The sequence below is a fragment of the Acipenser ruthenus genome, chromosome 19 (genome assembly GCF_902713425.1).
Source record: "Acipenser ruthenus chromosome 19, fAciRut3.2 maternal haplotype, whole genome shotgun sequence".
In the NCBI taxonomy this organism is placed as follows: domain Eukaryota; kingdom Metazoa; phylum Chordata; class Actinopteri; order Acipenseriformes; family Acipenseridae; genus Acipenser; species Acipenser ruthenus.
Window position 1 is genome coordinate 29,450,371 of NC_081207.1, and position 253,075 is coordinate 29,703,445.

A 253,075-nucleotide genomic window follows, 5' to 3' on the forward strand; every position below is an offset into this window, starting at 1 on the left:
GACATTTTTATATGACATGATAACATTTTTATTTTTTTTTCTAACTCTTTCTAGCTACTTTTTAATTCCAATTGGGTGGATTCAATATAAATATTCAACTTTCCTAAGATAGTATATATATGTATGTATGTAAGCCATAAGACCACTCACTTTCTTGTTCTTCTCATAGAGGTCTTTAAGCAGTGCGTCCAGCTCCTGCTCATCAATGTAGCCGTTGCCATCCTGAACAAACAGAAACAGGGCAATGGGGTGACAGCATTCAATTTGAATTGCACACCTTTGGAAAAGAGTACCATAGTAAAAGCATAGCAAAGGGTAATCAAGCATAGTGAAGGCAGTAAAGCATAGGTCAGCACTGTAAAGTCCAGGCTTCGTTTAGAATTGACTGTTTGGTGCATGCAGAAATCTTAGAATCTTAAAATATTAATAAAGTAAGTTCTGAGGAGCGGGGTCATTCCTTTTCAACCACACAGATTTAATTTCTATTCAAATCTTTTTTTCTGTCTCTAAGCCGCCCACTCTGCGTTTATTTGGGAACCATTCTTACAGCATATCTGTGATTACGCATATGGGGCCTTACTTTCGAAACTGTATTAGAACAACAGAAGATTCTGGAAAGAGAGACGGCCATTTCGCACATCAGTGCTCGCCTGTTTCCTAGTAGCTGGTTAATCTAAAAACTCTGGGTCTTAAAGTAACCCAGTGATTCAGAACCAACAACATGACAAGGTGAAACTGTGAAACTTTTTAATGTCCAGGGGACAAGTTTAAATTCAAAATAAATAGTGGCAACAGGGTTTAAAAAAGGTGCCTCCAGCCTCCAGAGAATAGCACCTTACCAATGAACTGCAGGCAGAGGAAAAAATACCCCTCAAGGACGTTGTCTGATACAGAGGACAGTAACACAATACTGCGGGACACAGCACCTGAGGGTACACTGCGCCTGCTAGAAACACCCAGAGCAGGGGTGACAGGCAGAGGCTGTGGCAGCCTGTCCTGTTTTTGCATCTCTCTAGAGAAAAGGATAATGCGCTCTGCTTGTTTCTGACAGAGGAATCCATGACCCTGAAGAAGATACGACAATCTCAGATCAGATCAAACTAAGGATCTACTGGCACTGCGTTTCTGAACCTAATCGCAATGGTTTGGATACTTTTCTTACCATGCCAGGCCATTAACCCCCAATGGATATGATCTCGATATGGTCGCGGGTTATTTCATGCTATTACATGAGTATTAGACTGTGCTATAGGATCAGGCTACGGGCAGTGGAGCGGACAGACATCCATCCGTCTTTAGAAAGGCAAGTCTAGTCAAAGACAGAGAAAGCTTACCTTGTCGTAGAATGTGAATATTGCGTTGAACTGTTCTGCATTTAATTTCGCTCCCTGTAAAGAGAAACGTGGTGGTTTAGTATTTCATTCGCCAAAAGAAACATGTTTGGAAGACAAAAGGAAACCTGATTTCGGTACATTTTGAATAAAAACAAGACTAGCTGGGGTCTTGGCTTAAACAGCAGGCAATTTTCATATGTTGAAATATGACATCCATCCAAACAGTATTCACAGAAATACCCTGGTAATTCCAACTACAATAACAGGATTTTTAGTTTTGAAAAAATATGGCTACCTGCACTGATGGCTTCCATTGATCGCTGCCTATTTTCCCTCTTAAATTGATCTAGTTGCTGTGATTTTGCACTTGATTATTATAGACCAGCTGATAAACTGGTAATAAAACTAAATTAATGTGTGGAAAAAGGTACTCTGCTTTTTCCTTGTAGAAACTTGTAAATGCAAAATGACACTCCCGGTAAAAACCTGCTAGCTGTTCCCAGCTTCCAGCCAGCAAGAAGGGGCCCTCGGAGGCTGTCTTCATGGGTTCCCATCTAATTCACACTCGGTCAGTCTGATTACTGTCGACACTAGACACTAACTGGAACAACTGACACATGTGGACATGTGGTTTACTGCACGAGTGCAAATGCACTGTATCTAGTTTAGATCCCCTTCAGGAATTCCTGCAGACTGACAATCCCCAAACAGGGTGTGGTTGATGCAAACGCAGAAAGCTAGCTTAGTAAAGCAATTTCTTATTGAACGAAGTTAATCCTTACCTGGAATTTGAGAAGGAAGTTTTCCTGGACTGGTAATAACCTATAAAAGACAAAATGAAAAAAGAATACAAGTTGGTGTCTCATTACTGTAATTACATTGTAGGTACTCTTTAACTACACACATAACAGCAATGTCATTATCGATGGCACAATTGTCAAATTATTTGCAGTATTGATTCTGTTTCGAATGTTTTATGCTGAGTTTGTTTTAATATCTGTGTCTGTATTATGCTCCATACAACCTCCCCTCCCCTATTACAAAAGTTCAAAGGAAGGGAAAGATACACAATTCTGGAAACGCTCCTGTAAAAATGAACAGAGAAGACCCAGCTTGGTGAGGCTCTGATCTTCTTGAGCACACATGGTTTAAAACCTCGCTACCCACCGGGCCATTTCAGACAGTCCCAGCTTCCCGTCTCCATTGCTATCAAACATTTTGAGCTGTTGTTGAAAAGAAAGCAAAAAAAAAAGTGAATTAGATAACTCCAGAGACTGTAGTTTGCAACCCAACTTTAGCAATAACTCAGGAGTGCCCCATTTTGGAAAAACATTATTTTTAATACAGTAGCATAAGGAAGAAATCACCCACAACACTTATGGTTTCTTGCTAGTTTAATATACTATTACAAATTAATGCATTATTTGCAGAATGCTTAAAAATGTACAATGCTTACCAAGCTTTCACTATGCTTTATTACACTTGGCTACACTTTTGAGAGGGTGGTATTTAAGACATTGTATAAATATTGTAGCTGCTCAAAGTACTGCACTGTGTGTGAGCAAAGCCTTCACTGCCTCACTGTCTCACACCAAGCAGTTTAATAGGTCAAACAGGACAGGAGACATGCTTATGACCTTGAGGATGTGAGGAGGTTTGGGGAGGCTGGGCAGCTCCAGCGTTTTCTCATCAAGACCAAGCCTGTACTGTATTGGAGATTAGGCATCTGTACACCTTCAAGCTCAAACACAGCACTCTACAATAAAGAATGCGTGCAGCACTGTATGCGAATCTCAAGTTTATACCTGTGCATCCACCTCGGAGAAAACAATATATTTGTGACATGGCGCATGCTAGCGTGACAGAGAAAGCTACTTACTATTGTCTGTGTGTACTCTTGCAGCTTCTGATCATCGTAGTGCCTGTTGGCCTTCTTTAACAAGTCTGACAAGAAATCCTGCAAGAGAGACATTGCGATTAGAACCTGTCAGACTGCTGGTCTCCTGTGCTGGGTGTGCTGTGGAGTCTGGCCTGGAGCTGCACAGCGATATCTCTTCAGGGCAGTAACACCCTGGGCTCCACGTGGGCCCAGCGTTGTTAAGAGAGAGTTTGAACGAGTAAGCCCAGCAGACCCACATTTCAATTGGTGTAAGACTCAGACGCCTGTCTTCCAGACTTTTCTTTGGTTTGAGTTTAAGTTATGGATGAAAACCTGCAACTGTTTCCTGCTGATTCTATAACACTGATCTTTTTCCCTTACAGAAAAATATGAGGGCAACCCTGTTTTATCCCATACTAGCATGATACAGACATCACCACTGCAGACATGCTTTAGATTGCAGTGTCAGATGCCAATCTGTCTTACGGTTTGCTGCAGCATTTAGAATGCTCTTGTCAATTGAAGTCATTAGTACAGCTAATTGAGGAGTACTGGACATTTCCTCTTGAGACATCAAACTTCACTGCTATGTCTAACACTAAAGCTACTTATTTAAAAGACTCCAGTCACACGAGAAAAAGCATAGCTGGACTGAGGGCTTCAATTAAAAACAATATCAGCAACAAACCGTTTTCTTTTAGTAGCTTTGCCAGCTCCAAATCATCTACCAGCTTCTGCACAGAGGTGATTTGAATGTTTGCAAACGGCCGGATGGCTGTGATTAGTTGGATTTGTATATTGTGTTGTTGCTATTGTATCTTCTGGAAGGCTGCTTTGCATGTGTTTGCATCACGGCTCTTTCCAGGTAAGTACATTTCCTTCAGCAGCAACTGCTACCAATAAGGCATGACTCGTTTGATTTAGCAAGGTCAAGAAATGACACTTGTATCACACTTTCTGTAATAACACCAGTTTAATATTGTCCTTCTGCTCTTAAATGTCATGTATTTTCAAATTGCATGGTCTCTTTAATTTCAATAAAGCAGGAATTTTCAACACAGCTTAGATGCTGGAAATCCGGCTCTGCGTTTCCTGGGATGTTTCTAATATTCCAGACATCTTACCTTGAGTTCATTGGCTTCGATATACCCACTGCGGTCAGTGTCATACTTCCTCCAAGCCTGACCATAAGAAACAATAAAATAACATTACATTTCTGTTCTCGATAATGAGCCAAGCGACTGGAGGTGGTGGAGTCTTTCCTCTCCGTCTGAATGTCTCTCTCTCTCTCTCTCTCTCTCTCTCTCTCTCTCTCTCTCTCTCTCTCTCTCTCTCTCTCTCTCTCTCTCTCTCTCTCTCTCTCTCTCTCTGTATATATATATATATATATATATATATATATATATATATATATAATTCCCTTCGGATATTCCCCAGTGTTCCTAACTCTTATCATTGAGATTTCAAGATGTCAAAGCTGCTCATTAGACGTTACAATTTCACAATGTTTTCAGATATGAAAGCCGTTTAGATCATTTGGCAAGAAATGACAGAAATGGGACGAATCATTCACAGCAGCATAAAATGAAAAACGCATGATGCATTTTAAAGTAAATATAAACAAAAAATTAATAAAAAGAAGAAAAACATATTACAGTATTTCTGTACTCGAAGTGGAATATCATATCTTAATGGACACCATAAGGTTATTTGCAAATTAACTAGACTTTTTTTTTCCTTTATTGAACTCGGATCTGAAGAAAAACAGAAGAAAACCCCAGAGCTGACCGACCGATTCCCTAACAGCATCTTCATCCGAGAAACCAGACCTTTATTAGATGTGGGCTAAGGTAATGAAAAACTGCTCTTTGGGAATATCAGGCAAGCAGAAGTATATGACATTAAATAATGACACCCACAGATTTCTGCAGTATTGCTGAGGGATTTAAAGAGAGGCTCTGTTTATAAAAGCAGTGCTATCTCTATAAAATGCCAGACAGCATAACGTTAACTTCTTTCAGCAGCACAGTACTTCGTGCATTTAGGTCACAGCTGCAGTGTCTCACTTCTCTCACAACATTTTGTGCTTCCATTAACTAGGGCTGGGACACCCAGCTATCTGGGAAATTAGAAACAGTGGTAACATTTTAAAATAAAACCAGGACTAGAACACAATTCTTTACACATGTATGGCCGTTAATGGTATAGCAAGAAAATGCACTTAGAATTCATAAGCTCCATCCCTCCATTCCCAGCTAGTTCGGTGGTTTGGTACCACACTATTTCTCCATCTCGGAATTAGTGCTGCAGTGATTATTACTCAGTTGAAGCTCTCCACAGGTGAGGGTCATTGGTGTAATTTGCCATTATAAGTGAAGCTGCTGGGGTTTGTGTGGATCGCTGTTCTCCACAGAATCAAGGAAAAGCAGCGATCATCACAAACCAGAGCAGCTGCTTCTTCTCTTGTTCTACTGAGAATGGTAAATTAGCCCAATCAACAGCAATGCCCCCTCACCTGATTGCCAGCACCTGAGTTCTGTTCAGCGCTCCATCTCAATAATTGAATAATCGGTTGGTACAGCAGTACTGGGAATAGGTACAGGCCCTCTAGGGCAATCAGTCTGCTTGATGAAAAACCTGCTACCCTGTGTAACACAGCCCAGTCAGTGGTGAAGTGCTTTGAACCAGCGTTCCTGTACATTTGGACCGTATGTTCCACCTACCTCCATAAACTCAGAGCTGGAGCTGACAAACTGTCTAAAACACAGCAGGAAGTTCTCTTCTGTGGGTAGAATCTGAGCCAGCTGCGGGGAATGAAAAAAAAAAAGCAGCAGTCAGAAAATACAGATTCAGTACAGGGTTTCTGCTACACCGTCAGCCATAGAGGCAATGGACAGTCCCAATTCACACACACAGCAGAAACACAACCAAAACCCACAATAAAACAGAGTACAGTATTACTGCAATGTAAGTAAGTAAAATGCTTTATTTTGGAAGCAGTTCATCTCTAATGTAGTACAATGCAGCGGTACTGTGTATGTATTGTTGATATTGTAGGTTACCTTTGCACAAAACTGCATGAAAAGTGTACATGAAAAGTGTCATTCATTCAGGAGCTGCTACAAGCATCTTCTTGATAGTGCTGCAGCATTAGCGGTTAGTTTTTTTTTTACACAAAATGGTTTAAACTTGTGTTGCATGCTTTGTAAATGTGGCCAAGTGATTGGAATGGGAATGGAAGTAATCCTAATGAAAATGATCTGTTAATACATTTTGAAACAGCTTTAATGGGATCTCCTCACTCCACTAACACATTGTTTTTCTATCCTCAATCTCTACCACCCGTCCTGCAGTCACTCTCTGTGTCCTCTCCCTCTGCAGAGCGAGACTGCAGCCACACTGCCCAGTTTGTATTCACCATCACATAGCATGTTTACACTGCACGTAATGAGGGGAGTCTGGACTTGTAATGTCACCCTGAGCAGCGACAGAAAACGCAGAGCTGCGCAATGTGACGTGAATGTTTTTAATAAAATCACAGGATAGCAAGTGAAGCAATTCATTAAAAAGCTTCTGTACACTTGACAAATCAGCTTGCAGTATCATTTAATACTCTACAGCTTCACTGTACACTTGATCAGGATGGGGGAAGCGCCCTGGCCTGATTGCCCACACAGACACATTCTTTAAAATTAAAAGAAAGATACATGCCCAGTTGTTTTGCAAACCTGACTATAACAACACTTCAAGTTTTAGAAATAGACCCTGTTGTATTGAGCTATGGATATTAAATATTGTATAGAGCTACTGTATAGTTACTGGCAGAATACCGTATAGAGTTACTGTCTGGATACTATATAGAGCTACTGTCTGAATATTGTATAGAGTTACTGTCTGAATACTTTTGGTGTCTGTTTGTCCACATATGAAGTGCCATGTTTGAACGCTGACTGGATTTGAGATCCTTTTAGGTGAATTTCTTTTAACATATTCATATATGATTGTATGTGTACAGTATCTATGTGTTTGTGTGTGTGTATATATATATATAGTAATTGTAATGATTTTATTGTTGTATTGTTATTTTATTGAGTATGGGCACAAAGTGAATAAACTAACCTGGACTGAGCTACAGTACTGGTATTTAACAAAGTCTGGGACCTACCTCCGACAGTTCAATTCTCCCATCAGCATTCTTGTCGAATTTCTGCATGAATTCTTTCATTTTTTCCGAAACATTGGAGCTTGGGCCTCCCTGTCCGAAAAAAGAAAAAGATAATCACAATTGTAAAGATAATCACAATTTCTCATATTTTTGTTTACGACTGTAAGTCGCCCTGCTAAGAAATAAATAATAAGAAGAAAGTTAACAAACAAAACAAAAAAGTTTCCATAACATGACGATTTACACGTGCCAGAAAAACTACGCAACACCAGAGACTCACAAGCAAGTGAAACATGAGGATTGCTAATAAATGAGGATGGCAGTACGCTGCAGTTAACTACACTGACACACTAAAACAGTTATTCACATCTTCTTGCAGCACCCACATTACTTTTTAATTTGCTCAATTAATTGTTTCTGTGGGTTGATCCATTTCAGTAGAGCCCTCTCAAACACGACTGTGTTGCTTCTTGAAAAACCTAGCTGAGGAGCCCTGCGTGTTTAGTGGCTATTTCGGAATGAAATGATAATCACTGTTTGTCCAAATCTAAGGTCACTTGTCTCACAAGGTTTCCAAAGCCATCTCCCAGTTGGGTGCATAAAAAAACTATTTTCTTTCTTTTTTTTTTACTTGCTGTTGATTAATCACAGCAGATAACACATTTTGCCCACACAACATTCCTCTAATCAAATACTGGTATGTTGTCCTCACAGCCATACTGGAACCTATTTTTAAATTTGGTTGCTGTAGCTGTGCCAGCTTGTATGGTGTTTTAATATCAGCATTGGCCTGTGTAGCGGCTTCCCTGAGCACACAGCAGACACGTTATAAAGCAATAGGGGGCATTTTTACAAGTATTTAATAAAGAAAACATCATGCACATGAGTTACAGCTTTCTAAACAGCTTTGTGTATTATCTGAAAAAAACAACTAAATTATATATATATATATATATAGATGCAGTAGGTACCAGGAGATTATCAGGAAGAAAAAGGCTTTAAAAGTGTTTCTCAATGTATATATATTTGCATGTCAGTGCAGCACTGTGAGCACCTTGCACACGTGAATATTGCCTTACCACTCCTGCTCCTCTCCTTGCCTTCTCCAACTCTGTGAAAAAGTTCTCCAGCTCTTTCCCTTCGATGTACCCATTGCCTGAAACACAATGAAACCAGGGAACTTAGATAACTGGCCGGGAATCTTTAAAAAGGCTAGAGGTCATAACATGATCCCTTTTGAGCTTTGAACCAGTCTGACAAGTTAAGTCCAGGTTTTGAACCAAGACTCTTTCAGCATCAGTCAGCTGTATCTGCTGCAAAAATTCAAACTGAAATAATTCTAACCTGCAATACATCATCTGTGCATTTAGCAAGGCTTTCTTCCAGATCACATCCTACCACAACTATTACATTGCCACCGTTCACACTGACTAACACATAACACCAACCGACCTGCTATATGATGCTTATTATATACCGTATAAAATATGCATTATAACGAGCTGATGTATTACATGATGCGCCACAAGAAGGAAACAGAATGTTGCTGCAGTATAAAATCTAATTTAAGAGCAGTTGTTTTTTTCTTTCATGGGGCTTTTATCTAAGGTCTCTGTCTGGCCTCGCACATCTCTCCAGCTCTGCCTTTGTGACTGCTGACTGTCTGGAACCTGTTAATGACACTGCAGCAGATTCACTTCCAACCAGGGACCTGCTTGGGAAAAACAATAATCCTTTACATGCCAGCCAAGATCAGATATTGTGGTGGGGTGGGGTGGGGTGGGTCACAAAGCCTGCAGGGTGAAAATGTTTTGAAAAGTATTTCATATTTTTCAGAAACTGCTCCCTGCATTGTTTCTTATAATTTTGTTTTCCTTTTATGATTGACAGTTTGAAGGGTTGTGATTTGCTTGTCTAACCCCAGGTAGGTATTTTGCACACAAGCTTGGTTTGAGGTGTATGTGATGCGTAGTCTTGCGATGTGCGCAGGTTGCTTCTGTGTGTATAAAGAGGGAATGCTCGTGGTCTCTCTCCGGCGCTGTGGTCACTCTGCTGCCGGTGCCAGAGGAAGCTGTAGATTCCTGAGCACTCTGAATCTTACTGAAGGAAGGCTGTCATCTCTCACAAAGATGATAACCCCGTCTCCACTCTCCACACAGGCATGTAATGTGCTTTACCATCCGTATGCTTTTAGGCTGCTTCACAACACGCTGATGTGCTTTCAACATGTTTTACCAACATGTTATCACTTCTTCTGGCACTAAATGCAACATCCTAACACTGGAGTAAAATGCAGATTTAAGGTTAGCATTAGGTTTATGGGGTATAATGGTGCCTTACCCCATGGTTGAGCATTTACAATAGAGGATGCAATTAAAAACCCAATATATAATCTGCAATATATATATATATATATATATATATATATATATATATATATATATATATATATATATATATATATATATATATACACACACATATACTGTGTATATATATATATATATATATATATATATATACAATCTACACTGTATATATACAGTCTACACTCAACCAGGAGGGTTAATGCACATGCTCTCTCTTCCTCTAATTGGTGTTGGTTTGCTGCAGACATCTTTGAAGTCCTTTTATTTGAAGAGACAAAAGGGAAATCTCCAGATGACAGGCAGTTCCTGCTGTTTGAAAATGGCGTGTTCATTAATTTTCTTTAAAAAAAAAGAAACCGTCACTATCTCAGTATAAAGAAAAAAAAATGGCTCTATGGCGAAAACTTTTTTTCTTGTGATCTCTACTGGTTTCATTCCAGTGGTGGGCTGAACTCCCAGTTTCCTGAGTGGCGCTGATGCTGTTAGTAAGACAGTTGTGTCCCAACGTAATCCCCTTACCGGTTGCTTTAGGTGTGTCATTTGTTTTTTGGAAACAGGGATGCAAATTAACCTTCATTTTGGGGAAAGCTTAGTAAATCCTGATTTGAGAAAGTTGCCGAATCATACTATTGCCCAGTGTAAGACAGGACACAATGTACAGTAGACACGCTCCTTGTCAGTACAAGGGTGAAATCATCCATTTATAGCAAAGAAATCCTCGGAATTGTCTCCTCTTGCTTGCTGGAGGTACTAGTAGCCGCTCCGCACCTTCTCTAAAGCTGGGATCAGCAGCAGTCCCGCCCAGGTTTGTAAAGTATTTACACGCTAATCAGAGAGACGAATGGCTGCCTGGGAAAGAAAGGGTTCTGCTGTCACTGTCTGTGGGAAAACTCTTTGGACCCAGCAAGCAAAGTCAGTAAACAAATGAGGGATTGGGTTTGCTCAGCGTGCTGGTCTCTAAGCAAATACTCTGGAGGGTAACCTTGGTGGAGTGGGACGCAGTATGACACCTGTAACCGCAGCTCCTCAGAGTCGGATCTAGTTGTGTGTTTCAATTGGTAGCTCAGTAGGGGGCAGGAGGGGGCCGAGTTTGACCAACGCTCCGGGCTGCATGGGGTAAAAGACACTGAACTTACTGAGGTACTGTCTTCTTCTGTGGATATGAAGTTTCCCCTGGTGGTCATTCTACAAAGAAAGTGTAGGGGTGTCCCTGGTCCAATCCTAGTACAGGCCATTCAAATGTTACCATGGTTCATTTCTCGTTAACTTGCCTACTTCTAACACTAGTCGTCCCACCCTGCCCCCCACCCAACGCTGAGTAACTTGGGGCTCTAGAAACGAGCTCTCAATGGATACAACAGACATATCATCAAATGCATTTCCAGCATCTCAGGTGATGATGTCAGGAGCAGTAACTCTCTAAGCAGGGGACTGATCCTTCTCCTGGGCTCTTGATGTAAATGAATCCTCAACTTTTCAGCCACGGAATGTGTTCGGGACTCAAGCACTGTAATTGCTTTTCTCCCGCGTGTCAGACACTAAGCCATGAAAGCGAAATGGAATTAATTTGTGACCTCACCAGGTGCTTTGTGATGGACAGAACAGCGTGTGTCTTTTGCAGAGACTTCAGCACTGCCCCATATGTATAGATATCAGAGCTGGCCCGTTAAATGAGGTATTAAAGCCAGCAAATTTAATTCAGAAATCTCAGTAACAGGGTCTGAACAGGGTGCAGTGCCAGCATCCTCAGTGCTTGCACAATGAGAACCAGAGAACATTATCACAGGGTAAGAACCTTTTAACACAAGTATGAGTTTACTGGAAAACAAAGATGGATGGGGTGAATTACAAACTACTGTCCAGCTCTGATTTGTTTTTATTTGCCAGTATACAAATTCAGATTTCCCTTCAGCACTTGTTATTCAAAACGCTGTCTGTGTCGGCTGCTTCTTTCTATCACGGAGCTGAAGTTAAACAAATTATTATGCAAAGGAGTAGCAGGTGAGAAATTAACAGTGGCCTTCTGGCCTCTGAAAGGAGAACGCTACTAGATGGGCTACTGCACAGGAAGTAACAAATTTGCACGAAAACTCAGCACTGGGAGTGAAGACCCACCCAGTCATACTGTACTGAGCTGGCACGACGTACTGGGATGTCAGACCCACCCGACAGTTAAAGAGAACCCAAGGCTGTAGATCTAAATGGCACCAATGGATTAATGCAAGGCGCCTTCACAGTGTTACTGCAAGTGTGAACCTGACCTGCTGCCTCCCCATAGTCTACAGATTCTTATAGCTTTCATTGCACTATACCTGGGTTTAAAACACCCTACTGTATATGGAAGGATCTCCTACTGCATATCTCCTTCAGGGGTTTCTCTGCCTATGGAACAGAACTGAATAGGACTGAAGGGGAATTCCCATCACTATATATCTGACATGCACAATCACCATTTGTAGCCAAAATAAAGTTCTATAAAGACCGCTTTTGAATGGTCTTCATTACCACGACAGGGAAAGCATTACTCTATAATAGTGATATTACTGCAATGCACGCCCAACTCAAGTGTCAGCTACTATGTACTGCGCTCTCACTGCAATACAATACATAGCTTCTGCTGCCCTAATGAATTTGTTCCCTACAAGAAGGTTTACCTGTAGCTTCTCTTCAGTCCCTTTCAAACAGATGTGCTGGATTAACCCAAGTCATTGAGATACAATCCGATACAATATTTAATTTGCACAGATCTCAATATGACCAGAGATCACAGGGGGCAGGCCAGGTCAAGCACATTTTTAATAACTTAACATTATGCACTTATCCTACTGATCCTGCAAACTGGTCCCAGTTCGCTGGGGTAGATACCTTGTTGCAGGTGGGGCTTTATTATATGAAACACATTGCGCCCATGTGATGTCACAAGACAATTTAGCCACAAGTAACCCTGATCAGTGAGGAAGCTGGCTCTTACTAACCTGCACGTTAACAACTCTTAAAGCTTGTATTGTTAATATAATAGGTGTTTGTAGTAAAACACTGAGAGGATCACCTCTAGAAAAATGATATTGTGACATATTTACAACCCTGTCACTCATTCCTCTTATGGGCTGGGTATTTATTAAATCCTGTCTGTTTGTAAAGACTCTCCAACCTTACATATTTATGAATGGTAGGGTCCAGTATGTCATGTTGCACATAGTTAAATAGTCATATTAACTTTCATATCAAACTGCCATACATATGACAAAGGGAGGAAATTCAAATAACTTTATTCGACACGTACAAATACAGTAGCAGTATATGCGATATTCTTTTCCTTCCAAAATAAACTCATTCAGAATTGTAACATTTGAGCCAGTGCTTTCTTCAGTGTGAAGATGAGGTGCCTGTCTTTGAATCTCCCTCCGGGTGTGTGTGGGGGGGTTCCTCTGCTGTTCTGTTCATTTTGTTTCTGATGCTTGTTAAATGCATTAGGAGGATCCGCAGAGAGGCATGTCCAGGTGTGTTCCTGAGAGGAGCCGCAGCAGGAGGGAGTGCAGGATGACAGTGTGTTCTTCAGTAAGGTGAGGGGGGGGGGGGGGGGGGGGGCATCCTGCACCATTGCACCAGCAGGGCTGCCTCAGGGATCTGTATGTTATTGTTTTATTTGCAGGCATTTCAATGACCTCACTGAAAATAAACTGCTCAATTATTTAGTTACCTTGAATGCTCTGTTATTCCTGATGTCTCACCCAAATTCTTGGTTATGAAAACACCAGTTTTTGGGGTTTTTTTTGTTCTCCAATCACTAACCAAGTCATGCAAGGAAAACCAGAGACAAACTGAAACAGTTCCTTTAATGAAGATGTTACTATACAATGAAGCACAGAAAACAGCACTGATGCATCCCCTGTTGGGGCTCAGTGTTCTTACTAGGCTTCTAACCACGCAGAGGGTGCAAACTTGCAAATGCGTTGTTGAAATATGTAAAGAATTAAAAGTATTCAAGGTCAGTGCTGTGGGCTAAGATCCCCACAGTCTCGCAGAGTGCCCTCAATCGAAAGTGCCTGTGCAAACCGCCTTGCCAGATGGCTGGTTCAGATTCAGAAGGTGGAAATTGCAGGTCATGTTATTACAAAAGCCTCAGGAGTTCACACAATAACAAGCTGCCCCAGATGCTACCCTGAATTCCTTTATACCTTCATAGATGTGTCCAGAATATTCAGGTCACTATACTATCCTCCCACCAGCTGGTGCTGTCTGCTAAACAAATAGACCTATTAGAATCCGAGGTAAAGATTAGAAATGAGTGTATCGGGATCATTGGAAAACAAGCACCGGATAACAAGCAAGCTGTTTCTGAGAGGATCGGAAGCACTTCCAATAGTCAACACATACTGTACAGTGCGAGCAGCATTAAAAAGCTATTTTACTCTGATTAGTCATAGTGCAAACAGAGAATAAAGCGCCACTCAGATGCTTAAGGAAAGGACGGTAAATAGCATTAAATGGTTTCTTATTCGTTTTCAGAAAACGTATTGCGCTAACGATGCTTTGGGTTTAATGAGTGCCTATAAATGAACCCATTGCTAATGATTCGATTTTAGTATTTTAAATGTATCTATAACCTCTTAATATCAATCACATTTAGTATAATAAACCAGATGTTGTTACAGGCAGGGAAATAAGTATGATCAAGGCGTTTCATTAATAAAGACAGAAAGTACAATACAAGAATGGCCCATATGAATGAAATAAATAAAATACAAAATACCGTAATACAGTATTGGCCTTTTTTAAATTAATATTGTGCGACGTTCGATATTGTCTGAAAAAAAAAAAAACACTAAATACAGCACAACGAACGCTGCTCGCTTCTCATTGGGAAAACTCGAAATAAAACTCGAAATAAACTCGAAATAAACTCGAAATAAACTCGAAATAAAACGCACGAAGTTGGACAGACCAGATGATTACGATAGGTGCCAAAAGTTCAGTTTTGTTTTAATCCCGTGTAGCTATTTCATCTTTTAAAAATGGGGATCCAGATATAACATACGCGCCGAACTGCCACTTCACAGGCATATCATAACAGTGTAACCCTGCATTATATAAAATGCGTTTTTTTTATACGTGTGTGTATAGTAAACAGGTCTATAAACCCCACTGTGCTGACGCTGCATTTACTACAAGCGTGTGATTGTCATTTGCAAATTACAATCAGCGCCACCGCTACCCTACTTAGAAATGGACTACAGTATTTCATAATGAATTCATATCAAACTCAATGGAAGTTACAGACCATTCCTATTGGTCACACTTTTAAAAATGGTTCTTATTTAGGATACTTTATTTTTACAGTTAGGATCGAATAAGAAAATAATGATAAGTCCGTAAGATTTTAACGTGAATTCAATATGGGAATTGTACTGTAGTTAGATTGACATTTCGTATGAAGCGATAGCCCCTTACGACATTAATTCATTGCATTGCGCGAGTTTGTACAGCCTATGGAAATGGGAGTTTATAAAACATGTCACGTCGAACATGTTATGAAAAAAAGTAATTAAAAAATAAAAAATAAAATAAAACTAAGAAACCCGCAACACTTTTTTTTTGTGAAGATACAGTTTGTATTTTTGTTTCGCCTCAGAGAATAAACAAACAAACAACATAAATAAATAAGCTTGAATGTTTCTTTTTTATTTTATTTTTTTATTTTATTTTTTAACATGGTCGAAACCCTATGGAACCAGGCGCGAAATCATTTTAAAACTCTGTAGTATTTGCAGACAGTGTCCGCGGCTCGTTTCAGTAATGATAACAGAATAAGAATGTCTCGAGTATTTTTCTGCACGTTCTTCTGTTGAACACACTGAATATTTTAAATGCAACTCAGCGAGCTTTGAATCGTGGGCTTAAACTCTGTAATACGAACTTGAGCTTGTTGCACTTCAGCCTACTCTCAAACATCTTCAGAGGCGAGCTTTGCCAGCTGACGAAATCTGGAATGAACGGACGCGAGAAAAGAATGAAATAATTCATGAACGAACCGAAAATGAATCGCTCAATGATTTTGCGTGTGTTTAAAGTTAACAATAAGTACTGCCGTTCTTAAATATGTTAAAATAAAATAAAGATAATGAGAATGACACCCATAATTGAAAATAACCGAAATACACGCTGTACTCAACTCCTTATCAAAGCGGCCATAAAAGCACAACAGATGCTTTTAATTAGATTCTACATAGCTGGCATATTCTCAAACTGGTCTTCAGTGCTGTTTTAAATACAATTCTGCATCTTAGTGGATCAATCCTACCCCATACCCATATATCCAAATAAATAAACACACATTTAGCTATACATGCACATTCTTCAAAGCTTAGCAAACTTGTTATTAGCAATTTAATACAAGAAGAAAAAAACACGAATAAAGTTTTTTTTTTCTTTAAAGTGTGGTAATTTAACAGAACTATACTAACCGTCGGAGTCAAAGTGCTTCCAAATATCCAGGAACTGCGAGGATGTCAGTTCCGCCAGGTGTAGAAAAGGAGGCTGTTGTTTGTTGGCCATGGTCTTGCAGACAGCTAGAAATCCCGGACGAAGTTTACAGTAAAGAACCCTTTTAGCACTGTCACCAAATCACTGCCTGGCGGAGCTTTTAAACCCCGCAGAGCCCGCGGTCCCGGAACGATCCTCTAGAGGGCGCTGCGCTCCAATTTCAGAATCGCTCCAACCGACACAGGCAGCCTATATTATTTACTATGTAGTGTGGACCTGCCGCCTTTAGTTTTTATATTCAGTAGTGTGTTCCCCATGGAATCAGAGATTTAAAATATATTGTCTAAATATGCACATCCCATTCACTCACATGCAGTACCCTTGAATGATAAAATACAGTCGTGTATGTATGTAGGGCTATGGATGTCACTATCACCTCACTGATAGAAGAAAAAAACTTGTTTTTCGAAAATTGCATAGGTACTGGAATCAAATTTGAATTGCACCCAGTTCAGGGAATGCTTTAGGGATCGTCTGTTATTTGTTGCTGTTGTTGGCTGTTGCAGCCTCTGCCCATGTTGCAAGCTGTGATTCCTGTGTGTTGGTTGTAGGTGGTGTGTATAAGGTGTGTGCATGGATGAATGCAGTGGATGGTGTTTTGTTTGGTGCACCCGGGATACTCTTGCAAACAAGCTGTCGCAACTCAAGAGTCTATCCTGGCTAGACAAAATAAAATAAAACATTTCTAGGCATGTAGGAGTGGGCAAATGTGTGTGAATTGCCACAGCCTTTTATCCTAAAGGCGTGTGCATGTCACTCTGCAGTCAGTGTTCTCATTCTACTGTACAAATGAGGTTATACTGGACAGAGTGCAGTCGACTGCATAACAGTACAGAGAGTGTGTGTGGGATTGTACCCCAGTTGTAACTGTCTGATTCAGAGTGGTTCTGTTCTTTGCTGGAGAAATCTCTCTTTGCCCTGATGGCTGCTGTTTACCTGAAAAGGAAACCTGAGGCAGTTTGAAATCTTAATACAGAGAATCTCAAGTGGAGCCCTCCCAAAGGGAAGGCTGCTGAAGAATGACATTAAACACTCTCTGCCACGGAATTACCATAGTAACCATGGTCTATGGGTTGTGAGGCATAAGCAACTTTTGGATATGACTGTTCCAAAGGGGAAAAAGGGTTGCTGTGTGTATGCGTGCGTGCATGCGTGGTGTGTGGGTGCGTGCGTGCATGGTGTGTGTGCTGTGAGTGCGTGCGTGTGCGTGTATGTGTGTGCATGCACGTGTGTGTGTGCATGCGTGTGTGGTGTGCGTGGTGTGTGTGTGCTGTGAGTGCGTGCGTGTGCGTGTATGTGTGTGCATGCACGTGTGTGTGTGCATGCGTGTGTGTGCGTGCATGTGTGGTGTGCATGGTGTGTGTGTGCTGTGAGTGTGTGCGTGTGCGTGTATGTGTGTGTGTGCGTGCGTGTGTGTGTGTGTAGGTGTGCTGTTTATTCTCATCCCAGAAGCGAACATGCAGCAGCCTCAGCCCCGCCAGCCCCTGAGCAGTGTGGAACCCAGTCTGACCTGACCTCAACACAGGACTGGCAGCAGGGTTTTTATTGCCTGTCTGTCTGCCAACTGTGTCTACTGATTTATTCCCCGACCAGAAATGCATTTGTGAGGCAATTTCCAGAAAAGCATTCCATCAATGGCAGCGCGTTGCTTGTTCCACGCCTTCGATTAATGATGAAAAAGGAAAAGAGATTGGGGTGGGGAAAAAGAAGCAGTATTAAAAGAGTGGGAGAGGGAGCTCGCTTTCTGATGACATAATGGATGGAGTTTTCTGAATGCAAATGAAACCAGCTGTTTGTAATGCAGGGAGACCTGAGGAAGAGGAGGAGGAGGGGGAGAGGAAGGAGGGGGAGGAGAGGAGGAGGAGGAGGAGGAGGGGGAGAGGAAGGAGAAGGAGGGGGAGGAGAGGAGGAGGAGGAGGAGGAGGTGGTAAAGTAAATTGTTTTGAGTGAAGGCATGCTGCTTTCTTTTTATTTTTTCGTTGCCCTCACCGCAGTTACTGGGGCCCAACTCATTTTCCACATTCACACCTTATAAATTTGAAATTGAGAAACACATGACCTGTGAAATGATATTGCGGTTCTATAGGGGGCTGGGTGCGGTACACTTGCAGTGGTTCAGAAAGGAGAGCTGCTCACATTACTGTAACCATGATGTTTGGGTTGTCTTGTAGTGAAGTCCCACTACATTAGAACCAAATGTAAAATGACTTAATGAATTGCAGAGGTTACAGACAGACAAACTACTGCAGCTGAAATAAAGAGCTACATTTAAAACAGTTATGGTTGACCTGTGTTGTGTGTGCAGTTCAATTGCACAGTTATATAAAGTTAACAGTTTCTTCTTTCATTACAAACTGGTGCTAATTGTATTTTTGTATAGCGCTTGTTAACTCTTCTGGAGGTGCCCTTAACCAGTTATATAGAGCTATGAGCCAGTGGCCATCTATCAATATATTTCTTGTGTGGTTGTGTGTGTGTGCTCAGCATTTGTGAAAATGTAACTAACAAGCTGAAAACCTGGATTTGAACACTACTATTAGAAGCTGTAGTCGTTCAAGTGATTTACTCAACAGTGATGGGTATTACATTGTCTATTTTATATAAACACTTTAAAGGCAGTAGACCACATTGGAGAGGAGCTGGCCCAGTAGGTGATAATGTACAATGGGGAATGTTTAAAACTCTCTGACCCTATTGTACACATGAGCATATCCCTCAAGGTGTTTCTAATGCGACTACAAGTTCACATAGTTTAAAGGTTTCAGGTTTTCTATATTTGCTTTCTCTGCTGTCTCCTTTTCCTTCTCAAGTAGACCTGGGTAGTTTAGCTAAATCGTCAGCTTTTATGCTTTTTCATTTTATTTATACAGATTAAAAGTCCCTCTGAGACACATCATTTCTTTCACAGAGGATTCCTGTAGGCTGGAAATCTTAGAAGTAGTAAAATAAGACAAACTCAGAACATTACATGATCACAGAAATGAACTACAGATGCAGTCTGGGAATGCAATTCGCTTCCCTTCAGGGCTCCAAGACTGCCCCCTCCTACGCCTTTCCCTCATTACAAGGGTAGATTCCATTGGGATTTTAACTAGCATTGCCTGACAGCTATACGCTTTGGAGCACTTAAGACACATTGTGATTAATAAACATTGGGAGGTTTTTTTTCAGATGTGGTAATAATAAACCATCGTGAAAACACAGCACCTAGTGAACTGGACCTGTAGTTTTGTGCTCAAATGAACTTCCATGGCAAATATCTGCCAAATCGGATGTTGAACAAGATTTGAAGTTGATATACATGTATACAGCTGATAAGGACCTATTAGCATACCTGTAAGTGCATGCCTAGTTACGTGTAATAAAGAACAATGGAAGCATTGTAAAGCAGCAGGGTATGGTACAGCATGTTAAAAACATGACAAGCCAAGGTAAACTATCATACATGTGTAGTATAACCATGGGAAAAGCATGGGGAAACTAAACATGCTGTATATGTTAATAATCAGAGAATGAAATTCATTCAAAACACTTCTTGGAGACATATTAATGCGACATTTATGAATGGCTTATGAGTCATGGTTTATGGAGTATGCTATTTGCTGTATGAATATATTCATAAACATGCCTACATTTCATTCTCTTAATAAAGCGTGATGGGTACCACTTTATATTAATGTGACATATATAAATGGTTCATCTCGTCTATTTTAACTCTCTAGTCTCCATCCTCTCCAGATATCTGTGCATGGATTTTTCTAACTTGTGAGCATACAGTTTGTTTTTACTTTATTGAGCCTGATGGCAAACCCCTGGCCCAGATATTTCCATCTCAGCAGGACTGATCCTACCCATTCTAATATTTAAACAACTAAATAAAATATGTTTATTGGGGACCCTCTGGAAATTGAACTCATTTGGATAAACTCTATTGAATTTCTCAGTTTTTTTCTCTTTAGCGCACACACATACAGGGTTGTCTGAAAACACAAGGACTCTAGAAAGATTTCCCTCAAGGTTTTGTCTTTCTGTTTTTTCTTGGCTGTCAAGGCAGACATCGTGAATGTTTTATGTCATTCCCTGCTCTTCAGTGTGTGGGTAGCTGGAAGAATGTATAAATAATGAAAGGGAGAAAGAGAGATGGTGCAGGGGAGGATGTCTTTTCCAATTTCATTCAGTAGCATCTAGAATGTGTGCAGTGCAAAGGGATTCCCTCATTCAGAAACAAGCAGAGGGGAAAACTGGAAAAAAAAAACGATAGGATGGAATATAACACAAATAGGATAGAAAACGAGACCTCTCTCACAAAGAATTGATCAGTCTGAATGAGATCATTTACCTATTTGTGAGTGAAATATTATAATGACTGGCTTTTTTGTTTTGTTTTGGACACATATATATTTTTTTAATGAAAATGTTTTCTTTTTTTTTTCATTGCTTTATATGGGAAAACAAATGTCATCCTCATATGAGGCCATCAAGCATGGGATTTCCATATGCCCTCATATAAAGACCAGAAGAGAGTTTTCTTTATCCGTCCCCATATGAGGTCGTCATGCATGAAAGGGTTAAAGAACACCACGCAGTTAGGGTTCTACAGGCAGCACTCAATGTATCTGAGCTCTAGATAGACACTGCTAAGACCGATTAAAACACAGTACTGATGCAACCAAATTAATAACCACTCCAATCAAAATACAACTGGTATTCATAAAAAATGCATGCAATTATGTGCTAGATATTGTTGTTTCTTATTCATAATCAATAACAATCTATTGCAATGTTCCTCCTGACCCTGGTCTGATTCCCTTGTAGGCACATATCATTTTTGTAATGTTTTAATTAATAAATAAATCATTGCACTGAAGCACAATACAATATGATACAATACAACACTTGTTTATTTGGCTCTTTCTCATGCGTCTCTCTCTCTGTCTGCGTTCATTTTTGTGGATATTGCATTAGCTCCAGTGACAGGGCGCTATTGGTTAAAGTCAATCTTTATTTTTAATATTAATATTTATGAAGGGGTAACCTTATTATGTAGAAGAATACAAACATGCATGTTTGATTTTCGGAGAAAATCAATCTATATTTACATCATTTGTGACCTTTAAACATTTATTTTTTAAATGTGTTGGATCATTTTTGAAATTGCATTCTGGTATATAATAGCATCTATTGTGTGTTTAATGAATAACACAGCAAATCTAATTCGATCTGAAACCGACTTCTGGTCAGATAGTTTTGCTTGTTGTGTGTGATATATATGTATGTGTGTGTGTGTGTGTGGGGGGGGGGGGAGTTGCTGGGGGATCTAGGCATCAACAAACCACTTTTTATTGTGGCATTTACTGTTCATTTAATCAAACTATTTTATTACAGTTTTTTTTTTTATTCTTCCAGGGAGATCTTGACAGATACACTTTACACAAGTAGCATATATATATATATATATATATATATATATATATATATATATATATATATATATATATATATATATATATATATATAGACACACACACACACAGTATATACAGTAGTGTTAAAAAGTTTGATCATTTACCACAAGAGGAAGAACGGGGATTGTATTGCCCGTTTTCCTGACTCAGACCCCTTACTTACTAAACAACATTCATGCCAGCCCCCCACTCCTCAAGAGATAACATAAATGAGACAATGAACCTTGTAAGAGACTGCACTCGGGCCCGCGATTACCCCTAACGATTACCAACCGCCCTCCTGCCCTACACAGAGCAGAGTCTAGAACCTGCGATTACCCCTAATGATTACCAACAACCCTCCTGCCCTACACAGAGCAGAGTCTAGAACCTGCGATTACCCCTAATGATTACCAACAACCCTCCTGCCCTACACAAAGCAGAGTCTAGAACCCACGATTACCCCTAATGATTACCAACAACCCCTGCCCTACACAGAGCAGAGTCTAGAACCCGCAATTACCCCTAATGATTACCAACAGCCCCCTGACCTACACAGAGCAGAGTCTAGAACCCGCAATTACCCCTAATGATTACCAACAGCCCCCTGACCTACACAGAGCAGAGTCTAGAACCCGCGATTACCTCTAACGATTACCAACAGTCCCCTGCCCTATACAGAGCAGAGTCTAGAACCCGCAATTACCCCTAATGATTACCAACAGCCCCCTGACCTACACAGAGCAGAGTCTAGAACCCGCGATTACCCCTAATGATTACCAACAGCCCTCCTGCCCTACACAGTCTATGGCTTCATCCAAACAGCAGCAAACATGAATCCATTACTTTATAACTTCCTAAAGAGTGCTGGGAATCTAACTGGTCAAGCGAAGGCAGAAGACCATGTTAAAGGGTTACCAGTGTCGGTTTATCTTTTTATGTATTTATTTATGTATTTAACCAGGAGATTTACCTATTGAGACTGAGGCATTTACAAGGGAGTCCTGGAAAACAATAAAAAGGTAAAAGAACAAACAGCACTGGAGGTCATTCGGTTCCATCTTCCTTTACAAGCTGCCGGGTGGGGCCCACCTCAAAACCAGCTGTGTGTCTCGGCATCACTTTGCACCTTGTTCAATGACACTCAGGCGAGTGAGCCACTGTTGCAGGCTACACAAATATTTATCAGTGCAAGCTTCTAAATAGACAAGTGTTAAAATGTACAAATGAAAGATGGTGAAAGCCCACCATCTCATTAGATGCTTGTGCGAATGAATCTTGTTAAACTGATATAGCTTCAGTAAACAATGCCACATGCTGGGGTCTTATTACTCGGCATGAACCTCGACTAACACAGCTCTGTTCTGTGCTTTGATTGGACGTGTATCATGAGTGCAACCAACCGCAATGCTAGGAGCTTCCAGGAGGATATGATGGTCAGCTTTCATCACACCAGCTCCCACCCACAACATTAGTGCTGATGTCACTGTAACAAGCCGAAAGAGATCTGCAAACAGGGATTTTTTTTTGTACTTGTTTGAGTTGATAGGGTGTCTTGAGACCTGAAGATGCAGACTGTATGCGATGTCAGCTTTGAGAAGTGTCCACTGGGTTCTATAGGGGGCTGAGTCCAGTTCTATTAACCAGCTTTCCAATGTTGAAATACAAATACATAGGAGACCATGTGCTCGGATGTCCTATCAGGAGGCCTGAAAAAGGCCAGTCGGAAGCACTTCTTCATCAATCCCTATGACAGAGATCAGTAATAAAGGCAGATGTTTTGTAGGAGAATGTGCAAACCCCTTTGAGCAGACTGGATTTCACTGCAGCTACATCAAGGAATGTCTTTGATGATGCATTTCTGATGTACTGTGCATGTATCTCTAGTGAAGAATGAAGCACGCAAGTACCCACTGCTACACCCATATATAGACAGGCACCTGCTGTTCCATCCAAGCAGAATTACAGACAACCACAATCAACGTGGCAACCGCTGGCTCATTTCATTAATCAGGGGGAATCATGTGACAGTTTGAAATGCAAATGTTTCACAGAAAAAACATACATATATATTATTGACAACTCTACAGGCAAAAGCAGAAAGTGTTTTAAAAGATTGACTACTCCCAGCACTGCTATTAGAACAACGTTTTTGGGGATGTTTTAGAAATCTAGATTCATATTACTTTAGGTTTATCTTTGAGAGGGATATGCATTTATTTATTTACATACGGAAAACCCTCACAAAGAATACAAACCTGCCCCCTTCACTGCGACTCACTGGGACAAAAACCTTGGAGCAGGAGGCAGGAGAATTTAACTGGTAAATACAGTCATGGAAATATGGAAATATATGGAAAACAGCAATCCGAAGAGGAGAAATCATCCACGGGAAGAGTTCCAACAACAAACATCTGAGATGGGGTGAGGGGGGGGGGGGGGTTATTTACCAATAACGTGTATATTCATCAGACCTGAGGTCAATTCCAATGTAATTGTGTAATTCATAATTAATTGCAATTACAATGTCATGGTAACTGTTATTGTAGTTGAACCTTGGCACAGGTCTTGGATGGGACAGGGGGGTGGGCAGGCTTGCAGTACCTGTGCTCTGTGGGAAGTGGGGGATGTCCTTGTAGGAAATGGGAGTCTGGTTCTCAAGCTGCTAAGCCAAGGCTCCCAGACCGGAGCCACAGAACAGCCACCTTCGGACGCAACTCAGTCTGCGCCAGAAGCCAGTCAGCTGTCTCTTTGTAATCCTCAAAGGCATAGCTGAAATGGAGAGAGAAAGAAATATGCGTATTGATGCAGTACTCCATCTATACTATCTTGATGTGTACATATTTAACATCAAGACAATACAGACAGGGAATAATGAGGTACAAATAAAAAGAAAAAGGCTTCTCATCTACAGCTCATATTCCAGCTGTTGTTATTATATAACTCCATGAACGGGGAACAAAATATCAACAGTGTTAACCAAGCAACTTACATACAACAAACAAACAAACAATGTGAAATCATGCTAAACCTGCATTGTTGGTTTTGAAGAGATGAAAGGAGAGGGATGGCGTTGGGGATCCATTAGAAATCCCAGTGACAAACACAAGAGGAGTTTAACAATGCTTGAGACAAAGCAGGATAAGCAAAAATAAAAAGCTTAGTGTTTCTTTGGATATAATATTCAGGGGTGTATTAAATCAATATCAGTGAAGCGAGGTAATAGAACTGTCTCCAGCACATCAAGAACAATGTGGATGGGCTGGGAAATGATTGAGATTATTACATATTCTTTTCACTTTAACACATTTTCAATATTCAAAAAAATGGGGATTCTTATGTGCTGATCGTGTCGGTCCGTCAGTCCGTCCGTCCGTCCGTCCGTCCGTCTGTCTGTCTGTCTGTCTGTCTGTCTGTCTGTCTGTCTGTCTGTCTGTCTGTCTGTCACACTCCACATGGTGACCACGATAACTGCCTTGGTTTTGCACCAATCTTCATCAAACTGTTATCATATACTCATAGCCTCCTATAAATGTTTCGGATTGCATTTGAATATAATCTAATAAACTCTCGAATTTCTATAAAGGTTTAAACCTTTCTGCTTATTGCGCGATCATGAGGATCATCTCTATGTGCGTGCTCTGGTTTAATCATGTAAAGGAGATGTCAATAACATCGGTGACTATGATTTAGTGGCTCAACCTGCCATAGCTTTCAGTGTTTGCCATCCATTATGATCAGATCAATTCAATTTGCTTTAATGCTTTGTGCAGGCACCATGAAAGTGAATGAACTTGAATCAATGAAGCCACACATACAGTATTTCTGCTCTCAAGCAGAACTGCACTAAAGAAACTGAATCTTGGGTATTTTTGGAGCGTTGGCCACCACCTTAGAAAATATTGAAGACACTGGTGTCCCATTGAGTTTATTTTTCAGTAAGGGTAAGAGGCCTCAGTGACTCCCAGGGCTGATCCTGGAATTATGACCTTCAGGGAAGTGTGTACTGGAATAATGATTCATGTGTCTCCGAGCAAAACAAACAAAAAAAGAAACACAGTCCAAAGACCACGTCAGTCAACACCCTGCTTTCCATTCATTTGGGTAATGTGGGAATTCACAGTATCCTAGCAACCAGTGTACATGACAAAGCTAGTGCCTACCAATTGAGCCATTTAAAAACAAATTGCACACTTTGCATCACAGTTCTGTATCTATCTTACTATGTATTGTTACCCTTCCTCTATAGTCTTCTGCTGCATCACACAATACTAAGTGTTGGGGGTTCAATCTGTCTGTGTGATTCTACCCTTCAATCAAACAGTGGTCTTCTCACAGGTGTCCTAGACATTGCACTGTGTGTGCCAGGTCAGGCAGACAGCTGTCTCTGAGTGAGTTTGGAGAAAGCGTTCCTCTCTGAAGCAGCAGGATTATGTGAAATGAGATGCAATGCTCTCTGTCTACCACATGGGGGGAAGTGCATTTTAAAAACTCATCCACTTAAAAATAAAACACCAGCAGTAATATCCCGGGACCAAGTAAGTGCATAATTAAAGAAATAAATTGTTGCGTATTGTGCAATACAGAGAATATAGAAATGGTTTTGAAATGTATTGGCACGCCTCCCTTCCCCATCCTCTGGAAGGGATCTGCAGCTGTCATTTGCACCTTGTGGTTCGAAAGCGTTTCTAGATTCATAAACAAGGGGACGTCCAGAATGCACATGTGCTCATTGACAGCCCATGGCTGGAGGTGAGGTGATGCAAGTTATTATGATTTAAGTACATTTTTACTTACAGCACCAAAGTCTATACACTTGCTCTCGTTTGACCCTGACTGTTTTCTTAAAGTGCACATTTACTGATGCAGTATATTGTAAAAATGGCTCAGTGCATTTCTTTGCATTGGAGCCCTGGCATAAAGCTTTTTAAGACTATTAAAAATGTAACACATTGTATTTAAAAGTATATACATGAAGCACAAATTGGCTTATTTAGCACTTTATATAGAGATGGATTGTATCTAGAATGGATAATAGATTCATCTTAAACTTTAATGGAGTTTTAAAGCTATGGTTTGGGAAAAGGGACAGCCCCCTGTACATATCTTGTCTTCCAATTAACCATTACATTATAAATTGAACCCTGATTGTATTTGCACAACACCTGTTAATCTCTGTACCTGGTCTAATTTAAAAGTGCCCCAATAATAATGTTCAATTTTACAATACATATGGTAAGTGATTTCTGGGTGAAAGTGTACTACTTTCCTTCTTAGTCTCCTATGCAGGCACTGTTGGCTTACCAGTTCGTTGACATTACCGAAGGTATAGCTGCAGAGAATCTCCTTGCCCCTTGAAGCATTCTGGTCCCCTACAGGAAGTATGTGAGCTCTATTTTATCTCAGAGGAGCAGAACCAGATACACCAAACAACTTTTATATTCACTTACCTTTCTTCAAAATACATTTGCTAGCAGTTACCAGTAACACTTTACATTGTGTCTCTAATTACTGTGTATTTACATAGTGGTTACTTAGTAAATACATGTGTACTTACACATCATTACAATGTTATTATGCATAGTTACAATGTACTTAATGTGTAAATGTTTTTGCACAATATAACCCTTTTCTGATATAACCCTAACATGATGTAACTATGCATAATAACATTGTAATTATGTGTGCGTACACATGCATTTATTAAGTAACTACTCTGTAAATACACAGTAGACACTCAATGTTGAGTGTTACCCACTTACCAAACAATACAAAATATCATAAAATAACTTCCTTGGCACTTCCATCAACTTTCAATATCAATCAACCAATCATAGCACTTTACAAGATAGTGAGGAACAATGCATAATAAATTAAATACAAGGCTAATATGCGAGTTCTAACATTGTGGATGCGTGTGTCATACAGCATCATAGCAAAGCTAATAACCAAAATCAGGCTTAAAGAGCATGGAAAGCAAGAGAGAACAAGTGGGTCTTGAGGGTTTTTTGGAAGCGAGCGACTGTGGGAACTGGGAGAGAGTTCCAGAGAGTCGGGGCCATGAAGCTAAAAGAGCGCTCTCCGAGTGTGGTGCACTTTTGCTTGGGTATAACAAGCAGGCCAGAGTCAGAAGACCTCAGCGTGCGTGCAGGACATAGCGGGTCAGCAGGTTGGAGAGATACTCTGGACCTGTGTGATGAAGGGCATTGCAGGCAAGCAGGAGAATTTTGAAAGTAATCCTGAACTTAACAGGTAGCCAGTGCAGCTGGGTAAGACGGAGGGTGATGTGGTCGCGTTATATGTGTATGAAAGTGTGTTGCTCTAGTTTTACCACTTAATTCCGAGTCTCCAGCCTTTACTCTCCCTCTCACCGATATTCACGCACATTTAAAAGGGCGGTAATTCCCAACAAACCGTGGTCACGTCCTAAAATGAAACCATTATATACATATTTATTATGGTAAAACGGACACTTTTTTGAGAGAGAACCTAACCCTAACCTGTTTAATATTAATTTTGTATTAGCGTAGTTTTCAGCAGTATCCGTTGGCGAGTATACTACTGTAGTGTTCAATATATAGTATTAGCATGCGGGGAATGAGGTGTATTTTTTGTCACATCGAAAGACAGCCGCCTATTACCATAGCATGTCAATCTGCATTGCAAACAGCGAACGGACTGTAACCAGAATCGTGCACATCTGGCGCCGGTCCACCGCTGTCCAGGGTCCTGACAACAGTTCTCTGCGCTCAGCACTTCGCTTTGATGCCGCGGTTAAGAGGCGGACACTGGTTATAAAGAAAATGCCAAAGCTTTCACTGAACAAAAACAAAAGCTAGTTCACGCGGCTCCCCTGGACTCACAGACATTGGCATGGGCAGATCCGGGGTGACATTAAAAATGTCAAAATATTGTTTACTTTAACAGTATTTTTTGTATCGTTCATGACAGTCTTAAAGGATAATGTATTGAAATCTGGTTCCGGTTTGTTTGTTTTTTCCTGAGCATAGCATAACAGTTTTTATGAATCATCAAAATAATGCACCTTGTCCTGTCAGCGGCATTTTAAAACTTTGTTTGGGCACTGTTCAAAAAATATATCGACATTTCCTGCCGAATATGTCAGGGGATCAGCTCTTGTAAATGTGCGTGGTCCGTAGCCGGACTCCTCATCTGAGTACACTGCATGTTTCTGCCTCCCTGCAGGAGCTCGTGTACATTATGCTGTCTCAGGAGCAACCTATACACTACGTATGTCTGCCTTTATACTTTGTTCATTAGTAATGGATTGTTTGAATGAAGCCATAGCTTAAAAAAGGCTAATAATAATCGTGCTCCAATCGGTTAAACCTGGAAAGTATTAGTTTGAAACCGAACGCTGCTGTCCCTCAGGAATGGCATTCGTTGCCGGAAGCCATGGCGATTGCTGATGGTGTAGTGGTTAATTTATCGTACCGTCTTATATTACACTGGTTATGTCAGGGTCAGATGGGAGATTATAATTGAAGGAGGACACAGAGCCCTGCAGCAGAGACAGACAAGGGCTTTCCTCTCACGGGAATGGCGCGATGGAGGAGGGGCTCCTGCTCGCTCAATACGATTATACAGAGCGCTTCGCTGTTTAATTCCGTTAACTCTACAGCAAGGCATTTTAGGAGAGAATCTTAATTTGTGACGTATCAACAGTAATAAAAGAAACTACATCACGTCATTACATAACATCCTGTATCTGCATCGTTCTGATGCCACAACATTCCACAATTAATTCTTACTTTATGTCCTATTAATAAATAATATCTCTCTCTCTCTGATAGCTGTACATAAATAAAAGATGTAAAGACATAAAAAGTGAAGTGCACTTTAAAATGTACATAACTGATTTATTATCACAGTTAATAACGTTGTTCAATTAACATCTACTACACCGCTTGCATGTTGTCCTAAACGTCGAGAACGTTATACTGATTTTAAAGTTTAACTGTACTTCTCTTTGTATTACATCAAACTGTCCAAAATTGACTTTTCGTTTTTCAAAAAGGCACCTTTTCCCTTCCACGGTCATTGTGGAGAGTTCATATACTAGTTTTATTGTATATGTTGTAGGAATATTCACACTTTAATCATCCATATTTCCTTTAATTGCTGTGGTGGAATAAAATTTGTCGAAATCCCCTCCAGGACCAAATTAGTGTTTTCAGGAACCCTTATAAAAATCTACGAGTGCAATTAAACTCCCAAGTTAAAAGACATTCAAAATACACACGTTCAGAAAGTAGCTCGTTGTTTATAAGGCAAACTGATGGAACAGCAGATGCTTTACAGAACCCCCTCTGCACAGGTTCGTCATTCCATCCTGTCGCACCTGGATCCGTTCCCAATAACATTTAATGATGTTCTCTAATATGTGCTAGGCTGAGAGCCTTAAGCTCTAAAGCCATCAGAAATCACTTACATCTTGAAATTGTTTTGATCAAACAAGTGAAAAACAGTCCCTCCATCAACATATATTATATCCGCGCACATTTCCCTGCAAACCATTGCAATGCACAACCTTGTAGCTTACCGGGCTGTGTTTCTTCATGTCTTTGCTGCACATCTGCTTTCATCTCTTTGAAACCAAGAATGACAATACTGCTTTTTTTCTTCATCTGTTCCCTCTCCTTCATTAGGCAGTACAGTACACATAAATAAAACACCGATCAACAGCATAAGATTGAGTACAAAGAATGGTTACCAAAGAGATTCTAAAATCCTTTTGGAAAAAAATAAACCCTGGTGGAAATATTAATATATGTATCTATCCAGCAGAGATCCCCATTAAAGATAGATCTGTTAGCACATGGCAGATGACAAAGGGAGCGTTCATGTTTTTTGCTTAAGGAGTTCTAATTTATGCACAACAAACTTTTGCTTCCCTCATGTCCCCAGAGAAGTTAAACCTGCGCTCTAGTGTTCGGCTTGGCACTCTGATTATTTCTTTTACTGGTAATGACAGCTTGCAATGTGCTGTAGGAATGGGTTCCAAGTCAGGACACTGGTTCAGAAGAGCTTCTGGACACCAATGTGCACTATGCACCATGTTTAATTTAAGGAAAATCATGTATAATAATGTTACAAAACTAATGTAATAAAAACCTTGATAAACCTAACCAATTATATCATAACGATGACCTAATTGCCTGTTGTCCTGAAGTTTCATTTACACCTTGTATATTTATTAGTATCTGATAAACTAAAGGCCTATATATGGATGACGCTGATATATTCTAATCTCCACCAGGTCACTTTGTTTTGTATATAAAACAGGATAAAAATATGCAAGGACTATCCCAACTTCTGTTTATTTTTTCCTTAGATACTATTTCAATTGGGTTCTAGGAGCAGCTAAATGATCCCTCAGTGTAATGAACTCAGTCTAGCTAAGGTGGCTCTTTTTTCATCAGCTATTTCTTTAATATAACGGCTCTGCAGGGATTCCTGCCCAGAGCTCATTATACTTTCCATTCTTACTGAGTGATTATTCTTATACGGAAAAATTAATTAATCACAGGAAACTACCCGGTCCGGTCAGAATGTGATCAGAGAATTAGAAAAGAAAAAAAATAAACTGAAAGCACTCCCAAACCGTAATTAGCAATTCATTCTTAAAATAAATAAACAGAAACACTGCTAACATTATATTTAGCAATAACCAGTATTACACGTTTTATAAAATGAATGCTTATTTAAAGATGATATACAAACCTGAAAGTTCCCAGCTCTTCCCTTCCATTTGAGTCGAGCAATTATATACTGAATAGTAAAGGTGATAAGATGGAGAAATGAAAGATCTTATGAATACCCACTGGATGCCCGAGATGGTATAACAAGTAAAATATCAGTCATTTACATTTTTATGTTTATCGTTTATAATGTTCACCTTTCAAACTTTGAAAACCCACAAGAACTAGAATGCTGGCCTTATTTCAATACAAGTTTTGAATTAAAACTGTAGATGCACATTCTCCACTCATTTTATGTATTTTTAAATTATGTATACAGTTGGACAGAAAAAGAAAAAAAAACAGGAGGGGTTACTGTGCTTCACATGTATTTTATATTTGCCCAAAATAATATCTTTAAAAAAAAAAAGAAAAAAATAGGATTACAAATGAAGATACAGTATGGCAAAATACGAAGCACAGCTTTGCAAGCAATCCTGATAAAGCAAACACCTCTTTAAAAAAAAAACAGTATTGTAATACTGGGTTCCACTGGTTAGATGCCAAACAGTCTTGACAAAAAAAAAATATAATAATTGCATTCTACAACTGTACATGCACTGAGTTTCTAAATCTCCATGGGGGATTTCACTTACCGGGTCAGTCGTGCACAGTACCTTTCATCGGTCCAGTTTTTATCTGCGCTGCCCATCACACCGCTTACATACAGAGAGATGCAGGGACTCAATGAATTCATTTTAAAAGTGTGGTCCCCTCCACCCAATCAGCCACAATGTACTGTGCCATGCAGGCTTACTGCATAACCTTTCTTAACTGATATACAAACTTGCAAAGTGCAAATATACATTTCTTATTTTTTAAAGAACATTTAAGATATAACAATATTATGGCAATGTTGTAGTGGATTACTCTTAACATATGCGCACAAATTGACATATAATTATGTCATTGCTTGAATGAAACATTGATCCCCCCCCCCCTATAAAATAAAAACTACAACAGAAGTACTCTTTGGGGGTTAACAGCAGAATCCGTAATGAGTGCGTCCTTACTATTACAGGAGGGCTCAGTGTCTGAACAGTAAAAAACAAACAAATCTACTGTACTTTATAAGCATTTATAACCTTATCTATTAACCTTAGGAAATTAACTGTTCATTATCAAGTTTGCTCAAAACGAAATTAATGATTTTCTCAAAAAATCACTGACAATCCCTCTATCACCAGGGTTGCCATAGTATGACCGATTAGACCACTTAAGAGCAAACATTCACTCATCGCTTTTATGTGTTTGCAATTGCAAATTATATTGTTTTCTCTTTATTCTCTTCACCAATAGTTTCATGAAAAAATATAATCTAACACAGATAGTCTCTCCAAATGATTACAGGAAGCTACTTTTAGTGCAGGTTGAAATAAACACCTCTGACATCTGCAGTAAACATGGTGGATCTCTCCAATATTGCATCTAACTAGTCACCATCAGCGACTGCTTTTCAGACTGAAACAATAAATGCAGCCTGTGCTTTGTGATTGAAGTGTTCATGGTCCATAAAAACTCAGGCAATGTACCTTTCAGCAGTATCTCCATTGGCACAAACTGCAGTACTTGTTGTTGAGAGCCTGGTTTCAGAGTGGCCAACATCAAGTCATGCATCTGCTGCAAAAAAACAAGGAGTTTGTCACTGGGGAGCTGGTAACCGATGCACAGCAAGACAGCGATGGTTCCCAGAGCATCAGATGAGGTTGGGCACCTAAAGGTTATAAAGTGAAAGCACTGGTGAAGAGCCAGGATCAAGCCTGCTGTGAAGCGAGTAAAGGAAGAGAAAATGGGAAGAACGAATGATCCACCCGCCTGGAGTTTGTCCAAGGAGCACAGGATGCAGTACAGAAGGTCTTGCTGGTACTTTGGGTCTCCATCGTGAAGCGTCATGTGGTCAACTACAGGGCAAGGTGGAGCTTCAGAAAACTGCATGCTAAGAGGATTTGTCTGTTTGGTACTGCTGAAAAACGATGGATAACCCACCACAAGGCACTGGCCACCCCTTTCTAGAGCAATGTATGCGAACTGGCCCTGAATCAGGCTTGACACCTCTGACATTACAAGCTCAGCTGTTAAAACAAGGCAGGCGCTGCAGGGCTTTGAGACTGTTGCAGCCAAGGAGGCATCCTCAAGTCTGGTTACTGCAGTCTGTTCTACGGCTTCGTTCAGGTAATTCAACAAGTCCATTTCACAAAAAGGTGAGCTCCTGACCTTGGGTAGTTTTTGCCCAACCAAGACGTACCAGGACTCAAATTCTGCATCACTTGCTGGTCCTCTCAAGACGCAGTTATTCCCAAAACCACCCAAAACATGCTCTTCAATAAAAGCGCTGTAATATCCTCTTTCCACCTTATCCTTCCAGGCCAGCGTCTCCAGTTCCTTCCTTTCGTTGAACGAACCAACCTGCTTCCTATGGCCAAACAACTTACTGTTCAGATTGCAGCCCGGAAGTGCGTTTTTGGAAAGCCACTTGCTTCTGTGGAGGTATTGTACCTGAAACTTCTGCAGGTAGAACTCTGCGGCACAGTCCCGTAGCAGATTTAGCCTTTGGGTTTGTTCCTCATTCATACAGCAAAACAAGTGAAGGTTCTCATTGATGGTGTTAGCCTGGTGCCTGTGGAAGAAGGCGCAGCATTCTTGGTGTTGCTTCAGAAAGGAGTCTGGGATTAAATGTTTGGGAAAGAGGGCTTGGTTGGCTATATCTTTGCCAAAGTTCCGTATCATTTTGGAGAGCAAAGGCCTCACAGCTTCCTTCCCAATGTACTCCACACACACTACATACACTTCAGAGTTGCCAGCTTTGCTAGTTGCAGGCTTAAAAACATGAACAGTTTTGAAGCAGCAGTTTAGGAGGTAAAGCAGACAGACAGAAGAATGCTCATACAAGGTGAACATCTTTAAAACAAAGGAGCCACCACTGCTGAGCAGCATTAAACCACTGACCGCCTCACAATAGTGCAATGGCGCCACTATCGCTTCCTGTTCATCTGGGTTACCCTGGCAGTCGAAACTGCCATCTGCCGTGACCAAGTCAATGGAGCGCATGCTCTTGGTGAAGCGTTGCAGTTCCAGCAGGTGCTTCTGGATCATGATATCACCGGTATCGTCAGAGCCAAAGAACCACCAGGGCAGGGTGTTGGCAATGAGCCGGTCGTCCATTATCATCATGCCATTGTCGTTGGCCTCATGGTAGGGGTTAAGAGTGTTGGCCACCCAGGTCCAGTCACAGTGCAGAGAGTTGGACTTGAGGTAGTGGTTCAGGCTGGCGATGAAAGCACCAGGAGCCTCGCAGAGATGCACAGAATTGAGCTCACCGTTACGAAGGGCCTGTTCGGGAAGCAGGGGGAAGGTGCCCAGGATTTCATAGAACTTGCACCATGCCTGGGTGCATATTTCAGCATTACTCGCGCTCCTCACATGGGAAATGACCTTGCCAGCCTTGTTGGTAAAGCTGGTGTGCCGATGCCACACTTCAAGGTTCTTGTCACTGAGTTGATTTTTAACTTCATTCAGAGACTCTTTCAGAGCCTGGAGTCTCTCGTCCGGTTGTAGCTCGTACTTTAGGGCTTCGTTGGGGTCTGGGATGAGCCACTCCCCGGAGGGTGGTTTAGCATATGTAACAATTTTGCAGAACAGTTCTTTGACTTCATCAAGAATATCTGGGCTGAATTCTTCAAGGTTTTTTGCCTGATGATCCACAGCAAACTTTTTTCTTACTCCCCGGCCTCTGCTCATTTTCAATTATTTCCCTTTCTTACGCCTGAAAGAAGAAAAAAAAACCCATAATATTAAATGTCATAATTAATGAGAAACTTTCATTAAAAAAAAAAAAAAACACGATCTGCTCCAATGTTAATTAAACATCTCTATTGTATTGTATATAATGCTTGTATTTTAATTGATTTATGTATTAGGTACAGACACAGAGGTAATGTCTCATTCACATTAAACCCATTTGTTGCATCACATAATCATACATGCAGCTGGACACTTCCCCTTTCTGATCTAATCAGATTTATGCTCCTGTAGTTATGGATGCTCACCGCATGGAACAATGACAAAGTTATTTTGGTTACTTGGTTCAGAGAACGACTGATCCCTATTGTTGTGTAAGCTGTTTGAAAGTTTGAGATGTGACATTTCCTCAATAAGACCTATAATATAAACATGTGGCATTCCTGTACATGCATTTATATTACACAGTAGTATCTAAAGTCCACTATACAAGAATTGGATTATCTCACTCCTAACTGGGTTCTACTACACACTGCAGTAAAAACATGGAAATCAAACAAACCGTTTGCAATATACAGCTGGAAAGCCTTCATACATCTGCTGACAATGTATCAGTTAATATCTTAAAGAAGCCTGTTTTGTATTGCAGTAATAGGGAAAAGCAGATCTGTTTTGTATTTAATTGCCCGTGGGTTTGTTCTACCATACCAACCTGGCTTCTGCCTGATGCCTATAAGCTTTAAAAGGTAAAATTAACATGTAAGATTTTTATCTCGCGGTGTTCTGTCCTGGGCAGTATAAAACTAGACTCTACCTAACTTTGAATGCAGGGGGAAGTGGACATGTTAGGAAACTAATCAACAACTGCACAAACATTCAGAAATAGACGTGCCTTATCTGAAGAAAACAATGGCTCTATATCAATGTCAGTACTTCTTGCGGATAAAACACCCATTTTCTCCATTTTGTGTGTAGTTAAACAGGCAAATACTCCACAGCTTCTCCAAATTACTGCAACAAAACGCGAGCTGAGAAGCGAGCACTGTTGCCGGAAGAGCTACTGAGGAAAGTACGATGCGTCAAGTAGGGCCGGTCTTTCTTCGTAAATATACCATCACGGTGTCTAAATCATAACCTTTTGTTTTAATAGGAATGCAAACAAATCGTGGTCATCCCTTTACCTGTTGTGCAGTGCCTTGGGTTCTTCAGCAACAGCGTAACGCTAACATAAAACGGGGAAATAAAATTGAATCAAGTTTACAGCTACGTCACGTCACGACTGCGTTGCCGTGCGTGACACCTGATAGGCTTCCCTCCACACGTGATATTGCTTGGAAACATTTGTGAAGCAAGTTCGGTTAATATTACATTGCAGTTCGGATTGAATTTAAAACACAGTAACTCTATTTAAAACAGAAAAAATCCCCAAATTTTCAGATTTTCCAACCGTGCCGTGTTTATATCACCATTTAAACAAACGGTAACGGGATGTTTATACATTTAGATGTAAGTTCAATGATATCGATCCGTCGTCTAATAAAATTAATGAGTTGTACAAGTATTTTCTAAAGAAGTGAAGAAAGTCTCGTTACCGTACTCCAAAACTTAAAGTGGCCCACGTTTCTAAATTATTATCAGCACCTCCCTCAGCTACAGTCTCGTTTCCATGGAGATCCCTGCCAGATTACCAATCAAAGGTAAGAATACAAACCAACACGCCAATCAGTATGCGTCATATTGAAACAAAAGGTTGCTGCTGTCATGACAACTGATAAACAGTAACTGCTGGTAGGAAACTCATATACACAGAAGAATCACCGATTTATACTTGTAAGTAACACGCACATGCCATTTTGAATTGAAATTAAAGCGTTTTTGTTAAAAGCATATTTACTTTACCCTTTAAAACTAAAAGTGTTAGCTCATTAATGGAACTATTGAAATGTAGATAGCGTCTTTGAACTGCCACTGTACGTTAATGAGATTCACGGGGCAAAAGGTTTATTGAAACTTAGTTTTTCCTTTTAACATTCGTGTTTAGAACTTTAATATCTGATTTCCCCTTTGCGACCAACATACACTGTCAGTATACGTTATCTCATAAACCAAGGGAAGAATTCTGAACCACCGCACTTTAAAGTTACGTATGTAAATATAATGTCAAATGCAATCGGCCATTGTAATAACCAGTTTAAAAGTATTAAGGTCACAAAGTTGTTTTCATAATATTTTTGTCTACTTTTTAAAATGTGTTCTACTTTAGTGTGTTTCACAAGAGTTGGATCCTCGGTAAATAGGTCTACCTTCAACTGCCACCCAGTGTCACTAACATTGACTACATCTCATTAAAATGACTCCTTTCAGTCATCGTGCATTGTAGTAGCTTTGCAGGTGTATGACAGTCACATATCTCTCAAGAGTATATCCTTCCATAAGTGCTTTTCCTTGATTTCCACCAAAATCAAGCATCTGTTTGGACCATTATGTTCTCGCAGCAATATATCAGATATGGGATAAAGTGACAACTTATTTATTATTATTATTATTATTATTATTATTATTATTATTATTATTATTCTTTCTCCTCAGATGAAGTGAAACAATAAGAACAAGTTAAGATGCCAGCCAGTAAGGATCAGGCACCCCCAGGGACATTGCAGAATTTGTCTTTTAAAATGCCAGATGGGTTTAAAAGCAAAGTGGTAGCACCCCGTAACCCTAAGCTAGTTAAAGGGGTGGATAAGCACATAAAGGTATGTATATTATTCTAGTGAGCACTGTGTTTAATTTGACTGTATTCACCAAATGTGTGTGTAGAATTATATTTATAAACTTGTTTTTTTAAATTATTTTTATTAGCTCTGTGTTCAGCAACTATCCTTTGAAAACAAACTTGCAATATTCAATGTTCTACTTCAAGACCTAGGCAGGTGTTATGAGTCACCAAAAGTTTTGAAAAGCTGTTTTTCAAAACTAGAGATTGTTCTCTTGTTTTTAAATTACAGATTGTTTTTCAAAGATTGGATGATGTTGCTTTAATACATAAATAACCACTGGGTTAAAAATGCAATTATTCATTCATATTATAAGATCAGGTCTTTTCTACTTCTAACCTCAAAATAAGTGCATTTGTCATGCTTGTTAACCAATATCTCCATTTGAGAAAGAAACAAAAGCAAAACTTGGAACTTGAAGAAGTTTTAACTTAGAAAAGCCTTCTTGGTATATAATGTCCTGTGTCCAGTCTGTGACACATTTAGTATTCAATATATATATATATATATATATTTTTTATGGACAATGAGACATTTAAGTGAAAATGAAATTAAAAATCAGAAATTGGTAACACACTGGAGTGACCTTTTAATAAGTTGCTACTGCAGTATGGAACTAAGTTATACAACTAGAAATTGTTATTTTACATGTAGATTGTCTGTCTACCATCTGCAGTCTACATTTTACATCTGCTTTAACTTCAGTGGTTACACCGAAGAGACTAACTTAGGTGCTGAGATGTTTTTGAAAAAACAAAAAACAAAAAAAAAACAGGACTGATTTCAAATTGGCTTTAAATTAAGCCAGATGTGTCAGTGTCAGATGACATAAGATACATTTGACTTTGATGAATGTTGCATAATATCCTACTGGGGTTATATGCATAGAGTGTTATGTAATAACAAGCAAATAATGCACTTTGGGGCTGCATTACCATGGCACCTAATCCCTAGGGGTGAACAGATCAATTACCAGCTATAGTCTCCCAGGTGTGTGCCATCTCAAAGATCGCAAATGAGTTAGTGGAGATATCTAGAGTAATTTAAATTAAAAATAAAACCTGACAATAAAAAAAATAATAATAAAACAGTGTATCTAATCATAATGTTAATATGTGGCGTTAAATCTGATGCAATTAAGATAATTGAAATAAACCAAGCATTGACATTTTATTATTTACTCATTTTATCTTTCTTTTAAATGCCTATTTTTCTCTTTTGCTATATCCCTGTGATCGGTTTAAAATAGTCTGTGGATGACTACATCACGTGGGAGTTGCAATCTAGAACTGAAAACTATATTAACAGAATGGGTCTTGATGTGTTTAATCACCTAACATGTACATGGTTTAATCATGTCTTTTTTTTTTAAATCCCAGTTAACTCCCTCTGTGTTTATACAAGAAATGGCCCTCACTACAGAGCAGAAGCTGGCGAGCATACGTGAGATGCACCCACCTCGAATTATTGAGCTCCTAGATATGAGTGAAACGACTCATCAGAAGGTGAAGTCTTTGATCACTGTACATATAAATGTTCTATACCTACATATATATATATATATATATATACATTTTTGTACTTGCATAATCATAGTTATCATCATTTGTATGTTTGACCCAGTGCTAGGTAAATCACCATAGGGACCACTATGTCCCAAGTACAGACTAAAAACCCGCAATGCCACTGCTCACCAAACGTGTTTTCTTTTTTGTTGCTGATGGCTCCCATTTCACTTCAAATCTTTTGACTGTTTACATCTGACTTGCAAAGCGTGTCGGAGTCTGATTCTTACAATCTGCCGTACTGCCTTTGTTAAGTCTTTTTTAAATGAATTATCGTCATGCAAATCTTCATTTTGGTTGGGAATTTGTATAAGAGGATCAGAGAGGCCAACTGAACTGCTTGCTATGCAAAGACACTTTCCATTCTATTTGACTTATCTGGGAGGTTAAGCAAGGTTTACCTGGACCTGTACTCATACTTAGAGGGCACAAGAAAAAATCACTCCCTTCTTGTTTTACAGGACCAGTCTTTTTTTTCTTGTGTTGGGTGTCACACTGTATTTCTGGGTCATGCTTTATTTTAAGGGCCATTTTCTTAGTTTATTAACTGTTAACAAGCATTGTTAATTTTAAGCTAAGGCCTAGGGTTAGGGTTAAGGTCAGGGTTAATAAAAACCTGATTTAATTTGCTAAACATTACTACAGTAACAATATGAACCAATTTCAAGCATATGATCGACTGGGTATTGATCATCCATAGAGCTCTGCTGTTTGCAGTTTTAGCTGGCCTATTATATATTATTAACTAACAGTTAACAGAAAATAAATAATGTTCATTAACATGTTTATTAGCTGTTTGTTAACAGTTAATGAACTAAAAAAAAACAGCCCTTAAAATAAAGCGTGACCTATTTCTGTAGTCATGGCCTGCTTTTAAGAAAAGGAAAATCATGTTAGAATTGAGCTGCTGTCAGCTTTTCTAACCTGCTTTCATTTGGCTGGTTAGTACGTGCGTGGGCTGGATTTATGCCTCAAGCAGTTGGAAAGAGCTGAACGCAACTAATTAAATAAAATCACATTTTCTGAAATAGGAAATAGGAAAGTGGAGGAGGGGGCTGTTTTCTCGTCTGTAGAGTTTTAATGTGATGTCTGATCCTTCAGTGTTAATGCAAAAGCTTTATTTTCTGTTGACTGACGGGGGACACGAGAATAACTCGTGGGGGTATATCAGAAGCATACATGATGAGGAGACGGATGAGCCTGTTGTATCAATAGCCAAGTATAATCCAACTCAATTAATGAAATGAACTGAGATCCCAGGTATTCCTGGTTAAATAGATATATGCCTATTAGATACGGTGCATCGCTAAATGTCCCAATTACTGTTGTAATCTAACTGAGTAATAAGAACATTTCTGTACATCAGCCTGTGAAATAAACAATTAAACAATGGCACTAAACAGTGGCTCAGGCTGATACAACACGAACCTCAGCCTGCTGCGGTCACTATTAACAGTGGTAGAGAAATCAAAAAATTATATATATATAATAATAATATATTTTTTCTCACTTTTTTGTCTTAGTTTACAACAGTGGACATTGACCAGGCAATGTTCCAGCCGTTCCCTTCAGAGATTGTGTTTCAGAACTACATTCCCTGTGAGACGTACGAGGTGCCGCTGGTCCTCAGGAACAACGACAAGGTGAGAAGTGCAGTTCATCATCACAGTACAGCAATTCTCTGCGGGACTGAGGAGAAAGCACGGGTGGGAAATTTTGCATTGCAGGGTTATGCAAACGTAATAACAGCATGAGGGATTTCATAAGCATGGCTTGTCATGATAATTGCAAAACAGAGCACTACATATGCACAATGAAAAAAGGGAGACTGCTTAAAAAAAAAAAATGAGCTCAATATTTTGCACAGAATTAACTCAAACTGGAATTCGACTGAAGTTTTATTTTAAAGATATTACATGAACCACACTAATGTATATTGTGCTTAAGGATCTGTGAAACCGGCCGATAAAGTTCTCAGATTTTGAGTTGTTGGTCTCATTTAAGTTTGTTGATCCTACCGTGTACGATCATGATTACCCTTTTAAGACCAATTATGGTCATGTCTGGCACTCATCTGACGCATATGTGATTGAAACATGGACAATTTCATGGAGCATGTTTTTCATAAGCAGACAGTCTGTGACAGACTTTAGCCACTAGAAAAACAAATCATTTGAATAGGCAAAAAAGGCAAATGATATACTCTAAGCAAAGAGATACAGCATCCCCAGCAATAAAGAAGTATGCAAATATGCATGCAGTAATTTTGGGAGAAACACAGACCTTTTCCAACCTACAAACTGGTGGATGTTTTTCTCTAAAGTTGCACGTGTTGAAATAAATACTAGTTGTCGTTTTTTTCATGCTGCCTGCACACATTATCAAGCCCAGTGATTTACATATTTAATCTTGTGGTTTGTTACATGTTTAGATTATGCAACAAAAGTCACTAACTACATTTATTTTGCACAACTGAATACTAACTGAAGAGTGACATCAAGCCCCCTGTCAGCTCCTGATCACACTGTGTTAAGTGGTTGGCCTAGTTTTATAACAAGGTTGAGTGAACTTGTGTTCAGCATGCATTGCTCTTGTGCCATTGTAATGGAAACAGAAGAACACAGTACTGATTTGTGGTATGCATGACTGAGCAAATGAAACCAAAACCAAATCCCAATTACCTGCTTGATTTTCTCAATGATACCTATGCCAATACCTTCTCTATTATTCAGAACAGCAGGATACAGTATGTATTATTAGCAAAATAACAGTTAGATGCTGTTTTAGCAACCGTCAAGCTTAAAGATGGTAGGTTAAATCTCATGTGTGTAGGAGGTTTAGATGTGTACAGATCTGCTTTATCTCCACCTACGATGAGCAAAACTAGAGCTTGGCCCGAGGTTAAGTGAGCTTCTTCCTGGGAAAGTTAGAAAACCACAAATTACTGCAGACAGTCTGTATTATTAGGGACTGGAGTACTTCATTATGCATGATCATGGATGAAAAGGGGTCACTCTCTCATTGGTAGTGGGATCCTTAGGGCTATACCTGGGAGTTATCGTCTCGGTTTATACTGCTGTGTAGCTGGCTGCTGATCAGGAGCAACCATCTGCCGAGAGCATTGTAATGAGCTTGAGGCTATTCCAGCCCGGCTTCTCCCAGCATGGCTTTCCATGCAGTCAAGTGAAGAGGTCATCGTTTTGGATGATTGGTAGACTCAAGGAGAAAGTAAAAGCCTATTTAAAAACCGCATTCCATCATGCCTTGTTTTCTTTCTGCATCAACAGCACAATTAATGAGCACTGAATGTGTTCATTTTCTGACATCTCTTTATTTTCTGAACCTGGATTGACCAAGCTTGCAATGTCTATATTATAAACTGGGCTAAAAATTGACCAAACATTGAGTTATCATTGTCTTTAGAATGTGAACGCTCCCTGTAGATTCCAATAAAATAATGGCAATAATTCATGAATTCATGCTAATCTCCACAAAGCCCCAAAACCCTACTATGGTAGAAAAATAAATATTATTTGGGGATTATGACAACCAGAGTCACCTCCCCTGTTTTCAGTGATAATTGTGCTCACAGGTTCACAAAGCCGGTCCACCATCACAGCTCACTGCACATTATCTAAAGTCCTTTGCTTCGGGGCTTCCATGTGTAGTTATGATTTAGGAATTTATCTCATGTATATAAAGAGAAGAAGATGTGATCATTTATTGGACTAACTGAACAATCATTAATCACAAGCTTTCAAGACCTCAGAAGTCTCTTCTTCAGGTGAAAGTCCAATAAAAGGTATCACATCTTCTTCTCTTTGTCTATCATCTCTGGACTGATCCGGCTACCATTTCATCTGTCAACGATCTTGTGTATATAGAATGATATATCTATGTATATCTAAACCTTATTAATGTCCTCATCTCTTTGCCTCATTTATTATTATTTTATTATTATTTATTTCTTAGCAGACGCCCTTATCCAAGGCGACTTACAAATGTTACAAGATATCACATTATTTTTACATACAATTACATTATTTTTTTTACACATTATTTTTACATACAATTACCCATTTATACAGTTGTTTTTTTTTTTACTGGAGCAATCTAGGTAAAGTACCTTGCTCAAGGGTACAGCAGCAGTGTCCTCCATCTGGGATTGAACCCACGATGGTCAAGAGTCCAGAACCCTAACCACTACTCCACACTGCTGCCCGTGTTAATTTGGGTTGCTAATTCTTGCTTTAAGCTACTACAGAGAAAAACTAATATTACTTTTACCTCGGTTTAAAACTAGAGGGACTGTAACCACTGACACATTTATGACATCATTTCAGCATTAGTGTATTTTGATGTAAAAAATAAACTAGTCTCGTTGGGACTTTCCATGTGGTTGACTTGAACAGATAAGTTTGGTGCAATTTATAAATGCTAGGATATAACTGTGCTGCAGTAATAGAGACATATCACAAATTATTCCACCATAATTGGTTTTAAAATATATAATATCATTTTGGGGTCTTGGGTTTTTTGTCTCACCACTTCATGCAGTGTTGTTTTGATCTAGATTCCACGGCTGGTGAAAGTTATTCAAGAGACTAGCCCATACTTTCAAATCATCAGTCCCCTTGATGTGTGCAGCAAAGTGGCTCCTGGCATGGCATCTACATTCAACATTCTCTTTACTCCAGAAGAGAACAAGGTAGTGTAACTGCAGAGTGATGTGAGCAATGCGATTTCCGGTTCTGTGCTGCATACACACTTCAGTGTTCAGTATAGCACAGTGCCCCTCTAAGCATTGCCATTTTGTATGTTACAATGCATGGTGCTAAGGTTTACCACTTTTGATGCTTAAAATATTTTTTTCTTTAAGGTTGTTGACTTTAAAGCAACGTGCCACCAAATATATAGAATGTGAAAGGTATTCATTAAAAAATAAATAATTCATTTTCCGTTTTTTTTTTTTTTTTTTTTTTTTCTTAATGCCTGGATATTCAGACATCATTTATCATAATGAAAGCCTTGTATACTTATTTATGCTCTTATAAACATTAACACCTCCCTTTACAACTTGCCTTAATAACCACGGAATCTGGAATTGCATTTCCTACACCCACATCCTATCAGGATCATCAATCAGTCAGCTGTGGTTACAATTTCTACACTCATAATTCCAAAGAAACAATTCATATTTTAAGTCTATTAAATGCATGCATAGATGATGATAACCATCAATACATGTCTGCAGTTGACGTTTAAAAAGTTCACATATATATACATACAGTATATCACCTGCAGCTTATTCTTTATCATCAAATCTTACTTCTTGTGTAATGTACAATGATTATTTAGCTGGTTTCACAGACTTCAATTAGGACAAATCATAGACTAACTTAGCTTACCTGACGACAGGTAGCCCAAGATTAGTGCTAACTGGGTGTCTTACATGTATCTTCTAAGTAGATACAAAAAAATGGTGGCAAGTTGTCCATCTCTGTGATTGAAATGATCATGTTTTTATTTGCAGGACTATTTGCACAGGCTGGTTTGTGTCACTGAAAGGGAGAAGTTTGCAGTGGCAATAAGAGCAATCGGGGCGCGAGCGCTCCTGGATTTCCCTGACCACCTGAACTTCTCCACCTGTCCAGTGAAGTGCTTGTCTCAGAGAACACTGCTTGTGCGCAACATCGGGAACAGCGAGGCCAGATTCACGCTGAGCACTCAGAGGTAAGGACGTGGCAACTTCCAGCTTCACTTATTTACACTCGTTTTGTTTCTCTCAGCCTTTAATATACTTTTCTCCAAGTGAAACAGCTTTCCTATAAAGGGTTAATGCTTTCAGTACACTCCCCCCTTGCTTACACGGATGGCTTATGGACCACAACTTCCAAGGAGTGATATTCATTTAGAGTATAGAAGCCCTCTGCTGTTGGTACAGTGAAGTACAAAGCCCACCAGGGCAAGCTGTATATTAGCATGATTAGCTTAGGCATACTTTTGAGACCTCAAATGAACCTTATTCCCCCCCCACAAACACTGATGGTCAGAGGGATAGAACTTGCAAAAGTTACTATGCAGCTCGGAAATGGGATGCAAAAACAACCTTATAGAAATTAAACAGAGCATCTTTTCTCAATGGCTATTTTTGACGTTGGTCTTTGCAACATTTACAAATAATATCAAAACCAGAGACAGCAACATACAATGTTTGTTCTGATTTAGCTTTTGCAGTTGCCATAATGCATCATTTTTACAGCCTAATATTAACTATTCAACATGCGGTAAACACCACTGATATCTGTTGTTGTGCTACTCTGTGTGAATGTATGGATTTTGTTTGAATGCAGAATGCTCCTCTGCTCTTCAGCTACTGTGATATTGAGACTGGTGACAGACCTGTAATACTAATGCAAAATTCGATATTGATGGAAAGGGGTCAGTAATTATATTTTGCAGGGCAAGGGAAGGAAGAAAGTAACAATAGATTTTTGAACAGGAGCTGGGACTAATGAGTTAGATATTAGGATCAGGTTGAAACAATAACTATTGGTGCCACAGGTAGAAGAGTAAACTGGTTATAGTCAGTGCCTACTGAAAATAAATTCATTTTTAAATACTGACACTTGTGGAAATTGTACCTCCACAGTGCACCTGCTTAATGTCATTGAAATGAATAAGTAACCCCAATCACAAATGGTTTTAAATGTTTCTTCTTCTTTTAGTCCTTTTTGTGTTGAACCATCCCTGGGAACACTTGGAGTTGGGGAGAGCATGCAGGTGATTGTGGACTTCCTCCCGAAGCAGACTGGGGATCACTCTGAAGACCTGGTTTTACACTATGATACAGGTATGTTCCAGGTGCACTATAATGAACACCACTTCATTATAGTGCGCTTACCCTTTAAAGAGTAAGTAGCAGGGTTCCGAAAAATATAGCAGTGTACATCTCCACGTGTTGCTACAACTGTTTAAAAAAAAAACATAACAACAAGTGCTCTGGCTTTTCTGTTCAGTACCACATCGTGGATCGTTATTACAGTGTTACCTGACAATGTGGGCAATAATCCTGACACTATCAGTGCACTAGAGCGGACATTTTGAAAAGAGTTTTGAAACAGAGTTTAAAGTTATAAGTGTAAAAAGTTGTCAGGGTGTTAACAGTGAAAAGAAAAATGACAGGTACATTATTTAAACAGTTGTAGCAGCACGTGGGGAACGTGTAACACTATATTTTTCAGAACCCGCTACTTTCTCTTTAAGCCATTAGACTGCTGTGTCAAAAAGATTCTCCCTACCCCTTACAAAGTGTCATCAAATGTTCTGGAAGAAGGTTAGATAATTAACCTGTTATCAATATTGTATATTTTACCCATCATATTTATTATTTCTTCATGCTCACCTAAATGAAAACTGTACTGCTTCATTGTATTGTCTTATTTAGTCTCGGGTTTCTCAGCTTAGTACTGCAGTGTGGTTATACATTTGCATAGTGCTTTCTTAATTTCTGTCAGTACTCAAGGCTGATTCAAGATGACATCTGATACCAAATATGAGGCTTAGCAGGCTTTTTAGGCTCAACAAAATTAAATTGCTGTAAAACAAAAATACACATTATGGAAAAGATGGAACAAAAAATGGGACTGTTGTACACTTGCAATTAGTGTTAAATGTTAGAAGGAATCATACATTAAAGGAGCACTATACCACAATCGGTAATTGTGCACTAAAATGTAATGCTTGGGTCTGTTTACAAAAGCTAATCATTTTGGCAGTCCGTTAAGCCAAGGCAGTTTTAGTTGCCGGGATCCAAGCTTCCCTCACTTTTAAAACCTAAAAGCAGGTTTTAAGTGGGGAGATCTGTCTGTAAGGTAAATGCCATGCTGACATGCTTCTGCTAATGCAGCAGTGGTTATATGAATGACATATTCAAGCTCTGTTATGGTCAGGAAGCAAACTAGAAATTGAAAAAGAGATCACCAAGGCCTGTTAATATTTCAACTTATCGAAATATGTAAAAACAATTTTACTATAACAAAATAAGTTTGTTGCAGATGGATGTTGAAGGACTGAAAATGGTAACAATATTAAAATTGCAGTCTAGCCTTCATTTAGATGTGACCTTCGTACCTTAGATTATGAAAGATTTTTCTTCACCGATATGAATTTTATCTCCTCACTGTTTGATGTACAGGATAATTAGAAAGTAAGTTTACCACATCAATGTACAATGCGTTGATGTGGTAAACTTACTTTCTAATCACCCTGTACATTGTCTGAACCCAGTTCTGTCTTATTTTTTCTATGCTAATGGAACACATGGAAATGAATTAGAATCTACTAGTTCCAGATGCAAAGTAAAAAATATGCAGCTTTTGTAGTACCAAATATTTTTTTTTTATTATGATGTATTGTACTTTCTTGTATGTAACAGAAAGGCACATATAATGAGATTGGGTATACAAGCATGCGTTTTTGCACTGCCTTTGAGCGCCTTACATTTTTGCGTATTATTCTAATCAGAGCATCATCCACTGAAGGTAATTTCAATAGAACCTTGTGTAGCTGAGAGTAATAACAACTATCTAAAGCAAATTGTGCACTCGTTATCTCTTTCATTGTGAGCGCAGAATTCTAGAATGAAGGTGATCAATAGCACACATTGTACATTCATTATCTCTTTCATTGTGAGAGCCGCATTCTAGAATGAAGGTGACTCATAACACACATTGTACATTCATTATCTCTTTCATTGTGAGAGCCGCATTCTAGAATGAAGGTGACTCATAGCACACATTGTCAGTTCTTGGGGTTAAAGGAATACTTGAAGCCTTGTAAGTAAAGCAATTTTTTCTCTGCATTTTTCAGCGGGCTTACTAGACCAAAAATAGAAACCTGTACTTTGAAACTGACAGGGCGTTACACCACTAAACCTCTCGGATGTCAGATCAATCAAATTGGGCCGAGAGCAAGTGAGGAATAAAACTTGACAATCCTGCACCACTCAGTTCTGAAGTGAAGGAGATGGATGACTGTGTCACATATAAGTTCAGCACAAGCGCATTAAAACTCTGGACATGAGAAGAGAAAAATGAAAAGAGAACTTATTCCCTAAATTGGTTTTCTTCATGTAGCTGTCTCGATACTGTGTATAATTTATCAGAATGCATTCTCTAACTGGGGCTCCCTGGTGGCGCATCCAGTAAAGGCGCTCTGCGTGGAGTGCAGGATGTGCCCTGTAGCCTGGAGGTCACCGGTTCGGATCTAGGCTATTCCACTGCTCCAGGATGGTTGCATGGCGGGCCCACAGAGTGAAACGAAGCGGACGGCTCACGGTATATGTTTCGGAGGACACGTGTGGCCGTCTTCGTCCCTCCCGAGTCAGCGCGGGGGTGGCAGCGGTGAGCCGGGTTGAAATAAAAATAATTGGACATTTCGGATTGGGGAGAAAATAAGAAAAATAATTGGTGATTCCAAATTAAAGAAAAAAAAAGTAGAGCGGCTGACAAATACAATGTCAAGCTTCTAAACCTGTGCCAAGACAACTCATTCCCTATCAACAATACCTAAATAATGCATGCTCATCGAGTGTTGAAAACATGTACGCGAATGAAGTGAATGGTAATTACATGCTTTCAGTACCGGTTGGTTGCACATTATTTAGGTTGTGTGGATAGGGTGTAATTACACGGGTGATGTTTACAATTACTACTGGTATAATAACAGCCCAATACACATATGACATTAGTCTCCTAACCCTGTTGTTATAAACTAGGATCATGGAATGTCGGATTCACATTGCTATTACTTGGGACGTTGAGGTATCAAAAACAAAACGTTTCTATCCGAGAAGTAAATACAGGAATTGCATACATTATTCTGAACTCCCAGAGAGCTACTGTGCTTTTTGAAGAAGCTTGTTTAAACCTATAGATAATTAACATCAAAGCTTTGAAGGGTCTCCTAGACAGATTATCCCAAATTTTCCTCCAAGATTTGTGGGCAATGAGCAGAGTAGTTTTGGAATATGGGGTCTTGTCTTGTTATGAAGTCGTACAGTATATTGGATGTTTTTGATTGGAGTACTGGAGGCAGATATACACTGCACTTCGAAAAGATGCTGCTTGTACATCATAGGAGTCAATCTTCATTCAGCCTCTTTTCACCCTAACATTAAACTGTAGAGCTAATAGATCAGAAGGACAGGAAGTAATTTGGTTTAGACTGGCTGGCTCTGCAGTGTACAATACAGCCAGGGAACCTGATTTGAAGCAAAAAGCCTGAGCAAGCATCGATACTTTTAATGGAAGAATAAGGTAAAGAAAATTGTAACGTGAGGAAATCCAACATCACCTCCCCACCCTTGCTGGATGAAAATGGGCAATATGTTGTTTTTGGATGGGACTTCGAATAGCATTTTTATTTATTGTGCACACGTAACCTTCCAACATATGTGGTTGGTGGGCTGTGTGTTTCTATCTCTGCTATGCTTTTTCTTATTGTTGTAAAGTGTATTTGTCCCGAGCAGTTTCCTGTACTGCTCCAGTTCATTGCTTGTTCATTTCAGTCACCTTTGTCTTTAGTGGAAAGCACCAGCTGCTGCCATTTTTGCATGTCCATTTGCTTGTTTGAAACCACCTTTACTTAGACAGACAAAAAAATGAAAGCTGACATTACCTAAACAAACAAAGGATTTCCATGTTCAGTTGCCATAATCCCTCGTTAAATATTCACCACATGGCTTTTATCTGATAAAATGTTTTGAGTTAAAGACTTGTTTATCATAGCGTTGAGGTTTTTATACCCGAAAATGTTGATATTAAAAAAAAAAATGTATGGTTATGATAATTTTACCATGTGGAAGTTTCTAAGACCATACAGCTTGTTTTCTTCCATTCCACTTTAGTTGATCAGTTTTGATTGGCATCCAGTAGAGATCTAATAACCATGATTGGCTCATAGGCTAGGTTTGCCTTGGAAACTTAACTAAGTGTGTTCCATAGATAAAAAGAGGAAGGCTTCTGTTCGGTATTTTTCAGTTTTTGTTTCTTTTTTCCTGCAACAACCACTACTTATTTCAAACCACACACATAAATATTCAGCAATTAATATTATATCAAAAAAGGTAGTACCAGAGATATATTATAAATAGGACTGATGTGCTGATTAACAGGAGAATTTTGGTAGTAAGAGCCCAAGTATCTTTGAAGTTTGCAAAGGATTGACAGTGTCCCATGATCTAAGATTATATTTAGATGTGGGGAAGCAACACAGTCACTCCTGTAAAGGATGTCTTTACATTCATTGCCCATGTAAAGGGCTCTTCTTGTCTTTATACTGCTCTAGATTTAATTAGATTTTAGACTACAGGTCATGATCATGTGACATGGTGCAGAAATGTTGTGGATTTCAAATAGAAAACAAACTGTGCACGTTGTGGGGTGTAATTCCAGTATAGGGTTTAACTGTTGCTGAACATCTGTCAAGAGCAAGCTCACCAGCCATCTATACAGAGGGTGGGAAATGCTTTCTTGGCAAGAACACAAATGCTGTATAGAGACCAGAGTTTAGTGTGTGGTGCCACAGCTACTGTGCTGCAGGGGGAAGTGAGGTTGCACAAGGCAGAATAATGAATCCCTCTGAGAATCCATGTGCTATCAGGCAAGGATACACATGCAGGGATACAGAGGGATATAAACATTGCAACGCTTTTCTGACATAAACTTTACCCATTGCAGTTGTTCTGGACACCTCAAGAAATATGCAGTAGGTAAAAGGTTTGGGCTCTTGTTCAGCTAATATACTCTATATGAAGCCATAGCCACTGAAAACACCAATACCTAACAAAGAATGCTGTGCTTTACATATTTAAGAAAGTTTAAGCTCATGTTGAAAATATCAGCTCTTTATATAGATATCAGTATAACAAATTGCCACAGGTTTGCGATAAGTTAAAAAAATATACAAAATAACTTCAACTTGGGGAAACATTTAAAACAATTTTATTGAAAAATAACCAAATGCTTTAGAATATATGTGTAGTGCACCAAACCACGTACTTTGCTTTCTTGATAGCATGCAGAAATGCAGTAAATACAGTGCTAACACAGTAAAATCAACTCTGTAATATAACATTTCTCAACTCTGTAATGTTATACATTCATTAGATTTTTATTAAACAAACCAAGTAGCTCACAAGCACAAAAAGGGTTGAAAAACAAAAGCGTACATGGAGATCGAAATTGTTTATGCGGTTTCAAAATGCTGTGCAGAGGAAAGCTTGCAGCACAGATCTTTGTATAAAGCTTTCATGCTCAGATAAAGGGGCTAACACCATCTATTCCCGAAAGCTTGCTACAAAGCCGTTTCTGACACGCTTTGCAGGATTCTCTTAACAGTACGTTTCAAAACCTGATGTCTCCTGTCAGACTAGTGTGGCAATCAAAGGAAATGCTGTACACTTGATGTAGAGTAGCTGCAACTGGGGTTAAAAATGTCAGCTGCGTTTCCAGGTAATGTAAACCAAACATGTTAAAAGTATAGGAGGAGACAGAGAAAGAAGGAAAGACAGAACCTTCACCACTGCCTGCTTTGGCAATTAAAATCACACTGGTTAATTAGAGAACGAGTATTAAGATAAACATGGAGTTTATTACTTAATTATAAAACAACATTAAGTACGACACAAATCAGCTCCATTTGGTTATCAGAATATCTACAATCCCAAAATGGGTACAGAGAAAGGGGACAGAGAGCTATGATATCATACCCCAGGGCTGTTTGCGTGGTCCAGTGGTGTTGACCACTGAACTAGCCCTTTATAAACACTGTTTTGGCTGTGCACCAGCCGGATCACCTACAGTACAACAGTATATTAATTTACAATAATATCTGACACGTCAGATTCATTCATTGTATGAGACAAGGCAGTCTGGTCTCTGCCAGGTATGTCTGCCAAGTTCTCTTCACTTGCTCTTCCTCGCTGCATTCTCCTAGTGGGGCACAATCACATCTGTCCATTGTGACCAGTGAAAGCACCTCCTGTTTTTACATCTGCCTTTGCTCTGCTTTAACAGCAGTGGTGTTTTTGTTTATTTGTATGTTATTTTAAGTGCATGTAATTGCCTTGCCTAGCTTGTTTGAAATGATTTTATACTTGCGTGCTTCTAGGAGAATATCATAAACTAATGAGTAGAATAATATCCTTTGACCAAATGTTGCAAATATATGCACCTTTATAGCAACTCATATATTATAAATAAAACCAAATCACAATGGGTTTTCCTTTCATAAAAGAAAAAGCGCAAAATTGCATTTTTATGAAAATAATTTTATATATCTGGTCAATGTTCTATAAAGTTTTAATATACTTGAGATAATTTCCACTACAGCGTTCATTTCAGCGAAATATGCATCTACTACACTCCTCTTTATATCTACAAACAAAAAAAGGTTAACTTCAGAAGTTACAGTATGATAAATATTCCCATTTCTTATTCTTTTCATACACACCGAGGATCTAAACACATGTTTTGTTTGTCAACAGCTTGTGTGGAATCTTAGGACATGCAAATATGTTCCCTTTCTGACTCAAACCAGTTTATTCAAATAGTACTATTCAAAACCGGGGCATAGCTAATTCACGTGTTTTTTTTCTGATTAGCTTCACTACACATTTCTCTGCGTATTGTTGTGCGAGATTCACAGGGAGGAAAGGGCTGCTCTGTAGTATTGCACCTTCAGATGTGTTTCAAGTTCACAAAACATATGGTATTCGACATTAAAGGTTGAACTTAAGAGTGCTAAAGGAGGCAGTGAGAGGGGTCATAAAGTAAGCCTTCATCTCTAATAGCCCTCCTTTGCAGAAGGTGTGTTTCTGAGGCACTAGTAAAAAAAGGAAGCTTTACATGATGGATTTAGGGATACTTAATATCTTCAACATTGTTCTACTATGCTTCAGAAAAACTCTTCAAGGCTGAAGAATGTTATCGGGGAAGAATATTAGCGCTGCGCAGGATTTGGTGCATAATGGATCATCTACGGAGTTCAGTGCACAGTGCAGCACTTCAGTCAGACTGGGGAGTCTTCATAAAAGCAGCTATTTGCTGGAATATTTAAGTAGCATGGCAAACAATGACCTACTGTAAACAGACACAATAACAGAATCGTACAGAACACAGGATATTAAACAGCTAAGAAATGAAATCTTGTTTCCCTTTAATCTCCTTTCACCGTGCAGTTAGACATTTTTTTGTACAGTGAAATCAAACGTATATACATTGGCTGAGAGTTATGTTTTTTTATTTAATTTTTTATCAGCAATGCTGCCTTTCACAGCAGAAAGATGAATACCGAATCAGCAGAGAAATGGGAGATTAGGTCTTAGAATATAAAATATATGTATATATTGAGTTGGCAACAGTTCATTAAATATCACTTTCTCAGTTTGCTTTCCTGACATTTTGCAGTCTCACTTTAGATTAAACCGCAGCTCCTGGCCATGAATCTGTCAGCATCTCTGTTATTAAAAGCAGTTCCCTCGTTCTGTTCCCCAGACTTTCTTATATCCGGGACGGGACGGGACGGGATGGGAGGGGGGCGGTGGGGGGGGGGGTACATCATTTTTTTTGTTATAAACAAATGAGATATTGAGCCGATAAGAGAAAACATTGATTTGATCAGTGTGGCTGTCATGTTCTCAGGATCACTGGGTTTTAGATTAAATTGAAAAGTAACTCCCCCATGCAAGAATGACTACCAACACTTCGATTCAATGCTTAATGATCATATCTCTCGTTCGAGATTTATATAAACTGATGGGGTGCTTAATTTTGCTTCATGCACTGCAGGGATCCAATTGCAAATTGCATTTTTTCATTAAAATAAGTTAAAAAGAAAAAGATTCTGAAATGTTTCATGTTTAGACCTGGATCACTTGCTTACCACCCTAAAATTCTACTACGGTACCTTTTTGTTTTGCGCATTCCATCAGCTCGCTCAGGTTGGCTGTGTATTTCGGTTTGTAATATTATGATTTGAGTTTACAAAAGGTATGCAGCCCTTCTGAAGCTCTGTTCTGGAAATCCTGAGACAGTGGCACTCTATCATGAGATGAGGCATGTCATTAGCTGAGTTTGAAAAAGGGAACTGCAGCAGTGAAGTGGTCAGGGTCGTTGCAAAGAGAGTCTGTGACAGGATGCTGTGCTAGTACTCACACAATTGCAGACACAGGTCATCAAATGACAGTGCCTTTTTCCAGCCACACACACCCGGAGCTCGGTGACATCTAACTGGCAATATTTATTTTTTCTTAAATTTAGAAGTCTGCAATTATTTTATTATTTTCTCCCAATTTAGAATATCCAATTATTTTTAGGCTCAGCTCACCGCTACGACCCCCGCGCTGACTCGGGAAAGCGAAGACGAACACACGCTGTCTTCTGAAGCATGTGCGGTCAGCCGACCGCTTTTTTTCACACTGCAGACTCACCATGCAGCCACCTCAGAGCTACAGCTTCGGAGGACAAAGCAGCTCTGGGCAACTTACAGGCAAGCCCACAGGCGCTACAGGGATCGCTGGTGCGCGGTGAGCCGAGGACACCCCGGCCGATCTAAACCACCCCCCCCAGGCGGCGCTCGGACAATTGTGAGCTGCCCCCTGGGAGCTCCCGTCCACAGTTGGCAGTGGAATAGCCTGGACTCGAACCGGTTAGGTCCAGGCTATAGGGCGCATCCTGCACTCCACGCGGAGCGCCTTTACCAGAATGCGACACTCGGGAGCCCTCATCTAACTGGCAGTCATGTGTGAACACACCTGCATAGCTTTTTGTACCTTATGTCAGGTTAGCTCAAGTGATTTAAGGAGGCAGCACAAAATAACTTGCCACATTTTTGTTTTGAAATGACATTATTTTAAAGGGTGCGGTGTATTGTAAAAAATGGGGGGGACACTAGAAATACAGAATTAACTTATTATGATGATATGTCTAATAAGAAAGTAGTCTACTTTTTCAATTTTTAACAGCGCAAAAGTGCGTTTGTCCCTGAAGTGCCAAATCTACTGTACATACTGCGCTGTGCTCTCCCATTCAAATCACGTTGCTGTTTGATGCATTAGTATCCAAAATTGCATTTTCAATAACTTGGTAACAACCATTAGCTTTTGATGTTTATGTCAGAGCCTTCCCTGACCCTCCCTGGGCACTTAGCCATTCAGTTTCACTGGGGCTAATAAGAGATTCATTGATATCAGATTGGGAGGCTGTCTGAAACACCACAGACCTTTCTTTTTCATGGAGATTTCCAATGTTTTATTTATTTATCTTTTTAATGCATTGTAAAGACTACGATATTGTATGTTTAGGATTTTAGCAAACTCTAAAGCAATACAGTAATTGTGTGGAGCATGTTTAAAGCAGCATGTTTATCATGATGGTAAAATGTGGGCCTATTACTTTTTCCAACAGTTTCTTAACGGAAAGTGTTCAACTAGAAGAGTTTTTTTTTATTCTAATATGGAGAAGGACTTCCTGGCAGGTTGCAGGAAGACAAATAACGAGTGGATTCAGTAACAATCAGGTTCCTTGGTGTTTAAAATACAGAAAGACCTTTTCACAGTATGTAATACACCGCTTGAAATTAGCTGGAGAGGTTGTTTATGTGATTCAGCAGATTTGCTTTGGGATGTGCTTCCCTACACAACCTTTTTTATTCCACAGAGACCCTGCTTTTAATCATTTTTCCACAGTGTTTTCAAACCTGTTTCCATGCAGGCAAATTGTATGCAGAAAAATAAACCATGCTTGCGGTAATCTACTGAAGAGAGATAAAATACATAAACCTCAAAGACGATCACAGCTGTTAAATATATCAAGATCCTCGTGTTTTTTTTTTTTAGTGGTTCGCTCAATGGCATGCGCTTCTGAGAATCTGTGGAACACTTTCAGTATTGTACAGTATTGCAGCTTGTTAAAAAAATGGTAAACATTGGAAAATGTGTGGTTGATACATTTGAGCTGTACAGCATTGCTGTGTTCGATTCTACAATCATGTTGCAAATTCCAACTTTACGTTTGTTACTTTTTTTTATTACAAATAATTTAATATGTGATTAATTGTATGTACAGATACATATTTAGATGTTCTGCACTGTATAGCAAGAGATTTTATTTCCTACTGTAATTATTTGTCAATATTTCCATTTCTATACACATGCAAATTGGCTTGGACAGCCATGCTGTACAGTATTTCATGAAACTCATGAACATCACTTACACCTTCATGCACAAGAGCAAAAACAGCTTCTTACCCAACAGCACCACCTTGGCGGCTCTCAATGGAACTACACCTTTTCCATAGTCTTTGCTTATATTTTGGTCATCTATACTGTAATTCTTCTTTGATTTCTGTTTTCAGGGGAAGACATTTATATCAGCTTATATGGAGCGGCAACAGACATAAACGTCCGACTCGACAAAAACTCAGTCATTATTGAAAAAACCTTTTTGTCCCTGGCCAATCAGAGAGTGATTACCATTAGTAACAGAAGTGATGTCATAGTCCACTTCCAATGGAAAGCTTTTGCTACACAAGAAGAAGAAGATCAACAAAAACTCAGGTGGGTTAACGTAAGCTTTCGGTGCTGTTTGAACTTAAAAGGGTGGAAAGTGTTATTAACCTAATTTTCATGAGAAATCTGCCTTTTTTTTTCTTTGTCTCTCTATGTGGCCCAGGGCTTCAGGGACCACATATCTATATACAATCTCACAAATGAACCAAACAGCTAGCACTGATAAATCATTTGCTTTTACTTGCATTTTAAGGAAGCAGTAACTTAGCCCTAGACGACACATCTCATTTCCAGTTATTATGCAGTATTGTATCTGGAAAACCTAAGGCACAAAGGGGCTGCATTCATAAAGCATGTACATTTAAAATCATTGTAGTTGAATGCTGTCATTGGCATGCTAATGATTTCTGAATATGACACAAGGTGTTAAAGTTCTTTTTCCAAGGTCACGAAAACAGGGACCAAGCAGAATGTTGAATTCTCTAAAAGGGTTGGGCATCTCCCGTGTAGAAACAGGAGGGCAAAAATCCTGGTCTCCAATTCTATTTTCAGGTTCTCTTCTGAACTGCAAAAGGAGGAAGACGATGACATGGACCTCTTCCTGGCAGAGTGCAGTGCTGACCCTACGCTCCGTGAGCGAATCTCTGTCCTGTCGCGCACCTTCCAGAACCGGCAGAGACTGCTGCAGGATGACCAAATGATTTTTTCTGATGACATCTTTCACATAGATCTGCTGGTTTGTAACTGCGCTTGATGATTATTATTATAATTACTATAATTATCAAGCAAATACCACCCAGCAGTAATCGCCCACGTACTTAGATTCTTCTTCTTCTTATTTGTTTATTTAGCAGACGCCTTTATCCAAGGCGACTTACAGAGACTAGGGTGTGTGAACTATGCATCAGCTGCAGAGTCACTTACAATTACGTCTCACTTGAAAGACAGAGCACAAGGAGGATAAGTGACTTGCTCAGGGTCACACAATGAGTCAGTGGTTGAGGTGGGATTTGAACCGGGGACCTCCTGGTTACAAGCCCTTTTCTTTAACCACTGGACCACACAGCCTCCTATTTACTAGTTACAGTCAAGACACCTAGTAATCCTTAAATATCCCATGCCACCGTGACCCATAGCTTTCCTTGATCCAATCATCAATTAGATTAGGGTGTTCTTTTTCACTTGGTGCAAGGCCCATTCATGAATTTACATAGTATTGATGGTACCTTTTAATTTAGTTTATTGACCAAAGATGAGAAGCTGCTTGTCATTTCTAATGGATGCTTCTTTTCCCTCTGTCATCGAACCAGTGTTACTAGCATATGTGCCACTAGAAGGCGTGGACTCTCAAGCAATACATGCCAGGGTTGTCAAAATGCAGAAACTCGAAGTACAATTGCATGACTCAAGCCTGCAGTGCTAGGATGTAGAGTCAGTGCACTGAGACATGGCACACAACATAACACTTTTAGTAGTTTATTTTGGTACGATGCAAAGTGCTTTCTGGTGGATTTCCACACAAGCCTTCTGATCCTAAATCATTTACTGATCCTCAAAATGAAAGGTGGCACAGCTGTTTGTTAAAAATAGTGAGTTGTGAACAAGCAATGCTCGGTATCGTTCAGTGAAATTATTATTATTATTATTTATTTCTTAGCAGACGCCCTTATCCAGGGCGACTTACAATTGTTACAAGATATCACATATAAATTATTTCACATCATACAGATATCACATTATTTTACATACAATTACCCATTTATACAGTTGGGTTTTTTCTGGAGCAATCTAGGTAAAGTACCTTGCTCAAGGGTACAACAGCAGTGTCCCCCACTGGGGACTGAACCCACAACCCTCCGGTCAGAGCCCTAACCACTACTCCACACTGCTGTCCAGGCAAAGGTACTAAAAATAATAGGGTTGATGGTTTTTGAGTACTATATTAAAATACAGTAAAAAAAAAAAAAAAAAAAAGATATTGCTTGGCTAACCTATTTTCTGGTTTAATCACAGGAAGGTGACATCTGGCCTAATTCAACAGCTGAAGTGAATATCATATTTAAACCAAAAGAGGCCAAGGTTTATCAGCAAACTATCTACTGCGACATTACAGGTAGGGTCAACAAGTTTGGGTGGTTTTAGCCCAGTTCTAGCACAAAATATCTGCTGGCACTTTTGTTAGTAGAATTTTTCAGCGATGCTGAGGAATAGATGAGAATGGAAACTGAAATAGTCCATTACACTCGGGCCATTCATTATTGTCTGTGGGATTTATAGTAAGCAAACGCTCACTAAAAGGAATTAACCAAGTGAACATGCTGAATTTATCTCATTTCATGATCCCTGAAAGTAGTGTTGAAGGGTTGATAACATTTGCATTAGTCACTGCTTAACTTATAATAATATTGAATGATGGTCATACAGTATTAACATTACAAGTCAAGCAGAATCCTCCTTAGTGAGCAGGTTGCAGGGAAAAATAATCACTTTTGTTGTCCTTTTAGTGCCTTATCCTTCCTCTAATAATACAGGGGGCTGGACAGTAATTGGTCACGCTACACGTAAAGGTATTTTTACCTGTATGTGAATTTCAAAACACATTGCATATTTTAAAAAAAAAGGCTCATTACTTTTTAATTGCAATGCAGTCTTAGTTCAGTTGCATCATGACAATGAATGTAATCCTGGGAGGTCAGAGCCTCAAATCTTTCCAACTCCATAAATAAGTCATTTAACTTTTTAATTGAAACCCAGCCTAATTCAGCTGGCTGCTGTTCTGGTGCCAAGTTATTAAGGTTTTCCCCTGATATCCAAATTACCTTGGTTCCAGATCAGCATAGCAACTAATTATTCAGTCTTGGTTACTGTGATCTCCTTTTACCAAGAAAACCCTAAAAAAAAAAAAATAAAACATGCTCCTAGATCCATCTGATCGCATCATGCCTCCATTGCAGGTTTATTATGACAGAAGTTGCTAGGTTTTTGGGATGAAGACCTGCATGTTCAAGATCACAGAAGCATTTTGCATGTAACATCTAGACAGAATAGAGTGTTGTCACATTTCAGTAGGTGTCTGGCCCCTCGGCTCATTAATACCTATGCTCCCTACCGTGGACAAGTCTACTTTCCTACCCATATTGGATTAGTATTGTACCGATTCAGTATAGATATACAGTTATTTAGTGAAGCTATGTAACAAACCAATGGCAATAGAAGCCGGCTGCTGTTTCAGTGTTTCTGTTGTCGCATTGTCCCAGCACCAGACGCCAGACACAGTAGTTTTTTTAATCTTGATTTTTAATCTTAAACAAGAATCCAAGGTCAGATCGGATTAGTTTAGGCAAGGCTATCCACCTCTAACTGAAATCTAATTTGGCTTTCAAACACATTCCCCTAGGTCGTGAAACTCGTCTGCCCCTCCGGGTAAAAGGGGAGGGCATTGGAGCCAAACTGCTGTTTAACTTCGACCAGCTGCACGTGGGGAACATCTTTGTTGGATCGAAACACAGCTATGAGGTATTGCATTGGCAATAGCCTCTACATTTCCTGACTGTTTAATTTCCTAACTGTTTAATAACTATGTGTGTTCTCTATCATGCTGTATTGTTGTTTTAGAAATGGCCACCAGGGGGATGCGACTGTAATTTCTACAACTGTTACACCCCATGGGATTCTGCACATACTCATTTTGCTTTTAAATCTGCAGCAAACAAATATATATATATCTGCAAGCAAAAAAAGTTGAAATTCTGCGAGAAATCTGCAATGTATTTTATTTTAATTGTTTAAGGGATTTGTTTGCATTTTACTTTCTGTACATCACTGGAACTCTTCACTGTTCTAAAAATCATATCTTTTTTTTTTGTAAAACGTTCTGCAGTACCTTCCATTACATTTGGTGCAACACAACCACAAGTAAAGGGAAAGCCTCTGTGCAAAATCATTTGAAGAGCTACCTAGTGGTCATGTTTTAAACCACTTGACTTCAGAAATACAGATTTTAGAAATGCAGTAGTTGGTTTTGCTGGAATAGTTGGTATGCATGGTAAATAATAATATAAGCAAAAACAACAGAGAATGATTGGGAATACACAGACAGAAACTGACTATGTCACCCATTGTTAATTTTTTATAAACATAATAGCTAACGTATTACCCTGTAGATGTACACTAAAAACATGCTTGGGGTGTTTTTAAAAGTGGAATGTGAGTATCTACAATAATCAGTGATTGATCACCCTGCACGCTAGCATCCATACATTTGTAAGAACACATCAAGCTGATCAGAATGATCTACGACATGCCAAACTTTAATCACTACTCTGCCTGGGGCACTCGAGTATGAATTTTCCAATGCAGGGTCAATTCCTTTAAGTATAGTGATCATCAGTGATCATGTTCAGCTTAACATTTCATTAGGCTGCTGCTAGCTGTGGTATATAACCTATTCACTAAGCAATAGCTTGTCAGGTATTTAATTAAGTTCAGCTTGGTGTTCACGAAACATTTCTGTTGTTGGCTTCTTTAACAGCCTTAAAGTTTCATAAATACCACATTTTATTGAATATGGTAGTAGATGACCACTGATTTCCAAAGCGAATGGCCCAAGCATGGGATCGAGGCTTCATTGGAAAATTAACTAAGGTTTCTAAATATTTTCTTTTAATAGTAATTCCAAGAAATTACCTTAAACCAGTCCTTAACATGAGTTAAATCCCCAAAGTAGAAATATGTGATTTCTATAACACATTGGTCTTGCAAATAATGATTATTTTTATATATACTGTATATATAAATTAGGGGTGGGCATCGATATGAAAATTGTATATTGATATCGTGCACATATTTCTATATCGAAAACAGAAAAACACAATTGCAATATGAAACATATACACGTTAACAGATATTTGCATAAGAAAAGCAATAATTTACTTTAACTTAGCTTTGCTTCACAATATCCACAACATCTTCTGGATTAATCTTCTTTGCATATAAATGCACAACAGACATCTAAAAGTATTAACTACAGTGTCATGCTGAATGCTGCATTATTTTGATGTTTTAAAAGTACATCTCATTTATAATGCCGAAAGTTCACATTTTCAAATTACATTAATATCAGTGTAATTAATCGCATGGGAAAAAATGCAGTGAACCACACTGACGCATGCGCATATCTCAGAATAATCCCAATGGTGCTTAATTAATGCAGCATACAAATAGCGTTTGGTACCTTGTGAGCACGTTCTAATTGGAAGAAAAAAAATGATATATACATATATCAAATTACACCGTGTAACAATTTTTTTTTTTTTTTTTGGTTCCTGGGTAGTTATTATATTGAAGTGTTATTTCCTAATTGCTTATGCCTCAAAAGTACAGAAAATGGCTATTATTCCCCACAAACTTTGCTTTTGTGACCAGGACAGTGATATTTTGAAATTTACCTATTTTCCAGAACATTCCAGATAGATTCAGTGCTGAGTAAACTTGGAGTAACTTCTAGAACTTTCTAGAACTTTCCAGTAATATAAATAGTAGTATAAATACAGGGGCCTTAAGCCCACCAGTTCAGTTTAGTTCCAGCTGCCTAAGTGGATACATAGCTGCATTTTTCTGAGATGGCATCAAGGTCATAGGAGACTTCAAAATGGTGGCATTCCTGATGGGTCTCCAAGGCGGTTTTACCAAGTTTCCCTGCTATCTTTGCCTTTGGGACAGCAGGGACACCAAGGCGCACTACCACAGGCGGGACTGGCCACAGCGGACCGAGTTCTCTGTGGGGAGGAACAACGTCAAGTGGGAGCCACTGGTGGACCCCCGGAAGGTGCTGATGCCACCACTGCACATCAAATTGGGCCTTATGAAACAATTTGTCAGAGCTCTAGATAAGGAGTCGGCAGCCTTCAAGTACCTTCAAGACTTCTTCCCTAAGCTGTCTGAGGCAAAGGTCAATGCTGGTGTCTTCGTCGGACCACAGATAAAGAAGATCCTGGAGTGCAATGAATTCCCCAAGAAGCTCACTAGTGAGGAGAAAGCGGCTTGGAACAGCTTTGTCGCAGTGGTTCGGGGCTTCCTGGGCAATCACAAGGCCGGAAACTATGTGGAGCTGGTTGAGACTCTGGTGAAGAACTATGGCACAATGGGCTGTAGGATGTCCCTCAAAGTCCATATCCTTGATGCTCATCTTGATAAATTCAAGGAGAACATGGGAGCGTACTCGGAGGAGCAAGGCGAGCGCTTCCACCAGGATATACTGGACTTTGAACGCCGCTACCAAGGACAGTATAACGAGAACATGATGGGAGACTACATTTGGGGGCTGATTCGTGAAAGTGATTTACAGTATAATCGTAAATCTCGAAAAACTACTCACTTCTAAATCTTTTGTAGTCATTTTTGTATTACTTTAGTATAAATACATGTTAATTTGGATTCATATGTTGTTTTTTTCTGACTTTATGTGAACGAAAAGATACAAATTTGCCCGTTTTCTCATTGGAAATAGGTAAATTTCAAAATATCACTGTCCTGGCCACAAAAGCAAAGTTTGTGGGGAATAATAGCCATTTTCTATACTTTTGAGGCATAAGCAATTAGGAAATAACACTTACTACCCAGGAACAAAAATTGTGTTACATAGTGTTATTAAATTTTAAGTTAGTTTATGTACTTTTTTATTGCAGCATGGGAACATTATTGTTGAGTTGACTTATCAAGGGAACTGCTTTTTTAAGGACATTTCATTAAAGATTCTGTTCCTTGAAATCTTAGTCATGAATAATCCAGAGCAATCATGTACTGTATAATTTATAATTGATTATATTAGCACTAGTGGTAAGAATAAAGCTGAACTGACACATTTTATAAGATAATTAAATACTGATTAAAAACTCCATCCATTGGGGTGTTTTTTGAAAAACAAAATCAATGCTTTCAAATAATTAATGATGATTTTCCAGTGCTGTAACTCGGCAGAAAGGACACAATTAAAGGGAGGCAGTCATCCAGAAAATGGGCGTGTAGCCTCTGAGTACATAAACCACAGAAGTATTACAAATTATGTATATATTTCAAATTATAAATAATACAGTTTCCCAGAGATATGTAATTGCATGCATACAAAATTATAAACTCTACTTCATAAACACTCAATCAAAAGATATATACTAGAATTATGGGAAAAAAAAAAGAATATTGGACACTATTTCTATATTGGAAGGCACACATTATTATTTTACATTGGGTTTAATGGAATACATTAGTCCTGCTGTTTTAGACCACTGGATCCTGCTGTTCTTATAGCCCTCTCTACCTCCACCCTTTATTGCAATGGCCATCTCGATCGTTTCCCTGTGTCTCAGGCCATTCTGTCCAACAAAGGGGACATTGATGCCATCTTCAGCTTGGTGCCCCCCTCCTCTGCCCTGGGCTCCTGCTTCTCCTTCAACCCCAGCGAGGGGGTGGTGCTGCCTGGGGGCTACCAGGCCATCGAGGTCTCTTTCTCCTCCAGCATTCTTGGAGACTTCCAGGAGGAATTTTTCTTCTCCATAGACGGCAATCCGCAAAACATCAGTGTTACGTTCAGGTGAGGCAAGACTCGCATTTACTCCAGTGCATAGTGTGCGCCATGTTTTGGGGAAAGGAACAAAAAACAACACTATTAATATACTAGTTAGATGTAAGCCTATTCATCCCTGTTGACCAACGCTTGTCTTGTTGATATCTCTATATGGAGTCAATGGTGTTATAAATATTAAGTTAAATAGTGCTCTGAACGATGAGAGTAAAGTACTAAACCTCTCTGAAACAGTAGAAAAGGGGTTTTATGAACTTCAAACTTGCTTTTATTCATTAAAAAGATCTTATAAAATAGTTCCTAAAACAGTCCTTTAAAGTTTTTTAATAGGATTTAATGTTATCTAGTACTTTTTTCTATTACTTACTGAAGCTTTTTTTAATTTCCATAAGAAAAAGAACATCTTTGAATACCAGTCTGACAAGGTATTCCTGCTGGAAGCTAAGTGCATTCTTTTGCACTTCAATTCTGTTGTACATTTCTCCCTTTAATGTACGAAGTCTTTCACCGTCTATTTAAGTGAAACTTCCTTATTAATCATGAAAGATTGGCTGTCCGTAAGCTGTAACTTTTATTCATTTTCAATTGTTTTACTTTTTTTGTAGAATTTTTTTTTCCAGCATTTTCATGATTTAAAGACCTTGCAAATTATGATAAATGGAAGTGGTGCCTCTAAATCTTCATCTATTGACACTTTCACCTTGGTTGAGATCCATTCTCATTGAAAGCCACTGAGTGTAGCTACTGCTCCTGTCAGCCTTGGAACGGTCAATGATTTCTATTTTTTTTTTTCTTTCTCAAGCAGTGACCTTCACACCTTTCCTGACGCATTGCTAATTGTTGCAGTGGCACATTTGTCGAATCTGCACATTTCTAAGATCTGCATATTTCCTTTAACAGGGGCTGCGTCATTGGACCCACTTTCAATTTCAACCTGCCTGTACTTAACTTTGGAGATGTCTCCTTCGGTGAGTTTATACACTTTTTCTGTAACATTTGGCAAAAAATGTTGAGACAAAACATCTGAATTGTAAATGTGTAAATAAATACAGCACTTACTGTACAGTAGTGCTACGCACACTAATGACATCTTAATTTTATGTCGTAGGTTTTCCACACACATTGACATGCTGCCTTCATAACACGTCTCTGGTGCCCATGACCTTCTACCTGCGTGTCCCTGCAGACGGTAGTGAAGACACTTGTGTGACGAGTTCAGCCCTGGTCTCAGACACCAATCGAACCATGTGGAGGGGCAGTGACCAAGCTCTGAGTCCCAGGGAGTTCACTGTGACTCCTAGCACTGGAACCATACGATCACAGGGACTCATGGATGTTCAGGTAACGAGTAAACTGCAAGTAAAACACAACAGCTGAATTTTATAGGTGTTACACTAGCCTATATAACGGAAATCATCCCACTTAAAAAAAACTAACCATCTGACCCCTTCATGCTCCTTTTTGTGAAAAATGTATTACTTTAGTTTATTAGGAATTTAAATTGACACGTTATGACCACACAGTTAATACAATAGCAGCTGTGTTAAGAATATGAAACATCTGTTTAGTACCAACCAGGACCACTACTGGTAACTTCAGCGTCTTTATATTGATGTCTCTGTGAAGTGCCTCCAAGCAAATCTTTCCCAACTTGTATCCAAGGAGAGCTGCAATATCACCCTATTTATTATTTGTGAATGTGTTTTAAATGTACTCCATGCTTGATAAGAACATTAAGCTCTCTTCACCTCATCTTGAAGTGGGCTCCAGGGTTTTCCCTTCTGTTTATCTGACTCAGATTCCCCGCGTTGCTCTCTTCAACAGGGTTTTTGCTCTCACTCATCAGCTGACTGCTCTATGAAACAGAGCTCTATTTCATAAATATTTTCCAGACTCCTCAAAACCACTGACAACAAATCTCCAGCTCCATTCACTTAAATGACACAGAAATGTCATGGCTGCACTTCAGAATGACTTTGGTCCTAAGCTCCGATAGCAGCATGGCATGTTAGCTGGAGAATGAGTCTTTAGGGTTGCTTTAAGCTTTCACGATGTACGGTCATTATTATATAAAAACTGTGTTACCAGATTTGATTTACTTACAGCTGCTACAAATACATTCTCAGGCAATTTATCAACTGTTCCAGCTTGTAGTTTCTTTAACTTTTTCCTTTTAAAAGATGTAGCTGTCAGGACAATCTAATTCCTCACATCCAAACTCAAAATTGCTTTTAAGTAAGGATTTGTAAATTGTGAATATGCTGACAGGGAGATTGATTGTTTTTTTTTTTTTAGATTTGTGTTAAGAAGTTGCATCTATGACAAATATGAACACTTTCCAATATTAAATAAGACAGAGATGATGGCAACATTTAAATTGCATTATAGAAAAATTGCTATTTACAAATGGCAACATCTTTTTTTGTAATAAAGGCAAAACAAAGTGACGCAGTGTTTTCTCATAAGCATTCCTGTTTATCGTCTCTTTTTCCACATTACTGTACGTTATTATAAACAGAGCCACACATACTGAAGAGAGTATGTAATCACAGTGGTTTATTGCTGTCTTCCGCATAAACCCTCAAGTGAATTGCTTCCTTGTGTAACATTTTTTTTTTTCTTTTCAGTTTTTCACTTTAAACCTGCCATTATTCTAAATGCATGTGTTATGTTAGCTGTAGGATCCGGGTTTGTTAATATTATTATTTTTATTTTTTAACTTGCCTGGAGAAAAAGATCTGTGTTGCGATCTAAACATCCATCACTGAATCCTATTAAATTAGACATTTAGAAGTAATGTAATGAGATATTTAATGTGCAGGCGGGGGAGGGAGAAGCATCTCAAATGCATTCAACATTATAGGCATTTAACCTAGCTGCAGAACATATTATAATAATAATAATAATAATAAAATTTTAGTACCATCTTCAGAAGTACACGTATCATTCCTGCTTACTGAAGTATCCCCTTGTGAAATGTGTCACCCACTCTTAAACCTTGTTTGCTGTACCTTGTCTCTCCCAGGTGACTCTGTGCTCCAACAGAGTTCAGAGGTATGAGTTCGCCTTGGTGGTGGATGTGGAGGGCATTGGGGAAGAGGTTCTGGCTCTCCCTATTGTTGCAAGGTAAACATTTACTACAAATGTCATATGTACAGTATATAATGTCACATGGTCACAATTGACCTGTTTTATACATATTAAGTCTCTGCCTTACAAATCCACAAACACGTTGTAAAATAGACAGACAGTTGGATCCCTGTTCTGCTTGGTAATAGGGGCCATGTCCATGTTTTTAATGGCTTGTTTTCTAGGTGTGTTGTTCCTCCGTTGCGTGTGGTGACTCCAGTTTTGGAGTTTCGAAGATGCTTCCTCAATTATCCTTATCACCGAACAATTCAACTGGCCAACGACGATGACCTGCCTGCATGCTATGGTTTGCTCCCACAGGTCAGTTTTTTTTAACATGCAGCATTTTGTTAAAGTCGTACATTTGATCTTAGTTCAGCTGCTTTTCAAAACCTGAGAAGGAATGTGTACAGTAAGTATCACTGTAGCTGAGGGATTTGACACAAATTCTTCCTACACTCACACATAACTAAATGCATTCAGTCTTTTTTATTATTTTTATGAACAGACCAAAGAGGCTGAGCAATTTGAAGTCTACATTCATAAAATAACAACATAGTTAACTGTAAAAAACACAGTAAGACATTGCATCACAATACTGTTGTCTGAATGCTCTCTTGGTTAATTTGTGCATCTTCCGTTTGGACCTGAGAAAGCCATGGATACACATCATAACCGACTATACTGCATTGTTTTTCTTTTGTTTTTCTTTTCTTTTTTCTTTTGAGGTGAAGAATACCTGGGTTCTATTCTAAGACAGGGATCTACAGTATCTATACTATATTAACAACTTTGGTTGATAAAGTTCATCACCAAGTTGTAGGCAAAGTGTATTCAACCTTGTTTTATATCCTTGAAGTCATTGAGAATGTTAAAACTTACAGCCAAAGCAGGAGCAGAGCCTTGTAACTGCAACTGTTTTGCAAGACATTTTGGGAGTAGAAGTGGACATATTGGGAGTTTGGATCTTCAGAAAAGAAAAATATGAACACCATGTGTTTCTGGTTTCTTGGTGTACTGTAGGTCTATGAGGAGAACTCTGCCTTGCTGTACTCCAGTCCCCAGCCCAGAGGTATCATTGAGCCACACTCCACACTGGAGATCCCCCTGGTGCTGCAGGCTGCTCTTGTTGGAAGGCTGGACGTGGTGGCAGAGGTTGTCGTCTTTGGCAGTGAAGACCCACCGCTCGTACGTTTCTAAATAGGACTCCTTCAGTCTGCGTGCTTGGGTTTATTTAGTTTTAGTTTTTTAATTTCAGCGGTTTAAATGATTTTAAACATGCTTGAGCTTGTTCCTCTGATTATGCATGTATTTATAGTGAAATGAATTTAAAAAAAACAAGCGCATTTCAGTTAAAAAAAAAAAAAGTGGGTTCATGTAGGAAAAGTTCTTGACTGCAAAAACAAAAACGTGATTCATAATTTATTCATTCTGCTGCACAGAGCATAAGAAATAGAAAATCAGAAAAGTCAGGAGGCAGTATCATGTTTAACAAAAAGAGTTTTGCGGTTATTTATATAACAATGAAGAGGGACGAGACAGCTGTACCAGCCTCTCGCAGCAATGAAGTAGAATATCAGTATCCAGTACCATCTGTACTGTAGGAAAGTTAAAAAAATAAGTTGAGTACCACATGCTGGACAACAAGCAAGGCTTAGAAATAAGTTTGTCTTCAAAGTGTTCATTTCAAGTGTGAATAATAACGCTTCAAATGAAAACGAATTTAGCCAGAATATCCAGTTTATTTTGCGTGTCTGTATACCCCCCTGAATTGACTGTCCCTTTCCCACATTCCCAGGAGGTGCTCCTGTCCTGCATGGGAGAAGGACCTGTAGTTCATGTCAGTTGCATAGATGTGGACTTTGGGAACATCCCAGTACTGACAGACGTATCCAGGACACTGCAGCTGTCTAACCAGTGCCCAATCCCAGCCCACTTCCTGGCACAAATGGTGACTATTTCAATCGTAGAACACACTCTTAATCATTAAGCATGTATTTAATTACTTGTGGGGTTCACTGTAATTCTTTGCTAGACTAAGCTCATTATCTTACTTGGGGATCTTCTATAATTTAAGCCTTACATTTTTATTAATTTTAACTAATTTATATTTGTAATGAATTAGCTAATTAATTAATCTACTTCATTCTGTATATTTATAGTGGAAGCTGTGTAATATTGGCAGGTTGGATATGGGACTAAACTTTACAGGATGACCTCTTATGGAGCTACTGCCAGTCTCTGCTTTAGACTTTGACCTGCAATATAGACATTCTTCAAGTATGGTGTCTCCACCTAATCCATTATTCCAAAAACTTTTTTTCCATAACATTCATTTTCTCTATAGGCTGCAATTGGCTGAACATCTAGATGTTTTCTGCTATTGTTTTACACCATGATCTCCTAGGTCCTGGTCTTTAGCTCTTGGCACTAAGCCTTTTGATTTGTAACATATATCCACTTGCCGAAAAGCAAAGATGGCAGTTTATTTCTGATTTATATCATCTTTTTAACATAAGCTTCTTTTCTACTTTAAGGCAATTTGTTAGTCTTGATCGCTCAGACTTGGTTTTATTAAGTATTATGTAATAGATTAAAATACACCCATCCATCCCTGCCATTTTTTTCTATTCCTGATATTTTATACAAGTTGCTATATCTGCCAGTGCTCAGTTTAATTTAGATTTTTTTTTAATATAAAAAATGTTCACATTCTGTTCTTGGAGTTAATCTACTTTTGCATTTACGTGCAGAGATTCTACAATTGATTCAATCCTGTTTAGACACTTCTATTATAAGCGAAAGAATCTAATACATTCTGCATGCAGAATACAGTATTGAAGACATTTGCATATAAACAGTCCAGTTGGTACAGTGAGTGATTTATGTGTCCCAAAGAGGGTAGAGAAAACTCTCCTTGAGATTTAGTTTGAGATTTCAGAAGGTTTCGCTATTTTAGAGATTACCTTTATCTTGGAGGCAGTGTGGTATAATCATGTAAAGTAAAGGACTATAAGCTTGGAGGCCATGGGTTTAAACCTTGGGCAAGTTATTTGGTGTCCTTGTGACTAAGTTCCACACCATTGCCTCAGGTTTGTTGATGTTGATTCACTGTAGTAGGGCTGTGCAAGGTGAATTATTTCTAAATATACATTTAAAAAAAACAAAAGCTCTCATTTTTTAAATCCCAAAGTGATTCACACTTCTATTAGCACTTTGCTTAATGCATCTAGTTCATCACTCCATACCCTCTTAAGCCACAGTTAAGGCATGAGAAAACATGATGGGTGACCCCATGTAATGTAGAACCCAGTTTATGGATGGTGTTATTGAACACATACACTCCCTCCATGGTCCAGACCACTCAATGATGGTAGGATACTAACCAGCGCATTGCAGAGCTGGGCTGTCATTCTCAGAATCATTGATCCGAGTTTGTATTTGGAATTTATCACAAGTACTGTTTAAAGATTGAGAGGATCAGGTTTGAATGTAGAAGATGTAGATCTGAAATCAATAAGGATACTATATTGACACTTAATAGTGGTTCAGACTGTGTTGACAATGTTGTTGTTGACAGTGCTCGACAAAGTGTTAAGGCTGATTCATACTTCAGTGGTGGGACTGTCGCTGAGGGCGGTTTCCAGTCTCTCTAATCCACATCTCCCCCTACAGTCCCTACATTCCCAACCAATTGCTTCACAGAAGGCTCTTGAACCCTAATTATAACTTTTTTAGTTTTAGTTTTTCACATGAGGAACTTAGAAAGCTCAGTGGCATTTTGCTTTGCTTAACCTGAAATGTTAATTTGTTATAGCTGCCTGGCAAGAAAATGACATTACAGAGTTCTGTTTTTTTTTTTCTTAATAATCTGTGCTTCTGTAACTGTCTAACACAACTTTTTCTTCTTCGTTTCTGGCAAGGAAATGTAAACGATGAAGCGAGAACCCCGATACTAGCGTACTCCCGGATTTAAAAAGGAAGCCCTTAACTGATGCAGTTCAAAGCAATGAAGAGAATAAAACAATTGTGTTGCATGCCTGATCAGATTATTGAAATCTCACTCTGTTAGGTGTTCAGCCAGATATCTGTTTTTATCTATCCAGAGATGAGTTGCTGAGGCAGTTTCATCACATTCAGCACAACATTTTTTCCTATTGACCTCTTGATACTTTTCAAAGATTGAAAAATGTGATCTATGGTACACAGTTGAAATAAAGATATTTTACTGTGTAACAAAATGAAACCTCCCTCAGCTAAAAGTAATTCTATTTTTCTTCCAGAATTAGAATGCAGGTGTTAACACACAGCACCATTAGCAGTGTAAAGCGGTCCGATTTTGGCATTGCATCCTTAATCAGGAGCAGTTTGTGTAGTGTAGCTGTTTCTTCACCTAAGTTCATCTGGTTTTCTTGGTTCAGTCTTGAACCCACAACAACTTTCGACTCACTTAAAGTGCTGTACTATAAATTAACTGGCCAACAATATTCTACATGTACAAAAACTAGCATGTTAGAAGAAAGGGAATAAATAAATAAATAAATAAATAAATAAGAAAGCCAGACAAGAATGTACTTTGCAAAAAATACTGTTTAATTATGTATAAAGGGTTTTGAAATATATAAATTTTAAACATATTGGGGCAATTTCCATCCTGTGCATAGAGCAGTAGAGCACAAGTAAAAAAATAAAACTTGTTGATGTTTGATAGCTTTGCTTTTGCAGTTCTCCTACCTAAAACTGCACACGATGACATCTCTTACTCAATAAGAAACTACACACAGCGTATTTACTTTTAGTTTACGCTCTCCAAGAGGCACCTGTGAGTGTCTCATTACTGTAGTCTGTAAAGCTTGCTGCAATCTGCCTAGATGCTCCACAATAAGCAATTAGTCTGCTTGATTTGATAGTTAGCCAAGATAATAAAAAATGTTGTTAATTAGTACACTCTACAGTAACAGAAGCTCACAGCAGCACAATGTTTACAGCTTTGTTCTAAAGGAGGCCATTCTTTGTACAACGACTTTCGCAGGGTTTATAAGCTTCACTACAGAGGTGACCTGTCACTCACACGGGTAATCTCCCAGTGCCTTGTGACTTACCTCACAGTGCATTTAAAAGAAATTGTTTGTTTCTAAATATTTTTTAGGTATACTGTATCTGTTCCCATTTGTACAGCTAGCTACTGACCTGTTGGCACGGTTGTAAATTCTAAACCTAATACATGAATTTACTAGTCCATTTAGGTAATTACGTTTTCTCGGTAGGACCTCTTATCCGCTCATTCAAAATATGGGAACATACCATATGCTGTTTTTTGGGGTAAATTTCTATGAAGGATTGAAACTTGTGATTGAGTCATTAAAGATGTTAAGAACTGGATATTGCTAGATTTATATTCCAATTTAAAACGGAAACATGATTAGTGAAAGACAGGGTGCAGGGTGCTGTGAGAGTTAAGGCCTCCAGCAGTAGTCTGCAGATTTTCTTCCCAACCTAGCCTTTATATCAAGGAAGAACTTTTGTGATTTATATTTATAATTACAGTAAAGTTCAGCCGAGTGAAGAAATAACAGCTCTTGATAGGAACCCGGCACAGCTGGAAGTCTTGTGGTGTTCTATTCATTTTCAATCAGCCCTTCCTGAAATGACAATTGAAATTGGATGTATTGGAAGGATACACATAGCACATATTTATAGAAGTGTATAGTTTTATGGTACTTGAAACCAACCTGGTAAAATCATTGACACTTGGATATCAAATTACCTAATGTATGCAACATTAATTGGAGGAATGAGGGGTGAAGTGCATAATTTGAGTTGTACTGAACAGCGATGCTATCAGACAGACTTGCCTTACTATCATTGGGTGGTTATAGAAGGCTCTATGAATTACTCATTTTATTGCATGAGTGGAAAACCACACAGGTTACTATAGCATGCAATATGCAGACCCTAAAAAGAATCACTGGCATGATTGTGCTTACCTGGCCTCATCAGCATATCTCTCATTAATCTGGCCCTTAGCGGAGCCTGGAGAGAATAAATACTGTGCTAGGAAAATTCCCTCCTTATGAATTTAAAAAGGAAGAATTGAAGGCAAATTGCTAAAAGCTGTGGGGATCTAAAATGGGCTGTGCGTAGGTGGATGGCAAACTTGTTTACCATTTGTTCTACAGCGATTTAAAAATTAGAATAATTATCTATTTTTTAAATCTCATTTCATGAATTATTTTAAATGTACGCATTAGGGTAGGAAAAACCAAACTTAAATATGTTATCTTTCATAGTGTCCTGGCGATGGTACAGCAGATTAGAAGCAACACATCATGAGAGTGTTCCTTCCGTTCATGCAATTAAATCACTTAGTTGTTCTCTGTTGCTTTTAAAACCATCTGTTTGTGTCTATTCCCAATAGGAAATTAAAAAAGAGGTGTTACAGAGAGATGTTTTTTCACGTTAATAGTGTAGCATATAAATGGGCCATTTTTTGTGAGTTCTATGTATGAAAAAATAAATAAATCTATTGCTGATAAAAAAAAAAAAAAACATAAACCAACAGAAGGTTTCCTTAGTATGTCTGTACTGTGCAGAGTATCACTTAGATATCTAACACACATAACACTCAGGGTTTCGTCCTTATACATTATACACAATATAATATATGAATTATTATATTTATCGTATGGATTGATCCAGTAGTTTGATATGCCATTTTGAATGTAAGCGATGAAAACAAAAAGTGTATCCAGAGAATTCAAGCCATAGATTTAGTGTTTAGGAACCCTAGTTTAGAGTTTACTGCATGGAATAACCTGAAATGTCCTGAAGGTGAAACTATGGATATATAAATGATTGCTACTAAGCATATATTGGCAATTTATATTGGCTGCCTCTCCATATTGCCGTCAGTGCATTCTGTATTAAACAGAGCTTCCCTGCACAGACGTGCAGTAAATTCTTATTAGAAAATGTGGCATGCAACAACATCTATATGGGCGTGGGAAGCAATTTTCCCAGTTATTACTTCAGTGTCTTTGCAAGTGGCTGAACTGCCCTTTGGATCAGCTAAGGTTCTTTGCTTGCTTTTGCTTCCCTGTGCGGGCTGCAGGCTCTCTTGTTCAATAGCTGATTGCTTAGCAAACATGGGCTCCCAAAGCTGTCTCCCCTTTGAATCGAGGGCAGCTTGCTTGGATGAAATAGAAACCTAAACGTGAGCCTCAAGGGTTGCTATTGCTTCGAAATGCAATGCAGATAATCCATATAAGCATGTGTTTAGTGTTGGGGTTAAGAGGGCATGTGCCTCCTGTCTATGATGATTTAGATGTACAGTGTGTTTTAGTGCTCCAGAGGCTTTGTCTGTCCGGAGGCTGGGGGAATCCTGTTCACTTAGAGTAAATGGTCATGAAGGCTAATGCTGCTGCCACATCTGACGACGTGATATGGACACTGAAGGGAGTATGCCTGTATATAATCTAAAATGATGTTTGAGTGTTACTGTAATTGCCAGGGAATGGTGCCGGTATCAAAGTCCTCTGTTATTTGAACCCCCTTCAGGTCCGCAGCAACTCGCACTGGCGATTGGAGCCCAGTGAGGGGGTGGTCCCTCCAGACGGAGTGACAGAGATCAGACTTGTGGCGAACTTAGACGACACATTGCGCTTCCAGAACAAGATACACCTGGTGATTGAGAACAGCCAAACACACACCATTCCAGTCATGGCCACTGGAACTGGCACAACCATCGTAACGGATAGACCCTTCGCTCCTGAACTCAATCTGGGGGCTCGTTTCAGGTAGGGTTTCTCTGCTGTACCTCTCTGGTTTCTACATTAGCTAGCAGATTTCAACACATTATATTATTTCATTTTATTTCCCATTGTCAGAAGGCAGCACTTCAAAGTTGCTTTGAAATAAAGCGTATGGAACAACATACATTCAAGCATGTGCTTAACAGCTAAAACAGCTACTTCTAGTTATTTGTAATGTGAACAATGTACCGTGGACATACACAGGGAGCTGTCATCCTTTGTCTCTAAATCTCCTTTTTCACGTCTCCTATTATAGCTCAGGGTCCTGCCAGTACCACTTCAAGCTAACCAACATGGGGAGGCGCTGCCACCAGCTGTACTGGATGACGGAGGGGTTCCCCCAGTTCCGCAGGCGTGGGCAGATACCCCTGGGCAGAACACAGGGCAGCAAGCTGAAGAACACCGTGCCAGAGCCACCCAGCCCAGTCTTCAAGCTGCACCCTCTGAGAACAGAGCTGCACCCGGGGCAGTCCGTCGACATGGTGCTAGAGGGATCGTCTGACACCCCTAAGGTATTCATCTGCTTTATTAATATAAGAGGATCATCAGTCTGAAGCTGGTATGGCACAGGCGCTCCAAAGTCAATCAAGGAAGTATGCTTCCCTCCTGCCCAAGCGGAGAGGCTATCCCTATTCCCATATATCCAGCTTGGCTTCACCCTTGCAAGACTGACAGTACAATTATGATGTGACATTGTGCAATAGAGATACAGCACATAGTGAGCTGTGATCGGCTGAGAATGTATCATGTAAACAAGTTGCAAACCACTGCTAATGTTGTCAGTGCTGCCAGACATGACTTCAAGACCTTATTGATTTGACTGTGACACTTTTTCTTGTGTGCAAATAGCTACATAAATAAATCAAAGCTGTACCATACTGTATCTCAGATCGTTGCACAAATCTTGAACACTATCCTATTTTCAGTGCTTCCAGATAATGGTATTTTCAGATTGCCCTATAAATGCGCCTCAACAGAAAGATAATCTGTGCTCAGGGTTTCGTCCTTATCTCCTTCTGACCTGTCTTTATCTCACACACACACACACACACACACAGGTAGTAAAGGAAACGCTGATATGCCAGGCTATCATTGGGAAACAGTCTGGGAAGGAGCGGATCATGAAAGTGGATGTCACCTGTGAGTTCATCGCACCTGTCCTGGACATTTCAAACAAACAGCTGAGCTTCTGTGTGGAAAAGGTGAGTTTCACAAAGGGTTTATTGAAGTTGCACTTACATATAACTTTTTTGTGGTATGAAGTCATCTACCTCACAGCTTCTTCACTGGATATCTGATGAAAATCCATTGCCCACTCTGTTGCTTCTGTCATCTTTATTTATTCCATTCATCTTACAGGAGCTCACCAGGCAGTGTATTTCTTCACTGGAATTCAGTCTCTCTCACTCTTTTACTCATTTATAATATCGAAGAAAGAATAATTACAGGAGACACCTGGTCATTTTAATGAAATGATGCCCACTGATTTTCTGTCTCCTTTTTCATTTGTATGCAAGCCCTATATCGCTAAAGCTGTCTACTGCAGACAGCTGCTTTCAGACCGCTTGCCAAGCCAAGTGTCAAAACTTAACATGCAAATCTATTTCTATGGCATTCTTTTATCTGAAGCTATCCCATTCATCTCTGTGCTGACAGCTTGCTTTTTGATTTAAGGGACGCGAGCGAGGTAATGCTATCTTGGATAAATAGTTAGACTGGTTCTTTGCACGCAAAAAGCTTTGTGGATCAGCCAGCATCTGGTGCACAATTTCATTGCAATTTTTTAAGTAATTCAGAGATGCCTTTACACAAGTAACAATGCAACAATTTGAATATGTTAGAGTTAAGGTATAACCACCATATGAAATCAGACCTCCTCCAAGGGGGCTGCTTAAATGAGACTCTTGTGTTTGGTAAATTCAAATGTGAATTTTACTTTTTTAAATCTGTGCAAAACATTTTAAAGGGGAGTTGATTTTAGTCATAAGATTCTTATTTTTCTCACCTTCAACAACAGCATCAATTCTAATGGTTATACCTGCTATTTTATTATTATTATTATTTATTTCTTAGCAGACGCCCTTATCCAGGGCGACTTACAATTGTTACAAGATATCACATTATTTTTTACATACAATTACCCATTTATACAGTTGGGTTTTTATTGGAGCAATCTAGGTAAAGTACCTTGCTCAAGGGTACAGCAGCAGTGTCCCCTACCAGGGATTGAACCCACGACCCTCCGGTCAAGAGTCCAAAGCCCTAACCACTACTCCACACTGCTGCCTAAAGTTCAACACCTGTTCACAAAGCTTATTCATGAGTTATTTAAAGAAAGTCTGTTTTCATGTATAAAATGTACTTTGATTTTTTCATGAATATCAAACTTTATTTTATTCATAATTGTTACAGATTTAAAAAAACACACTTGCCGGATGTGATGCTGAACGTGATACACTTTCACAGCAGTGTGCACATTAGATAAGCAGCTGTTTCTATCTGCAAGACAGCATATAACAGCTGTCTGTACAGGCTGTGTGTAGACCAATCATGATTGTAACTTTTCAAAAACCATCATAATGCTTTCAAGAAAAGGGGTAAGGCTTCTGAAGTAGTGACACAAATGACATCATAATATTCTGAGAAAGCCCAAAGGGATATTTCAATACAGCACCCTTGTGTATTGAGCATTGCACTTAACTTTCTACAAGATCCCCAGCCTTGATTGATAGAAGTGTGACACGTTCTGTGTTATGGACACACGTGTCACAGAGCTTCTGCCTTGGAGAATGTTAAACGCTTATTAAACATTTTATGTACAGTATGTTTGGTTTGATCATGTCGTTAATTAAATGCATTCTGGATTTTTAGTGAGACCTGGAGCTGAACCTAGTAAATAATGTCTGTGATCATCATGCCTCTCTTCCAGGGTCCCACTAATGTGCTGGTTCCTCAGTACAAGTCTGTCCTGCTGAAAAACGTCTCCTCGCTACCACTCAACATGCAGATGACCTTGGAGGAACCCTTCTCTATCTGTGACAAGCAAGGAGACCTCAGCCTTTCCACGTCAAAGGTACAGATTTTCAGATTTCAGGACTGCCTGATTCATGAGTTGAACTGAATAGTCATCCAGATTGAGGATAAACTGACTGTAGCTTTTCTTTACTTGCATTGTAAATAGCTGTATTTTTTCTTGAGAAGTAACATTCAATATAGGTGATATCTCCCCTACAGTCTTTATATTACTCCTCCACCTCTTTCCCCCTAGACACTTATGCTGAGTGTGGGCGAGGAGGTGGAGCTGTGGGTCCAGTTTGAGCCCTCTTACCGGAAGGATTGCTACTCGTGGGTGGCGGAGGAGTGTTTGGTATTCCAGTACCTCGAGCACCCACAGAAAGACTACATATCCCTGCACGGGGAGGTCCACTTCCCCAACCTGCACTTCTCCAGCATGGAGGTCAACTTCGGCTGCATTCTCAACGACACTGAGGTCCTGAGGACCGTGGACATGTCCAACTGCAGCCCCCTTCTTGTCAAATATCGCTGGTCCTTCCTGGTAGACGACTGGGAGAACAAGATCAGGTAAGAATATCAGTCTTGAGGGGTAGATTCGGTCAGAACACACTACGCCATTTTATGATCTGCATTATTTTCCCTGTTCTTTGTCGACATTCAATAGCATTTTCCATATGCGTTAGCAAATGTTAAAATAAGAGCTTCCCGTCTCTGAAAGTTTGATTAGCACCATAAAACATGAGAGGTAGCACAAGTATTTTTGAGCAGAGACTTGCTGTGTGTATATATATATATATATATATATATATATATATATATATATATAAACAGTGTTCATATTTTAAAGAAACTACTTTAGACAATAGTTAACTCCTGTCATTTCAGAAATTCAGATACCAGAAAATACTAGGCAAGAATTCATGGAGTGTTTGCTACATTTATTTCTCTACTGTATATTTGCCTTTCAAATAATTTGAAAAAACCCTGTTGGTTAGAGACCTTTTTTTTTATCAGTTTTCCCAAGAGCAGTCACAAATGCCATCTCTTCAAAACAGACCTGTGGCATGATTTTAAATGCGTCCAATATACATAGGCACTTTGCATTTGTCAATCAGCAGCAAAGAAAGCATTTACGGTTTAATTACTGTGATCCTGCAACAAGTCATGCCAGCAAGCACACTTTACTTAAATGAATGAATGTGTCTGAAGTGAGCTTGCACAAGCATGAGCAGGTTTGCGTTGGAAAAGCGATTGAATCATTAAAAGGAAAGCATGTTGACTTCAGGCTTGTAGGATCAAGGTTTTGTTTTAGTCCACATTCTCTGAGTGAGAGCAGCATTCATTTTATGGCACAGCCACAGAGCTTACAGCGACATGACAGCTGACATTACCAGTCGCTGACATGTCTTAGGAATGTTAACCGCAGTTAGCTTTGAACCAGAAAGTCACTTTGTTCCTAAAAGCAGGATGGATTGCTATGTGAAGCAATTTAACACATAGCCTTGTGGAATCACTCTACAACTAAATAACTTTAACTCTCAATCTACTGACACCCAGGAGCCTGACCGTTTGGTTTTTACAGACATAGGTTCAGGGTGAAGTTTCCATCAGCGGTTTCAAACCCACCTCTCCCTTTGAAACTGTTCCGTTAATAAGAGACGGCACATCTTAAAATGTCCTTAAGACATTAACTCTTTGGGCTGCAGGCAGTTGGTTGATCAGTAGACATAAACATTACAGCGTATCATCACTTGAAAGAATAAATGCAATTGCAACCTTTGACCACAGTTGGGGCTGTGTGCTAGGCAAAAACACATTAAGAGAATGTAAATAGATTTGTGCTTAAAAGGAAAAAAAAAATCCACCATAGTATTCTGTTGTTGTTGTTTTTCTTTTCTTTGTGTTTGTTTTTTTGCACATTCCTGGGAGTGAGCGAGATCTCACATAATAATTGTACATTTTACTTAAATTGCAGAGCATTGCAGACTAGCTCCTATTTAGTCAAGTGGAAGTCACACACTGGGGTTCTGGTCAGGCTGTGCACTGTAGCGTGTTGACCAGAGCACAGTGCATGAATGCAGGGACCTGCATGCTCGTGTGGGACTAACACACATACACACACGATAGACACCCTGTACAGCTCTGCTGGTAATGTAATGCAGTTGAACATAACCCAGTACTTCTGGGAAGATCTTCCATCTATGAAAGGATTATGAAGAAGCATACTGTACTTCTAAACCCTCTTGATTTTCGATTTAAAAAAAAAAATCTAAGAGTTGTTACCTGATGTCTTAGATTCCCTCATTTCGATGTGGTAAAAAAAGTGATCTTGGATTCTTAAAAAATCTATTATTGTTTCCCAATAAGCAGCCGTCTGACTCTGTTCCAGCAGTTTTTATTTTAAATTAATCCCATTCCTTTGGGAGATGCAAAGGTACAGGGAAGGAGATTTAATTATTTTCACTTTTAATTTCCCATTACAAAAAATCGACAGGGCAAGGGCCTGTTAATCTGGAGTGTAGTATATAAATCTATTTCATGTGCTGTTTTTCCTAATTTAAAGGCTTTTTTTGTAATTGAAATATCTGCTGGTTTTACATTGACATTAGTTGTTGATGAAAATGTAGATATATATATATTGGATATATATATATATTGGAGCAATGGCACTTCTCAAAGAAGGCTACAGCAGAACTCATTTGTATAAGTGTGCACAAATACATACTGTATAACAGTAAATACATTAAAAATAAATAAATACAAGTAAAAAAAAACACAATAGGATTAGAAAGCTGTTCTTAGAATAAGCAATGCAGTGGATTTATCTGCACTGTTGATGACTTGGTATTTCTCTCAACTTACTATCCCCAGGTGTCAGGAACAAGGCATGTTTGTCCAAACTGAGGAAAAGACAGAGGAGCAGGGGGAACAGACAATGAGGGGGGTGGATGACGCCATAACAGATTCAAACAGGTCAGGAGATTGTGTTCACCCCAGTCTGCTAGTATGGGAATATCACAATATCACGAGAAGGACAGAAAAGGGTCTAGAATTTATGTAATTACTTTGTAGAATAATTTAAACATAACATTAAGCCTGATCCAATGTGTAACTTCAGAATAAACATTTTGAGGCTTGTAAGTGGTGAAAGGTGTACACATCGTTCTCCACGATGCTGAAGCTACATACACAGAGAAATGCTCTTCTGTTGTGTGACCTGTATCAGATTTTGTCAGGAATTTTACACACAACAGTGCCACCTGCTGATTTTAAACCAGTTTACTTGGTTTATAAACATGTGTTCACACACATACAGCATCTTCAGTGGTAAATCAAAGAGCCGTTTACACATCTATGTTTATTAAAATATATTGACAGAGGGAAAGGTGCATTGCGACAAGAGGAACAGAATGGTTAAGTGCATATTGAGTTCTGAAGAAGTGATAATGGAATGCAGGTTTACTCAAAGAAATGACTGATTTATAATTTTATTTTTAGAGAGATCGAGGTTCCCAAACTGACCTTTGGCTATGCAGAAGAGGAGGCCAGTGAGGTGGAGAAGACTGATGCAGAGAATGAGAGAAGAGAGGGCGCGGGTTCCCCTAAAGACCTCTTGCCTTGTCTTAGCACCCACAGCCTGATGAGAGAGGTACAGGAGTTTTAATCCCTGCATATACCTTTAGATATCATATAGATTTGATCTATGTGGTGTTTCTTGCATCCACCAGTGGCAGAGTGGTGCTGGGAGATATGTTAATAAGTTATTGGTTATACTCTTGTTTACCTTATTTACTTGGAGGTTAGACATGATTCCGAGAGTAAACTTTTCCATGTAAAAAAGTCACCAAGATGTAATGACAGAAACAGCAAATGATACGAAGGGAATCTAAACAAAAACAAGAATTGATTAGTTCTGATACCTCTGATATATCACACTCATATCAAGTTGCTCTCCAAGGACAGGGTAGATAATTAAATGACTGCGTTATTCTTGATTTGTTGTATAATAGGTCCATTAATAAGTTTTTTATATATTATTATAGGTTATGAAGTCAAATATTATAGATAGTCAAATACAAACAAAATTGTTAGAACTTTATTGCTCCAGTGTGAGTTGTGTTTTTGTTTGTTTTTGTTATTTCAGCCTATAGGTTCAAGGGAAGCAGATAGACTGTCTCTATCTTACAGCCAGGATTTCACAAGCATGCCGCTATGCCAGCATCAGGATGAACATCACACCGCTGGTGTGGAAGAGGCAAGATCCATTACCCTGTTTTATATCATGGGTATTCGTTACATCTGGGTAATTCTGGGCAGCAGTGTGGAGTAGTGGTCAGGGCTCTGGACTCTTGACCGGAGGTCGTGGGTTCAATCCCAGGTGGGGGACACTGCTGCTGTACCCTTGAGCAAGGTACTTTACCTAGATTGCTCCAGTAAAAACCCAGCTGCATAAATGGGTAATTGTATGTAAAAATAATGTGATATCTTGTAACAATTGTAAGTCATCCTGGATAAGGGCATCTAAGAAATAAATAATAATAATTCACAGAGAAAGTGAACTGGATCAGCCTGGCACCAGATTACTTCAAGTCCTGCTGTTGCAGACACACATTGTGTTCATTGCAAGGACTGTACTTTATAGATGTCAGTATTAGGTCATGCTCAGTGACCTGGCTTTGAAGGTGTGGTTTCCCTCCCTTTGGCAGGTGTTTGATATTTTGCCGCTCTACGGGATCCTGCAGCCCAACGAGACCCAGCAGGTCGATTTCACGTTCTACGGCCACGCAGATATCAGCGGCCAGGTGCTGGCTCTGTGCGAGGTGGAGGGGGGGCCCACCTATGAAATCACACTGAAGGGAGAAGCATCGCTGGTCAGATACGCCTTCGACAGGAAGGAGATAGACTACGGGCAGCTGGTACAAGATATTTTCTTGTTGTGTTACTACTGAAGTTGTGTTTTAAAGCATGTATATTAACATGGTAATATACTCTTATATAAATATTAAATAAAGCTGGATTACACCATTCCCAGAAAAGCCTAATAAACAGAATTCAGCCCTTGCTTCAGCCATTGCTTCAGCCTCTGCAGTATGTTTGACGAGCTCTGTTGCTTGTATCTCTGCCGCTTGTATCTGTCCAGCTGTTTGACCACATGGCAGAAGCTGAGATTACACTGAAGAACACAGGGAAGGTCGGTTTTGAGTTCAGCACACTCAACGTCCAGCTGGACTCCTCTCCCAACAATCCTCGACCCGGACTCCCACTGGTCATCCCCTCTTCGGTGAGTATAAGGAGCGGTCAAGCCTCAGAAAAATTGATTCATTCCATCAGTGTGCTAAAAGGCCCAACACATCACTTCAAACAGCTTGCTTCATTGTGTTTGATTCCTTCACTGCCATCAACTTATCTTTTTCTATGCAGGGCTTTATTGAGGCTAATTCAGAACAGACGCTGTCCGTGTTTTACCTCCCTGGGGTTCCAGAGCATTTCCACAAGAGCTTTGAGATGCAGGTGTCCTACTTCGAACCAGATAGCATCTCTGTGAGGGGAGAGGGCATTTTCCCCAGGATCTACCTGGATCTACCCAGAAATATTACAAGTAGGGTTTAACAATTGTCTGTTAGTTTATGGTTTAAACATGTCCTACACTTTTTATCACCGTTTACCTGTTTTTGCTACCCCACTCCCCCACCTCCAAAAACAGATTTTTCCGTCTTCCCCCTCTGTAGGTAACAAGTGGTACAGCGCCATGCTAAAAGAGGCAAAGATATCTCTGGAAAGAGAGACATGGAAGGAGGAGGCGTACAGCCGGCCAGGAACAATGACAGGGGACCAGTCTTCAGAAGACTACATCCCATCTGTGAGTAGCAAACATACAGAGTCATTATATGATTCCAGCACTGTAATATAATGGTTACTGCTTGACAGTCAAAAAAATGTGTGATTTCATAAGCTTCCTACAGTACCTATTGTGCACCTAGATAAATAAGTTATGCAATAACAACTGAAGAGCATGCGGTAACATTTCCTGTTTGCCTTGTGTGTCCAGTATGACTCCCTGCTCCAGATGGAAGTGGAGCGTTTGCTGATGAAGGAACATGCCCTGGAACAGGAGGGGCTCATCTCTTCCTGCAGTGAAGACTCCAACACCAGCCAGCAATGGCGCAAGAAGCTGCCCAGGTAACCAGTTACCGCTGTACTTACTCTGATATGATTACAGTACACATTGTGTTTTTTTTAGGACGCCACAATTCTGTTGTCAGATCATTTTTACATGCATTAAGTGGAGGGTGATTATTGCCAGGAAAGAAACGGTTTCTAATGCCTTTCCTGCTAGATCATTCTTGTCTTGTGCTTTTAATCCAGATGCTGCTTACCCGAGTACACCCTGGACTTTGGCTATGTGATTCATGGCAATGTGAGCACTCACATCGTTAAGGTGACCAACACAGGGCCTCTCCCCGTTTCCTTCCATGCAGACAGGCGCGACCTCGCTAACAACGGTAAGGGGTGGGCTTGTCCTCGGGTGTGGGCTCGGACTTCATTCATGAAATGAATCCAGCAAGCTGTTCACATGTAATAAGAGTCACAGGCTTTTATAAAAACAAACGTCCGTCCATATAAAAAATGTATTAACACAATACGCTGCAGGTTTGTGCACATAATGAAATGCCAGTAGGGTATTAGACCTTCGAGATAAGGTAATGCTCAAAAATCTTTCCTTAGATAAAGTGGTGATTTTTATTTTTTTTTCTTCCAGGTTTCAGCACAGAGCTAGACAGGGTGAAGAACCTGCCCTACTGTGAGACAGAAACGTTTGAAGTGAGGTTCGATCCCCGAGGGGCCAATCTCAACCTGGGAGAGATTGATGCACTGATGCCAATACAGGTGGGCGTGTGAGCATATGGGGCTCAGTGGTTGGCAGGGGTTAAAGACCTTACATGAATGTATTAACTTCTTTGTATGCTAACATATCTTTGTTACCTGTGTTCTCCAGGTTTTGGGAGGGCCGACGATCCATGTCCGGTTGCTTGCTGTCGTGACCATGCCGTCCCTCACTGTCTCCACTGATAAACTGGAGTTTGGCACAGTACAATGTGGGCAGTGCCAAGTGATGACAGTACAGCTTTACAACCACCTGCAAGTCACCTGTGAATGGGCAGTCAAAGAGGGGGAAAAGACCAAGAAAAAGGTAAATAACTGGATCCCCCCAACAAGAACACTTTTCACTGTCTGTATCAACGTCCATAGATATCAAGTTAAGCCAGTTTTGACTACAGTGCTCTCTCTTCATTTCGCTGTGACATACACATCAAAAAGAAAAAGTGAAATATTGAAAACAGTGACTTAGTGGGAGGCCCTTCTACAGGTAAATATATGACTTTTAGAATTTACTGTCAATGTGGCATAACAGTGAATTCTCGAAATTAATGACTTATCGAATCGGGGGGAGCACTGTATTGCATACAATGTATTTTGTATCCATCATAATCATTGTATTACAAAAGACAAGCAAGTTTGACTTTTTTTCTCCCATTCATGTCCTATGATGTGCAGTTCCTGTAAAGAACACATGTACTGTACTGCTGTTTTATTGTATTGTTTTTTTTTTGTGTCAAACAGATTGACAAGTACATTCCCCTCCACCTGCGACGCAAGGCAAGACAGGAGTTGAAGGCTGAACCTCTAGTGTTTGAAATGCTGCCCCCTTCTGGAGTGCTGCTGCCAGGAGAGCGAATCAACGTCCAGGTCAAATTCAGTCCTGCAGAAGAGGTAGGGACCACTTGACCTGCCATTTATTTTGATAAAAAAAATTATTTCTTAGTTACCATTAACTGCAACTTACTTATTTTTTTTTTTTTTCAAGAAACTGTACAGTCATCGCCTAGCTCTGTGCATTTCCCAGAGCAGCCACCGGGTGATGCTGTTGGCCCAGGGCAAGGGTCTAGAGCTGCAACTTGATTTCAGCCCCACTGTGCTGGAGTTCGGGCCGATCCTGCCCCAGAACAATGGTGACGATGTGGATGTGCTGGTGAAGAATCCGTGCGCTTTCCCCATTGAATTCTACGCCCTGGAGTATGACAAGCAGTACCTGGAGGAGGAAAAGGTGAGACCCTTTAGCTTGCATTATCCCCTGGGGACTAGGGCACTCTGAGTCATAACCATAAAATATTGCAGTTATTGATTGATGATATCATTTTGATTTCCCCCCCATATTTTTCACTGACAAGCTTTGAATTGACCCCGTTTCAGATTCTGCGGATGATTAAGGGGTATGATTGTCACAACATCATGCTGTTACCCCCCCGAGCCCCAGGGGAGAAGCTGCCCTCTGAAATCCTAGAGTACTTTGAGGAGCGAAGGAGAGCGAGAGAGGAGCAGCCCAAGCAGGAAGGAGGTAAACCAGTTCAATTCCACATGACACTTTCTGTATACAGATACCAGGGCTGCTGCTGAATCAGCCAACACAATCAAATGGGTTAAATAGGCTGAGGATCTATTGGAAAGGAAAATGGGATTGTTTTGAAGGTGCAGTTAACAGGCAGGCTGATTTGGTCCCCAGGTTCAAAGAAGGAGGAAGAAGACAGAAGTGTGCCTGAGCAAGGGGAGAGGCGAGACCTAACTGGAGCCCCCAGTCTGGAGGAGAGTGACACCCAGCAGCCAACAGACGCCCAGAGCGAGGAGGAAGACGAGGAGATGAGGGGGGAAAGAGCGCAGGCTTCAGGTATTGCATTCAAAACAAGCTGTGTGTTTCAGTAAACCAAAACTTAATGAGCATGATGATATACTTTTTGATATGTAGAATTTCCAGTAAAAAAAAAACAACAGTCATACCGTTCCAGACATTTCCAGCAGCAAGTTACATGTTTTGTTTTGTTTTCTTCCCCAAAGACACAAAGGCAGCGGTTACTGAAAGCAGCAGCAGTATTGGAGTGGGAGATTTGGATACGACCCCTGTCTCAAAGATCATAGCCAAGCACATGGGCATCGACCTGACCCCTGAGGGCCTCGCTGCCAGGAACAGGAGAGGCATTGCCATCATAGTGCACGGTGCCCCTCTGTCAGGTAAGGCTTGCAGCAGTGCATCATCCATAAGCACAGCAATCAGGTTGCAGTGACATAACTTTGGTTACAAAAGTGGGTGTGGGAGGGGGGGGCAGTTTCTGTAGCTGGGGTGTATAGTAATACAATTAAAAATAACCGTTCATTTCATTCAGATTGGTGTTGTGAACTCCCTCTTCAGAGGACCGGGCTGTTCACAGTCACTCTGCGACCATAAGATCCCAACGTTCAAATAGGAAATATTTTTATAGTATTGAGATCATAGACATCTGAAATGGTATCACGATTGTTCCCCTTGTAAATTACGCCTATGACAGGTTGTGTACTAAACAGACGGCAGGACTGTTAGAATTAGCATCTTTGAATCGCAGGTCTTGGCTTTAATTTATGCCTGGGTTCATTCTTCTAGGATAGGAGTATATGGGAGAACTGTGGTGGCAGACAAGCCACCTGTCAGCTGGTTAGGGGAATCAAACCTTTTTCCAAAACACTGTGGTTAGCCCATCTGCTGAATTAGTCAAGGTAGAGAAATCCTCCTTAGTCTCTGGTTTAAGGCCAGAATACATTCAGAATACTGCACATCCATCTGCTCTAATTATTTATTCCTGCTTGCTTTTAATAACCGTAAACTAATTAAGATTATAAAAAGTATTATTATCAACTGAACACCTCCCGAAAGTATGGAAATGTATTTTCAAGTTTACTCCAGAACTTTGCATTAACTAAAAGTAATGTATCGGTTTACAAATACAGTGTATATATATATATTTTTTATTCTTTTTTTGTTTCAACAGGGAAAACCAGTACATCAGTGACCCTGGCGAAGCACTACGGCACTCCCTGTTTGAACATTGACAGCATGGTACTGGAAGCTGTCTCAAATGGGAACAGCCCTGTCGGTCTGCGGGCTCGAGAGCTGTGTGCCAGGGCTGCTGTGGAGCAGGCACAGAGGAAAGCAGAGGATGCTGGTGAGTGCACGGTTCCTGTATTACACAGCCTGCAAAACAAAATCTGCCTTTCGCCATGAGACTTTGCACAGAGCACAGGCTACAATTCAGCATTTAATTGATTATAATTTGAAAGTCTCCAGGATGCTTTTACAACATGCATCTCAAAGTAGCTGGATTGCAGCCTGCATTCTGGGATTGATCACAAGCCGAAAGGCAGGAAAATACTCTAAGGTCTTAATGGCAGCAGAATAAGGAAATTACTGCTTCATATTTTTTTATAAAAGCGTTTTAAAGCACAGGTGTCTGAACTGATTTTGTATTTTTATTATATTCTTTTTTAAATGTATTTACGTGTTGATTTTTATTTTTTTTATTCTGTTATGTGTTGGATTCACTCGCAGGATGTTCATGAATAAAAGAGTGACAGATCTCTGAAAATGTGCATTTGCTTTTGCACTTGCTTCAAAAAAGACCCTGTGCTATTTATATCCAGATGACTTGACATGCTAAATATATAAATCCTCATGCAATGCAAAACTACAAAATGCTTTCTAGAGGAACTTCTTTGGATTTGCAAGTGGATATACCTGTGTACTTTATAGCCGCTACAGACAGTCCTTGAAGCAGTTTGTGACTCTGAATGATGAGTAATGGTTTGCATTTGTTCCTGATCAGCTGCAGAGGCAGCAGCAGCAGCAGCAGGGGCTCAGGCTCCTGGCTTCCTCAGTGTCGAGGCAGTTACCAAACACACAGCAGAGGGCAGCCAGACCAGCGAGGGCAAACAGGGGCCTCACTCCTCTATCTCCACCCGCAACAAAGCCAGCACCGTGGGGGGCAAAGGAAAAACAGAGAGCTCCCACACCCACAAACAGCAAACCTCCGAGCACATCGCTGTCTCACAGGTACTGTGCGTGAAGCTGCTGGCTGTGGCCCTTTCACTGTATACTGAATACGTCTTGTCCTTGCCATCTAGATAGCTATTAAAATCATCAATCCACACATTGCCTCATCTCAGAAGTGCATTATTATAATTGCACCCACAGGGATTTATATATCAGCATCCGTTTTCCCAAAACACAATTTTAATTGGGTTGTTTTTTTATGATTCCCTGATTTGCATTTTTTAATAGAAAATAAAAATTCTACAATGGTAGCAGAATTAAATACCTTCTGTACACTATGCGGCGTGTTGATAGGGGGAGTTAAAACACTTCTAAATGCTCAGAGGACCATAGGTGATTACATGACATATTACACACATTTATGTCATATGTTTTCATGTGAATTTGAATTCTGCTTTTTATCTAAAGAAAAAGAAAGAACAATAAAATGAAATGCTGTAGCATGTTGGCTTGCCTTGTTGGAAATCTCTTGGTCCACTAGAGCTGGAAATGGATTGTATTATAATTTGTCTGGTATGCGCTGTGGCTTTAGTGAATCCACTCCACCTCTTATTCTCAGCTGTTATTTGAGTCCCTGATATTTGTGTTTCAGAGCCTCAGTGTCCCGGTCCCTGCAGGGCTGCCTCAGCGCAGGCTGAGTGTCAGTGCCAGTGTGGCAGGAGAGTTGGGGCTTCTGAGCTGCACCCTGCCTGAAGAGCTGCTGGTGGATATTCTGACCGAGAGGCTGCAGGTACAGTACAAGTGTGAAGAGCGAGAAAGGTAAAGGGGGCGAAATATGTAGTGGAAGAGCCTGCATCTTCATCAGCCAATAAAGACTCATACTGACCAAGACCCTCAGTGGCCAAGCACCTTCGGGATTCCAAACCGGAGCTGCTTGAGGGGGTACAGCAGTGGTGAACTCAGCTCACAGGCTAAACAAGTTGTTTATGATGTGTAGAAACCTCACCTCCTTAAACCCAAGCCTGATTTTATTACTGTTCCTAAATCCATCTGTTCTTTACATTTTCCCATGTGGGTACTATAAAGACCTGTACATCATTCACAATGTCTGAGCCCCCTGTTGTGTATTCTGACTGTTACCTTTCTCTCTCTCCTCAGCTTAATGACTGTCACCGGGGAGTGGTGTTTGACAGCCTGGAGACCCTGTACTCCCACTCAATGACAAGCACTCTCCATGCCATCCTGAAAGCTCTCAACAACCGCCGGTACATCTACCTTATCAATCTCAAGCATGACTACACAGCCTTCAAAGCCAGGGAAAAAGCCCAGAAAGAGGAGGAAGGTAAGGCCAGCTAGGGGGGATGTAAGGTCATGCTAATTTATAAGGCAATGTAGTTACTGCTTTTGTGGCTTAGAAGTTAGTAGTAAGTTACTTTTTTTTTTTTTTTTTTTAAAGTAATTGCATTATCTCTCTTCACATAAATACATTTTGAATTTTACGATAACCCAGGCCTAATCCATTTTAAAGCATTACATGCCTTTCCATCGAATTAAGTAAATAGGCATTGCTAAAGATGGTCAGGGCGTTACCTTTGCCATTTCAAATCTGCTTTCCCCTCTCAGCGCGATTGCTGAAGGAGAGTATTGAGAGGGAAAAGGTGCGTATGGAGGAGATGGATGAGGAGGAGTATGATGCGCTTTCAGATGAAGAGAGAGCCAGGATCGACCGCAGGCGTTTGGATGAGATACGAGAACGCAAGCGCAGGTGAGCACAAGCTCTGCTGTATGGCATCTCTCTGTAAAATCACCATGACAGTCATTTCATTACACCCAGAACTCGCAAAACCACCCCAGACTTCTGTAACTGCTTTCACTGCTAATATGTGCTATCAGCTTTTCATTTCTACTGTATGACACATGCAACGCTTTCAGTTACAGGCCCATTCTACGTTATGTGTGTTTCAGTTTGGAGCACACCCTCCTAAATTGTAGTGTAGGCTGAAAATTGACTATTTTCTTGATTAGAATTTTAAAAAAACATAAGGAGTGATTTCCAGAGTCCTTAATGTTGCTGTAAGAATATATAATGTGGAATGGGCCAAACGTCCCTGTGAGCTTTGAACCCTCTGTTTTTGTGTTGCCCCCCCCCCCCCCCCCCACTCAGGGAGCAACTCAAGCTGGAGCGAGAGATGGAGGAGAGGAGGCAGCAAGAGCAGCTGGAGAGGCTGCGAGAGGAGGAGGAGATGAAGAAGAAGAATAAGAAAGGAAAATTGAAGGAGCTGAGCAAAGAGGATCAGCTGCTAGGGAAGAGGAGCCAGCAGGGTGTTAAACAGGTACAGCACGCAATCAGAACCCATTCCCTTTCTTTTTTTTACAAATAGGGAAACACGTTAAGACTTGACCCTGTTACCTTTCATAGGCAACAAACAATTCTGGGGGGCGCTCAGACACAAAGATGGAACAGCTCATCGGAGAAAGAAAAATGTCCTACCAGGAAAAGCCTGAATCCCTTCCCACCGAACACAATGACGTAGAGGATGGGAACAAGAAGAAAAAGATCAAAGAGGGGAAGGATGGCAAAGCTGCTCCTCCTGAGGTGAAGCCCTCCTCTCCCGAGGAGGCTGAGAAGGAGCCAATGAGTGAGGGTGAGAAGCTGCTCGTGCAAAGGTTCAAACTTTACAATCAGAGCCAGAAAGCTATCTCCCAGACTCTGGACTACTGGGACCGGGTGCAGGGGGTCCTAATCCACCCAGTCGCCGCTGATGACACCCCACAGGAGGGGGAGGAGCCCATCCCTGAGAGACCAGTTCCAGAACGACCAGGCCCAGAGCGAACAGTCCCCTCGGGCAAGAAGGGAAGGAAGGAGCGGGAGAAGGAGAGGGCAGAGAAAGAACGGCTGGAAAAAGAGAAGATAGACAGGCTGAAAGTGGAAGGAGAGTTCAAGGCCTGCCTCTCCCCAGCCCCCAGCCCGCAGACAGCAGACGGAGACGGGGTGGAAGCAGAGGAGCAGCTGGAGGCCAGGGGGGAAGTGGGGGTACCCCACATCCTATTGAACATCATTGGCCAGGACGACCCCAGCGCCCAGAAGGTCCTTGAGAGCAGGAAGCTGCCTCCACTTGATGAGGTACCGTTTCTATATGTACAGTCAACACTCGTCAACTAGCAAAAATATGTATCAACTCTTTATTGTGATAGCTTAGTTTACATTAACACTGTATATACAGTACAACACCCACTGAACTGATAACATGCATATTGTACATAAAACAAAGACCTTTTTCTTCTTTTTCTCTTTCTAGGTTTTAGACGGCCTTGGGCAGGGTCCCAAAGGCCCTCCAATACCACCTTCAACAATCTTCTCAGTGGTGCCTTACCCTGGGAAGAGGACCCCCCCGAATGGCCAGGATAACCTGAGCCATTTCGAATTCTTGGTACCGTCGTCGGAGGATGTTGCAGAGGACAAGAAGGAGGCAGAACTCGAAATGGACTCAATGGGCTCTATCAGCATCCTCAAGGTAGACTTTCAGGCAAAAGTTAGGGCAAATTCTACTTCAGGATTGCGTTCTATGTGTTGTATGGCTGACATTCCTCTGTCACTGCAAACACTTTACATTTAAATACGTGAAAGGGTTTATTGAAAATAATAATATTCCTTACAGAGTGGCACCTGATTTGCAGTGGACATTGAAAGAAACATTAGCAGTATATATGCAAGGTGTATATATATATATATATATATATATATATATATATATATATATATATACATAGTGTATATGCACTGTATTGTTTTCAGGATGATGCGGTAACCCCTACCAGAGGCCGTTTGAAGAAAGAGAAGGTTGACCCCCAGAAGCGCCGTACATCCACCAGGAAGGGCCAACGGGGGGGTGACACCCACTCCCTGTCACTCGGCGCTCTGACCCCCGTATCTGACGCTGACCAGGGCGGTATCACCAGAGAAACCCTCCAGGACAAGAGCCAGAGGTACACATGTTAGCCCACTGCCACCTTACAGCCTGTTCAAAACTGCTGTAACAAGGGTTAGAAAAAAAGTGAAGGGAAACATATCTTCTATTGAGAAACTTGTCAAGCCAGGTCAATTACAGGACTGTGATATGATGTGTATCATGATTAATACCAGCCAGGTCAATTACAGGACTGTGATACGATGTGTATCATGATTAATACCAGCCAGGTCAATTACAGGACTGTGATACGATGTGTATCATGATTAATACCAGCCAGGTCAATTACAGGACTGTGATACGATGTGTATCATGATTAATACCAGCCAGGTCAATTACAGGACTGTGATACGATGTGTATCATGATTAATACCAGCCAGGTCAATTACAGGACTGTGATACAATGTGTATCATGATTAATACCAGCCAGGTCAATTACAGGACTGCGATACAATGTGTATCATGATTAATGTAAGCCAGGTCAATTACAGGACTGCGATACAATGTGTATCATGATTAATGTGATGGTCCCAATGGGCTACTCCTATGATGCATAATGAGATCAAAAGACCATTCAATAATGGACCATTTTGTTAAGACAAAATTGAAATACGTTACATCCCTAGTTCTTATATGCAGTTAAGTTCATGATTTGATCACTAGCAGTCTAATTTGCTGTGTCTCCCCCAGACTGACCACCTTTCGCTGGCTCGTCCCACCGAACGGAGAGGTCACTCTGAGAATTCACTTCAACTCCACTTTGGTGGGCACGTTTGACCAGACCCTGAACTTTGAGCTGACAGGGACCAAGAGACGCTATTCACTTTACTGCAGAGGAGTGTGTGCCTTCCCATCAATCAACAAGGACCCCAGGTAAGTGCCACTGTGTTGCATTCTCATTCAGCACACTGTTCACGTGTTACTCTTTTCTTTTCTATCTCTGCACACACGTTTTTTATCTCACCTGTTTCAGGGTAGTGTTCGCTCACCGTCAGAAGATGAGCCTGCCAGACAAGATTATCCACAAGAAATACATCATGAAGACAGATGTGTTTGAATTTGGCCCACTGCTCTGTGGAAAAACAAGAGACAGGTAAATACTGTGCATTCTGTAAGTTCTGTACACATGTTTTGAGGGAAGTATATATAACCTGTGGGGTTTTTGCTGCATTTTTTGTTTTACTTCCTCAACATGGTGAAATTGTCTATTAACTATTATGCACGTTTTATAAATTGTAAATCTTTTTTTTTTTTTAACCACCTGGTTTTGTTTGGCAGATACAAGGAAGGGAAATACCCAGAAAACATGGAGAAGCTCACAATCCAAAACAACTCCCCCTTCGATACAGAGATTTTCTTCTGCTTTCAACATGACATGAAAGCCACCACTTTTCTGTTGGACCCGCCCACTATATCCCTCAAACCCAACGAAAAACAGGTATCTGTGACCACCATGATTGTATAAATGGATGGTTTATATATCTTTTTTTTTCCAAATGTCCGTGTTCGAGTATACGTTACGTACTGTCACATACGTGATTAACTGTAACAGTGCTTGAAATCAGACATATTCAAATTGAATGTGGTAGTTCACATGGTAATAAAAGGTTTCTTCTTTCTCAGGAACTGTCTCTCTGGGCTTACCCTACCACCCCAGGTGTGTTTGAGGACACTGTGGTTTGCTGCATCAAGGAAAACCCAGAACCAGTGCTGTTCAAGGTCTCCTGCCAAGGAGTGAGACCCGAACTGGAACTAGACCGGAAAAGTATTCATTTCGACAGAATCCTCTTGCACAGGTCAGAGGACATGATGTTAATGTGTGTGTGTGTGTGTCCGTGTGTGTGTGTTTGTGTCCGTGTTTTTTAACCTGCCCCCTGGCCTACTAAAATGCTTTTGGGCGGATAGATAGCAATCTGGTATCCAAACTATCTCAGATGCAAGATGTTTATACCGTACATATATCAATTGCTATACTAACCAAAACATTTTTTAAATAAAGCTAGACTTTAATATTTATTGAGAAAAATAATACCAGCAATTATGTGAAGCAGTACACTGTTGTCTCATTTCACAGCCACTGATTAGCGATAAGCACGGACTACCTAATGTTACCTTCACAGTGTGAAGTGCGTCTGTGTAACCAGCAGTATTATTTGTTTTGTAATTGCCTTTGTTTTTTGTCTTTCCTTCGTTACACAGAAAGGATACAAAGACGATCCACCTTAGAAACATCAACTGGCTGCCTGTGGCCTGGAAGCTTAGTGGGTTAGAAATGTTGGGGGATGAATTCTTGGTGACCCAGGACCAGGGCATAATCGAACCCAAGTCTGAATTCCCACTACAGATGCACTTCAGGGCAATGAAACCTATCAACTTGAAAAAGGCCATCAGACTCGAGGTATCTGAGACTGCACCAGTAACCCTTGTCTTATTGTTAGCATTGATACTCATAATTTACCCTTTAGAAAGTCACTTTTACCAGAAAAAGAAAGGATAAAACAATGCGCAAGGAATTCAAATGTAATATCCAGCATAAACCAAAATATATATTTTCATACTAAATCTGGGACATCAAAAAGATAATGTAATTCATTTTTTGTATCTTTCATTTTTTTTTTTCCCAGGTGTCAGATGTGGAAAACATTCTTGGTATCGTTCATACAGAAAACATCCAGATCCATGCTGAAGCCTATGATGTGGCGCTGGACCTGAGCTTCCCCAAAGGTACGCTTTCGGGCAAAATCCATGTACAGTAGGAATTCATGACGTTATGAAGTAAATTCAAAATGAGTTGGTACGGTAATAGATCATTAAATATTACATCTAATGCTTTGCAAAATGTTTATGCTATTTATAAAGTTTTAGTATGACCTTCAATATGCAAATATGCACTTACTTTATTAAAGTATGTTTTTTGGGAGATTTGAAAGTAAAGAAGCATGTATCTTTGTAATTATCTTGTCCTTTGTTATTGTTCAGGTACTGATGGTGGCCTTGACTTTGGGGTTATCAAAGTAGCAGAAGAAGCAAAGCTGACTCTCTCTCTGAAGAATAAAGGCAAATATGAGATTGCGTACAGGTAGGATGAGAACAAATGCAGTGCCAGTCAAACAATAATACCTTTTGTGAGATTTGCAAAGAAGCGCATAACTCCGAAATAAAAGGATAGTGTTTAAATGTGTGTGGTACAAACAGATGGTACCTCACTGTATTGTGATGTTGTATTTGGCATGCCTTGTTTTTCAGTTTTACTCTGGAGGCCACAGAACCTGACATGCCTGACCTGCACTCTCTGTTCACCATCCAACCCCACAAGGGGACTCTGAATCCCAGTGAGCGTCCCATGCAGGTCCAGATCATCTTCCGCTCTCGCAAGGAGGTGGTCATCAAAGACCAGGCCATCTTGCGCTGCAAGGTACTGTTCAATGCAACTGTGCATCACACGTTTAATGGTTTTGACTTTTTTTCACCTTTATTTCTTTTTTCAGACAGTAAAAAAAAATGTATTTGTCCAAAAGCCAGCAGTGGTGCAGAATATATGCATATAGAAGTAATGCACATTTTATGGTTTCATCCAGGTGATTGAGCCCAATGTGTCTGAAGGGGGAGAGACCATAGCCTGCATTCCAGTAAAGGTCTCCATTCGTTCTCTGTTCAGCAAGTACAGCTTCGTACCGGGTAACGACCTCAACTTCGGGGCCATCGTGTTTGGCATCCATAAAATCCGCACCTTCACCATCGAAAACAAGGGGGAATTCGAAATAAGATACACCATCTTCAAAATGATGAAGGAGCTGCCCGTGATTACACAGAAGAAAGGGTAAGCAGCTCCTCGTTTCAGAAAGGATCCCTACTTTTTGCAGGGCACTACCATGGCTAAAACATGTTCCTTCTTTTAATAGCTTGAAAAAAAGCGTGTATAATTGAAGGTAGTCCATACTTGTTTGTAAATCAATTAGGTATTCAATATCAATAATAATAATCAAAAGAAATGGAACAGAACTTAGAACGAGCTAATCCGGTAAAGTTCTCATGCTAAAACCTTTTTGCTAATGTTGCAATGATTTTGCTGGTCTTTGTTGATTCCTGCTTCAGTGGTCCTGCCAAGCGCAACCGTTCTTGCGAGGACGCCCCTGGGAAATTGCTCAACAAAGCCAGGCGCAGCGATTCCATCCAGAAGGATATGGGCATCACTCCTCAGGTGGGTACTGACTTAACGAAGGTCACTGGAGAAAAACGGCCCCACTTTCATTGCAGTGAATTCTTTTAATGTTTGTACAATGTGAACCCAAGATCATTATACTCGATATATTGCACTGGTATTACTCAATATTGAATAATATATAAGTATATAAATAAAGCTTCACTTAATTTTACCAGCATCTACCAGTGCTTTTAACCCTTCCACTCCTGAATTATTTTATTTTACATATATTTCTACACTACCTCAGGCTGGGACTTAGGACTCCCGTGAGGTTCCAACATGATTTCAGACAGCTTATGTTAACATATGGCACTAAGATAAGGTGGGGCTGAAAGGGTTAAACACCAGAAAAAAGCATCCTTTTGCACCCTGTCCTATACAGTGCCTTGGTGAGTCACCATTCCTGTTCACTTTGGAATATAAAGAAAAAGGTCACAGTACACAGTTTGCATGTTCTGTTAGTAGTTTGTCGTACGAGACGTTGTAATAGATGCCTCTGTTTCCACAGGCCCGGTTCACTGTGGGGGTGTTCACTGTGTCCCCAGGGTTCGGAACCCTGTCCCCTGGGGGCCACCAAGTCATATCGGTGGATTGTGCGGCAGACCAGCCTGGGAAGTGTGAGGAGTTTGTGGCCATTGACATCTCTGACCGAGACCCTGAGGACCAGCCACGTGGGATAGCCTACAGGCTTGTGGCTGAGGCCTGCATACAGAGTAGGTGTGAAACAAGAGTCATCACCAAAACACAAGGGAACAGAGCATGCTTATAAAAGAGTCATCACCAAAACACAAGGGAGCAGAGCATGCTTATAAAAGCTGTATATGACCTTCTCTAAGCGGTGGTTGGTGAGTGACAGCTATTGGTTGTGTGTTTTGATGTATTGGAAAATGGGCTTTTCATTCAGCATCTTGACTTGAAGAATAACGCCCATCTACGTCCTGAATCATAGGATGTCTTGTGCTGTCCAAAGGCTTCAATTTCTCCTGATTTCAGGCACCATTGAGCGCATCTGGGATGAGTTAGGATGGAGGCTTCTGTGTTAAGAAAACTGGTGGAAATCTTTTCACAGCTGGGTGTATAATGGACTGTATCTACAGCTATGGCAAAAGTTTGTATCGCCCTATAGAATTAACTCATTTGGCTTCAGAAAGTCGAATGTACGTGCTGAAATAAAGTTGTGGTAACATTTTGAATTGCATACTGCTTTGTAGTTTTCCATATTAGTACTGTACTATTTTGGCTTCCGGTAGACTTTTGCGATATCATTATGTAGTTTGTTTGATTGATTACATGATGTTAAATAAAATATCTAAATCTCAATCCTAAAGATCTAGGTGACGCAAAACTTTTGGCCATAGCTGTACATGTAATTTCCATTGCTGTTTCCCCTTTGTTTCTGTATTGGCTCCTAGGCATTGTGACGAATGACATAGCCTCCATCTTTGAGGAGCACAGGATCTGCAAGAACATCAACCTTTACCAGTCCTTGCAGACTATGGACTGCGGTGGGATCTTTGTGGAGGATGAAAACAAGTTTCTGTTTAACAATGTCCTGGTGGGGCGGCAGGTCAAAGCACGGTTTAAAATCATCAACACGGGGAAAGTACATTGCGACCTGTCCGTGACAGTGAAACCTGTATCTAGCAAGGTAGGGTTTCTATGAACAAAAGTGACTACAAACACCATTGTTGTAATGCATTTATTTTCTGCATCAGTTGCAGTGATAATCAGATTTTGTGTTCTTGCACATATATACTCTAACAATATTTCTGCTTGAAAAACACAGTACAGAAAGTAGCACAGAGAAATGTGTCATATTTCTTTGATAGATTATACATTCCTTTCCATGACAGATGATCAGATAATTTTTTTTTTTTTTTTTTTTTAAAAGATTACTAAATGTCCCTGTTTTAGGAGATATAAACAGATTCTTTCTTTCAGGCTGCTGCTCGTATCACTGAAGTATTTGAAGTGGAACCCACGCGAATGTGTGTCCCCAGTCACTCACATTCATTTGCCGTAGTGACATTCAGCCCGCAAACCATGCAGAACTACCAGTGCATATTTGAAGCTGCCGTTGAAGGATTCACAAGGTATCCCGAAAGGCATGTCTCAAAACTATCTTTGTTTACAGTCCATCAAAACAAAATCCAGTTGCCTCAATGCTTCTACCAAGAATAATACAGTACTAGAAAACTCTATCATAGCCAAACTGACTTAAATGTATTAGCTCTTTCCCATATACTTTCCTTTGTTGGTCACCATAAAGGTGAATATTTTTTAACACAACAGACTTCTTTTAAACTTGTCGATACTAACTACCGCCAACAAGGAATGAGAATTTTACTTAATATACATTGAGTTACTACGTCATCTGTTTCCCTTAAGAGATGTCACCTTGTGCAGTGGAGGGGATTTGAAAGTTTGCTGTGCACACCTTTTAAGTAGAAGTGTCTCTGGATGCTTGTACTGTGTATGGTTGGAAAGTGTTGCAGTTCATTACTGATGCATAGCAAATGTATTTGGAGTTGTATTGATGTGCAGCACAGTCCATGTGTCTTTTAGTTCCGGCTCTCCTTACAAGACAAAGTCGTTGATGTTCGATATAGCAGGGGACGGGAACCTTCCTCGAGTGACTGTACTTCGCCCTTCACTGCGGAACAAGAAAGGAAACCCACTGCTGCTATTCAGGCGCCTGCTGCTGGGGTGCTCTGAGAAACTGCCTCTCCTACTGAAGAATGACAGCAATGTCCCTGCCCAGGTGAGAGGAACAGCAGCCCTTCCACTATGAGAGTGATCGGTTTACAACATTACCTTTTGTTTCTATTGTGAAGTTTGGGGAAAAAAATAATCTTGTAAAACCTTTAATAAATAACTTGGTCATTTAAATTGAAAAGCACCAATATAAACTGTTATTGTTTCTTGTTGTAAACTATAAATTATATTATTATTTTACAGTACATTTATAGAACATAAAAAATATTAAAAGCAATCATCGACTAACCTGGGAGGCTAACTAACATATAAGCCAGTCCAATGTCAGCAAGCTGGTGATGTTCTCTGTTCATAGGTTAACATTGACCTGCTGGATGAGCATGGAGCATTTACTCTGCAAGCAACTCCAAACACCCATTGTACCTACATATCCCAGTCCAGCAAGGAGGACGACAGAATCGTGTCAGGTAAGAGTGATCCTAAACCAACATTTACCCTGCCGGATAGCCCAATTGAGATGCCAAACCTCAGGGTTTATTCAGTTGATCTGAAAGTTAAAGGGTCTAAATACAATCATTGTTTAATTCATTAAAGCGATCCTTCCCCGTTTTTTTTTTTTTTTTTTTTAACAGAAAAAACACTTAAGAGCCTCAGTTGCACTGTTAGTGTTTGATTTGCATCATTTTCAGACCGGTGGGTAATAGCATTGCAAGCTGCTCTGTACTAATTGTTTTTGTTGTTTTTGTCAGAGAGAAATGCACACACGTCCTCCCTCGTCATGAGCCCTGGGCAATCTGCAGAGTTTGTGCTTCTGTTCAGCCCTTCGGCAGTTCGGCTTTACAAAGTGACCCTGCGTCTCCTGGTGGTCGACAACAAGTACGAAGAGACCGTCGTCCAGCTGTTAGGGGAGGGATATCAGGATGAAATCACTCTGGATAACATCCACAAAGCCGGACAGACCAGGGACATCCCAGAGTTATTGATAGACCAGGACACAGAGGAAGGTAAGAGAACCACTGAGTTCACAGCTCCGAACCGTAGGATGATGTGTGAATGAACGATGGGGATTCAGCAGTGATGATGTTGAAACCCCTATATGGGCAAATACCTGTGTCTGATTAAAACACGCAAAGTCAGTGAGAGCGCATAAATACTTAAAATAAAAATACCAGAACACCTTTGAGTTCCTGCCGCAATAATTGGACAAACACATACAAATCTTGAAGTAATTTTTATTTGTGCATAATACTCACCAGTTAAAAAAAACAAACACTGGACAATACAAACATCCTCTGGCTCCTCCCCTGAGTAGTGGTATGACACTATACTTCCCTGTTCTATTTCAGCAAACCATTCAGAACACATTTACTTGGGATACTGTCACATCGGGAGAGCCTATCAGGAGACCTTCACTATGACCAATCACAGCAACGCAGACGCAGTGCGGTTCGAGTGGCCTGCGGACAGCTCTCAGCTCAAGTTCTCCCCACAGGTTCTTTTGGCTATTCATATTTTACTTGATGTTTTCAAACTTTTATTTGGCAATACTCTTTTACATTTTTGTATACCCTTGCTTAGGTTGGACATCTCCATTCTGGCTGCGCGAAGGATATCACTATGACATTTCGGACTGAGACTCTGGTAACCCTCAGAGCTCAGCTAGTGAAATGTAAGATCTCTAAGATAGCCTTCCAGCAGCCTGTGGACCAGGTGCCAGACTGGGACAACAGGCAGCGTACAGTTAAATGGGTGGACATCGGGAGACAAGCAGCAACACACAGGCCTGCCAAGAAAAAGGTAACCTCTTATATATCTGACATTTTTCATTTGGTGCCAAGATTAGTGTCTACTTATATAAATGTAATATTTCTTGGAGGGAAGGGAGTGATGTTAACATACGTGAACAATAGATTGAGCGCTGCAGGTTTTATTTTGGTGACTGTGTCTCTTAACTGGCCGTACCTCAGGTGATCGAGACTGACCCAGAGCCTGCGCACACTGTGCTGGAGAACACAGCTCGAGAGCTGCCACTGCAAGTTAGTGCTGTCGCTGATTACGCCCAGTTCCAATGCAAAGCTGAAACCATCCGCTTTAAAGACACCCTCCTCTTCCAGACTAGAGTCTTTGAGTGAGTGTGTGACTTCTTCTTCTTCTTCTTCTTCTTCTTCTTCTTCTTCTTCTTCTTCTTCTTCTTCTTCTTCTTCTTCTTCTTCAGTTATACCGTATTTCTCAGCTATTGTTGAATACATCTGTTCAAGCTGGAGAGCATGGCAGTGCATAATTATTGTTTTTTCTCTTATAGATTCCAGATGATGAATAAAGGCAATGTCCAGCTGGAGTTCTCCTGGCAAGTGTTAATGGAGAGCTATGGAAAGGGGGTCAGCTTCTCAGAGAAGCACGCAAACCTACCAGAAGGTAAAGGAAATTATCAGGCCTTGAAAAAACTTAAATAACATTTACTCTAATTCATAAGTTATACATTTGATGAACGAATACACTAATGAAGGTCACTAGACTCAGGTGAATCGCATGAACTTTGAATAGTCTGAGCCGGAAAATCTCTGTCTTTCCTCAGGTCAGGGCAATGGCACTCGGCCACTGAGCCGCTCAGGGAGCCGGCCAGTGAGCGCTTTGGAAAGTGTCTCCCCCCTCCTCACCGGGGACCCCGATCTGCCTCCCTTCATTGTGGAGCCCAGCATTGGTGTGATAGCAGCCAGGAAGAAGCAGGTCTTCCTGATCAAATTCTCCCCTCTGGATGTGGCCGAATTTGAGGGGCGGCTAGTCTGCAGGTCAGTTTCCACATGGAGCTTTATCAGGAAAATGTCTAGTTGAGACTGATCCTGATTTAAGAGACAAGAACGTTCTCCATTCACACCATTTTAAGCCTCAGTCTTATATGTTGTGATGTTGTGTTTCAGTATACCCAACCTGAAGGATGACCAGGGCCCCACCATGGCTGTAAAGGGCCGGAGCCTCCTCCCTTTCTGCCACTTTGACATTGTGGACTCCGATTACATCAGCAGTAACCAGAGAGACCCTGAGCTTAGGGGCCCCCGTGGGGCACCTCCTCGGGCCACACTTGACTCTAACACCAGAGTCATCGAGTTCTTCTCTGTTGGACTCAGCACAACCATCACTAGGTACTCTTCCCTTCCTTTACACATGTAACATAATGCAGGCTCATTCCACAGAGACAGACTCTCCTGATGCAGTACTTCTTTTTAATACTATTAATACTACGGTTTCTTTTTTTATGATTGTGTGTTGAAGAAACAATTTGTCATGTGACTGAAAACAACGCGGTCGTTCTCCTGGTTGGATAATAACCTGTACTGCAGCTCTGTTCCAAAAAAAGCCTCATTAGCACGCCTGTCTTTACCAGAACCTTCGACATCATGAACCCCACCAATGCAGCCTACTCGTTCCAGTGGAGATGTGACGATCCAGCGGATCTGAGGTTGCAGCCTGTGCTCCGGTGCCTAACAGAGAAGGGCACCATCAGGGCTGGCAAGAAAGTGGAGGTGTGTGCTTGTTCATCCGAGTTTTTCCACATTGTGTTAATCTATAGTTATTTATTTATTATAAATTATTTATGTATTCTTCAGTGCCATATAGCGAAAAACAAAAGCCTAAAATGTCAATATAATTAAGAAAACTTTGCTAGGATTTGACCTTTGACTCCCAGTTATCCGCTCCAACTATTGGGCTGGCTATGAGCAGTTATCACAGCATGTTAATATGACGATTTATGTTGTGAAAAGGAAGAAGCAGCTCAGAAAAAACAAAATCTAAATTTAATTTAGTTTAGCATTTAATACTCACAGAAGTGAAGCCCTGGTTTTCATGACCTGTTCTTGTGTTAGAACACCAGACCTGGTTTTCATGACCTGTTCTTGTGTTAGAACACCTTTGAGTTTCTGCCGCAACAACTGGACACCACAGAGTCTTTCTGGACCTTCCTGATCCCGGAACATAACATTGCTGTTCCTTTCCTGCTGGTGGGCCATGCGAGAGAGCCATCCGTGTACTTGGACCGATCCTACCTCAACTACAGATCTCTCCTTATTGGTAAGGCCACACATTTTAATCACAGCCCTCTTAGATCAACCTTTAGATACAGTGTATAGATATCTTTGGACAATGCAACACTATTCATCTCCAGAATGTCCATCCAATTGTGATAAAACTTCTGATGCCACACCATTCTATATCCATGGATACAGTTTATTCCAAATTATGTCACCATGCTGCTATGAGTGTCTTTGCTGGGCAAAATGACAATTTGCAGCCAGCACAATGGGCCCTTGCCTTCTACTCTTCCAAGTTAAATGCTGGTAGAGCAGAAGAGCTATTCTGAAAGAGGTGGAGGTCAATGGAGTGGCGAAGCAGACTCTACTTCTTTTCAAAGGAAAGGAATGTGCCCCTAGCTTCACAGTGATTGAGCTTGTCTTTATATTCCTCTTCACTGTTGTCATCCAGTGTTTGACAGAAAACAGAATAAAGTGCTTCCTGTCTAATCTAATCGTCCTTTAGATTTCCTTTCTAAACCTTATCGTCATTTGCAGGTCTAGATGCCCATGAGACTGTGTACATAGTAAACAGTGAAGAAACAGCATTCAACTTTTCATTCAGAGAGACCTCCCGGCACTCAGAGGGGTTCCAGGACAGTCTCACTTTGCAGCCAATGGAAGGTGTAGTGCCTCCTAAGAGCAGGTATAAAGGAGAAGGCTAGGGAACACTGCTTGTTCATCTTAGTATTCCTTTCTTGAAACGTTGTATTCTTTCATGATGTTAAGCGTTTGTAATTGGTGCTGGATTGACAGCACTTTAGACTGAATACCTCTATATACCCACAAAGCAGGCTTCTCCAATATCTGCCTTGGCCAATGTGTGTCCTTTCAGTCCACCCATTGACAACCTGGACTGAATCACTGAAGTGATTATTATTATTATTATTATTATTATTATTATTATTATTATTATTATTATTATTATTATTATTATTACTTAAACAAAGCTCAAGGCAGTTTTATCACAAATTCTTGCTATTGACCAGGGTCCCGGTGGTAATCTCCTTCAATCCAACACACGAAGGGAAAGTGAACATTAACCTGATGTGTGACGTGAAGGGGAAAACCTTTCCTTTGACTATGAACGTGAAGGTGGACAGCTACTCCATGAACGCCAGTCTTCAATATGAGAAGACAGAGGGGGAATCAACCCAGTTCAGCCAGGACAAGGTCAATGAGATCAACTTCCAGCAGGTAAAGGACTGAGCCATAGACAGCCTCAGTATCACACACACATACCAAGCGGGTTCTGACTGAAGTCCACAGTAATGTGATAGCATGGGTATCGAAAGGATGTTAGAATAAAGTTTCAATTCAAATTCAGCATATACTGCAGTCACTAAACCAACATGAGCAGAAGGACTGAAGTGTCTCAAATAAATGTTTGTTTATGTTAATCTTTTAAAATGGCCAGTTTACTCTGTTTTTATTGACAGCATTGTGCACCAGCTTTGTAGCTTTGTTATTAATTAATAATAACATAGAAGACGTTTTGACTAAAGGTTCTGTTTCATTACTCTATTCCTAAACCGCAGGTGGAGCTCAACGAGAAGGCGCATTGTAATTTCCTTGTCTCCAACACTGGCAAGTTCATCCTGGGCTTCCAGTGGGAGCTCTGGGGTCCAAAGGAGCTACTACGATTCCTGAAGGTGGTTCCAGAGACCGGCAGTGTGGTGGTCGGCCAGCAGACTCGATCCACGCTCTCCTTCTACCCCCTGCAGAGGTGTGTGCTGAAGGATGTCGGGCTCAAGCTCAAGGTAAAACAGCACTGCAGGAAAATGGGATGTAGGGAGGTAACTGGTGCTATCATACTGCAGAGGTCGTCACTTCTAATAACGCAATTCATGTGCTTTGTGAAACATGTTGCAGTCATGCTGCTTTAGCCCCCAGTGGTAATGGGAGCCTTGATGAGCTGTTTACTCAAGTCCTGCCTCATGTCTCCTTGCAGATAAAGAACGGCCCTACATTTAACTGCACGCTGGCTGGTTCTGCTGTACCTCCTGGTGTCCATTTCTCATTCACCAAACACAACTTTGGAATGAATTTCCTCGCTGGTCTGGTTCCCTGCTCGCAGAAACTCGTCATCACCAACAAGGGGGAGAAAGAGGCCAGGTAATGCAAGAGGCTCAAAACACTGTTAAAGCAGAGTTAAAGCTAAGAGAACACCCCTCGGGAAGCAAGTGTTCTCTAAGACAAAGTTCACCACAAGACACAATATGAATCAATAAATAAATAAACTGTAATAATGAACTAAATAAATTAACACAGCACCCCTAAACACGTTAAAAAACAAAGCAGCAGCAGATCTAGATTAATCATGAGCACGTACAATATTCAAGACATGCACAAAATTATTTAACAGAATGGTGAAGAAACTCACCAGAACGGGAAACACCAAATTGCTTGGCAGCTTGTGTCAGGTTTTTTTCAAGAGCTTGAACAAGTTACAACTTTTTGTAGCTAGAGAAACGGCAGCGTTTTTGATGTTTGTTTATGTGCCATTTTGTAGCGATGAGGTGCACTCGTGGAAATCAGAATACAGAATGAGTCACTTTTGAAAAGACTGAATAAACCATTTGAATTGAAGTTTGATGATGATGAGCTATCAGGTTACAAAACAGTACTGTATCAGTTGTGAACGAATCGCTATCGGTGCCAAAAAGGTGTTCTTTTAAGCGAAGTTCCTGTTCCATTAGGCAGAGCATTTACAAAGGTAAAGATCTGTTTCACCACAAGGTTGTTCTCTTAGTTGAAGTGTTCTCTTAGTAGGTGCTCCTATACGCGGAGACCACTGTACATGGAAATGTATTACGTTACATTTTTAAAAAAAATTTTTTTTTTATGTAAAATGAGATATCCATAGTAAAAAAAAGACCACTGTGAGCCTAGTGTAATTAAAGAGATTCCCCTCATCCGCAGCATTGAGTGTTTGTTCACCAATACTGCCTATCTGGTGGTGGGGCACCTGTCTGAAGTGCTGCCCCCTGGAGGAGTGGTGGAAGTACCGATAACCTTCTACCCCAAAGAGGCCATCAAGTACAAGGAGACGGTCACCTTTGAGATCAATGGGTTCACCCAGCAGAGCGTGGAGATCCTGGGTCAGGGCATTGAGATGAAGGTGAGGAGACGTCCAGGCTGGGCAACACATTAACAACTACTCTTAGTCACTAACAATGGGCTAACAATGGCTTATTTCTATACATTTTACATCATGTTTGATTGGGAGATATTTACCTGGGTATAGACAGATGTATTTTATGAGTAAATCTGTATTCCCCTTTTTGAATAATGCTGTCAAAAACCTCTTTTGCTAAAATACAGTTGATAGGAATCAATAAGCCCAATGCCATTTTATTGCTGATGGCCCATCCCTCCACTTTCTCTTTTCACTCAGGTTGAACTTGGGGACCCGAAACAGAAGATGGTGAATCTTGGGGCTCTGCGAGTCGGGCAGACAGTAAAGAGATTGATTCCTCTGGTCAACAACAGCCACGTCCCCTTGACCTTTAACCTGGTTGTGAATCCTAATCAACAGGCACTGATGGACCCTAAGGTACAAGATACAATCGTCTTTAGAGCTTTGAGGCTACATACATATGCCGCTTCATCTGTGGAGCTGGAAAAGAAAATAGAAGTCAATATTTATGTTACTTGTTAACGATTTCTGCATTTTCAATGGGGGATGAACCTCAGCCTGCGTTGACGCAGCACCTTCTCTCAATTCCTCTGTCTGTCTGGCCACCACATGTCTGTTTGATTAGGTAGGTAGTGAGGTTGATGAATAGACTGCTTAAATAATAATTCATTGATTGACTGCCCTTTTGAAATGTATGCTCAGATTAGCATACCAGTAAAGCTTTTGGCACTCAGGATATTACTCGCCAAAACTAATTAATTATCATTAATTCATTTAAAAAACCAGAAAACCTGCATCACCACTTTTAAACAAATCTGCATTTACTCCAGGTGTTCCGTGTCAGTCCCCAGGGAGAGGTGACTCTCAAGGCCAGTGGGGGGCGTTGTCTTGTGGAAGTGGTGTTTTCCCCAAAACGCAGAGTGTCCCCCTTCACAGAGGAGGGGATGGTGGAATGGTGCGGGACGTCCCGCTCGCTGTTCATGCTGCGTGGGTGCTGCCAGGCGCTAGAGATCAGCTTGGATCAGGACTACATCCCTTTCGGGGCTGTGATCATGAACAGCCAGGCTTCCCGCAGGATTCTGATGCAAAATACAGGAGACATCGGAGCCAGGTAGGGACTGTTCTACAGTAGGTCGAATGTGAAAGTAAAAAATGTTTTGGCACTAGCCTAAATAAAACTTTTGTCTACTAGTTTCTTAAAGTTTTATCTTCTGCCATTCTGATTCTGCCAGTAGATCTCCAATCCCATGATATAACACAAGTCTGAGCTTTGGACCTGAGGAGCTTCTGTTTAACCACACATTAATAAAAATAAAAAAAAAAGAAAAGAAAGTTTCAGGTCCTTACTTTTGTATATATTAAAATGGAATAGTTTAACTAAATGTATTTAGTTTTGCTTGGGTTGAGGTGTCTACTACATTATAACTTTTGTTTTTAATAATTTATACACGTTTATAATCAAAGGAAACGGATACATTAATTATGCTGAAAAAAAACATTCTGTGAAGATGAGTGTGTCCTGTGTCTGTGAGCATGTGCTATAGAGACTACATTGACGTAATGGATCAAATGATGACATTTCAATCAACACATTCAAGTAAATGGCTTACACTGCATAGAATAGAGAATTGAAATGTCATGTGTCAAGTTACCAAACAGCCTGTCAGAAACTTCTGATTCATTTCCTGTTATCATCTTTTGTTCAGCTTTAAGTGGGATGTGCAGAAATTTGCCCCTGACTTCTCGATCAGCCCAGTGGGAGGGTACATTTCCCCTGGAATGGAGGTGACCTTTGATCTGCTCTTCAGCCCCCTCAACCTGAGCCAGGACATCCGCTATGACAACCTGAGTTGCTTCATCGAGGGAGGCAAGCCCCTCAAACTGACTCTGACGGGATCCTGTGTGATGGCACCTATAACCAAGGAGGTAAGCAGCTCCACACAACACCTGAGAAACAAATGCAGCACAGAGAACTGTCTAATAATAAAGCAATGTCTCTTTTGCAATGTCCATTTAATCACATCATCTTAAATGTCTGCTGTTTGTGCATTGTGCTGTATACTAAGCAATAGAAAAACTGTACTGTGTGTCTTTCATTGCTAAAGTTTATGGAGTTGTTTAGAAGATAATAATCGAAAAAAGGATTTTGCAGCATTCATCATTTTAAAGTTAAAATTACATTTTAGAAGTTAACATAGATTTTCAGATATTATTCCCTTGATACTCTTTTTGAAATCCTACGAATGGGTGGCTGTTATTTCTTTTTTGACAGCGGTTTAATGAGCGACTGGAGGATTTGGAGTGCTGGTTTACACTGCTCTTTGGTCTGACTGTCCAATTCTTTCTCCTCCCAGGTGGTGAATTTTGTGTGCCAGGTCCGCACCCGGCAGTCCCAGTCGATCCTCCTGCAGAACAAAACGAACCAGCTGTGGAACCTGCGTCCAGTCATAGAGGGGGAGCAATGGAGCGGGTCGCCCTCTTTTGTTGTTGAGCCGCACCAACAGAACAAGCCCTACGAGATCACATACAGACCGCTCACCATGACCCTCGATGGGAAGAAGCATCAGGTAACAGGACATGTACCAGCTCCAGCACAAAGCTTGATCATTCAATGACAAACAAACTACAATATAACTCGGAATGTATGTTTTAGGGCTGTTATGCACACAGAAGATTATACTCCTTGTTGTATATCATTTTCTGTTTCAGTTATCACCACCACTGTGGCCTCAGTAGAGCTGTGTTTGTTTCCCCCCCAGGGCTCAGTTTTCTTTGCCTTCCCCGATGGTACAGGATTGATCTATTTGTTGCAAGGCTTTGCTGAACCGCCAAAGTCATCTGGCAACATCACCCGCGAGGTGCCCAGCAAGACATCCTACTCCGAGCTCCTTCCCATTAGCAACTGGCTCCCCAAACCACAGCGGTAAGATTGTGTGGGAGATATATTGAGACGACAAAGGGATTTCATGTAACACATTTCATGTAATGCTTTTAACACATCAAGCAGACCTTTTTTATTGATTTATACAGTTCAGCTTTTGTTTTTGTTATTTTCAGTCTGACACAGACTTTCTGAACAATAATGGAATGGCAGAGTTTATTTTAGTGAATGAAACACACACGTCTACTAAACATACACTGAGCTAGTGACTTGTCTGACTGAGCTCTGTGTATATTGTATTACAATAGTATCTGATTTTTCTGTACCCATTCCAGGTTCCGTGTTATAGTAGAATTGATCAAGTCTGATAAACTGGACTGTACAACTCTCCTAAAGGGCCTCGACTACATTGAGGTCCCAGCTTTAACCAAGAGGGACTACAAGCTCAACTTCTTCTCGTACAAGGAGGGGCAGTTCAGTGCCAAGGTGGGAATAAGGGGTTTATCATGGTAAATGAATGAAGCTTCCAAGTGCATTCCTATAGTTTTTAAGGAAATGAACTTGCATTTTTGCACTGTCACAATGGGCATTTGCAATGGTGCTTTCATTTGTGTTCTATTTAGGTCAAAGTTCTCATTCTAAAATATTAAAAGTCAGGGCACGGTTACTAATTCAGTGGGGATCCAATCATGACTTTTTTCTTTCCTTGGCTTCCAAGGTCACTTTCCGTAACGAGACAACCCTGGAGTACCTGTACTATACTGTCAACTTCAAAGCCACACCCCCTGGTATAATTAGTACCATTGAGATGACATCACCGGTGCGCCAGTGCACCTCAGCCGTTATTAAAGTGGACAACCCACTGCTTACACCAGTCACCTTTACTACCGACTGTAAACTCCAAGATATCAACTTCCCAACACATCTGACAGTCCCAGCCCAGTCAGAGGTAGGAGCACACAGGGAACAACGTTCAATCTGCAAACTACAGACCAATTACTCTGCTGGCAGAGTCTCTGGGGCTGATTCAGGATTTAATCAGTGGCAGCACTTAATACCAGCATCTTTAAATTGATAAACCTGATTTTACATGCTGTACATCAGTGTATTCATTTTGCTAAGCGGGTCAGTTAATCACCTCCTAAGTGGGTCAGTAAACACCGACAGGATTATTGCAAAAGGTGTAGCAGTATTTAGATCTGCCACTATTAATGTCAGTAAAATAGAGAACTCAATAGCATTCTGAAGTAACATTCACATTGTGCTCACCCAACACCTTTCCAGGGCACTCTGATGTTTGAGTTCCAGCCTCTGAAATCGGGTGAAACCACGGGCCGGCTGACCCTGCAGCACCATGACCTGGGCTTCTTCCAGTACGAGCTGGTCCTGAAGGCTCTGCCCGCCGGGCTGGAGAAGCCGCTGTACTTCCGCACCACGCTGGGCAGCAGCCAGGCAATCAACGCCAAGTTCATCAACTTCTGTCGGGTAAAGACCGAGTACACCTGCAAGGTAAGAGGAGAGAGGGAGAGGAACAGCAGCCCACCGATTTTTATTTCGATTGTATACACATTGTTTCTGTATTACTTAAACAGCATATCTAAATAGGCTAAAAAGCAATCCCCCATAATGCCAGTGGGAAAAGAATTACTGTGCAAAAAAACATAGTAAACATTGGTAGAGAAGTGTTATATTTATATTACTGCAATGTTATAATTCTTAGCCTTTCCCCTTTCAGATCGACAGTCCTGACTTCCACCTGGAAAAGACCATTAGTGCTGCTCCAGGGTCCCAGGGGGGTACGGAGGTCAGTGTGGAGGTGATCTTCGAGCCCAGCCAGCTTGGGGAAACCCGGGGGGTCCTGAGTATCTCCTCTCCCGTTGGAGGAGATTACGCCATCCCGCTGTATGGGACCTGCGGCCCCCCCAAAGCACAGGGCCCCTTCCCTATCCGGACTGGCTCCTCCGCCTCCATCCCCTTCAAGAACATCTTCCTTCAGACCACCGCCTTCTCCTTCCAGGTAGACAACCCAGCCTTCACGGTGAAGCCTCTGGAAACTGTCCGCTCCAAGAAGACCCACAGCGTGCTCGTCTCCTTCGAGGGCAACCCCACCAGCGCCAAGACACCCGTGAGCGGAAAAATGACCGTCTCCTGCCCTCGCTCCGAGGGGACTGGCCAGAGCATCAGCTGGGTGTATTACTTAAAGGGAGTCACTGTTTAACATGTCTTATGGCACTGATGTTGTAGTATTGCACCTGATGTTACTGCACCTCAGGTAAGGTAGTCCTAATTGTTCATTCAAATAGGTTTTTTGTTTTATTCAAACAGGACCTAAATATTACATTTAAGAGATACTGTAATCCAAGTTAAATGCATATATTGTTGAGGACCAAAAAAGTGAACTGTAAGGGTGACCCAATGTATCATAGGTTCACTATACTATGGTTTTACATACAATTTCTGAATTGGTTAATTGTCTGTAACATGTACGACCATTTTGATCTGAATTCCAATCTTAATTTATAAATGCAATACTGCACTGTGAACACAAATTTAACTTCACATTTTGAAACATTTTGTGGCCCTTTGCTAAATGTCTAAATACTGTAGGTACAACAAATATTGTATTTTTATTTATATCTTTGTGTTGGTAAAGGTATTTTCCTCATTGCAGTATGTACAACCAGGGCATTTTAATGGTATTGTTTCTTCTTTTAATTGCATTTCACTGAATAAAATATTAAATGAAAGATTAATTGCAGCCTCCAAAGGAATCTGTGTTCTCCTTTTTGTGAGACCGCTGGATGACAGCGGCATCCTACTCAGTCTTTAGAAACTTGAACCTACATGGAACTAGATAAGACTGAATCTATATTAATCATCAGCAGTGGTGGCCCCATAAAACCCATGAATCGTCTCTATCTCTACTATTTCCATTGCATGTGGTAATGTTAATTAGGGGATCAGTAGATCACTCATAAGCAGAGCTGCAGTAATATCATGTTAAAGGGCACAGTGTATAGATTTGCTGCTGTTTACATCATTAAAATGAATCCCCATGATTTGGCATTGGCTGAGCTGAGGCTCCTAACTAACAGCAATACGGTCTATTAGTGTTCACCTTTTAACCATAGTGGTGTCTGATGCTGTTTGAGCTTCGGTATCAAACAGCATTAGCAGACTTTCATGTCATGTAATTAATGATCTGTATAAGGGCTCTTTTACTGTATTTCAGTAGTAAAGGTAAAAGTGTTTAACACACAAATATCCGGCCTCCATGGTATTGCACGATGGACCATGATGTACCAAAAAGCAAAAACACTTCCTGGATCTTGTTACTCTTGTGTAGAGGACTGTCTTTGCAGTCTGCGTCAGGTGTAATTCCACTTGAACAGGTGTCGTGTGTAAATGTTTGTGCCACTAGGTGGCAGCTTATCCCTAAAGGAATTTGTATGAGTTCCTCTACTGGAAGGCTACCACGCCTGTACTTGTACACTGAGCAGTCTTTTCATAGGTGTTCTGGATGGGCATTCGAGACAGTTTATAGCTTTTATTTTTTAAATTCATGCTTCACTGCATTTATTCAAGGTTTTATTACTTTTGAGACTTTTATTTCTTTCTCACACTATAAAACTTGATGTGATCAAGGAAGCCTTTAATTAGGCTTTCTATCAGCAAGGAACGTTATAGCTTTTTAACAGTGTGTGATTCAGGGTTTTCATTTACCAGGGTAGGTCTTTCAGATGAGCAGGTGTGCTTTAATAGGGACTGTTTAACATGGCTGAAATGATGTTGTATTTTGTTTTCCTTTATACCGTTCCAATGATCTACAGTTCCTAGTAACTGGAGATGGACCATGACGTTGCCCACAGAGCGAGAGCACTTACTTTATCAGTGAGGCATCCAACAGTGTTCATATTGATTAGTTTTACTTTCTAAAAGCAGTTGGTAATTCTGTTAATTACCAGTATTGTGACACTTAAGAGAATGCATTTTATTGTTTTTAACACACTGTTAAATGAACAATAGGATACAAACTGAGATTGCTGTGGTTTAGTCAGCTACCATCAGCACAGTAGTGTTCCGGTGACAAATGCCTCTAGGTGGAGGTCAATACTTAGGCTGAGATGAAGAGATTGTGATTTGACTGTCGTTCATCTGGGAATTGTCATTTTGCTAGAGGCTCATTTAAGGCATCATTTGGAGCGATAAATCTCCGTTGTTATAATCCTTAATGAACCCTGCAACTCTCTTCAGAAGAAACGTAGTGCAGTTATTTTGTCTTTCAGGCGTCTCAGATCCAGCAGTACAGTATGTGCCCATAGGAATCCAATGTCGAATGCAATCTGCTTTCTTTTGATCTGCAGCTCCCAAGTCTTATTTCTTTCCTTGTTTCACTGGCAAAACAACAAGATTAAAGTGTGAAAAGATAATAGTTTAAATGAGGGAAGATGTGAAGTGGCAGGGAGCGAGGGCAGTTTGTGTGAATGTTGTGAACTGTGCAGTAAGTTAGAGGTGGGATACGGTATAAACTCTGTAATAAAGTGGAGGGGTATTTCAGGACACCCCAGGAGTGATTCTAGGGGTGTCGTGTAAATTTACAGCTAAGTGGGTCCAAAACATTTAATTTAATCTGAACATTTGTGCTGCCAGTTCCCCTACTTACAAAGATAAATGCTTCGACAGAACAAAACGGGGACATTTGAAACGTGCCCCTACCAATCCACATTCTTACCAATTCCCAGAACTCATCTCAAACCACAAGGCCATCTTATTGCATACAAATCATTTCTCTGTCTTCTACAGACTGGGATTGCTGCAACCCCCCTCCCCCCTTCTTTACATAAATCAATTTAATATATCCATTATAATGCATGTGATATACAATTAACATGAACATTAAATTGCTAATAGGGATTTGTGTTTGCAATAATTTGTCCCTGTCAGCTTTGTTATTCTGGAATCGAGTGTAGTTGTGGGATAAATATACCCAGCGTGTTATAATATGGACCTCATCCTGGTGGAGATTAGAGAGTATACTGGGACTGATGACTGGGTATCTGCTTGGAATTTCATATCCACTAAACACGAATACGAGCAGCAATAAGACAAGGCTGCTTTCCAAAAAAGAAATAAACTGCAAACAATCTGCCCCTAGGTATTAAAAACAGTGTTAGATATTCTAGGGTTAGATCTTCTAACCTTGACTCAGTATTTCAAACTAGCCATGTTCTATACAGAATGTTTTTAAGGATCATGCAATTAATAATGACTTTGATTTCTTATGCATAATACTGACAGAAGGGGATATGCTCAACACAAAGTACAATGGAGAGATATGTTTGTACACAAGATCAGAGACTGAGAGCATCTCTCTAGATGGCATTGGTTAGGGCTGGATTGCGAAAGAACACTCATTTTTAATGTCACCTTATTCATATTCAAATTATTCATTTTCTAAACATATAATTACTGATGTGCGTGTGATCAGAATATGATTAATAGGTGTTCTTTTGAGAATTGCGTTTTTATATATGGTAACATATCTGGAAGCACCATGGCCCCACATCAGTGTACTTGATCTGTTTATTGTTATTGTTTTGTATGAAGTGCCCTGAGATTTCTGCTATCAAATACTCTCTGTGCTGCGTTGTTCAGTGAATGAAAGCGTGCAATGTGTAGTTACAGTTCGCTCCATGAAGGTTGTACGGGCCAGCGCAGAGTGGGCACGCTGCAAACAGCACCCCGCTGCTCCACAGCCAGCTACTCCCTGTCTGGTAATGGGGCAATCAGCAGAACAGCATGAAAGCACAAGTTATAAATCGGCGACACACATCCTTTCAGAGTAAAGCGCAGAAGATTGTTTGTTATTTTCACTGCGTTTTTTTTATTGCATGTTTCGGTGGCCTGTGGCTGATAGGCTCCTGGCACCCCAGCCGAGGGATCTGATTGTTCAGCATAGCCACCCACCAGGGCCGGCTAGTTAAAGTGCATGGACCCCTTTGTCCTGTGTGTTTTTAATGCAAAGGATCCATGCCAGAAAAAAACTTCGTCAAAGACCAGTTTTTTTTCTTGTGGCTGCAGTAGACTGTACAGGAACAGACATGAACAACACACAATATGCACTGCTTACTATCTCTTCCCTCTCTGTCCCTGAGTTTCCTGGGCATTGAGTCAGTGAGGGTCTGCATCACACCTCGGTCCAGGTTTTGTTCAGTAACACCCTTCATTCCTTGTATTACAGATTTCCAGGCCATGGACAAGAATACCTGTCAGACCCCATGCATTTTCTCTGTGGTGAATGCCCAGGCTCTGCAGAGGTCAGGGCAATCTGTCAGTTCAGTCCCTTCCCCGGCCTTTCTGACGGTCCATTGATGGATGCAAGTTATCTTCTGCTACCCAAATGGTCTTGCATGACTTGCATTTGAAAGTTTGTATACAAGATACCCCTTAAGTGTGCATGCTAATTCCTGATCAAGTGCCTCCTCTCTGATGCTGGTATTGGAGAGATTTGACAGAAGCACTAGAATACATAATAATGCGTCTAAGCTGTACAAAACAGGCTTATTGCAGCCTCCCCCCATCTCCACATTTCCCCTTGCAAATAGACAACCTGCTGGGCTGGCAGCATCCTCTTTCATAGCTTTACTAATCAGATTGCTTTATTAAAGACACACAATGATGAAGTTGTCACTCATTTGGTAAATAATATATAATGCTTAAGTATTCAGTAACTATAATTGTAACCCATTCAACAAAAAAAATAGTGATAGGTTCACATTCTGACACACATATCGGTCACATTCTATATTCAAATCATTTTTTATGTAGAAAGTGCTCTGAGATATCTGCTGTAAAATAATCTCTGTGCTGTGTTGTTCAGTAGATTCAAGCATGCAATGTATTCTAATAAAAAATAAGAGAGAGAATAATGCAATTTGTCCCTTCCTCCCAAGAGCATGGTCTATAAAAGTTTTATGCATTATCTGCTTTTTTTCTTTCTTTTTTTAAACTCCATTAGAAAAAATAAAAGCACTGCAAATGTTAAACTGGCGTAACAGGCTTCTAATGAGTACATCTCATTATATTAACCCTGGAACCACATTACAGGATAAAAGCTCTTGCAACTTCCAAGACTGTGTGCTGTGCTGTGCTATGCTGTGGCTGGGAAGATTAGCCCTCTGTTTGTATGCTTCCAGTCAGAATAATGTTATAATTAAGCTTGCAGATTTAGGCATTAATTTCAATCACTTGTGCTTAAAGCAGTCATTATATCATATATCACATTTTTTTATTAACACGTTCAACGATGAGTTTATCGCTTACCATTTTCATTGTGCACGTGTTATTTGGGTCTTTACTGAAAGGGTGTATTGAATTGAATTGCCCCCCTTACCCCTGAGAGGATCTTCAAGGAAGGCTGTCTGTGGAAAATTCACCTTGCCACTGCGTGCACTCCCTCTCTCTCTCTCTCTGTGGGTACAGTACATTGAACGGACTTCAGTCTTCAGAGTTGCCACCACCTTGTAATGAGTGCTAAAAGGGTGAACAGTTTTCTTTACTGTTTCAATCTGTTATGCTGTAGCAGAGAGACTTCGCGCCTGCCTCACTGTGCTGCTGCATTTATAAGAAATGGAAGAGGCCTAAATAAGTAATGAGCTTCTCGATATCTGATTAATAAATAAACACGGCACTCCTTCCTCATTAGAACAGAAAGCGGTCGAATGGCCGTGTTATAAAAACATGACGAGCCAACCAGTGAGCGGTGACTGGGGTTGCAGTACCTCTGGGGTTGCAGTGTCTCTTCATGCTGGGGTTGCAGTGCCTCCTCATGCTGGGGTTGCAGTGCCTCTTCATGCTGGGGTTGCAGTGCCTCTGGGGTTGCAGTGCCTCTGGGGTTGCAGTGCCTCTCCATGCTGGGGTTGCAGTGCCTCTTCATGCTGGGGTTGCAGTGCCTCTGGGGTTGCAGTGCCTCTCCATGCTGGGGTTGCAGTGCCTCTTCATGCTGGGGTTGCAGTGCCTCTTCATGCTGGGGTTGCAGTGCCTCTTCATGCTGGGGTTGCAGTGCCTCTTCATGCTGGGGTTGCAGTGCCTCTCCATGCTGGGGTTGCAGTGCCTCCTCATGCTAGGGTTGCAGTGCCTCCTCATGCTAGGGTTGCAGTGCCTCTCCATGCTGGGGTTGCAGTGCCTCCATGCTGGGGTTGCAGTGCCTCTCCATGCTGGGGTTGCAGTGCCTCTCCATGCTGGGGTTGCAGTGCCTCTTCATGCTGGGGTTGCAGTGCCTCTTCATGCTGGGGTTGCAGCTCATGTTCCTCTGGGGTACCTGGAGGTACACTGCACCATGAGAAAGCCTCAGCCCCATGTTTGTTAATATGCTTTACCAGACCTCGCTGTTCTTTACGATGCTTACCTATGCTTTACCATGCTTTCACTGTGCTGTATTGCATGTTGCTATGCTTTTATTACACAAGAATTACAGAATGGTTTCCCTGTCTAAAACTTTAGCGTGGTGCAGATAGAGAAGTAGTAGTAGGAGTCAAACAAACCAACTAAATAACATCATTGTACATTATAGCTATGAGAATAAAAGTTAACTTTTATAAGGTTAAGCAATTTGCAAAGTGTTAGTCTATGGAAGTGGCCAGTGGAATGGCTCTGCTTCATGGAGCCATTAGTGCACAACAGGAGCCTGTTAATGAATGGTGCAGAAGGGCAGTGTTGCACTTCCTTTCAAGTGAAATGTCACATTTACCTTATGCTGCAGAGACGATAATGAGAAACAGGCTAAAAAGCAAACTAATACTGAAAGAAAGAAAGAATCTTCTATTACACAAAATAAAGAAAACCACAAACAGCAGGTTGAATCGTGTTCAGTTGTTTGTCCCAGCACCATGTCTTCAGTTTATTAACGAGCAGACAGTATTAACCCTGAACCCAGGTCCTGATTTGCAGCAGTAAAGGTATGCCTTGAATCAGTAATATAAAAGCAGCCAGTTTACCCAATCAATGCTCCTGATTCCAGTAGTCCACATGCATGTCTCTCACCTGTGGGCTTGTGCCTTTAGGGACAGATAGCTTGTGTTCAATTACCTACTGTAATAGCTTAAGAATCCTATCCTCACCTTTACTCCAGACCCATTTAAACCCTTTCAGGTCTTGTATTAAATGTGGAGTCAGTGAAGTTTTGAAATCCACTTATAATGGCTTCCTTGTACAATATTCTTTGCTGTTAAATTTTTCATTTTTAAAGCTGTATGTCAAAAAAATTGAACCAATTAAACCTCCATCCAGACCCTGAAGTAGTTAATTATATCATTTTACCTGTTAAACCTGGAGTGGATTGGTCCTTGGGTACTGTGATTGGACACACTGGCAGGTAGCAGAAAAATACCAAAATGCAAACCTTGAGTTTAAAAGTCATAATAGGGTATTATGACGTAGATATGACCTATTTAAATCACTGTATGTATTCTGACTTCAGCCTTTTAACTAAAAGTACACTCTAGGGCAAAGGGGACACAGACAGTAGAAGTATCTGGCTAATAAGGTATTAAATGGATTGTCTTTAAAAAACAATATACGATTTTTTTTTAATAGAAAAAGAGTTTATACTATAAATAATGTAATATATTTTGGGGATAATTCAAGCAAGTATTTTGCTATTTTACATTCTACAAAATTACTCGGTATGAATTACCTGACATGTGGGTCGCAGGTTAAAGCATTAAAAAAAAAAAAAAACAAAAAAAACTACCGTTTCCATAGAGCACTACAGTGGTGTAATGTATTGGTTACATATAATGTTTTATACAGTACTATATGTGTATATAAAAGTAAGACTATTTTGTGACTGCTGCGGTCATGATGTAAAATGAAAGAGGTGTGTTTTCGGGGGGTGTACCGGGTGATGTCAGCGGGGTGGGAGGGAATACCCCCAAAGCTCTCAGCATGAATGCTCTGTGCCGAACCCGAAGCGATGTGTGAGCAGGCTGCCCGTTACTGCAGAGACGGCGTCCACAAGCTACTCAGCAAAGAACAATCCAAACTCCGGTCTCAGAACAGCGAGACAGAGACGGCAGCGCAGACAAGCAGCGGCGGAGCTCAGCTCGGTGGAATAGACGGGCTAGTCCGCTGGATAGTCACCAAGATGAGCGACAACAAAAACCTCTCTTCCCGGGAATTCCTCAAGGAGGAGTCGGCGGTTGCACGGGAGAAGTTCTTCAACCCGGAGCCACGGAAAGGCATTTCTGTCATATTGGATGTAGGTATCCTACCTTGTCATGCATGTGTACTGTAAGTACAGTCTTACTGTAGTATAGGGGCATGGGAACACGCACCGCTTCTCATCTGCTGCATTCTTGCGTAAAGAAAGAATGCACTGCAACTTTTGTGTAGTTTTGGACTGTTGCATGACGATACTCAAGATGTCGAGTAGAAGGGACCATGCGTTGCTGCTTAGTGTTGATGTTTCACTGTGCTTGGGTAAATTGATTGTGAAGATGCGACAGCAGCCTTTGCATTGGCAGCTGTAGTCGTTTGATGATTTATATTATTTCGATTTAACTAGGTAAGATATCGGAGTGGTTGAAATACTAATGCAATAGTTAAAAGTACGACTTTTTGTGAAATAAAAGATTTAAAAAAGCAATGAAAATGAGAAGCTGTCTAAAGCAATTAAGCTTCGAAACATTTTTATTATTATTATTATTATTTATGTATTTATTTTTGTTACTCTGGAATAAGATAAGATTTAATACAGACATAGAGTTTTTAAATAGCTGTGTGTGTGGAAAAAACGACTTGAAAACAGTTATTCTTGGATGAAGTTTTTAAGATTGACCTGCACCTGAGTTTAAATGCACCCGAGCGAGGTAAAGGATGTAAATAAATTATTTGCCCGGGTGAAGAATAAAACGTAAACGCATTTTGCGTTCGATTTCTTCTGTAAATGACAACTTCAAGGAACACGAGTTAAGATGCCGTGATACCGCATCGGACCTTTGAATGAACCCTAGGTCAGATCCTAATATTTCTCTTTGTCGACAGCGGTATTTTGTGAAAATGTAAAAAGCGATATTGATTTCACTAGATACTGTAAATGCAAATAGCGTTATTGAATTACACCTTTACAGAAATCAAATTCATAAATACTACTACTACTACTACGACTACTACTACTAATAATAATAATAATAATAATAATAATGAATTCCCTGGCTTAGGAAAAAATCTATAGCGGTGCAGTATATTTTAAAATATGGGCGCTGTTAGTTTTTTTTTTTTTTTTAAATTAAGCCCAGCTGAACCGAGCAAGGCACTTTAATAGAGAGAAATGTTAATTAATATTTACTGTCCCGTTTTCAAAGTTAAAGTACACTACAGGATATGTATAGTATTTAAAAAAAAAAAATTCCAAACATTTTATCCATAACTTTAAACACTCAATCATAACAAGATTCACTACTAAACGCAACCCTATTACATTTAGTAAACCTTTTTTTTTTAACTCAACACATTGTTTATGTCTGTATGTATGTATGTATTAATTTATTAATTTATTAATTAATTTATTTATTTATACCGCAATACAGCTGCAGCACAAAGCGGATGTATACTGTAGGGCATGCCATGGTAAGAAATATTAAAAATAATGTTGCAAACAGAAAGGCAGCTGTTGCTTGTGGTTGCACAAAACAGCTTCTTAATATAAGTACCAATTTCCCGGCCAGTACAATATAAATGCTGTATGTATCTTTCTTCAGCCACGATGTTAAACTGCCGGTAGACCAGGAGCAGTTGTTAGGGGTTTCTCAGCGGCAGTAAGTAGGATTTGAACTGGTAATAAACATCCCAAAACAGCTGCTCCCAGTAGATTTTCTGAAAAATAACAGCAAATATAGTCCTTGAATCACCACTGGCAATGCGGTTCATATGAAATGTGTTGAAATAGAGACATGTTATAAGTGCAGTGAAGGGGATCCATATCCACATAGATAGACACATCTGGAAACAAGAAGAAGCAGGAATGCACATCTGTGCATTTGTATTTATATATTGAAATGTTAGGGAGCTCTTCTTGTAGCAGAGGGAGGTTCCCGTGCTCAATAAAATGCCCGTGATCAATATTTGTCTTGGCTTTGCTATCCTTCATTTACTTTTAATAATTTAATAATGTTGAGGTTGTGGAATGTGTAATCCTGCTTCCATTTATGTATTCATACCTGCATCCATCAATATTGCTGATTGATTTCTGCATTGTTTTTCCATTAGTTATTCTAATCTTGGAATGCACACAGTATATGCATTTACTGTACTTCCTGGTATAGATACTGTATAAAGTAATTTGTTCACCTGCTGTGTATTGTATTTTTAACACATCAGCTAATATTGGAACCTTCATGGGTATTTTTAGAAATATATTTATTGATATTATTTTGAATGATCTATCCCATACATTAGTAAGAAGCAAGATATTATTATTATTATTATTATTATTATTATTATTATTATTATTATTATTATTATTATTATTATTATTTGGGGTATATACAAGTGATTGTGTTAATTTGAAATTCTCAATCCAATAATTGCTTTCCGTTAAAATGAATTTTAATGATAATTTTTCTTCTAATTAGACCTTCCAGGGATCTTATATTTCCTTCTTTGAATTGCTGCTGAGTATGAAAGCAGTTTGCCAGCAACAGTCTTTTTTAGCAGTTTAATTGAAGGCGATAAAGAAATATCTGCTGGGAAAAAAAAAAAAACAGTAGATAAGTTGTTTCTTTATCTTAATACGCATTTGCATAAGCTGTGATCATTTTTCTTACTGCATGACTACCCAGTTTGCTAATTACTAGAATGAAATCCATACTGCATATCTTAATGAGATACTGGATCGTGGAAAGAGCCACAGGATTCACATTAAGAATCACAGGGTAGACCGAACAAGCCGGGTTGGGGGTTAGACCTCGTTCTACCAGGAACCAGCTGCAACTTGCACTCCTACATAGCGCTGTCTTTGACTCTTATATAAAAGAAACAAACCTGCATAAACACAAGCAAAGAATCCATTACAAGAGAAGGAGCACCACTGCTAATACGAGGTAAGGACATGGATTGTATTTATTAGCAGTTGGCAGTCACTGTAAGACATGAGTGCGCACATCTCCTCCTAGTCTTTGTCCCACCCATGACCTATATTACCTTATTGAACCCATTTATCTTCTTTCCAGGCCCTAATCAGTTGCTATTACATTCTGTCTATAAAACCTGGACCTTGAGGATCAGATTTGTGCCCCCCTTCTGTAAGATATCCTGGCTGTGCACTCCTTTCTAGATTGTAGATGCCAAAGATAAAACCGTGCTGTGGTGCAAGGAAATAAAAAGAACGCAAAGACTGCAAGGCTCCCTGCCCTGCCCCCTCCCATCCCCAGCACTGGTCCTTCCCTCCTGCCTCCTGCCTCCTGCCTTCTCTGCTGTTTATGTAATCCTGGGAGTGCTGGAGCGAGTGTGGGGGGGGGAGGGGGTTGCCACTGGTTCATCTATAATTTATTTACAACTGCACATCGAGAGCTACTGAATAACAACTTCAGATGGCTGATGTGTTTATTATGCTGTTTTAACCTCGAAGGAATACATGCAAGTGATTTTTTTCTATATTAGCATACCTTTTCGATGTCATGCATGCAGTTTTTTAAATTTCAAATAAGCACTGAAGAAATGCATGTTTTTGCAGATGTATTGCACTGCATGCGCATGCACACAGGCATGCATACTGTGTGTTTCTGTGCACTGTGTGCATAGCTATATAAATAAAATATCCTACGTGAATATGCAGGGAGTGAGGTAGCAGTGGCACCCTTTCATTTCATTCGAATCGCAGCAGTGTTTTTCTCTCTCGCTCTCAAACTATACAGCGTTTCAAGTGCTATCAAGCAGTATTGCAGTACCATGCCGAGCATTTGTACGGAAATCTCAAAGAGATCAGCCCTGCCCATTTATTTGGGAACACCAGGAAAAGTTGTGTGTTCATTCTATATCTGTGCAGGGTTGGAAATAAGACTCCTATTGCTTAGCAGTTTCACCCATTCCAGGTTTTACTACGAGCTTGATTAGCCACAGTGCATGGGTAACAAGCTCAGGGGTGTCTTATTAAACCCATAGTAAAACCAGGAATGGTTCAAACTACTATGCAGCGGGAGTCTTATTTCTGTCCCCGCTGTAGTTTGACTCCTGGCCAGAGGTTAAACAGGTTCTTGCTCGGGATGACTGCCCGCTCCCCCCAGCCATTCCGCTACTTGACTTGCATCTGCTGTGCCAGTCTGAACACTGAATGAGATGTTAACAATCTGGATCCACTGGCGCTCGGCCACTTACTGCCAAACTGACAGTAGAGCTGCATCTGTGTACTGTACACGCACGCACACACACACAGAATAAAAAAGAAACCTGACTGGTGACAACCGCCACATCTGTTAAATAAGTGGTGTATCTCACTTTGTTGAATGTTAAAAACATGGAAAGATGGCTGACGACAGTTGTATGGTTAAAGACAGTGCTTCCTTACCAAGGCTTTGAAGTCCATTTCTTTCCTCTAGCCCTAGCAGCATTATCACAAAAAAGAAACCTGACTGGTGACAACCGCCACATCTGTTAAATAAGTGGTGTATCTCACTTTGTTGAATGTTAAAAACATGGAAAGATGGCTGACGACAGTTGTATGGTTAAAGACAGTGCTTCCTTACCAAGGCTTTGAAGTCCATTTCTTTCCTCTAGCCCTAGCAGCATTATCACAGGCTCCCCTTTCCTTGTGCTGAAGTGTGGAGGAGGCACCAAATGATGATTAACAAGGTTCCAGAACTAAAGTTCAGTAATTGCTTAACACGTGCACCCTTTGTCCATTTGTAAATGTGCAGATCCAGCTTGACGGGGGAAAAAAAGGACAATGTTAGTGAAACCACTTCTAGCTATTGAAATTCTCTTTTTTTTTTTCTTCCAGACCAATGAGGTTTCGTCAGGCCATTCAAGCACAGTTGCAGTCACATGTGCAATGATTTCTGTCTGAATGTCTTAGACAGTAAAACAGAAACAGGCTGGTTGATGAAAGATGTGGTGCCCCATATACAGAACTGTTATATAAAGACAGTTTCCTCGTGTACTGATAGCTACAATATAGACAAAGTGGACAGTGAACAAGTAGCTGTGCTCTGCTTCAATAGAGTGCACATGAGGCTAAAGGGCTGAATGCAGTATTAAGGGACACTAAGGAATTCTATTCTAGTGTGAAGCTGTCCCTGACTGCGGAACACAGCAGCTTCAATGTGACATGCTGATTGTGCCAGTGCTCCCTGGAACCTCATCAGGGATGTGCTGAGAACCTGGATCCAGTTCTGATGTCGCTGTGTTCTGTTTGTTTCGTTTCAGATATTCCGAAGAGCAGATAAAAATGGTAAGTGTGTGGCATCTCGTTTGGGTTCTGAAGTGGGCTAGTTCATTTATAGCCGTTGTATGAATTCAAAACTGTATTGTCTACTTTCCTAGTGCTATGTACAGCATCTACACACATACACATATATACAGTATTTGTATATATATATATATATAATGTGTGTTTGTGAGATGAAATGGTTACACAATAAGTATGCTCCCTCACCTTCACACTTAACATATTCACCACCCCAGTCTGCAGATTTCCAGTCGCACTGTAAATCTGAATTAATGATGATATCTGACAGCTTGGGGCATGGAGATGTAATAATGAGGCTGCTAAACAACGCGGCAAGTCAATCACTTAGTCTTCGTATTAGCCGTGCTAGATAGAGCTGAGCTTCTGGAGAACGCTCTATTCATTAGCTGTGCTGTGTGTCACACTGGCAGCCGTGCTGGATAGAGCTGAGCTTCTGGAGAACGCTCTATTCATTAGCTGTGCTGTGTGTCACACTGGCAGCCGTGCTAGATAGAGCTGAGCTTCTGGAGAACGCTCTCTTCATTAGCTGTGCTGTGTGTCACACTGGCAGCCGTGCTGGATAGAGCTGAGCTTCTGGAGAACGCTCTCTTCATTAGCTGTGCTGTGTGTCACACTGGCAGCCGTGCTGGATAGAGCTGAGCTTCTGGAGAACGCTCTATTCATTAGCTGTGCTGTGTGTCACACTGGCAGCCGTGCTGGATAGAGCTGAGCTTCTGGAGAACGCTGTCTTCATTAGCTGTGCTGTGTGTCACACTGGCAGCCGTGCTGGATAGAGCTGAGCTTCTGGAGAACGCTCTATTCATTAGCTGTGCTGTGTGTCACACTGGCAGCCGTGCTGGATAGAGCTGAGCTTCTGGAGAACGCTCTATTCATTAGCTGTGCTGTGTGTCACACTGGCAGCCGTGCTGGATAGAGCTGAGCTTCTGGAGAACGCTTTATTCATTAGCTGTGCTGTGTGTCGCAGTGGCAGCCGTGCTGGATAGAGCTGAGCTTCTGGAGAACGCTCTATTCATTAGCTGTGCTGTGTGTCACACTGGCAGCCGTGCTGGATAGAGCTGAGCTTCTGGAGAACGCTCTATTCATTAGCTGTGCTGTGTGTCACACTGGCAGCCGTGCTAGATAGAGCTGAGCTTCTGGAGAACGCTCTCTTCATTAGCTGTGCTGTGTGTCACCCTGGCAGCCGTGCTAGATAGAGCTGAGCTTCTGGAGAACGCTCTCTTCATTAGCTGTGCTGTGTGTCACACTGGCAGCCGTGCTAGATAGAGCTGAGCTTCTGGAGAACGCTCTCTTCATTAGCTTTGCTGTGTGTAGCACTGGCAGCCGTACTAGATAGAGCTGAGCTTCTGGAGAATGTTCTCTCTTTCTCTCTCTCTCTTGCTGTTGCACGTGTTTATTTTATTAATGCATTTAATTTTTTTTTAATTGTTTACTAGAACAAGTGTTGGTACAATGTTTGTTTGTGTTTAATTAAACGGTGTGCAGAGGTTAAATTAATAATGGCTGTTTCAAAACTACCTGATTCCATTTGTCTTAAATCATCCATGGGGTATTTTAAATATGCATTGCTTTACAGGTAAAACAGATCTCATCTCCTCTGATACTTAATTCTATGGTCTGTGGAGGGTGCTGTACAGCACAGGGTGTATGTGGATATCTTCTCAAAGAGGATGGGTTTTTTTCTTCCGCGCTGAATGTATATTTTAGGATAATTATTTAACATTGAAAATTGACAGCAAATGAGTGTCCTTATACTTGCTTAATTAGTATTGTGTGGCTTTAAGCTTGAACATTCTTCTGAAATGAAACACTTAGCAGTGGTTCTGAAGACAGGAATGATGAGAGACACTTAGTTCATGTACAAGTAGCTCAGAGAAGAAGCTGTCTGATTGCTCTCTGAATAAGTGTATACTGAGCGCTTGATTTTCAAAGAGATGAGCGGGTCTCCTTGACATCACAGCCCTCCATTAAAATCAGTTCCATGGATTGTTTAAACTGTGCAAACAGACTGGGAAGAATAAAAAAAAAAAACTGATTACCTAAGCTTTTGACAACTTACTGCAGAAGAGTTTCTCGTTTCCATATGGAACAGGATTTAAGACGTGCTGAATTTGTTATTCAGCGTCTTCTGTGTTTATTATTCTGCTGTTCCGTGGACTGCTTTTTAAACTTTCTGGTAATGAGAGCTGGAGCCTGCCAGCACATCACAAGCGAATAATTGGGCTGGATTGTACTGAAGTGGAAGTATAAAGATCTAGTGTCCGTTTATAGAAAATGAGACAGTTAGTGCGGTGCGCTGTTTCCAGGATTAAACCGCCTAATTTACTGCACATTTGCAAGATAATGAACAGAGAATCATGCTGGTTATCAGGCCCACGCAGCTCACCCGGGCTTGCATTGCGAGGTGTGCTGTATTATTTAAAAACAAGAAGAAAACAGAGAGGACAAGACTTGAAAGAGGTGTGAAATAAGGCCGGGGTGGGCGGGTGCTCAGTGGGGTCCCGCCACAAGGGTGAGAGCTTGGATCCTCGCTGTTTCTCGTTTATATAAATGACTGCAGGATTGTTAAACCAAACCAGGGGAGCAGTGGACTCAGAGACTGCAGCCAGGCTAATTCAAAGGGATTTGGATCCTTTCCTGTAACTGGGCAGAGTTGAGGCACATTCGTTTCAATGTTAAATGAAAACTATTACATGTAAGGCATATTTCTTATAGAACAATAGAGAGCTTCACAGTGGCTTCAAAACTACATCACTGCCTGGTATAGTAAACTAAGATTCTCAGTGAATACACCTTCAAGGTCGACGCTGGCGCTGCAGCACAGACTGTGAGGACACCTGGTCACCTCACAGCTGTTACAGGGAGCTGCGAGTGGAGAGCTATTCTGGGAGTAACCCAGACAACCGGAGCACAACTTCATTCTCTTTCTCCAATTAAAAGGACAGCATGCATTCTTTTTGCAATCATTATCAAAGACAAATAATGGTTTGGATTACATTGGCCCAATACTATAGCCTTGACCCAAAAGATTTCAAGACGCAACTAAATAAACTTCAAGTAATATCGAAAACTCTGTTGAAGTTTACATCGTGACGTGTCACTGAATATTAATTACGCTGGTATTCTTACCACAACGCTCTGCTACAAAGTGATCTGCTGTGTGAGACAGAAGCATGCGTTTGTGTGCAGGACTGTTTTACATGACTTGAGTCTTTAGCCGCAAGCTGGTGTATAAACCCAAAGAAGTAACTGCACTTTCGCAGAGAACAGTACGATTATACCCCAAACCGTCATTAAATTGTATGTAAAGTGTATGTACATATTATTAATAAGAAGACGCAAACCCTGCTGTGAGATTGGGTAGGGTTTGCATGCATTGACAAAGCAAACACGGCACACATAAATCCTGGCTTACTGTGCTTTTAAAACGAAACCTCTAAACTCATCCGCCACGTGATATTTAATTGCCGTCATCTACAACTGGCCTTCCCACTTATTATTTTTTATTATTTGTTTATTTAGCAGACGCCTTTATCCAAGGCGACTTACAGAGACTAGGGTGTGTGAACTATGCATCAGCTGCAGAGTCACTTACAAGTACGTCTCACCCGAAAGACGGAGCACAAGGAGGTTAAGTGACTTGCTCAAGGTCACACAATGCAGAACTGCACAGAAGATGAACGCAGCGCTAACGGCACGCTGAACTTTTATGTGTTTCTTTTCTCTTAAAGTTCAGTCACTTCGTTCTTACTTCAGACGTGCTATTCAAGTTCAGGCGCTAGCTGTCATCTCAGCTCGAAAGACTCCACTCTGAAGCTGCAGAACCGATGCTCATACTTATTCCAGTCCCTGAACGCCCACGCAACTTATAACATGAAAGCTGTAGTTAAATATTCATGGCGTAGAATACAAGCACACCCCCCTCCTGCTCCTTCAGGCTCCATGAAAAATTGAAAGAGATGGACTGAGACATTCTTCCATCTGCAGGTGTAAAAGTACTGTATCCCTGTCCAGGCTCTGTGTTCATTCCACATTTAACTGTACAGCAGCTTTCTACCCATGCGCAGTGTAACAGTGAAACCAATCATCATTCATTGATGACTTTAAGACTATTATTGCACAGAGCTATCCAAGCTTTTAGTGCATTTGCCCCCCGCCCCCCTCAGTTCAAATCCCAGATTGAGCTAAAAATCTAAAAATCTACAACAAATCATTCATACATGTAAAGTTAAACACACAAATCAAATATACATTATTTCGGGAAAATTTCAACAATTGTATATTTTTGCAAATTAGTACCAGTAATACCATCTATGAGGAACCCCCTTCGTAGGACCCCCTTTCCTTGCAGTATGTGATGTTTTATAATCTGCGCATTTCGGGGGCGACTCATATTGCAACGCAAATTATTTGACTTGGGTGTCCTTTACCATAATGTGCCCCCCCCTCCCGCCCGCCCAAGCACACACTCTGCCACCAGGCCTCATCACATCCCAGCCAAGCAAGCTAGATAACGTTCTGATAATCCCCAGTAGAGATATAAAACTGGGATTTGTATTTCTCCTGGCCTGGAGTATAATAAGATGTGCCAAGCTGTCCAAATACATTTCAAGCAGTGCAGATACAGTAATCTGCTGCACACAGTTTGTACCGCCTGCTGCAGACATTGGGAGGTGTACTTATATACCAATTCAACACACTGCTGTTAAATGCTTGTTAATGGCCAGAAATCACAAGCAGAAACCAACCAAAAAATCCCTATTCCTTCCCCTGTGTGCTGTGCAACAGGATATACTTTAAATCACACCAATGGATCTTGCACTCAGATACTGTCTGTGCCTAGTTAACACCACTTTCCTTTGCGCGCTACACAAGGGCAAGACTTAACCCAGCTGTACAGCATAACAAAAGCATTCAGTGTCTCGGCTGCAAAATAAGTCCATTTAATGCTTTGGCTGCCTGTAAAAGTTTGTGTTCAGAGGCAATTAAAAAGGGTTATTGGCAAGGTCCTGCCAATAACAGGGACAGTTCAGGCTTTTCAACTCACATTCTGGTACTGGTTACCTGTCTGGGGTACCTGTCACTTGTCTACCCTTACCATTTTACCATCATTGTGGAGTTTGGTGCCTAGTCGTACAGTTGACTGCACCCAGACTGTTTATGCTTCACATTGATCAAGGTGATATCATTTGAGGGGAGTGACAGGTGAGTCATTTCAGAGCGGTTCAGTTCCGGGATACATGTGCATTTGTGTTCTCATCACCTTCCAGAGTGTGCACGGAGCCACTCTGTGTGTGTTCACAAGCAGCCAGGAGTATTCATGAGGATCCTAGAGCTTCAAAAGCAGGTCCCTGAGGCGCAGACTAAAACTTTTGAGACGGTTATTATCGAGGTAGGCTGACCTTGAAAGTGTGACCGGCGTTTGCTGTTTTGAACGCTCCCGAACATCTTTCCCAGTTTTTTTTTTTTTTTTTTTTTCCTGTTTCTTGGTGTCAGAAGTTCAGTCTTTTCTGAAATGTCAACTTCAGTCGCTTTTCTGTTTTGGTGGTATTTGAAAGCTCTCTGATCTCTGCTAATCAGTTGTAGGACTTAAAAATAATTATAGGTTGGTGGAGGGGGTGGCTTTTTCTTGTAAATATCTTGATCTTTCAGAAGCATTCATACTGTATGTTTAACCCTGATTAGCACTAATATTGAACTACTTAACGTTACCTAAGGTAAGGTAGTCCCAAGATTTGAATGGTCTGTGGTTAATAGAGGTGTGCTGATACTTTTCATTGACTTGCATTGTCAGTTTACAGTCTTGGTAGACCTTGTTTTGAAATCAGCACGTTAATGAATGGATTTATTGAATTCCTTCCGATATTTTTTGTAAATACCAAGTATTCGATAAAGAATTTCCTTCTTCAGCTCAACAAAAAATAATTCAGAACTGAAAGGGTTAAATAATAATACATCTAAATAGTGCCAAAAAAAAGTTTTCCAGCTTACGGAACACAAAGATTAAACAAAATCCTTCACATAGTATTGATCCCACTGAACCAGGCCTGGTGAATAGTCCGCACACACTGCTGGAACAGTAACTGCCTTCATTGGTCAACCATGGCTATGGGGAAAAGTTCCACCTCTCCCAGTACAGTTTCTTTATCCAGCGTCTTACAACAGGACCATGATTGGAAGGCAAACCAGCCTTGGAAGCAGGAGATGATGTCAAACACATTGCGCAAGCATGGTTCCCGTTGACCCCAGCTGTCTGATTCAGCTGTGATGTGGTGACAGCTCCTCACTGTCTCTCCGTGGCTCACTGCCTGTCCTCCTGCCTCACAGCTAAGTGGCTGGAATCCTCAGCTCTTTCCACTCCGGTGCCTTTTCGACAGGTGGAGTGTAGCGAGAACCATACTGGTCGACTCTATTAGAAAGGGGGTCGGGTCTGGACCAGTCTCAGTTATTGCACTGTACATGCTGCTTCTCGTAAGTTGAGAATGTTAACAGCAGATGTCATTTCATAAGATTTTTTTTCTCTCTATACAGTTAAAAAAAGGTAGCGGATCTGGGATCTGCGCGATCCAGCACAAAAGAACTCCTGTTTATGGCTCATAAATAATCTGAATTTGAGTTTTTCCTTTCTGAAAGAAATTGTGCCAATGCTGTGGAGTGTCTAGCTATGAGAACCTAGTCTTTAATGGATTCAAAGGTTGTCGCTTGTGGTAAATATATTGCTCCTTTAAGAGGCTCAGAAACTGTATAGCGAAGCCTGTCTCTCCCTCAAAAATAATATTTATTAAGGAGCTGTGTTATATTAAAAAGTAACGTTCTGAGAACCCAATGGAACCTCATAGAACACAGCAGAACAAAGACGTGAGAGAAATGCAGTGACAAGCTTGCAATATCAAGTGAGCACGCCACCCACCTCAGTAGTAACGATGGTGCCTCTTACATTATTTGTGTGACAGCCCTGCTCTGACATAACAAAGACGGCACTCTTAACATGGTAGGCGGCAGGCACATAGAAACCGAAATGGGCTATGACATGTGCATGTGGAGCACTTTACCCAGCTGAGTGGTGGAGATAGATATTTCTGTTGACAGTTTACAGACAGACATCTTCCATTTCCGCATTTCTGAAAACGTTGTCCAGCGTGGACAATACTGTAACTGATGTCACATTGGAAATAAAGAGATTAGTGGTCTGCGAGTTCTGGTAAAGCATGTGCACAGTGTATAGTAGTTACCTGCAAACGCACGTCAAGTGATTCTTCAGACACATCAGTCCTGAATATCCTCACTGATCCGATTGTCAAGTGCCACGTTTCCACTGTCCACTGTCTCCAATCACCTGACTGCATCTTGGTTCTCATTGAGCCTCAACTGAAGCTAATCCTTTCCTTCACAAAGGCCTTGAGTAGCTGCTTGAAGGAGCAATCAATGCTCCAGGAATGAGCTGTCTTCAGAAGAGCGTTCTTTTTGTCAGGTAAGATTAGCAGAACAGTGGGCTGAAGATTGGCAAACCGCCAACACAGGTCCCCTCACACACGTTCCCAGACAATTCTTCCTTTATCAGTTCAATTATATAGACGCCCTGAGGCTAATCTGTATAGACAGCAACAGTAACTCCAAAAGAAAAAAAAAAAAGTAAATCGCGTCAAAATGTCTTACTGCAGCATTTTAAAATCTGCTCAGATGAAAGAAGAGAAATTGCCTGGACTTCACCCACAGCTTTTATGTCAGTTAAGCAGTTCTTTATTTTTTTTACAAGCTCAGCATTAGGATGGCACGTCTTGGGCTGTTTATCAACTCAAACAACGGGGGAGCTGGAAGGCAGTGGTGTCCAGGGGGAGAGGGGATCGCTCTCGATGCGGTGTTGCTGAAACTAGCCTTTACTGGGAGCCAGTTCTCTTTCTCCTCTCTCTCTCTTCAGGCGACGCTGATTTCGCCTGCACTGTATGACTGTTACTGCCAGATATTGTGCTGTGCTGTTTGTTGGGTTGCCATTTAGGTGGGAGATAATTTGTGTTTTCACTGTGCTTTTATTGTGCGGGAGAGTACACCACTTCTCTGTGTATTCTCAGCGTAATTGCTATGCTGCTTGTAATTAAACAAAAGAAAATCATTACAAACATTAAAACCAAAAAAAAGATCTTTATTACTGCTCTCCGATCATTAGCGGTTGTTTTTGGTTTTATTGATATAGGTCCATTGTGTCAGCTTGTTTTAAAATGTTTTTTTTTTGTTATTACACTCTTTAACATAAAACAAAAGCGAATTCAAATGTAGCATCATAAAAACGTCTAAATAGATTGTAAATTATACATTAATTTCCTCTAAGAAATATATATCCAAAGTGCTCCTAATACCCAAGGGATGTAACCCATGGCCATCACACACCGTGTGCGTTATATTCTGAAGTTCATGGTAAGGCAGTCTAACAGGGAGGAGGCTGGGCATGAACCAGTGACCCTGCACACTGAAAGCGAACGTCTAAACTGTGATGCAAAAAAGAGCCCTGCTCATCTGCATTCATGACTTTAAGAGCTTTTAACCTCATCTCACCAACAGGGGACAGAATCCGTAACACCCGTGTATCACACAACACTGCCCGTTACAGCAGCATACTGTAGGTTCAATGATCTCATACCTCTGGCCAGGGCCTGCTTTGGTTAGATACACTTCTGTGGGCCGGAACAAGCTGGCTCATGGTTTTCCAGAAAAAAATACTTACGCAAGCTACAGTATCTAAACTGATGCATGACTTCAGAGGTGCGCAAATAATTGACATCAGCTATAGAAACCTCAACAGATAACTAATTAGCGAAGCGTTAGAAAATGGACAGACTAAAATTTGATTGAAGCCAGTCGAGACCTCTAAAGGTTAGGGGAATATTAAGACAAGGCTAATTTTCATGTGATTGATGTTAATGGTCAAATTAGCATTTCTTGCAATCCTTTTCGGCTTTGCCTTGACTGGATATCATTTTGAGTGTCGTTTCTGTATTGAAACCTTTTGTTTCAGCACTGATGACGGCTGTATTCATTTTCTTAATCCTGCGTGGAAACTCTCAAGGGGGAACGAATTCCCCTGCTGCCTGGTAATCTGTTTTGAAATGAAAGTCTAGTAAAGCTGGAATCCCATCAATCTCATCTGCAGTGCAGCGGCATGAGCGAGGTCTCCAATTCTATTGATAGAAACATCATAGCAAACTCTATTTTCATTTTAACAACGCAATGTTTGATACTGTAGAAAAGTTAATAAAAAAAGACCATTGCTCCCCCTTTATAATGCAGTAGTCAGGAGCCGTCATACAACCAGAATGCTAGTGCTAGTGTAATGGTATTATGGGACAAATGGGAGCCATGACCGTGCCGTCTTACAACCTGTTCAACAGTATAAAGATTTGCTTTATAAAGTGGGAGCACTGAATCTCACAGTTTTCAAAAATGTCCTTTTCCTGCTTGTACTTCCTGGGGTCTTATATTCCTGGATAAGTCAATTAAAGTGTTTGTAGCTAATAAAATGAATTCATAAATATTATCCGGTGTGCACTGTTTATTATACAGGTTTAACATATGTCCCGTTTTGAAAGAAACACATGTTATAGTTAAAGTGTATTTTAATTTTGAAGCATGGTATTCTACACTTGGTTAAAGACATCTCTGTCTGCAAGCCATGCTTTCAGTTAGTTTTGCACTTGCTTGGTCTTTTAACCTGGACGGTGAAATTGTTCCCACCCCTTCCGACAACGTTGTTCCTGTCATTAACGAACCAGCTGATTCCCCTTTTGACCGACAGGAGACACTACAGGAAGTGCAAACAGATACCCTGAGAATAAGGCATACAAACTGAGAACTTGTCTTAACCTAAAGTAGTGCCAAATGTTTTAAAATGAAAACGCACGTGTTTCTTTCAAAACTGCACATTTTTATACCTATGTAGCAAATGGAAATGCAAAACAGGTAAGAATAGTGGAATTGTTTGGCAGCTACAATCATATGAAGTATTATAGAAAGCAACTGGTTGGTTAATGAACAGGAAAACGGGACGTCACTGCTGTCAAGTCAATGCTGGAAAAAACAAAAGCTCTTAATTTTGCAAAAGATAGATGCATATAGAATCCCACTCCACAGTTTTTGTACAGGGCTTGACAGTTTTTATTTCTGCTTCCAAAGTATCCTAGTAGTTAGCTGAGGAATACAACAGAAAATAATGTGGGGAGAGAAAGCTTGCTGTAATTCTAGAGGCAGGTCTCAGCCCACCACTCCAGACCTATTGGCTACCCAATACTATATAGACCAAGCTCACCTTTCACTAAATGTTTTCCAAGAGCCTTTCTCCCCATCGCCTCCTTTGCACCAAGCTTAGGTTGGCTACACCTCAATTGAGGACGGCTCCTTCTGCAGCAGAATGCGAGATACTGGGCCAAGCAGTTTAATCACCCCGCCCACACAACATTTCATACTGCCTCTAGCAATGCTGCGCCTCCATCATTGAATTTTGCCTGAACAGTTTCCCGGTGGCAGTTGTATAGCAGGTTTACTGTACTGTAACTATCAATGGCTTTTGACTGCATCTGATGGGATTTTCGCACTGAAGTGTGTTTCTAAAATTCCCCTTATTTAAACACCTCAAAGGCTAAAGGATTAGCCAGCAAGCCTCCCTCTTCGATTCGTCTGTGATCAGGCCTCGAGGAGCTCAGAAGTCAACGGCACTGCCCGGGAGCGCTGGAAACATCTTCTTCGCTTGGATGTTCCAGGACTTCAATGCCGTGTGATGAGCACATTGTTAACTCATAATACCAGAGCGCTTAGATTATGAAGAGCCCCTCTTATCAGTGAAATAAATGCAGACTGGAACAAAATGGCTGCAAAGAGGTGAAAGACAGAGAGATGTGCAGGGCAAGTGATGTCAGGGGTGAAAAAAAGAAAAAAGGTTTACATTAGCAGTTAAGAAACACACTTTTATGATGAATGTACAGAGGTAATAGACACCCGTGTTGGGAGTTGCTAACGAGGGGGCATTGAAACACAGGTTACTATGACGACAACCGTAAAAATCAAAGGAACGTGTGAAAGGAAAAATGCAATTATTAAAAACCGAGCGCTTAGAACTGAGAGTTATTTTTTATATTTAAACAAAAGTGATAATTAAACCCATGCACATATACAGTAGCGACTTGCGTTTTCTACTTTATTCTGTTGGGCTCATTAAAATCCTTGTGATACTTATCATTTCTAAACACATTATGCATACAAAAACACAGCATTAACAGTAACCCTGGGTTCATTGCAGGTTTAAACAGGGGGGCTTGTGATTTTAAGCAAAGAGGAACACGTTGATAGCACCCAGCTCAAACTGAGGCTTAATCTTAAATGTAACTTTAATTTAGTATTCATTATCTACCCAGCCCAGAAAAGAAAGAGCACTTAATTGATTACCTCCCCTGATCTTTGTAGAATCTTCATTGGAAGAGGTATAAATCTAATGAATTTTAGCCAGTAAATGTTTTATAATATTTCAGATATCATGCAAGCACTGTATAAACAGGTACCATGTGCAGTGCAGTATTTCAGTGTTTATCTGTTTTGACACAGAGTGGACCCACTCACTCACTGAGTCACTCACTTACACACAAACTCGCCACCCTGAAACCATAGCTGTAAACAGGGTCATCCTTCAGCTCGCTATACCTATCAGATACCTAGGAAATGGGTTTATTCTGTTCTTGGGAGGGCTGACTGCTACTGCATCTTCTGCTCCTCAATAATTGAAACTGGCCTTAATAGTTAAAAAAAAAAAAAAAAGCAATCTGCTGCTGTGATCCGTGCGTGTATTAAGCTGTCACTCGCTGTCATTAGCCTGTCTACAGTTTAATTGGAGCACGGAGATGTTCTATTTTAATTAGGAGGTTAGCTGAGAGAAGAGACCCCTATCTGCTTTGCTGCTACGAAGAGGGCTTTCAAAAAAGCTGTGATACGATCTTGAGAAAGTGATAATTGTTAGCCTGCCCATAACTACAGCAGCAGTACACCAGAGACTGCCTGCCCCATAGCTACAGCAGCAGTACACCAGAGAGATTATACAAGGGCACTACAGTTAGACCTTGGGTCAAGGTGAACAGGCATCCAGAGAGTACAGTAGGTGCTAAAAGCATCTCTTGTGCATCTTCCTACTCCTAGCGTGAGATCAGAGCTGCCTCAGGAATATATTCTGCTCCCCTGCTTGAACACTGAGACAGTATCTGTTTGCAAACAAGCAAAGCCTGCCCAAGAGATGACTTCCAAGGAAAACAGAAACAAGAAACCACAACAGCTGGAAGCTCACAGCTCCATAAACCATGACTAAGTGTGCCCCGTCCCTTTCCTTAGAGCAAGCCCAACCATGCAGGAGTGCAAAGGCAGCTGCATGTTAGAAACTCAGCCCAGGCTCCTTGAACACGTCTGGAATGCTGTGGGTTCTCTTGTCTTTCATTTTTCATATTCTCAAGCCCCGGGGACGTACACAATCTCTCATAAGCTTTTGCTCTTCAGAAAGCGTTTTTCAATAAATTATTCAGGGATGAAGCCACAAAAGCGTTGGTAGTTCCTCACTTGTGGATATGTTTGACAGGCCTGAATATTTCATTTTTTTTATAAAAAAATAAAATAAAAATTAACATGAAACCACACATATAAAAAAAAAACAAACATACTATACTACCATCCATAAGAATTGTGTGAACGTGTGTGTTTGTAAAAGTGTGGGTGTGTGCGTATATGGGGGTGGGGGAGCAACAGAGGTCTCACAAGAATGAGAACACATTTGAAATATAATGAGAGAGAGCTGCTCTGAGGATATACTGGAATGGATGTGTTACAAGGATGGTGTCTTCTTACCAGATGGTGAAGGGATAGGCTTTATAGATACACTGTGCTAGAAACTACCTGCAAAGGCTCGCAGGCATGCAGGCAGGCAGGCAGGCAGGCAGGGACGCTGTGTTTGGTGCGTGGGAGGTCACTTGCTTGGAACGCCACCAACAGGTTAAAAGTGCAGCAGTTGCTAGGCAACACGTGGGACTGCTGACCTAGTCTCCCTGGGGAATAAAAATAATTCTAGGTGTCTAACCAGGCAGTCGAACAAGTTTCTAAATCCCTTCTAATCGAATTACAAGAAGACAAAACCTACAATAATGCTTTCTCTTAAGATTCTCAGAATGTTGAAAAATGTTATCTGTGTTGGTAACGGTCGTTTGTTACTCACTGTCAGGTAGATAGTTGGCATATCTAATAAAGACGCAGCATATTTGATCTTGGGTGCAAGCCTGAGCAAGGTGGAACTGCTGTAATGATGCCAGTGTTAACGTGACCACTAGGGGTGCGCGCTGGTAACTTCTTCCCCACTTGAATCAGTGTGTTTCCGATCAGTTTTCCCAAATACGCATGAGTGTTGAAACAGTGAATAGATTTTGCTGAGAATGCTTACGGACTCAATGGATAATTAAACAGATAAAAATAATAACATTGTGAAAAAAAAAAAAAACGTAGTAGAGGAATGTACATTCCTATAGAAAGGTGTGCTGGAGGCTTTGAGCCACCTTCAGGCTTGCCCTGCAATTCACACTTGTGCTTGCTGTCACCTGCAGCCTACGCTGAAGTAGGTGCCTCTATGGGGGCTGCAAACTAGCCACTTGGGACTGTGAGAGGAGAGGGAGTCCGTCTCTGTTGTGTTCTGTTTGATAGTGGTCTTGATAGTTCGCTATAACATCTCCTGCAGCAGAACCAGATTGCAATGTGCTGTAATCATCCCCTGTAGTAATAATAATAATAACCATCATCTTTATTCTAAATCTTGGAGTTATCTAAGCTGTCTTGGAGCCTTGAGCCTTGCTGACTGGACTAGTTCGGATCGTGTGTCGAGATTAATGTTGCTGGTGATAAGAAATGGGGTAGCTGTCTTTTGTGTTTTACTGCCACCCATACAAATGTACAGGATTCCATCGAAATGCAATGCATCATTGCTATAGTCGCTCAAATTCACTGTCAAACCTTCCAGCTATTGTAAATTTAGCTATTGAAAATTGCCAACCAATCCTTTATGACTAAATACTAGTATTGATCATTATAGGTGATCACAACTTGTCAGATTGTTGGGAGTCAATTAATTGTATTTAATTGTTCTATGTCTTTCATCTTTGTAAAATATAATAAAAAATGTATATAAATAATAAATATTATTTACCTAATTTCCATTGTCCAGTCTTATAAAAATAAATGCTCTAATATTTTTTTAAGGATCATGCTTGTTGAAGATCAGAGGGCTCATTTCTGCTACCATGTGTTTGTGATGTTCCTGCTCTTAGACACACTGACAGCTGCTGAGAAAGAAAGCCAGTATTTGAGGCATCGTCATTATGTCATATGACATCATAATCAACATCCTGATGATGTGGGGGGGCGGGACTAACTGTTACATCACATTACATCATCCCAGCAGTGCTATCAGTCGGTGTCCTGTGTGCATCCATTTGGAATACACACCTGTGCTGCGTTTTGTACGCTGGCCCCAGTCTCTCACGGGATCTTGTCGTCAGCTCTTTGGAGGGGAAGTGTTCTGTACCCAGGCTGACAATGTTCCTGACTCTTGTCATTTGCTCCCTTCCAGATGATGGGAAGCTCTCCTTGGATGAGTTCCAGGCCTTCTTCTCTGATGGGACTCTCAACGAGGAGGAGCTGGAGAAACTGTTTCACTCGATAGACTCGGACAACACCAAGTAAGAGTTTGTTTGAGATATATTTTATAAATATATACCCTACACTATATTGTGTCGCCCCAAAGGTCTTTTGTGTATATGTGTGTGTGTATATATGTGTGTACATATGTATGTATGTGTGTGTATATATGTGTGTATATATGTATGTATGTGTGTGTATATATATATACATCCTATTTGATACTTTAGGAGGACTTAATTCAACTTAATTACCTCTGTTTGAGGAATTGGTGCCTTCTGAATGCCAGTTAAACAACAGAATCAATCTTACTTGCTCATTGTGATGTATTGTATCCCTGTGCTTCTGCTCATCCAGTTGAACATCTTACACCGCTTACCCTAGCATATTTATGTCCTGCCTCTGCTCACTCATGATTGGACAGGGCAGATTTTTGACATTCCCATTGGTTAAACTTACTCAAGACCTTCAACCTTCAGTCTGATCATTTAAATAATACACTTAATTGAGGGGAGTTCTGAAACCCAGGACTGGGTGCTGGGTTAGTGCGACTTTCAAGCCCTGTCATCTGTTTCAAGTCTTTTGAATTTGCGTTTTGATTATTTAACTAATAATCTAATAAGTGTGCAGGTACTCTGTTGGAACATTGAGTGCTGTCTGTTGGTAGGTTCACAGGGAAGCCTTCTTCGGTATTTTTAATAAAACCAAGGCAACGGTACTGAATCTGTCATCCCTGAGTGGGAGGTAAGAGGGTAAACATTTGCAGCCCATACTGCAAAGCACTGCAACCTCACCACCTCTCTACTGTGAGATGGGTTACAATGTCAGCAAAAGCGTGGCCAAGGGTTTGGTCCCATTAGGAACTGGTGATGAGTATTTCAAAATTGCTAAAACCACACGCCGCTCCCCAGAGGCCCAGATGTAGGTGTTTGTACCTTTCAATGCAAGCCACATGGGTTTGATCCACACAGAACATAATGACTTGAATTGAGAGTGAGCACATGGCTCCCACCGTGCTGGCCCCACCAGTGTTAGGTAACATCTGTTTAGAAGAGGTTTCGTTTAAAAACTTGCCTGGACTGACCCCTACTCCTCTGCTAAGCAGTGAAGCCTATTGCTGTGTGCTCTTTCTGTTGCCTTGTAGAATTTGTGACTCTGCTGTTTGCTGTTCAGAGGGAGGGCTGTCTGCCGGCACTGAGTCGGTTTAATATATGATTTTTTGTTTAACATTTGACAACTGTTCAGAACATCAAGGAAAAACAATAATTAAAGAATGTCGCGGAAAGAATGTTGATTTCAGCTTGTAGAGTAATTTAGCCAGGAATATCCATGTCATCGGAAACACTAGTATTATTATCGTTTTAGAAATATGCATCATTGATGCTTTTTATTTTTTTATTTTTTTTTATTTGCCACCCATTCGGTTCATGCTGAATAACTTTCCTGGCGACAAGCTGAAACATGTTTAAACTTTATTCAGAAGTTAAATGTTTCAAGTTGTTGTTCCAGGTTCCATTGACACATACATGCTGTGTACTGTGCATCTTGTCTTGTGCACATGAAAGCTGCATTCTACTGCAGAGCTCCTCATACAAGCATTCCAGATACTGGGTGTTAAAGTTATACAAGCTTAAACAGGTTCATTGTTAAACATTCACAATATGAAACCCAGTGTAACACAGCTTTTTTGTTCTAAATGCTAATGGGTTTGGCGCAGTACCTGTACAGTAATGTATCCTGCTGTTAAACCCCAGTGTTGTTAGTGTACTCTTGTGCACCCTTCAATTGAAACAATCATAGATTGCACAGGTCATTGCATCTCAACTGTGTACAACCTGCATCCAGATAATTGCTGATTCTTAAGATTTATCACAGCGTTAAAGGTTAAAGCCATTACTGAAGTGGGGGGGTGGACAGGGACGTGTTCCAGTGACTGCTGAGCTGTTAAGAGAGGTGTTACAAAGGCTGTCTTAGCATATCATTTTTATCAAGGGGCACTTTTCATGTCATGCGTGACACAATGGAGCTGTAAGATTTCCAAAGAGATATAGGACAGGCAGGAGCTGCCCGGAGTGATGAGGCTCGATCTGTAGATTATCTGGACTTCCAGACAGCCAGCTGCTCATTTAAAAACCAGCAGGATAATATATCGTAATACATTCCAGCATTGCATGTATTGTACAGTGCGTTAACCAACTATATATAAACAGGGTGATTAGAAAGTAAGTTACCACATCAGTGCACCATATCATTGATGTGGTAAACTTACTTTCTAATCACCCTGTATTATTATTTATTTCTTAGCTGACGCCCTTATCCAGGGCGACTTACAATTGTTACAAGATATCACATTATTTTTACATACAATTACCCATTTATACAGTTGGGTTTTTACTGGAGCAATCTAGGTAAAGTACCTTGCTCAAGGGTAGAGCAGCAGTGTCCCCACCGGGATTTGAACCCATGACCCTCTAGTCAAGAGTCCAGAGCCCTAACCACTACTCCACACTGCTGCCGGACATGGAGTGCTATATGTGCACTGACAACAAGATACAAGAATTCCAAGAGGTATAAAGAAAATTGCATTTTTATTTGTAAATAAGAACTTTAGGAGTTCATGAAAATGTTCTTGCTTATTATTTTCTCATTGATTTTGATTGATTGTTTTATCTGGTATGCTTTCTTATCACTTAAGCAGTTATGACCATATCTGTAAAAGTAGCAACAAATGAGAGGATGGTAATGGAACCAATTTTCTTAATTAAACCTTTTTACTTGTTTTCAGCTCTTAAACAGTTGCAGATTTCAAGTTAGCTATAACTTTTTATAAGTTACTAAGTAATAAGTAAGTAAGTAGGAGCTGAGAACAAGTAAAAAGGTCTAATTAAGCAAAGTATAAGTTAGTTTAAGGGTCTTGTTAAGTATTTGAGAGCTCAGTTGGAACAAAAACCAGCAGACACAGGGGGTCCCCAGAACCGAGTTTGAGAAGCCCTGACTTAGTAAGTTGTAGCCAGACTTGGACAATGGAATTACTCGGACATGAAACCAGATTAGCCAAGGCCCCTGTTGGATATGAAGGTTCGATAATGGCTGACGGATGGGTTATATTCACAGAAGATAATGGCAGAGATGATTTTATGAGAGGTGTGGACAGGCCTGCAGATTGCTGTTGAAATGAGTTGCATTAGCATACTGTGATAAACCACAGCTGGACATCACCATTTTAAGGGCTGACAACTTTCCCAATATCAATTACAACTTTTAGTTATTTATGCATTACCTATTTCTTTGTTTGTCATCTTTCTACAAGGATATCTCGCTGAGTTAGAACATTCAATATTCCTCTGCACAGAAGCACCGTGTCAGTAGCAGCAGAAGAGGTTATAACAATCACTCAACTGTGCGTCCTGCATACTCAAATAGGAAACATGGCATCCTAATAACTGTGCAAATAACCATAGTCGCCGTGATCCAGAGTGTGTTGGGACAGATTCATAAATGCAGAGCATCTGGGTTTGGGACATTTGTTTTCTATTGAACCCTTTCAGTTCAGGTTTATTTTTGTCGAGCTGAAGAAGAAACTCCTTTATTGACTATACATGGGAACAGGACCACATTTGGGTTTTTTTTTTGTTTGTTTTTTAAAATATATTTCTACACTACCTCGGACTGGGACTTGGGAGTCCAATGGCACATGTTAACAAATGACTGACTGAAAGGGTTAACCCCTACTTCAACCTTTTGCTAAATGGTATCCTTGAATAGATTGTCCCCTCTGCAAATATATGCAATACTTTCATGAGCATTACAAGGGCAGTGGTACTCATTTACAACCTGTGGGGATGGGACATTTGTTGTTCATTTTGCATCAAGAAATGCACTCTGCAATGGTGATCGACTGGCAAGACTGGTGCCACATTCAATTTGAGCACCACCCACAGAATGAAAATAGATGCCAGAATGCAAGGTCAGGTGGGTTTTTTAGTTTTTGGAGAGCATCTTTGTCACTGGTAGAGATGTTCTCCTTCACATAAACAGGATGTGAGCAGCCATGTGAGAGGCTGGCTGCGCTCATCGATGTTGTAAAGAAGCTTTGCTCTGAGCTGTGCTGTTTATCCTCTCCATGTCCGTCAATCTACCAAGTTCGGTTGTTTTACTGTTGGGATATTTATTACTGCAGCCTGTGTTTTCCCTTGGGTGTGCCTTGCCGTGCAGTGCTGCACTGTACTGAACTTTGCTGTTGAGCGGACTCATTATTTGAATTGCTTCAGGTTGATTCCCTGCCTGTGTGAACATGGCCTGTGTAAATATTTCATTTCTTAAATAAAATACCCAGACTGCCACCGGCTGTTAATGTCACAGAAAGTATTTGAAACAAGGTTGGTATTTAATATTAGCTCAGCTTAGCTTGGCCACATAGGCAGTGCAGAAGAGCACTTTTGAATGTTTTATTTTTTACCTGCATCGTGTTCAGCATGGCTTGCTCTGTGCCAGTACCAAACCTCACTCTACATCGGCTAGATAAGCCAAGTATGTTGGGATAACCCCCCCAAACGACTGTGTGCCAGGCCAGTATATATCACATGCTACTGTAAAACGCATGTAAATAAATACCTTTTTAGAAAGCCGCTCGTAAAATATATATAAAATGAAATGCCCATATTTCAGAGGGTGGTTGGAGGAAGTATTTGCTTTTCCCGTTTGAAATGACTGATGCGATTGCAGTTGCTGTAACACCGACAGAAGAAAAGGGCTTCAAAGAGAGTAAAGGGCAGACCGCTTCTAATGTGGACACCACTTCAGAGGAGCATGCTGGGATCAGTGAGAGCTAGGCTGGGCTTGCTGGGACCACTCTGCTGGGGTATCGACAGAGCACTGCTCTTTGAAGATGCACTGTCTCTGTGTGTGTGTGTGTGTGTGTGTGCGGGTTGTGAGTCTGTGTACGTGTGAGTGTGTTTGTGAGTCAGTGCATGCAATTTGTTGTAAGCCTGTTTGTCTGTGAAAGTCAGATAGCATTTTAGTTTAGGGATCCGTTATAAGTGAGTATAAACAATAGCAAATAAAAAAAATGGCAAAAGTGTATAATAATTGTATTGCAAAAACAAAACCTATTTAATAGACAGACAGACAGGTATAGAAAGACAAACAGACCTGAAAAGACTATATCCATTATAACCGATTATAAGCAGTAGCAAAAAAAAAAAAAGGCAATAGTGTATAATGTCTAATCTTATCCTATAATGAATAGCATAATTAATAACATGTTTATAGGTTGTTTATAATCACTTATAACAGATACCTAAACTAAAGTTGAAGAAAATGATAAAAAAAAAAACCACAGCTACATGCAGTAGGCTGAAAAAAGAACAATTTCTTGCCCAATAAATCTGTTTGGCAGCTTAACAGCTTGGCAGAGTTAACCAAGGCTGCTCAATAGAAATCCCTCTGCGATATTGTACATCAGCGCATATTGCTCTTGAAATCATCTTGTCCCTCACATATCTCATCACCTTGTTATGCAAATTGAAGCCATAATATAGATAGACTGCATCTCCCTGCTGTGAATCAGTTTCAGTCACAATGGGCAAGATAGGGGTTGACTAGGGGGCTCTACAGGGGAAATGAAACCTGAATCCTTGAGTATTACTGAGACTGCTGGTCCATAGAGACCTGTTCAGGACTGGGCCCTGTTTCTTTAAGCTGTTGATGGAAGTGGTGCAACAGAAACAGAAAAAAACAGCAGGTACTGCCTTAAAAAACTAGCAAGAAAGGACTTTGCTCCAAAAAGAGGTCATTATTGTAGCAGACAAGTATCTTGCTACTGTACTAATGTGCTACTGTACTTGCTACTGTTTCATTCTTGCCTTCAAAGCGCGAGTGTTCATTGCCTTGCCAATGGCTTGTTTTGCACACTTCAGTGCATTGTTCCCCTTCTGCACAGACCTGAACGAGCCCATAGAAACATCTGGGACTCCAGGAACATGTTCAGTAGACCTGTACATCTGCAACACTTCCAGTGTCACACAGTCCACTCAATGGAAGCCATCGGCTGAGTCCCTCTTTTATATCAAGCAGCTGTACATTCCTTTTGAAAATTTGAAGTGCAAAACAATTTCCATTGTGGTGTTGAAGTGCATGCAATGCAAAAGTACAGTTCATCTTTTCCCTGTTTCTCTGACTTACCCCTTTTCTTTCTTTCTTTCTTTCTTTCTTTCTTTCTTTCTTTCTTTCTTACTTGCCGCTTGCCTCCCCGCTGTGTCACAGTAATGTCGACACCAATGAGCTCTGTGGTGAGTAGCCTTCCTCTTCCTGATATGACCTTTTGATTTTCTTTGGAATTGAAATTATGTCTTAAAAGATTATACCACGAAGCAGGGGTAGAAATAAGACTCCCATTGCACAGCTGTTTGATCCTTTCCTGGTTTTACTATGCGTTTAATAAGACAGACCTGAGCTTGTGTGAGTCTAATCAGACTCCTAGTAAAACCTGGAATGGAGGAAATGGCTATGCAATAAGAATCTGATTTCCATCTCCAGTGAAGTGACCCCGTAGCCCTTGAGACTGCCTCTTATTTGACCCAAGCACTGCTTCCATCCATTCACCCCCAATCCTTTCTTTAATGTGATCTGCCTGATTCTTCCCTCATGCAAGCTGCTCTGTTGCTCTCCCTGCTCCTGCCTCTCCACATGACCCCTTCTTGTTCCCTCAGATTACTTTGCCTCTCACATGGGAGACTATGAGGAAGTGCTGGCCTCCCTGGAGACCCTCAACCTGTCCATCTTAAAGGCCATGGACTACACCAAAAGGGTGAGTGACCGTCTTTCCTCAGTCGGATCTATCCAACCTCACTACCCTACATATAGTTTTTGTTTCTGTACATATTCATGGTATGCTGTTAAACGTACCCTTATAGAAGTTTCCCATAGTAAAAGTGGAATAAAGCACAGTGAAAGCATGGTAAAGAATAGGTAAGTAAGCATTGTAAAGACCAGCGGAGTATGGTAAAGCATATTAAAAGACATAGCAAAGCATGTCTTGTATAGTAAATGCATAGTAAAACCATAGGAAAAGCATGTTGAAACTGCAAGGATACTGTGCAAACACACTGTGGTAAAGGTCCTTTTAGGGGCATGCATTCAGAATAGCTGTTTTAGAGTAGCTTCTACTTATGCAAAGCTAGTTTTGAAAGTGACTTTGTGGCTTCTGTGTAAATGTAAAAGCTAAAATTAGGAGCCTTTCTATTAGATATTTCATTGCAAACCATGCATACTGAAATGTGAGTGAGGTATCCATATGTGTTTGTTCTGACTTTAGACTCCTTACAAGTTCTGCTCTTGCTGTGTTGAGTTTTTGAGTTTGTTGTACCTTTTTGAAGTTATTCTACTCTTCTTTGCATAATTTACCAACTCGCATCCAGACAGACTTGCAGCTGTTGTATGTTAAATGATTAATGATGTCATCCCTTTGCATAGAAACATGCAAGCGAGTTTGAGGTTAGCTGACCTTAAAGTGCACAGAGAGTTGTATGGGGACACAATCTCTATTAGGTAGTCCAGTGCCAGGCCATGTAGTGCTTTTATATGTCAGCAGTAAGATCTTAAGATTTTCTTTCCCTTCTTATTAACAACAGCTCTCAATATAGTGGTCTGCCACAGAGTCTTGGTAAGGGTCTTGAAAGGACTCTAAAACCTGTCATAGTGCAACTATTAACCTGTCCGCCCTGCAATAGGCATGATGAAATGATGAAGTGTTTTAAGACTCGGACAGAACTTTGCGCCAGAAGATTGACCAATCTGCCCCAGTGTTTTAGGAGCATGTGTTGGTGTTGAATTGCTGTAATGAAAGCTTGTCTATTTACTGCTGTCTGTACTGGAGCTTCATTCAATACATCAAAGGGATTTCATGGCTCTCGGGACAGTGTTTTTTAATTTTCTTTTTCCAAGGTTGAGAATTGCGTGCTTTTATCCTGTTCCTGGAGGCAAAGCTTTGCAAATCCGAAGCCTAAAGAAGCATGCTGGAAAGAAAGCAATAAAATGTTGCAGGTCTACCGTCATTGAAATGGATAGCAGAAGTCCCCCACGCAGTTTGAATTATGTTTTTTTCTTATCTGTTTCCATTTTTTTTAACATTTAAATTGACTGCTATCTTGAAGAATGTAGCTATATATATTTTTTTATATATTAAGGATCTGTTCATTAAACCTTCATTTCCACCGAGAGCTTGTCCCACACATGCAACAAGTGTAATTGAGAAGATATCAAGCTCTGCTGCTCTTCAGTGACTGTGTTTGCATTGACCGTGATTTCAGAAAAAAAAAAACATATGGTTTCAATGCATGTTGAACTGGAGTTCCTCCTGAGATAATGCCCGAATTAACAACACAGTGGCATTTAACCCAGCGTCCCTGGGTTAATTGAGAAGCCAGGATAAATCCTGTGCGTTTGGGTGTTTGCAGAAGGTATTGCTTTTTATATCTAATAGAATCTGGGAAAGAGCTCTTGGCAATATAAAGGCTGTTATACTGAGATTAAGGCTGGATTGAGAGACGCCTGAGAAGCAGCACTGGCAACATTTTTTTTTTTTAAGCAGTGTGCTGTGATTCAGTTCAGAGGCAAGCCAGCCTTCAGCTAGCGACTGTACCATAATGCTTGCATTATGATTTCTAACTTTAAAATGACCTTTAATGTGTTTTAATGTGTTTTATAGAAAATCCAAAAGCTTCATTCAATAAACTTCGGAAGAACAGTCCAGAAGTCCAGGGAGCATCTCTCGTATACGAACTGAGTGAAAAACATCCCATCGGATATATATATATATATATATATATATATATATATATATATATATATATATATATATATGGATGTGTGTGTGTGTGTGTGTGTGTATCTGGCTGGTTGATGCTATGCGTTTTGTTTTATTATTCAGTGTTGGTTGTGATCCTGAGTGGGCGTTCTTCAATTACACTGTATTCTGAACCTCTTAGCCCATATCCCACTTGCAGCACTGCAACAGGAGCAAACCCATTGCGTTCAGAACTGAGAATCCCTCCTCCATCCAGAGCACTAGCAGGGGATCGTGGGCATGGTCCCCGTTAAAATACCCTTTGAGATTTCACTAACAGACATTGCACGCCTTTTCTAGGGCTGTTTTGCAGAGGGACAACAGAAATGATCATTGTGGGTTGAGTCCGTGGTTGACAATGTGCTGCCAAGCAGCAGATAACATCCCTGCTTAAATTGAAAGGAGCCAAGCTGTTGTATACACCAGCCACACCAATCCTGGCAAGATGCTAACCCCTGCAGCCATGGCTGTGTCTCTTGCCCCTTTCCAAACCAGTAGGGATTCCTCCGTAAATTACACTTGGAATACGGAAAGGGAAGCAAAAATAAAAATTATGAATCACACTCTATAACGGGTAAGACCAGATCCTACTACAGCAGTGTTCTGGTATTCCTATCCATGTTATAGCTTGTCAGCTCAGCAAATGTATCAGTTGCTCGTTTTATAATGAGAATAAAACACTAAAACAACAAAAGCAATACAGAAGCAATACAGAAGATCGCATTCAAAGATGTTCTCCACAACTATGAAATCTTTTGAAAACGGAGACAAAAACAACAATAAAATAAAGTTATTTTTGATTTTTGTTTGAGCAGGTTGGTTTGTGAAGCCCCGCCCGGGCTTGTTCTGCCCTATGCCCAGCCTCTCTGCTTCTCAATACAAGCGTTAAGAAGATCTGCACCCGTATTCCCTAGCTGTGCTTCCTGCAGTGCATCCCTAATTACTGCTGCAGGGTGTGGGAGCTTTCCAGGGCTAACAAACAGAAACTCCAGAGAGGTGCAATTGGAAAAGGGAGACTGCGTGTGCGTGTGCGTGTTTACGTATCTGGGATCTCTTTAAATAAGAATAACAATTACATTTAATGAACTGTAGCCATGCTATTACTCCCCCGCCTCCTATATTACAGCACAGAGATTACAGCGCGGTAGCATCTTTCCTTTAACAACAAATAGATGGCGTGCATATCTGGTGGTGCAGCATTTTATCGTGCTTTTATCTGTCACTCTCATAGCTGGCTTGGAACCTGCTTATATTGTGTTTGGCAAAGTATGCTCAAGACAACAGCATTCCAGTCTGTATCCCTGGGGTCCAAACGAGAGTGTTCATCTAATTGGGGGATATCCTGGTGAAAAACATTAAATAATGCAATTAAATAAATAAACAAATAAATACTACCAATAAGCAGGAATGTCTGTGTGAGTAAAAAAAAAAACTCCTTTCTTCCCAAATTAGCTGATTCGTTAAAACCCATTCCAGCTTTCCTCTTGATAATTCCTGGACGTTAATCATACAAACTATTTTAATGAGCTGCTCTCATTAATTCTCTGCAGCCTCTCAGGATGGAGTGGAGCCGTAGTAATGCACTGGATTGATCCCTGGACAGTCTCAAGGAGGCTTTCCCAGGACATATGTAATTTACTGATTCATTCCTTTGATGCATTCAATAAATATTGTCTGCCTTTTAAAAACTGTGCATACATTATTTGTAATTCAACAAAATGTGGTAGAGGGTGAATACTTCTACAAACTACTGTATGTATATATATATATTGATTTTGAAAGGAGAGGTCATTGAGGTTGTTTTGGCAATTATTCTGGTAGCAAATGTGATCTTTTCCCATGCGAGAACCTGTCTCTCAAACACTGTAGTGATGCCCTAGATTTATTTTTCACAGAAAGGAAGAGGCTTGCCTAAAAGAATAAGCAGCTTAATCGCTTTTGAAAGTGCAAATAGTTTTGCTTTACCTTCCTCAGCTGTTTCTGAAGAAGGCTTGGACTTTGTTCTTGTGTTTCAAAACACTGGAGAGAAACCTTGTGTTTATTCTTTAGCAGTAAAAGGTGTTCTTTAAATAAAGCGAGAATTATTTATGAAGCCCTGAGGTCATTGTTGTTTCAGCTCTCAGGTTTGGAATCAATGCTGAATTAAAATACATTGCTGTTTTCTTTCTTTAAAGAATAATGGCGAAATAGTTCCTAAAATCTAATTCCAAATGAACCCAGTATTGGGATCATATGTCAACAGATCAAATCTGTTATTTAATCGTCTTTGGGCTAAAAAACAAACTGCTCTCTCTACGTTTTACCATGTCACTTCAGAGGTTCTTGAAAATGAAAAGTGCATCTCGGGGGGTCCCCCCCCCCCCCCAAGACCCCCCATGGCACCTCAACTGGGGGGGTGCCCCCCAAGACCCCCCTTGGCCCCGGCCCCGTACTGATGTTTAAAGGCAATTTTGGATGATCTCGGAGACGCAGCTCAGTGAAATACAGTCTACAAGTCTCTCCACACAGGATTTTTGTTTTCCAAGGTATCGCTAGATTCCTGCTGGTATTTATCCAGCAGTGAGTGATGTTGCTAGGAGACCCTGCCTCCCAGGCCATAGAGAATACAGGCCAGGCTGCGTAGCCTCTGATTATCTGTCTGCTTGACACGCGAGAGAATGGTCTTGACAAATTATTTATTTTCAAATGATTGGATTTAACCTTTTCAAAATGATCTTTTACCCAACAACCCCAAGGGGAAGATATGGGATTCCTGCCTTTCAGATCTCATTTAGGGAGACGAGGAAGGTGAGGTAATGCACTAAATGGGCATGTTTTTGACCGATGCACTGCCTGGGGTTGGTTCATCTTCCTACTGGCCGTGCCAGATGAGGCCAGGCAGAGACCAGCCCAGCTGAACTCATTTCCAGAGTTCGGTAGCTTGACGACATCTGCTGCTTCGGTTTGTCTGTCTGTTTATTTAGTCCAGGTTCAGTATGTGGGTTGCAAGAGTGGGGTAACATTTGCTGTGTATTCCTTTGACTCCCACGAGAGCTTCTCTGCTCCACTGGCTTTTAACCAACAGAGATCCACTCTTTGAAAGACCCTCATGGGAAGAAGCTCTCCCAACAGGAACGTGAAAACTTACTAAAAACTTTACTTGAAGATGTACGGCAACGTTATTATTTTGACTCTATAAATGCAATTCATTGAATAGAAATATAATAGTTACTGTGTCTGTAGCCCTCATTGGTGATATTGACTGAGGTGCTGAAATGCTATTTCTGGCTGGCTGGCTGGCTTCCCTCGGCATGGTGCCTGTTGTTCTGAGCTCTCAAGGGGAATCTCAAAGGCGAGTGTTTGCAGAGTGCTGAAGTGCTAATGCAGCCTGTTTAAATGATCTGATGAAGCTTTTAAGATGCACTGCATCTCGACAGAGAGGAGCAGCTCGTGGCTCTGCGCCACCACAACATTCATTTTATAATGTTTACTTTGAATAAATAACAAGGTCATTTATAAACGAACCAAAACATCTCCAACTAAATAATTTTACCTGATTGTGCATTCAATGCTTATTCATATTAGTAGCGTATTCATATTGCCTGTTTGTGATATGGCTTGTTGGGGAACACATGTACGGTTTGGGGTTCGATAACTCTGGAATGTCTAAATAACGTATGCTTACTTCATATAAAGTCAATTGTAATTACTTAGTAGTCAATCAGTAAGCACAGTGGATAGGCACTATAACCCAGTCAGTGAATGCAGGTGGTGAGCAAGCTGGATTGACCCCATCAGTACATGGAGGAAGGATGGGAGTGCGTCTCAGCCCAAAACACTTGGGAGGCCTGTTTTCAAATAGTGACCTCCTTCATCTTTTTATGAACTTGTTTTTTTTTAAAGAAGAAAACGGCTGCTACGTTTACAAAACAACCAAAGGGTCAACTGGATCTATACCCGGCCGCAATACGTTTTTCAAAATGTGTAAAAAAACAAACTCCAATTACAAAATTAAACACATACTGACTGCCTGAAATTGAATAGCTGCTCTATTTTGTTCTAGTTTTGGAACAGTTTTTTATTTCAGGGGTGGCCAAAGTTGGCACTTCCACTCTTTTGTCTGTTCCAACCCTGTGCTGAATTGTTTAATTGAACCAATTACACCTCCATCCAGACCCTGAAGTATTTAATGATGTTGTTGTTTTATCTGTTCAACCTGGAGTGAAATGGCCCTCCAGGACTGTGATTGGACAGCCCTGATGTAGGGTTTTGAGAATGATTTGGAGTATAAGCCATCTGTCCCTTTAGGAGTTGGCAGTCTGTTGTAAGTGGCCAGGTTGCAGTGATTCAAGGCACATTTGAAGCATAAAGCACAATACATGCTTGCTGAAAAGGAAAAATCTTTGGCTTTTTTTTTTAACAGCTAAGGTAATGACGGTAAAACTAAATACTAATTATTCTGTAGTCTTCAGACTAATAAATGTTATTACTTTCACAGAGATGAATGCGGTTTCTTTAAAGCGCTGTCAGGCACCCAGAGGAACAGCTTGCCATGTAATTAATGGAGGAAGGGAAAAAAAACAAAGATTTCCTTTAGCTGTTACAAATGGAAGCGACGGATGATCCATTGTATAGCATGTCTGCGCTCGGGGGGGTTATGTATAGGATGTCTGTGTTCGGGGGGGCTGTGCTGGGCAGTGGGGTTGTGCACTGTGTATAGCATGTCTGCGCTCGGTGGGGTTATGTATAGAATGTCTGTGTTCGAGGGGGCTGTGCTGGGCAGTGGGGTTGTACTCTGTGTATAGCATGTCTGCGCTCGGGGGGGTTATGTATAGGATGTCTGTGTTCGGGGGGGCTGTGTATAGCATGTCTCTGCTCAGGGGGGCTGTGTATAGCATGTCTCTGCTCGGTGGCGCTGTGTATAGCATGTCTCTGCTCAGGGGGACTGTGAGGAGCACTGCATAGCTTCACTGGCCTCTCTGGAGCACTGATCCTCATTGACTCGATGCCGGTGATGTGAGAGCACTGGTCTCGCTGAAGCCCACGACACAAACCCTCCAATTATCTGGGATTAAACAAGAAGCAATGACAGCTTATCTCACTGCCATAGAGCAAGAATCTTGTAACAATCACACATGGACACTTTCAACACACTGTACCTAAGAGGGGATGTGGAGCATCCAGCCCAATGTTCTTGCCCTCAGCCAGCGTTGATCACAGGACATACTTGTACAATCTGGGCTTGTTTAAGGTGTATACTAAAGGTTCACCCAAACCTGTAATCACTCAACTGCAGGGTTCTGTACACTAAACCATACTAACATCTAAGACAAAGTGTTCAACGAGAAGTCTTTATCGTTGTCTTCTTGTGATTTTCCTAAGTTTCTTTTATTACTGGTATGGTATGTATGTATCCGTGTAGTATGTGCATATATTCTGCCTTTACTGGAAATATTCTTCTGTGAAGAATTAGGTTCCACCTTGGGAATAAATAAACACTGTGTTCTGTACTCTACAGAATGGCTTTGAAGTCTGAAAGAGATGCATTAGGAAAATGCATCAGTTATCAGCAACACATCCTTATAAGACATCATATTCATATTGTTCAATTCATATGTAAAATCTTAAACCCAAAGGAGTGGCACACGTTGAATTAGCTTGTACGTCGATTTCCCTAACAGTGCTGTGGTGCAGTACTATTGAATCCCAGCTGGGGATCGAACCCAAGACCCTTCGCTCTGCAAGCTGCCTGCTGAATGAAAGCCTCTGACAGGCTCTGAAGACATTTAGTTCCTATTTTTAAACTGAGATGCAGACTCTATTGCCTGTGGGTAAAAATTCTTCAAATTAATGTGATGGATCGAAGATCTGTCTTTCCTGCTACTTTAATGGGGCTGATTTGAATACTGTGTGTGTGTGTGTGTGTGTGTGTGTGCGTGCGTGCACGCGTGTGTGTGTTTGTGCGTGTGCGTGTGTGTCTGAGAGCATCAGAGAGCAAGGTAGAGAGAGACAGAGATGGGGAGCTATATAAAGGAAATGGGAAAGTGCACTGCACAGCTAGGGCCAAAAGTTTTGCATCATCCTATAGAATTAACTGATTTTGCTTCATAAAGTCGAATGAAACCTGCTGAATAATGTTACGTTAACATATTGAATTACATACCACTTTGTAGGTTTCTATATACTTGCATATAAAAATTTAAAAATGTGACATTTCGAAATCTAACATTAAATACTGTACAACTACTGGCTTCCGGTAGACTTTTGCGATATTAGTTTGTAGTTTCTTTGATTAGATGATGTTAAATAAAAGATCTAAATTATGTTCATATAGTTTTTTTGTATTATTATTATTATTATTATTATTATTATTATTATTATTATTATTATTATTATTATTATTGTGTCTCAATCCTATAATTCTAGGTGATGCAAAACTTTTGGCCAGAACTGTAAGTTCTCAAGCAGGGTATTCATTTCACTAAGAGCACAGTTATTGAATAAGTACAGCATACTGCATTGCATTATTTGGAACATTTTCTAAATTAAATGAAATTAGATCTTTTTTTTATTTGTATTTTTTTTTACGAAACGCACATCCTATGTTAAGTGCATTTTCACTAAGGCTTGTTTAGCTGCAGTTGTTTTTCAGGAGAGAAGAGAGGGTGGGAGAACGGAAACAGACGAGAGAAAAGGGGGAGATGGAAAGAGAATGTCTCTGTTGATTAAGAGACGTTAGGGGAAGAAAACGAAAAAAACAATAATCTGCCAATCCAGCATCTATCAGCATTAAAAAGATAAACGTCTGTCTTTGTGTTCAGGAAGTTGCTGAGCGCTGGTTGTTTTTAGGTGGCTGAGTTGACAGGCTCTTTATTTCCGTGTGGGGGTTTGTTTGCTCGGCCGAACCCGAACTGCTGCCTGCTCCATTCCAGACTCCTCAGGGGTGGTAGGAAGTGCTGAGCTCGGCACAAACTGTGTGCGATGCTTCACCTCGATGCAATGAGGTGTCTCTGTGTTAAAAGGCCCTATATATCAGCTGCTGCATTTAAGAACAATTTTTGCAGCTGAAGCGACATTTTTCTCTGAAATGCAAGGCTGGTATCAAGGGGATGCACTATTCCTTTGTCTGTTAAGCTTTCTTTTTTATTTAGTCAATTTTATAGAATGATGGCAGATTGACATATTCATATAAAGAATGCCTTTTAATACAAAATAGTTGAAGATATACATACCGATTTCATGTAAACATTCCCTTACAAATTACATATTAATTCATTGCCAGCTGTGTGGAGGATTTACTTTATCAATCAAACCATACTTACTAAAGAGATGTTCAATGTAGCTGTACCATTGTGAGATGATTGCAGCATTCAGTTCAATCATGTTGCTTGACTGAGCAATGGAAATAGAGATGTAAAACCCAGATTACCATAAACACAATGTAAGAAGTACTGCATTGAACCAGTGACAGCCGTCCTGCACCATATCTTCAGAGCTGTCAGTCTGACACCTTTCAGAAACTGAACGAGGCACCAAACTGGCTGTGTAAACGTTATCTGTGGCAGCTCAGCTGGGTTGTCTGAAGCCCCTTACACACTGGTACTTCTACTCGGGTCCGGACCTGGGTTCTGGCTACCCGGGTCACAATCCTGCGTTGTGTGAAACCACGTACCTGGGTTGTACCTGGGTTAACCCGGGTCCCAACGACCCACCTCAGGATGACCCGGGTTGAGCGAGACAAAATGCGTGACAGCCGACAAAATAACAAACAGCCACGCGTTTTTGTTTATTCTGTTTAGCCGTATTTTTGTTGCTTGAGACACGCCATGAGCCAGATTGCAGCAGGGATGTAGAAACATTTAATTTAATCAACATTTGGGCCAACGGTTCAATCCAGAGAAGCTTGGATGGAAGCGTCCGTAGCAAGCTGCTTCTGGGGCATTGATACGCGTATTGTTTATGTGTGTCTGTCACCCAGGTCAACCCTGCTTTATCAAAAGCAGTGTGAAAGCTTAGGTACAGTGCTGTATCTTGAAAGTGTCCCTTCATTCAAGGCAAATAGCCCATGAAACATTTGAACAGTTTGAACCTACGAGATCCATTGGAAACTGCTCCTGTGCTTGACTTGCAGATGCTTTGAGGCTCAGCTGAGACCCATCTGACTTGTGATGGGTCTCAGCTGACGAATATCCATTCATTTTGGTTCCAGAACCACATGTCGTACTGTTCTCTTAGAATCAAGCTTTTAACTCTTCAGCGTGGGTGAGGATAGTGTGGGCACTGCAGCAGAACATTCATCTGGCCTCCTTAGAGGCTGGTCCCTCCTGGGCAGACTGGAGTTACAGTATAGCCTGTGCAGGGAAATAAGCACAATGATAGATAAGCTGTCTTTAGTCTCCAGCCCTGTTTAATCAGACACCTTTCAGGGGCATTTATTTAATCACTTGACTGGCTTTTGCGCGTTCCTATGGAAACCAGAAAAGGGGTCTGGTTCCATGAAAGGATTGGCTCTGTGAGATCAACAGGGCGGTGCAGATTCTGACAGTGAAGCAGAAAGCCTTTATTACAGAACCGAAGCTCTGTTGTATATCCTGTAAAAGCTTAGTCGTGAATGTGGCAACTTTATGGTAAAATCTACTGGCCATATTATAATTGAAGGTTGCATTTGACGACCGGGTGACCTGATCTGAACCACCCTGGTTTCACTAATAAATGTTCAAACGTTAACTTATTGTGTTGAAGTGAGGATGTCCACATTAGGGACAATGTGGAACTCACCCCATCGTATGACTACAACATACTGTAATAATTAATCTCAGCATCATACAAGTAGCTATTAACATTTTTTTCCTACGATTAAACATTCATCATGGTACTCTGATTTAAGGTTTAATATTTATGTAGCTATAATAATAATAATAATAATTATTATTATTATTATTATTATTATTATTATTATTATTATTATTATTATTATTATGCAATCGTTGTACACATGAAAAACTTTAACATGCATTAGTAGAACCATACAGCTGTTTTATATTTACTAATAACTTTTGGGTTCATCACTGAATAAAACTGTGATGCCATGTTGCTGGTGTGTTTGGGTTCGTGGTTGCTAAGCAAATGGCATATGTTCCATAGTGCACAAAATGGATGATTGTTCAGTTGCAATGTCTTTGCACACTGCCCGCCTGATGAAAGCCATATTCTTTATGTAGAAAGACAGTAGTGAATGATTGGCATTATTTAAAACGTGTTGCCAAAACCCACGTTTATCAGTGTAAAAAATTTAAAACAGAATCTTCTAAATAGGTAACCATGGATTTTATTTGGTTATTATCGGTTAAGACCAAAAACTGCAAGCCCTGCATATAACTTAATTTGGGTTGAATTATCTCAATTATGGTTGGGCAGTGTGGATGGCTGTGTGATGTGGTTGGGCAGTGATGTTCTCTATGGCAGTGTGAATGGCTGTGTGGTGTTCAGCTGGTCAGTGCAAATGGCTATGTGATGTTCTGGTAGGTCAGTATTAAACTTGCCGCATTTATCTGCACACAGGATTGATTACACTACAGAAAGACAGCTTTATTTAGAAACAGCCAGTTTTTCACAGACACCCCACTGCTCATGTCTGCACTAATGGTGTTAAAATGGAAGAATCATCTGTATGTGCTATCAATTCTCTCGCAGCTTTCAAGGTAGCTTGCTTTGTTGGAGAAGATTTAGTGTAAAACCGTTTGTGTTTCACTGATTATCTTCCTAAAACACATTGTGTGAAAAGCTGTTTGCTGTAACTTTACTGGAAATAGTGGCCTGATGACATCAATATATTCAGATCTAGCCAATGCACGAGCAAATGTGCCTCCCTCTGCTCTTCTGAACAGAGCTTTTTAAAAGCGCCCTGATTCAGTCCTCCCCCATTATCTATGACATTTGCCACCAGCAAGTAATAATCCATAATCACAATTTATTTCAGACTCTCAGTGGTCCTTTGACTCGACTTGCTGGCTGGATTCCGGTCCTTTTTAATCTCCTTTATTCTGATGTTTGACATTTTCTTGACAGTGACATATATTTTCGGAAGTGGGTATTCAAACTACAGAAGTCTGGATATTTATCTTGCCACTCGCATGTCTTGCTGAAATGTAAGATCACCCACTGATCCCTGATGTATGCATCACGTACAGTAGTTCACTATGGTACTATTAGCATTTTGCTATATAGGTGTCGCTGGTCCCGCTCGATCTGGTAGTATTGTTATTCAGCGCTGTCCATGTCAGTATTTTTAATATAATACTACCTATGGCATTTGTATACAGTGGTCTGTTTAAGTTTATTTCAATCAGGTGGTTAAATGTACCTTATATGAGGTGCAGGATGCAGGATTTCTGAATCTGCGCTACAGCATGCTTGCAGGCTATAGAGGGAACATCCTTTAATGGGTGAACAACCATTAAATAAAACCAACTGTTTTCCTTCCTGACTTTTAATGCCGTAATAATTCAAACAAATAATTTCAAATGGAATGCTATCAGCCACCCGCTGTTTAGTAAATAACAGTGCGCACTGTATTGGCAGGCTCTATCTACAGCCTCTGTGTCAAAAAGGGGGATAACTAATAAACGAGAGCCAGAAATAGACACTCTCTAAGGATTGATCCTAATGTGAGAGGAGCAACGAGGCATATGGCTGCATGCTGAGGGGTAAAGCCAAGACATTACACAGCGGTACATCAAAGTCTTGGTGCAGAAACATCTGAATTGTCTGTTTTTATATATTTTTTTTTTATTTTGAAGAGAATGAAACCCAGGCTGATCTCTCTTTCTTTGAAAGGGTTTGTGAACACATTGTAAATTGTACATGAGCCCCAGTCTGACCACAATTCAGTCTTGAAAAGCACGCTCTTTTTTTAATGCTTTTGTTATTGACTTTATCTCCCCCCTCACATGTGTTCAATCTTCAATCTGACACCTTTTTATTACATTTTTTGTTATCAAAAAGCCAGTATCACCTTTACTGGTAGGGGTCCTTGGCTTTAGGCTAATCTTGCTAGGGAAATAATTAAAAAGGCATTCACTTTCATACATCTTATTGAAGATTTTTCTTTTTTTTTTTACTTGAAGGATCCTTTAAAAACAAATCAAGAGGAAATAATTCAATTGTTCTTGTCCTTTTCTAAATTCAGACCAAGGCCCAGCAGTAAATACTGTCGATGAATTTTGACATCAATATTATTAGTAGGTTTGCGCATGCTGCAGTGTTTCGGATCCATCATCTGTACGCACTGCTGTTTTGTGAATGACCTTGCTGTAAAAAAGCAAACATTCAAGACCACTTACCAAGACCCCAGGAATGTTACCAAACACTAGAGAGTGACGGTGCATGATCACTTTGGTGTTGTTGTTTTGCTTTGACAAGCTGCAGTCTCATTAAGTGTACTGCATAGAATGAAAAGTAACAGCAGTGTGGAGTAGCGGTTAGGGGTCTGGACTCTTGACCGGAGGGTTGTGGGTTCAATCCCTGGTAGGGGACACTGCTGCTGTACCCTTGAGCAAGGTACTTTACCTAGATTGCTCCAGTAAAAACCCAACCGTATAAATGGGTAATTGTATGTAAAAATAACGTGATATCTTGTAATAATTGTAAGTTGCCCTGCTCTGATAAATAATAATAATAATAATAATAACAGCGAAAGTAATGGGACATTGATCACAGTGCAGACTGGAGCAGTGCATTGTGGAGCTCATTCAGTGAATCAGGGTGGGATATTGATCATGGTGTAGACGGAGCAGTGCAGTATCCATCAGCCTGTGAAACATCTGAGGGGCGTGTGTTTTCAAGAGCGTTTACCGGACTCTCTCGTTAATTCCCAAGTGTGATAAAGCATAGGTAAGGTAAGGTAAAGGATAAAAAACATGCCAAACCAGAATATGATAAATGCATAGGATAACCATGGAAAAGCATGGGAACACTGCAGTAGTAACGTGTTATAGACTCTCAAAGAGAAGTGGTTAAGAAGGGGTGCCTATAACAGTGACTCAGAACAGTGTGCTTCCCAAGCGTATTTCTTATTCTTTAACTCCCACCTTGTCTATATGCTGCAAAGAAATCAGTAGTTGTATGGATGGCTTTTTCTTGTTTTCTGCTTGGAGATTAACCTTGCACTTATGAACAGTGCCAATATCTTCCCATAATGAGCCATTGTCTTTGTTTTCTTTGATTTGCACATTCTGCCATTTCCAAACTGAGCAAATACCTCTTCACTATCCACCTGGAGGAGTCCAAAGTAAAAACTAAACTCAGTCAGCATTCCAACAACAGTAATTGCTAAAGTGGTCCCTGGAGGAGACGGAGCAGCTGTATCTGCTCAATGAAAAATCAATGAAACGTGAGACGGAGCCCATGAATCAGAATGTTGACAGATAGGCAGATACTATTCCGTGATTAGTTTAATCGTGCTGTGGGATGCACACCTTGAGGCTCTTTCTTCAGTTTCTTTGAGCCTGCATGTTCACTGCAAGGACATTTCGTCACTTGATGACCTTCGCTGGCGCATGCATATTTCGATCACAGAGTGAAAGCCGGATGTGATCATAATTTTGAATGAAGCGCTCGTTCGTTTCGTGGAGACAATGGCATTGAGCAAACCATCCACGATTAATAAACAAAAGTATGAGGCTCTTTTTTCTGTAACAAATCTCTTACACACTGTACTGTACAAGGCGAGCAACCTCAAACGTCATTATGACACTAATCACAACAAATGTCATCTGAATATCCTCCTGGATAAGACTTGAGGAGAAACAAGCTGGCCTCTTTAAAAACACGCCTCAGCAGTCAGCAGATGCTCCTTTTGGAGTTCAGTAAAGAGGCTGATGTAACGACTCAAGCGAGTTTTGTATGGCATGGAATATCGCTCGTGCCAAACGTCCATATTCAGATTAATGAATCTTTTTATAAAATTGGAGCGTTAGACTAGAGAATGCATGTTTAAATGTTATATTGCAGGTCAAAAATGTATATTATAATTACATATGACTTACATCTCGTCATGAGCAAGTACTATAATCCCTTTCAAAATAAATAATATGATGGGGTCCCGAGAGGCTCATCCAGTTGAAATGCTGCCACTGGGAGCGCAGGATGAGTCACACAGCTTGGACAGCGCTGGTTCGCGTCCGATCTGTGCAAAGAGGCTGAACTTTGCTGTGGACTCCAAAGAGGGCATCACATTGACTTAGGGGTGGGGGGGATGGGAAACCGGCAGGTACTCATTCTGTTCTCTGTGATTGCTTGGCGTAAAAACAATTCTGGCTTTAGGCTTGTGAGATCGGAGGACGCTCACACGCCCTCAGAACGTCTGTGCTGTGCGGGGACTTGCTGCGGTGAGGAGAAAAAACATAATTGGACATTCCAAATTGGGGGGAAAAATAAATAAAAATAATAATTGGTCACTCTAAATTAAAAAAAAAAAAATCATTTACTGATAATTGGTTTATTAAAAATAATAATAACAATAAGTAAGTAAATAAATAAATAAATAAATAAATAAATAATGTGCATTTGTCATCCACAAAGCTCTTAAAATATTTGGTGAAATCCGGGCAGTTATAGTATTTTGCTTCATAATAACCAAATATATTTTATTTAAAGTGCGTAATACATACAGTATAAAGAGAACTAATGGAAAAACACTGTAGTTTTACATTTAAAGTTGAATACACTGTAGATCTACAGTACAATAAAAATGGCATAGAAACTGTGTAAGTCTCTGCAAGGCTCTCCCTTATTCTTGTGTTTTACAGTGTGTGTCTCGCGGCTCTCAGCCATATCGAAATGTTGGTATGTGGCTCGCAGGGTCGGGAAGTTTGTGTTCTCTGTTGTTGTTGCTGGTTAGTTCATAGCTGAAAATAGCTAAACAAGAAGAAAAATAACCTCTTTAGAAACTGCAAACTTAATACACTGCAAGACGGTTACTATTGTAAATGCGCATGCTAGTTTTGCAGGTTCTCCATCCTTGGTTATACTATGCATTTGCCATAGTTTACCATGTTTTTAAATATGCTTTACCATACCTTGCTATTCTTTACCATGCTTACCTATGCTTTACCATGCTTTCTATACTCTAGTACAGTTTGCTTTGCTTTTACTGTGGTAGTCTTTCATAAGGAACACTCCTCATATGCACTGAATCTAACACACCGTTGAAACTGCAGGACAGTATATGGTGCTGCTTTTTCTAGCATTGGTTGCTACAGTATATTGTGTTTTTGTAGCAAGTGATGAGCATGTTGCTTAAGTGGGTCTGTGTGTTCTGGACCCCAGTGTCCTCCCAGCTTGAGCATAAAGGCATGTTTTTGACTTCCGTTCTGCAGCCCGTTTACAGACAGGCCGGGCGTGCCAATGTTAATAAAAGAAAAATGATGCTCTTTATCATCAGACGATTAATCAAGCAAAGTGCATCAATTAAATGCAATTGCTTAGTCATTATTAATTATCCATTCTGGAATGTGCTGCACAGCTTTTTTTTTTTTTTTTTTAACAGCCTTAGCAATACCGGCTTTTTCAAACTGGAGTTTCATTTCCACACGAGAGCCGAGGTGCCTAATTCATTTTAAAACTGTAAAAAAAAAAAACACTGCTCCATTTTAAACAGACTTACAGCCTCTGGAAAAGCTCCTTAAGCTTCCACCAAAGGCCAGCCCAGAGGAAGTCATTTGTAACAATTCTCAGCTTTTCCTCTTCCAATAGGAAATCATTCCGATAAGTAGTGTCTGGTATTATTAGTTATTGAGGGAGTTCACGGCACCTGACAGCAGTGCTGATGAATGCTGAAGTAAGCATTTCTGCTGACGATGTCAATGTTTTTACCCGCAATCAACTGATATTTAATGGTCCTTCATCGTTAATAGTGAAATATGACACTGATGGATCTGCTGGCCCAGTCCCTCTACCTGGGCGGTAGGGAGAGTGTTCAGACATCGAGGAGCGATTTTCAAGTCTTTATGACTTCAAAGTGAGGAATTCACCTGTTACTAAGTTACAAAACTGGAAATGTACACATCCTGTGTTTCATGCAAGTCCTTTTAAAGCACCTGTTTATTATTCATTTCATACCTCGATAGGATTTCTTTTTTTTACTTCCTTCTCTACTGCTGTCTCCAGAGCCACCCAGTCCTATTTTGTTATTAAAATATTCATATGGCTTGAAATAGAACCTAGCTGTCAAAAATGTGTTCTGTACTGTGTGGATGAAGCTCATTGCCACGAAAACTCATAAAGATTTGAATCTAAAGCCCCTTAGTTTAGTGACCATGTACCACCTGCGATTTAGAAGGAAGGAAAAATAGAAAGAAAGCCCTTGAAGATCGGGGGAAACTCTCTTAAGAAGAGAGAGATCATCCTACACTTCAATAAGGGAAGCTGCATGTTCTTCTAAGCTGGAGAGTCTCATCACGGTGCCCTGGAAGCACGCGTGGAGCCTGAAAACCATTTCACACCAGCCAGATTCTCACCCCCTGAGGAGAAAAGCTAGTGTGTAAACCTAGGCCCCCCAAGAGAGGGGTTTTAAAAACGTTGCTGTTGGTTTTATATCACCATTTAAGAGGTTCATATGTTTCAAAATCATGTATTGATTACTGCATCAAACTGCAGTATCATAAGCAACAAAGATCACTATGCAAAGCTGTAGGCCTGCAGCTGTCTCTGAGCTGTCAGAGTTTATTGATTGTCATATGCTTGTTCCCGGGACGCAGCTCGCCTCCTGTCCCCTGTCGCTCCTCATTGGGTTGCTCCTCATTGGGTTGCTCCTCACTGGGTTGCTCCTCATTGGCACTGTAATGGTTAAAGGGCGTGCTGTGCTTGTCCAGTCCGATAGCCCGTGTGTCCATTGATGGCTGGGATAAATAATACATTCTGCAATGCGGGAGGGTAGAATGAATTCTGATACAGTGCTCTGCTAACACCTCTAATTAATATTGATGTGAATATTCATCTGAATTGGAATGTCTGCAGGACTGTAGGAGCACAAGGGTTTGATTGAACTGAGTCAGAGTGTGGGCTGATTAAGCAATTAACTAAAAACGCACTTTCTCGTTCTTCATGAAAAGCAGTAATATCAATCCTACATAGCTCTCTACCTACATTTATAAATCAACATGTGAGTTTATCATTTATCATCTATCACCATTAAGGGTTTGTCAGACAACTTATCCTGTGTACAGATGTCATCCCAAAACTTTTTTTTATTTTTTTTATTTTCAGCAGTAGTTTCGGATCTACTTACAAGACAACATGTACTAGCACTAATGGATTGGATTAACAGTTCAAAACCATTTATATCTGCATTTTTTAATTATTTATTTAGTTTTACTCATAGCCTGTACATAGCGTCTTGCCCTCCCTTTTCACCTTTTATACCGCTGCGAAAAGATAGCAATTTCTACAAAGCGTTTCATGCACAGTGAACATGTTAATAAGATGCAAATCAAATCGAGGTCAGTGAGGGTTCAGTGTTTTTAACGAGCTTCCACTTACCAGATGCATTATCAAACACACAGCCCTTGCCTGACCTAAAGTTTGAGGAAGCGGCTGCTTTTTTAATTGGACTGTTGATGAAATGAGAGAACCTGTGTTTCTGCTGGGAGTCGGTATTTTTCCACAAGAGAGCCCAGTCCCTTTCCAACGCGTGGCTATTTCCTGTTATCATAGGCTTGGCTGTTTTCCTAACTGTAGTCAGAAGGACCAAAATTGCTCCCTTGCTTTTAAGTTACTTTGAAGTGGGCCTTTGTTGTTGCCTTAGACCATGGGAGGCCAACCATGGGAGGCCAACCCTGGTCCGGGAGAGCCACATTCCTGCTTTCTGGGTATCATCAAGACCTGTTGTGTTGTGTTGACCAATTAAGAAAATAATTGGTTCATGAAGTAATTGAGAACTCAGGTGGAAGGACCCTGAGGCTCTTCGAAAAAATGAAACTTTTATTTCAAATAAAGAACAATTCAAGTACTCGGCTTGCCCTAAGAGGTTGGTAATGACAGTGAGACGTTTTCATTCTGCTTGGCTTCCCCTGTAAATGCTTTCCTTCTGTGTTTCTCCATGGGAAGGTAATGAACTGTGCATCTGCTTGTCTGCAAGAGAAATTATTGATGCTGTGGGTTTTAGTGCCGGCTGGCCAGGGCATCATTAGATAAGATTTGAGAGGTGAGGACCTTACCTCGAAGCATTTGCAAACTCGCTTTAGTTTAGTCTTTGATTATCCCCTGCAAGGGATGCATGGATGGTGCATGTATAGTTTAAAGAGTAAGCAGCAGCAAAATACATTTTTATTATTTTTTGTCACTGTCCCCTTCCCTCTTATGTTTGCAATCAATCTTAATGGTTCTTATTACTTGAAACTTGGTAAGGACATTCTTTATTCATAATGGAGAACTGTTCCTTTTGTGGGAGCTCTTCAGACTGAAGTGACAGTGAGCTGGATGCTAGGAGTTTGCTGTGCCTTGAGGTCCTACCGTTACATTTAAATTGGACTGTATCAAATGCTGGTACTAATATACACTAAGACCTGCATTGTCTGTGTAAAACCCACCCATGCAACATGTTTCTTCTCTGGCTCTCCCAGGTGTACGAGCGAGGCACCAATGTGGATCAGTTTGTGACCCGCTTCCTGCTGAAGGAATCATCCAATCAGATTCAGTCCCTTCTGAACTCGGTGGAGAGTGCGGTTGATGCCATTGAAGAGCAGACCTCCCAGCAGACGGGGTAAGTGGTTATTATTTTATTACCGTAATTCTCATATATATAATGTGTATAACTGTGCAGAGTATTTTGTGCAACGCAAGTATACTGTGCAACTTGTATGCAATGTGCTACCAGTATATAACGTTCAGAAATTCTCCTAAAATTGTGTGTAATTTATCAAACAAGAAATCCAGATTTCAATGGAGTTTTGGTTTGCAAATGTGGGAACGAAAAACCCAGATAATTCAGATTTAATGAATTTGTTAATTAAGTGTCACCATCATCCGCGTGAGGAAGGGAGAGGAGGTGAGGGTGAGGGGGTGGAAAGAGAGAAACGGTAGAGAAATGGAAGGAGAAAGAAAGAAAGAAAGAAGGGGGCTGCAGAACCAAGACAGAGGGCAGAGGAGTGCTGCAAAGCAAACCCAATTAGTGTGGTTTTGAGGAGCGCTTGGGTACCTCTGGAGTAAGACATGAGAACAGACTCATTTAAAAAGCAGCGAGAGAAGCGCTGGATTTTTCTTGGCTTCTCTTAATGGGTTTTTTACTGGAGACATGGAGGAGAATGAGCGCTTTGCTCCTAGACTTTGAAAAGACTTTCCAGCGCTGGAGACAGCTCTGCCCTGACTGCAGGATGCTGTCATTAGTCCTGTTCAAAGCAGGGCAGTGTGTTTATGTGCAGGCGAGGGTCGTGAGGCAGGCTTTGGCAGGAATGTCTGATCTCTGTGAAGATTTTTTTTTTGTTTCTTTTTCTAGAAGTGGGCGAGTTGTTGGCTTAGATCTCAACTGTCATTGTTTGACATGTTTGGGTTTTTTTATTTCTTTTTTTGAGTATGAATTCTTTATTCATACCATATACTAGCACACTACCGAGCGAAACTATTACAGCCCTACATTTTGACAAATAGAAAATGTTATAGACAAGGACGATACTGTAATATACTAAGCATCAAAAGAAACATATTACACATTTATTTTCTAAACAGAAGAAATGTTTTTGGTTTCTTTTTAATCACTCGATCATTCATCCTTGACCATGACACGCTTGAGTGACTATGACTGACGCAGATGCACTTAATCACCTAATTACTGAGACAGTTGATTGGACACTGGATATGGAGTGATTTCAGCTGTTGAATTGCAAGCTTGAATAAAATCAATAAAGAAAATCACAGAAAAAAAACAATATGCCACGTCTGTCAAGAGAGCAGCGCCTTCGTGCGATCGGCATGTTGGAGGCTGGACTAGGGCAGCGTACTGTGGCTCGTCGTCTTGGGTGCTCACAGCCAGTGATTTCAAACCTGGCGAGACGGTATAACCAGACACACTCTGTCAATGACAGAGCCACCAACTGGGAGACCAATAGTCACAACACCTGCCCAAGACGAACAGGTCATTTTGCAGCATATTCGAGATGTCAATTGTTAATCAACACAATAAAAAGTCACTGCACCTGCTCCAAAAACAGAGTTTGTCACTTTTCGATCACATCTATGTGTCTATGTGTGCATGTGTATGTGAGTCTGTGTGCCTGTGTATATTTGTGAATGTGTTTGTGTGCTTGTGAGTCTGTGTGTATTTGTGTGTATGTGTGTGTTTTTGTGAGTGCGTGTGAGTCTGTGTGCTTGTGTACATTTGTGAGTGTGTTTGTGTGCTTGTGATTCTGTGTGTATTTGTTTGTGAGTCTGCGTGTGCGTGTGTTGGTGATTCTGTGTGTATTTGTTAGTGTCTGTGTTTGTGAGTCTGTGTGTGCAATTTTTTGGGAGTCTGTTTGTGCGTGTGTTGTTTGTGATTCTGCTTATGGAGATTATAGAAAACGATGTGTAGCCTGGCTTGGCCTCACTATGCTGGTTTCTCTCACACAGACACTACCAGAATAAAGGGGGTCACCATGTCTCGGAGGCCCGGTACGAGAACCCTGTCCATGAGTACCCCCCCAACAACAGGGTCACCGCCAGGGAGCAGAAGAGGAACATCCAGACTGGTAATGGGGCAGCTTTCTCCTCCTGTCCCGTTTCATTACAGATCGACACATCTGGCAGCAACGTCACAGTGCAGTAGATCAAGAGAGCTGGAGGTCAATCGATAGAGAGCTGCCATGGTTCTGTTTGCAAAAGAAATCTGCACAGACAGTGATGCAGAGATGTGTTTGATGAACATTGTTTTTAATAGATTTGTGCACATTAAGTTATTGGAAATTGGCTTCATTTAAATAAGGATCCAGTTCACAAAGCTCAAACTTATTTAAGTTATTTAAAGACTTTTTAAAAGTCTATTTTAATGGTTACAGCGACATCATGAAACAAGAATGTTGTTGGTTGTTTTGTTTTTTCATGGGTAATCATGTAACCCAAAGATTACCCAGTAAATCCCTGCGGGGCTCGCCTGGTAAAGGCACGTCCGCGTGGTGTGCAGGGTGAGTACTGCCGTCAGGGGAGCCAAGGTGTGCCACGTTGTTGTTCTTGGTGGCACTCCTACAGGTAGAGGAGGGAAGATCATCATATACCCCTACTGCCCAGGCAATGAGTGAGCTTGAGCAGACACCTGCAGGGCTGGCCTCTGTCCTCCAGGGGCTGGCAGCTCTCTGACATCCCCTGCCGTGCTCCTGGGTGTAAAGAAGGCATTGCCTTGGCATTGGGATCAGAGGATACACACTGACCTTCAGTTCTCCTTGGCTATTGTGAGGAGTCTCTACAGTGACACAGCATAATTGGACATTATAAATTGGGCCAAACAAGATTGGACGCTCCGAAATTGCAACAGAAATGATAAGAAGAAGGAGATGAGAAAAGTAAAAATACCATCCTGTAACCTACATTCTCCGAATCAATTACACTTTCCAGAAACTAAATCAGGCTCTGTGACTGCCTTCACTGGTTCATAAACGGCTCCTGTATTTATAAACAAATCTACTGCACACCATAGCGCTGATTTATTGTAAAGGGTCTCTAAAACTAGATTACAACCGTTGGTAAATAGATTCATTTTTTGTAAGCATTTTTTTGTGGCTTACTTTAATAAATGTTTCCTGCTAAATGTAACAGCGACTGCTGCTGCTGGGAAATTAGGTTATTTTACCTCCTTGGCTTTTGGTTGTATTATATGAACCAATAATTCAAATAGATGAATCACTGGATACGTCGTGACACAGGCAAAAAAATGTTTCAACGGGATGTTAAATATTGTGTAAAGGCAGCTAAGATAAAAAGTCTTAGCTATCGTTAGCCCACCCACCTCTACGTAAAAGTAAAAGTGCTTCTGGCTTTAGGCCTATGATTGTTCAACTGCTTTCATTTGAAGCTAATTGAATCAACTAACACAACAGTGACTTAAGTCACGTGTTGCCTCTGTGAGAAGCTCATTTTAACAGAACACTACTTAAAATGGAAAGGGAATTTGGAATTTGGAATTTGGAATTGAGTTTAAAATGGAATTGGAATTGGAATGGAAAAACAGGAATTGACACCAACTCTGGTAATAAACAGGTTTGCCATCCTTGTATGCAAAATAAAATAAAACAAATAAATAAAGATTAAGGCAAAATGCATAGTTGAACTCTGGGATGAGGTAGGCTAGTTTGTGTTACTTTGGACACAGATCTGGCACATTGGAGTTAAAGTGCTCATAAATCACAGGGAATGGGCTCCAAGCAGCACCACGCCTGAGCTGTTGTCAGTACCATTCATCACTGTAAGGAGCTCCGGCTCTCTCCTCTCAGTGGAAGATAGATGTACATCTCAAATCACTGTGGCTAGTCCTTGACATCTTTCATCCTATTGAGCGGCTGCTGAGAAACCTGTCCGATGAGCCATGCTAATCGACAGGGCAGAGCACGGCATTCTCGTCCCTTCTGTTTCATTCTGACATGTGTCACACTTGCGGTTATTAGATACGTCCCGTGATAAGCTTGGTAAAAGCTGGTCTGAAGAGATAAAGCTTGACTTTTCAAGAGTTTAGCAGCACTGGGAGATGTTGTCACTTTGTCCCAGAGGCAAATGCTACAATGAAGAGCCACAGTTCCAGGAGCATTTACACATAACCCTTATCCAAACCTTTATCTTAATCCACACAGGTGGATTAAGATAAAGGACTCTGGACTCTTGACCGGAGGGTTGTGGGTTCAATCCCTGGTATGGGACACTGCTGCTGTACCCTTGAGCAAGGTACTTTACCTAAATTGCTCCAGTAAAAACCCAACTGTATAAATGGGTAATTGTATGTAAAAATAATGTGATATCTTGTAACAATTGTAAGTCGCCCTGGATAAGGGCGTCTGCTAAGAAATAAATATTATTATTATTATTATTATTATTATTATTATTATTATTATTATTATTATTATTATTATTATTATTATTAACTAATAACAAATTGCAATTCAGTCCCCCAGTGAGACGACTGGAGCAATGTATGGGGCAGCAGTGTGGAGTAGTGGTTAGGGCTCTGGACTCTTGACCGGAGGGTTGTGGGTTCAATCCCCAGTGGGGGACACTGCTGTTGTACCCTTGAGCAAGGTACTTTACCTAGATTGCTCCAGTAAAAACCCAACTGTATAAATGGCTAATTGTATGTAAAAATAATGTGATATCTGTATAATGTGAAATAATGTATAATGTGACATCTTGTAACAATTGTAAGTCGCCCTGGATAAGGGCGTCTGCTAAGAAATAAATAATAATAATAATGTTACAACAAATGCTATTGAGAGTGTGGCCACTCCCAGGGCATTTACTGTACTCTCTTACTCTCATTTTGTTTTAGTCATTCGTACACTGCACATACCTAAAACTTTAGAGTTTTTTTTCTTAGTTAAATAAATACGTTGCAGTTTTCAACACAACTTAACAAGGCAAAGCGAAAGATCCAGCCCACTGATCCCAGGTACAGTAGGCACAAGGTGTTAGAGCAGCCTTGTTAGCTCTGGGTTACTTTAATGAATCGCTTGTATACTGCAGTGGAGCACTGCAGTGTCACCTGGGATGGCATAAAGGTTTTGATCCGCCTCACTGACACCTGCCTCTAGTTTGTGCCTGATTTGTCTCGTCTGGATCTGCCAGCAGCACACTGCCAGGATAGAGCACAGATCAAGTACAACTCAGACGCAAAACCCAGATATGCTCCAAAGGAACGCCAGGGCTTGTTTTAACTTGAATACATTATTTTCTGGTTTTAGGCGATTATTCTTAATATTAGAGAATCAATCAGGTTATACATTAGGGTTATGTAGTATAAAAAGCCAAACTGTGCAATAGACTGAAGTATGTTTGTCCCATTTGCAGTTCAGAAATGATCAGTTTACAGAGTATAGTAAACAAGGCTTCTGTCATCTCATTAAGCATTATAGGAGGCAGAGATGCTATGGGAACAGGGCAAATCCACCCTGTGATACAGTGTGAGTTGTGCTATGCAGGGATCAGTGGAGTTCAGCACCACGGACAGAGCACCATCAGTGCAAGCCGGCCCTGAACAGCCGTGTGCGCACGTCATCACAAGTGATGCTGAGCAAGGTCTTTGTGACATGCTTGATGACAGCATCGCAGCTGAAGAAAGTTGGCAGCATTGTTAGTCTGATAAGTTTGTGGATGTTTCTAATGTTCCTTTCTTCAAATTTGATCGGTGTCCACTCAGAAGAAGGGCAGAGTATCATCTACTCTGCTTCATCTGCTTTCAACATTTCAAAGACAACCCTTTCTTTTTTCCCCACCCAGGTCCAGTGGAGATCAGAGAAGAGGGATTGGAGGCCCAGATAAACAGACTGGCCGAGCTGATTGGGAGATTGGAGAGCAAGGTAGGAAACCAGCTAGGCGAGGCAGCGTTTTCATGCACTTTTTTCATACCTGAAAAACACAGAACTGACTCCCCTGTGCAGTATTCATTACCAGCGCTTCATCTTAACAGGGAATAGCCAAGGCTTTAAAAACATTTTAAAAAATGTGACACATTACTTGCGGGTCCCATTTCATTTTGTCCTGCAGATTATGTAGTGCAGTTGATACAACTTTAACTGGTTGAAATAACCATATAATTACCAGTATGTGTTGCAAATCAATTGGTTACACTGTGTTGCGATTGTTTTCCACTCCTATTAAATACAAATCCATTGCTGAAATAACCCATCACTGACTGTGAGAGAGAGAGAGAGAGAGAGAGAGAGAGAGAGGGAGAGAGAGAGAGAGCTGTCACTGACACGCTGGGCTTGCCAGCACTGGCCCTCACTCCACACCTTCAATAAACACCACAAACAGAGCAAAACAAATGATTCAAACTGGGGGTAATTATTCTGCCAGGGTTCACTGCAGGACAATGCCATTACAGTGCTGTTTGTATTGGGAATGGCTTCTGGTAAGCCAGTCATTTAAACCCCTTGCTTATTACTGTTTTGCCTCGGCTGGGGCTGTCAGACTAATTATTGGAGCTTGACATCTAATTGCGGTGGAGTCTGCAGCAATTTCTTCAGCCTGATTTGATGCCCCTCCGACTCCCATCTTCACAAGCGCTGAAGATCACCAAATGGAGTGTCATTGTTAGTGCAATTTCTTCCAATAATAATAGCAACCCTGTCGTAGACCATACAAGTTGTAGCTGTAGATATCTGCTAATTAAAGAAATAGAAATATAAAATGAGGAATGCCAGTATAGTGCTGGGAACTGCATTTCTAAAAGCATCTGTGTTTTGTGCATTGTGATATGAAAGGAGTTGTGACGGAGCTCAGCCTGGTTCTTATTGAGAAGATTGTATTGTAAACGGACACGCAAGCTAATAGTCAGGCATTGCTGTACCTGGGGCGTATGTTGGTGTGAGTGGAGCATGGAGACTGAACTTCCCTTTGCCCCCCTGCAGAGGGCAGATTAAACCAAGGGTCTCCAACCCTGGTCCTGGAGAGCTACAGGGTCTTCTAGTTTTCATTTCAACCAAGCTCTCTGTTACTTAATTGAACCAATCATTAGCTTAATTAGTCAAGATTAACATGTGTTCCAGATCTTTAGCCACTGAGGACATAAAGACACCTATAAAACCTGCAGGATTGGGGCTCTCCAGGACCAGAGTTGGAGACTCCTGCCTAGACTGTGCAGCACCTGCATTGTGGATAGAAAGAAGAGTCCTCCTCATCCTGTACTCCACTATTGAAACACCCACTGAGCGAAGTCATTGCGCAGTGGAGTCTGTGCTGTTTACCTGTCAGAATACTTCCTTCCTTCACCAGCTGTTTTTGCGTTTTGCAAATGCATTAACCCTTTCATGCATGACGACCTCATATGGGGACCGATTAAAAAAAAAAAACACATGGAAGACGCCAATGCATGATAGCCTCATCTAAAGCAATGGAAAACATTGAAAAAGCTTTCAATGAAAAATTGAAAACTGTTTCAAAACTGCTTTTTTCAGCCATCATGCATGAAAGGGTTAATATTGCTTCATTTCTTGTGCGTTTGCCTGACTAAGAAAGAGAGAGACGTCAACTGCTAACACAGTCCTGGTTCTGGCCTGTCATCTTTGCATAAAGCCAGCCTGCTGATCCAACAGCTGTTCGTTAGAATTCACATGTTTGTTATGTGACTTGGCTTTGAAAAAAGGCAGCACTCGGACCTTAGAAAAACGCTGCATTATGGTTACGTAACAACAGAACCAATCAGTCAAGGCCAAGCCAACGCGTCTTTAAAAATGCATGACTGTATGGCTGCTGCTTTCATTTTAAAGGAGCGAGACACAGCTGGATAGTGTAGTCTACATTGTCTTATTATCTTGCCTAGTTTCTTTTTTTTATGTTTTACGATTAAATTGTTTTATTGATTTTCTACTTTTTTGCAACAAAAGAACAGGCTATGAATGAAGTATATCGGGTTATTTGTGTACATAACCAGTTGAAAAGATATAGATGTATTTATCTCTGAATGTGGTGGCCCTTTGACAACCCACAAAACAGCCAACAAATTGGAAAGAAAAGCCCACAAAACCAGCTTTAGTCAAGTGATAAAGATACTTTGGGATTATTAAAAGCATCCCTTACAAAAGCATTCCACTTTGATGGTGCTTAAGAACCAATTACCTTATCCTAATATATATATATGCTACAGGCATCAGAAATTTAATAATACTTAACTTTGACTAGTTAAAGCCATAAGCCATTTAAAGGCAACCACCTTTAAAATAGCTGTGCATTGTTTGTATCTCTTGAGCACAGTTCAGCTTCCACCCATAGACATCTGTTCAGTGTATAGTTTGTGGTGCCAAGCTTACACATTCATTGGCATTGACACTTAAACACACATTAACAAGCAAACACAAGCACATGTGTTATACTAACTGGCATTGCAATGTGTTAGGCAACTTGTTACAGTAAATATCTTATAATAGTTTTACATTTTCTTTTTTGATTGTCTTTTATACTGCTGATAAAAGGCACTATATTAAATCAATATAGTTGTTGCACATTTCCGATGCATAGCGAGGGGCAGTCAGGTGATAGAATTGTGCAGAACAGAATGCTGTGCTGTGCTTCAGACCAGCTGGTCTGTCGAGCATGTAGAAACGGACTAACTGCGCTTGGCCCATACATCTTGATAACGTATCTTCAGGACTTACAATTGGGCAATGAATTATTGAATAGCCTGGAGGCATTTCTCTATTACTAGTCATTCTCCAATGTACTGTGCTTTCTCTGCCCCAGAACTGAAGCTGCCAACTGTAAGGATGTCAGATAAATGGGGTGCAGTGCTTAGCAGCTCAGCTGCTATTGTGTTTTTTACCTGCCATCTATAGGTTTTCACCAACCAGGTTACATTTTTGTTGATTTCCTGCAGTTAAAGCTTGTGATAATGCACTCACAGAGAGTAGAAAGCCTGTGCTTTCCTTGCAAGAATCATTTCACAGTATAATGAAGTCAAACATCCACTGCAGTAATGAAAAAAAACCAAAGCAACACACGTTGCACAGAATCATTAGTGTAGCTGTGTACAATCGGTTGGAAAGGACCCCTTTAAACACTGAGGTGTGTCGCTTGTCTCCTGCTCAGCACAGCAGCCCACGCAGTAGATTTGTACTGATCAATCATGATTTCCACGAGTTCCAGTGCTTTTAAAGGTTTGTTATGAAGGTAGCTTCACATTGTATTCGTTATCATTAGAGGTAGCCTGTCCCAGTGCATGTATTTCAACAGCAAGCTGAGGTTGCGCCCAAAAACCTGAAGGTGACTTTAATCCAGGTTCATTCCTGTTAATATACAGTCGATTATACTGAAATGGCCTCACCCACCAGTCAAGGTGGCTCATTAACATCGGGACAATGTTAGCGTTCTAGAGTGTTTTTCAAAAGACCCTTGTAAAAGTATGGCTCCAGTTTTATTTGTAAAGTTTAAAAATGGTTAGCATAAAATAAGCTCTAAAGACAATAATATTGTTCTTTTTTTTTAGAAAGGACTGGTGCAAACTCTTGAGTTGAATTTACTGCAGCCCCCCATCCCCTGCTAGGGATCCTAGACTTTCCAAGAGCGTGACAGTGTTCCGCAGTGCTGAGGCGCGGGGTACTGTACCCTCTGCCCAGCAGATTCTCATGTGTGGTTCTCTGTGGTTCTTGTTGCAGACTGTGTGGCTTGACCTGCACCAGAGGCTGACTGAAACTGACGGCACAGCCTGCGCAGTAAGTAGCATTCCCTTTTGAAGTTTTAAAGAGGTCTCCCGTATGTCCCATCCCAGCAGTGTTTTAAAAGCAAGCTCCCACCTTGATTTCATCACTGTTAAGTGCATGTACAGCAGCGTAGACAGTCTCCCTTTCCCACCCTGTGGAATACATTAAAGCAATTCCAGACTCGGGTTTCGAGAATCCTAAATTGATTTAGGCTTGGCATTAGGCTTGAAGAATGAAAACAAATTGAATCATGCTTTAGATATCCGTATTGCTTTTGCCCTTGTCAGCTTTTGCATTCTCTCATGTACACCTCAAATGAAATTACACTAGCAGCTTACCTGACAGCCTGCAACTGATTGGCGTGTGGATGTGTTCTCTTATTTATTTAGTTTATTTTGAATTTGGGATGGATTTCGCAATCAGGGAGGGGATTGACAGCAGGTTGAAAGCTCTGCTAATCCACAGAACTGGCAGAGCACAGACCATGCCAACCCCCCCACCCCATTTTGCATCAAGGTCACAAAAACTTTTTTGGAAAAAGAAACTACTTTTTATTGAACTAACATAACATGTTTCAAGACCACATTGGGGTTTGAAAGTGAGTTTGAGAAGAAATCGATTTTAGAATGATAACACAGTTCTGTTCAAAAAGGTGCACATGAGTTCTTGTAGTGTTCCTGCGTACAGCAAAAGAACTGGACTTGCCCTGAGTGAATAATTTCCTACCAATCTGAAGCCTTCGGTTTCAGAACCAATTCTAAATCCACACAGCTGCATGGGTTTGGTAGCAGTTTATTAAATTTCAAATACCAGGCCTTTTACTGGAATACGCTGTGTGTTGGTGTGTCTCCTGCAGTTTCAGTGAGAAAACTGTCAGGTTGGGAATTTGCCTTCATTTCCTAAGACCGTCCAGACACCAGGATGCCTATTCAAAACCAAGACAACCCTGGTCAAACTGGAACAGGCGGGATTGTAGTGCAGGCTGGATAGTCACAAAGCATTGGAAATCAAGAACTCAAGACACTCGTTGTGTTTCAGTATTAGTCCTCATCATGCACAATCAGCCAATAAATCTCTGCTGCAGTGTGTCACCAGTCATACTGGAAGCAGTGACGGACAGCTTGGGGAAGATTTCCTGCCTTGGCTCCTCTTTATCTGACATGCCTGTCCTCAGTGGCTTCTGCAATCACGCTTGCAACGTCTCACCAGCCACAGAGCTGACAGCAGGAGGGCTCGTATTATAAAGAATAACAGATGGCATGTATATTAATATTCTTACTGTACCGGTACTACCTCTAACATCTCGGGTGGAGCCTTTGCACCCCTCCTACCATCCCAGCAGTGTTTTAAAAACAAGCTCCCACCTCCCAAAGTGGACAAATTGAAAGATCTTGGCAGCCTGGCTGCTCGTGCCCACACTCCCGTCCAGGCACATGCTTGCGTGATGCACATTGTTGAGAATGTTTTGCTGTGGTTTTTGAGGGACTCTGATCTCTGCTCCTTCGTAAATCTAGAGTTCAATGTACGTAGAAGACAGCTTAGAGAATATATGTATATTTTTGTATAAATGTTCTTTTGCAGTGTGGATTGCAGGTCTAATTAGGACATCTTCCAGTTGGTTTCAGCGACTGCTGCAGCAGCTAGCGTTATTGTCGGTCTATAGATGATGAAATACCCCAACGCCTTGTCTAAATACTACCTTTCTCACCTCTCTGTGTGGACGATGGTCACTCTTTAAAAGCGTTCTCAGCAAGACCACCACAGGCCTCGGTATGCTCAAAAGACTGCAGGCAGCGAGAGAGAAGGGCGGCCTTTCTCTGTGGGATCATGCTGTGGTTTGTTTGTTTGCTTTTTCTCCCAAGACGTGCAGTTTGTGACTCCCATTGCAATAGCATCCGAAATACAAATCTGGTGGCAATCCACTATAATTACTGTATCTGCTTAAACCCCAGTACATTGCAAACTATATACATGTGTATGGGAGGTACTCGCATTTAAGAACAACACATTGCTTAGCTGTTGATTACTGAGTACTTTTTTTTTTTTCATTTTTTCTTTTGCATCTGGCAGGGAAATTGTACCGAATTCCCTATGTTTTTATTACACGCTCCAGGCGTAAATGTGACTAAAATGAAAATGTGTTTGAACACAACACTCCCTGAGTGCGTCTGTTGAAAGGGAATCTGATTTCATGTCAAAAGCACTGGGGCTCAAAGGTTTATACCATGATCAGTAATTCTAGTATGGAAATGGGGTCTCTTTGAACTAGCAAGAACCCCCCTTCCCAACACTGCTTTTAAAACACACCTTCATTCCCAAAGCAAAGGGCTATTAAATATCGGAAGAGCTGCTTCTCTGTTTACAAACCTGGGCAATCATGTCCGTTTCAGTAATGAGATATCAAAAACGGTTGCATTTATGCAGGGGAAGACGCCTGAGAGTTTTACAATAGGTCTTTGTTCATTTGTAATATCGGTGGTGGAAATCTCTATGCAGAGCAGGAGAAAGTGTGTTGCTGCTTACAAAGGTTACTAATGGTTTCAATTTGTTTTTATGGCTCCCTCATGCCAACCACTGCATATAAAAACAGATTGAAAAATCAACAAGGTGAATCCATCACACACGCTCCCTCACTGTCCTGGCACACAGCAGCGAGTGCAGGCGGTTCACATACCAGCTGCTCGCTAATGAGTCGTTTAGAACTGGAACAAAAAATAAATTCAATTAAAAAACCAGTTAAAAACAAGAGAACAGGCCCATTATTATTATTATTATTATTATTATTATTATTATTATTATTATTATTATTATTATTATTACAAAACTATAAAATAACAACTTGGTTGCAGTCAGGAACGTTTTAATTCATTGTTCTTGCTAGTTTTATAATGTAAAAAGGATGACTACAACTACACAGAGTGAGAGAAGGGGAAATGATTGTACGCTGTTTTCTGTGTAAATCCTGCAACGCCATTGGTTTCGTATATAAAGCTGTGTTTGCGTCTGAGTGTAAGCAGCCCCATGCTTGACGATGAGTGCAAATAGTCATGGGAGGCTAAGCTGTCTATAAATTTGCATTGCTTTATAAAAGCATGGTCGTTTGTGTTAGTAAAATTGATTGCTGATATTAAAGCCTTGTGGTTTCGGTGGTTTTCAAATAGATTTCACTGAAACAGTCCCACGTGCTGCACAAGCCTGCATGCTTTCCCAGCGTGTGAACACACCCTCCATGGGTGCACCTGCTTGCTCGATTATGCAGTAAAAAAAAAAAAAAAAAAGATGAGTTTTTTAATTAATGTACATGTCGCTCAGGAGGGTGCTGTATGAATGACACTGTTTATTGGGAGAGCTTTATTTAACCGTCCCTGACTGATGGGTTGAAACATTTTCAGATTTCAGATTTTCTTTTTTTATGCAGATGTCAGCAATCAAAAAAGAAAAAGAGGGGGGATGGGTTGAAATGAAAATGAAATGAAAAAGTCTCACTCTCTCGCTCGCTCTCGTTCTAGAAATGAGCTCCGTGCGTTGCCGTTAGAGAGGATGGCAGGTGGGAATGAAGCGTAACTAACCAGTGGAGCAGCACCGCTTTTAGACGGCTCATACATTGTTTGTTTAATGAAATCTTACTTTATTGCGCCGGCATTATTGAAAGGTCGTTGCAGCAATATGTTCACAATCATCGTTGTACAGTAGTATTCACATGCACAGATAGACACACATCATTTGTCAGCATCTTGCAAGATTCTAGATTTCTGCGGTCGTTTGTTTTTAATGTTCTGGGTGATTGCTGTGCGTTAGATGCCATCCCATTGAGAGTTTTTTTTTTTTTTTGGTATGCTGGTGATTTGTTTTAATCATACCAGTGGTGTGTAGTTAATTTGCATTGAGCATAATAATTGAATTAGTGAAGGCTAGTTAACAGCGGAACTGCCCTGTCGCGTTTCCAATGTTCCTCTTGCAGTAATTCTAATGTACTGCTGATCGCTTGTTAAAGGTGCAGGGCTAATTCCCATCACGCACAAAGTGGAGGAGAACTGAACACAGCCAAACTATATATATATATAATTTTTTTTTGAGTTTTTTTTTAAATTTATGACCCTTTGTTGTTGAGCGTTGTACAGTATATATAAAAAAAACACCTTTGCATTCTTGCCATTTCAATGTCAGGGTTGTTTTTGGCAGCCAGTCTGATATAGATGTATTGTGGGGCTGGAGAAACCTTTTAGTGCATTAATTGATTGACTGTGTCTCTGAGAACAGATCATTCCGGAGGGTTGAGCTGGGATTTGTCTGTGTCTGTGTGTGTGTGTGTGTCTGTGTGTGTCTGTGTTTCTTCCTAGGTTTAGTAAATTCCTCCTCATCATCATTTGTGTCTGTGTGTTGGTGTGAGCCAGAATGCTGAAGCATTGCCTGGGATGTGATCAGATTTCTAGCTAGGTGTCGTTTTAAGGGAACTGCTAGAGGAGTTACTATGAACCCTGCATAGGGAAGCATGGCCAAAGAAAAAATAAAGTGTAGTAAAATGTGAAATGATTAGGGAGAATTGCAGTGCTCAGCTTAGGAGCAGTTTAAGAAATGGCAATGAACATTTTCAGAACAAGCTTGCCTACTAAGCGAGAAGCATTAAGACCTAAAGAGAGACCCATCAATCACTGCAGTTATAGAAAACAAAAGTAGCTTGGGGGGGGTGGGGGTTAATGTCAGGATCCATCTGTAATTAGACTGCAGTGCTTCTCTTGTGCTGATTAAAGAACATGAAAGGAACTGATTGAAACACAATGCTGGGTACTGAATCGGGTGCTGATTAGGGAATTAGTGGCCATCACTTTCTTGCTTAAGGCCAGATTGTAAATGAAATGAAATGCAAAGCTACCAATTCAGCAGCAGATAACAGTGTTACAGCAGTGCTGTAATTTTGATTGAATGCAGGTCTCGCGTGAGCACTGCTGGTTCACACCAGACCGCTGCAGCACACGTGTTTTATACTTGAGGACAGTGCATGAGAAAAGGTACATGCTAGCCATGACTGTGTCTCTCTTGGTTTTTTTCCAGTCCTTGTACCTGGTCCGTCAGGAGATGAGCGTATCCCAGAAGCACCTGGGAGAGTTCTGCGAGGCGCTGAAGCAGTACATGAAGAACGTCTCGGCACAGAGGGATTGCTTTCAGTAAGTTCAAGAGCCTCGGTGCACCTGGAGTGTTGGCTCTCTGGATTCTTCAGAGCAAATCAAGATTTCCAAAACTGATCTTAGCCCTTAGCTGCAACCCACCACCCCCTGTAGTCCACCCAGAGTGCTCGTCACCCAGAGTGCTGGCCCTCGGTCGATACCTGTGAAACTGGCAGTGGGAGATGAGTAATGGACGGTACTGTCTGCAGAGTAGGTTGCCTGTTACACTAATGCACCACCCACTGCCAAAGTCATAGACGGCACAAGTGTGGGAACATTGGCCCTGTTGAAATCCATTTAGTTTTCAAGCACACCACCTTATACATGCATGTGTTTTTTTTTTTGTTTGTTTGTTTTTTAGAATATCCTGCCATCTAGTGCTGTCTTTTTAAAAGATCTTGATCAAACTTCTGCTCTTTCACACAGCTTTACTGTGTTTAGAAAACTAGAGACTTGCTTTTAACCCTTTGCTGTGCGAAGCCCTCAGAAGCAGTTAGGTCTCCTTGACGATATACTGTACTGTTCATTCTACAGAGCCTATTGTTAACATGGATTTGAATCTGTGCTGTTTTTAATCTTCGTTTTTCTATCCCCCCCCCCCCCCCCCCCCCAGTGTTACTGCAGTGAGGCTGCCTGATGGAATCACCTTTGTTGTATATGAGTTCTGGGAGGGAGAGGAGGAGTGGAAGAGGTAATGTACATTGTATATACTTATATACAGACAGCATATTGAGTAAGGGTGTGACTATTGCAGTGAGCGCTCATTCCATGATACTTGGATCAGTGGGATTCCCAGTGCAAACAGTGCAAAGGCCATTTCCCTGTGGTGATGGGCACAATCTGGATTAACAGCCAGCACTCCACTTTCACAATTCTTGTATTTAGTTCAGGTTCCGCAGCAGTTATCGACAGCGTTACAGTTATTATCGGCTTCTTGCCATTAGTAAACACTATTGATTTTCTGCCAACAGCCTAGATTTCAAGAGCTTTGATTGCCTACATTAAGTACCCAGGCTTGAACACTGTTGCTATGGCAGCGCTATCAGTGCCTTATGTCAGTGGTCCACTTTCTGTAAGCCATAACTAACGCCACTGGAAGTCTGTTCCATTTGACAGGATTCTATTTTTAATACTGATACTCTGCTTGAGGTCCAGTTTTTAACTGGGACATTGGATTCTCGTTTACCGTGATTGATATTTACAGTATCGCCTAACGAGAGTATCTGCTTTATACTGTCTCACATGAAGGAGCATGAAGTGCATCTTTTAAACACTCCCTTGTGGAGCGCGTGACTTCTTCAGTGAAGGGGAATTGAAGTGGCTGGTGTTTTAAAGTTTTAAATAAGTATGGCTACAGGGTTAGGGTTAGGAGTTGGGATTCGTGCCTGTGTGTGTGCATGTGCTAATGCTCTTCGGCGTCTCTCCCGTCAGGCACCTCCAGAGCTCTCCCTGCAAGGTGTTTCAGCATGTGAAGGTGGACACTCTGACCCAGCCTGAGTCTGTCTCCAGCGTCGCTGTACCAGGTGAGCTGAGCAGCCTGTCCCACACATGGCACCTCCATTCTAAGAGCCCCCCTTCACGAGAGGCTGCTCTGTTTGAACCATTGTCTGTCAGTATCACGCACCTTGCCGATCTGTTTGAAATGCAAAAGCTCCAGGAGCATCCACTCCTCCAGCAGCTATACGTAACCCTGATCTGAATCTTATTCATCCGGACCTATTAAACACTCGACAGTGTGGTTTACTGGCTTATACTGCCATCTGGTGGCAAAAAAAAAAAGATATACCCCTAAATCAGGTGTGGCCAAAGTTGTCCCACTCCTGGTCTTTGTTCGAACCCAGACCCTGAAGTAGTTAATTGTATCATTTTACCTGTTAAACCTGGACTGGATTGGCCCTCTGGGACTGGGATTAGACACCCCTGACCTAAATACAACAGCTATACTTCTGTGCATCATCCTGAACAGTTAACATGTGTATGGATGGTCATATCTGGTGTGTATGGATATTACTCCCTGCTGATGGTGACAGAGTCTTGTTCAGGTTACAGGTGATAAGGATTGATAATTCAGAATTCGATCCAGGCTCCTGATCTGTGTGGTTTGTTTCCCCTCCCCTCCTCAGCTGCGTGGTGCTCCCTGAACCGGGACTGACTCCGTCGCCCGCCCTGACCAGGCCCGTTCCAGACCACCCTTCTCTCCTGTAACTGTTCACTGAATGCTCTTCCCCCACTGCTGAGGACTTACTCGCATCTTTTGTAATGACTTGTTTCCAAGCAGTGTCTGTTAGATACTTAACCGAGCACACCGCAGGGAATGTAGGGTCTGTGAGGGCTTTGTGATTTACTGTTAAAGTGAAGGAAAGCAAGCAACCCAACCGAAACAGAGCGCCTCAGTGGAGACATTCTCTTTGAGTGCTTCTGCATTGCGTGTTTGAGAGCACAGGTACCGTCTTTCACTCTCCTTTCCACCCCCGATTCCTCCCGTCCTTCATGTACGTGCACACATACACTCCCACATACACAGCAATATGATCCAGGTAAAAAAAAAAAACGATTAAAGAACATTTGCTTTCAGGTTTACAAGAGGACAGTCGTGGTGGGAGGGAACACATGCAGTGTTTTAGGTTTCATGTGAGCAAGTCACGTGCAGCAGATCAGACCTGCCATGAAAAGTCTTGAGACAGGCCAAAGCCAGTTCATTTAGGACACCGAGTGAAAACATCATCACCCCTGACCTTGTGGACAGTGTCCGAGCTAACTGGAATCAAAGAGATATCATGTGCTAGGAGCGCAACACAACAGCAACATGTTCTGTAATAATAGATGTCAAGATTTCTTTTTTCCACATGGTGTGTTGCTCATGAATTAAACTGAATACATGCACACACACACACAAACACACACACACACACACACACACATACACACACACACACATATCAGACTGATATCTTTTATTTCAGGACTTTTCGAACAAAATCCCTTGTTCTGCTGTGTAGAAAGAAAAGTAAACATTCTAACATTCCTCATAAAACTGAATACCTGTGCAAAGTAAATTGGTTATGTAACAGTAACGTGATAGGATACCCTATAACGCTGGAATCTACAGCCTCTATACAGCATCCCCGGCCTCTCTTGTTGCTTTCCTTCACTTTATATCAAGTGCATGTGCTCTGGACGTCCAGTCAGTTATTTGCAGTAGAATTTAGCTGTGCTACTTTGTGCATTTCTTATTTGCTTTCTTTTGTATCCTATAAAAAGGACCAAAAAAAAAGAAAAAAACCGTAGTGAAGAATGAATCTGCTTGAATCACTTTTACAGCATTGTTTAAATAAATACTACTTCTTACATGTTTGAGTAAATCTCCCTGTCTCTGAGCATAGGGAGTGCAGGGATGCAGGCAGTATTATATTCAGTCTGATATTAGTTTAATTATTATAGGTAATGTACAGTAAAGTTAATCCAAGATAAAACAATAACAATAATACAAATTATAATAAAGTATTGGAAAAAAACCCACTGTTGTCGCTTCTTTACTAATCCGGTTCACACACTGGTGCTGCTGAGGCATGTTGACACCTAACAGCAGTGCTAGCGTTGCCGGTGTAGGAACGCTTGTTGCTCATGTTGCTTCATCAGTAATAATGAATTAAAAGTGGAGGTAGTACAGTAGTAGGGAGTATGAAAGTTTACTGCATAGTGGAATGGCAAGAGAAACATCCAACTTGTACTGTTTCAGCATTAAAAAACTTTGCATAAAGTCAACCTGCTAGAAGTGGAATTATTTCTGCTGAGCAGCTTCAGATTCCACAGCTAATAGGTTTTGTAAGTTTTGGCATGACACTCTGCAATTGTGCAGTAAGATCCTCAACTTTGTGTGCAGTCTCTGAAAAGGGAAGTTCATCTCATTTACAAGGTTAGCCTGCTAGACTGGTACAAGGAGACAGGTGGTGGTGGGCTAATTCACTATTTGATAACATAGACAATGTTAAACATAGACAATGAAAAAGCAAGTTCTTCCATGGAAGTGAGGTGGCACAGTAGGCTAATTCACTAGTATGCTGTGCTTTCCTCCCTAGAGTACTGGGTTCAAATCCTGGTAACTCCTTCACTTATTTTGAAAGAATTGGTTAAATGAACTTATAATCATGTGCAAAACAAAGATCTCCTGTGGGAGCTGGTGGTGCAGTGGGCTAATCCCACGGCTTTCATTCCCTGAAGATGGTGGTTCAAATCCAGCTCCCGGAGGTAAGTAATGATGTTTGTTGCAAGTAATGATGTTGGTTGTGTTTCCACAGATGGAGCAGGTGGAAGAAGAAGATGATGAAGGGTAGGTAGAAGAGGATAGAAAGGGGGGGGTCTGGCCCCCCCAGCAGGGAGGAGAGTGGAAGGTGGTGGTGTTGCTGCTTGAGAGACTCTGCACTTTTATTAACTTGTGCATTTGATATTTTAGTATTAGATATAAGTGTTATTGAATGCACAAGTTACTAAAAATAGGGTTTAGTCACTTTCTTCTTCTCTCAAGCAGCAACACCACCACCTTTCACTCTCCTCCCTGCTGGGGGGGCCAGACCCCCCCCTTTCTATCCTCTCTTACCTACCCTGCATCCTCTTCCTCCGCCTCCATCTGTGGAAACACAACCAACATTGTTATTTGCAACCAACATCATTACTTACCTCAGATGCTCACCTCCAGGAGCAGGATTTGAACTGCCATCTTCAGGGAGAGAAGGTCATGGGATTAACCCACTGCGCCACCAGCTCCCACAGGAAATTTTTGTGTCGCACATGATTATAAGTTCATTTAACCAATTCTTTCAAAATAAGGGAAGGACTCCGCAGGATTCGAATCCAGTACTCTAGGGAGGAAAGCACAGCATGCTAGTGAATTATCCCCCTGTGCTACCTCACTTCCATGGAAGAACTTGCTTTTTCATTGACTTTAAGGTAAAATTAACCAAATTTTTTAAATTAACAACGAATGAATGGAGTTGAACCCAGTACTCCAAGGAAGCACATTTTAATTGTGAGGTGCAGTCTTTCTGTACCATTGCCATTTAAATGATGACCCATGATATATACTAATATTGCAAACCACACTGCATCAGAAAGGACTTTAACACGCACATGGTACAGATCCAACACAGCAAGACCATTTCACCAAGGGATAACCAGGTACTCAACAGGCCTGGAGTCTAGCCATTTTTTTTCCCAGCAGAATTACCAGTATCCTGATTCTGCAAAAGCATACCATTTCTAATACATTTAAAAAAATAATAATAATAATAATAAAAAATACAAACAAGTTTTTTTTTTTGTTTTTTTTTTTACATTTTACATTTTATTCAAAAAATGTAAAACACTTTAAATAAAACATTAAAAAGATAAAAAAGACACAAGTTAATATTTGTTTAAAAGTTCCATGATGGCGATGGCTGTGCTCTGCCCGAAAATGAAGGCTCCACACAGGAGTGTAATGACACCCCACACTGTCAACCAGAGTCTGGAAAGTAAAGAGAGAGAGAGGGTGAGAGACATGCATTCAGCTCAGTTACCTACAAGAAGACAAAAGACGATCCTCAAATACCCACACTGGTCCAGGTTTTTATTTCAACACAGGTTACAGAATATTATTATAGTTGTGAACACTGAGCTAGAAGCGGGATATCTATCCATTCAATGTCAAAGCTCATTTATAAACTACAAGACATGCTAAATTGTTGTTTAATTAATTTTTGCTCAGCTGAGAACAGTGACGCTGTTTATAGTTCAAGTTTACCTTGTTCTTGGAGAAACCGGCTCAGTTTGCATTGCAAATATCAAACAGAGACCTGCAAGGGGGGGGGGGGGTTAGAAATAAAAAGAAAATAAAAAATTCATTAAAAAACACACGTATAATTTCACCGTGCATTCGCTGCCAGCTCAGATCAAGATGAAGAAGCAGCAGAGCGATGCAATGTGCACAGTCTGTTCTCTCACAGTAACGAATTCCTGGGTCTGTCTAACCGGGGGCCTTAACCCAATAATCTCCGAGCTCGTTATTTTGTCAAGCCAACTACACATTACTTTATTTCAAGAATCAGAAGCACACACCCACTGGATATCATTGAATAGTATCCGTGTTGCTTTGTGTTGGGAGTACGATCTACCCAGCTACCCTAACCCCATGATGTACAAGCCTTGTGTAACATGGTACTATTTCAAAATCTCAACCTCAAAATGCAATATTTATACACAGAAGAACTGGGACAATAAACGTCACCCAAGGCTGTGTCTCTAAGTCAGGATGAAATATAACTGGGTTTCAAACCAAATGGAGCTCTGCTGGGAATAGAAACACAACAGAGCTCCAGGACAGAAGCAAGACTGAAAGTATAGTGAAATAAATCTTGACCTTAAAAATGTATTGTGTTTAACAGGGAAAGCACACAAATGTTACCTATAAATCAGAACTTCATTACAGCAATGCTAAAGAAAAACTCAGCAAATAACCGTAGACAAATGGTACATGTATCCCCAAGCTTCTTTCTTGTACTCCTTCTGTACATATTAGGAGTGTTTAAGGTTATGGAAGTACATGACTGCAGCCTGCAGCAAATAAAAAGAATACATTGACAAGTGCCAGGCAGGGGGTCTGATCTCCTGACCTGGGAAGATGAAGATGAAGAACGCGCTGATCCCCCCGATGACACTGATGACCTCGCTGATGTCCGGCACGAACAGGGCTATGATCAGGGTGACCAGGATCCAGGCCACGGTCAGCGAGATTCGCACCCACTTCTCGTGGGACTGGGTGACCATGCCACGCCGCCGCCGGTCCCTCACCAACAGGTCCTGGATCACAGACCTGCAGAGAGACAGCGGGCAGGGTCAGGGTTAGGGGGAGGGGGAGGGGGGGTACACCCAAACATTCACCTACATGCAGAGAACTGCAGGGATGGGAAAAGAACTGTCCCTGCGCCCAGTCCTGGCTTTCACAACGACCTTGTTGTCACTGAAAGGTGTCTGCAATCTGATACCTCACCAGTAATACGTCTCGCTGAGTCTGCTGGTCTTTAAACAAAACCAGCAGGAAGGTAAGACAGCAATGTGAGGTCACTGCTTACTTTAACCAGTTGAGTGCAGATTCAGCATGGGCCCAACTGCTTTATTTGCAAGCCCCCCGGATCACTTTTCTACAACGAATCTGCTGTGACGTGCCAGTCTCTCTTTCATGAGAAACACACCCAAGCAATCGAGTGACCAACCTGCCGAGCAGCAGGATGATTGGGTAGATGGTGATGATGGACAAAGCAAAGAGCACCCTGGCAACAATGATGACTACATCGTTTCCAGGATATGACATCAGGATGTCAGCAGCGACACCCTCCCCAAACGTTAAAAAGCCAAAAATGCCTGAAATGGAAAGAGAGAGGGGGCTTAGTGACTTACAATACAGGGATTATAATTAAAAAGGTCATGTTGTCATGTTGGGGTACAGATGGAGAAGAAGCTCCCATCTGAGACACCCTGTAAAACTTACATTTGCAGCCGTTTGACTACTGTAGTTCCTACTGCTGTTTCCTATACTTACTTAACACAGACGCAGTGGTCTACTAACCAGTGAGGGAATAAATAAGCAGGCAGAACAACATGGAGATGATGGAGATGAGAACCCAGTGTGTGATCCTTTTATTTTGCATGCTGCTGTAGATGGCAATGCAGGCCTCGTGGCACTAAAACAAAACGCAGGAAAAATCATTCAGTTTTTTAATAAAATGTCACCGTTTTTTCTTTTATATATAAATTATTTTGAAAGCACTGGGTAAGGGAACAATGAACATTTTTTACGTAACTTTACCCCCCAAAAAATGTCACCACCCAGCTAAAGGTGCTCACACAAGCATTGCAGAACAAATATAAATATGTCCAGTGCCTTACTGCAGAAGTAGTTTTGCTTCATTATAAAAGCTGTGTGTTTTATACTCTTTAAAAGTGCCAAAGAAATGTTTTTGTATGAAGTTTAGGAAGTGTTGCGGAGCTCTGAATGACAGGGGCAAAGCTTCCTGCTTGATAAAGAGAGCGAGACTATAGTGAAACGCCTCTGCTGTGCAAAGCAACAGCCAGCTGTGCTCCCTTTCAAAGAGGTTTGTGAGAACTAGACATCTAACAGATGGGCTGTAAAAAAAATTAAAATGTAAATGTAATTTACAATGCCACTATAAATAATTCCACTTCCAAACACATTTTTCATAACTCTGTAAATCACAAGTTCCAATTTCACGTTGCTTCATTATTTCAAGGGGAATGAACACAGCCTTCAGTCCGTAACTCAACTGTTTTGACATTTACGTAATTCTCCTTTTACTTTTCCCTTCGTTCACCTGGATCGACTCTCTCTTTTATAAAAGCTTTTAATCTCACCGACAGGAGACAGAATCCGTAACAGCAGTGTGTCACACAGAAGCACCAACACGTAAGCCAGAATGATGGCTTTTCCTTACCTGAAACCCGAAGCATATAGTGGGGATGACACTGAACATGGCTGCCCAGGAAGAAATGCTGAAAGGCCAGAGAACAACACAGCGTTAGACATAGAGCTGCACACACAACTAAATTTTTTATCTTCATTTTCTTCAGTACAAGGTGTTTGAACCACCAGAAGCACTCATTAAAGACTGCAGTGAACTGCGATGTACAGTATAGTATAAACTTCATACACAAAACTATACCCAGCTGAAGTTGGTTATTATAATAAAGGCATAACTTTAATAATAAGAAACATTTAATAGTACTGAAAAGAATCTGAAATTTAGAGGGGAAGTCTTTATCAAAATACAGCACAAAAGTCACATATAATATTTGTTAGTGTCAGGATTACATTGTATTTTTTTTTTGTTTGTTTTTGTTTTTTTAATTTAGTCGTCGCCAATTATTTTATCCCGGTTTTCAGCCCAATTTAGCATGCCCAATTATTATCTGTATCCTCGGCTCACCGTTCGCAACCCCCCCGCCGACTCGGGAAACGGAGGCTGGAACACGCGTCCTCCGAAACGTGCTCCTGCCAAGCCGTCATTTTTCGCACTACAGATCCACAGCAATGCCACCAGACCTATAGTGCCGGAGGACAACACAGATCTGGCGGCTCCACTGCAGAGCCACAGGCGCCCTATCGGCCACAGGGGTCGCTGATGCGCAGTGAGCCGTGGATTCCCCTGCCAACCTAAGCCCTCTCTACCCGGGCAGCGCTCAGCCAATTGTGCGCCGCCCCCTAGGAACTCCCGGTCACGGTCGGCTGTGACATAGCCTGGATTCGAACCTGCGATCTCCAGGCTATAGGGCACATCCCGCACTCCGCACGGAGCGCCTTTGCTGGATGCGCCACTCGGGAGCCCCCCAGGTTTACATTGTTGACGACACAAGCCTTTTCTACTTGATTTAGTTTCTATAAGTTTGTACACGGTGGTGGTACACTAATGTTGTGAATAGCACTGACATCCACCATGCTGCAAACGTGCCTGCCGATGAAAGGAACACATTTTCAACATTTAAACAGTTTAGTTTATAGTTTACGACATGACCCTTAAATTTAAAGATATAACAAAAACACATGAACGGCTGCACAGCCAGTACAGTCCACTCACCCGCTGGTAGGAGGAGGGTGATAAACCACAATGTGATTCTTCATCAGGTAATACTTAATGATGATCACCACTGTCAAGTATGTCGCTGCCAAGGTACCTAGAATACTTCAGAAGAGAGGTCTCCATTACTAACAACACGTTCACGAGTGCTGCATCCCATCAAACCCTTCTCATGAGAGGACCATGTCTAAAACGTGGCTTTGCATTACTGAGATACTGCGCCAAGGCATTCACACTGCCCCCTGAGATTCATTCATCCTCCATTCGAACAGAGGGCCCAGAATGCCAGATTCTGTTTCATTTCCTAAACTTTAACATATTGGAAACACTGTGGCCAATCAGGAGATGCCATTCCTGAGGAGTCCACCAATAGAATGCAGTTATTTTTTGATGATGCACTGAAAACTGACACTGACTATAATATCCACGGCACAGGCTGGGACCCCAGCTTACCTGGTGTATTTCTGGAAGCCGATCTCCTTGGGGATGGACAGAGGCAGGATGACCAGAACGCACAGAGTGGACAGAGCGACGTGCTGGTCTGTGTACCAGTGGTACGGCACTGTGGTCTCGGGGGACTGCGTGGTATTCAGGTACAGAGAGTCGCACACTGAAAGGGAGGAACGAGAGCCTGGGTCAGCAGCACTGTCCAATAGGAGTGTAAAGATTCATTGTGCATCGATGAATCGTGATACTTTCTTTACATGATATATCGTATCAGCAGAACAGAGGTCTGTATCGTTTGCATCATGACACAAGACCTAAAGCACAACAGAGCTCATTGTAGCTCACCAAATGGTTCTCGAAGGAAGAATAAGTGTGTTTTATAGTTGCTATGGATACATATCATTTAATTCTTTTAAGAAAATGGTCCATCCTTAAAATGACCATTTGATCTTATTATGCATTATAAAAAGTAGCCAATCAGGACTCCCATGTATCGTGACACATCCTGTATCGTGACCTGCATATCGCGATACGTATGGCGTCGTGACTTGTGTGTCGTTACACCCCGACTCCCCAGTGTTGGATTTCACAAACTACACCCGGAGATCGGCAGTGACTGTGCCGAGGTCTTACGCTTTGCCAGCTGGTCCTCCACCACCACCAGGAAGGCCACGGAGATCATGAAGAGGTTGAAGACGAAGCAGACTTCGCACAGCTTCCCGATGGCCGAGCCGCAGATCTCCCGCACCACGTCCTGGTACGTCGAGCGGTTGCTGATGGAGGAGGCATAGCCCAGGATCACCAGTCCGCTGATGAGGAAAACCAGGGAGACCTGCAGGACGAGAAGCACCGCTTGAGCCCTCAGCTACTCCACCGCTTTACCCCTTCTGTGGCAGAAGGACCATGAAAAACCTCCTAGATGAGACTAAGGCATCAACCCCTTCCCACACCCCCCAAAGCTTGTAAAAGTACTTAACACAGCGCCCCAGCAATTCATATCTGTGATGCCTAACAAACATCCTAGTTACTGTATTGAGCTTTTCTATGATTGTGATGAAATGTTCTTGCTACATGCTAGAATTGCTTAACCACTACTATAATGCAACCATACTGTATGCTGCCAAACCCAAATACAATGCAACCCCACCTCTCCACAAGAGAAAAGTTTATTGAAGCAATACAAGTTGTATTATTTAGTAGTGTTTAAAACAATATCCACACTCCCTCCCCATTTTGTTCATAGTGCTCCGTATAATATTTCAGGTTCTGTACTGTAGTCATGGCAGTAATATGAGCTATGGGTTAGTTACAGAAGCTGCACATTTACAATGACCACTGAATCAGCACTCCTAACTGAGCAATCATTGGGTTCATATGAGGAGCCATGAGGGGCTCTCCACTGCAGCACATTCGACGGGTCCGTGTCAAATAGAGTTTCCATTAAATAATGTCACACATACAGTTAGTGAAGTTGTTGCTACTTCAAACAACAACTCATGTTGGGTGAGTGTCAAAAACTTGGCTAACATGCAGCATACTTTTAGCAGTTCATTGAGATAGCTTTGGAAGTCATCTTCCTTCTCATTGGAATCAGCAGTATATGTCATGTATATGGTACAGTATACTGACCTATATATGGGTATGCACATCATAACTGTACATACATATATAACTGTATCCAATACAGAAACCCCACTCTCAAACAAAATCTGGGCAACTTGTAGTGGCTGACCATCCAAATGCCTTTACTAACTCAACAACATCAGCATGTTCACTTTTCTATTGGTAGGTTGTTGCTTTATCCAAATGCAGGTGGGTCATTCCACGCCAACTCAACCAGAAAAGGGACATTTCGTTGCCGTCCATCTCAGATTTTCCTAGAAAAATTCACCTGGCGGTTTTCTGAGATGCTGAGTTCAGAAATGATAGCCATTGTTTTTTTTTAAACTGTCCCCTTCAACCTGTGACCTTGCAAAGGTCAACCTAAAGTGAGAAAGGGACCTTGACCAGAAAAATCACCCTGGGTGCAATTTAGATGCTACCATCATGTGTAGCACCTTGTTCTACTTGTATTGAATAGAGCTTTTCAGAAAAAATACTAGGAGCACCCTACTCACTTCTGGCAAATTGCGAGACGAGGGGTAACGGACAGGTTTTATTCAAACTTCAGCCTAACCCTTTACCTTGTAGGGGATGCGGGTCCTAAAATGTAAGTATTGCTGTAAGACCCTTAGGGACCAAGCTTCCAAATTCTGTGAAAAACATTTGGTTTCAAGTCCCACCACTGGTCATTAAACCCCCTTGAAATTTGAATTTTTGCTAAAGTTTCATCCATAATAACTTGCGGGGGGGGGGGACTCTAAAAAACCACCCAAAGATATGTTTGGATGTTCATTCTCCTAGTGGGATTGAAATCGTATTAGCTATACAACAGATTGCTCACAGAAAATCTTGCAATTTAGTAGAATTATATCAGAATGTAATCATGCTTGACTGCTTCCAAAAAAGAACCAAGAGGACACAAGAAGCTCAGGCTTCACAGGATTTAGGAGACAACTGCACGGATCAGCAAATAGCTAATTAACCCACCCCCCTCACCCCCCCCACCCCCCTTCATTAGCACGTCTATGTGAGACAGACAGCTCTGTATTTGCACCACACTGAGTAAATTCAACAGGCAGTGACCATTTGAAAGTAAAACACAGACTGAATATTTATACCACAAATCTATTCATTCACACAGTGGCTCTGCTGAAATGTGTTGATTTTACACAATGTTTCAGTAGGGCTGGACTGCATGGACCCCACCCACCTCTCCAGGGATATCTAAAGAACACACCAGCAAATTCAGCGAAGCTGGGGGGTATTTTGTTCTACTCTGAGTAGAAGTCACAGACAACTACTAATTTAGGACCTGCATCAAGGCTGGCTGAGGTGCCGACCCAGTCATCTTCCACATTTTCCAGCAGAAGACTGAAGCATGCATTCCCCAGCTAAACCAACACATGCAAACCAGGCTTAACGTCACCGAGATCCATCTTTTCACAGGTAGGCCAGTTTATAAAACACACACAAAACACAAAACATTAAATGCAGCAAAACGGGTGTCATCAACCAGCAGCACAGTCTGGAGCTGAAGCTTCAGGATTTGTTAATGCCAGCGTATGGCGTTAGTTACAGTGAAGCCTCGGTAGAGGCATACAGATACCCTCTGTACTGCAGATGGCTCGTTATTTTTACGGCACCTGCTGCCTTAGTATATTACAAATCTCACTGTGTATGAACAGTTTGCAGTGCAACTTGAGTAATCTATAGAGGGGGTACTCTCACAGGAAACAGCACTGCTAGTTACTATTGATTGGGGGCGTTCAATTCTGTTTAACTTCCTAATAAATGTTTAAACAAACATTCAATATTCAAAACTATTCTGTAAAAAAAAAAGTAAATTTAAAAAAGCTAAGCAGTTGATGTGATCAACCGATCCCCTGTTAGATTTTTTTTTTGTTTGTTTAGCATTTTACAGCACTGGGGAAATCAACCCTTACTGCGTCACCCATTATCCTGGGATTAAGTTAAGAGGTTTATGTAATCAATGGAAGCCCCAGCCCCAGTTTTGTGCTCCTCATCAGGCTTTGCCTGCCAACCCGATGGATTAAAACTGCAACAAGTGTGCTTCCATTACAGACCAACCTGTGAATACTACTCCCAACAATACCTGGCACAGTGCACAGTGCTGCACAGTTCAACAAAGAACACAAATACACATGCACAGCCTGCACTAAGATGCATGAAAACTGAACAAGATTTTATACTAGTGCATTTGAGGTGAAATCTTTAACAAGGTCATTGTGAGATCATTTCAACACACTTAAGAAAAATATCCCTCCAGATTTATAAACAGCGCCACGTGGAGTGCACTGAGCCAGGTGGAACGCCGCTGCGGAGTGCGCGTGCTGCTGTAGCTACCTGCACAACACCTGTACATTCTGCATAGCGAGCGTTTGGATAATAAAAATAAATTAAAAACATATATACTTACGTAATAACAGTTGAAGAACATCTTTACATTTAAAATGTATTCAATAAAATAAATATAAATGGTGAATAAAATGTTTTACTTTTCTTTCAGTCAGTTAATGTAAGGCAATTAGCCGACCGTGAACAAGACGCAGTTTATACTGCTAAATATATATGCGCAGTTCAACCTAAAAAAAAAATGTTACTGAGAATAATGTAATGGCATTTATTTTTTTACAGTTAAGTGCTTATGATTATTTAGTTGGTAAATGGATTGCACGAATGCGTGTAAAATAATGAATTAATCCGCAGTATGTTTGGTTCCATGCTTTCTCAATTTCTGCCCATTTTGGACACAATACTCACCAGTTCTACCCAAAGAGCGGTGTTCACGCCTCCCGCCTTGTTGAAAGCCCACGGAAAATTAAGAAGTCCAGCGCCCAGAGCTGACTTCAACATGATGAAAACCGCTCCGAAAGAAGACAGCCCAGAGTCTGCGGGCTTGGACAGCAAGCTGATGCTCTCCCTCGCAAGCTCCTCCATCCTGCTGGCGCTGGTGCCAATGGTCAAAGGTGAGGTTTTATTTATCCAAGAAACAAATTCTACACCATGAAAAAAAAAAAGTTGATGGAGGGGTGCCAAACTTCCCCCCCTCTCTGTCACCTGATTGGACGTGCTTCTTCAATCACAAGTGTAAAATATATTAACCGTGTACAGTTTAAACAGACTGGTGCGAAACCTGTTAAGGGGGCGACAACATTGTTCCAACAGGTCTTCCAAAATTAAGTTTGTGGAGCCGGTGCAACACACACGACTATATTATTATATAATCTAAAAACACGTGTGCTGGTGTTTTCCGCTCAAATCTATACCGCAGTGTTCTCATAGTACTTAACCCGTAACTACTATATATGCACGCGGGTTCTATGGACCCAGAGCACTTGTCAAATTTCCACTGCTACTAAATAAACTTTTTTTGGTGGATAGTAGTTACGGGTTAAATACATTTAAGTGAGGTTGTAGTAAACTGAAAACACTAGCTGGATTTCACTTTGAGTATGACACTCATTCAATGAGAAGCTTAAATATTGCCTACTATTTTGTTTAAAGCTTAGTAGCGTCAATGGAAATATAATTACCGGTGTATCTCATTGGTTGCTGGGTAATGTTTATTCTATTGATTAGTTCCTTGGTTCATTACGATTCTCATCAAAAGTGTGATGTATTCACAGGCACCAGTGCAGCCTATATTGTTTATTATTTTACATCACGCTAATTTGTGATTAGAGGAAACAGAGAGTCAGTTTAGACAGCTAGTTTGTCTTTGAATAAAAGTGCCTCCACCAGCAACAAAATCAAAGCAATGATCTTCAAGTAAAGTCACAATAGCCGCGTTGTTTTTTTGTTTGTTTTTTTTAACAAATACCTGCACACATATTTTGAACCCTGATGTACTACAAAAGAACTCTGGAAAGGTTTGGAAAGGAGAGGAGGCTGTTCAGCCCACCCTTTCCCAGCACGCCATGTGGACCTGCTCATGGGAACGCAATAAGACACAATCGAATTGTTTGTTCAGTGTTCATTGTGTTTGAGATGTTCGCCTGGTTGGCTATATTTCATGCATTTAAAACGTGAGAGCTGTGCTGGATTCTAGCTGTGCTGGATTCTTGGGTGAGAGCTGTGTTGGATTCTTGGGTGAGAGCTGTGTTGGATTCTAGCTGTGCTGGATTCTTGGGTGAGAGCTGTGTTGGATTCTAGGGTGAGAGCTGTGTTGGATTCTAGCTGTGCTGGATTCTTGGGTGAGAGCTGTGTTGGATTCTAGCTGTGCTGGATTCTAGCTGTGCTGGATTCTTGGGTGAGAGCTGTGCTGGATTCTAGCTGTGCTGGATTCTCGGGTGAGAGCTGTGCTGGATTCTCGGGTGAGAGCTGTGTTGGATTCTAGCTGTGATGGATTCTCGGGTGAGAGCTGTGCTGGATTGTTGGGTGAGAGCTGTGTTGGATTCTAGCTGTGCTGGATTCTAGGGTGAGAGCTGTGTTGGATTCTAGCTGTGCTGGATTCTTGGGTGAGAGCTGTGTTGGATTCTAGCTGTGCTGGATTCTAGCTGTGCTGGATTCTCGGGTGAGAGCTGTGCTGGATTCTCGGGTGAGAGCTGTGTTGGATTCTAGCTGTGATGGATTCTCGGGTGAGAGCTGTGCTGGATTGTTGGGTGAGAGCTGTGTTGGATTCTAGCTGTGATGGATTCTCGGGCGAGAGCTATGCTGGATTGTTGGGTGAGAGCTGTGTTGGATTCTAGCTGTGATGGATTCTCGGGCGAGAGCTATGCTGGATTGTTGGGTGAGAGCTGTGTTGGATTCTAGCTGTGATGGATTCTCGGGTGAGAGCTGTGCTGGATTGTTGGGTGAGAGCTGTGTTGGATTCTAGCTGTGATGGATTCTCGGGCGAGAGCTATGCTGGATTGTTGGGTGAGAGCTGTGTTGGATTCTAGCTGTGATGGATTCTCGGGCGAGAGCTATGCTGGATTGTTGGGTGAGAGCTGTGTTGGATTCTAGCTGTGATGGATTCTCGGGCGAGAGCTATGCTGGATTCTTGGTGCATAGCGCTCAGTGCAGGTAAGTCATGCACACTCTCACTGTTCTGACAGCACCAGAGTATTTATTGCCGGAGCAACATTTTGTGATGGAGCTAGCTGACCCTGGGAGCGACCTCACAGCAGTCCTGACATGGGAATCGGAGGGTAATTAGCTGAAGTTATTTACAGAAATTGCCATTGGGCCCTGAAGCATGTGCAAGGAGGTTAAGTTGATTGCACTGGGTCTTTGATAGGATTTCGTTGGTGCTGGGCTGGTATTAGAGATTCTGCATAGTCAGAATACCGTATTACTATGATAAAGCTGGAATTGCTAATGGACTGGTCAAGCTCTGCAGCACTGGTTTTACCCTTATAAAAACTAACCATAGGAAAAGCATTGTGCAATAAAGCATAGTAAAAGCATAGGTAAGCATTGTCAAGAATAGTGAGGTATGGTAAAGCGTATACACAAACTATGGTAAATGCATAGTATAAGCATGGGGAAACTGCAAAAATACTCTGAGACAATACCCTATATAAGGGTAAGCCAGTGCTGCCCAGTGTTTCTGTGTTTCAGATGGGCATGTGGTTTGAAAGACTGTAATGCTGGCTCAGGAAATAAACTGTTGATCTAAAGTCCACTCCAGTAAACACTATACAAAAGTGTCAGGAGATATCCTAGGTTACACTGTACACATAGATTTCCTCACCTAGATTCTACAGAGAATAAATGGTTGTGACATCGAGAAATCAAGCTCAGGTAATGATTTACCTTAATAAACTCCCGTGTAGATCTTGTTGGGTTTGCCCTTCTCCCTGCACACACACACACACACACACACATCTCACAATGAAGACAAATAAGTTCTGCGCTTCGCAAAAAAAAAAAAAAAAAGCTTTAAAATCACACCTGGGTGCTTTCTTGCAAGTGCACGGAGCCATTTCCACAGTGCATATTTCTGGGGTCTTGTGGGGACCACATGTTACACACTGCACTGAGAGCCGAGACCAGAGCCGAAACTCGCAGAGGCCTGGGCAGGCTGTTGGTTCGAGATGTCAAAGAAAATCACTGCCTCGCAATCACAACCTAATGACTGGAAGAGGAAGTTAGGAGAAGGCTTGGAAGCCTTCCAGGGAAATAAAAGGGCATGTGACCTAATTTAGAAGAGATTCGAAATCCTGTTAACTGCAGATACTGGTCACAGGGTCAGTTCTCATGTTTTATAGATATTTAACATTTATTCGAATTGCCAACGAAAGCGGCGATGACATTTTCACAGGGCACTAATTCCTATTAAAAGTGGATCAAACGGTTTTTAAAAAAAAACGTGTAGACCTCCACCAATGGAATTAGGTGACTTAATAGCTGGGAAGATGAAAAGGACGACGTTTATATATATATATATAAAGCACCCATTATTATATATAGTTAACCCTCTCCCTCCTGAATCAAGAGGCTTTTAAATTGAAGAGTTAGCATTCCTCAAAAGGCAGTGGTGAGGGGGTTCTATTTCTATTATCTGCAGTTATTAAATGCATTCAAGGAGGCACAGAGACAAGAAATGGGTTTAGAAAAACTGCATTCAGTATTCTTGTACTTCTATAAAGAATAGACACACTTTCTTGGCCTCGATTCTCTTTCCAGATGAAGGGATGGTGGAAACGTTTTCCAGGTTAATAGACTTGTTTACAGTCCATGCGGCTGTGCTGTTGGGACAGAGTCTCGAGAGGCTTGCGTCTGCCGTACATGGAGGACAGGAGAGGGACCCCTTGGCTCTTCTCCTGGGGAACAAGAGTGTGGCACTGTTAAACCAGAGCTGCTCGAATAGAAAAAAAAGTACAGCCACCATTTGTTTTGTTTTTTTCATTAACCAGAAATACATTTTTTTTTCCCTCCTCATCACTTACCTCTTCACTGACTTGCAGTTTCAACCGTGCTGCCCTGTCGTGTCTGGACAGTTTCAGAACGTATCCTTCCTTGACATGAACTATGCGGTCGTACACACACTTTTCTTCCAGCTGGAATCAGAATCATAGTCATGCAAGTATACAAGGGATTTTTCTCTATATAGTATTCAAATGGAATCTATGCATAGCAGGCACACAGTGCCACTAATGGCCACCTTGTGTAATTGCAGTGTAGCTAAATGGGATTTTAACTTATCACACAGCACCGCCAGACGGCCAGATTTTGTAATTGCAGTTAGGATCTTAATTTAGTTTTGCCTTGGAAATATCATTATTTGACAAAAGTCTTAGCTACAGCAGTGTATTACGCGGCTTGGTTTTTTATTACTTGTTTTGTTATTCGATTGCTTGGTCCTTGCTTCTCCTGTATGGTACTCGTTTCCCAGTAGAATGATGAAGCAGACCTTTTCACTGCTGCTGTGCAAATAGGAAGGAGCGGCCACTTGCTCAATTTCTTTAGATGCATTTTGGGACCCGCCTCAGAACTTGCTTCCCTCCACTCCTTTGTGTGCTAGGTGATGCATAGCCAAATTTTTCTGAAGCTGCGGATGAAAAGCGTATTATTGAGAGCAAGCCAAGGCAAACATTCTGCTGTATGTCAATGATATAACAATAAAGGCTACTTTGTAGCAACACGCACAGCAGTGAAGGTGAAAAGGTGAAAGGGTTGCATGATGTCATCCCTGTTGAATCAACCACACAGGTGATGATCGCATTGCTTTCGCAACCTGGATGGGAAACTGTTATATAAATGGTTTACACGGGGGGGCCCACCTTCAACTCCTACCCCAATCTGCATTTTACAGCATGGCTAGTATAATCACACTGTTCAGCAGTCATGTGATTAAAAATGAACTTCCATCCAGACAAAGATGCCGCCTTAATGTCTTCGAACTATGTCACTACTACAGTATTAAAATATGAACAAATTAGAAAAAACACTATTCTTTTCAAAAGGCATTTTATTTAACACCAGCTTGGAAATAACTATGTATTAGATGACATCACAAGCACATTAATAGATTTAAATAGAAACTAAGGAGTTCAGTTACCATGGCAGCAAAAGCACTGTTTGTTTTCAAACAGACTTTCACTTGACCAAGGTACATTAAACATGTATGTGTGTGTGTATATATATATATATAACCCTTTCACAGAAGGATTTCAATGTCCCCACAAGGCCTCAACACAATATAAAATCTGCACAGTAAACACGCTAACAGCACATGTTTATCCAAACATAACAGTCTTCCACAGTGATATACGGAATTTGAGTGATTTTATTTATGGCATGGATTAATACAATGAGTTATTATATTTTAGATACTTTTTTTTTTTAAAGGCACTCAAATGATGTGTTCTACTGTTGAAAATAATACAGAAGTGAAAATATCATCATGTTTGAATGTTTCCCACTGAGCTACCCAGCTCAGAAAAAGTGCAACTGTGACAAAATACTGTTTTTAATATGTTAATTAAAATAACGGGCAGTATTCCTGAGAATCATATCTGGAGAAGGAGCAGCAGCAGTGCTGAAGGGGTGCTTACAGCATACTGTTTTTTGTTACAATGATTCAATTGTCAATCCATTAAATCAACGTTCCTTTTTTAAGCAAGGAGGCTGTCACAGCCAGTGCCCCGCCTTGCAGAAACCTTACAAAGCTGTCCCCTGCCAGGGGCCCCAAAGCATACAGCCCTGGCTCCTGAACGGACTCGTAGGTAAAGGGGTCCGTGTCTATGGGGTTGCGTCGAGAGTTAACTGGCTGCTCTGGATCCAGAGCCAGGTGCTTCCCATGGCTGGGCAAGAAGGACAGGTTGGGGTTTGAGCCGATGAGGACGAAAGCCATGGAGATGTTGAAGACGGTTCTTTTCCCACTCGCGTCCTCAAGGACACACTTCTTGTCTGCAGAGAAGCATGCAACATGGTGCTTTGGGAGGCTTGAGTAGCCTTTATAGGGTCCGCTGGAGGTAAGGGATTGCTCAGTCATCATCTGGTGGACCTTGTGGTACTCTGGGTACATCATCTTGGGCAGCTGATTGAAGACCAGGCCGGAGTCCGACACTGCTCTGCGGAAGGTGTGGATGACCGGGACGTTGCTGTGGCGGGCTGTGAGGACAGCGTCTGCCGCCGTGAGTCCTGCCCCGACTATCAGGACTGGGTCAGAGTCCGGACCGAGCCTCTGCTTCTGCAAAGCCGTCTCCAGGTCAGAGATCTTGTGGAAAACGTAGGGGAGGTCCTCCCCATCTGCCCCCAGCCAAGCGGGGCTGTCGTAAGTCCCTGTTGCCAAGACCACGTTCTCTGCATGAATGCAGAAGGGGCTCTGGAGTCCTGCGGTCTGGTGGAACCCCTGGATCTCGTAGAGCTTGCGGGAGGCAGTCAGGGGTTCCACACGGTCTTCCTCTGCTGAACTACTGAGGAGAGGCTTCACAGAGGTCACCACGGTCCCGCAGACAAAGCGCTGCTGCAGTCCCAGGACCTTCACGTAGTGCTCATAGTACTGAGCTATATCTCGAGTCGTGGCTCTGTCATTCCTCAAGTTCCTGTAAAAAAATATATATATATTTTTAAATTGACTTTTTTCTTTTTATGGTCAAGTGTTTTTTCTTTCCCTACTCAATGATTTGAATTCTTATATATGTATTTATTTATTTGTATCAAGCTGCTTACTTTCTTTTTCTCCTCATCCAGTCCCTGAAGTGAAGGCCAGGCAGCTCCATCCAGTCTCCGAGGCTAAGTGTGAACATGGAGCCCTCGATAGACTGCAAGGGAGGGTTGGGTTAATGTTTTTTTTGGATATCTCTCATTGCATCTTCCAAACGGTGAGCATAAGTTCAGTCCAATGCAATAAAATAATATTTCTCTCATGGAGAAGTACTCTATCATGTTGCTCTGATTCCTGGTTGCATGTAAATTATGTAATCATCTGACTCACAGGGGAGACAGCGATTACCTGCAAAGACTGCTGGGAGCTGGAGTTCTTGGGAACCTCCAACTGCTGTGTCTCCTATAAAGTGGGGCTCTGTCTTAAATTATATTATCTTTTTTTTTTTTGTTCAGCCCTTTAATCTGATTGGAACGTTCTGTTCAAATGAAAGTTTAATTAACCACGAAAGCAGTGCACTCACATGCCAAGCCCCTCCTGGGGGACCCTTGCCCAGGACCAGGTGTGGAACGAGGTGCTTGGGCTCCAGTCTCCAGGTAAGTACCGACTCCGCCATACCACCCAGGTCACCATCCGGGCGAACCAGGGCATCGAAGAGCACAGCCAGGGGGTTGTGGGAGCGCCCTTCCAGTCCCTCAGACAGGAACTCCAGGTCCTGAACAGAGTGGTGAGAGCAAGGAAACCAAGGGGTTAGACAATCATGATCAAAGTGGGGGTGAGGGGTTTCAGCTGGTTTCACAGACCCTGATTAGCACAAATCTTGGACCACCTAATGTTACCTAAGGGAAGGTAGTCCGAGGCTAGTGCTCATTGTGATCTTCAGGTTTATCAATTAGATGTTAAGAGATTAAGTCCAGTGGACGCACATATGCCAACTATTTCTATATAGTTATATTACTGAGGTCAGTCCGCTAGCTAAACACATTGGGAATGGAAGATGACCAGAAGACTGAAATGTCTACAACTTCTCTTATTACTATCATGTACAGGCATGTGCACTTTTAATAATACAAGCTTCCAACTTTAACCTAATAATAAAAAGAAAACAAATCAGCCAGGAGAGCTGAGCTTCACTGCATCGACAGCAGCCAGGATCCAGGAGACCTGTGTCTGGTTTCACGTGGGGTTCTTAACTGTGAGGCTCTTTTTTAAATATTGAAGTTAACTCTTATTTTCTCATGTCACCCCACCCGGCTGGCTGCTTCTACATTGCAGTTTGCTTTTACCTGTTCCACTACGGAGCTCCCAGCGATGTCCTGCAGCTTCCTCTGGAGTATGGGGTTAGGATGGACTGCCCCCTTCCTCACATAGGGTCTGTGGCCAGACAAGAAGTAGGAGAGGCAGATAGCAGAGGGCCCATTCCCTATCAGAAAGATCCCAAACACACACAATTACAGCAGTGATAGCACCCCAGCGGGGCTCAGCGCTGGATCACACAGCGGTTGTCTCTTTACTTCCCATTCTAGTTTACCGCAGCAGGCCCCATATGTTTTTGACTGACAAGATGTAGGTGTGTTTGGGGCATTTTATTGAATTCTTACCTATTATGACCACTGGAAGAGGCTGCCGCTCGCACGTTTCAGAAAACTGCTCCGGCCCCGGAGACATTGCTGCTTGTGCAAGTGGAAGGTCCATCCTGTTGCAATCTGCAATAAATGAAACTATTATTTAAAAAGAAAGCATATATAAGTGATACACAAGAGAGGCAGCCTTCACCAGTGGTGATCCATTGCAGCAATATGATACCCTGTAAGTGCAGGACCGCATTGTCATTGAAACTGTCTGTTAATCTTCCTGGTGTTTTTCACCAGGGGTAAGATTCAGTATAAACCCGTGTTAGTAACACCACTGAAGACAACACAAATACAAAGGCAGAGCGGGTGGATACATTCTGGGAAGGTGGTGTTTGGATAATTAAAATCGACCAAAAGTGTCCGATCATGCTACGGTGTGGTCTGCCAAAGGCATTGCCAGGGTAACGCTATTAACATTATCCAAAAGGTACAGTCTTCATAGCACTCTGTATACAGCACAGAACAGGGCTAAAAGCATGAAAGGGTTACATGCTGCTAAAATCAAACATTGGTGACTTGACCCGTTTTTCTGTTTAACTCCAGACAGGGAACCATTTTACTGGATTAAGCTGTTTTATAACTTATTCAATAAAGTAAACTTCCTCACACACGGTCCCTGCAATGCAAAGTGTCAAGCCACACACAGTCAGTCATATCTGTGAAGGGTCACACTGCACCAGTGACACTCTGTCAGAGATCTAGGCCATTAAAGACACAGGTCTGTTGAGAGCGATTCAGATGGATCCTTTCCCCAACTTCATTCATGGCTTCCTTGACAGTGAGGTGGAATAAGGTGTAGGAGAGTGAAACAATCATTTCAGCCTAAAACTGTTTTATCAAGTAGTGCATTTACTGTGCATGGACTCACACATTCTGACAGTTCTTTGAAAAATATAGTTTTCCAAAAGTAGTCCCTATTTCAAGTCACATTTTTCCGAGAAAAAATTCTTAATACTGTCAACTGACATTTCCTGCTGTATGTTGTATATCTTGTTACCATTTTATTTAAAATAAAAAAAATGTTTAATGTGGTTTTTAAACAACAACAACAATAATGACAGTACCTACCTTGCATCAATTTGAGCTATTGTACACCAGAGGTTCTTCACAGGGAAATGTCGTTGTGTGAGAGTGCCAGGGCTGAAGCAGCAGTGTTTAAATACATGACCTGGCTGATAATGCAGGAAGGAGTTACAAGGCTGGGAGGCGGAGCTGGAAACATTCTGCCTTACCGGCATGAATCAGCAACACCTGATGACTTTGTTACTCCCAACGATTAACTCATAGCTGGGAAACATGCCAACAAAAGCAACGTATCTCCATGAGCATATCTTAAATAAGAGTATGACGCACGATTCCCTTGTGTAATAGTTAACTAAATAAACTAGATACACACACAAAACTGCAGACTACTCTAGTACAAAAGAGAACTCCACTCAAAACAATGAGATTGAGATGAGATCATTCTTTAACTACCTGGCCTTTATTATAGCCGTTCAGCAGACCTAAACCTAGCCTCGCTATTTAGTATGCTTGAGATATAAACAGTGCTGTCTTGTAATTTTCCTATTCAATAATTCACAAATAACTGACGTCAATTCACACTATTCACTCAGACAGACTGCGATCTTGTACATACTGTACATTATAAACACTTCAAGTTGAACCTTTTTAAAATATCAAAAATCATCTTACTAGGTATGAAGAGTTCAGTAATATATTGATAATTAATTTATATATATATATATATATATATATATATATATATATATATATATATATATATATATATATATATATATATATTGTTTTGGTTTTTTAATGAGAAATATTTATACTGTATATTTAGATTTTTAGAATATTTAGCCAGCCTAGTTTTGCTTTGAAATTCTCATTGGATCTCATTAGTCTCATATCCTTTTTGTCCATACATTTATAAAATATAAGAGAGACTTATAGATAGATGTGCATTGTTGTTTGTACAATTGACCTAAAAACACAGGACGTGTGTGTTGCTACCTATGATAACCTACACTTGTAGTGCCTTAAATGTTATTAAATGAAGTCAGAAATGAAAAGCCAAGACACATTTTTCAGCTTCATAAAATCGACAACATATTTGAAAACCTGCTCTACCGACAATGGTGAAATGAATGACCAATATGTACAAAATGTCATGGTAGATGCCATTTTATATATATATATATATATATATATATATATATAAAAAATAAAAAAAACACAAAACCAGAAAGAAGAGGGCTCCTAGTAACCATTACTTTACAAAAACACAATAAAACAGTCTATTTAAGATCTCACCAAAAATTGAAAAAAATGTTTTAATTTGTTCTTCAGATCCCCAACCCATCCAGAACGTTTTGGACGGAATGGCCATCAATTAAGAGTGATGTAAAACAATAAATATAAAAAACACATTGAACACACAGGAAATGTGTCCTCTTTTTGGTCAGTACGAATTGAGCTCCACTTTACGTGTCTGTAGGAGATCCAGCTGTAGAGAATGGAAAGACATCCATGCAGAATCCACCTTAGCTGCCAGTCATACCTTCCCTGTATGGATGTGGGCACCAGATTACAACATAATACAACTTGAACAGATGGGTAAGATACTGATCAACAATGCAACCAACGAGTGCCTTTGGTGGTATCCTGTGCACAGCAGACAGCCTAGTCCTGTGCCATTGTCTTTGGCTGGCAGAACCACTCAGACGGACGGCGTTTTGGGTGGGTGTGGCTGCTGTAGGCACTGTGGACGCTTGACCCGTGGTTTCCTTCTCTTTGGCTTGCTCTTGGATTTGGTGATCTGCACTACAAAGAACGCCAGCACCACCATAGCCCCCAGAAATGCAAACACTGGGATGGTCTGCCCCACATCCTGGTTATAGCGACCAGGCATTATACCTGGAAAGACAAAGAGAGGGAGTATATGAGAGAGAAAGAGAGGGAGTATATGAGAGAGAGAGAGAGATAGACAGATACACTGGCCAATAGGCTTTTACGTATCAAATATCACATTGGATATTATGAAAAAGAGAAAGTAGAATTTGGATATTTCTGTTTGGATTAAAGGTTACACGTTTCATTAAGTAGGGTGCCAAGTTAATTGGGGCAGTTAGTCTTTAGTGTTTGCTAAACACACTAATCAGCATGTGTTTTGATAGGTATATGTGTTACGGTAATATTGGCAAATATTAAGATTTACGACATTCACCAAGCAAAGTGGTAAATGTCCGAAATAAAACGTAACGCTTTATTTCGGACATTTACCAGTATAGCAAGAACAGCCAAGTGCCTTTGGCTAATGACCAAATGCCTCACTTTCGAGCATTGTAGGGCTTCAGGAGCCCTGTGTAAGTCCAAGTGCCACAAGAGTCTACTATGATGCAATAATTAAGTACATATATCTACTTAGTGCCTGTATTTGTCATGTTTTGTGTCATAACCAAAGTGTGATTTTCTGTTGAAAAAACAAAAGGTCCTAAATCATTTAATTTGCATTTAACAATGTTATTTTTCATCAAACTACTACATATTTGGAGTACAATATCCTTCAACACTATTGTGAATTGTTTTATATGCAAATTTACCAGAATGTTGGTTGCTCTATAAGTGGATCACAATATTGTTCAGTACCATGCTGAATTACTCAATTGTACATTACTGTAAACTCATTACAGATTATTTTGTTAATGGAAAATGTGTCTGCAGAAATAAATATTACTCGACAAATGATTATTTTGTTAAATGACAAGTTATATGCAAGAATAAATACATTCTTCGATGATATACCTGCATTTACCAATAGGCTTCGGTAAATCATAAGATTAACTGGTAAATGTCCGAAAATCAATGTATTTCTTATTTGGTAAATGTTGATATTTACCAGTAAAACAAAGATTGGCCAGATTCTGACTTTTACTGTAACATATACATTTGCATTTATTTATGCTTTAGGTATTGGGCACATCTGTTACGGTCTCATGGTATGGTGTTTAAAAAGAAGCTCTGACCAGGTCGTGCACACACTGGCCAGCACTTACCCCCAGGAATATCCCAGGCACCACTCTCCCCAGGAGACAGCGGTCTCACTTGGGGCCGGTTCTGTCTGAAGTTTAGTACTGCCAACTTGTCCAGGTCTATCGACAGCAGTTTCTGGTGCTTCCACAAGTTGCTGTAGTTGAGAGAATAATATTTCAGGTTCAGAGACGGGATCAAATGATGAAAGACCAAGCTGGTGTGCCTGGAGTTTGACTCATAACTCAATATCAGAAAACCAAGTTGTGAAAATACATCCTTGAGTGAATACTGACCTAGGGGCAGTCTCGTTGAGAGGCTGTGGTTTGGCCCACGACAGGTGCGGACAAGCAGGAAGGGGGCGGGGCTTCGGGTCTCCCAGGTGAGCTTCCAGTACCTTCGAATAGCGATACAAGTGGTTTCCTGTGTTGGAATTAGAAGGGAATTAATCTATCCATACTATGCTTTCAGAAACACATTATACCAATTACAATTAAATTACTTATAAAAAAAAAAGCACACACACCAACAAAAACTGTTTTAATTATCACAAATCAATGTTATATTATATATATATATATATATATATATATATACATATACATATATATACACACACACATTTATATATATGAGAGAGAGAGAGAGAGAGAGAGAGATCATGATAAAGTGTAACATGCAACCAAACACAAGACACTTATTTTTCAAAACAAAAGTAAGGGTCACTAAAATGCAGAGCTTAAAACACTATCAGTGCAAGTCACTGAATCAGTAAACTACCAAACCTGTTACATCACTTTTAACCCAACTGTAAATGACATCCTCTGACACAATCCCAGGTGTCCAGATTGCAGAGCTACAGCCTTACCTTCCAGTCTCTCCGGCAGTGGATGCTCACTGACTGTGGGGGGACGCTGTCTGTTCTCAGAGTGACTCAGACTGGGGGGCATCACACTGTGCGAGGTGTACTGAAGCAGGGAATCCAGGAGCCAGAAACAATCTGAACAGGGAGAGAGCCATACAGCTTCACTAAATCAGCACTACCACGATCAGTACTGTAGCTTAATTTCAATCTTAAATAGCATTGTTGCCTGCAAGTATGTTAAAGCTCCATCACCCCCACCCCTCATACTTCAAGAGTTCAAGTTCATCATTCCACTAAGAGGGCAACAGCTGCAGTGCCAGGCTTCCCCCGACACGATCAGTATTGTCTTTTATTGTCAACACCACTGTATTGCTGGTCTACTGTAGAGGAAACACATCTTTAAGCTGCTCAGAGCCCCACACCTTTCTGTCTGTGACTGTCGTCTATACAGTTGGAGTCTCCATACAGGGCTATACGACCCCCTCCTTCCGAGGGTGTTTGGTAGAGACCCAGTATAGGAACATTATCCACCACCGTCGTCTCCTGTTTCAACACTTCCAGTCCTGCAGAAAGAAGAAGACAGGTAAAAAATAAATAAATAAAAGAAGAATAAGAAGAAGTGACACACTGAAAAGAAACAATAAACATGACAAGAAATGTTATATATATTTCCTTTTTAGACTGATAAATTGAGGAAAGACTGCAGTGTGTTGGAATGCACAAATTAACAAATTAACAAAAGGCCTAGGTGATGCAGGATAAGCATGAACCATACTTTCAGATGCGGATGTTTAGGATGTGCAAAGATCAAATACCTTGGTCCTTCAGGGTTTGGGCTATGACAATTCCATCTTGAGGAAATTTGGCAATGCTGCATCCAGAGGCATAGTACACTGAAAGAAATTATATTTTTAAAATAATTGCATTTGAAGTATTTAAAATGTTCAGAATAAAACATGTACAATTGCAATGGACAAAGTGAAGCACGATAACATATTCCATTAGCATGGCTTGAAGTAAATCAGCCTTTAGAAATATGTCAATCTCTTCAGTGTTGAAACTGATGGTAAATGCATTAAAAGGAAAGATCAATGGAGCACTTACTGTCATGGTTTGCCATTGAGAAGTCTCCTTCATACAGACCATCACTGAATGCCATTCCCCAGACAGAGATCAGATCGTTCAGCGCTGGGATATTAGCCCCACCTGTGTCCGGCATCCACCACTGCCTGCAACAAAACAAAGAGCGCAACTCAGCAGATTCCATGGTAATTAATCAGCTGCAAAAGTAGAGTGTGGTGGGAAACAAACTGCAGATTGAAACTGCTGAAAATCCTGTGGAGGGGGGGGGGGGGGGAACACCACTAGAGGGCGCCCCATGCAAATAAATACAATTTCCATTTTATATTTTAAGCACAATTCTAATGCTGTTAACAGTATTTATTTACCCAAAGTGTGTCATTGAGAGGAGAACTATATCCATTACAGGAAAATCATCTGTTTGAGTTTTGATTACGACAGGTCCTTGACCTGTATACAGGTCTCAACTTTTAAAGGAGTTCACTCCAATCACAACTACAGACCGCAGCTGCAGTACAGAAAAAATCCACTCAAAACACTAAACTACTTAAAAGGAGTTATCCTCAGGTTTTATTTCTGTAGATAAACTAAGTCAATGGCTTCAGGCAACAGGTCCTACCTTGTGTTTTCATCGTAGAACTTAACCTTCCTCATGACAGAGGTGTTGTACCAGTCACTGAACACGATCAGAGACAGCCCGTTGTCAATGTCTCTCCGCAGTTTAATGATCTCCTCTGGGAAATACTCCTCCTCACTGTCCACCATCAGCAGGGTCCCTGTCCACAAACAAGCGCATGGTATTCAAAAGCAGGTTTCTGTGGCACCTGTCAACACTGTGCCAGACCAGCCAGTGTCGCACACGTTTTTTTTAGCTATGTAAATATTTAGAAGCTATTCTATGAAATGCTGCTGATCAAGTTGCCCAATTCCTCACCATACTGGCTGGCATCAAAACATGTGATTGGTGCTCCTAGGACTTCCACAAAGTACCCCATACTCCTCAGGTGCTGGTACATATCCCTGAAGTTTGTGTGAATATGATCTCCGTTCCTTTAAGAGCAGAAAAGAACAAAAGGATCTGCAACGGCTCCTAATAAATAGCAAGAGACACACTGATGCTCATCTTCAAAGCATTTGACTATACATACATGTGTGGATCAAAATCCATTACAGGGTTTAAAAAAAAAAAAAAGCACAGAATTAACTCATTTACACACATACAGTGAACCTGCCATCATAAAAATGGAGAGGACAGAGTGTATAACTGGTTTGTTTTTAAGCCTTACCAGTCCAGGGGGTCATTCTTCATCCGCAGGTTGTCCCGGGGAAAGTATCCCGGCGGGTAGCGCAGGTTGTGGTACTGATCCCACAGAACCCTCTTACTGCGCGGAGGGGTCGGAATGATCTTCACTTTAACAGGGAGCTTCACTGTGGAGGTCTGCTCCGCACCCGTTTCAGACTGAAGGAGGAAGACGAAGCGCACTGTGTTAAGGCATTAGAGCAGTGTTGGTGTTTCATGATCATTTTTGTATTAAATGTTGCACTTTGACCATTATGCAATTTTTTTTGCACCCCAGCCCTGGAAGTATTGAAGGTTTGATCATGCATATGCAGTTTTAAAACAAGATTATAACTTGCAGACACACTAAACCCTACCTGGAGATGCACTGTAATTGAAAGCCACGACGCAACACTTACATCATTCTCCGCTGGCGATGCTACAACCACCATCACGTGGCCCTGAGCGATTCCCTCCCACAATGCAGCCTTCTTTGCTACAGTGATGGAGACAGCAAGGTAACCGGACCATGGCCAGAGCATGTGTGAATAAGACATAGCCACCTCAATGCTGTCTCCGTTCTGGGGCAAATAGGGCTGCCAGATGGGCTGCAAGAAAGGCAAAAGTCATCATCATCAGAATGGCTTGCAATAGAAAAAACATTTACTGCACACAGGAAATTGTTGGTGGTGTGATTATTGTATGCATGTCAAGAGAGACTGTACTAAATGATTCATAATGGAGGTGGTCGAGGACTGAAATGAGCATCACACCACTCATTAACCCGTTTCGGGCTTCACTTTAGGAACAAGAAGCTAAACCCACAGCTGTGCATATGCGGAAGGCTGCAGCTAGATACACCTTTATAAATCAAGAGCACATGTCACAACACAAAATAGCTAACAATAGCTTTTTCATTTACCTTGTCAACGATCCTGCCAGTAACGCCCATCCCGTTGAGAATGGTAACATTCACAATCGTTGGCATTCCTCCATAGTAGATGGGCTGGGAGCAATACGGCCACATATACGGGCACTCAGTCAAATCAATGTAGCTTGGACTCAGGCTAAAACAAACAAATGGATTCATGCCAGTTCAGGAAAATATGTTGATAAACATACTTGGCTGACAGTGGTAGGCAAAGTCAAATTTTTACTATAGAGGTTGGTTAGCTGAATAATATGGCCTTGTGCAGAAGCTTAGGGAAATGTAAAAAAATCGCTTTTTAAAGTTTGAGGATAATAGTTTTCATCTTGAAATCACCAAATGGGTCTAAATTGTATACCTCACCTTAATTTAAGAGAAATTACACTAGTCTTATACAAATATAATTTTTACCAAGTTATGTAATGAAAGACAACCATTAACATGGTGCTCTTAAATGAAAATGTCTTCAACTTTGAGTTGGTCTAAAGCCCGAGACAGACAGACAGGCGCGGCGCGGCTGGGCATTTTCACAGTGTGGTACAGCTAGTCTGCACCCGGACACACAAGAGCGGTATGCACTCCGCAGTACAGTAGTTGTCAGTACCACAACATAGACTGTGATTGGTTAATAAACCGACGGTACCGCACGGCAGCCAAAAAAAAAAAAAAAAAATCGCTCTGGATTCGATTTGAGCGGTACCGCTCAGCGTCACCGCAGGACTAGCGGTATCGTCCCACACTGATCTGTCCAACACCATATGAAAGCAATATCAGCGACACAAGCGGCAAAAAAAGTCATATTAACCTTGTATGTAACTTATCAAAGATCATATTAAAACCTGTGATGGCTCAAACTAATTCAATCCGAGTCCCCAATTGTTAGAGGAATACAGCAGGACTTCCACAGGTAGCACTGCAGTAGGACTGACCTGGCCTGGGGCCGGTAGCTGTTAAGTATCTGGTAAGCCTTGAGGAGATCCAGCTTGCCATGCCCCTGCTCAAACATGTTGACACCTGGGAGCCTGCGTGCCGAGGCAATGAGAGCCTGCTTCATGCTGGCAGGGTTGATCAGCTCCCGATTCTGCACAGTGCTGCCAGGGGAAACACAAAGGTTACACTTCTAAATCTTAGAAGGTGTGGTAGCCAGACAGCCCCCTGTGAACACTGATGTCACAGCAATGACTTGGCCAGGTAATGGAAAATGAGCTGAAAACCGTCACAGGCAACAGAAACATCTAGCAAACTGAACATTCCTTTCATCAGCGAGTAAAGACATTTTCCTCCAGATTTAATAGCACATGCATGCTCAAAGAAACTTGGAAGTTCCTAGTTTTTTTCCCTTTATTCTTAAGACATATTGCATTATGTCCTGTTGTCTCACTGCCCCACCCATCCTATATTTACAAGTCAATTACTTTCAAACAGTGGGTACACCAATAAGCAGTTACATCGTAAACAGCAGACAGGAGTTTGTGCTTTTGCCTTTTAATAGTTTTTTGGGGCTTTTTTTTCTGACGTTCAGAATTTCACAAGACAAGAGACTCTGGAGATAACCATGCTGGACCACATCCAAGCTGTACAAAGTGTTGTATTTTTTTGGCAATACCGGTATAAAATTCACTAGTTTTGGAGAGCACAACATTCTCTTCATCAGGTGAGAAGAGGAAAGCAAAGAAAGTTCCTCCCACGGGTGGGAAGAAACTTAAAGAATGAATCAATATGAATAAAAAAATAAAGGCACAATGTATTCCCTCACCTTGCTAACAGAGTGACTGCACCAGCAACCACTGGTGAAGCGACACTGGTTCCAGACAGGGACCGACACCCCCCTTTAATGCCAGACCCTCGCACCCCAGACCCATAGGTGACAATGTCTGGCTTCACCCTCCCATAACCTCCGGGCAGCTCCTGTGAAGCAGAAAATGAAGCAACTGTTACCCTGGATCCCATACCGAATTCTGCAACATAATAAAAAAAACACAAGCTGTTGCTAGCAATTGTAACCGAACATGCTCTGGGTCCCATTAATTTACAATTTAAATTCCTGTATGTTTTCTTAAGATAAAAATGGAGTGGAATGCCAGGAATTAAGGTGCATGTATATAGTCCAACTGTTCTAGCTGAGCATTATTTATTATTTTGTTTATTTAGCAGACGCCTTTATCCAAGGCGACTTACAGAGACTCGGGTGGGTGAACTATGCATCAGCTGCAGAGTCACTTAAAATTACGTCTCACCCGAAAGACGGAACACAAGGTGGTTAAGTGACTTGCTCAGGGTCACACAATGAGTCAGTGTGCTGAGGTGGGATTTGAACCGGGGACCTCCTGGTTACAAGCCCTTTTCTTTAACCACTGGACCAGCTAATAAAAATCTCATCAGCTAACACCTGTTAATCATTGTCGCAAGTGACGTCTTGTGTAATGTTTGCGTGCTTTTATCAATCAGCAGGATCCAATCTAGAGAAAACTCTGGTCCAGTCTGAACTAGTGATCACTATTAATCTTCACTTTATACTCACGTTTATCCTTATAACCCACTGCAGCCTCCCGCAGTTGCAAACAGTTTTGCAAACATTTGCAGATATGTTCTGAGAGAATAGAAATGTCATGTATTGCTATTAATAATTTTAAAATGCTTACCCAAGTTGTCATTCCTCTAGAGGAAAACCGAGCAATATTATCTTCAAAATCAATCCCACCCACTCCGATAACATCCATCTGGTCTGCTGGGTTATTTAGGGTGCTGCACAAATAAATCACAAAACTAGCTTAAAAAGCTGTTTCGAAGACTTCTAGTGGAAACATTTTGTCATTTTACATTTAAATCTTGTAAGAATAAATCAAGTCTAAACACTGAATTAAAAAAATGAAATAAAACCTTGAAACACCTGTTTTGAGATGTGTTTTTTTTTTTTTTAATTTCTAGAAATGAGTGGTTAAAACAATTATCAAAAGCACAATAAATCAGACTCAAAGTTTCCTCCCGAAGAGCACCATAAAACAGTTTGTTTTAGTTCCTGTCCATTTACTCACCCATAAAGAGGACCATCGTTTCCAATGGCAGAGACCATAATCACCTTGTTGGCAGTCAGTTCCCAAACCTACATACAAACAAATATATCAAAAGCTTTACTTGCATTTATTTATTTAGTATTGCCAGTGTTCCAGTAAATCAGGAGAATAGGAATGGGTCTACATGACCATCACAACTAAATCCAATTTTAAACATTTCTAGGAATCAGAATACTATAAAAAAATACATATATCAGGATGACCTAGCAATAAAAAGCATGTAAAAGATTTCAATCTCAGATTTTTGTATTCATTTTTGCTTGCTGTTTTCAGTAGGACTACAGATTAATCCTTTTATTAGCACTATCAATCGGTTTAGGACCCAATATCCCTAACACTAACGACTTCAATTTTACAGATAACAGGCTTAATGATATGCATGACGTTCCCAGCCTACTGTAACAGGATGCAGCTGCTATAAGCCTCACCTTATCAACAAAAGGATGATCCATGAAGTCTGGTCCTCCTATGCTGAGGTTTAAGACATCTACTTTCTTCAGGATGGCATAGTTAAAGGCATCCAGGAACCAGGATGTGTAGGAGACCTGAGAACAGCAGAACAGCAGTAATTCTTTTTTTTTTTTATAAAAGAAGCTATTCTGTTAAGAACAGCAGATTCCTGGTGGAATGGGTACCTGGTTGTTGGTGAACACTCTGAAAACGTGCAGCTCAGAATCAGGAGCAAAACCCTGGCACTCTCTCATGCTGGCTATCACGCCTGCCACAAACGTGCCGTGACCCAGCCCTGAGAATAAACACCGACAAAGGAAGACTTCCTGTTAACAGAATGTGCTGATCTTCAAATAAAGATAACAAGATATGCAAAACTTTGACAGCAATAACAAACAAACAAAAAAAAAAGAATTTAGCAACCAGCGTACCATCATCCAGGGTCTTTTCATTGGTCCAGTTGGTTCTTTCTTTTACATTCTTGAAATGTGGATGCTTCTCACCGAGCCCTGTATCGAACACTGCTACTTTAACACCAGCCCCTAAAAACAAAATGCATGCGAATAGACTTTGCTGGTGCTCTCATGTAAAAATAATGATACATTTCCACAAAGTGCTTACCGAAATATCCATTCTTCTAGAGGAACACTGAGCAACATTAAATAAAAATCTCACAGTATTTCACCAAGTAGCAACATCTAAATAATGCAAAATATATCAATGTTATGCAACTCCTGGCTAAACATGCATTTAATTTAATACCCAGGCGTCATGTTCAACATTATTTCCAGTCTCCAATTATCATAAATCAGCAGCTGTAAGGTACCCTGAGGAAGACTTTCTTTTCAGAAATATGTGTTACATTAAAAGTGTCTCTTCTGATATTCAACAGCACAACTTGAAAAGGAAGAACTAGTCTTACAGGATTAAGGTGGGAGGGGTGCCTCTTCCCATATCATTTGCAGCTGTTCAGAATTACAGCAGTTATAACAATGGAAAGCAACATCTAACCCTTTTAGTTTTACACAGATGAAGTCAACCCAGCTTCAAACAAATTACAGGGCCAGATAGAGGTTCCTGGGTTGCCTAACTGCACATTTGCATCTATTTCTTATACAAGAGTCTGGAGACTTCCCATGGCGTCTACAGAGTTCCCAGCGTCTGCTGAAAAGGTAGGGAACAAGTCTATTTTGTCTCAGCTAGTAAAATGAAAGAGCCAATCACAGGGCTGGCCCTATCTTTCATCACTTCCTACCTGTGTACCCCATCTGCCAAAGCACGTCAGCCTGCAGGGTCTGTGCCACCTGCCGGGGGATGGCTCTCAGCAAGCGTCTGCTGGAGTGTCTGCCAGTGGCGTGCCAGAACCCGGAGCCCAGAGACAGGCTGGTTCTCCTCAGCGGACGGGAAGACTGCCACTTCTGGGTCCATCGGGTGTCGTTACAAGGCACCACCTCATCAGCTGCTGAAAGGTCCCAAAAAATTTAAAAATAAAAATTGGTTTCGTTTCCAGAGAGAAAGCAAAGCTACACCAAACTGAAATCTAGGAATAACAGCTCCACTGATGTTTACAGTATGGTAGAAATAAGGTCAATCTTATTTCAGAACTGATTGCAGGAAGCACTTTCATTGTACTGTAGTTTCTAAAACATCAGGCACCATTATATATGGCAATGAACAAGGAATTTATACTGCTGGTGGTGCCAGCAATTATAGCCTTGCCCTGGCTGGCACCCAAGAGCCAATTTAACACATTTAGCCTGGAGCGCCAAACCTACATCAAAAGTATCTACATATATAACAACTTGGGTTACCCTTAACATTGTATATTTTAGACTGTAATTTGCTTAACCTCCTTAAAATAGCCACACTAATTTAAATAACAGATTACGCGTATGCATTCGCAGCTGGAGACATTAACACTGTATTTACCGCGGCCTCACTTAAAGCTAGAATTCATGCAATTCAGATGGTGGCTCAGAAGTCAAACTGTTGGGTGTATTCTCTTATAAGGTCTGTGTTTTGAAAACACAAACCAAACTCAGTTATTTTTCAAATAATTACACGACAGACAAATGTACACATCGCACAACCTCCCATGCAGCACTTAGTGAAAAAATATAATGATGCAAGCTTTCTTTGTAGTCATAAATGTGTTTCAAAGACCTGTTGATCCATAACATTGACCTACTGTGTGTATGTTAATGCTATCATATTGAACTCTGTAGTAAAGTGTAGAAAAGTAGATCAAGATCAAACAAGTGGGTTACTTGGATCTTTGTCAATGGTTCAAAGTTTCTTTAGTACTACTGATTATGTAAATATCCTAACAAGCGGTGGACATTTCCAATAGCATTTCTTTGTGCAGTAACAGAGGCACTGAATGTGGATTCTGTACTCACAGTGTGTGAATTTGAGGGTGCGGAAGACCTTTCTCTGTGGTGTGACTCGTTTAATGTGCGGATGGTCCTGCAGTGTCAGGAGCCCGTCTCTGTGCGCCTCTTTGATCTGCACCACCTCAAAGTCGCTGGGGTAATCGCTGGCGGGATTGTCTCGGGGAATAATCTTCCAGTCCACCACGTCAGAGTTCTTCAGTGCACTCGAAATAAACTTACTCCTGGCTTTGGCAGTGAAATATCCTTTGAAAGCAACTATGTACTCTGTAGGTGGAAAAACAAGGTTACTTAAGCAAGTCCTTTTTAAAGACGGTTTATTTTTCATTTCTTTATTTTTAACAATGGTGGATGGCAGTCCAATGCAAGAAAATTCAGCAATCTGACTCATTAAGTTAAACCTTGTCAGACAGACAGCTGTTGTGGCACCAACTTCTTAAGGAAATAATGAACAATTAAACATAAAACAAAATGCTGCGGTCAAACCTATTCTAAAAACTAGAATGTCATCTTCACACTGGCACCAAAAGTACATGACTGGAAGTTGCTGATGTTTAGCTATTTGACTGGCACGTACTGTATGCCCCAGCTAAACACTGGTAAGCATTTTTTAACACAATGGGAAATTCACCATGACTGAAATAGCAGCATTTTCCGCACTGCCATCACAGCTGCCCAGTTGGCTCTCTCACCCGTGCCTGAGACACAATCAGCCCTTCACAATGAAATACCACTCAGGATTCGCTGTTAAATAACGAGTAAGTATTTCACGGCTGTAGACATGGCCTGGGTCTTAAGACATTTTTAGATTCTGGGACGTCACCCAATAAATACCAAGTCCTGTAGGCAATTGAATCCAATCAATTATTACAAGTTCGGCTGGAGCTGCAGCCTACCGACTCAATCATGAACTAACTAAAGCATAACCCAGCTCAATAGGACTCGCTAGTGTGGTGTCAGCATGTGTAGTAACTCTCTCTCTCAATGATCTTATCTGATGCAGTACTCCAGAAACAAACAAAGTGTTGTGGGACTGTGCCTTACATTATTTACTTTGTAACTATTCTAAATCACGGTAAACATGTCCACACGTGCAGATTGATGTATAAAACTTCTACTTTTGCTGCTAGTTATTATCAATTATTTTTGCAGATTCATAGCTTAATTAATTCTGTGACTTGCTATTAACCAAAAAAGACCAATATATTTGCTTATTTTTATTTCAGCTGAAACCTGCTTTATTGTTTTCACTATATCAGTACCACTGGTTGCCAAGCAACTAAATTGTTGGTGAAGTTAAATGGTCCACATCTCTTTGCAGAGTGCGCTTGATTCTATCAAATGTTGTATACTGACTTACATTTCAGATGTAAAGGATGGCTGCTACAACACTTGAAACTAGAAGACGCACGTTAACACACACACACACACACATTACATATAGCAAGGGCGCAACACTTGAGAAATGATACTTCTGCAAATGATGTCACCTATGCCACGACCACTTTCCTCAGGTCAACTTCCAAAAGGTTAAATCCTTGTTTGAACAATTTAAAAAGACAGATACATTTTTTATTTTAAAATACACACAGCAGCCATCCCACACCCCCACCCCCACAACCTATTACTGGTGTACAGACAGCGTTAAATCACTTGAGCACCTCACCGTGTTCAACCATAGCGGTGGAGAACTCTACTTTCAGGGTGAGGTGGGTGCAGTTCGGGCAGAGGAGACCCTGGTGGTTGGTGATGGTGGCATGGCCCAGCTCCGACCCCACAGGCTTCCTGCTGCACAGCAGAAACAACAGCATCCACAGCCAGGCACTCCCCAGCCTCATGGTCAATGTAGCACTGTCACAGCGCCCACAAATCAAATTCTTCTTTCCCAAAAAAAACCCCACTATATCTGTATATGTTCCTCCTACAAGGGAGTCAATTCATTACAGTCAAAGCTAAAACAAAGTTTTTAATAAATATACACAATAGAAGGTTCAGGGTCCATGGTCCATTTCAATGCAGCCTGGTTTAAAAGGCAGTTAGTTCAATTTCTTTCTGCGTTTCTTCTCCATTTTGGAAGGCCCCTTCTCCACGTTCACTCATGCAGCTGTGTGTGCATCTGGGACTCCATTCCCACAGGGAAGAGTTCGGAAGGAATCGAAGAATGCTAGTTACTCAACACCTTAACCTTTCAAAAAAGAAAAGAAAAAATAAAGTTGAATTTCTGAAGGCTAATTAATTCCAGAAGCAAGTTAACTATGAACCTATTCTCACACACATTGCTGTTCTTCTATGCACCAGAATAACAGCATTTTGCTTTGTTGGCCATGGCTTTAGAGGAACCATGGTGCACAAAATTCACTTTGCAATGCTGTACGAGTGGGGGCCTCAGAGCAGACAATTCCAGGAGTAAAGGGGTTAATGCCCACAAATCCTGAGGAGTTCCACAACTACTAGATATGCTAAAACGCCAATCAGGTCTATCCAGTAGCTAAAGTGTTAATAAAGTGAATTCCCAACCCTCAAAATCACAGTATGTTATTACAAAGCCGCATCAGACTAAATAAGACAGAAAAGATGCAGCACTGCGCTACAGTAGCTTTCTTCTTGTCTGGAAGTGCTACTGCAGATGTATTTCATATTCATTTTTGTACAGGGCAGACCCTTAAATTGCTGGTTTGCTATAACCCAACACAGGTCTCTAAAGTTTTCCAATGAACACACATTCGAGCCAGTAAAGTTGGCCTCCTGTTTTCGTGTGTCATGTCTGCCATGCCCAATTACCTTAACACACTTACCCTGGAGATCTGAATTGACATAAAAACATCTATAGCTGCCTCTATATGTATGGTTTTTGATTAACTGTAGACTCTGAATTTCAAATTAAAAAAATAATAATTGCCTGTTAGATAAATCGGTACTCTTATCGCTAATCTCGACAGTGTCTGTTTCCAAGTAGTCTGGATTAATGACAGTCTATTGTACATATGCTTAACTGTAACTAACTCTGACGCTGCACAAGCCCTTTCCGAGGTGTTCAGTAGTTTTTATTCAGTTGTAGACCTTGCTTATTGCTAGGATTTCCTCACCTGACAGATCGCAGAAAAAGGTGCAGCTGAAAGAAAGAAAAAAGAAATGTAGAAAGAAAGCAACAGGTTTGAAAACAATCAGGTGTACAGTATCTATTTCGTCTCACACTGGGCAAGCAACAATTTGTACTTTTGTAGGTCCTATGCAGGGCTTTCAAACCCTGCCGCCTGTCAACTCCAGAGCTGCCTGCATTTGTTCAATTCTTTTCAACGTTTATTAGGCTGCAATAACGTTCCATCTGTCATTCCAGGACTTTACTGCACCGTGTTTGCTTTTCTTTCTACACATTTGAAGACAGGCCAACTTTACTATTAAAGCTTATCTATTTGATACTAGATTTAAAAAGATAGTAATTCGCTTCTGATTATATATTATACTTCAGTTGTAGAATGACCCACCTTGGCAAACTACCAGATGTACAGTAGCTTTTAATAATAGTCAATAAGTTAAAATACGTGTTCCACATTATAGAATTTTCCGATTAACAAGAATGGCGATTTGTTGATAGAATTATAAACCTCCTGAAAATTTGTCTTGTATAGTTTTCATTTGACCAAAGTATCTCTGTCCTGTTTGTTTGTACAGCTGCAATGATGCACGTTTGTAAGTGTTTCCTTGCGATAAAAAAAAGCATACGCACGAAGACGAAAACTAGTACAAATACGTTAACAACAATCTTAATTTATTTTGAAAGCATGCAAACTTCCTGTGATAATGTAGCGTAGATGCGAGTGTTTGTGTGAGCATCGACGCACGCTTTCTCAACCAAAACAACAATCAACAAACGCAAAATCCATCTGTACTGCCTTTAAACTGTATTGTTTTTAAGCTCGTGGATGAAGGTAGCGTGTTATAACAGTGCCAAGCACCGTTAAACGAGTGCATTTCATCGACTACTGACTGGGCAATAAACCATTTAGGCCTTATCATGTTTACATAAACTATTACTAGCGCAGCATCTGTACTATCGTTAGAAATGACGGTACGAAATAGCTGTATGTCATTCTTACCTCAGCATTTCAAAACCACGACCCTTGTCTTGTAAAATCATGCGAATTGGCTTTTATCTGGGGTTTTTTTTTAGTACATAAATTCAAGAAAAAAGTTATTCGATTTCCCCCAATACTCCCCTTTACCAACCCACATACTGCAGCATTGATTTCCCTCAGGGAGCGAGTCTTCCCGCCCACAGTGGGATGGGCTTAAAGATAACAGACTTCCCTCGTGAGCAATCACAAACGCGAATGGAAAAGGTTTTGGCCACAAGCTTTAGAGCTAACCAATCCAGAAAGGGAATTTTATTACGCACGACCCCTTGTACTTGACTGGCGACTACTTTCACCAATCACATGAGATTTTTAAGCGTGACAGTGATTTTAATCAATCAGAGTGAAAGCAAACGTGTTTCACGGTTAGAAATTGATTTTAACCAATCGAAAGAGAGAACTCTGTAGGCGGGTATTCAAAAAGTGATCGTCAGAGATGTTCACCAATCAACGACGAGAGATAAGATGAGTCGCTGTTGTTGCTTCGAAGATGCGTTTTCCTTGTGCTCGCGAGGTTAATTATTGCCATGGTTACAGTACAAGCGTTATAGAACTGTAAAGCGCAAACAAGGTAAGCGGTGTAAAACTGGATTCGGCATATAAACAGAAATTATGCCTAATTTAAAAAGGCTTACGTGTATTTTAAGACTGTATTGCTTTACCGGTTATTACAATATACAACTTCTACTGTACTTCCAACTTTAGGTTAACAGTTTTGTTGTATGCCTTCACTTCAATGAGCTGTTTTGAGTCCAGAGTTGTAGACGGTAATTTGAATACAATTTCTCTTGTGAGTTGTGTTTTTCAAAATATCGTTTAATATATCGTTTCCAGTAAACTGCATGTGACATCAAAAAAAATGTAAATTTCATAAAATAAAAAAAATCCTTTTATGACACCATAACCGTATTTCGATAGCATGGAATATCATATTGTTATCGGAGTGATGATTTTTTATTTTTTTTTAAAGAAGTGAAAATGCAGCCGCAACAGCAGTCCGTGTCTAAAGAAGCCGTCGCTGACAAAGGACACAGTTTGCAAGGTAGTGATGCGGATTCCCTGAAAGAAACTGGAGTCTCGCAAATACTGATGGAAGGAAGAGTAGCACAAGTTACCCTCGAAAAAGGTAAACCAACAACTCACTGACCTGCAGATTGCATGATCTTCTGTCATTACAGTTAAACACCTAGACTTGATGTCACACCTAGAACTAAATGTCGCCAGTATTGTACAATGTGGTCATAATGGCTATCAGTTTCAAGACAACGTCATAAATGTTAAAAAATGCTACATGTCATATGTATTGCACCCGTATCATAGTTATGAGCTCATTTTCATTGGCAGTCCCTAGGCAGGTGTATAGAAAGGAAGAAAATAATAATAATAATAATAATAATAATAATAATAATAATAATAATAATAATAATACAGATAAAGTAACATTTACAGCACGGAGCGGTTTGCAATTGACAGTTTAAATATTCCCCCCAAACAAATACATAGTCCTAATAACGAAAAGAAAACAGCTGAAATTCATAGGACCAAAATAATTACCCTCCCACCCCTGATTTTAATAATCGCAGTACAACAATTTGCTAAAATCTACGAATACAGAACAGTTAACAACATAAAGTGCCAATCCAATAAAATAGTATAATTACAATTAGTGATCACAGATTTGTTTTTGTTTTAACCACACTTTTAGTTTATCAGTAAAATCTTTAAATTCATGAGTACCTTTAATGTTGTCTGGTAAAGAATAAAGTTGCACCGTTAAGTGAAAATGCAGTTTGTGCACATTCTGTACGTCGTCTTGCCTCCATGCAGTTACCTTTATTATCCCTAAATGGAGGTGAATATCACAGACGAAAAGATGTATTAAAGGGGAGGGAGCCATACATATTTTAGGATAGCAAACTTTTATCAAGAAAATATGAATGCATGTATGATAGGGTAGGATAAAAAAAAAACATTGTACTTCTCAATTTACCAGGAAACATGATGTCAGGCCACGGTGATTCCACGGATAAAGTTATTTTGGAATCTTAATCTCCTTTCATAATAGGGCGCAAACATGTGCCCAGGCAGCAGCTAAAAAGATTCTTCATTTCTCCCTCCCTGTAGCTCAAGCTGTTTCCTTTGCTAACGGAGACACAGATGGAAATATTCCCCACAGTGAACAAAATAATGAAGCCCAGCAACCAACAAAAAAAGAAAAGGACTTTGGTCCAAGGTATTTAGGATGCTGTTGTATTGTGTGCTATTAAAAACTTAAAATTAAATAAAATAACAATAAATACATAAATACATATTTCAACCTGTAACACTTATGTCAGAATCTATGCATGGGATTTTCTGATCACTGTCATTTATTCTTTCATTGAATTTTGACATAAATTTTTTCCTAATTCTTTATAGAATGACTAAGGAATTCCTGAGGGACCATTGCAAACAACAGAAACTGTACGTGACGCCTTACCTGAATGATACACTCTACCTGCACTATAAAGGTTGTACCAGCAGCTGTTTTATTATCTCTATTGTAAATTATGTATCTGTCCTCCCTTAACTTCTGGCCACTTCAAGGTTGTTTCATACTTCAGTCCTGTGACCACCGGGAGACAGGTGTGCAACAGACCAGTAAGAGTTGAGAAAAATGAAACTCTGACTATCCAAATGTGACTGTCACACGATTAGAGAGTCTAGAAATCTCCCTCAGCGACGGTCTCACTATTAAAGTATGAACCAGACTAGAATTCACATTTGAGAATTATGACTGATCTACTGAAACGTTGTGTTGCATTGTTTAGGTTTTGTCACCATTGAAAATCTGGAGGAGTATACAGGTTTGAAGTGCCTGTGGTTAGAATGCAATGGCCTGCAGAAAATCGAGAACCTGGAAGCACAGACTGAGATGCGCTGCCTTTTCATGCATCAAAACCTGATTCAGAAACTGGAAAACCTTGAGCCGCTTCAAAAACTGGATTCACTCAACCTCAACAATAACTACATTAAGACTATTGAAAACCTCTGTAGGTGTTCATTGTGACCGTGTTTGTGAGTCTGCATTTAGGATCAGATTAACTAGAGGGCTGTTGCTTACATACTCAATCTGTAAAAGGAACACAGTTAAAGTAGGGTTATTCCACACTGAAAATATATACACAAAAACAGGATAAAAGTCTAGATTTTTGCTAGAAAACCTTTTTATTTTCATGGATTAAAATACTGTACTGTACATTTTAAGTTTAGACTAACTGGCTAATCAAAGTAGGACCAACTATTTCTTTGTTTATTTTTATTTGATTATTTTTCATTTGAATAGCCTGCCTTAAAGACTTGAGTACTCTGCAGCTGGCTCACAATAAGGTACAGACTGTCCAGGATATTGAGCATTTAAAGGACTGCCCAAGCATTAGTGTTCTTGATCTCTCTCACAACAAACTGGATGATCCAGACATACTTTATGTCTTTGAGGCCATGCCTAACCTGGTAAGTCTGATATACATATATTATACATATCAACCAGCAATACATATAGCCTTAATACAGCCTTAAAATCATTACGGGTGTCAGTTTTACTGCATAGGCATTTTATAGTCTTGGCTGCTGTTTTCACTGCTTTTGTGTTTTCTGTTAACAGCGAGTGTTGAATCTAATGGGTAATGAAGTGATTAAGAAAATCTCCAACTACAGGAAGATTTATACAGTCCGTCTGAAAAAGCTGACATACCTGGATGACAGGCCTGTGTTTCCAAAAGACAGGTAAGTACAGAGAGAGTGCTCTGACTGTGAAAAAAAGGTACATTAGAAACTTCTGTGACCCTTACCTGTAGGACCCAATTCAATCAATTTATTGCAAGGAAAAATACTTTTAAGCAAATAAAAATCAATGCAATAAACCAAATATAAATTCATGCAATAAACAAACTGAATAAGGAGCAATATTTATTTTGATCTAATGAGCATATGTTGTTGAATAAAAACTTTAATTAGAGTGCTGAAGTACTCAAATGCTAGTCCAATCACAGGCAGAGCATGGGTTATTGATTTTCCTTTTGCAATTATGCTGTGGTTATTACATGGGTAATTTCTATTCTACTAAAAAACATTTCCCCTGTTAAATATGAATTGAATTGGGCCCTTTGTTTCATTGTTTGCAGCAAAAAAGTTAATGAAAACACTGGTTCTTAAGCTAATACACTGGTGTTACTTGCAATATTTATTCATTTAAACATGTTCCTGCCAGAGCCTGTGCTGAAGCGTGGACTCTAGGAGGCTGGGAGGCAGAGAAAGAGGAACGGCAACAGTGGGAGACAAGAGAAAGAAGGAAGATCCAGGACAGCATTGACGCTCTGTCCGAAATAAGGAAGAAAGCAGAGGAGAAGAGGCGGCACAAGGAAATGAAGGAAAAAGGTATCTATTTGGAATTTCTTTATATTTCATCTTCATATTTTTATAAACGTTTAACTTTCTTGAAGGGTCTTTAAAGAGTAAGTAGCGGGTTCCAGAAAATATAGCGTTACACCTCTCCTCGTGTTGCTACAACTGTTTAAATAACGTACCTGTACATTTCATTGTTAACATCCTAATAGCATAACTTTAAAGTCTGTGTTTCAAAGCTCTTTTTAAAATGTTCACTCTAGTGCACTGATAGTGTAAGGATTATTGCTCACATTGTCAAACAGGTAACACAGCAATAACGATCCAATATGTGGTACGGAACAGAAAAGCCAGAGCACTTATGTTTTTTTTGTTTTAAATTGCTCTTTCTGCAGTGATTTAGAGGACAGATCTCAAACCCCAGTGCACTAGAGTGACAAAAAGAGCTTTGAAACAGAGTTTAAAGTTGTAAGTGTAAAAAGTTGTCAGAATGTTAACAATGAAAAGAAAAATGACACATACGTTATTTAAACAGTTGTAGCAAAACATGGGGACATGTAACGCTATATTTTTCAGAACCCCGCTACTTACTCTTTAAAAGCCTGTTTTGCCAAATCAAGCAAGGTTTGAAAGCCTTCTAGAAACACTTTTTAACGGTTTCTGAAGAGTGTTTCTGGAGTGTATTCTTGTTTTACAAAATACTACTTTATAGATAATGTTCTAAAACATGTATTTAAAGTGTGAGTTAAAGTTTTATGAATTGGAGCCCATATATCAATATGAATTATAACAAAATGTATAACTAAATTGTATAATTCTGAATTAAAACATTTTACTAGTTTATAGCTTTCTTCTTAAGCAATTGTGTTTCCATATGTCTTCTGGTATATTAAGAATATGGTTCATGAGATGTTTTCACTTTATTTCATGGGCAGGGAACAGCTACACATTAAACAATCCACTTATTTATATTTAACCCTTTATAATGTTTATAGATGAAGGTGTTTTCTCAGAGAATGGTGTTGGAAACGATATGGATATTCCTGGTCAATCTCTTGACCCTGTCACCCACAAAAAGATCCAGACATTTGTGGACGAAACCATGCAAGCCCATGATGATTTTCTTGATGAAATGGCAGGAAAAGACGAAGAAGACCTCCAGGAAATCTCAGAAAGCGGGAAAGAGCAGCTTGCATCAACAGATTCAGATTGTAATGCTGATAAAGATGAAGAAATACCATCAGCAATCCCAGTTGCAGGTGATAGTTCAAGTCCTGATGAATACATTTCATTTGTGTATCTTGTCAAAGTTTGTAAAGTGAAATAGGAGCTTTATGTAGGTACAGGGTTTCATGGAAAGCTGTGGCACGAAGCAAGCATTAGCAGGCCAAATACTTCACAGGGTGGACTGGTAATCATAATGATGTGGTTCATTGTTCCTCTAGCGTGGTTTGAAACACAAGTTATATCAAAGGGCCAGACCCCAAGCATTTAGACTTAGTCCTTAAACTTGTACTATCAGGAATTACAGCAAATACTATTAGTGAAACAAATAACTCCCAAGACAAGATCAGTTTCACAAGCATTTTACAAACTATTTTTGTTTTCTTCCCATTGTGTAACAGAGAAACAAACCAACAGTATGGCTACCTGTGGTGCCCTGGTAACAGAGCTGGAAAACAGTGAGACAATCGAGACCATCGACCTGGAGAATCACGAAAAGATTTATATTGCTGTGAGTACTTACCTAGGGCCTAGTATCCCAAGATATGACAGTGGCAAAAACTGGACAAAATGTTGATGTTTGTAAATGTAGCTCAGAGTAACATTGGGTTATATGCATTTTGCACTTTTAATAATAAAGGCATGGAATCCCTATGATCAGGTTCCTTTACTGGTATTAATTCTCCAACCAATACACCTCAGTTTATCCACTGATAAGTGCACCATCTCTCTCTTTGTTTTTACTTATTTTTTGAAATGTTCATTTTTTTTTTAAAGGATCTGCCAGATTTGGAAGAAGTAGAAATATCTGAAACTGAAGACGTATTAAATTTACAGGCATGTGTTTTTTTTTTTTGTTTTTTTTTTTGTTACTATGCTTAGTCCTCACACAACAGTGGTTCTTTCTGTATTAGATTGGATTTGTTTTGTTTTTGATTTCACCTAAACCTGTACATTAATATATCTGGATTCCTAATATATTTAAGAAGTTTAAGTAGTTTAAACTGTATCTTATAAACAGCCAGAAAAATAGTGATAATTTAAAATAAACATATTCTATTTAAAGAAGTGTACAAATAAAAAGACACAGAGTCTGCAGGGAAAACAAAGTTATTTGCATCTTTCTAAAAACAATAATGTATTTCACACATTTACAATCTTATTTGCCAATATGATATAAAAAGATATTCTACACTGCTGCCACCTATTGGCAATCCATTCTTATTACAGGACTGCCTCATTATTATTGCATTTCTGCTATACGTTGTAAATTGAAAACAGGTATTTAATTTTTTTTCTTTTTTAGCCAGTGTATCGACCGAAAATTGAAGTGATTTCCGCAGCGAGCGATGAAAGTGACTCTGACTTGGAAGACATTGAAAAGTTGACAGCAGGGAAAAAGTTAATAGAAGAGATTGAAACTACAGCAGCTAATCCAGAACCAGATTTGTTTATCAGAAGCTCAGAAAGGCAGAAGCCGTTAAAAAAATCTACGATCATAGAGGAGACCTTGCTGGAATCTGTCAGCAATACCACAGAGACAGTGGCAGCAGACGGCTTGCAAGCACCACTAATCCAGGAGGTACTAGAATGCTTGGAAACATCAGACGTGAATGAGCCTGATAAACCAACCACATGTCTAATAGAAGAGTTAGATTAGGGAGAGGAGACGACCCCACGATCACAAGGCAAACGTGATCACAAAAAGCATGCACTGCGCTCACGTGATAATAAGATTCTAATCGGGCTTGAGGGATTGCCTTGTCTATAAAATGTATTCCAATTTAAATGGCTCCTTAACAAATGAATGTAGTATATTCTGCATTGTATGCTGTATGTTGTACTGTAACATCTGGAAAATAATATAGTTGAATTGCATGGCTTACCAATGTCATTAGCCGTGGCCTATTTCACCCTTTAAATTACTTTAAAAACTACTTTTCATTTCAGTTGGGGGAATAGCACGCTGCAATTATTATTAGTCCTTTGTTTCTTATTTATTTTTCAAAATGTTAGTCATTTGAGAAAGAAAAAAATGTGTATGTTTAAATATTTCATTGTCACAGTTAAATAAAGCTGTTTTTGTAACCATCAGTTACAATATGAAAATAGTTGTTTTCAGATTTGACATTTCGGACATGTGTTCTACACAAACTTGTTTCTTTTCGTAACACATCCAGTTTCTTGTTACAGCCTGCAATTTCAATACAATTGGTCTTTAACATAAATAGGAATTATAAGAGGTAATAAATCATTAAAGAATGATGAATTATCTATCCATAACAATTTACACATTGCCTATCGTTGCTGTTCATGGTATTCTTCCACACTTTGTCCAACACCTACATGGATAAGACAGAATCCATAAATATATAGTTTTGTGTATGTTGGTGTTCTGTGTAAAATTATTATAAAATAAAACAATTCTGCAAAAACATTGCGAAATTAAACTGCCATAAGAACACACATGTAATGACTTGAGATGCCTCAAAAGTATTATCTGAATGTATCTTAATCTGTGAATGGCAGAATAATGAGGAAAGAACTAGTGATCTTTCTTTTTGAAGACTTACAGTATGGGTCAATACTATTAAAGTCGTCGTCCCCCCCCCCAGGTAAAAAATTATTTTGCGATATGCTGTAATAAGTTCATGCCATGATCTGAAGCGGAATAATATGTATTAGAATTGAATGAACACATCTTTGATGATATGTAAATGAAATCGGAATATAATATTGCTCCTCATCTGCTTTGGTTATTATCGCATTAACTTATATCCCAAGAAAATTAATTGAGATTTTGGTCAAAGTAATCTTCAAATGCTTATCTATCCCTGAAATAACAATCTCTGCAAAGAACATTTTAACCCCCCATTCAGGGTCCGATGCCAAATCCTGCTCATTTCTAAATACTAAAGTAGTTCTCACTTTTAACGGCTTACAGAGCCTGTGTGCAGTATCGTAAACCGGCAATATCCACTTCAAGGATATAAACTGGCGAGATCGGAAATAGACGATACCAACACCAAGATGGTTAAGGTTTATAGGGTATATGGCGAAGAATGGTCTTCCTCCATATACTCACCATTTTGCCACATTGAGTATATGAAAATAAATTAGGAGGGTTTATTGAGAAGCCGAGTGCAGCATTTCAGACTTTAAATTGAATCATTTAAAGGGATGCAGTGGAGGAGGCGTAATAGGGGGTGTAGGTCTGTAGGTCTGTACTAAAAATGTATACAAGTGTAGTTAACCAAGGATTACCTTAGTAGGGGTTTAAATACATATATAAAATCCATGTTCATTTTAAACCAAACACAAAGTTATATAGTTTATTTTCTAGGCACATTATGAACAAGACGGAACCAGTTCATCGTTAAAGTAAATACAAAATCTATTAGCCTTCATTATAAAAACACAAAAACATATAAAAACATATCAGTGACATAAACAAATACACAAATCTACAATTTCAACCTTTGTGATGGAAACAGTGCTGTTTTTTCGCTTTGTACTCAATGGGGCAAAATGTCCAAATGTTAAAAAAAAACAATTTAAATCAGAATGAGTTTCAGTATGTATTTTTACATATGAAATGTCAAAACATTAATTGCCACAGTACAAAACAACATTTCTAATTTAATTAGGCATGCCTAAAAAATGCTTTTTCAATACCTCAATACCTATAGTTTCTAATAATATTTGTTAATTACACAAATTATGAAACTCACGAGCCTCAGTATATTGGTTCAATTATTGTTTTTTTTGTTTTTTTTATAAAACATGTGATGACTTTGATCATCAATGTTAATCTTTGAGCAGCATTTAAAAAGCCATGAGAGGCTGCAGAACAAACTTCTGAACTTCTAGATTTGTCCAAGGGATACTAGGCTGTGGCCAGCAGAACTGATTTAACATTTGTAATCCAATGCATAAAGATATTGGGTTATTCCGATATTGGCAATGCTGTGTCATCAATTCATTCTTTGATAGTCATCATGCCACAAGCCTATGGCTGCCCGGTCTACAAAGATAATTTATTAATTACAAGTACCATTTCTGAGCCCACAGTTCACACTGTAGGCCCCTTTAAAAGTGCTGGTGACCAGTACAAAGTAATTGTTTTTTAAATGCAAGCAGGTTAGGGCAGCAAAAAAATAAAAAATCAGTCTCCTTTTCAAATGAAACACTGGTATTACAAATGACATGAAAACATAGACAGCATGGACCACAATTAATACATGTTTACCTCTCATCAGTTCCAGTATTACAAACTGAGTAAATCAGAACACCATGGGTAATAACAATAACATTAACGATTATAATCATAGGTGAGTTATCAACACTTTAAAAAACACACCTTGATAATTAATGTTTCCACTGATGCACTTACTTGTTCCAAATTTTGCAAGCTACATTCACTCACTCACTCTCTGGCAGAGTGGCAAAGTGGCATTTATCCCAATAGTATTGTTTCCCCACTGGCATGTCCAAAACACACATATTTAATATCAGTCACCCTGTATTTTGAATAGGCTCCAGTTGCTGATAAACAGGCAATCTAGTATTAAATATGTTACTCAAAGAAAGTTCCAGTCGTGGTAAAAAATGCTACAATGTATTACCTTGCTCACATTAGCTGTGCTGCGAGGTGGTCAAAGCTGACCGAGTAAGCATGGTGTGTTCCTACTGTAGCTGGCACCTGGGTGTAACAAACAACAAAACTAACTGGCAATTTTAGTTTGATGTTACAGATGAACTACATGAAGTGCATAATAGCCATCAAATATATTTTACTAACAACACATTTTGAAGTTTTAGCAAACCCCCTTTCAAAATAAATCACGAAATACTCTCAATGCTTAAACCATGGAGGTATTTAACCTGTGTTATCAGTTTAAAAAGTATATTATTGTCATTAGCTAATGGAATGTATGGCAGTTTTGCAAACATCTTTTTAATGCGTTACACAAATAACTTAAAGTGAACAGGCAAACTATTATTTGGATTTGTGGCTTGAATTCCAATATATGCAATTTCTAAATCACTAGAGAGCATCGGAGAAATTATGTAGAACAAACAGCTGGTAATTATGAATAGTTCACAGTGTCTTAGAGGGCATTAACTTCAAGGTTGTGTTTTTGATTATGCATTACTGGCTTTTTAAAAAATGCAAGGCATGTCAAGATCACACTTATGCCCAATCCAACAAAAACAAAACAAAAAGGCTCAAGGCACTTATCTGCACGGGACAGCATTCAAAATAAAGTCCAAAACACTCTTTGGTTCTTTTGGGGCACGGAGTTCTGTTACTTTACAGTACATTTTGTAAACACAATGAAACAGAAAGATCATCCTTGGCTGGAATGGATTCCTGGCACGGTGCAGCTCAAAAATACTTCAACTACATTTGGCTGGTTGGCTGCTATAAGAGAGTTAAGTTTATACCACTTGGTAAAATAGAGCAGCCTGGTGCTGCCAGTGTCTGTAAGCTAACTGTGGCTCAGTCTGCAATATAAAGGTACAACCATATTGTACAGGAAGTCCTGTTAAAACAAAAAGTCCTTTCATGAAAATACAGATAACAACAGGAACCTGCAAAGGCACATTAAGGGACATGGCTTAGAACAGGGAGATTATAGATTTGATCCAGGCTTAGCCATGGACTCATGTTTCCATCACAATACATGGCTTGGTCCTGCTATTACTGTAGCCGCACTAATTCAGCACCCACAAGCTTGCAAACCTGGTTAAGCCCCAGCTATCAGTGGTGGAAACAGTCTTGTGAAACCAGGCCAGGTTTGCTTGTGGAAACTAGATATGATCTTGCACAAAGTCACTTGTCCTCCTTGCCTCCCAGCACAGGTAGCTCTGAGGAAACATGCTCTGGTGCAAAGGGATACGAAAACCAGCTAAGACACTGGAGTGATCCTAGTGAAAACTGCTTAGAAATTTGTAAAAACTTGTGCAGATAGAGCATGGAGAGTCCTAACAAGGCCTCACTTAGAAGAAGCAGTGACGTTTGACCCTTGGTTTGGCACTGTTTTTTTTTTTTGTTTTGTTTTGTTTTTAAATTTAGTAATCGGCAATTATTTTCTCCCAATTTGGCATATCCAATTATTTTTAGGCTCAGCTCACCGCTACCACCCCTGCGGTTGACTCGGGAGCGACGAAGACGAACACACGCTGTCCACTGAACCGTGTGCTGTCAGCCGACCACTTTTTTTCACACTGCAGACTCACCGTGCAGACACCTCAGAGCTACAGCGTTGGAGGACAATGCAGCTCTGGGCAGCTTACAGGCAAGCCCACAGGCCAGACTACAGGGGTCGCTGGTGCTCGGTGAGCTGCCCCCTGGGAGCTCCCGTCTACGGTCAGTAATAGAATAGCCTGGACTCGAAACAGCGACCTCCAGGCTATAGGGCGCATCCTGCACTCCACTTGGGAGCCCCCTTTGGTTTGGCACTGTTGATGGGACAGGTGACTACCTCTGCAGCGGTTGTATATCCAGTGAGTGTTTAGTGTGCAAAGACTTGTCATGCATGGTACATATATATATATCACACACTATAGCTTAAGGATCAATAATAACCATATTGATAAATGGTGCTGATAATTAGAAAAGTGTTATTTGGGTATTTGACTGGTTAATGTTAATCAATACTAAGGGTTTTTCATAATGCCTTAATTACGTGTTTTTATAACACGCTTTAGCATTAAGCATGAAGCCTTTTCTTAACTGACAGGATATCAATGTTTTACAGAAAACAATAAAACACAGCGAGCAGCAAGTACACCTCAATAATAAGAACTGCGGCGACTATTGTTCTCAGGAACTAAATCGGAAAGAAAACAGCATAACATCCCGTTGGTTTATGTCAATGATAACTCAGTGATCCATTAAAAATAACCGCGTGGCTTCCAATACGGAATGCTTTATCTACATTATTGCGCAGATATAGTTTCTTACCAAAAAGATCAAATAAGTAGCCTTTACTTAAAAAAAATAAATAAGCAAATAAATAAAATAAAAATTAAATAATGTGGAGCACATTAAGTGTGCTTCCTCCTTTGAATGAAATATTTCCTTGGCAGAGTTTGCAAATTCCGTTTTCTCCTGCTTGGTAAAGAAATTCCACCCTGCTTTGCTTGGATGCCATTGATATGTATTCACAAGACAGAATTTAGTGATCAGGAACGGCACTTTATTGTTAAAACCAAACAGACGCACGTCTCTCTTGCGACTGCTGTCAAAAACCCAGCTGGCTCAATTTAGGGTAGCCATTGCGACAGTACATAACGTAATAGCTGTGCTGTAATACTGCATTAGTTTAAAAACTGACCATAAGCCACATTGATAACAGCTGCGGAATATGGCCAATAGATGTCGCAAAGAATCCTGCAGCATGAAGTGCATTTAACATTAATAACTGTATTTAAACAGAGATGGGTTTTTTAATTATTATTTTGATATTTCCAGTACTGAAAAAGGTTACCCAAGTCTACAGACCTGAAGGGACTAAATGTATGTGTACTATATAGTATTTAAATATGTGTCATGCACTTAAAACATTAATATATGTGATTTTTGTAAAATGTATTTATTATTATCATTACCCCAAAAAAATACACGGTTCCGGATTTTCTACCCGTGCCGACCTCTAATATATATATATATATATATATAATCTAAGATTAACCGTCATGGCTCGAGAGTAGCCATTTATAGATAATTTACTGGACTATTTATAAATTTGTAAGAGATCCTTAAACTAAAGTGTTAAATTAAAAAAAAAAAAAAGTGTGCCGTGGAAGACAGCTGGGTTAAGCAGTGCCATTCTTCCCCTCCTCCTCCTCCTCTTTCTGGTAGTGCAGGTTCTCTCTCAACCCCCCCTCTTACTGCTGCTGGTAGTGCAGGGTGAGTTCCTGCAGTTCTCTCTCAGCCCTCCCTCTTACTGCTGCTGGTAGCGCAGGTTGAGTTCCTGCAGTTCTCTCTCAGCCCTCCCTCTTACTGCTGCTGGTAGTGCAGGGTGAGTTCCTGCAGTTCTCTCTCAGCCCTCCCTCTTACTGCTGCTGGTAGCGCAGGTTGAGTTCCTGCAGTTCTCTCTCAGCCCTCCCTCTTACTGCTGCTGGTAGTGCAGGGTGAGTTCCTGCAGTTCTCTCTCAGCCCTCCCTCTTACTGCTGCTGGTAGTGCAGGGTGAGTTCCTGCAGTTCTCTCTCAGCCCTCCCTCTTACTGCTGCTGGTAGTGCAGGTTGAGTTCCTGCAGTTCTCTCTCAGCCCTCCCTCTTACTGCTGCTGGTAGTGCAGGGTGAGTTCCTGCAGTTCTCTCTCAGCCCTCCCTCTTACTGCTGCTGGTAGTGCAGGGTGAGTTCCTGCAGTTCTCTCTCAGCCCTCCCTCTTACTGCTCCTGGTAGTGCAGGTTGAGTTCCTCCAGTTCTCTCTCAGCCCTCCCTCTTACTGCTGCTGGTAGTGCAGGGTGAGTTCCTGCAGTTCTCTCTCAGCCCTCCCTTTTACTGCTACTGGTAGCGCAGGTTGAGCTCCTGCAGTTCTCTCTCAGCCCTCTCTCTTACTGCTGCTGGTAGCGCAGGTTGAGTTCCCGCAGTTCGCGCTCCCGCACGCGCCTCGACTTGTTGGATTTGGTGGAGCGGCTGGAGCGCGTGGACTGAGCAGACTTGATGCTCTGGCAGCGAGACGACGCCCTCTTCAGGAGGTTCTGGGAAATGGAGCGGTGCAGGTTCTTCATAGAAGAGGAGGCAGCCATGGTCACGATCCAGGGGTGCTTCAAGGCTTGGCCGGCCGTCATCCGCTCGTTGGGGTCGACAGTGACCACACGGTCAACAAAGTCCTTGGCAAGGTTGGAAACACTCGGCCAGGGCTGAGGGGTGAAATAAAGAAAAGAAAAAGGAAATGACAAACTCAACTTTCAGGCTTTAAGATACTGTTCAAGATAAAAACGGTTCTATTTGATTTCAACAGGTTTTTATAAGAAATAAAATTTACGCTTTGCTAAATGCTACACGGAGGCAACAGTCTTCAGTCATATTTGAAGTTCTTCAATTTGCTATAGATGCAGTGGCACTCTCAATATACATGTTATTCAGAATGGAGAATGCCGATTTATGACTCATCCTAATAAGGTGCCAATAGATGGCAGCAGAGAGCAAGTTTACTGATGCCAAAGAAAACAATCAATGAATGTAACATATTGCTGTAACTGCTAACCTATAGGCTTCAGTAAACACATAGGCTATACTGAAACACAGTAAATGACAGGTACCAGTTTGAATGCACTACTTGCAGTTTTAGCTTTTAATGCTTTAATTCAGGTTTATTTTTTAAATAAAGAGCTGTGTTCTCAGTTCCATCTTCATGTACTATTCATAGCGGTTCAGTAGGTCCCCCACATGACTAAGGGAGAAATATACTTTATTACACTTTGTTCTTTATGCTGCACATGTAAAATCATCTTTCCAAATTACCAATTAAAACGATGCCCCCAGCCTAGCTGTTACTGTACCGCACTCTTTGGGCATGAAAACATTAATTAAAACCAGGACACTGCACACTGGCATCAGAGCAGAAGAGCAGATTTCATGCGATCAAACAGCAGCATCAAATAGAACTGCTACAACAGAAAATGACCCAAAGATCCAACTGCAGGTCAGTAACACACAGACTTAACAGCATCAAAAAGCATGTTTGATCTCAGTCCTCAGTTCTGTCGTGCTGGCCATGTTGATCTGCGAGACGTCAATCATCATTAACTTGATACTGTTTGAAGTCACTTGTGTAGGAAAGTGTTACGCATGGGTGCCTATTTCTGCAAAGTAAAGGGCTACCCCTTCCTAACACTTTAATTTCCCACTGCAACCAATGTTTTATACTATAGAAGCACGAGTAAGCATGATTAGAAGGATGCAGGCATGAGGCACCAGAAGCTTGCATGTTGAAGTTTGAGCTTATCATTTAACTTCCTAAGAAGCACTGATATTTTGGTGCATTAGTGCAGCCTTTAAATCCTATTATTATAAATGCGCTGTTTTGTGAACAAAATCAGAGCATACCCAGGGGCATAATGTTATATCAGATCAAATGTTTTTTTAAACATATGAAGTCAAATGGCTACGTATTATTGACATGTGGCAGTGAAATGGTTCACTTATAGACCATTGACAATCCATCCATCCATCCATTATCATTCCGCTTCTCCTGGTGAGGGTCGCGGTCCATTGACAAGCACAACGACTTAACAGGCAGATAACATACATGGTCAGAGGCAAGAGAACTTCCACGGTATCCAAAGCGGGCAATGAACCTTCATCTGATCAGAGGCCAACATTCAGTGCCAAAATATGCATGTATAACCTGTTGAACTGGAAGATCGCAGTTTAAATATTACAGTGTAAAAATGTGAGCTCTAATGGAATGCACAGCACATGGGTGGATAAATTCAGGTCAGACTTTTAATCTTAGTTTTTGTTACAAACCTCATTGCCAACACTGATTCTGAGCAAAAAATGTGTCGAGGTTTCTTATCACTACAAAAGCACTAGCATTATTCTCACTGGCCCCTATTCCTTCTTTTTAAGATCTGTTGGTTACTCAAGCTGCAAACCGACCATATGACCTACAGAAAAGGTACCAGGATTCAGCCATTTATCTATAGACTTTTATTTAAAATATCTGCATATCCTGAATACATGTAAAAAAAACAAATCAAGAACCAAAAAAAAAAAAATAAACTACCTTAGAACAAATAATTAAATAGTGTATTTTACTTGTTTCAGTGACTTGTACAAAATGTACACAGATGCATGTATTCATATACTTGATCTGAGTTCTCTATTGTCCTGTGGCAGTGCTGAAAACGTTAATAATGTTAATACAGCTGACATGTAGCAAAATAATGGATTTTAAAGCATTCCTTGAAATGTTTAGTCATGAAGCTTTGTACCAAAACATTTTGTACTCCTTTTTAATGAAATATAATCAGAATACAGCAATTCATCTTCCGTAGCAAGGACATTGAGACGTTGGCAGTAGAAAAATCGAACTGCTGGGTGAGACAATGTCATGCCTAAGCAGAATGAATAGAAGACTTGTAACAAAGCTTGACTTAACTGAGTTAGTTTTAGGTTTAAAGAGCACTTTATTTGATTTACTGCCCTTCTTTTGCTTATTAACCTGTGAAAGTCTTTATAAATGTCTTCATGTTGTATAACTTCTGAACAACTTGAGCATATACCCTCTGCTTAGTAATAGGTCTATGTGCACATTTGCAAGTGCACATTGGCCCTAATAGATTCAAAATAGACTCAGGGTTGGCTGCTGTAGTTCCTGTTTCCTACAGTGTGTACAGTGGATGTAGCTGTTCTTTATGCGGTTTACTTTTGTAACTGAAGGGCTGGTTTTGCAGATCAGTGCACACCTGTGAGCATGCAAGGCTGTGTCACTGGTTGTGAGCTTGTCTCGTGGACACTATTACTTTACAACTTTTTCCTGAACTGATTCCAGTGCTGCCGACTGTAAACACAAAATCCACGAAGATCATCACCTGTGAGGCACAATCCCAATGGGAAGGAGGGCTTACACACAGATTGCTAGTAAACCATTTCTACCAGGGAAACCACTGTAACAAGCTGCCATTTTAAGATGATGTGTTTAGTTACACAAAGCTGTCCAGCATTTTATCTTCCCAGTGCAATACATCACAGCTTTACTGGTACAGGAGTCATGCATTCACCTCCTGCGGGTCACAGTGTGGCGACAAACGAATATTTATTAAATTGTTAGATATAGTACTCTAATTGATCTCTAAACTTTACTTGCCTTGATTTGCTCTACATTCTCTTTTGGTTTGGGAAGTGTTCCTGTTTTCATGCTGAACTTTAATATAAATGCACCACTATGCTCCAGCCTCACTTTTATGAAGGTTTTTGGTGCAGTATAAAAATTGTACACACAATTCTTGGAACCACAGTTATATCACACAGACACCCGTCTTTTAGCTGATCCAAATGAATATCTGGGAAGATCTAGAATTCCCATTTTTGTCATGCATCCTCTATTCATTATGCCAGTCTTAACAAATCCCAGTTCCATTTAGTCTCCGCCTGGTATTTGCACAGCTCATCTGCAGTGTTTCCTGTTTAAATGGGGTCTTCTTCTTAGAAGACATGTTTCTTACAGCGTGGGACCTGGAGCCAGTTGATCTTGGTTCAAGCACTAAGTCAATCACTAAAGAATGACTCTGTGCTTAGGTGGTACCATGCAATACATTTGCGCGAAATCCTGCATTCTTCAGAAGGGTTGACATGGCGTAAGTGTTCCAGTTCTGTGTTGCTCGGGAGTACAGATTTTCTGCAGCTTTTACCTATCTAAGTTTTTGTGAGCAGATTCAGTGCTGTTTGCGGTGCCCGCATTCCATCCCAGCTACAGTAAGCAGAAAGATATCTTTGCTGGTACAAAGTTCAAGAGTAAATTCTGCCCACAAGCAAAACATTCAGACGTCTATTTGATATTCATTTCACGTGCAAATTCTAATTTAAGTGCAGGCTTTCACTTTATCAAAAGTGAGGTGTGTTCAAGACAAGTGTTTTATTGCTTCTTGCATGTACTTTTTTTCTACTCTTGACCCTCTTGTTAACACATAGATTGCTTCCATGGAACAATCTTTCTCATGGTTGCAACCGTAATGGATTTTACCACTCCGCTATTGTTGATCAGCTAGAAGGACAATGACATTACATTTTGTCAGTTCCACCTATATCAATTTAACACACATGTAACTGAGAGGCAATTCTTCAGAGCCTGGATGTGTTTCATCTGTTTTTTCTTTATTTTTTACACTTCACTGCTGAAGCTGTCATAACCAAAGCTGTGAGAGATGACAGATCTGCCGCAGCCCCGTCATTCACTCAGCAGGAATGCAGATAACACAATTAGGGAGTCCTAGGCAGTGGAGAACCTCTCCATCTACCCAGGCAATGCCACCACCTGGTAGGCAATTGATGAATGCTGTGCAGTTTAAATCAGTCACAGGAGCTGGCCAACATCTTAATGCTTAGGGGCTGGGAGGTTCAGCAGACTGGCAACGGAGTACAAATTCTACAACTCTCAGTATCTGTTTCAGTTTTCATTTACACAAGGCAGTTTTGAATACGCATGAGTTCCTGTGTTGTATGTGACTCACATACATAGTTAAAGATATGGACAGCCATCTCTTTATCTGCAGATTTTGATCCTCAATAAATTGTGCCTAGTATGTATGTCCTAAGCAAGTTTCATCACAACTGGATAAGTGGTTCCCTTGTAAAGCGTACTATATGTCCACGCATTTTTCTGTATAAACAGTTCAGTTAGATTTCTTACTGACATGTAACTCTCACTCACACATTGAAATGTAGAGATTACTGGGATCTTGATCACACAGTACAGGCCAGCTGTACTTTAAACGCTAAAGACCAAAGCCGCTACCAATCCTGCTTTGCTTTTTTTTTTTTTTTAATCATATATGCTGCTATTAGAGAGGGGGTTATCTATGTGTCTGTCCTTTATTGCAATTAACTGAATTGATAAAGCTTTAAAATAGATCATGTTCCTGAAAATAAAAACGCCAAGGTAGGACTTTCTGGATTATCTTCTCATTTAAAATAATACCTAAATAAACAAATAAATAAGCCTTCAATAAACTACCAACAGCCTCTTGCTCCAATCCCACTTCCCCCAGTGCAGTGCTGTGCTCTCATCCTATGATCATACACACAAATATTTAGCCATTATTATAACAATGAACTTCTGCGATTCAAGTTTTTTGGCTTCATGCAAGGTGCTCAACCCTATATAAAACACTGAATTATATGGGCTGTTTTCTTATCATGCTATGCAGACACAATAGCAATGTAGCATATATATATATATATATATATATATATATATATATAAAAACAATTCTTACCTCCCCTGAGTAACTGTATTTTCCCTTCAATATCTGCCTGTATAGCCGTGTCCTATTATCATCTTCAAATGGCATGGTGCCACTAAGCAGTATATAAGAGATCACCCCCAGCGCCCACATATCCACAGCGTTAGTGTAGGGCTTCCGCACAAGGATCTCGGGGGCAATGTACTCAGGTGTGCCGCAAGTCGTTTTCATAAGGCACTCGTCCCCTTTTTTACGGGTGCTGGCCAGACCGAAGTCTGTGATCATGATTTTGGAGTCGCTGCCCGGGTGGTAGTAGAGCAGGTTCTCTGGTTTCAAGTCGCGGTGCGTGATCCCCAAGGTATGCAGGTACTTCACCCCGTCCAGGACCATCTGCAGGACCCGTGTGGCATCCCGCTCGGTGAAGGAGCCTTTGGCGATGATGCGGTCGAACAGCTCCCCGCCGGTGGCCAGCTCCATCACCATGTAGACGCGCTCCTGCGTCTCGAACACCTCGATGAGCTGGATGATGTTGGTGTGCCGCACCCTGCGGAGCACGTTGAGCTCCGACTCGCACACCTCCCGGCCCTCCCTGTACCTGGTCTCGATCATCTTGATGGCGTACGGCTGCTTGGTGCTCTTGTGCTCCACCCGCACCACCCTGCTGAAGCTCCCACGCCCGATCAGGGCTTTGATATCGTACTTGGCCGTGACCCGAGAGTCGAACTTGGCCCGGTACTTGGCCACCTTGTTCCTTCTTGGGTCGCTGGGGTCCGGGTGGCCGTTGGCCGGTCCCCCAGGGTAGGGGTTGTTGGTGGCCTGTGGTGGGGAGGGGGAGCCCATCTTGTCAACAGCCTTGCCCCCGCTGCCATCGTCCTTGATGAAGTGCTTGTACTTGTCAGTAGTCTGGCCGGTGTAGGGCTCCACCTTCTTGACCAGGTCCAGCTGGACATCCTTGGGCGGCTCAGGAAGTACTTTGCTCGCCCCACAGCCCATCACGTAACGATCGCGTCGCTGGTCCAAGTGGGCATGTTTACCGCAGTGCCATTTTCTAGTCTGCCGTGGCTTCGTTATTAGAAGTAGCAGTTTTGCTTTTTAATAAATCTGCAATACATGAAACAAAAATAATGAAAGATTTTAATTTGAATTGTCTCATTTGTGGCTACTTCTAGTATTCGTATAATGCAGAATGGATTGTCAAAGCACTGCTTTCAAAACTATTTTATTACATTAAGAAGAGACTCGAGCATCACAAGGAAACTGACAATTTGGATGACCAGATCCAACCTGTTGGTAAATTTTAAACCCTGTTTCGTGCATCAAGTTAGCACCAGTTTTACTTGTGGGATGCATATATATATATCCTTGTATCTTAAAAGGGTTAATCAGTTAAAGAGATTTTTAATTGTTTTTTAATTTGAAATACAAAAAAAAAGTCGATACTTAAATCTTCACTTTGAAACAGTTTTAGTATGAATGCAATTCATGAATCAACTGAAGTACTTTGTAGGTCCATATGACTAATCCATTGAAAAAAACTTAGACTAATAATTTACCACTGGCCAGCCAGTTGTAAAACCAGTGCCTAAATGTGTTTTTGAAACAGAATTAAAAAGTTGTAGCCACCAAAATAAAACACATAGCATGTTTCTCATATGCATGTACATTTAAAAAAAAAATAAGATATGTAGTCACGACATCCAATTAAAGAGTGGATCCTCATCTAATTACAGTAGAATTAATGACCTGTTGCACAATAAAAATAGAAATGTCCAGATACATTACAATATTGCCCTGAGTAACACAAAACAAATAATCTGAAACATTAGCAGTTAAAGCGATATTTCTGCAGGATTAAAATAATACAGATTTAAAACCTGCTGTACCTAATGTTGTTATACTGACCAGCGCAAGACCGTACTCTGCACTAGTAGGCCATGTAAACACAAGGAATATTTGTTATTTTTATACAAACGATTTACACCAGTTATTAGTAGTGTTTTACGTTCTGTTATGAAAAATACGACGTATGCTTTAATAAAAGAGAACTTGACATCTTATAACAGTAATAATAATAATCCGTTGCATTAGAACTTATATATATATATATATATATATATATATATATATATATATATATATATATATATTGGTATTTTTGTGAAAAGTAAGAAAAAGACGATGCACCCTACCTCTAATCTTCAGAAATTTGCATCCGTTTACCAGGTGTGTTTCCTAATCGCCCAGCTTCTCCCTGCCTCGCTCCCCTCTTTTTTGTGCTGGTTACTCTCTCCATTTTTAGTTTTTACAGATTTTTTATTGTATTCTTTCTCTTCCGTCTTTCCTCCTAAACTAAGCAGAATAATAACATTTCTATGAACATCGTTGAAAGGCCTACACAATTTTAGTTTCTATGCTTGCATGGTTATCCAATTAAAATATGTCCAGCTCTTTTTTTTTTAATCTGCATCAAAAGTGTTTTTGTTTGTTTCTTTTTTTTTTTTTTTTTTTTCAAATTTAGGTCTTAAACCACCCCCACAATTTTTTAGAGGAAAGTCGTTTTTTTTTTTTTTTGGAAAGAACTCGGGTCTTTTCGATTTTAGACCCACAAATACACGAACTCCCACTGATCTCACTTCCTGGATACCGAGCGCAGCTCCTTAGATTCGAAGCTTGTTGTTGGGAGTAGAATGCTAGGAAACTGCATCCCTGTTGTCGCCATGTTGGCTCCTCTAGCGCTGTAGTTTTAAACACGACGTTCTCTATTGTAGAGCCAACATGGCGCCAGTTTCCTACCCGCCTCGACTTTATATATCGACCTTGAGCAACAATTCTGAGCGCTCCATACATTTTTGTGAGAGCTGACAGATGTCAATCTCTATTTCCTACTTTCACCTGAAGAAGAGACCTTTGAGGTCTCGAAAGCTAATGATTAATTATTGTTTAAACAAACTAATTAGTTAATCCAATAAAAGGTATCACATCTCCTTATCTTTGTTTGTCATCTCTGCACTAATACGGCTACCATTTCATCTATCAATTCCTGGAGACCGTTTTGTCGTTTTAAAAAAAAATCTCTCTTTATTTATCTTTATTTGCAAATTATGAACATGTGTTAAAATATGTATGCATATTTATAAAAATGAAAACTTAATAGAAAGTGTGACACATTTTAGTAACTGTTCAGTCTTTAGCTTTAATGACCATACTGCCTCTGCAGCTGGTTTTTGTATTATCTTATCAATATGATCAAACAAAGGCTAGTCCTCTTTTCTTTCTTTTTTTCCCTGAGGTATATCAGAACTTGTCGGTTTTATAAATGCCTGTTTGTGACACACAGAGGAAGCCCCCACAACTAACTTTAGGAAATGTAAGCAAACTGGACGGTCAACACAATGGTTTCTGCTAAACCTCTTGCACCAGGAAGTTCGATAGGGAACAAAACCAAAAAGGAAAGGGACGCTTTTTGACAGCAGTACCCTGACACTACTGGCCAGCTCTCTGCTTTATTGAGATAATTTGCAAATTATATGAAAACTGGAAGTTTAAAAATGATTGAAAACAAACAAAAAGTGCAGTTAAACTAACATGAACATATCAAACCTCGTGCTGGGTAGAAGGAATTACAGGCAATCGTTTCTCTTAACACATGGCTCCTCAAACACGGTCCTGGGTTCAAGTTACTTATCAAATGTTATAGCTAACTTGAAATATGCTAATGTTCAAGAGCTGAAAACAAGTAAAATGGTCTAATTAAGCAAACTGTCAGTTCAATTAAGGGTCTAGTTAAGTAATTGAGCGCTGGGTTGGAATGAAAACCAGCAGCCGCAGTGGGTCCCCAGGACCGAGTTTAAGAAGCCCTGTCTTAACATAATGCTTAATGAGCTTGTAGCAGTACCCTTTGAAGTGGCTAGAGGGCGCCTGATTACTGAATCTTGTTTTCTGTCAAATATTCTATTGCAAAAATTGAGAAAGTGCACTCTGGGGCAAACATCTTTATTTAGTTCTGATCATTTCTCTTTATCTTTAAAAAAGAATCGCAAATCATGCACTGGAGAAAAAGCATAGTAAATGTGTTTTAAGGTGTGTAGCCTAGTACTGTGGTTAGAATGGTATGCAGGGAGCTGAGGGGTTCTGTGTTTCAATCACAGTATAGTTCCATTGTATTTAAACTGTAGTGCACCTTGCTATTGCCTGTGAACTATACAACAGCTAAACAGCAGATCTGGAAACAGCACACACTCTCATGCACACACACACACACACGCCAGAGTTTGGGATTACGTGTCAGAGAAAGTAAATTGCATTTAACGATGAGCAAGGGTGGAATGAGTTTAAAGAGCAGTTTTTATTTTTTTTTAATGCATTGGCCCTCGACCTCAACACAAGGGATGAATCCATTATCCTCCGAAGAGCAAAGGAAATACAAATCATTCTGTTTTACAATCTGCACCAGGCTTGTCTGAGTTAAGCCTGTACTATTTAATAGTGTGCATGACAGAAACATTCTGAAATTGCAACTTCAGCCAAGATGACAAGACAGCCAGACCCACTCCAGACTATATATATATATATTACTGTATAGTCATTTACTATATATATATCAAATATCTGTTTTTAAAATTTTTTTAACCAAATATAATTGTCGATGTTAAAACAGAAATTCATAATGATGACACTGATTTGATTCATTTCTGCTAACCCCTTCTGCTCATTTTAGCTTTAAATCAAATGATGTCCCGGTACTGGAACAGAAAACAGAAAGCATGAGCATTGATTGGGTCAAAGAGTTGACGTGAGGCTAAACACGCATTAACAGTGGGGGGATAATCCTCTTTGCAAACTCCGTGTTGAAGCCCACCCCGAATTCAGTCTCAAACTCTGTGCTGAAACCCGCCCTGAATTCAGTCTCAAACTCCGTGTTGAAGCCCACTCCGAATTCAGTCTCAAACTCTGTGCTGAAACCCGCCCTGAATTCAGTCTCAAACTCTGTGCTGAAACCCGCCCTGAATTCAGTCTCAAACTCTGTACTGAAACCCGCCCTGAATTCAGTCTCAAACTCCGTGCTGAAACCCGCCCTGAATTCAGTCTCAAACTCCGTGTTGAAGCCCACCCCGAATTCAGTCTCAAACTCTGTGCTGAAACCCGCCCTGAATTCAGTCTCAAACTCTGTACTGAAACCCGCCCTGAATTCAGTCTCAAACTCCGTGCTGAAACCCGCCCTGAATTCCGTCTCAAACTTGGGATTTTGAAAGGGACACTAATGAAAAAATATGTAGATTATCTAGAATTGTGGTTCCCTTTAAATACAACCAGCATTACAGGGATTTAAACAGAAAGTATGAGGTACTTAGCAATGAAAGCCTTAAACAACAGGAAGTAATTCAAACCACAGTGGCCTTCAGTGTGGCAGCTGGGATTGTTTGTGAGTGAGCAAAATCCATCTGCTGTAATGCTGGGTTCATACCGGATGCCATTATTACAGTCCAGCCCCACACTGCAACCATGCGCACCTGATCATCACATTATTCCAGTCCAGCCCCACTCTGCAGCCATGCACACCTGATCATCACATTATTCCAGTCCAGCCCCACTCTGCAGCCATGCACACCTGATCATCACATTATTCCAGCCCAGCCCCACACTGCAGCCATGCACACCTGATCATCACATTATTCCAGTCCAGCCCCACTCTGCAGTCATGCACACCTGATCATCACATTATTCCAGTCCAGCCCCACACTGCAGCCATGCACACCTGATCATCACATTATTCCAGTCCAGCCCCACTCTGCAGCCATGCACACCTGATCATCACATTATTCCAGTCCAGCCCCACTCTGCAGCCATGCACACCTGATCATCACATTATTCCAGTCCAGCCCCACTCTGCAGCCATGCACACCTGATCATCACATTATTCCAGTCCAGCCCCACACTGCAGCCATGCACACCTGATCATCACATTATTCCAGTCCAGCCCCACTCTGCAGTCATGCACACCTGATCATCACATTATTCCAGTCCAGCCCCACACTGCAGCCATGCACACCTGATCATCACATTATTCCAGCCCAGCCCCACACTGCAGCCATGCACACCTGATCATCATATTAGCACTAAAACATGTGAAGCGTCTTGGAGACACCCTGTCAATAGGGGTGTGTAGGACAGCCATGGGCAGCTAGGACGGCAGTTGCTTAAATTGCTTTGGACAGATGCGTCACCATTCCTCATTGGGTACTGTGTATTCACATAACAGTTACTTAGTAAATACATGTGCACTTACACACAACTACAATGTTTTTATGCATAGTTACAGTGTACTTCATGTGTAAATCTTTTTGCACAATATATGTAAGTACACAACTGTATCAGAAAAGGGTTAGGGTTATATTGTTCAAGTACATTGTAACCATGCATACTAACATTGTAATTATGTGTCAGTACATGTGTATTTACTAAGTAACTACTATGTAAATACACAGTAATTAGAGGCATTTCATATAAAGTGTAACCCCTCATTGATAACCAGCCGCTAATTCTTTATTAGTCATTAATGCAGTCTAGAAGTCATCTATTATCATAACCATCAAATACAGTTAATAATATTGCAATAATGTGCAGTATACTGCTATCTGTGTTAGTTTTAGTTTTTACACAGACGTGCATACTGATAGCACTGTTTTCATATAACTTTTTATAACGTAGCACAGTCTTTGATAAGCACCTGCCAACCGAGCACCCAATATCAAAGTCTCTAATATCTGCCGTATTGCCAGTTGTTACCGAAGCTGAAACAGAAGCAACAGGGAGATGCAGCTTTTATATAGCACATAATACATTTCAGAGCAGTATTAACCTGTACTGTGAGATGATGTTCAGCCCATTTACACAGCAGTGGAGCTAATTCCTGTCCCCACTCAGCACACCTGTCACTTCATGAAGCTGTTCATAAACCCAGCCGACTCCCTCTCCCTGGGGACCCCCTGCACGCACCTGTGCTAGTTTATAGACTCGGTCAGCTTCCTCTCCCTGGGGACCCCCTGCACGCACCGGCTGAGAGATGACTTCATTCTTCCATTGCTCCCGGGCCCAGGTGCAAACACCTCGTTGCAGGAACACAGACTGAGCCGCACACAGCCCTCTGATCAGCTTCCCACACCATTAACTGCATGTGTTGCCCCACTTTCATTTACATATTATGGTTTGAATAGGCATACTGCTACTGATAAAAATGATAAGTTGGTTCCAATACAAGAAACTGATCAACAAAGAAAAAGAATGAGCTGCCTTGAGTGAACAGGAGTTTATTTAGCACAGGTCAAGGGTCGGTACAGAGTTCCCAGCTCAGTTTAGTCAGGGGCATTAATAATGTTTGTTGATGTATCCCAAAGTGCAGGTCAAGGCCCAGTTTAACAGGGTCACGCTGTTGTTTTATATCATCTAGGCTGGCGTGTATATACAGGTCATGTCCAGGGTTCATTTAATGAGACTGAAGGATCAATGCTTGGTTTGTAGGTAGAAGAGAAAGAGATCAATAAGCCCAATTTAAAAGCTTGGCCTTGGTCAAGGCGTCAGTACAAACTTGTATTCCAGTCTAATTCTCTCCACCCAACTCCAACTGCTTCTGTTTCCCAGTCTTGTACCTGACAAGCTCATCTGCCTCTTGTCATGAAGCTTAATTTTTCTCTTCATGATATATTTATTTTCATGCTTGTGAATGTTGCAGGATTGGCGGTCTGAAAACCACAGAGCAGGTACAACTCAGGCAGTGGCAATGCAGGCTGCTCTTTCTAGGGAGGGACCCCATTGTTGGAGACTGAGAAGCTAGACCAGCCTCCTGTGCTGTCCTGGGGGACTTTATGACGTGGACACCTATCCATGTCCTCAAGATGTTGATGCAGTCTTCAAAAGCACTAGAAAACAGTGGGGGCCCAGAGTCTCCCCCAGTGAAAACACTGCTGTTTGTAGTGCAGAGTGAATCACACGAGTGAGATTCCAATCATACTCACGCCAAGTTATCGATCCTGGCAAGGGATTACCCCTATAATGGGTGGTTTATGGCATACACTGTATGCACCTCAAGGGATTACCCCTATAATAGGTGGTTTATGGCATACACTGTATGCTCCTCAAATGGACTCCATAGTACTGTAAAAATCTCTTTTAAAATCCAGCTGTCGGGGTATAGATTGATCACATTTTTGAAGCTGGTTCACATCCATATTAACGTTCCCCTTTATAATTAAGGGAACCCAGGTTTATTCATAATACAGTTTCACTAGAGTGTTGTGCAGATCGGCGCATCCCAAATAAAAAAAAAGAACCAAAATCAATTCTCCAGCGCAATCTCCAGACGGTGATGAGGTTGCTAATGCTAATAAGAGGAAAGAAAATCGATTTTTATCACAGCCTCCACTATCGCTCCTTTAATCATCATTAGTTCATTTGTGCAGCTATTAAAATGCTTGCTAAGCATCCCGATTCTCAATGAGCCTAACGTTACCGGCACTGCTCACATCCTCTGCAGTGCTAATCTACAGGAACCTGCTTGCAGGCGGATGTGGTTATTTAGGAGGAATTCAATATATATATATATAATAATTGCATTTCTTCTCTTTACCCTTCTCCGCTGACCAAACAACAAGATTGAGGCTTAAGCAGAGTGCTTCCTCCCATCAAAAGCTTTTAAGTGAGCAGAAATCCATCAATTTGCCAGGGCCTGGCCCCTCTGCAACCACCAACCCCAGATTCCAGGCCTATTTTTAGACGCAGAATCTTGCTAACCTGCTGTTATCCGAAACAGGGTTTCATGTTCCTCAATGGCGAAGACATTGAATGTTCCTCAGACATTGAATCTGCAGTATGTGTGCACAGTAATATAATAGCCACGCACTTAGGTTTGAAGATCCATTGGTACCGCTATAGACTGTTCATAATGACAATAACAATTTCATGTCTGTAGGATGCGTTTCACCCTCATTAAATAAATGCACTGAAACAATAGGGCAATTTCTTCATTTTTTACATAGGTAAAACACCACCCAACTGCTCTTTGTTATCTGATTATTCCAATAGCTGCTTTACTGTATTACAAGGTAACAAAAGCTAAAGATTACATTTTGTACAACAGCTGGCTTTGAAAATGCATCTCGCTTAATCCTGCCCACAAGGCGCTTGGCAAAACTGGGTCTCCTTGGACCCTGCTAATGACGCAGACCTAATAGTTTCAGGAAGTGATAATCATTAATAGTTTAAAAAAAAAAAAAAGAAAGAAAGAAAGCGGTATAAAAGATAACGCCTGATCCATTGCCACGTTTCCTATAACTCCCCTTTAAAACAATAATCCTGCAGCTGGCTGACTCCCGCTTTCAAAGGATTCATTATTTATCTATTTTTATATTCGGTATACAGTGCGCTCTCTGGCCTATCACGGTGTTTTTAATAATGCAGAAAAAAAGAAATATGATTTCCACTGGGACTCACTAACACTGTTCAACCCGCTGCATCACAATCAAAATGACAAAAACGAAGGAACATCAATCACATCGAATCGGATCCCTCCGTTCCCCCCGTCCCTGCCCCCACCACCTTGCAGAATAGCTGATCCAGCTGATTGGACGCTTGAGGTAGTTATTAGCAGTTCATTGACATGCAATCAGCAAATAACAAGCCCTCAAATGGTATGGTGTTTGATGGGGTTTAATTAAAAAAAATGCAGTTTCTGTGCCTCAGTATATGAATAAGACAATGCTAACCTGCAGCCAGGGACTTCAAATGGTAAATCCTTATACGACACTAAACCTTAAAGCAAGCAGCTTTGGAATACATATTTGTTTTGGTTTGTGTTTCTATTCTAGAGTGTCAGTGATTGTGGGCTGCTTGCTCTTGCTGTTAATGTGATGTTTCTTTGTGCCAGGTGGAGGGGACGGGGGTTCTGCAGTAAAGTTATGATGTAGTTATGCCTGAGCAGATCAAACACACTGTGACTACAAAAACTGGAGCCCATTTGTTTCAAATTCAGTACCATCGTTTGCCACCTTGATTCCTTAATTAGGAAAATAAATAAATAAGATACAACGGGCCATGTTTTCAAAGTGTTTCTTCCATTCTTTAATTAACTCCTAAGCCACAACTAAATAATACAATCCCAGCTCTCTTCCTCACTCCCAATGTGTTTGTTTCTCGTGTTATGAAATTAACATCCTTCATCCGTTAATTAAAGAATGGAGGAGGCGCTTTGTAAATAGGGCAGAATATATATGAGGGATCAAGGCAAAGTGCTAGGAGTACCTGCCTATAGAACGCCACAGCATGTGTGACTGCGTCTTGTTTTTATCAAGATAAGATGCAAATCACAATAAGACCAAGATAGGACCGCACCCATTAAAGAGACCAAGTCAGGAACAAACAACTCATATACATATA

At 40.7% G+C, this 253,075-nt stretch overlaps 9 protein-coding genes across 15 annotated transcripts in view; 3 read left to right on the forward strand and 6 right to left on the reverse strand.

The window, feature by feature from the left end:
* The window catches only part of LOC117424293 (calretinin-like), a 17,183-nt gene extending 807 nt beyond the window's left edge, over positions 1-16,376 (reverse strand). For both annotated transcript variants that reach the window (XM_034040506.3, XM_034040505.3), the window contains exons 1-10: positions 16,212-16,376; positions 8,458-8,534; positions 7,379-7,468; positions 5,937-6,017; positions 4,338-4,394; positions 3,214-3,291; positions 2,502-2,557; positions 2,117-2,156; positions 1,335-1,388; positions 151-222 (exon numbers count right to left, since the gene is read on the reverse strand). In XM_034040506.3, coding sequence (XP_033896397.1) covers positions 151-222; positions 1,335-1,388; positions 2,117-2,156; positions 2,502-2,557; positions 3,214-3,291; positions 4,338-4,394; positions 5,937-6,017; positions 7,379-7,468; positions 8,458-8,534; positions 16,212-16,302 — 696 coding nt within the window. In that variant the 5' untranslated portion in view covers positions 16,303-16,376. The remainder of the gene's footprint in view (positions 1-150; positions 223-1,334; positions 1,389-2,116; positions 2,157-2,501; positions 2,558-3,213; positions 3,292-4,337; positions 4,395-5,936; positions 6,018-7,378; positions 7,469-8,457; positions 8,535-16,211) is intronic.
* A 15,100-nt stretch (positions 16,377-31,476) lies between these two features.
* cmtr2 (cap methyltransferase 2) lies at positions 31,477-36,639 on the reverse strand. The gene is made up of 2 exons (XM_034040600.3): positions 36,415-36,639; positions 31,477-35,258 (listed from the first exon to the last, which is right to left on the reverse strand). The coding sequence occupies exon 2, from the start codon at positions 35,231-35,233 to the stop codon at positions 32,924-32,926; it is 2,310 nt and encodes a 769-aa protein (XP_033896491.3). The 5' UTR covers positions 35,234-35,258; positions 36,415-36,639; the 3' UTR covers positions 31,477-32,923.
* A 67-nt stretch (positions 36,640-36,706) lies between these two features.
* Positions 36,707-113,262, forward strand: LOC117424076 (hydrocephalus-inducing protein-like). 2 transcript variants are annotated; one of them, XM_058992789.1, is made up of 86 exons: positions 36,707-36,930; positions 37,823-37,986; positions 39,387-39,512; positions 41,096-41,215; positions 44,146-44,280; positions 45,106-45,305; positions 46,301-46,425; positions 56,991-57,192; positions 57,697-57,880; positions 59,158-59,257; positions 60,542-60,660; positions 64,509-64,732; positions 65,624-65,691; positions 65,832-66,064; positions 67,749-67,849; positions 68,038-68,173; positions 68,876-69,040; positions 69,651-69,803; positions 75,410-75,648; positions 75,920-76,175; positions 76,722-76,865; positions 78,593-78,736; positions 78,932-79,245; positions 81,550-81,651; positions 82,177-82,327; positions 82,823-82,933; positions 83,385-83,594; positions 83,819-83,959; positions 84,100-84,277; positions 84,408-84,538; positions 84,728-84,858; positions 85,045-85,181; positions 85,439-85,566; positions 85,676-85,870; positions 86,302-86,451; positions 86,546-86,785; positions 86,932-87,076; positions 87,242-87,403; positions 87,571-87,744; positions 88,536-88,709; positions 89,367-89,593; positions 90,186-90,323; positions 90,692-90,875; positions 91,157-91,298; positions 91,698-91,866; positions 91,953-92,657; positions 92,833-93,048; positions 93,330-93,520; positions 94,192-94,374; positions 94,475-94,594; positions 94,780-94,939; positions 95,125-95,297; positions 95,701-95,899; positions 96,126-96,225; positions 96,481-96,580; positions 96,748-96,916; positions 97,080-97,321; positions 97,597-97,702; positions 98,214-98,418; positions 99,118-99,353; positions 99,647-99,798; positions 100,271-100,466; positions 100,776-100,887; positions 101,170-101,424; positions 101,767-101,912; positions 101,999-102,217; positions 102,388-102,548; positions 102,723-102,835; positions 102,996-103,209; positions 103,339-103,560; positions 103,803-103,941; positions 104,323-104,488; positions 104,986-105,133; positions 105,477-105,684; positions 106,026-106,247; positions 106,439-106,602; positions 107,410-107,608; positions 107,885-108,043; positions 108,457-108,737; positions 109,333-109,552; positions 109,981-110,193; positions 110,386-110,549; positions 110,843-110,993; positions 111,226-111,456; positions 111,792-112,016; positions 112,243-113,262. In XM_058992789.1, exons 2-86 carry the CDS (start codon positions 37,852-37,854, stop codon positions 112,723-112,725), a joined length of 15,411 nt encoding a protein of 5,136 aa, XP_058848772.1. In that variant the 5' UTR covers positions 36,707-36,930; positions 37,823-37,851; the 3' UTR covers positions 112,726-113,262. The 2 variants fall into 2 exon arrangements, with proteins under 2 accessions (XP_058848772.1, XP_033896012.3); XM_034040121.3 differs by lacking the exon at positions 36,707-36,930 and adding an exon at positions 36,995-37,063.
* Positions 113,263-120,442: 7,180 nt separating this feature from the next.
* Positions 120,443-184,573, forward strand: LOC117424371 (N-terminal EF-hand calcium-binding protein 2-like). 2 transcript variants are annotated; one of them, XM_034928348.2, is made up of 13 exons: positions 120,444-120,765; positions 125,928-125,952; positions 140,600-140,708; positions 146,932-146,957; positions 147,378-147,475; positions 167,113-167,252; positions 169,094-169,212; positions 172,937-173,016; positions 176,809-176,865; positions 181,906-182,018; positions 182,632-182,709; positions 183,450-183,541; positions 184,142-184,573. In XM_034928348.2, the coding sequence occupies exons 1-13, from the start codon at positions 120,457-120,459 to the stop codon at positions 184,168-184,170; spliced, it is 1,275 nt and encodes a 424-aa protein (XP_034784239.2). In that variant the 5' UTR covers positions 120,444-120,456; the 3' UTR covers positions 184,171-184,573. The 2 variants fall into 2 exon arrangements, with proteins under 2 accessions (XP_034784240.2, XP_034784239.2); XM_034928349.2 differs by lacking the exon at positions 176,809-176,865 and having other exon boundaries at positions 120,443-120,765.
* A 2,786-nt stretch (positions 184,574-187,359) lies between these two features.
* Positions 187,360-196,696, reverse strand: LOC117424105 (putative sodium-coupled neutral amino acid transporter 8). The gene is made up of 10 exons (XM_034040193.3): positions 196,472-196,696; positions 192,722-192,920; positions 192,095-192,251; positions 191,642-191,746; positions 190,502-190,559; positions 189,619-189,733; positions 189,266-189,413; positions 188,666-188,865; positions 187,798-187,849; positions 187,360-187,521 (listed from the first exon to the last, which is right to left on the reverse strand). Exons 1-10 carry the CDS (start codon positions 196,646-196,648, stop codon positions 187,419-187,421), a joined length of 1,314 nt encoding a protein of 437 aa, XP_033896084.1. The 5' UTR covers positions 196,649-196,696; the 3' UTR covers positions 187,360-187,418.
* A 4,903-nt stretch (positions 196,697-201,599) lies between these two features.
* LOC117424346 (oxidative stress-induced growth inhibitor 1-like) lies at positions 201,600-206,600 on the reverse strand. 2 transcript variants are annotated; one of them, XM_034040591.3, is made up of 6 exons: positions 205,949-206,600; positions 204,848-204,952; positions 204,533-204,669; positions 203,770-203,961; positions 203,312-203,403; positions 201,600-203,184 (listed from the first exon to the last, which is right to left on the reverse strand). In XM_034040591.3, the coding sequence occupies exons 1-6, from the start codon at positions 205,953-205,955 to the stop codon at positions 202,233-202,235; spliced, it is 1,485 nt and encodes a 494-aa protein (XP_033896482.2). In that variant the 5' UTR covers positions 205,956-206,600; the 3' UTR covers positions 201,600-202,232. The 2 variants fall into 2 exon arrangements, with proteins under 2 accessions (XP_033896482.2, XP_058848774.1); XM_058992791.1 differs by having other exon boundaries at positions 205,488-206,600.
* Positions 206,601-207,186: 586 nt separating this feature from the next.
* LOC117424734 (membrane-bound transcription factor site-1 protease) lies at positions 207,187-223,304 on the reverse strand. Of its 3 annotated transcripts, none has more exons than XM_058992794.1 (24): positions 223,079-223,304; positions 222,068-222,093; positions 220,648-221,166; positions 218,991-219,248; positions 217,847-218,050; positions 217,023-217,133; positions 216,777-216,886; positions 216,570-216,686; positions 216,103-216,170; positions 215,710-215,812; positions 214,824-214,975; positions 213,997-214,158; positions 213,062-213,206; positions 212,559-212,747; positions 212,147-212,319; positions 211,795-211,910; positions 211,480-211,636; positions 210,885-211,009; positions 210,596-210,673; positions 210,203-210,343; positions 209,784-209,915; positions 209,212-209,338; positions 208,942-209,072; positions 207,187-207,802 (listed from the first exon to the last, which is right to left on the reverse strand). In XM_058992794.1, exons 3-24 carry the CDS (start codon positions 220,817-220,819, stop codon positions 207,606-207,608), a joined length of 3,168 nt encoding a protein of 1,055 aa, XP_058848777.1. In that variant the 5' UTR covers positions 220,820-221,166; positions 222,068-222,093; positions 223,079-223,304; the 3' UTR covers positions 207,187-207,605. The 3 variants fall into 3 exon arrangements, with proteins under 3 accessions (XP_058848777.1, XP_058848775.1, XP_058848776.1); XM_058992792.1 differs by having other exon boundaries at positions 217,847-218,053; XM_058992793.1 differs by lacking the exon at positions 222,068-222,093 and having other exon boundaries at positions 217,847-218,053.
* Positions 223,305-223,561: 257 nt separating this feature from the next.
* LOC117424460 (dynein axonemal assembly factor 1-like) lies at positions 223,562-231,020 on the forward strand. Its single transcript, XM_034040805.3, has 12 exons — positions 223,562-223,685; positions 224,085-224,240; positions 225,239-225,347; positions 225,533-225,624; positions 225,925-226,146; positions 226,440-226,606; positions 226,758-226,879; positions 227,364-227,530; positions 228,493-228,756; positions 229,123-229,232; positions 229,499-229,562; positions 230,032-231,020. Exons 2-12 carry the CDS (start codon positions 224,093-224,095, stop codon positions 230,379-230,381), a joined length of 1,815 nt encoding a protein of 604 aa, XP_033896696.3. The 5' UTR covers positions 223,562-223,685; positions 224,085-224,092; the 3' UTR covers positions 230,382-231,020.
* Positions 231,021-237,018: 5,998 nt separating this feature from the next.
* Positions 237,019-245,498, reverse strand: LOC117424401 (serine/threonine-protein kinase H1-like). The gene is made up of 3 exons (XM_034040699.3): positions 244,837-245,498; positions 242,681-243,748; positions 237,019-237,598 (listed from the first exon to the last, which is right to left on the reverse strand). Exons 2-3 carry the CDS (start codon positions 243,638-243,640, stop codon positions 237,290-237,292), a joined length of 1,269 nt encoding a protein of 422 aa, XP_033896590.1. The 5' UTR covers positions 243,641-243,748; positions 244,837-245,498; the 3' UTR covers positions 237,019-237,289.
* Positions 245,499-253,075: the final 7,577 nt, after the last annotated feature.

What these genes read in the sequence shown, in the direction of transcription:
- LOC117424371 (XM_034928348.2), top strand. Translation starts at nt 120,457, where the DNA reads ATGCTCTGTGCCGAACCCGAAGCGATGTGTGAGCAGGCTGCCCGTTAC. An exon ending in GCATTTCTGTCATATTGGAT is followed by an intron (nt 120,766 to 125,927) that starts GTAGGTATCCTA and finishes GTTTCGTTTCAG; the next exon opens with ATATTCCGAAGAGCAGATAA. An exon ending in GAAGAGGAACATCCAGACTG is followed by an intron (nt 169,213 to 172,936) that starts GTAATGGGGCAG and finishes TTCCCCACCCAG; the next exon opens with GTCCAGTGGAGATCAGAGAA.
- LOC117424734 (XM_058992793.1), bottom strand. Translation starts at nt 220,819, where the DNA reads ATGAGGCTGGGGAGTGCCTGGCTGTGGATGCTGTTGTTTCTGCTGTGC. An exon ending in TTCTACGATGAAAACACAAG is followed by an intron (nt 211,010 to 211,479) that starts GTAGGACCTGTT and finishes GTTTTGTTGCAG; the next exon opens with GCAGTGGTGGATGCCGGACA. An exon ending in ACTGCCGGAGAGACTGGAAG is followed by an intron (nt 209,339 to 209,783) that starts GTAAGGCTGTAG and finishes ATTCCAACACAG; the next exon opens with GAAACCACTTGTATCGCTAT.
- LOC117424105 (XM_034040193.3), bottom strand. Translation starts at nt 196,648, where the DNA reads ATGGAGGAGCTTGCGAGGGAGAGCATCAGCTTGCTGTCCAAGCCCGCA. An exon ending in CCGCTCTTTGGGTAGAACTG is followed by an intron (nt 192,921 to 196,471) that starts GTGAGTATTGTG and finishes CTCGTCCTGCAG; the next exon opens with GTCTCCCTGGTTTTCCTCAT. An exon ending in CTTCATCTTCATCTTCCCAG is followed by an intron (nt 187,850 to 188,665) that starts GTCAGGAGATCA and finishes CCCCCCTTGCAG; the next exon opens with GTCTCTGTTTGATATTTGCA.
- cmtr2 (XM_034040600.3), bottom strand. Translation starts at nt 35,233, where the DNA reads ATGAGCAGAGGCCGGGGAGTAAGAAAAAAGTTTGCTGTGGATCATCAG.
- LOC117424076 (XM_058992789.1), top strand. Translation starts at nt 37,852, where the DNA reads ATGCCAGCCAGTAAGGATCAGGCACCCCCAGGGACATTGCAGAATTTG. An exon ending in CTCAGCACAACCATCACTAG is followed by an intron (nt 103,561 to 103,802) that starts GTACTCTTCCCT and finishes TGTCTTTACCAG; the next exon opens with AACCTTCGACATCATGAACC. An exon ending in CTACAGATCTCTCCTTATTG is followed by an intron (nt 104,489 to 104,985) that starts GTAAGGCCACAC and finishes CGTCATTTGCAG; the next exon opens with GTCTAGATGCCCATGAGACT.
- LOC117424401 (XM_034040699.3), bottom strand. Translation starts at nt 243,640, where the DNA reads ATGGGCTGTGGGGCGAGCAAAGTACTTCCTGAGCCGCCCAAGGATGTC. An exon ending in AATACAGTTACTCAGGGGAG is followed by an intron (nt 237,599 to 242,680) that starts GTAAGAATTGTT and finishes TTCACCCCTCAG; the next exon opens with CCCTGGCCGAGTGTTTCCAA.
- LOC117424346 (XM_034040591.3), bottom strand. An exon ending in GGAGCTCCGTAGTGGAACAG is followed by an intron (nt 203,962 to 204,532) that starts GTAAAAGCAAAC and finishes CACTCTGTTCAG; the next exon opens with GACCTGGAGTTCCTGTCTGA. An exon ending in CCCCAGGAGGGGCTTGGCAT is followed by an intron (nt 203,404 to 203,769) that starts GTGAGTGCACTG and finishes CCTCCCTTGCAG; the next exon opens with TCTATCGAGGGCTCCATGTT.
- LOC117424460 (XM_034040805.3), top strand. Translation starts at nt 224,093, where the DNA reads ATGCAGCCGCAACAGCAGTCCGTGTCTAAAGAAGCCGTCGCTGACAAA. An exon ending in TAAGACTATTGAAAACCTCT is followed by an intron (nt 226,147 to 226,439) that starts GTAGGTGTTCAT and finishes TCATTTGAATAG; the next exon opens with CCTGCCTTAAAGACTTGAGT. An exon ending in CAAGGAAATGAAGGAAAAAG is followed by an intron (nt 227,531 to 228,492) that starts GTATCTATTTGG and finishes TAATGTTTATAG; the next exon opens with ATGAAGGTGTTTTCTCAGAG.